This window comes from Hippoglossus stenolepis, chromosome 2 (genome assembly GCF_022539355.2).
Source record: "Hippoglossus stenolepis isolate QCI-W04-F060 chromosome 2, HSTE1.2, whole genome shotgun sequence".
Lineage (NCBI taxonomy): Eukaryota > Metazoa > Chordata > Actinopteri > Pleuronectiformes > Pleuronectidae > Hippoglossus > Hippoglossus stenolepis.
The window spans coordinates 8,235,479-8,454,526 of NC_061484.1; the positions used below are offsets into that span (position 1 = coordinate 8,235,479).

At 43.5% G+C, this 219,048-nt stretch overlaps 14 protein-coding genes and 1 long non-coding RNA gene across 28 annotated transcripts; 9 read left to right on the forward strand and 6 right to left on the reverse strand.

The window, feature by feature from the left end:
• Positions 1 to 46,083: 46,083 nt before the first annotated feature.
• Positions 46,084 to 81,008, reverse strand: LOC118100743 (B-cell lymphoma/leukemia 11A). Its single transcript, XM_035146104.1, has 3 exons — positions 80,592 to 81,008; positions 77,451 to 77,843; positions 46,084 to 49,364 (listed from the first exon to the last, which is right to left on the reverse strand). Exons 1-3 carry the CDS (start codon positions 80,644 to 80,646, stop codon positions 47,368 to 47,370), a joined length of 2,445 nt encoding a protein of 814 aa, XP_035001995.1. The 5' UTR covers positions 80,647 to 81,008; the 3' UTR covers positions 46,084 to 47,367.
• A 2,716-nt stretch (positions 81,009 to 83,724) lies between these two features.
• cep170ab (centrosomal protein 170Ab) lies at positions 83,725 to 99,885 on the forward strand. Of its 6 annotated transcripts, none has more exons than XM_035146833.2 (19): positions 83,725 to 83,831; positions 84,086 to 84,182; positions 85,721 to 85,866; positions 86,001 to 86,090; positions 87,242 to 87,320; positions 87,539 to 87,597; positions 88,046 to 88,208; positions 89,191 to 89,757; positions 89,911 to 90,266; positions 90,362 to 90,493; positions 90,700 to 90,832; positions 91,740 to 93,194; positions 93,483 to 93,726; positions 93,955 to 94,063; positions 94,254 to 94,403; positions 95,380 to 95,468; positions 95,873 to 95,966; positions 97,897 to 97,948; positions 98,054 to 99,885. In XM_035146833.2, the coding sequence occupies exons 3-19, from the start codon at positions 85,762 to 85,764 to the stop codon at positions 98,230 to 98,232; spliced, it is 4,056 nt and encodes a 1,351-aa protein (XP_035002724.2). In that variant the 5' UTR covers positions 83,725 to 83,831; positions 84,086 to 84,182; positions 85,721 to 85,761; the 3' UTR covers positions 98,233 to 99,885. The 6 variants fall into 6 exon arrangements, with proteins under 6 accessions (XP_035002724.2, XP_035002725.2, XP_035002726.2 ...); XM_035146834.2 differs by having other exon boundaries at positions 85,724 to 85,866; XM_035146835.2 differs by having other exon boundaries at positions 83,736 to 83,842.
• Positions 99,886 to 104,452: 4,567 nt separating this feature from the next.
• pld5 (phospholipase D family, member 5) lies at positions 104,453 to 118,885 on the forward strand. The gene is made up of 10 exons (XM_047338273.1): positions 104,453 to 104,605; positions 110,970 to 111,106; positions 112,053 to 112,236; positions 112,468 to 112,576; positions 113,013 to 113,140; positions 115,026 to 115,223; positions 116,200 to 116,351; positions 116,913 to 117,078; positions 117,370 to 117,460; positions 118,245 to 118,885. Exons 1-10 carry the CDS (start codon positions 104,453 to 104,455, stop codon positions 118,502 to 118,504), a joined length of 1,578 nt encoding a protein of 525 aa, XP_047194229.1. The 3' UTR covers positions 118,505 to 118,885.
• A 2,931-nt stretch (positions 118,886 to 121,816) lies between these two features.
• Positions 121,817 to 143,037, forward strand: LOC118101295 (girdin). Of its 5 annotated transcripts, none has more exons than XM_035146921.2 (29): positions 121,817 to 122,235; positions 122,314 to 122,405; positions 125,093 to 125,198; positions 127,107 to 127,176; positions 127,693 to 127,751; positions 127,906 to 127,989; positions 128,177 to 128,317; positions 128,453 to 128,634; positions 130,042 to 130,123; positions 130,861 to 131,019; positions 131,143 to 131,289; positions 131,492 to 131,636; positions 132,460 to 133,134; positions 133,230 to 133,435; positions 133,538 to 133,732; positions 134,560 to 134,687; positions 134,794 to 134,935; positions 135,012 to 135,185; positions 135,787 to 135,948; positions 136,122 to 136,399; positions 136,484 to 136,627; positions 137,157 to 137,343; positions 137,456 to 137,601; positions 137,830 to 137,922; positions 138,709 to 138,905; positions 139,606 to 139,686; positions 140,590 to 140,817; positions 140,993 to 141,058; positions 141,350 to 143,037. In XM_035146921.2, the coding sequence occupies exons 1-29, from the start codon at positions 122,173 to 122,175 to the stop codon at positions 142,423 to 142,425; spliced, it is 5,508 nt and encodes a 1,835-aa protein (XP_035002812.2). In that variant the 5' UTR covers positions 121,817 to 122,172; the 3' UTR covers positions 142,426 to 143,037. The 5 variants fall into 5 exon arrangements, with proteins under 5 accessions (XP_035002812.2, XP_035002821.2, XP_035002839.2 ...); XM_035146930.2 differs by having other exon boundaries at positions 134,797 to 134,935; XM_035146948.2 differs by lacking the exon at positions 140,590 to 140,817.
• A 741-nt stretch (positions 143,038 to 143,778) lies between these two features.
• On the forward strand, positions 143,779 to 146,045 carry mettl26 (methyltransferase like 26). Its single transcript, XM_035146983.2, has 6 exons — positions 143,779 to 144,104; positions 144,318 to 144,480; positions 145,259 to 145,318; positions 145,404 to 145,471; positions 145,576 to 145,654; positions 145,764 to 146,045. Exons 1-6 carry the CDS (start codon positions 143,911 to 143,913, stop codon positions 145,818 to 145,820), a joined length of 621 nt encoding a protein of 206 aa, XP_035002874.1. The 5' UTR covers positions 143,779 to 143,910; the 3' UTR covers positions 145,821 to 146,045.
• Positions 146,046 to 146,050: 5 nt separating this feature from the next.
• wfikkn1 (WAP, follistatin/kazal, immunoglobulin, kunitz and netrin domain containing 1) lies at positions 146,051 to 149,520 on the reverse strand. The gene is made up of 2 exons (XM_035146970.2): positions 148,251 to 149,520; positions 146,051 to 148,136 (listed from the first exon to the last, which is right to left on the reverse strand). Exons 1-2 carry the CDS (start codon positions 148,515 to 148,517, stop codon positions 146,628 to 146,630), a joined length of 1,776 nt encoding a protein of 591 aa, XP_035002861.1. The 5' UTR covers positions 148,518 to 149,520; the 3' UTR covers positions 146,051 to 146,627.
• A 314-nt stretch (positions 149,521 to 149,834) lies between these two features.
• LOC118123441 (ras-related protein Rab-40C) lies at positions 149,835 to 154,861 on the reverse strand. The gene is made up of 6 exons (XM_035180833.2): positions 154,166 to 154,861; positions 154,017 to 154,077; positions 153,861 to 153,921; positions 153,696 to 153,773; positions 153,248 to 153,470; positions 149,835 to 151,822 (listed from the first exon to the last, which is right to left on the reverse strand). The coding sequence occupies exons 1-6, from the start codon at positions 154,317 to 154,319 to the stop codon at positions 151,521 to 151,523; spliced, it is 879 nt and encodes a 292-aa protein (XP_035036724.1). The 5' UTR covers positions 154,320 to 154,861; the 3' UTR covers positions 149,835 to 151,520.
• A 1,186-nt stretch (positions 154,862 to 156,047) lies between these two features.
• Positions 156,048 to 158,840, forward strand: zp3c (zona pellucida glycoprotein 3c). Its single transcript, XM_035180806.2, has 8 exons — positions 156,048 to 156,677; positions 156,756 to 156,862; positions 156,984 to 157,087; positions 157,622 to 157,805; positions 157,893 to 158,019; positions 158,092 to 158,180; positions 158,344 to 158,417; positions 158,621 to 158,840. Exons 1-8 carry the CDS (start codon positions 156,129 to 156,131, stop codon positions 158,782 to 158,784), a joined length of 1,398 nt encoding a protein of 465 aa, XP_035036697.1. The 5' UTR covers positions 156,048 to 156,128; the 3' UTR covers positions 158,785 to 158,840.
• On the reverse strand, positions 157,086 to 161,314 carry LOC118123416 (inositol 1,4,5-trisphosphate receptor-interacting protein). Its single transcript, XM_035180795.2, has 2 exons — positions 161,131 to 161,314; positions 157,086 to 160,867 (listed from the first exon to the last, which is right to left on the reverse strand). The coding sequence occupies exon 2, from the start codon at positions 160,857 to 160,859 to the stop codon at positions 158,913 to 158,915; it is 1,947 nt and encodes a 648-aa protein (XP_035036686.1). The 5' UTR covers positions 160,860 to 160,867; positions 161,131 to 161,314; the 3' UTR covers positions 157,086 to 158,912.
• Positions 161,315 to 163,355: 2,041 nt separating this feature from the next.
• On the forward strand, positions 163,356 to 165,792 carry LOC118123434 (calcium homeostasis modulator protein 1). The gene is made up of 2 exons (XM_035180818.2): positions 163,356 to 163,922; positions 165,105 to 165,792. Exons 1-2 carry the CDS (start codon positions 163,377 to 163,379, stop codon positions 165,615 to 165,617), a joined length of 1,059 nt encoding a protein of 352 aa, XP_035036709.1. The 5' UTR covers positions 163,356 to 163,376; the 3' UTR covers positions 165,618 to 165,792.
• A 2,354-nt stretch (positions 165,793 to 168,146) lies between these two features.
• zgc:175214 (uncharacterized protein LOC557610 homolog) lies at positions 168,147 to 176,687 on the forward strand. 4 transcript variants are annotated; one of them, XM_035180852.2, is made up of 8 exons: positions 168,153 to 168,336; positions 168,424 to 168,826; positions 168,999 to 169,377; positions 170,828 to 170,981; positions 173,088 to 173,130; positions 173,658 to 173,699; positions 174,379 to 174,461; positions 175,807 to 176,687. In XM_035180852.2, exons 3-8 carry the CDS (start codon positions 169,353 to 169,355, stop codon positions 175,925 to 175,927), a joined length of 468 nt encoding a protein of 155 aa, XP_035036743.1. In that variant the 5' UTR covers positions 168,153 to 168,336; positions 168,424 to 168,826; positions 168,999 to 169,352; the 3' UTR covers positions 175,928 to 176,687. The 4 variants fall into 4 exon arrangements, with proteins under 4 accessions (XP_035036760.1, XP_035036743.1, XP_035036752.1 ...); XM_035180861.2 differs by having other exon boundaries at positions 168,430 to 168,826; XM_035180869.2 differs by having other exon boundaries at positions 168,147 to 168,826; positions 168,953 to 169,377.
• Positions 176,686 to 194,133, reverse strand: pdcd11 (programmed cell death 11). Of its 2 annotated transcripts, none has more exons than XM_035180770.2 (36): positions 194,012 to 194,133; positions 193,571 to 193,689; positions 193,273 to 193,422; positions 192,971 to 193,135; positions 192,682 to 192,843; positions 192,484 to 192,598; positions 192,186 to 192,361; positions 191,889 to 191,996; positions 191,484 to 191,696; positions 191,253 to 191,377; positions 191,097 to 191,157; positions 190,559 to 190,705; positions 190,180 to 190,431; positions 189,684 to 189,809; positions 189,352 to 189,543; positions 189,053 to 189,223; positions 188,751 to 188,964; positions 188,306 to 188,455; positions 187,899 to 188,011; positions 186,707 to 187,206; positions 186,492 to 186,554; positions 185,958 to 186,054; positions 185,760 to 185,849; positions 185,517 to 185,619; positions 185,230 to 185,404; positions 183,980 to 184,036; positions 183,741 to 183,863; positions 180,195 to 180,317; positions 179,703 to 179,868; positions 179,245 to 179,379; positions 179,006 to 179,152; positions 178,337 to 178,587; positions 177,937 to 178,105; positions 177,696 to 177,849; positions 177,310 to 177,475; positions 176,686 to 177,207 (listed from the first exon to the last, which is right to left on the reverse strand). In XM_035180770.2, exons 2-36 carry the CDS (start codon positions 193,670 to 193,672, stop codon positions 177,036 to 177,038), a joined length of 5,433 nt encoding a protein of 1,810 aa, XP_035036661.2. In that variant the 5' UTR covers positions 193,673 to 193,689; positions 194,012 to 194,133; the 3' UTR covers positions 176,686 to 177,035. The 2 variants fall into 2 exon arrangements, with proteins under 2 accessions (XP_035036661.2, XP_035036651.2); XM_035180760.2 differs by having other exon boundaries at positions 179,245 to 179,388; positions 194,012 to 194,131.
• Positions 194,134 to 194,200: 67 nt separating this feature from the next.
• Positions 194,201 to 195,504, forward strand: atp5md (ATP synthase membrane subunit k). Its single transcript, XM_035180877.2, has 4 exons — positions 194,201 to 194,343; positions 195,005 to 195,106; positions 195,201 to 195,294; positions 195,384 to 195,504. Exons 2-3 carry the CDS (start codon positions 195,023 to 195,025, stop codon positions 195,288 to 195,290), a joined length of 174 nt encoding a protein of 57 aa, XP_035036768.1. The 5' UTR covers positions 194,201 to 194,343; positions 195,005 to 195,022; the 3' UTR covers positions 195,291 to 195,294; positions 195,384 to 195,504.
• Positions 195,505 to 195,506: 2 nt separating this feature from the next.
• On the reverse strand, positions 195,507 to 200,363 carry taf5 (TAF5 RNA polymerase II, TATA box binding protein (TBP)-associated factor). Its single transcript, XM_035180783.2, has 11 exons — positions 199,945 to 200,363; positions 199,086 to 199,317; positions 198,674 to 198,989; positions 198,400 to 198,563; positions 197,767 to 197,902; positions 197,537 to 197,657; positions 197,297 to 197,426; positions 197,026 to 197,190; positions 196,733 to 196,910; positions 196,258 to 196,435; positions 195,507 to 196,103 (listed from the first exon to the last, which is right to left on the reverse strand). The coding sequence occupies exons 1-11, from the start codon at positions 200,354 to 200,356 to the stop codon at positions 195,889 to 195,891; spliced, it is 2,247 nt and encodes a 748-aa protein (XP_035036674.1). The 5' UTR covers positions 200,357 to 200,363; the 3' UTR covers positions 195,507 to 195,888.
• Positions 199,996 to 208,887, forward strand: LOC118123475. The gene is made up of 3 exons (XR_004698585.1): positions 199,996 to 200,129; positions 208,471 to 208,544; positions 208,818 to 208,887. It is a non-coding gene; the product is annotated as an uncharacterized LOC118123475 (long non-coding RNA).
• The last annotated feature ends 10,161 nt before the right edge of the window (positions 208,888 to 219,048 follow it).

Consider the following 219,048-nt stretch of genomic DNA (forward strand, 5'->3'; position numbering starts at 1 on the left):
ATCTTTCATGTTTCAGAGTAGGCAGCACGGTCACATACAATTCTGTGAGCTTGATGGAAGACTACAATTAAAGATGTTTTTATTATATTCACAGTTCCCTAACCCATTTACACCCATCCAAGTTTTTTATTGTCAATGTTTTCCTAAAATTAAACTGAATTGTATTTGTTACTGTTGATGTATGTGGCTTACAAGTACATTTGAATAGTGTTTCAGTTTAGGTTCTGAACTGCTGTTATTTTTTTTCAGAGGTCTGTTAAGCAACTGACACAATCTTCCGCCCCAAGTTCACAACTTTTCAAAATAAAAGCTCTGTAATTAAACTCGACATTAAGTTTTGCAGCAGCAAAACAAACAATGTAAATCTGTGTCAGTCCGTTATGGTGAAAAAAAAAAAATCACAATATCAAAATCAGACAGACAGATGTTAGTGGAATTAGAATTTGTCAAATTATTCAATTAGTGTGGATTTGCAGTGTTTAAATGCCTCTCCTTATAGTTGACTTCATTGTTAGAGGAGGAGTTCACCATTCTGAGGAATCTAAATTGCGTTCCTCCACTCACAATATTCACCAGTTGCTCTTCTGTTGTGTTTCCAAACAGCCTCTCAAGTCGTGTGCTGTGCCCAGAATTCAGGGACCTGTAGTTTGGAATGAATAGATGGGAATGTAATTTTTTTAACCATGACCAAACCTGTACTCTAACCTCAATCAAATTATTTTAATACCGTTAACATAAAATCCAAGGTTTCTTTTTATGACAATAACCTTTACCAAAATTGCCTCAGGCTTCTCTGCCAAAACTTAACGCCACAGTATATCCACAGTATGAGGAGAAAGGACTACAGCCTTTTTGGGTTAGAAGGAAATAGTCTTTTCTGCTCGGAGTCTCTGTGTCAGAGGGACTGGGGTGTTTTATTGTGCCTCTCTGGCCAAGGCTGTGATCCCCTTACCTATGAGACACATTTACAGGCATTACAGAGCTGGACAAAGTTCAACACAGAGGAGCGCAATATTTCTGTTTTACTACACACTCTTTTCCTACTCATCTACTGCCTGACTGCCATATAAGGGTCTTGATAGAGATGAAAAGCAGACTGAGAGTCACTATTTGAGTCCGATTCAAAGAGTCTTACTCGTTCTATGATAGTCTTTTTCCTGGCAGTGAATGATCGGCTCGCTAAAAACGGCCCGCTCTTTGTGCCAGCTGATCCAGAGATGATGAGTCGTTTCAGCGGGTCCAAAGGAAAGTTGATTTGCCCCCAAAACACAGAATCCTTATTTTGTCTGTTTGAAAGTGGAACACGGTTATGAGAATTGACTGTATGGTCCAATCGTGCCGCACTAAGTCCCACAGAGAAAGAGGTGTGAGCAAAGCCTACTGTAGGGCTTAAAGAGGCGAGAGGGAGAAAAGCAGCTTGGACATGAGAAGCGCAGGACTAGGTGGGCAGATTAGTATCAAGAGGATTCCTCAGAGGGATGAAGCGACGATGGAAAAGTCTGCTCTGAATTATATCCTCAAATGTTGCTGCTGATTTAGACTGAAAATCATCACGCTGACGGATTAAAGCAACATTAACCCCGCGTGGAGATGTTAGAATCGTTAAGGACACTTTGCTGGCACCATCCAACGAACCAACAATAACGAACGTAATGGCTATTAATCATAATTAGCATATTCCCCAGCATCCAGACCCCTCACACCATTGTCTTTGTCGGGCATTCACACTAACCGGCTGATGTGGTGATGGTGGATATGTGGCATAACATATGTGGGAAATATTTTGAGGCCTTTGTGGCCTGACAGAAGAAGCACCTAATCTGTGGCTGTAGCTCTGCCTCAGATAGCAGGTCTGAAAGGCTGTTAAGCGAAATAGGACAAAGGGAGTCTTAATTTCCAATACGGCTTTGTCGGTTGTCAACCCAATTAACATATCAGGAGGGATCAGTCTGTGACAACTGTCAGAGCACAACCTCAAGACAAAACCGCCATTGTGCCTAAAGGAAACCTACATGCCCTGGTGAGATGGAAGGGTGGGGAATAGGTAAGGCCGAACAAGGGGTGAGGAGCCAGAGTGTAAAAAGTGAGTATAAGCATATGCGTGCATGTGTCTATCGATTATCATCCTGTTTCAGGATTATGTCTGCAGTCATCTAAACATGAATGTGTTTCTGTCTGGGACCACGCACTACATTTATGTCCACAGAGTTGTATCATTTATCTGCGCTGCTGTGTATGCACACACAGCAGCGACCGGCTGCGCTGATGGTATTTGCCACAGAATTGAGGCTAAGCGCTGGTGACAAAGAGAGATGCCTGCAGGACTCTTCAAACGACCATCCTCACACGACATGAAGCGGACAAGACCCGCAGCAGCTCCGAGACGGGATGCCAGTCCAAACATATGCTCGGGACAAAGCACGAGGGAGAGACGACGGAGACAGCGAGGCGAAGGGGTTAATGCATGGAGATGATAAGAGAGAGACAAACAGACGGGCCTGCGGACAGACAAATGGACGAGTGCGGTTAAGAGAAATGAGAAACAGAGAAGGGGAGAGAGGGGAGTGGAGCTTGAAAGGGACGGAGAAGCTGCGCATGAAAGGAAGGAGGGGACGAAGGGAGAGGGAGGGGGTGGTGAAGGGAGGGGATGAGGGGAAAGGGAGAAGTTTGAAGTAAAACAGTTGGGACGTGTGTGACATTAGGACATCGGGGCCCAGGCGGGAGTTGTGTCATTGGTCTATATGACTTGTGCGGAGCCCGGGTGAAGTAACGCATTGCAACAGTGGTGGAATGGTCACTGTATGTCACTGCCCTTTCCATCAGATGCTCTGTAACGACATGTCAAAACATTTAGAGGGGCGGTGCGCTGAAATGCCGCTGATGACTAAATGTCCCTTGGCTGCCAGAAATCACTGCTCTGGTCAAGTATTTACTTAACAATTTAAATCATATTAAATTTATCATGAAAAAGTGTCAAATCCAGGCTCAGTGTCCGTCTTAAAAGTCTTGTCTCTGCAGGGCCCCTGTGATGAAGCTCTGTGTGTTCAGTTGCTGTGGGCTGATGAGACTGAACAGAGTCCTTCGGCCACATAAACAGAGCCCCTCAGAAGAGAAAATGCCAGGGTACCCCAGACCCCCCTACCAAGAAATCGGACTTGACAAGAAACAGACACAGGTTCAAGCCTTGGCCTCCAGGCCTCGCTGCATTCTTCACCATCTTTCAAAACACAACGTCAGGGCGGAAATGTTACTTTTTTTTTCTGTATTGCTCCACAAATTAGTCACACAAATAAAATAAAAAAGGTCATCTTGAATTAAAATAGTCCCCATCACAGAGGAGAAAAAGGTCTGCGTGTTTGTTTGTTCAGCTGTATCGCAGACAAATTACTTTCATATGCAAATATTCTGCATTAGCAGGTTGGTTTTGTGGGAAACGTATTACCACGCAGGTCACAACCACTAACACTATTTTATTGGTTTATTATTATTGTTTGCCCACAATGGTAAATGCAGTCTATTATAAATGTAATTTGGAGGAGACCGGTCTGGTTATGCCAAAACGACATGATAACACTAGAAACAAAAAAAATCCACCTGATTGCACTTTAGTGCTGCTACAGAGGCACTTCACAGGTTTTACACATGAAGTTCATTCACTCATTATGGGGGACACGACCCTGTGAATAGTGATTGTTTAGTTTAATGTGGTGCTTCTCTGAAGTCTAACAAATAAATAACCCAGGTGATGTCGTCAAAGTTACAAACTGAAAATATTATGCACTATGACAATGCACTATGGGAAATGAAGGATCCAGCATTGTAGGAGCTTGACTGGTACTGCAGACTAAAAGTCAGGATCTTTCACCCACTCCTGTTTCAGTTTTCAGTGTTGAACTTAATTGCTGTCATACTCCCTTCCTTTCCTATAACCTTGAACTGAACACTTCTAAGTGTTTAACCATGATTTAGTTGCTATTCATACATATTAAATGAATTTCAAATGAGAAATAATGTGTTTTTTATGCAAACAGTAGAGACATGAGAGGAAATGAGGGAGAGAGGGATAAGAAAGGTCCTCGGCTGGATTCAAAGCAGGACACTCAGTGAACAATTAATATATGCGCTATGATATGATATGTTGACTTGTTCCTCTCAAAAGAGATGTTCCTCTCAAAAGCCACCTCTTCATTTATATGAAACTATAGGCTGGATGCACCAATCAAATTAAAATTTACTGTATTTTTACAGTTAAATACCAAAAATAGACAATAAAAATACCATAAAACATCTTTACAGTTAGTTATCTATCACAATTTGCATAGCATTGTGGGTAAAGTGCACAATGCAATACGTCATTTCAATAACTTACCGTATTTTTGGAAATTGCAATAACACACTGGTTAAGACATTTGGCTGACAGTCATTAGAAAAACTTTGAAACTACCATCTCAAGAGGACAGGACAAATACTCCTAAACAAAAAATACACTTTACACTACAGACTGAGGATTTGAATTCAAATTGATCTAATCATCAAAAGAACCATGTTACCCAGCAGCCACAGACCTGTAAAGGTTGTCAAAGAGTCTGTTATTTTGAGGAAAACAGAGCACAGGAAAAAGAGAAAAGAAGTAGGTAACAACAAGGAGGTTGTGACAGGTACAGCGAAAAGCAGCGAAAATGTTGAAAAATGTTTCACAAAAAAAGTGGAAAAAAAACCTGGATCCACCACCTGATCCGGATCCACAGTAAAAATTTTACAAGTTCCTCTTTTGGTCATTTTCCACTCAAATTTCATGGAAATCAATTGTTAAATAACAAACACAGATAAAAGCCTCCTTGGAGGAGTTATTAAACTGTTAAATACTGCATTTCCAGATCTGGATTATGTTGCAGTTGTAAAGAAAAAATTATAATTAATAATATATATTATTATTATTATTATTATTATTATTATTATTATTATTATTAATAATAATAATAATAATAATAATAATAAATTACTTTTAAAAAAGCAACTATGAAACTTTTTTGTCCATTATCAAAACCTGAGCATCCTTCATTTTGTTCACGAACCAGTGTCAGGTAAACTCGACTCCACTTATGAATTCCAAACGGGCCTTTGGGTCACACAGTAAGAATTAATCATTTAGGGTTAAATATGAGGTAAAAAATGAACTGAGAGAAGTGAGGGAATCACAGATAAACAGATTAATAACTTGAGAAAGCACTCACTACGGGGCTGCGCGAGGATTAAGTCTTTGTTCTTCTAATACCGGCCCATCAATAACTAACAGACCCAGACATCTTTATTCGCAGACTGCTCAAATGCTGCTCAAAAGGAGGAAAGAGAACAGAGCCCCCTATTCTGTCCTCTCTGCATGTTTCAAGGCCCAGTGATATTCCTGTCTCCCCTCCTTAATCTGGCCTGCATTCAACTTGGCCTTCTTTATGTGCAGCATTAGTGTGTATGTGTGTGTTTTTATGAACATATGCTGCATCGGGTGACCAAAGATCACGACACCTAATGGATTAGAGTAATTACAATCGTAATGTGTTTTAAAAGGCACACATGAAGAGAAATATACTTGTGTAAACTGAATATATGCTCTCTATACTCTTTTTATTAGGAATAGGAAGAAAATCATGTAAAAACAACCAGCCGGGGTGAAAGGAGCATTTGGAAATTGCAGATAAAGGATGGGAATAACAATAGAGAAGTGCACTAAACATGTGTTTGCCTCCATAATCCAGGGGCTTCACTCCCACATCCTGGATTCTTACGGCTAATCCAACAGTACACAAACATCAATGTTAGCTACACGTCTAATTATTACAAATATGACGGAGTGGGAAAAAATAAAAAACAGTTTTTCTCTTAAAACGTGTGTCCTCATTCTTCCCTCCCCGATGGTGGGCTCCCACAGTCCTTGTGCCTTTGTGTCTGTCTCCTCTTTATGAATAGAGGCTTAACCATGGCCTGAAGCAATGCGTCTTCTGCTCCCTCATTGATAGCCAATGCATTATTCATTTATTTTCATCATATCATCAGATGTGCATAAGCTTCACCCAGTTATTTTTGGGGGAGCGGCTTACTTTTTTTTTTTTGTTGCACATTCTCACTATTCAATCATAGCCTCTCAACTTTATCAAGACCCCAGCTGAGATGAAAGCTCGTCTTTATTATTGATTATCAGAGGGATTAGCTCTCGGGGAAAGTTAAGGTTTGCCCCCCGATGCTGCCAGTCAATGGGAGAGAGCCGGCCCTTTTTGTCAGGAGAGTGTCGCTGCACGCTACCCTCTCATGTGTGGGTTGGACGCTTTATGTGTGTGCAAAGATAGACGGCATCAACAGACTAATTCCACCATCATCTGTCTGTCTGTCTGTCTGTTTGTCTGTGGAACGTGTGTCTCACGAACCGTTCATCTCGGCTTCACACTTGGCATGTGTGTTGTACATTTCCAGTGCCGAAATTTGGTGTGCGTTTTGGACAAGGGATATGTTCAATATAAATAAACTTTGAATAAACAGGCCAACAGCACCTAGTTCAATATATCTTCTTCTACATTCCTGGAAAGATTACACCAATGGCAGATAACTGGGGGGGCCACAGGTCAAAACTGGCCCGCTAGCAACAAGACCTGTCCCGCCACGTCATTTCGATAATTTGATTATTTTTATTTCACGATATCTGACTGAGATACAGACATTCAAGGGAGTCGCAGGCGCTCATTCATTAAGTCACTTCCTCTTTTTAAAAGTCTGTTTTTTTTATTTTGAAAAGTTGTCAACTTGAGTCCAATGATTATGTCAATAGATTACCAGACCTCTGAAATACCTGGGAAACTATGTATGAAATAATAACTGCACATAAGTAAAGAAATCAAACCTTTATTAATAAAAACACAAACGTGAACAGAAATAAAGAAAGAAAATTTTGTTTTATTTTATGAAAAAAATGACTATAAATTCTTCCCTGCAGATAAACCAGGTAGGAGGAACTTCACTCTGCACCATTGACTTGCAGATCTCTGCACACAACGTCCAGCACACAAACACCTAAAAGTGTCAGTTTATTGTAGAGCTGTTTGAGGAGGACTGACTAATAACAAGGAATAAATCTAAAGTAGCTCTGGAACATTAACACAGAACAAGAGAACAGCCTATTCCAAACAGACAGGTTTTTTAGTGGCCACTGGAGCGTTATGTTTAAATCATGCATTCTTAATATATTTTGCCTTTAGTTCATTCAAACTTTATTCACCTTAGGCAAAAAAAGTTGTAGTTTTTTTCATCTTCAGCAGACAAAACGTGAGCCAGCCAATCGGTAAGATGAGGAACAAAGAGTTTGAAACTCCATATCCTGTGTCCACAGTCCTGTGTGTAAGTCAGCGCCCTGGACCAATTACCCATAGCTCTTTCCCCTACCTTTCTTTACTCAGAATGAAAGACAAACAAAAACCCAAAAGCACCTGGCTTGCTTGGTGCTTCTTTATGAAAGCGCTACTTCTCTCTCGACCCTCTCCTCATCCAGTGCCCACAAGTCTCCAACCTTGACCATACATTATCTTTCAGCCTCAATGCTCCTCTTCCTCCTCTCCTTTTTTTCCTCTTCTCTCCTTTTCTCTACCTCTCCAAGAATAAAGCACTCCTAATGACCGTGGGCTCTCAAGGGCCTGCTGGTGCCCGGGTACTCAAAAGTGCGGTGCAGTGGAAAGGGGGGCACCTCCTCCTTCTCTTCCTCCCCTTTTATCACAGGTGAGAATACAGGGTCAAGAGGGGTTAATGTGCTGCTGTTGCACAGAGGTTTACGCTATCACCATGGCAGCAAGCATGTCGAATACCAAGGTGCATTTCCTTCCTTCTATGAGAGGTTTGTTTGTGACTTGTTTTTTTGGCCTTTGGGTTCAACTTCATTTTCAAATTGTAGGTTGAAAAGGTTCAGCTTTGACATTTTCAAGTAAGTTGAGGGTAAAAAGATGACGTTTTAGTAAATGCGAAACTGCTGTTGAAGTATGAAGGAAACCTTGTGCAAGTCCAACAGCCCAGCAGAGAGCACTAAATTACCCAGAAGATCCGCAAGTTGCTTTTCAAACACCAGCACATTTGTTCCTCCCGATGCCGTATGAGACCCACATGAACTGCAGGTCACTGGGCTAAGGGCTGGGGTCAGTCGGTGGGTTCCAGGAAAGATAACAACTGGTCAGTTGTAGTGAGGTGCAGTGGTGCATAGGAAAGTATACACACACACACATACGTAGAAAAAAACCCTTGTGGCCTTGACACACGTGGCACAGAAACTCTTGGCTTTAATTGTGGAAAGTAGAGAAATTGTTTTGCATGGTGCAGACCTGAGAAAATTAATCATTAAAACCCTGCAAGGCTCCATGTGCTAATTTAAATTCCATTTCTATAATAAATGAGATTACTGCTTTATTCTTTCTCCCTCAAACTTGAAACAAATGCAGGCAAATCTAAAATAATTCATTTCAAAGGGTGTGAATTAAAGAAAAACTCCATTTAACCATTCCGATGCAATTTGCATTTAGATTTCTGCGATTTCTGCACTTTTTCTTTATTTTGCTCCCTCACACACGCACACACACACACACACACACACACACACACACACACACACACACACACACACACACACAAACGCTCTCTTTCTCTCAAGGTTCTCACTTTAATATCAGTATGGATCAAAAGCCTTTCATTAAGGTTTGCTGCACTCCTTCCAGCATTGTTTGGCTCCTAGGATAACAACAAAGTGCTTTCCCCTACTCCAGGGCCAGGTTAGCAGAGAAGAAAGGAACGGTTATTCCTGGGCTAAGTTCACATCAAACACAAGGGGCTCCAAGTGAGAGAAGATGAAAGCAGCAGGCCTGACCCGGAAGATTAGACCAACACTGCTGCCAGCTCTGTAGCACCCAGGGGCCATTCTCACTCCGGGATGCTACCCCTCCTCTTCATGCAGCACAATGGACTTTAGCACAGAACAAGCCTAGAAGAAGAAGGGAGTGAAAAAATATGAGGAGAGCCGGAGATGACGGAGGAAGAACAGAGAAACAAGATACAAAAGAGCAGAGCGAGGCGGATAAAGACGGAGAGAGGGGGGAAATGGATGAGCGGAAAAGATGAAAAAATGTAATATAATTTCATGAGTGTAAAACTGCAGACTATCCCAACCTACTTTTCTCGCCTCGGCTGCCGCCTCCTCTGACAGATAGCGGTGAGGCTAGAAATAATGCTGATTATCATAATTGCTTAAAGTGTGTGTGAATATTCATGATTTCTGCAGCCTTATTATAGCAACAAATCCACACCACAATGAATGTAAATGCATTGTGATTATTTTACATAGCGCCATGCCCCAATCCTTCTGGCTCTTTGTGTGTGTGTGTGTGTGTGTGTGTGTGTGTGTGTGTGTGTGTGTGTGTGTGTGTGTGTGTGTGTGTGTGTGTGTGTGTGTGTACTGCAGCTGTGGGTGACAAGGTTGGGCGCTATCTCTTACTGGCCCTCATCAGCTGGTCGAGCTGTTGCCATGCATCCCGTACAGATTGAGGAGAGGAGAGACAAGTGTGACGTGTAAGACCGGGTAGGATGGAGGGAAGAAAGAAGTGGGGGATGAAAAAGGAATTAACGGGCAAGAATGACAGTGAGAAGAAGAATGAAGGAGATATAGAAGTTAGGGAAGTTGCACTTTCCCATGAGTGAGAAAGACACACGAAGAAAGATAGAAAGTGAATGAAAGAACACTTAAGTGCAGGATGTTGATGTGCTGAAGTTGGGGGGGGTTGCAAAGAAGTGGGGCTGGGGCACATGTGACATACAAGGCACATTATATCATACTATCAAGATGCCCCCCACCATCCTCCACAAACTCACACACACACAGGCAGAGGCCCCCTCCTGCTCCTGTGCCCATGTATCCGAGGTGCCAGATGGCACAGGACAAACCCTCCTGAGGGGAAACAGCGCGGTGACCCCTCCCTCTCTCACCCATACTTTCTCACACATTGAAGACACATGGAAACAGAGGGGGGTGGTGGTGGAGTTGAGGTTATCAGTGATGCCCATCAAAGCATGCACACACGCACACACACACACGCACACACATATGCACACAAGCTATGCACTGACTAACTCCAGAGATGCAGCGATATCAAGGCATGCCTTGACATATACCGAGGCAGGCGAAGAATTTAAATAGCCCTTCAAAAATGTTGGCTAGTGGGTCTCATGGACAGTGCTCCGTTTCAGACATTAGCTGCCTCCATCCATGCCCTGCTACCTGCAGTTATCTAACCTCCGCCCGCATGGTGGATGCTGACCCGCTCCCAGACCGCTGCCGCCATGCAGCAACAAGAGTCGTGAATCACGTCCAAAAGCTTTTCATGTGGAGTGGTGGTGGTGGCAGTTATGGGTGAACTGCTCAGAGACAGAGAGACACAGAAAGACGAGATAGGAAATTCAGGAATGTATGTGGGTAAAATAAGAAGAACTGAGGCATATTGTAGATCCTGGTAGTGGCCATGTTAATCAAAGCACCTCTATGGAACATGTCATATACTGTAACGCCACGTCCACACTGATAACTTTGTAGTCGATACTTTGAAGATGGAAACAATCACCGTCCTGACCAATAGTTTAGCAGAAATAAACTCCAACCATAAAAACATGACCGAAAAGCACGTATGACATAGTCACATGCACTGGGCGCACAGAAATAGTTGCAGATAGCTTGAATAAAAGTTTGTGCGTGTTATGGTATTTTAAAATGCAGAAATGATCTGTGCAACACCTGCTAACAAAGACAACAAGGTCAGTATTCTTGTACTTCATTACAAGAATTATCAGCACTATTACATTGACCACTGGTAGATGCTGCTTGTTCTCTTCCAGAAAGGATAACTGACAGGATCCAATCAGAAAGGAAACGTGTGTCTTTGTCAGTGTTTCCAAAAGTCTCATTTTTAATCTGTCCAGACTAAAATGCAGCCCCAGAATTTCAAACTAATATAGGGTCAGCGTTGCCAACAGTTTCTGCATAGAGGCTCAAAAACTCCAGCGTAATGTGGATGCCAGGCATAAATGTACAGCAAAGGAGACTAAAACATATTATTGTAATTGTGAAACTGTAATTTGCAATAGTGCAATATATATGCTTTGAGCATAACTGGCTTTATTACAACAAATTTTGATATTTTCTGGCCATGATTTATTTTTGTAGTGATTAAATTCTACTCAATTGCTGACGTCCAAAATGAGAAAGCTTGTAAATAACCCAGCTGCTCAGCCAGATTATCGAATCCGTTTTATTTGGAGGTAAAAACCAAATGCACAGAAAACTGTGCACACACACACAGCAGGTCAAAGATGAACCAATAACCTGGTCTGTAAAATGGAGATAATTACTCCACAGTTTGGGTAATCATTTTAAAGTTTGCCTTAAATTTCTTTTCCAAATATGTTTGGCCCAGATTTCAGCAACTTGGTGAAAATAATCTCATTAACCATTAGAGGGATGATGGACACAATTAGGACAAAAATAATGTGCGGCATAAACTGGAATCCTTATTTTCTTACATGATATCGGTCTCAGGAGGAAACCAGCTTAAATGTAAACCATTAGTTTTCAGGAAATCAAAGAAATAATTGCACACCAGGAAGTTGAGGGCGTTTTCACACCTGAAAGTCTGGATCAAGATTTATTTTGTTTGTTACATTGTGTATATTCGACGTCCTGTCATCACCACCTTGGGCTTCATCTATCAATAGTTGACATTGATTGGTTTGTAGACGAGCGTGTCTGATGTGGACGTGTTGTCAATTTGCAGGTAAAAGACTTAATTCCCTGTGAATGGTGAAAATTAAAGAACCTCATTAATTTTGTTGTCCCTGTAATATTATCATGGTATTTCCAGCACTTCAGACGTAGTACTCGACACTGAAAATAATTTTTCAGTGTTGATTATTAAGGATTCAATTATTAACATATTATTTTACGTTAATAACTTTTGTTGTATCATTACACCTGTAAAGCACTTTGGTCAACCAAGTTGTTTTAAATGTGCTCTATAAATAAAATTGACATTGACATTGACATTGACACTAGTTTGAGTCTTGAATGCCCTAAATGAATGTTCTTGTTCAAGGTCAGAGGTTTCTCTTCGGCTTCTTTTTCTTATTACATTTTTTTATGCTGTCTGAACTCTGTGCCATTGGTCTTAAAGTTCAAGTTGAAAAAATTGTTTTCACTCCTCAAATGAACCCAACAAAGGTTCAGTTTGATCCAGGCTGAGATGACTTCTTTTGGTCGGACAAAGTCTTAGTCCGTTGGTCAGGAGCATGATCCGAGGAACCTTTAACTTGAGTTCGGGCTAAACACAAAAGTCAGGTGATCCACAGGGTAGGTGTGAAAGGCAGTCAGAAGCTCCTGTTGGATAAATATTTCTAAAGCCCACGTAATGTGTGACATTAGCTTTGATTTAGGAAAAAATCAAATACAAATGATAAACTATGCTTAGAGGTTTCTGCCCAACACAATAGCAATGAATTAATTTAAACACAATCCATGAAGACAAATCATAAACCGTGTTTCTGAATTGACATATTAGTCACTACCTCTGTTGCCTCAGTCAGGTGACAAGCTAACATTACTGGCAGGTGCATTTTACATCAGCTCACAGACTTTATCATCTAACCCTTTCAACTATTCCATCCTAAATGTTTCCTCACATTACTTCTCTGATGGTTTGGCATCGTGACAACTGCTGACGGCAGCACTGGGTCAGATCAGCCAAACTATATCTACATATACAAATACCTCGCACTGGAGTATGGACTGTTTTGGGGTTTATGCTAAAAAAATTACAATATAGATGATTACAGCTATGTCCAATATTTGAATCTCTCCCATGTTTAAGCAGTAGTTAAAAATTTGATACAGTGATGACTGTGATGTCCTCAGAGCTCTTCATTATTTGGCCCCAGATGCATTCAAAATACCTCCGTCTTTCCATATGGCTAACCAGTGACCTATTTGATTTCGTCTCACTCCTTTCTCTGTGGCTTGGAAGGAGAGACTGCACGGAGAGGACAAGCCGAGCCGTCCCAACGGGCTCCACCACTTATCACCAGCCTTCTGAGATTCCACCAAGATTCACCCCCTTATGAATAATCTCTCCCACAGGCACAATGGAGCGTCGGAAGGGGGGGGGGGAGAAAAACAGCGACAGATTATTTAGAAAGACACAGGGAGGGTGTGGATAGTTTGAGGGGGGTAGAGGGGAGAGTGAGAGAAGTGTGGGATGGAGAAAATAGAGGGAGAGCTGAGGAGGGTGGGTGGGAGGGGACGAAGCGTCGAGAGAAAGTGAGGGGAGAGGAAGTCTTTTGATGTGCCTCCCTCTCCAGAGCGAGCATCGGGGTGCATGGTGGATCTGAAGCTGGCCCCGCTGCTTGAAGGGACTGACTGGTTTATTAAACGCTCCCACCGCCCCCATGCCTCCGAGCATGATGGGATTAATGCTGGCATAACCCTTTACTTAATTCATTACAGGGGGACGCCGGCTAATTTGATTTGATATTATTTTAATAAAGTTCTGTGATGATTTGGAAGATTGTTTCAGGCTATCAGAAATAATTTTCCAGTTATTACCGCCGTTCAGGCAAGTCCTTTGATAGCAGCAGTCACTCTTGGTGTGCGCAGAATACATTAGCCGTAAGTGCAAGTGCTTTAGCTACAAAGCCACTGAAGAAATACTAATAATGAGACCACTCTGAATCGCTGAGTGTTGTGAAATGATGCTCAGATTTGCTGTGGGCAGGCCCCATGTTAAGACAAACATGACAGAGGAAGAGAGGGGAGAAAGGGAGAAAACGGCAGAGAGAGGGCAGAGATATTTTGTATGCATTGAGCTTACACATGTCACCATTGTTAAATCTCCTAGGGATACATGGTTGCCTTTCAGAGGAGCACCAGTGCTTTGTGTTATTCATGTGGTTATTGAAGAGTCTACTGCTAGCGTGGGTGTCTCCGAACACAAAGGTGGACCATTTTCTTTATTTTTTATGGCTGACGATCTTTTAGTGTGTCCGTGTGCAAATGATCGGATTTAGAACATGTAAAATAACCGTAGAAGTCTAAATATTAAGTTTTAAGGACTATTTCTTAGTATTTGGGACAGGTTCCTTGCTTGGTTGGTACAGTAGTCGTTTGTATAATTAGGTTCCGAGTCCGTCCTCTCTAATATATTGGCCACTCTGTGTTGGAATAATCCTGTTTTCCACCGAGCCTTTTGTCCACCTCATGTCATGAGCCTTTGCCAGTTGCATATAATCCCACCACTGTCTCTTCACTTATTTACATATTCCTCAAGATAATTGGAGACACTGTAGATGTCTCACACTATTTCCTTAAGCCCAAGTCCAGACCCCAAGTTTTGGGAAGAGAAGGGAAAGAAGTGAAGGGACAGGGGGGCTCGGGGAGGGGTGGGCTGGTCGAACTGTATGGTAGTGACAATGTTTTTGTTTTGCTTTTTCCTTAAACCCCAAATGACACACATTTCCCTCTGAAAAGATAAGCCCTCAGTCAAAGGCCGCAGGAGATGTCTGGGACCCTGTGAAAGAAGTGGGGAATTACCTACTAGGGGTCTGGCATGAACGAAGGGGGGTTTGGGATGGGGTGGGGGGGCTGGAGGATGGAGAAAGAAGTGGTGGTGGCGGTGGTGGTGGTGGGGGTAACCCTTATTCATTAGTCCGTCTGGGGTCCAAGGCGGGGTCACACAATGTGACGGTTGTTCTCCAGACCCCCAGACCTCAGCAGACACGTTTAATGGCCACCGTTTCCTCTCCAGACAGAGAGAGAAGGGGGGGTCGCAGGTTCTAGTGAAGAAGAGAAGGATGAAGAGAAGGATGAAGAGAGCGGTAAAGAGCGTTAAAGAGAAACATTAAAGAAGGAGAGAAAAGAAAACCAAGGTGTATTAAAGGGGAATTAAAATGGTGGGGTGTTAAGGTGGACCAACACCGAGTGCATAAGATGCATTTTTGGGTCAGTGAGGTTCTCCCTCGGAGCACGTTAGTACCTGCCTGAGAGGCAAACAGCATTCCAGCTCTGGATGCCTCCCGCTCTGTTTTTTCACGAGCTCAACGGTTCACAGGTCACAATTTAGTACAATTATTGGGGTTAGGGTTCATGGTTATCGTCAGTAAGTGGATTCACACAAATGTGCGATTTCAACGACAACACATTTTTTCCCCCCAAAATACATTGAAAGTGGATGGTTTCCATTTCACATAAAGCACTTGAAGGAGGCTGCTTTAAAATCCAATTAAAACTTTGATGTCACAATCTAAATCAACACCTGCATGGGAAAAGGCAAGATGTGGAACTTCAAGTCACCTATGGAAATGGAATGCAAATCATATGTATATCACGCTGAATTTCTGTTCCATATGTGCGTTTTAACCAAGGCATTTGATAATGTCAAAATGTCAGAGGTTCCGGTAATAGCTAGCTTTCTTTAAGTTCATTATATCCAGTGAGATATGCTGCTCCAGGTTCAGTAGCATGGCTCCAGGCAGAAATCAATGTCCGCAAAAAGGCTTTTTTGATACCACAGCGAGTAATCAAGGTTATAGAAAAGGGCACGCATTAACACGATTTCACTGAAATATGCAGAGTTCATGTGCATATGTTCCGAGATTAAATCAAATACTCAAATGTCAAGTGTAAATCCATGCAGATCCAAGCAAATAGGGCAGATCTGCTAATACCGATACTGTGACTGGGAGGTTCAGCGAGGTGTGTGAATTAAGTTGATGATCAGCCACTGAATGCAAATCAAAACAAGACGAATGATTCATTTTTAGCCTCTTGCATCTGTATTAATAATTTATTGCCAATGTATACATGTTAGAAGCATCCTCTGCTTTTGTGTGCATCCTAAAATCAATCCACTGAATCTCTGAGAATACATATTGATCAAAATGAACACATGCTGAACAAAGCATGGTGGATAATGGCAGATGATTTTTATCTAATGGACAGTTTTTCTCTACCAATTACAAAAGAGTTTAAGATGGAATCATAAGATATAACATTAACTACCTAGGTATCCTTTCCTACATCCATCTCTAGAGGATCACACTTAGTCCCCAGTGTGAACGGTAGTAATTTGTCACTTTATGCCGGCTCCAATTAGATTAATTGCATTAGACAGGCTAGTTTAGTGAACCCCCTCCTCTGGAGCTGAGAGACATGGGTTTTCTGCCTCCTTTTCTTCTCTCCGTCCTTTATACGCCGTTTCTATCCCCCATAGGCTTAAGTCATGATCTTGAAGGATTTTCTGATCCGTGCATATGCCATAAATGAAGGCAGAAAGGAAGTATTTTCCAGAAAATACATTTATGCCTGCATTAAAAAATCCTCTTGGACACTTGTTATTTTCCTTGAATGATAAGATATTTAGGATTTTGTCTTAAAAAATTGTATCGAAAGAGCAGTCAAACATCCACAAACAGATACCTGACTTACCCACCTACAGGCCTCGACTATACTCAGGTCACGCAAATAAGAACTTGTTCCCCCATAAAATCCTCCTTGTCTGCACCTTCCTCTTAAAAGTCTGGGGGCCAAAACACATGTTGGTGCTGCCAAAGCCCTAGTTAGCACCGCTCGCCCCGTTGACTAGAGCAAGAAGATTAGGGGTCATGTCAGCTCTAGATTATTGGAGGATTTTACATTTATAAACCTGTGCTGGCTCTAATTTAACTGCACCTTCAGGGACCTTAAAGCTCGGCTGGAATGAGAGAAACAGATGTGGGGCCCTGTTAATGGGGAAATAGCAGCGCTGGGATAGCCCCACAGTCACTTGAAAAGAGCTAAAAAAAAAGCCATGGACTGAAAAGCAGGGCCAGACAGGTTCATTCATGCTCCCATCTTTTTCCCTTTTTCTCCTTTATCAGATTTTCTTCCTTTCATTTCCACTACTTCCACACTGTACCTCCCTAAATCTCTTATTTCGTCTCTTGCTTACCTGTGCCCTTTTCTCCCCCTTCCCCTCTCCTCAGGTGGAGTTTTGCGAGACCGGACACGGTTTCATGCCATGCACCATTCAGTGCGTTCCCTGCCAAGCGCTCAGAGTCCAGGGATGCTCGCCTGGCACAGGCACACATGGCCAGGGCCCAGGCCTCTGTAGCTTGTGCTCTGGTCAGCTGGCAGAGCGGTTGAAAGTTAAATACCTTGGACTGTGAAATCAAAGACGTCGCAGCGATTCGACTTGTACAATCTTCGCAGAATATTATGTCATAGAGTCCAAGGGGAGCTGGAATAGGGATGCAATGGAAAGAGGTTATGGGATGTGAGATATTATATCCTGCTGCTACCGCTGATGCTGCTATACTTTTCTTAATAAGAGATGGTTTTAGCCGCAGATTAGATCACTGTAGGGCAGACAGTAGGAAAGAGAGCCGAGTGAAGGCACACTATTTTTTTTGTTTTGAGGTGTAAGTGGTTCTGTCTAACTCGTTGGCTGACTGTGTAACGGATAGTGCTTTTGTGTGTCGGAGCTTATGTAACACCGAACAACAACATTTCTGTGAACACTGATCTCTCATTTTCTCATCTTCTCAACCTCTGTCCCTCTGCATCTCTGTCTGTCTGCCTCCTCTAGGTTTTCAAGCCTGAAGTGGGTCAGAGTTTAAAGGGATCTGCTTCCCATTTGAGGGCCCTCAGCCGTCACCAAGCCCTAATGACAGAGGGTACAGGATTCCTCTGTTTTTTTCTCAGCCTGAGAATATCTCACCCGAAAGGACCGCCCACCACAGAGAGGCCTGTGCAACTGCAGATTGCTTGGTTACAGAGATATATCTATTTAAAATACTCTATGTTGTGAGATCTTGATAAGGCCACCCTACAGACTAAGTTGATCAAAGGCTCTGAATGAAATTCCTTCCTCATAACACATTTGCAAAGCAAGTATTTTTTTGCACCATTTGAAACCTGAGTTGTGTACAATCATGTTGCCGCTGCCACCAACTGTGAATATAACGTACCTGAACAACGTCACACAGTTTGTAGGCACTATACATTAAAAATAAACTAAATATCTGTTTAAACAAAGTTCTAATGTTATGGTAAATATGAGTATCGTTGTTGATAAGATGACAGCAGCATATATTTTAAGAAAAGAATGGGCCCAAGTATTGAACCCTGGGGGATCTCACAGGGGCTGTAGGTTGAGCTATAGAGCTGATCCAATCCATCAGTTAATATAAGATTATTGTAGTTATCAATATTGGTTTACATGTCAGCTGTTAGCTAGCTAGACTTTTGCAAAAAAGTATATATTTTTTGGAAAACCAATTAAAGTGATGTGCTTGCAGAGTTTGTACACCTGTAATGATTGACAGGTGTATTTTGAACTATATCCAGCTTAAAACTTAGTTTCTTAGTACCACATATCACCGTTAAACTAAATTGGGATCCTCGTTATTGGTCAAAATATCATTATCAAATGTTTAAATCACCCAAAAAATGTATCAACACAAAAATGTAATTGCTACGGCTATAAATTTGAAGTTGCTTAGTGAGACACTAAAGGATCTGTTATCGGTGAAGGATGAAGACCAGGATAGAGCAGAGTCAGAGACACCTCTCCTTTGCGTCAAACCATGGAAACTAATAATGGAATATTCAGTTGTAAGAAATTGTAGCAATTGTATTATATTGTGTCAGTGGGACCATCAGGTCGAGTGAGCATCATATGATGTGTAACTGGCTCTGCAAAGTTGATAATCATAACCTGTCCCTTTAGATCAACTTACTCATAACGCCTTTGGCAAAGCCCTCATATCCCAATATTGCACAACTGAATCATCGTCATCCACATAACATCACTGCCATAATTTGCCCCCTCACATGGACACATATGTGGGGGCTTACACCCACTCTTGTCATACTGTGACTTGGTGTGAGAGGGGCAACGCAGTGCCTTATCAGTGGCCAATCAGTGCGCCTGTTCCATATGGCACGGGCCGGGAAGCATCACATGCTTGCCGGCTTCCCAGTCCGACTGCCAGACAGGCCTGTTAATTGGGCGACAAGATCAGAGGCAATATTATAAGCCAATTAAAGCGATCGGGACAGATTGCCAAGTGATGAGCTCCACTGCGTAATTGAGAGTGTGAAGTGCTCGTCTCTCCCTCTCTCTCTCTCTCTCTCTCTCTCTCTGGGTCCATCTGAATAAGTGATGAGACTACTGAGGACTGAAACTAGTTAGTGCATTAGTGATGTCGGTTGCGGCCCCTTCATCATTACTCTTAGAGCAAGACACAGTGGATTTGGGTTAGAGGATTTGCTGCACCGCCTCACTTTAGCTGTTGCCGTGGTGAGTGGGCCCATGGCGCTGATGTGCCAACATCAGAACAGACGGACGACATTATTCAGTGAAACTAAGGCTCTCTCTGGACCGATCCATTCAAAGTTTAAGAGATTTGTTGTTCCACGAAGTTGTTTGATTTCTGTCATTCTCCTGTGATTCGAACTCGGTTGTGTCATTAGTTTGTTTTGGGTTGGTTGTTTCTTACTGCTTGTGTGTGTACGCGTGTGTGTATATATGTATGTGTGTGTGTGTAAGAGAGAGAGGGGTGGGGGGTGGGGGGACTGATCCATACGACAGCTACTTTAATTTGTTCTGGGAATATTGTTGTACTGGTGCAGTCCACTGGGTAGCACCTGCATGCCAAGTTTGCTTAATCATGCAAAAAGAACAGAAAAATGCATTACAGATGTCAGACTGCTTCCCGATAGAGACAGCGATTTGACAAACACCTTGAACCCTGAGAGAACAGCAGTGCAAAATTCATTTCTGTAGCGTTCCGGTAGATCCCCCTGTCACTGCAATATGAGTTTTGTCCCGGATATTTTGTTCAAAAGCCATGCATAGAGTAATTAATCATAATATCATCTTCATATATAGTTTGTTATGCATAAGGCTGCCTACATATATGAATATAAAAAAATAATAATGTAATAATAAATGCAGGATATTGTTAAAGGGAAACTCCACCCTCCATTTGGGACAACTTTGTGTTTCAAACGTGACGCCTCAAGATGAACGTGAGATAACCTTGATGACATCACTGTGACATCATCAGGCTTACTTCCTCACACTTGACAAAGCTGCTACAGAGTCACAGAAAAACCTATAATACAACCTGACAAGTGAAGTGATCTTGATGTGTAAAATCAGTGGAGCGACATTAATACATTCTTTTTTTTTTTTTACGTGGCAAATACCTTATTTGAGGAGATGACACCAAAACTAAATCATATGTTGCCGTGTTCCTCAGCTGGTTATGTGTTTATTTGTGTCCAGTTAGGTAGGGCACAGGGGTTTGGTTTGTTTTCAAACATGAACTCTGCAGAACTGGAATCCGGATTTTCTCTAGAGTTTGTTTTTTCACACATGAACACCGCAGCAGGAGGTTGTCCACTAAAAAGCGTTCACAACAACACAGAAATCTCTGGAGCGTTCAGGTGAGGGGTGGCGCAGCAGGCAGAGATCATGTGTTTTTGTTTACAGCACATCGACAGCTCTCTTGACATCTTCATCAGCGTCTTCTACGTGTATGGCAACGCTTTTTCATCTTGAGATGTTTGTATTCTTTTTTTTTTTCTGTTTTGCATCTGTCGCGTGTTAGAAACGTCATAAACACATCCAGAAACTCACAGTTTTCACTTAGGTCTTGCCAGAGAAACTGACTCTTACTCAGACACAGCCCCTTGGAGATTATCCAGAGGCTAGTGCGTGTCTGAAAGCACTTTTGGAGACCTCAAAACGGTTGCTTGTCTCTGCATGTTGGCCCTGCGATAAGTTGGCGACCTGTCCAGGGTGAACCCCACCTCTTGCTCAATGTCCTGTGACCCTCAAAGGATAAGCAGTTTGGATGATGGATGGATGAATGGTGTCCAGTTAGCAGGGACAGAAGGTTCAGCAGAGGAACATTAACATGCTCCAGATCTCACGGACAGCACTGTCCAGGGAAGAATCACAGCAGCTCTACAACAACATCCTGTGGAACAAAAAGAGATTTCATCAAATCCAAAACAAATTACAATCTTTGGCTTTATGTGGCAATTAACAGACAAATCTCCCAAACCTGAGTAAAATTACAGCTTCTTTAAATATTAATGTATTTTACAGCTGTCGACCGCTTGAGAGTCTGAACAGCTGATGAAACACTGACTACCGGGATATGTTTTCATAAACCAATGGCAACCAAGATTGTTTAAGCTCCTTGTGATTATGTTATGGCATTTATATCAATGGGGACTTATCATTGGCAAGACTACTCCATGTCATGAGTGGTTTGGAGGTAGCCGGTATTTAGCGTATCACAAAAACCGAAGCCTGTGCCCTTTGCTCTCTGTCTCTCTCTCTCCTCCTGTGTCTCCATCTCTCTCTGCCACTATCTGCACCTCCCTCCGCCTCTCCCACATCCCTCCATAATACCATGGTAGCCCTTTAATATCCAACGGCTGTGATTATCCAGTCAAGTCGAAGATTCCCTCCAATATTTTCCATCTGATTTTTAAAACTAATGAGGTGTTGGTGCGTGTTTTGTGTGTGATACACTTTTTAAAGGATTGCAGGGGCTCCCTCTGAGGGCTCGGAGCCATTTCAAATAGCGCCTAATGCTAGACTCAACTGGCTTTGTTTGTTTTTAAGAGGGGAGAGTGACATTTAGTGGCTAACCGAGGGGCGAGCGGGAGAACATGAAAGTGAAAGTTTCATTTTTAAACAGAAAATGCCAGCCTAAGGTTTCTGTTACAGGCAGGTTGCCGTACCACACACACCCTCCCAAACCGCACACACACATGAACACACACACACACACACATGAACACACACACACACACACATGCAGTTCCAAACCTAACGGCCATTCTCAGTTTTACCCCATCAATCATACTTGTCCTGCAAGGTGCATCCTCGTCACGTTTAAACACACTTCTCCTCAAATGGGCCATAACTTTAAAGAGAGTTGACACCAACTTCCCATTACAAAACAGTTACAACTTTCACAACCTTTTTCATGAGCTCTATTGACAACCCTCCCAACAACACTGAGCAGTTCAATAGTTGAATTGTCCCCCTTCCCGGTTTCCCCTCGTCTTGTACTGCTGATGTTGTTCTAGTGCTACTCTGGGAATAAGAGACCTCACACTATGGGGACTTGTAAAACCTCTGTCATGCTGATGGGGAGACTCAGCAGTGTGTGTGTGTGTGTGTGTGTGTGTGTGTGTGTGTGTGTGTGTGTGTGTGTGTGTGTGTGTGTGTGTGTGTGTGTGTGTGTGTGTGTGTGTGTATGTGTGTGTGTGTGGGTGGGTGGGTGGGTGTGTGTGTGTGCGTCTTTGGATGGGGATATGAGCACACTGCAGAGACCAGTAAAATTCTGTCTGAATGAAGTCCCAGTGCAGCAGTGGTGAGTAGTGTTTGATGGCCATGTGATTTGTTTGTTCAGCCCCAATGGCCTTTTCTCTGGCTGAGGGAGAGACACAGAGAAAGAGAGCGAGAGATGGAGGGAGAGAAAAGAGAAACCAGGAGAGAGAGGGAGGGCTGGTCGCTTCACACCTTCTCCCCTCCTAGCCCCACCAATGAGCCATTTAATCCTCCTTCCTGCAGCTAAATCAACACCTCCGAGCTGATCTGGACCACCACTGCTGACTGAATGTTGCTCTGTCTGTTTTCCTAGAGAGTGTTTACTCAACACTAAAACATATATTAGGATTTGGGGAGTTTTTGCTGTAATGCTTACAAGATGCAGTCTGTCAGAATGAGCCATCAACAACATCGGATTAATCGTCCTCATAGCATCTCAGGCTGCATCCATGCTGCTAAGTTCGCTTTACGGCGTTTTCAACAGCGTTTTTGGCTCCTAATCATGTGACCACTCACGTGCACTGGGCATGCACCAATGTACACAGGAATTGCTCTGATAACAGATTGTTTCATACACATGTAAACAGTTGTATAATTGTAAACTATAAAATTTAACTGCACAACAGCTGTTGGCCAAGACAAACAGGGTCAGCAGGGTTGTTATCCGTGTTGCATTCTACACTGGCAGCTGAGGCTAATGGTCGTTTTCTTCCGGAAGGGGGGTCATGTGAAAGGAGCCTGACGAATCAGCAAAGGCCAAGAAAAAGATTCAATTAGCAAGTGGTTGTGAGTGTCTACTTTATCGTTTCCAAACATCTCAGTGTCTGCCCGTCCAGACTAAAATGCTGCCCCGGCGTTTTCAAATTAAAACGGATCCAGCCGTTTCTCCAAACTTCTATGTTTTATCAACTCTAAAACTTCGGAGTAGTGTGAACAGCAGGCATATCCAAACTTAGAACATAGTGATGTAGCCCTTAAAAAAGGTGTAAGAGAGAAGTAAGGAAAGGCCTGTGAATGAGATGTGCTAATAATTGAGGGAGAAGCAGCAGAAAGCATCAGAGGAGCAGAGGGTTAGAGAGAGTGTGGAAGGCCTTTGATGGGTACTGTAGCTTGTGGGCGGCACATTTAGCCCGGTGTGGTAATTGTGTCTCTGGGGTGAGATCCTTGGACCTGATCCTTGGCAGAGATCAGAGAAGGAGGCAGATCACTACAAAGCAGAAGAAGAAAGAGAAAGAATTAGACAGAAAGATGGAGAGTGAGGAAAAGCTGCTTGTGCTCAGACACTATACCAGTCAAAAGTTTTACAGCACCTTAAGTTTACCAGCTGTTTATATGATTCAAGGTCTCAGTATTTCTGATATTTAAGGGGAAAAAAATGAACAACTTCAGGTTCTAAGAAGAAGGAATCATTACATTACTTAGTTATATTTAATTATTTACTCTTCTGGAACCTAAACAAACTTTTGACATTCTTTTTAATGCAAATCATATGTTTATAATTAGGTTTGACGCTGATGCAGAAAATTAAATAAAATTTGATCCCAGCAAAAGACTTGTTTTCTGTGCCATTTAATTTTCCATTCTATTTTTAACCTTGGTCTAATTAACACTGACCTTTAAACCATTTAAAGCGATTCACTGGCCTGGAACTGACGCTAATAAAAACTGGAAAATGGTGGTTCTAAAACTTTTGAGCAGCAGGTTGATGTCATTGTCAAAGTGAATCGATGGAAATAAAACACGTGATCAGTAAAACGGGTTGTAAGCAAACCTCATGTAAAAATATATTTCGAAGCAAAACCTTATAATAATAATATAATCCAAACTGCTCCTTTTGCTTGTGTATTCAAACCTTTGTTAAATTTTGATATTTTTCCAAGTCACAAATGAAGAAATCAGTTTATCCATTCAATGTCTGCTTGTGAATTTGTAAGGGATCCAGTGGCAGGGGACAAAGCTGCAGAGACGTTGTTTGTTCCTGAGATTTTGGTCAACATGCACCGTCGTCCCAAGGAGAACGATCCTATCTCAAAAAGCCCTTTGACAATTTACTGCTGGCTCTTTTGTCCTCAGAGTTTTTATTTTTTTTTAGTTTGGAAGATAAAGATTAACTCTCTGACTAACTGTTTGTCTGAAGGTGGAACTGAAGACATAATAAATTCATATTTAACATCAGTCTGGTCTATTTTGTTTCATTTTCCCATGCATATTAAGGATTTTACCACAGTTGCTGTCGATTCACTTGTTTTTTTCCCCAAAAAACTATGTTTAGAAATACGTCTATATCTGTAAAGTCGCTGTTTTTCCAAATTGAGTCCATCATTCCTCTGTGGCGTCTCTGTCTTCTTCTTGTGTGGCATTCCTCATGTTATGTTTTCTGCATGTGTTTTAGGATTTTGTTGCATTTCTGGATTTGGAGCATGTTTCACATAATGTTTGTGTTTTTCTCTCTAACGTGCTTTCTTTTTTTTTTTTACATGATGTGACGTCAACATCACAGTGGAGAGTTACTTTCTTAGAACATGTGAACATTTTCGAGTTAGATTAGGAGCCTTTAATTTGTTCTTCCTTTTTAATCTGTTCTCACTATTTTCTTCTGCAGACATAGAATGAATGCAGCTTATTTTCAAATGTTGGAAAGGTTTTTCTTTCAATAAATCTGAGATTTTGAGAATAAAGCAATAATATTAGTTGTAATATTACAAGAATCAAGACATAATATTACAAGACTAAAGTACTTGTAGGTCATTTTAGAGGGAGAATATCAGAATATGAGCCTGTCAACTGCGTTCAAATGAGGAATGTGGAGCAACTTGATGAGTTATATTTTATTAAGTTTAATAAGTTTCACAAAAAATGTTTGGGAGTGGTTGACTGCAATGATATTTCAACTTCGTCCTAGATTACTCTTTATTATTATTCAATTATTTGTTTATTCATCTTATTCTTTCTTTTTCTTCAACACCTCTAAACATTGAAATTATTGTGGCTTAAATTAGATCAAATAGGCCTTATCCAGGCAAAAGGACACGTAAAGGTGCAGATGCATTTCCTGGTCAAGGTCTCACAGGTGGTGTTCATATCTAAAGCTAAACAAAACTAGATTGATCAGATTAGATACCACACATGTATCGAGCAGACGGACTGCAGCACCCCCCAGAATCAACAGATTCATTACCTGTGATCATGATTCGTCAAATAAACAGTATTTCACTTAACTTCCCCTTACTTTGTGCTCTGCTCAGCTCAGCTCATTCATGAAAAAAAGCTGTATTGGCTTTTTTGATGCGAGTCAGTGTAAAGAGAGGCCACTACCACTGCTCCCTGCTGACAGACCAGCAGACTGTCATGTGAAACACCTCCTTATCTCCCTCTCCCAGAATGACCAGGTTTGTTTCCCTGCAGGTCCTCCAGCCCACACACACACACACACACACACACACACACACCACCACCCAGGGAGCCTGCAGGAGTGTTCACAGACACAAACTGATGCTCCCATAAAACTGTGTCTGCAGTCGGACAAATTTCGGACAAACAAACGTCCACATGCCCTCCCTCCTCCTCACTCTCTCTCTCCTCTCTCTCTGTCTGGTGACAGCGAGAGAGCAAGGGGAAACGTGAGCGTTGGCGGTCCAAGTGCCTTGGTGTCGACTGACAGATATAATTACAGGAGCGGTCTCTAAAACCTCCCCCCTCCTCGCTGTTACCCTCATCTCTCCGTCCGTATACTCCAAATCCCCCCTCCTCTTCTTTTTCTCTTTTGCTACCCATTCCCCCCCCCACACACACATCCACCCACCCCAACGCCACTCTTACCCCCTCAGCTCTAACCATTATTTATTTTAGCAGCTCCAGCCCGCTTCAGAGGGCTCAGCAGCACTCACAGGGCCCCTGCCAAAAAGTGGCTTTCTGACTGAAAGCTTTCCAAACAAGCTCCGCTGGTCCATTTGGCCGAGGTCCAACGCTGTGCGGTCTCCCTACTACCGCTCCCTCTCTCTCCTTAAGAAAAGAGGGAGAGAGGGAGTCTGGTTTGCATTAGGATGAATATGTGTGTGTGTGTGTGTGTGTGTGTGTGTGTGTGTGTGTGTGTGTGTGTGTGTGTGTGTGTGTGTGTGTGTGTGTGTGTGTGTGTGTGTGTAGCCACATGTGTGCCCATACTTCTGCAATTTTGAGTGTGAGTATGTGTTAGTGTGTATGTGTGTATGTGTGCGTGCCTGCGTGCCTGCGTGCGTGCTGGCGATCTGACCCAGACCCAGAGCAATGGTCCCTGGAACCTGAAGCCACACCACCTTATGTAAACAATGAGCGGTGTATTTACACAGAGCTAAGAGAGCAGGAGACTGTGGCTCCTCCAGTGCATCACAGCAAAGCCACGTCTCTGATACTATGCAGACAACCTGTTTTTATGACCTTGTGTGTGTGTGTGTGTGTGTGTGTGTGTGTGTGTGTGTGTGTGTGTGTGTGTGTGTGTGTGTGTGTGTGTGTGTGTGTGTGTGTGTGTGTGTGTGTGTGTGTGTGCGAGAGAGAGAGCGAGAGAGACCCTGCCTCAGCCGCCCTCTGGTCTACCTCACTCCCAGGTATCTTATCGCTGTTGGTGAAGATGGGAGTATGCGGAGAAGCTGCTCTAATGGTCCCTCAGATAAGTCTGTGTACAGGAGAGCGAGGTGGGCAGATAACTCACCATTAGATTGAAAAAGTTGGTCAGACACCAGAATGTAATGTGTCCCATATTTCTGCCAGTCAGCACAAACAGATGGAGAAGTGCCTCATGAGTAGAGCTGGGTATCGTTTTAAACTTTCAGAAAGAAGTGCAAATATGACACATGACTTTAATCAGTAGCGTTCTTTTAGAAATCTAAACATGTTGTCTCTGCGTGTTGTCTCTTTTCATTCAACGAGAGAAGCCAAAGTTTGCTGATCTTGACTTTCGAAGCAGCCATATGACTTTAGCCTAGATAAGTGGCGGCAAATTAAATCTGGAGCCATTAAAAACCTATTTGTTTTGATGAAGCAGACGTATTCTGGACCCTAGAGAGAGTATTTAGGTTTGATACACGGCCTAACTTACACTGTAAGCATCAAGAAAGAGGGACGGTTGGAGAGAGAAAGATGAAAAGTATGTGTGCGAGCTCTGTTTGTGTCTTTTTACTGTGTGTGCGTCTCATGTCGTGGCGTTTGTGTGAGATGTTGCAGCTGTCCTCTCTTCCAGGAATCAGGAACCAGACCCAATACTCACCTGACCTCCTGTGAGCGGCAGAGTGTGACCCAAAACACACACACACACACACATATACACTACGCATGTTGCACAGCCACAAACACACGTAAACACGTGTGTGTGTGTGTGCACAAGCCCCAGAGGAGCAGAGCAACAGGACACAAACTCTTCCCCTAGGCCGGCTCGAGAGGAAGGAAGTAAGGGCTGGTGGTCACACAGCACACCAACGGCAAACCTGCCTCACACACACACAACAAGTTGCCATCTCCTTTCACCCATGTAACCTCCAAAATGAATACACGCCGTAATGAAATATGTGCAGTTAGTAATTTTTATTAATTCCCTTTTTGGTCACATTTGAACTGGCTCTATTCATCCACAGGAAACATATTCACAGTGACAATGTTGGTTGGTGATGTTGGTTTGGAAAGTTTTATGAGGAAGCTTTTCAAGCAACACTGCACTCTGAACACTTTGCTTTCCAAAGACAGCACTTGGCCACGATTATTAGGGTTCCTGTGTTAATGTCTGAATGTTGATGGCACACACATTTCAGAGTTTGTGGTTAAAAGGTGACAACGTTTACATTCAATTTTAAAAGTCCTGAAAGGTCCCAATACCATGATAGGTTTTCCTTGAACCCTTAAAAATCTGAACTTTACAAGCAAATGACAGGACTCTCATTGAGCACTTCAGCACAAACAGCCTGAATGTCATCACCTCAAATGTTCTCTGCAAGAATGTTTCAAAAATCATCGCTTTTATCTGCTGTTATAAGAAATTTCCAATGTCAAATGCAATAGCAGTCATCAGGAAAAGGAAAAGTAAATGTCTGTTTTTGTGTATGAGTCAGAAATGTAAAATCAAAAAACACTTAACAGAAGGCCGAGACACACTACCAGCCGCCGAAATATAGACAAGCGTCGATGAACAGAAATTCACATTAACATCACTGGGCTTGTTTTTGTTTTTCGCTTTCACGGCGACATGCTCACGGACTGAATGTAAATGCAAATACCAAACAATGCAATACTTCAACGAGCTTTATTTATATAGCACCTTTCAAAACAGTCATTTCAAAGTGTTACACAAAGTGGACGAATACAACCAAGAAGAAAAAAACATCAAGGACAACAAGCAAAAAAACAAAAACAACATCAAAGGCATTCAATTACTTAATGAAATAAATGTGTAAATAATCTAGTAAAAGCCATTTGGCAAAAGTATGTTTTGAGAAAGTCAAGTTTCACGGGTTCCTCAGGTGAATTATTCCAGAGAGTTGGTGCCCTGACATCCTCGGTCTTGACCAGGTAATATCGAACAGGGCCTTATCAGGAGATCTCAGGCTACAGACTGGTTGTCATCTTTGTTGTCAAATATCATAATTTCTGATGATTTATTTTTTTCTCACGTTGTGTGAAGGTCAAAATGTTGTGTTTTCATCTATTTGAAGCAAGGGAATGACTTTCATTGATATCATGTGGCCCAGAAGAGAGTGCAGCTGTTTGTTTGCAGCACAGTCTTATATGTTACAAGTTGTGTTGCTGTCTGACAAATGTTTTACCAGTGCAACAGTATTTTTGGTGTCTTACGAGTCCTTGTGGGTGTCTCATATGTGCATTTCACAATCAATAAAACTAATTATCTCATTCTTTGCCATGAGAAATTATGGTTTTAGCCCCGTATATCAGGCATTAGGTTATTTGTCAAGAACAAACAACCACACTGCCGTAGTCCTCATTTGTCAATTTAACCTGTTTATGCATCCTACAGTTCAACCTATTTAATGCTTCTTTAAATAATTTTACACATGACACATCTGGCGTAAAATATTCAGTGGCGTGTTTGCAGGGTTACACAGTCGTGTACATTTATGAGAGCAACAGAAAAACATGTACAAGACTGGAACAGTTGTTTTTGTTATGTGTGTGAACACAATGTCCATGTTAATAACCAGCGTTTACAGGCCGCACTGACTGAGCGACGTCGCAGCACAGAGAAGTGATTGTTCAGCGAGTTGGTTTGCAGACGCTGTTTATCAGAGGGGTCAAGGCTGGCGGTTATGATTTGAGTGCAGCCACTGGTCCTCCGCTGCACGTACATGACTGTAATGAGCAAAAGGTTGCCCTCGCTGATAACTGTCAGCGAACCAGAGAGTCACTGCTTGCATCAATCATTTCTCTGGCTGCTCAATCCACCTCTTTGTGTCCGTTCTTTCTTCCTCTATTCCTCCGTTTCCTTTCTTTCCTTTTTTTCCCAATCTTTTTATTACCCTTCAATTACAGCTTATCGGCAGTGGTAAACTTGGCCCCGCCACTTCCTTATCTCTGTGGCTGGGCAGAGCAAGGGTCTCTTGAGTAAGAAGACAGGGAGGACAGAATGGCGGAGGAAATGAGAGAGAGAGAGAGAGAGAGAGAGAGAGAGAGAGAGAGATGAAACGAAGAAGAATCTTACAGAGAAGAAGAAGAGACCTACAGCAAATTAATGGGCGGCTGCTAAAAAGGCAGCAGGTTTTACTTGTGACTTCTGATTGTATTGTGCCAACACAATACAATTTATATTTTATTTTTACCCTTTCACACTGTCGGACTGATAAAGAAAATATCAGGATGAAAGGGATTAATTCAGGTTTACTGAATAATGATCGTTTGAGGTCATGGAAGTTTTTTTTACTGAAATTATGGAAAAGTTGTTTTTTTAATCAACTCATCTGCCGAGTGAAAACACATTTGCACGGTTGAATTTTAACCCCTATTTTATTATCAGTGCTTGTATTCAAGCCTTTTCTTTTTTTCCTGAAACCATCCCCCAGCATTCACGTCTTTCACTCTGCATCACCCCTCCCTAACCCCTCGGTTGTCCCGGCTGGTCAATGTGTGTGTGTGTGTGTGTGTGTGTGTGAAAGGCCGCTGGGGTCAGGGAGTAGACCTTGGCCTTGTGGTCTGACCCCAGAGAAGAGACTGGTGTCTGGGTCTGAATGCCCCGTCTGACCTCGCTGTCACAGCCTGTATGTGTGTGTGTGTGTGTGCATGTGTGTGCGTGCATGTGTGTCCCCGTCTGACAAGATGCTTTGTGTGCACATCTATGTGTGTTCTGTATATTTGCGCGTATGTCTTCCTGTGCGTGTTTGCATGCACACACCCTCATATGCCCCATGTGTGCATCCGTGTAGAGGGGGCTCCTATTTATATTTAACAATTTGCATGTGTGCACACACGCATGAGTCTATCTGAGCTTGTCTTTGCGTGTCTGTGTGCATCATCAAGTCCTCCCACTGTGCGCTGGGGGGAGTGGGGGGAGTGGGGGGGGCAGGGGGGCAGAGCTCCGGCCAGACGAGACAGAAGTGACAGGTATTGATCATCGTTGTTCCAGTCAAGCAAAGACCCTCTCAAGCCTGTGTGCTTTGGGGAGAGTCCTGTCTGCATCCTGGGAGCGGGAGGGAGATAGGGACAACCACAATCAATGTCTCACAGAGCGCAGGGGTCAGTTTGGATTTACCTCTTTTTTTGTTCCTGACTGACAGAAGTAAAATAAGATATGTCAGTAAACGAACGGCCGAATAACAGAAAAACATCAACATGTTGCTTTCGTCATGTCCACAGTGGACAAAAATATAAAAAGAAGGGCAACAGTGGAAAAAAAGGATTTCAAAATGTAGCGATGGTTGCAAAGTAGTCTTTATAATATAAAACCAGTTTTGCACAAAAATGGACATTTGTTCCTTTTTGATTATGAAAACACAAAAACACATCTGTTTGTCCTAATTGGTTTTATCGAGAGTCTTCATCATTTCTTCAATAATGCAAAGGATAAGAGACTGTGACATTGTCTTTGGGCGGGGGGGTTGGGGGTTGCATACCTCAGGCTTTTCACCGAGTCGCCCTCCGCTCCGCAGTCCCCCATCCCACCTCCTTGCCCTCACCCTTTTCCACAGACAAATTGATTTGCAAGGGTCCGGAGCTGGCGAGCCCTCAGAGCACCACCTTTTTTGTAAACACAGCGCTGCAGCGATAGCACAATGACTGGGTCCAACAAAAGACGAGAGGAGAGAGGGATGAGGGGAGAGAAAGAGAGAGGGGCAGAGAGAAGGGGTAGAGGAGGAGGTTCGCAGGGGTGGTGGTGGGTGTTTTGCGTGTGGGGGTTGGTTGCACCAGGCCAAACTCAGCAGGACAGAGAGGACGGGCTGGTTCAGAGGTCCAGGATATCAACTAACACATGCACACATGGATGTAGCCATGGACTCAGTCGCGCACACACACACACACACACACACATAAGCAAATGCACTCTCACACATGCACACACACACACCCCCTCCACACACACACACTCCAGTGGCCTCATGCCCTCAGCCCTCCCTCCTTGTCCCTTTATCCCTGTCTGGTTGGAAAGGTCAGTGCATGTCTGGGAAAGGGGGTCCCAGGATCCCCAAACCCCTCTGTTACACACACACACACACACACACACACACACACACACACACACACACACACACACACACACACACACACACAGCCACACACACTGCCACACTTACCAGCACACACACACATTATTACAAATGTAACAACCCTGGACATTCATTTTTATGTATATTTTACATAACTTACCAACACTGTACACACTTTTAGGTAGAATACACACACAGACCTGTGAGAGAAATGTATGTGTGCTGGTCAGCATCAGCTGAGCCCCCACCCCCTCTTCAGACAGTGTAACCCCCTGTTACCCCAACCCACTCCTTTCCCCCCGACCTTGGTGAGAGAAGAGAGTGAACACATTCAAATGGAAAACATAGTCCATTGTGACCAGTGTTTTGTCTGCTCATGATGTAAATAGCTGCACTGGACAGCAAACAGAATCGTTAAATTTGCATTCGGAGCGAAGAAGGTGAAAAAAACGCAGCCGCCATCAGTTATGTCACTTTATCACATAATATGTGACCCATGGTTTTTCCTCTTTTACTTTTGTTATAGTACTTTGCAAGTTTCAGAAAAAAACTGTTTGTCTTGTATGTGTTTGTTTTTAGTTTGTTTGCTCTCCTATGCTTTATATAATGGATGCAATACAATAAAGAGTGGTGGATAAGTGTTATATGCACACGTCTGTATGAATTTGTTTATGCATGTTTGGGTGGGTATTGAGATGATCTGCTGTCTGGTTTCCTTCCTTTCCCCCTGATACCCCAAGGACACTGCCCTGTGCACACACACACACACACACACACACACACTCAAACACTCAGGATCGCAGACGCAGTCTACGAAAGAGAGGGAAGCTCTATCCTCCATGAACCTCCTGACCTGGAGCCCCACCAGGATCGGGTGGGAAAAAGGAAAAGAAAAGGGGGAAGGAAGGTTGTGAGGAGCGGAGAGAAACCTCGGGCCCAGCTGGGGTGGGGGGGGAAAGAGAGAATAAAAACCTCCCCTTCTCTCGCTCACCTCAGCCTGTGCTCTCTGACCTGCTGCGAGGAGGAGGACTTACCATGTCTGGTCCGGTACACGGCTGTGGATGAGTCGTCCGGATGTAGCTTACACAGGAAGGAACAGGGTTTGTGATAGTGCTGATTCGGTTCACTTACCTGCACTGCTGCCACATTCAAGAATCACAATGACACAGCTGTTGAGTCATCTAGATATTTCAAATATTGATGTGGCAACTGTTGAATTTGGCTAGTCATGTTTCATTTTGAGGTGCCACTGACTGATATGTATTTTGTTTGGCCATCTTCATTCTTTCCTGTGAACTGTCTACTGTCATTGTACCTTGCACCTGTTAAGGGGTTTTTTTTGTGATTGAAAGAGGATTTTAGCTTAGCCTCATTTTGCATCACTCTGACTAAAAACTGCAGCCTCTTCTTAAAATACTTATTCTGTGCAAGACCTTTGCTTTCTCCACCTAAACTAATCTTTCCCTTACTTGTTCCACAAAGTTGCTAACAATTGACTTCAAAATAACAGTAATGGGCAAATATTGATGGCTTTAGAGCTGAAGATGCATTACATCATTTAGCTGTTTAGCGAATATGAAAACTAGACTAGCAATTAGTTGAGCGCACACCTTCACCAACAGTCTCCCCATGAAACCACATTTAAATTCACCAGATGTTGATTTTTATTTGGATTTGCACTGTATTTCACACACTTGTAAACATCAGTCCCCTAAACAAGATTTCTGTCATCAATATCTATGAATTAGTCTCTAAAAAACGATGGAAATGTTTTAAAACATCCTATCACTGAATGTTAAAGAAAGAGTAAATAATTCCCGGATACGCCCCCCCTGATCCAGATCTGCACTAAAATTGAATTGGTTCTTTCCTGACCCATACCATGTCATTCATAAAACTTCATGGTAATCCAGTGAATCCAGTTTTTGCATAATCCAGTTTACAATTAAACAAACCAATAGTCAAACAGACAGGGGTGAAAACCTAACCTCCTTGGTAGAGCTAATGAGGCCATTTCTTGGGATGTGAAGGTCTTTATTTTTTAAATCTTTGGACAATGAAAGTAAAAGGGAATGATTAAATTTGTATCACACTTCATGGTCCAGAACAGCCTAAATTCAGTCATGTTTGCAAGAAGAGAAAAGGAACAGCTTTCCTGTTTAAGTGTCCTCATTTGTATTTGATACATGGATCCTGCCAGAGGGCAATAATAGATATTCTCTTTATGAATAAATGAAGAAACAAACTTTAGTGAAAACACAACCTCCTTGACAGAGGTAACAAACAGGAGATGGTGCCATGGAGGATGTTATGTTCATATGTATCATAGTGTCAGAAATCATCTGGAGGAATTCACTTTTCCAAAAGTTTCATCAAACAGTCACTTGTCAGGAAACCGTTGAGCAGGTAACTTTGGTTATGAGCTGATCCCCCGACACCACACTCAGATATCCTTTTACTTCTCAGAGTGTGCCCTCAAGCAAGGCAGGTAACCCTCACCTGTTCTACTTTACAAGTGGCAAACAGCAGAGTAGTGTTTTGTGAAAGCAAACTCCTGGGACCAAATGTCACGGCTGTTGATGAAAAACAGCACTTGTGCACAAGACGCCTCTCCATGGTGAATAAAATAATACTGCCGTGCAGGTTTTTTTAGTTTTCTGGTAGAAACAAAGCTGCTGGTTGTTGACTGCAGCTTGAGAAGGATCCTCTTCTTCCTTCTGTGTGATCTTCGCACTGAGAGCAGCTGCCTGAGGGGAGAGAGGTGCAGACAAAACAGCAACATGGACCCACGTCGAGGACAAACACACCGATAAGTCACAAAGAGAGAAAACCGGAGCAGGGGAGAAGGTGAAGGCTGTACTGTGTCTGTTATTTGTCCGTGACACTGATGGAGTGCCACTGCTTTGTCTGGGCCTGTTTGTGAGCGTGTGTCTGTGCAAGAATGTGTATGTGTATTTATACATTTATATATTTGTGTGTGTGTGTGTGTGTAAGGGCTTGTGCTGGTCCTGCCCCTGATCTGGGTCAGGGGAGACCCCCATTCAGGTCCATTCCATCCCCCCAGAACCCCCTGCTGCTTCTGTGCTCCATCCTCGTCCCAGCAGCCTCCCTCTCCTCCATGCCAGGGATTGTTTCCAAAGATTAGACTTTATATGAATATCCATAAACAGAATGGGACTCCCAGACTGTGAAAGCTATCAAAGACATATTTGCATCTAATCCTCAAAGAGCCCCCCTCCCACCCCTTACAGAGAGCTTGCAACCCCCTTTCGGCCCCCCGAAAAGATCCTACTGAACCTTCCCCCGAAATAAAAAAAAAAACCTCAAACCTGCCATCCCCCAGCCCCCCAAAAAACCCTCCCCTCTTGCCCCCGGACCATCCCATCCATTCCCCAACCGTTGGACCAGACAAGACCAGACCAATTCTGTTGGGGATTATTTGGCTTAGTGATGAATAATGGATGACCATCTCCCCTCTGGCTCTCCACCACAGCAGCACCTCTCAATTGGCCTTGGCATCGAGCCATTCACTGGCCTGTCTGGATGGCTGCTTGGCCGGCTGGCTGGCTACCCAACCCAAGAGATCTACATGGTGATTGCAATATTGAGAAAGTATGGACACATTATTAGTCATGAATATTGGGGGAGGGGCTACTCTTCCTTGTAGTAATGTAGTGTCAGAGGTGTAATTTATGGGTTAAGGAGGTAACATCAGGTGTGGACTCAAATATTATCAATTTATCAAGCAGAATTATACATTTTCTTCAAATAATTGTATTTTGATTTTGGTGGTCAATGAGAATTTTGTTGTAATTTTTCACTTCACGCACATTTGAATGGGCATCTCTCACCTTGAAATATTTGGAAGAAAGCCGCTCACCGAAAAATTAAATTACTGAATTTCAATAGATTAAAATAGAAAGTGATGGTGTTGGACACTCAACAGGCCACAGGGGCAGAGAGAGTGTTGTACAGAGCGTGGGAGAAAGGCCTGAACATTGTCCTTGCCCTGAAAAGCAAGGAAGCCACTCTTCTTTTATTCCTCCTCTCATCCTTGTTTTGCACTTTATCTCTTTTCATTCGCTTCGCTCTCCGTCTTATTTTCAATGGAGCACTTGGGGCCAAAGAGATGTCAGTTCTGTGGATACACACACACACACACACACTCACAAGGACACACCTGGGCATAAGAGCGCCATCTGAAAGGAGACAAGTTCATCCAAAGGGCCTGGCTAACAGTAACACAGGAGGGGCCAAGTTCCTTTGTGCCCTCGGTCCGCTCACAAGCTTCTTACCCCTCACTCTTCCTGAAGACGGGCTCCCAAGGTGCAATTCGACAAGATGGTTTTTGTACACTCATTATTTGTGACCCTTTTTTTGTCTTTCATTTTCTTGTTTTACGGCTTTGTTTGTTTGTTTCTTTCAGACGAGGGGTAGAGTAGCCTGGGTCCTTTTGACGACAGCTGTGCTGCCGAGCGCGGCATAGAAACAACACAAGTTCAGCACAATGACTGACAAGTGCTTTGTAGGACAGGAGGCCCACAATGAATGTGTCCCCACTAAAGACCACCGGTTGGCCCCATAAAGACCAGAATATTAGAGGCCGCCAGGTCCAAGAGAGTCGACTGCACTCCTGCAACCCCCTAGATTAGTTTGGACAACTGCAAACTCCATCCTGCAGGATGGCAATATCCAGGCAAATGCTTTAGATTTTAACTGGACAGGCTGAAGACCAAAACAAAACGTAGAGAAAAGATGTGGAGGGTGGAAAAGTTTTGAGGACCGACAGGTGTCTTCAGCCCTTACCAGTCAGAAGGGTACCTTTATCAAAAGTTGTGAACTTGGGTCTGAAGATTGTGCCGATTGTTACTACAGACCTCTGAAGTAGCCAACATGCGATGTATGAATTATATATAAGCCACACTCGTGAACAGCAATAAAACTAAATCAGTTTAAATTTTTATTTAAAAAACATTGACTATATAATCTTAATTGCAGATAAACCAGGTAGGATGAACACAATGTTTTCTAATTTCACTCTGCACCATGGACTGTTTGTAAAAAGCTCTGCACACAACATCCAGCACTTAAACAATACAAACAGTATAATGTAGAACTGTTTGAGAAGGACTCACTTATGACAAGGGATAAATCTGAAGCAGGACAAGCAAAGGACCCATTCTGAACAGGCAGGTTTAGACCGGGCACTGCACTATTTATCCTTCCAACTCATCAGAGGGTGCAGTAACAGTTTATTCCAACAGTGCCACTGTGTGTCTACAATCATTGGGTCCCCTGTCGGAAAAGTTCACGTTAATTTTCATGTCTTCATTTACTCTAGCCGCTGCAGAAAAGATGTTAGTTAACCAGTTTTTAAAATCCTGAAAATGTCCTCATCTCTATATTTCGGTGATTTCTCAGTTTTGGGTTCAACTCTAAAACATTTTGAAGAGAGACTTAGATATGAAGGATATAACAATGTAACAGTAAAACGAATGAGAAAAATATGAATGTCTGTGAAATCCCAAATGTGGACGTCTATGGCTCAAACACTCTTTGCATCTGTGTGTACTCAGAGGTTAGTTTTAAAAAAAACAACTACTAGTTCAAATGCAGAAACTGTAAATACAGAAGGGAAAAGGAAGTGTGGACACGGTGTAATAAGGTCAGTCTGGCAGGCTTAGCATGTGACCGTGGCCCTGCAGCCCTTCTTCCCTTCCCCCCCATATCCCGCTCTCTTTGACCCCAGGGCCCCAGGAATGAACCAAGAGTGAACCAGGAGTGAACCAGGAGTGGCGCGGCAGTTCTCAGAAGCTTCCAGAAACTTTCAGAGCCCTCTCACCCCTCCACCTTGGCCGGTCTTAGCCTCTGTCACCCCTGCAGCAGCTGGGGCGGCTCAGAGAGCTCTGCCGGCCCCCGCGGGGAGGGTCAGGATCGCCATATACACCTTTAACACACACAGACAGAAAAAACACGAGACTGTCTATTAAGTGGATAAAGATAGGACAGAACAGAAGGAGTAGAAACATGAAACGAATGTCAGCAGGATACAATGTGGGCTGTAGTCATGATTTTAACCTGATTATTAAAACCATTGAATAATTTCAAGAGCAATTATTACACACAATGCCAGTGTTTTGAGAAAGATTTTGGCAAATAAATTGTGGTTGTCATGATGTTAGAGTTAGGCAGGAAGAATTAAAAAGAATGAACAGTGATTTCTGCTTGCCCCTCTGTCATTAGCACCGCTGCAGTGCCCATGAGCAAGGCCCTTCACTCCAGCCACAATAGTGGAGCTGCTCAGTGGACTGCAGGTGAAATTACCACGAATAAAGAAAGATATGAAAGTATTGGATGGAAGTGAAATGGGAATTTGTCCAATGTGGGCATAATAATTCATATTGGGCTGCTGAGATCATCACTACAGTAAAACCCCAAACACACACCCCCAAAGAACTTTTAGGATTTTCCATAAAAATGTGTAAAGTTGTTTCTTTCTTAATTGTTTTTTGTTCGTTAAATTGTGCACAAGTTCTGAGAAGAGGGATGAAGGCTTTAATATAATTGTCCTAATAATAATAATAATAGTAATAATTACCTCATACAGTCTAAATTTAGAGGAATACCTTAATATGTTGGGAAATATGCTTATGCAGTGGTTAGCACTGTCACCTCAGAGCAAGAAGGTTTGAATCCATGCTTGACAGGCGTCTTTCTGTGTGGAATTTGCATGTTCTCCCGAATATCTGCGTGGGTTTCCTCCAGGTATTCCAGCTTCCTCCCACAGTCCAAGACATGCAGCTTAGGTTTCTAAATTGTCCGTAGGTGTGAATGTGACTTGCTTTTTTTCTCTGGACGTCAGCCCTGCGACACGCTAGCAGGCTGTCAGGGTGTACGCCAGCTTAATGGATGGATGGATGGATGGATGTGCTTGCTAATACATCTCTTGTAGGTACATTTATGACAGGCAGCAGAAGCAGTGAGGAAAAGGGGAGGAAATAGGGAAACAAATATTGTAGCTCTGTCTGAAGATCACAACATCACCTCCAAGGTCAACACCTTATATCGCTCATCTGACTGTTGAGGAAAAAAAGGAAAATAAAAAGTTAAGCCATTGGTTCACAGTCATAGTTGCAAGGTGAAGACTGGAAGTAATAAACCGACAAAAAAAAGAGACATTTCCTATGTGTCGCAGTTGAATATCAGCTCAAATCAATCACTGTGAGAATCCCAGCTGTCACGGGCAACATATTTTACAATCTATAAATTATGTATTTGCTGAGTTACTGTCCAGCCCCAGCTGACACTGAAATATGGTGGCATAAAGAGGCCAGGGGATGAACTTTGCCTCTTCATTCACAGGACAGTAAACAGGCGCCCTACTGTCTCCCACTGCACACACACACACACGGACACACACACGCAGGTGCATTGAAAAGCACACACAAAGTCAGAGGGTACTGACAATATGACCCTGTTTTACTGGCCAAATAAATTCTGCCAGCGGCGCTGCACCTGGAGAACACACACACTCAAAACATGAGCATAAGCGTACGCTCGCCCCGCCATATGCACGCATGCGAGTGCACACCACAGGTTTATGCACATTTAAAAGAGCATGACACACACACGTGTAAACACAAGTGTTGTGGTCGCAGCAGTGGAGCAGCGAGGCATTAACAGTTAGTGCCACTCTGAGCTCCACACCCCTGCGGATCAAGGTCAGATCAGTCGGTCTGTGGAATCCACTGCCCCTGCCCCGCCCCACCTCCCTCACCCACTGACCCTCCTCCCCTCTCCTCCAACACTCATGCTCTGGAATGAGCCAGCCCTGCAGCGTGCCAAAGGAAACCCCTTTCAGCGATAGACCAAGCACATACTGATACCATACAGTGCAGCTTTAAGTGAAATAGTGCTGACCTGTTCAAGGCTGGCCCTTTATGTGTTAGAGCGCACACGGTACACACACACACACAAAGCAGTACAAACACTTGTGGGCCCGCAGAGTGAGATTTTAGGAATGTCAGACGTCCAAGAGGTCAGCAATAGAGGCAGTACCTTAAAGGCCCATATCTGATTGTGCACCTCGAAACCAAAAGAGGCCGCTCAATTATGGTCAACGCTGTATTCAAGACATTCTTCTCCCCCCTCCTCAGCCCCTGTCCTTCGTTTTCACTCCGGGGTCAAAGTTTTCACCTTATCTGGAAGCCATCAGCCGTACCAGTCCCACCTCTGTGACTCATTCAGCTGAGACTGTTGCATGTCGTTAAAATCCTTCTTTCTGCGTCTGAGAAGTAGGAAAGAGAGGAAAGAAAAAAAAAGAATCGCACACACAGACATTTAAAGCAATACTTCACCGGCGAGGTAATCCAGGTCCCTGCCAAGATTTTCACTACCAGTTACGGCACATATTGTCTAGCGGGCAGACTACGACTCAGATGTTGTGAGGGAAGGAGAAAAAGGAGGAGGAGAGAGGGGGGGTGTTCTGCTGTGATCCAGTTTACTATTTTGGCCGGGGCTTTCTTCTCGCTGTGTGGTCATGAGGGAGATCGGCGCAGCCAGCAGGCACTGAGGACACTGGCTGGCCGCAACCCGACGGAGGAGCCACATGGTCGGAGAAAGAAAGAGGAGACAGTTAGAAGAGGGAGAGAAGGGGAGGTATAAGAGGGGAGGCAGAGCTATAGGGTGAGGAATGCAGGGTGAGGTTATTCTGGTTTTCATTTTGATGTTCTCACATTTTCTCGCTCTCTGCCCCTGTCGCTTCTTCCCCCTCCCTTGTTGCGCTTCTTGAAAACTTCCTGCCCGCTCTTGCACTTCAACTTCAGCCGCCCCTGCCCCGACCAAACTTCAACTTAAGCCTCGTCCCTCCATCCATCCCTCTGTCCCCCTCTTTTCTCCCCCCCTTGCTCTCTCCTCAGACAGACACAGCTACCCTCCTGGACGTTTCCTTTCTGTCGGCCTGCCCCAACAAAGGTGCTCAGTCATGTGAAACCTAATCTCCAGCCCCCCAAAACCTGACCCTTGACCCCTTCAGTCTTCACACAGCCAGAGGGGGAGGGGAGCCGGGGCAGGAAAGGGAGGCTTTTGGGAAAAGGTCACATTCCCGAAGACACTTTTGTATACGCACGTGTGTGTGTGTGGTGTGTACTGTGTGTGTGTGTGTGTGTGTGTGTGTGTGTGTGTGTGTGTGTGTGTGTGTGTGTGTGTGTGTGTGTAGCGTGCATGAACCCAGTCCATTATGTGGTTTGTGTTCCAGCATCAGCATGTGTGTTTGATTCCATGTCTGCGTACAAATGTGCATGTATACTCCTGTGAGCTTAAGGGCCTTTTAAGTTCTCATGTGCATGCATGTGTGTCTGTTGTACAGTGGGTGTTAGTGTGTGTGTTTGCATAGGCGTACTGTATGTGTGTATGTGCATGTTTGTGAGAAAGCACTTTCAGCCCTGGAGCGTCGCTGCCCATAGACAAAACACAGACTTTGTTTTCTAGCTGGGCCAGACCTGTAAGTCTTGTCTGGGCAGAGCTCCTCTGCTTCCACCCTGCACTGGCAATCCTCAGATCTTTGTGTGTGTGTATGTGTGTGTGTGTGTGTGTGTGTGTGTGTCTGTGAGGCACTGGGTGTCAGCTGTCCTGGGTGATTAGTGCTTTTATATTGTTCCAAGGAGCCCGGACGAGGCCCCCTCTTCACTGCACCACAGCACAGCTGCAGTCTGCCTCTCCATCTCTGCTCTTCAGCCTTCCCCTACTTACTGACACTCGTGAGACAGACGCAGACCCAAGAAAAAGTGAGCCCCGAAACAGAGACGAGAGCTGCTGGAAGAGGAACGGACAAAGAGAAGGAGCAGGACAGAACGTGTATAATATAGCAGACGGGGAAAAAAGGAGGAAGAGGATATGGAGGGATAAAGAGCGATGATCCACTGGCAGTTGACGCAAGGAGGAGACAGTAGCGACATAGAGGAGGAAGGCAGCGGAACAGAGGGAGAGCAGCGGACAGGGAGAAGTGGCATATTAGGAGGATTAGAGAGTCAATTCAACGAGCCGACTCTCTCATGGACAGGATTTCCCCAGCTATGCCTGGGAGGCCTCCCTTGCTTTAAACACACAGGCAAGTCAGGACAGAGAGGAAGGTGAAGTATAGGGGAGGAACGGAAAAGAGAAAAAGAGAGGTGCTGGGAGGGGTGGTTGGTGAGTGGAGGGGGGGGGTTCTTTATCTCTTCATGAGTATTTGTGAACTCGTTTTCGATTTGCATAATGAACTAATAAATCCTCGCCCTTCAACTGAGAGTCGGCCTATCCCCTGAAGACTCGGCAGAAATTAGAGTAATGTTTCGTCTTCTCCAACATCTTGTTTTGTAAATTAAAAACAAATTTGCAGAAGAATGGGACTACTGGCTTTATTCCCCCGCACGGCGAACACAACAAAAACCTGTCCTTTCAATCAAAGAGCTATGACTGTTACTTTTACGACTTAAGGACATATGTGTACACAAGGAGGAAGAGGAGGGGGAAGGGGATGGTCGGCAAGGGCCAAAATCTGCTATGGGAAAAGTATGTCTGCTATGCATGGGTTGTTTGGTGGCAGGATTTGTGGGCCAGAGCATTGTTGCTCTCTTGACATTGAACTTGGGAGAGACAGGGGGGTGGGAGTAACCACCCTGCTAAAACATTGGAAGTGCATATATGCGCGAGAACACACACACAGGCGAACAATTTCTCACTCCCAACGCCCACCCGCTCACCCCCACTTCCTCGCAACTCTGCTTTATCTTAACTGTCAACACCTGGCCTAAGCAGGAACCTCTCTCTATCTGTGAACTTTAATCTGGCCCTGCTAGGCAAACAGCGCCAGGCTCGGACAAGGAGAGCGATTAGTCTGTCACGTTGCCCTCCAGTGCTTCAGCGGGGAGAGAAGGAAGCGGGGAAGGGAGAGGTCGGAGAGAGAGAGAGAGAGAGAGAGAGAGAGAGAGAGAAAGACACAAAGAGAGAGAGAGACGCTTGGAGGTGGGAGGATGTATGAAGTTAGATTAAGAAAAGAAAAGAGGAAAAAAAGACACATAAAAGCGAAGAGGAGGAAAAAGAGACAGAGAAAGAGCAAAGGCTGAGAGAGGGGTAAGGAGGAGTTAGAGGCTGGACGGAGAGAGAGCGAGGAGAGGAGGGGGTGAGAGGTTTGTTTGAGATATAACACAGACGCTTAGCTGACCTGACAAGGCCACAGACCAGAGATATGGAGGTGAACCTCCACCCCCATGACGGGTGACTCAAACTGAGACCATGCAAACACACCTGGGCGCCATACATCCAAACAAATATGTGCTTTAGTACAAGTGTAGTATGTATTGAGCTGTGACTGCCTGTATGTTCATATGTGTGTGTGTGTATGTGTGTATGTGGTCCAGGCATAACTCATGTTGTGGGGATCTGAAGCACTTTAAAAAGTCACATTATGGGGACTTGTCTTCCTTATGGGGACAAAAAGCATGAAGTAGATAGTTAAATTCTAAGCTGAAGACATGTTTTAAGGTTGGGTTAAAGGTTAGGTTTGGTTAATATTGGGGTATGGGTTAGGCAAGTAGTAACTATGGTTATGAATAGAGTAAGTCTCCAGGAAATGAATGTAAGTCAACGTAATGACTGCGTGTCCGGTGTCTGCATGTGTGTGAGTGTGTGTGTCCTGGTGGTTCTTTCCACTCTATATAGTCTGGTCAGATGACAATAAAAAAGAAAAGCACCAAATTCAGATAATGTATGTAATACTTTTTATTTTTTTCAAGACAAAATGGCTGAGTGAAGAGAATAATGCAGACAACAGCTGAAAATAGAGTGGCATCTCCGTAACTGAAAAACAACAACAAAATCTGTAAGTCGAGCAACAACTCATAAAGGTTGGTCAATGACCTTTGGTCATCAAACAGAGTAATTAAGCCATCACAATTCATCAGGAGGGAGGAAAAATGAACTGATTTGTTTTGCAGTGACTCTGTTCTGAACAGAGCGTGTGTATGCGTGTGTGTGTATAGTCATAATAAATAATGTCGACCAATGCCACAGGTCAACTTCAAGTTCAGTTCAGAACAAATAGCTTGAGAGTAAATACAGAACACAGGATGAAATCAGGCTGAAAAACTTAAATGTACCTCAAAACCATCAGCAATGATAACATGTACCAAACGTTATTCTTTCTATGATTTCAGTTATATTTAGAATATGCCTTGCATATGACATGTACCATATTTAAATTATAAAGCACCATGGTTCATTTGGCAATGATGAAACAAAATTCAAAATAATAAAACAAAAAGAACTGTAGCAAAAAAAAAAAAGAAAAAAAAAGAACGCTTTTCAGATTGATGTTGGATTGATTGCATATGACAAAAGGTCTTTTTCAAAAATGGCTGGAATGTTATCAGGTGGTACATGTTCAAGGACAGTAAAAAGTTGGCTACCGAGAAAACCCAACAATAGCTTGTATTACTGCATATAAAATGGCAGGAGAGAAAAATATATAAAACAAACTAAAAAGATATGTACAACCACCTGTTTTTACCTCATTGTGGTCACTCCAGCGGGACTGCCTGAAAAGGCCATCATATGACCTCTCACCCTTGGGGGACACCACAACATTTCAATTTTCAAAAACATACTTATTTTCAAGCATACAAATTATTCACACTATATTATCCTGCCAAATTAAGAAAATATACGGTGGCAGCTTGTTGGGATTTTTTTCACTACAGAAAAAAGGGGTACATTGAAACCTTTAAAGAGTACAGGCAAAACAGTTAAAAATACAGGCTCCAACATAAATACTATAAGTGCCTACACTAAGTGAACATTAATTTCAAATACCATTCTAAATACAGGAAAAAAGTAGACCATAAATGTGTTTTGAACATAGGAACTTACATGAGTGTGCATTTTCCTATGTGTTTTAAGTTCTCTCTATATATTTATATATCATAAATCTCTCCCCAATGCAAATTTTTGTTCAACCTGAAGACTTGTGTATAGTAAAGGCAAAAAAGATGAGAGACATGTTCATCACAATTCATTACATAGTGATCAAGTGCCGGATGTCAGCAAGACAGAAAAAGAGAAACAACGATGAAAAAAAAATTGAAACAAAATTTTAAATAAGATTCTCCCCTAAAGATATTGAAGTGTTACTTAAAAACAATCAACAACACAGTTTACTTATCTTTTTTAAATCAAATCTGTAGAATTTTTTATCTTTCTGCAATGAGCAGTACATTTCTATAGTTGGTATGAAGCAGGATATTTCTATGGCGGTTCCTGCATTGATACCCCAGAGAGCCAAACTAATTCAGTTCTCAGGAGGAGACATGGCTGACGACGGTTTCTAGTTCAACCCTCTTCTTTTTTTTCTTTTTTCATTTTTCCTTAATGCAGAGCAATGACACCACACTAATCTGTCAGCATAAGAGCAAGTTTTCCCTTGAGCGTCCGACTGTAAACTGGGAAAATTGAACAGTGCATGTATTTAGTCCCAGATCGGAAATCTGGTCCTTGTTTTATACTCAACAACTGTACCTTCGATTAGAGAGACAGATACAGAATCCAAGGCAGAGTGACAAGTGCTATATCATCAACAATGACAGGGGGATGGAGATTAAGATACAACTACCACAATGAGGTCTAGAGCATGTCAACTCACTAGAACGCAAAATGTGTACATTTTACTCTTAAAAACTTGCGTGGAAAGGGGTAATTTTTTTTTTTGCTAAATCCAAATTCTTGACTTTTGATTTGAACGTTTCATTTAAGATCGTTTCCCAACGTGAGTAAATTTTAAAAAAGGTTTTCAGATTACTTAAGGGTTTCTACGATCTAATGCAGTAAAGAGAATAAACACTATGAGGACATAAACATTTGAATTGTAGAGACACCTGGTCAAACTACCCCCCACCCTCTACTCTGACCCTCCACCCACCCTTCACCCTCATACACCCAAACGAAATCCCCACCCAAACGGACCCTGTCCCGCTCTCACCCAACAATCTGTCTGGCTTAGAGCAACTAAAACCCACTCTGTGGTCTTCAAGTGGCTGCTAGCTACACTGCCTGCCTGGCTGACACAGAAGGAAACATAATTCTGTGCTACTCACAAAGAAAACTGCAAACTTTGAATTTTTTTAAAGAAAAGAAAAACACTCTGGGAAATTAAGAGCTTTACGTTGGTAAAAACAACTCCCTCTCAGTATGGTACACATGTACCAGAAAATAAAAACACCTAAAACCAAAACTCTACACACCAAACTCCTACTCCTTTTTAGCATGTAACATGCCAGTAAACAGAATCATAATCTGGAGAATAACAATATACATGAGTCAGGCAGATAAATGATTTACCAGAGATACACATCTTTTTTTCTTTTTTTTTTTTCGTTTTCTGTTTCAGCTGGTTCCTTATGCTCTGCTAAGTCACAAAACGACAGGGTCGTACAGGTGCTTGATGCAAGTACCTGCTTATTCCATATGTGCACAAAAATGTCCTGTAATCTTCGATAGCTGAAACTCCGAGCTTATAGCAAAAAGGAGGATTAACTAATGCGGGTAAAATATCCAAGGCACTCATTGTTGTCATTTCACACCATATTGTTAATTTCATTGCTGTTTGTAAAAGAAATATTTAATAGCGCTAGTGCCTAGCATTTCATAGGCAGCCCAATTTTTTATATATATATCTCTTATCTCAATCTTGCATGGAAAGTCTTTCACAAAGATCCGTTTTAAGTGTGACCCTGCTTGTCTTGATGTTTTGATAATATGACACTGTCCACTATGTTCGAACACAAAACTGTACATGATATGTAAAACAGTATGTACTGTGTGCAGCATGGGTTCTCATAACTAATGTTTTTTTTTTATGTTGAAGAAATCAAAAGTATCAACAGCAACACATGTACAACCAAACCCACCAGCCGAGGACAATTTTCTCTCTAAGTAGCCAAAACACACCGAGCATGCTGTCCAGTTACAAAAAAATACAAAACGTGTAAATTATTGCACAATAGAAAGGCTCAAAAAGTTTTGCGTTTGATGCAATAGTATTGCCCCAATGATGGATCATGCATTCAGCTCTTTCCAGTCGGGGATTATAACAGGGCTGTACTGTGTACTGGTGTCTAACCCTGTTGTCCTTTCCCCTCACTTATCGGCTAGTTAGCCAGGGTCGCTTTTTAGCCAGAGGAGCTGAGAGAGAGAGCTGCCAGCATGCTGCTCTTTGCCTACTCAGTCTTAATATCATTAGAGAGAGGGCGGTCATTGTGCCACTTCTTCATGTGTTTCTCCAGAGTGCTGTATACACTGAAAGGCATGTGGCAGATTTCACATTTGTACACGTCCTTGCCCATCTGTCCATGGGTCTTCATGTGGCGGGTGAGCTTTGAGCTCTGGGCGCACGCATAGCTGCACAGGTCACACTTGTAGGGCCGCTCTCCAGTGTGACTGCGTCGGTGCACTGTCAAGTTGCTGCAGTTCTTGAACACCTTGCCACAATATTCACAAGTGTCACTGCGCCGGCCGTCCTTGGAGCTCGGCCTGCCGTTCCCGCTCCCACCGTGGGGCGTGCTGGCCCCGCTGCCGGTGCCGCTGCGTCCCGAGGGGGCCCGCTCCCCATCTAGCTCGCCGGGTGGAGTGGAGAAGCGCAGGCTGCCGTTCTCTGACGAGTGCTCAGATGAGGAGGCGAAGGGCGATTGTCTGGAGTCCCCACCTGTGAAGTTAATGAAGGGGTCCTTGAGTTGTCGTGAGGCAGCGTAGCCAGCTAGCCACTGGGAGTAGACATTCTCTGTGTTAGGGATGGTGGGTGTGGGGGGGTCAAGGTCCTTCTCCACCTTAATGCGCTTGGCGAGGGGACTGACGGAGCCAGGGCTGACCCTTCCTCCCAGCAGCTTCCGGGACAAGCTGTCAGTGGATAGAGGTCCCAGGCCATTGATGGTAGTGGTGGTTCCATCATCTGCCCGGTCTGACTCCATGGCTGAATCCTCCTCACCAGGCTCCCGGGACAAGCTCCGGCGGCGTGGATGCAGGGCCTCACTGTTCTGGTGGTGGCGGGCCCCTTCTAGCCGCAGGCTGAAACGATAGTCATTCTTTCCCTCCTCTTCTTCCACTCCAGGCTTACTTTCAATTTCCTCCTCCTCCTCTTCTTCTCCTTCTTCCTCTTCCTCTTCCTCTTCCTCCTCTTCCTCCTCTTCCTCCTCCTCCTCTTCCTCCTCCTCCTCCTCCTCCTCTTCCCCATTTTCAGGCATCAGACCATTGTTCTCACTCTTGAACTTGGCCACCACTGACTTGAGGGCATCCGTGGCACTGCCCATCAGCTCACTGGTTCCAGGTTCAGGAGAGCTGGCCGTCGAGAGGCCATCATCTGACTTGGCACTAAGCACAGACGACTTGCTCTGACAGTGTGTCTTCATGTGTCGTTTCAGTTTGCTGGCCTGGGTGCAAGCATGGTTACAGAGGTGACACTTGAATGGCTTTTCCCCTGTGTGGCTACGCCGGTGAACGATTAGGTTGCTCTGGAACTTGAAGGTCTTCCCGCAAAACTCGCAAGACTTTGCCTTGAGAGGTGTGCCCGGCTGCACTGCATTGGATACGGCATTCGGGGTGGAACGTGCGCCAGAAGGTGACTGAGAGGTGGAGAGGGGAGGTGTCGCTGAAAACGGAGGCTTTGAACCTGGCTGGAATGGCTGCAGCAGCCGTTGCATAGCGTTGGGCCTGTTAGGAGAGAGAGGTGGGGAGGCCCCAGTGGCATTCCCAGCCAGCTCGCGTAGACGCCTCGAGAAGTCCATGCTGGGAGGGGGCTCTAATGGCACTGAGTTGAGCCTCATCACCCTGTCAAAGGCGCTGGGATGGTGGGTTGCCAGGGCCAAGTCATCAGGACTGAGGTGGTGGCGAGGTGGCGGGCTGAACAGCGGTGGGGTACGGGGGTAGCGACCCTCACGAGGTGTGGATGCTGATTCCCGGCCAGACCCAGAGCCCGGCATCCGCAGGAGGCTGTAAGGACTACCATCAGCTAAGTGGACAGCATGGAGGGGAGGCTGTGAGGAGGCACAGTCGCCACCCATCCCAGGAGCTGTCGCCACACGGGGGGTGAAGGGGCTGCCTGGCTCGCTCTCCAGATAGATGCGGAAACCGTGGGTGTTCTGGGCGTGCTGGAGCAGGAACCAGGCACTGGTGAAGGGGTGCTTGCACGTGGTGCAGGTGTAACTGCTGGGCTCATCTTTATCTAAAAAAACAAGAAACACACAAAGAGAAAAGAGAATTTAATCAACCAGATAAAATGATCAAGGGACATACGCAACAACTTACTAATATAACTGATATTACACCATCATTATAGAATCATTTATTGAAATAAATAAAATTGATCAGCAAATTTCTGAACTGCTCACTGCAATTTTTTTTATTTGTAAGCATATCATATTATGATCCTGATCACAGCAATAGTAATTTCTAGAGGAAAAAAACTGTGATTAGAAAGAAGCTTTTTAAAGGTTTAAAAAAATCTTATTGTAAGAAAATAATTTTAACTCAAATAAATAACCCGCCCCTTTTGCTGCTGTGATTTAGTGTGACTGAATGTCATCACTGTGTAATGCATTTTTTTAATTGTTACAAAATGATCCCAAGCTGGAACATATCTTAAAGATTAAATATGCATTTTACAATTTTATCAAACCCATATTACTCCCAGTGAGTGTGTGCTTAACAAAAGAATATATAAAACAATAATGGGAGATATCTCAGGCAGCAAATACACAATTCACACAGTTGAAGAGACAGGAATATTTCAAACAATAATTGACTTTCAATAGCACTTGCACGCTGACCTGAGATTTGCTTGACAATGCACGCCTAATCTCATTAAACACACTCATCTCCCCTCCAATGCCTTGTTTACAGAATTAGCAAGGCTAAAGTGGGACATGTATCTGATGCTGCATATTAACGCTGAATACAAATAAGAGGTCACATGCTAATAAATTGTACCAGCGTTTATCACAAAAAACACACATCCACAGCTAAAAGAACCAAAGGGGAAAAATTATGTATGTGTGTTTGTGTGTGGGTGGGAAAGCTTCTATGAAAATGCATTTCATGCATTACTTTTCTATTTCTGATATTTCATGCTTTATGGATTTATTTAAATCCTCTCAGGTGAAGAGAAAAGGAGAAGGGGAAAGCAGAAGTGAGAGATATGCAAAATAAGAAGCATCCGCCACTTGCAAATGTGCTCCCTCTTTCATCTTTTGGCTGTCTTATCCTTTCTTCTCTTTTTTCCTTTTTCACTGGAGGGCATTTTTCTGAAGTCATTTGCAGACACTGAACCCCCAACCACGGCCATACTGTGCAGGAGAGGGAGAACGAGGGAGCGGGAGGAAGGAAGACGGCCCGAGTGTATGCGATTGCGACTATGAGCGATTCCTAAGATGGTGGATGGACAGTCTTGCATGTTTTAAGCCTGCTGTGGCTGAGAGACAAAGGGGTGAAGAAGACGGCTGCACAGAGAAAAGCATGATGTTGTGGATGAGAAAAAGAGGGAACAGATAAGTGTTCAGTGCTTCCTTCTCTCTCGTGTCCACGGCCACCGTGGCCCCCTCTGAACAATCTCACTTAAAGACCAGAACACGGCATAAAATGTGCACCCAATCAGACCTACACGCAAACCTTTTCCTCTTGACTGAAAAGAGTTGGAAGGGGGTATACTGGTAAATTATGGATCATTACAATCTGCTAAAATTACAGTTAATTGCTGCCACCTGCAAGGGGCTCTGACCCACTATGGAATTTTCCATCATAAAAAAGCCATTTGCCCATACACGTTTTTGCTCCCTCTCTCATAAGCACAAATAAAATGTGCCCATTACATTGGTTTGGCTATATGCTTGTTTCCTGATTATGTGAGTTTTTATGGCTTTAAATAGAAAGCACCATATCGCTTGTAAAACGGTTGTAATAACCTGGCTTCTCCGGCTCTTTTCTCTTTGATTTGCAGCATATACACACTTCCCTCCCATGATGTGTGAGTGGGCCGTGTATATGCATGAGGAGGAAAAATGAATTTTCTGTTGTTTGTGAAGGACGAGATAGGGAGTGCAGGACGGGGGGGGACGGGGGGGTTGGAGGGGGGGCTCGAATGTCGTCTTCTCCTCCTAAGACGTCCGTCAGAGGAAAGAAAGCAGCGAGGGAGTGAAGTAAGGAGATATAGGGAAAAAAAGGAAGGGAGTGAAGGAGGGAAAGAAGTGTGGCGTGAAGGGGACATCCCTAATGACAACCCACCCCGTTTCTGAAGGACACGAGAGCCACAACACAGCTTTTTAAAGGCACTAGTCAATGCACATTCTTATGTATCAGAAATAGCGTGTCTCGTGCTATGCAATCACCAGCCCATCCATGGGCATCTGACAGTGCACAAGCCACAAGCAGCGACGATAATTGTTATTCCCGTGCTGGCATGTGGACAGATTGATGGGCATCAAAAAGCCAGACAACACATGCTCAGATTCACAACAATGACAGAGAAGATACCTAAATAAGTCCACTATTGTTCTTAATAGCTGTCCTCAACGGGATGGAAGGACATTTATTCAGACGGAGAAACAACATTCTGACAAGGCGTATGATGGCCTTGAATATTTCTTTGCCCGTATATAAGAGCAAAGAACTGAGCGAAAGGGAGGACGGATGATCTTATAAATAAGTCTGTCCTCTAATGGAATAAAAGAGAACTCCCTCTCGCTCTCTCCGTCTGTTTCTCTCCTTCCAGTAACTGTAAGTCTGTGGCGAGTTAGGGCCGGAGAGCAGGAGAGCTGGAGCTAATGCTGGATCTCCAGGTCCCTTTGAAATAGGATCAGCAGAGAGGAGAAATCACACTGACAACCCCTGAGCTGCCATTTCATGGCAGGGGCTGAAAGAGGGGACTTTGGGGGAAGAGAAGACGGAAAGCATGTATGGGAGAAAAGAGAGAGAGAGAGAGAGAGAGAGAGAGAGAGAGAGAGAGAGAGAGAGGGGATCAGGAGCAGAAAAGTAGGAGAACGATAATCAAAAAAAAGCCATAGAGGCAGAGAACAGAGGAGAGATGTAGAACAGTCAAAGGAAGAGAGGGGAGGGGGACCGAGGGGGGGCATTGCGGTGTCTAACGGACATAGTGAGCTGCTATCAGGCACAGAATGTGATCCAGGGCTCGCGCAAAATGAACAAGACCAACTGACGCAAGGGCAGAGGGGAAATTATGGCGCCTTCGATGGCAGATACGGTCGCCTGTGAGCTGCTGACACCATCTTCACGCCAGACAACAGTGTTGACCATACAAAGCAACACACACAAACAGATCGAGCAGACTGACGCTCCACAGACATTTCACTCATGCAGATTGCTCTATTGTTAGTGACCCCACCCCCAAAACCCAGTCTCACACGATCTGCCTCAATCTCCTCACACACACACACACACACACACACACACACACACACACACACACACACACACACACACACACACACACACACACACACACACACACACACACACGCACACACGCACACACGCACACACACAGTGACCATGCCACCCCGTCTCGTCATTATCCTATTAGGCCAAACATAGCCACAAACACAAACAAACAAAACAACAGACGCCGAGACAACCATGACCATTATTGACACATGAAGGAAAAAATCTCTCAGCATCCGTCTCGTTCATCACTTCATCTCTGAATCAAGCCCACCAATTATCAGCCTGCTCCATCAAACTTTCTATACATTTAAAAGTTACCAGACTTGGCTTGACCTCCATTCTTCTATTTTTTTGTCCTTGACCAACCCTGATGGCGGACTCAGGCCATCCTGATGTGACCACGCAGCTCTCACTGATATTGGTCATTTAGCTAATGGAAGAACGAGCTAACAGGATTAGCTCGCAGGGCCTTCCAAAAGGAGAAGGAGGAAGAGGAGGAGGAGGAGGAAGCCACAGAGACAGTAGACAGGAGGGGACGCAGTGTGTCACGGCCATTTCCCAAAGTTATCAGTCGGCCAGGCTCGGGAGCACTCACACACACCTGAAAAGTGATTATGCTAATAGTAGGTCTTTGCCAATATTCATAAGTGTTTATAGGTGTTGGAGTGAGTGCCTCGGGAAGACGGATTGTTGTCAATACAGTGCCTCTTAAGAGTGCCTCAGCCATAACTGGCGTTAATGTGATTACCACTCTGTTTATGTCATTAGGGTATTCACAGTCAGGGATTGGACAGGGGTGAAGGGTGAGGCAGAGGAAGAAGGTGGTGGGGGATGGCAGAGGCTCCCATTAGAGCTTTTCTTCACTGGCTTGCTTGGCTTTCTAAATTCACCCTCTTGTATATATGACTTTCATCTGACTTAGCCGGCAAGGCTTTGTGGGAAAAAACTTTGCTGTAATTATTCAACTCCTTTCATATTTTGGGTATTGCGAAGGGGGGGTGTCTCATCCATGTTATAACCCAAAGATGCTCTCGATCCTTGACTTCCTCCACCTCACTTCTCTGTCTCTCTCTGTTTCTCTGTGTTTCTCTGTCGCCACCGCACACACGCACACACACACACACACACACTAACACACACGCACACACACACACACAACTGGGTTCATACACTCGCTTCTTTGTCCGGGGCCAGACTTGTTGTGGTGCACCGAGCCACTGGCCAGAGACAAAAGGCTTGTTTGACCAACACTTGTTCCTGAGACAAAGTAGGATACAGGAAATACGATTTGTGAAGCCAAAAGCCAGCCAGGGAAAATAACCGGGGCCTGTGACACTGGCCTAGAAGCTGACCACTGTACACATCACACATGGACAGACAGAAAAAAAAGAAGAGGGTGTAGTATAGGTAGTGAGAAAATGAGAAAATGGAGAGCTAAAGATAGGAAAAGAGAGAAATACGTGGGGAGAAGAAAACCTATAGCTGGCATTAGCAAGCAAAGGGTGGGGGGGTCCTCCGGATAAAGATGCATGGTGGTCCTTGAGGGTCTGTGCCCAGTATAAAGTAAACTGCTGGCTGTGGCTTTGTCTCCAGTCAGACTTTCACACTTCTTACCTTTCCTATCCCCCTCTCCTTCTCCTGAAAGTTGATAAGAGCAACAGTGGAATTGAGGCGTCTCTGAGACACTAAGAAACCATTATGGACAGATGGCTGCCACACAGAGGGCAATGAATGCATGCACCGCACAATAGACAAATGTGTGTGTGTGTGTGTGTGTGTGTGTGTGTGTGTGTGTGTGTGTGTGTGTGTGTGTGTGTGTGTGTGTGTGTGTGTGTGTGTGTGTGTGTGTGTGTGCCTGCTGGGGAAGTCGGTGTGTTTTTCATACACGTGTTGTAATGTGATGGTTTCTTCAATGGGCATGCATGTTCATTTGCATGTGTGTGTGTGTGTGAGTGTGTTATATATTTGAATGGAATACACTTGCCACAATAATTTTAAAATTAGAATTGCTCTACGTTGTCTGATTCCCTGCGTAACCTTACTCCCTTTGATCTTTTCTCGGTTGAACTGTATTTGAACTGACCGTCCGCCCACCCATCCTTCCGTCCATCTCTCTATTCCTCCACCTGTCCATCCGTTCATCCATCCCCACTAAGCCCAGCTGGACAGCTTCGTGCCTGGGTGCGGCTGGGTCCGGCAGACCTCATAATAGGCTGGGCCAGGCGCGTCTCTGCTGCAGATCATTATTTGCTCTCTGCTTACCAGCGACGATGGGAGGCCGCACTCACTTGTTTCTCATCCTAGCTCTAATGGTACGGTGAAAGGACCTCTGGGCTTCTAAGCTTAACCAGTCTAATTAAATGGACCATCGCTTATGTAAGCATCCGCAGAGATTATTTATTGAGTTGGGATCCGCTTCGCAGGATCAAACCGCCGTCAACAAAAGCCAACGCTCAGTGGAGTAGGTATTAAATAAAGGAGTGGAATCAAAGCTGCAAACTGCCAAGTGTCAGTTTAAGCACACATATCCAGGTACATAAGAAGACTTAATCAAGCAGGAGTATTTTTGGACTCGGGCAATATCCCAGATGGGTAAGGAGTCTCTGAGCACTTCAGAGGGGAAAAGTGAAAACTGTTCTGTCAAAGAAAAGATACGTCTCAATAAACTGCAGCTTAGGGGGGAGGAGAGAGGAGTAAAATAGGCTAATGAAGAATATATCAGAAAATAGTAAAATTCAACACAAAGGAACAGAATGTGGGTTATTTTGACTTCACTATACGGCATTCAGATGAGAGCATGTGCTGTCTTTCCTTACAAGCATCATCCCTGTTTGAAGTGCACAGACAAGATAGCCTACGTGAGACATGAGGCCAGCAGCCCGAGCTTCACTATCTCTGCATAGCTCAGCTTATGACAGGCTGGCGTCCCTGCAGAAAGGATGGAGGGGGACCGGGGAGGTCGAATAGCTGCACATTTCTGCATAAATCTCCAGATAGATAGCATCAGGAGGAGAGAAACAGGGGAGAGGGGCAGGCAAGCAGCGAGGGATGATAAGGCCCCCGGGGCAGGGCATTCGACACTGTCAAAACTGTTTCGTCTCTGGCTATTGGACGAGTGGAGCGCGTTATGAGCCTGCATACCATTTGCCGGGACGCGATTCGGCTTCACCGGAGCATACAGGGCTCTGTATCTGACCTCCACACCCCCCTCCCCTCCTCTTCAGTCTTCATAGACATGCAGGGAGATGGACAGAGCAGCACAAACACTGCATGGGAAAGACTGCAGTGAATTGAAGTGAACACACTGCAGTCACATTACAACCCAACATGGACAAACAGCTGATTATCAGGATGCACAACAATCACAAGGTGCCGCTGGTTTAGGATGTGTTGCATTGTCTATTTCCACTGACAATAAGAAACAGGAGAGACACATGAAAGCTCACTCTCAGTAATAAGACTGAAACCTAACAAGACAATCGCTAAATGCCTAAAAACGAGGGTTTAAACACTGACTGAACAAAACTGAATCAGCTCCTCTGCACGATAGATATTTAAAACGCACTTTAGTAATATCAGTAAACAAAAAACTGCATACTGGGAAGTTAACAAGACTGATATTTACCAGGATTCTTATTTTTCTCTCGCTTGTATGCAAGACCACCGTACAAAGATATAAGGAGGAGGATAAGGGAAATGCTTGACAGACGTTTTGATTTGTCTTTGTTGCGGTTTCATTTGTTTTTTTATCTACAGACTACTGAAGAACAAGAATATTTTGCTTTTATATACTTAATTTATTCAAAAACAAAATCAATTGTTGCACTCTGCCCTCCCCTCCTCCTATCAAGTACAAATTAACTCTCTTTCTCAAAGACACTCCCTTTCTCTTCTTGTAAACATGACTGAACTTTTTATAGGATGTTCTGGACCATGAAGTGTGATACAAATGTATTCATCCTCTTTTACTTTGACTTTCTCTTCCAGAGAAATGGTCTCATTATCTCCATGTTTTCACCCCTGTCTGTTTTTTGGTTGGTTGGTTTGTTTGCTTGCAAGATTACACAAAAATAACAGAACAGATTTCCATTAAACTTGGTGTTGTGGAGATGTGGTATGGGTCAGGGAAGAACCCATTTCATTTGGGTGCTGATCATGATCAGGAGGCAGATCCAGGGAGTGTTTTTCAATATTTACTTTCCTATTTTCAATTGGTGCAAACTGCAGTATGGATTTACACACAGGATGTACTCTAAATGAACTTACACAATACATGCACACACACATATTAAAACAATAACATGTAATTACAGCTGAACAGCCATACATAAGTGATGAATTAAAAAAGTACGGGTGATACAAAATGCAGAGGGAAAATACAAACTAGAGAGAGAGAGAGAGAGAGAGAGAGAGAGAGAGAGAGAGAGAGAGAGAGAGAGAGAGAAGAAAGAAAGAAAGAAAAATTGAAGAGTGGGCAGTGAGGGAGACTATAGAGACTTCGCCTGATCTACAGGCACAGACCTGCAGTCAGGCTATTTGAGCTGAGAGAAGTCCAGGTACACACACACACACACACACACACACACACACACACACACACACACACACACACACACACACACACACGAAGGAGGGAGAGAGAGAGAGAGAGAGAGAGAGAGAGAGAGAGAGAGAGAGAGAGAGAGAGAGAGAGAGAGAGAGAGAGGGTCTGTCTGGACTGAGTAAACACTTCCGTCTGTGGAGGATAGAGTCATTCTCTCTCCCTCCTGCCTGCACGCTCCTTTGTCACTCCTGCCTCCATCATGCTATTTCCTTAACACACTCTGATGACAGAATTGAGGGAGGTTGAAGTGGGCCTGTTTTTCACAATCACACAACAGAGCTTCTCTACATCTTTATTTTCTAAAGCTCAAGTGGATGCTACAAATAAAAAAATAGAATAACACCTGTGCCATGCACCTCTCATCTTCTCCACCCACTCATTTAGTGACGGGCAGATCTCAAAATCCATCCATCAGACCAGTGTGTGCAAGTCTTTTTTTTTTTTCTCCTCCTACCTTTTGCCTGTGGTGTTCTGTCACTGTGAATAATGTTTCCAGAGAAACTGAGACGAATAGTATATGGGCGAAGGAAAAATGAGAGACGAGGCGAAACAGGCAAAGATACTCATAGTTATCTTAATCTCTGTGGTACGGCACCGCGGACGGAGCAGGTTGAGGGTCTGGGCATCTCGGGGTTCTAGATGCACTTGAAAATAACACATTTTCATGCCCTGGTGCTGAGGCGGAGGTGGAGAACTGTTAGGGATCTAAGTTACCAGGACTGTTGACCTCAGTTGTTTGTTACACTCGCAGTAGGCCCAGAAGCTCTTAAGCATGGGCCATCATTTAGATACCAGTGAACAAGGGCTGTTTTAAACATGCAGTTATTTTTCACCCTGTCCTACCACCTCGGGGTGAGAGGACCAGGGCATGTGAGCTTGGGCCAACCATAGCAGCTCGTTATGCATACGAGCCTCAAGGCATTGTGGAGGGACATGGCACTTTAGAACAAGAGGACCAGTGTGTTGGAGTGTCCCGTGGCCCGGAGCTGTGGAGGCTGAGGGTTTAACACGCGTCCCATCTGGTGTGTGTGACTGTGCACACGGTGGTCGAGTGGTTAAGGAAGCATCAATAGCCGGACTCTTTAGATCGAGGGGTATCTCAGGTCAGCTTGCAAATCCATTTTCCTTGTAGAAGTGGCAAACAGAAAGAGTTATGCATGCCCATGTGGTGACCTCAGATCTGAAGTGTGGACTTTGGCTCAGTGTATTTTTTTTGTAAACCAAGTTTATATCCAAAGATTTCAAGTTCACTGATCCCGTAATAAGGACATGGCCCCTAACAGTGGGACATCAATGCCTGAACTATCCACTCATCCAGCCCTCCATTTCCTGTTCCATTATTAATTCATCAAGGAGAAAATAGTGCTGGGCCACTTCTCAACCCAGGCGCTTTCCAAATCCTGATTAAAATTGCAAAATGGCCTCCTGTTCAGCCTTAATTCAGCCCCTTGAAGACACAGAGCTCAACAGCGTGGTTCCAGAAGTGAAAATCCCCGGCACATTTATGACATGTTGCTTTGGACAAATACCCCATTCGAATGGTTGTCAAACAAAATGAGCAACGATTGAATTGTACATTGCAGGGCACAGTATTCCTTCCAAGTGGAACAGGCCTGTACTGTACATGCAGGAGAAAAGACTACAGGGCTAGAACGGGGTGAAGGCAGCCAGTTAATACCGACATGTAATGTTTACCATCAATAGCAGCCCATAAGATGGATTGGCCATATGCTTGGCAATGTCAGGCCACGCTCCACGCAATTCTTCATCTCCGAGCCTCGCCGTACCAGATTCCTGCTCGCTAATTGAAGACATGTGGTCTGATCAGCCACCATAGCGACGCATGAGAGGCAGATAAAATGGTGGACATTAGGACCTTGTGCCGAGTCACCCAGACTACTAGGAGACAAAAATCTGCATATGTATCAGGGATACGTTTAACTCGGTGGCACTATAAGTCCTTGTACATATCATTTGAAATTATATTTAACACAGTGACCTGTGTCGTTTCAGTTTCATGTGGGGCGCACACACACACACACATACACTGTCACTGGCCTGTTAAAAATACAGCATGTGGACCCTTCCGCTTATTCTCCCTGGAGGTGTGTCAGGAACATGCATAGGTCCAAGCAGTAGTGAGCGTGATATTAATTAAGGTAGCCAACCTGTAGGTTCCTTTGTGCCCAGCTGTAGAGCATAAATCAGGCTTTTAACGAGGCTAGGGCCCTAAGATCTCAAACCGTGCTGGAATGCTACCTGCACAGCCGTGCCAAAAATCTGTCTGGGTCTAGGGCTCCTATAGATCACTATGTTTAAAGGGGGGCTATAGCGACCTACCCTGGGGAGGGAGGGAAGGAGGGAGGGCAGAGCAGAGGAGCAGAAAAGGAGGGTGGCAAAAGGGGGGCATGAGCTATTTCTATTGGGTCATCGGGTTTAAGTAAACATGTGTGGCGTCTGTGTGTAAGCGTGCATATGTGCTACAGCACAACAAAATCCTCCTGTTTCTTATTAGGATGCAGTGTTAAAGGCAAGGGAAAATAACAAGAAACAGAGCTAATAGGAGACAGCATGATAACTTAAGACAGAGCGGGAGGGTTAACAGGTACAAACTCCTCCAGTGGATCAGCAAAGGTCAAGGAATCATCGGCAAAAGGGCAATAATAATAATAAATTCCTCAAAGATATTGCTGGTAAATGTCTGAGAGAAAGTTAAACGAGCTTGCAGACTTGGGAAAGAGTTGACTAGCAGGATGTGTGGAGAAAGCCAGTGTTGCTTATAGGTGACAGAAGGATTTATGCTACAGACAGCTGCAGGACATGCAGGACAAACCAATGTACAGACTGACTGACTGACTGACTGGCGGAATGGTTCAGCTCCAAGCCACCGTTTCTGCACAGAGAGGGTCCATGAACTCAGACATTCCACAACAGGCAGTGGCAAGACATACTTACACACACATACACTGATACACTGAGATGATGGATAAACGCACATGTTTTACAGTCACTGGAACTTAATGTGCAACTGCTTGAATGGGCCAGAACGGTGCTAAAAGAATTTGTATTATACAGTAGTTTATTTTCACGTGCATTAAACAGTACAGCAGCACAGCACAGCAATGCAATGCAATGCAATGCCTGCACTCCTGGAGAGCTTATACCAGCTAACCAACCGTACACTAATAAGTCAGTGTGAAAGTGCGGAAATTTGGATTAATGGCTGATCAGGGGATGGGTAGAGCTGGTTTCTCAGACTGCACTCTGCCGCACCACCTGAGATTTATGGGCCAGATGTTTGTGCTATTGCTTCTCTAACGGACTATAAAACTTCATTTACAGGAGGCACCGACAGCGTCTCTACGTGAAGCAACATGCTGAAATTTTGCTGCGCTGATGCAAATGTCAAATCCAAATAAATAAAAGAATGTAATTAACAAACAGCTATCACTACTGGGAATTCTCATGCGCTCCACTGCGGTTTTCTCTTTCCCTTTTTACTTTCTCTTTCTCGTGTCACTTAGACAATGACAGCCCTGACAGGAATGTAGCTCCACTCCCTGCCAACGTGAAGTCAGGTTCTCAAGATCCACCCTGTCATTTTGAGAGGGGCTGACAACCTCTGACTGACGCGGGGGTTGCGGGGGCATTGACCCCGGTGAACTGCTTGTGTTGCGTTCCCAGAAATGAACTTTGTGAATTTGCGCAAGGTCAAACTGTAAAGATCCTATATGCTCATTCCATACATGTCCAGCTGATATGGTGCACGCATACAGAAAACAACAAGAGGAGGGGAGAGTGCCTGAGAACAACCCAATCTGATTAGTATCTCATGTACCTTTGACACCGCCGTATACATATATATATGGACATAAAAAGATATGCATGCTCTTAAAACATATGGCCCCCTTATTGCTCTCGTCCAGTTTCATCACATTTTGCAGTTCATGAAAGAAATGATGAAAAGAGGAATTAAGTGCAGTGAAAGAAAAAGGATATTGGCTGAAGAGGAAGGGTTGAAGTTGAAGGGTGTCGGGAATGGGGTAAAAAGCTGTGCAGCGGAGAAGATGGGGAAAAACAAAAGAGTGGTGGACAGCCTTACACTGCAGCACCCATTCTAGATTACATTAGTGGCAGCTGCTTCCTTTGTGTGGTTTTATGGCCTGGCCCCAAGAAAAAGCTGCTAAAATTTCATTTAATCTGCAGCAGAAACTCAAGTGTCTGTCAGCCACTCAAACAAGGGGGCCTAAAAGCACCATGCTCTCAGATAACTGAGGCAAAATAACGCTAATAATATCTCTCTCCGTGGCCGTACGGGGCAGACATTTTGTGTAACCAAAGAGGGCCCGCCTGTGCCGCCGGTGCATGGGAAACTGGCCCGCTCTCGCAGTCCAGGGGCAGGACTTTAATGGCCAGTGAGGGAGCCAGACAACGTCCCCCTTCTTTCCCTCCCTCTCTCCCCCCTTTATCTGCACCTCCTGTTCATCCTTCCAAGTCATTAGCTTATGTTAATCACTAAAACTACCAAGAGTGACCCCCAATTTCATTTAGTATGCCACTACACTTAACAGCAGATGACAACGCAGCTGTTACAGACGATTTATTAAGGTAAAATAACCGTAAGACTGAGCCTGTATTTTGTGCTCATTTGAATTAGTTGCCAACAGCGCAAGCGATCAGATAAAATCCAATTTTTTTTCAATTTCTCTGTGTTAAATTTTTTTTTTCAAAGATCCTTAATTCAAAAAATTGGTGTCTTCATATTCAACACTCTCCCATTCATTTTCTCATTTTCTTGTGGACAATAACTTTTTGAAATGAATCAGAAAAATATCTAAACCCTGAAAACTGAACAAAGGTTTGACAAATTATTTTGCCAAAGCTTTTTGATAAAATCCCCACAGTCTAATAGAATCTGAACAAATTAAACAAGCCAAAAGCAAAATCCCAGAAGTGGAAATGGTCAAACTGATTCTATCTTTCAGTTGCCGACCTAATATCCTGTTCCTAGATACTGAAAAGTACGAAAACACAAAAAAGCCCAACAACAGTTTGCAGGCGTCACGGTGCAGGGATGGAGTTTTGACAGCAGTGGCAACTGACAGAAAGCAGCAGTACACACAGCGGTTAGAGGCGGCTTCCTTCCTGGGCTTTGGGTTCACAAAGCGACATGTCCACATATGTCCATACTCATTTTGTTCAGATTCACTGAGAGGAAGGAGGATGCAAAAGGCCCCTTTCCTTCGACCTCTCGGATAAAAAAGATGACAGGAGTGAGGAGAACTAGGGGCATGGGGGAGAAAAGGTGAACTGAGCTGATAGAGGAACAGGCCCTTTAAGCAGAGATGTAGACAGAGGGAGTTAAAAACTGTCCATTCAGAAAAAAGATCTGCTCTCCCTCTGTTTAAATGGGGCAGATCACAGAAAGTGAGATTGTGACTTCACTGTTTCACCTGCACACCGCTCATCCCCTCAGGTTTGGCTGAGGATTAAGAGACTGGCCCCACTGTGTGAGGATGATGACGATGAAGCACGGGCACCACATACATGGACAGAGTCATGAGCTTTTCTCCTACGCTTTACAATTATGGAAATGCCAAATATGGTTGTGGCACTTGTTGAGCATCCTTACTTAATGACACCTTGAAAAAGTAAAAATGGTTTTGAGAGTGGGAGCTTTGAGTTTTAGTACATGTTATTAATGCTACCACTTCTGGTTAGAATAGAGGTACTTGTATTTGAACTTTGGCAACACATGCCATTAGGGTTGGGGTTAGGAATTAAAAGCTTTGTCATGCTTAGTGAAAGTGGTAATTTGGCAATGAACTCGATGTCAATAAACATTTGAAGGGTGTACGTGAACTTTAAAGAGACTATTCAATTTCAATTACAGAGAGAAGATTGCTAGCACAATGTCTGTTGGTTATATGAAGTTGCAACCAGCAGAAAATTTGCTTAGCTTAGCATAGAAACTTGCACAGTTCAAAAGTGACAAATACACCTTCTAGCACGTCTAAAGCCAAATAATGAACACACTGTATGATGGTTATTTAATGTCATTAAAAAAAATCGTATTACAGATGTGAAAGTGGTATCAATTGTCCCCATCTAGTGTATTTCCCAAAAAGTTAAAGAATTCCTGAATCTCCTGCTTCCCCCACTAACAGAGGGGACTGTGAACTGCTCAGAGGAGGATATAAAAAAGCAGCACTTTGAAACCAGTGACAATAAGTTTGGGGGGGGGGAATGCTGGCTCCAAAAAAAAAAAATACATGCCAGTGGACATTCACCCTTTTCCATGTAATACAGTGTTTAGGCACGAAAGGGAATTAAAAGAAGAAGGGAGGAAGAAAGAAAATAACGATAGAGGGAAAGCAACACAGAAGCACAAATGAGTGCTAATGAAGACGTAGCAAGCTGTAGAGGAGGGAAGTCGGAAGAGATGGGCGAGGGCAAATTAACCTTTTTAATTGGAGAGTGGAAGCCCTCTTTGGACCCTGCAGTTGGATGCAGAGTGCTGACAGATGATGAGAGGGAAATGGCAGGCCTATTACAGGCAATCTGGCCCCACAACTTGGCAGACCACAGCAATACTAGAGCCTTGGGAGAACAGGGCATGTCCAGCATGGAAAGCACTCCTCTGCCAGACCGCTCGCTGGCAGAGGAGTGCTTGCCTCAATAAACTTGGCACTTTGAACTATGGGGTAAAGGGTTGTCATAAGGAAGTCTGGTTTCTTGTCTGATAACAAAATACTACCTGGTCAAAAAACAGAGACGGGGAGGGAGAGCTAGGGAACCAGTCTGACAGGTATATGAGAGAAGGGCCAGGGAGGGAGGGAGGGAGGGAGGCGTGAGGGTGAGGAAATGCACACTGAAACTCACACACACACCATTCAGGTTCATATGATATGTACCCATGCACACACACCCTGTGTCCTGTTTTATATCCAAAGCATCTGCCCTGGTGTTCACCAAGGAGCCTGGAAGAAAAAGACATCAGAGATGACTTCCTGTCTGTCTGTGTGTCTGTGTCAGTGCGCGAGAGCTGTGTTTATGTCTGGGGATACAAGAAAAACAAACATCAAGGTCAGAGGAGCTGGAGTCTGTCCAAGCGATAGATATGCCCTCTCGCAACAGGGCAGCCTGTTTTAACATACGGCCTCAAGAGGGACACCAGGATGTAGACAGGACCAAGGATTTTCTTATTGAATATCGGAGCCCTCACACTCTTAGGTCGGAGATAAATTTGCTTTAAACTATGCGTACGCATCATGGCTGCCTCACGTATCCTGCGTCTGTTTGGTGCGTTGTTAATTACCGAAAAATTAACGAGACGCATATGCAAGACGCAATACCCTCATAAAGTTCGGGGCAGCAGCGAGTTCTTGACGGGGTCAGTGGGCGCCTCATCAGCGACAGATCCGGCAGAGCCCATTTGGCAGAATGATAGGTCTCGTCGCTTTTTCTGTCTTGATCTTAACATGAGCCAAATATTGAGCTTCTTGAAAGTCGCTATCTTTGTTTATGTTTACCGCACCCAAATCCGGAAGTGGCGGAAGGATCGAGTTCTGTGGTGTGCCCTCCATTGGAATCCTCCAGTAACACGCACGCTGCTTAAGCAAGTGCGTGAACAATGTACACGTACCTGAAGACCTGGCACCTGACATCTAAAAGACACTTGTAAGTCCTTCACAATGCAAAAAGATCTAAATATCAAATATGACTTCCTTTGCACGTACATATCGTCGAGCAAAGTCTCTGTCACAGCCACCTAATTACCAGTCCCACTGTCCAGAAGACAGTTGAGATAAACATAATCCTGACGCCTGTCTTTAATACTGACCCCAATAGCCAGACGTCTATGGACATCTCTACAGTAGGTCAACAGCGCACAGACAAAGAATCACCAAGCCCTACCTCTGAGACCCCCTCATCCCCTTTCCATCCCTCCTTTTATTCTATCTATCTCTCCTTTTGTCTGTCTGCCTTGCATTATGTCTTCTAATGCATCTAGAACAAGGCACAGACAACACACTGTGCTGCTTTGAATTACACTTTGAAAACCCATTGAGGAGATGATATATTAAATTGTGTGAATCTCACATTCTTTACATATATGCCCACGCGTACGTGCAAACACATATACACAAACACACACACACACACACACACACACACACACCACACACACACACACACACACAATGTTCCTCCATCAGCATCCTCTCACAGCATCTCATGCACACACACTCTCGCTTGCAAATTTCTCCCTCACTCTCTCCGTCTTTGTATCCATAAACACACACACACGCAACCACACACACACACACACACACACACACACACACACACACACACACACACACACACACACACCAGACACATGGCCGAAGAGAGCAGACTACCATCTGGGAGCAGTGGCCGGCTTTGTCTGGGGGGGAAACGCCACCACGACCCCCTTTCAACACACACACACACACACATAGACACACATAAACTATACACAACCCTTGCAATGGCCCCCATCGCCCTCCCTATCCAACTGCTCTAAGTGTGAGAGCTCTTCTCATACAATCTGCGCATATACATATGCAAATTTGCAGGGGGGCATTATAAAAACAGCCATCATCACACACACACACACACACACACACACACACACACACACACACACACACACACACACACACACACACACACACACACACACACACACACACACACACACACAAGCGGGATATTGGCTTAGGCACCAATGTAGCCACGCAAGAGTTCTGGAAAAGAAAACCCATTTCTGAGAAATAGAGCAAGAGCGAGAATCGCTAGAAGAAAGAAGGAAGATGAAACGAAGAACCTTCTTTATAAATAACAAATTAATGTGAGCATGTGTGAAATACATGCAAATGGGATTGCATGCATTTACATGGAGACCCACATAAACACATGCGCACACAGACACGCAAACATACATTAACCATGTTTGCCCTGCAGCATGCACGGGCTGAATTCATACATAAGAACCCAGTCTGTCAATTGACACAAGATCTAACACAACTGCCGTTCCACATCACATATGACTGAGCATTCAACGCCAAGTTTGGGTACTTGACAACTCACAATGTCTGTGCACAAATGAGGACATTATATAAATACGCATTTATCAATGTATACCAACATTTAAAGAATGAATCTCATTATATAAAGATATGAGAGATGAGCCAAGTTCTGTGGCTGCACTTGAAGTCTTTTGTCTAGTGTGCATTAGTCACAATCAAATACCACAAGGACAGAAAAAGGCAGGGTGAGGTGGGAGAAAGATATTTATACCTCTTTTACACCAAAATTAGCAGGTTTTTAAATGTGGTTAAACCTGCTAAAAAGACAATTGACTCCTTTCCCATTGCCAGTTTGCCTTTCTGTGTTTTTTGGCCCTGGTGATTCGTGTTCGACGTCAGGAACGTGTCAGAAACTGAGAAGCTGTCTCACCTCCACGTCGTGCCAGTGTTGTATTTTGTAGAAAACGAAGACAAAAATCGCTAAAGATTTAAAAACAATAAGTAACGGACAAACATTCGTATTTCTGTGCCAACGCCAGAAGTTTAATGTGCGTCATAACGTCACGCAGAAAAAGTACAGTGTCAGCGTCTGGACTGCCAAAATAAAGAAGAAGAAATTCCTGCGTTCACCCAGGTGTCATGTTTCCATCACTTCCCCACCCATGCCTATGCCAGTTGTATCCATTCCTATTGCAGACAAAAGCCAGATGTTAGTGGGTGTTAGTGGGTTTTTTGACCAGTGGAAAAAGGGGCTATGTAGAGACAGAGAGAGACACACACCTGCAAGGCTTGCTGGGAAGGTGACACCTAACCCCATCCTCCTGCTCCCACTCATTCACTTCACGCCTTCACACTCAAATTTCCCACTTTTTAACAAATCACTTATCTCAAATCAGCACGTCATGTTCACATCGTCTTTAACCGCGGTCACATTTTTACCCTGAAGTCTGGGATTTGTTTTTCTCGACTTTGTGACCATGTGCGTACCCCAAACTGTAAACATGAAATCACCAGTCACAGAAACCCTTTGATCAAGCTGATGGACAAACGATAGCAGTAGCCTAAAGACGGACTCAAATTAATAGATTCTTCGGTCCGACAGTGATAAACTCTTGGATTCCTCAGATGTTCGTGATGTGACAGCGCTTTCTGATCTGCCATCTTGAGGCAGGGCTTGTGTGCGAGCTGAAAGCATTTGAAGTGGAACGGCGAACAGCCTGCTCTCAAAACTCGAGGGACACATCCGAGTCGTAATTAGGAGAGGGAGCTGCGTCCATATTTTATGGCGTTCACCGACACAAACACATTTGCAGACATGATTTCCATTACTGCCACATACATACGCGTGCATATATGAAATATGGATCCGTGCGTATATTCGTGCATGCCAAGTTGACACAGATAGAAGATTGCTTGCCCACAGAGCACAACAGTCCATTATGTACATGTTCCATATCAAGTTCTCTCCCCCAGTTTTCACCACTCTCATGTTTGCTGTAATGTTTTCAGTACACAATAGCAGCCGCGGTGTTAAGCTCATGTTGCCCCATCAAGAGGAGAGCACCAACAACAACCAAACACTTTTCCCTCCTCTTCCCACCCTGTTTACGACCGGATCCGTTCGTCTCTCACGTTGTTCCCACGCTCCCTCGCTTCTTTCTTCTCTCCTCTGCATTGTCCTGTGCCCCCAGGTTAGAGGTTCTCTCTGTTTCCTCCTCTAAAGCCGGGGAAAACAGAAGAGGAGGACGAGAGGAGGCCATAGAAGTGGGAGAGAGAGGGAGAGGGAGAGAGAGAGAGAGAGGAGGGCCAGGCAACCAAGGCCTGTCCATTTGCCTCCTTCGGCCTGGCTGGCTAACCGGTCTGAACTGGTTCTGACATAGGTGAACCAGAGACGTGTCCTCTTTCGCCTCCGGACAAAGAAGGGTGGTGGCATTCCATCCACAGGCAGCAGGTACCAGGGACGTATGCATCCATGCATGTGAGTGTATGTACATGTATGTGTGTGTATATGTGTGTGTGTCCCGAGACCTTTGAGGCCTGGACCATTGCCAAGTTCATCTGTTAATGGACAGCTACTAGGAGAGCTGCCCCATCCCCCCTCTCTCCCTCCGCTCTGTGTCTCCAGCAGCCGTGCCTGCTCACGACCCGCCCTTAACCTCCCCAACCCCCAGCCAGGCCTGCCCAGATACAGGCCCTCGCTCTCCCTCTCTCGCCGCCTCCTCCTCCTCCACTCCCTTTCTTTCCCTTCCCCTGAAAGCTATATCATTCCCTTTCTTCTTCTCCTCCTCCTCCGCCTCCTCCTCCTCCTCCTCCTCCTCCGCCGCCTCCTCCTCCTCCTCCTCCTGCACGCTGCCCCCCAACACTCTGTGCTTCTCCTATTCAAGATAAACAGAGTGCTTCAAGTTCAGGGGACACCCTGGGACCCTTTAACAAAGCCATCTATCATGCTGTCTGCCTGAGACTCCTTTGGCCATAGCAGGCTCTGCTGCTGCTGCTACATCTCTCTCTCTCTCTCAATCTGTATGTGTGTGAGCGTGAACACACACAGACTGGACACAGACCAACCGGCCAGGCTGCAAGACCCAGACTAGCAACTTTCTCGAGCTGATCCCAAGCTGGACAATTTCCCCATTGTGTTCATTGCCCCTCCTGGCCCCTTCAAGACCAAGAGCAAAGTCAGAAATCCCCCCTCTTCCTCCTCTTCCTCCTCCTCCTCTTCTGCCAACGCACCCCCTTCTCCTGTTAAAACGAGACAAACTCGCGGCACGAAGGCACGCCACCGAGTGAGGAACAGCACGCACACGTATGGGCCGCTTTCTCTCCACACCTCGGAGACGGACTCCGCTGACCCCGCTCCCGATTCCCCCTGAAGTCAAACTGTGGGACGATTAACCAAACTGTCAACAGCTTAATAGTGTGGGAATAAGAGACAGACAGTCAGGGCTACAAGCTGCGCGTAGAGGCTATGGAGATTCTCAACGTTACATGAGAGACAGAGAAAGAGAGAGAGAAAGTGAACAAACAGACAGAAGCCCCATTCACACAAAAGATCCTGCAGCATTTATGGATTCAATTAGACGAGCAGCAGTTTTCACATTCATGAATAGGTTTGATGCAGGGAAGTAATACAATATGGAGGCGAGTAGGAAAATAAGGACACCATAGAGAAAAAGCATTGTGAATTACCATGTGGCCTAACTAAATGATTTACTACTGATGAGCGGAATGATTAATTTCAAAACGGAAACTAATTGAGAATAGAGATTCAGATTCAACTTTATGGTCAATCTGCGGCTGAGTTCTAACATGTTATACTGAGAGGTGTTTCTAATATTTATTCCAGTCCATTTACATCTCTGAAGGTATAATAAATGAACAGTTTATTTTGCATAATTACAGTTTGCGTCATATTCTTAAAGGTTAGGTGAAGTACCTTTTTATATCTTGCGTGGACAGTATGTTCTTTTGTGCAATGCACGCATGTGGCTTCATTACGCAAAGCAACAACACAACAAGAAACAATATGGTGTAACCAGCCTTTAATTAAATATAATGTAATTTTTTCTTATTGCTTTTGATTCCACGAGACCTGTGCTGGAGGATTTCCAGAAATCATACCAGGTGCTGAGCAGGTAAATTGCCCAAGTGTCTTCCGTGATGGAACAGCTCCAGGTCCTGTTCCAACATAACACTGACCAGGAGTAGTTATAAGTTAAGGTGCACGGGGCCAGAGAGAGAGACAGTGACAGTTTTCTGGCTAATCGGCTAATCAACTCTCGACACCACCGTCTCCCTCCTGGTAAGGGAGCGGGGCCACGGAGGACTCGTGTCATCGTCTCACACACACACATTTTCCATCCCTCTTCCTGCCTCTTTCACTCCCTCTCTTCCTCCCGCTTTCATGCCACTCTCTCCAACAAACAGCCACAGCGGCGGCCCCAAAAGCCCAGCAGCTGCTGTCCTCTCCTGCCTGCTCCATAGAGTGGGACCAGTCTGCCGGTTTTAGTGTGCTAAATTATCCATTAGATGTTATCAAGTTGTAGCAGGGTGATGCCATTCTGCTAGGAGCCATTAATCTTTCATAAGTCCCAGGCACGGCGTGGATTGGGACGCACTGCCAGAACCTCCCTCCACCACTCCCCAGCGCACCACCCACCCCTCCCTGCGCTCGACGAGCTGCACGCAAACTTGGACATGTACACACAGCGAGGCGGACATCCACGCACACAGTCAACACACAGGCTGACGTAGATGCAGCCAGGTACATGCTCTTGCACTCAAGCTCCAGCAGAAACAACCTGGACAGAGCTTGTTTATAGGGAACATCCAAACATCCACGTTTCTTGCCTTGTGTCTTTCATCCCCTTTTTTTTTTTTACTTCCTAACATTTCTAGCCAGGCCTCGAAATGTGCGCTACCTAAACTATGTTCCCATGCCCGCACACTAGCACACCTCACACTTTTTTTTTCCTCTCCTCCTCCTCCTCATCTCTCCCTCTCTCCCTCCCTCTGCTTCTTGCTGTGGCCTGGCAGGCAGGCAGGGCAGACATGTTCAGAATGCGCTCCGGTAATGGGCTAATCAAAAATGCAAAACAATTGGCAATTACCGCGCGGGGCCCTAATGGTCATTAGAATTTACAACAAGGTAATGAACTGAGAGTCAGCTCAGTTCATGCATATTCATAAAGCAATCAGGCCTTTGAAGATTAAAGAAGCGCTTCAAATTTAAATGAGGGCGCCAGCATGTTATCAGTGAGATTCAGCCTGCAAAAGTAAAGGCTGCCAGGGACAGGAGTGTGCATTTATGAATGTGTGTGTATGTGGGATATGGCTGTGCGATGAGGGTTGGGGGTCAGTTTGGTGTGGGGGGATGGAGCGGAGGTGCGAGTATTTGTGTGCACGCATCCGTGATGAAGGTGTGTGTCGGTCTCACTGGTGTGCCAAATTTGCCCCTGCATGCATTTTGCATGCAAAGCTGCAGAGCAGCAAAAGCACCATATAGCCTAGAGTGCTTCTAATAACCAAATTAACACTCTCTTAAAAATGAATGAAGGCCCCATCTTCTGATCATCATTTAAAAGACGTGGGATTTGAATCTAAGATCAAATGTACAGTTAACTTGAGCTATTAGGAGGCAATGAGCTTTTGAATACAAACCCCCCCGAGGAATACAGCAACCTATTAGTATACATTTATGAAAAAGTGCTGCAGCAGACATGGTTTGCATGCTCATGTACAAAGCACCCCTAAGACTCCCTCCAACACACACACACACACAAACAAAGGGCAGTGGGTTTTCAAAAGTGTAACGTCAGGCGCAGGGGCCCTCTCTGTGCCGTATCTCTCTGGCGGAGATAAGGCTGGCCAGACACAGCTGTAGACGACCACCCACCCACATACAAAAGGTACAAATGGACTTGCACACACCCACAGACACGACCACTCTGACGGGCCAAGCCCAGCACTGGGAGCTGCAGCGGGACAGATAGTGGGGGGAAGAAACACTAAGAGAGACAGATAGTGACCAGAATCAGTGGGTTCAAACTAACATGAGGCCCTCGTCCATGAGGCTCTCCCATGGCCTCAGCATTATCACCATGGGTGTGAGAAAGACAAAGCAACAGGCCTGCAGCTCCACATCTATAAACAACACAGTCATAATAGAAACACGAGAGGTTGAGGTGACACACTGAGCAGTGATACAGGTTGTGATAATGCAATACAGACCAAAGTACCAAATAATAAAATCCAGATCCGTTTTAATCAGCAACCTAAATCAGGCCTTAAAGGAAAAACAGGTCACTTTTTTGAAAATATAAATGACCTTGTTAAATCTCTGTTCCTGTTCTCACATTAAACCAACCTGCCTTCCTAACAAACCACTTCTGTCCTTTTTGCTCTCATTCACCAGTTCCTGAGCTTCAGCTGTATCAAAGACACTTTTTCTTTTCGGTTTCTGTTCTTTCTAAAAATAAAGTCATTAACCTGCAGGTGGTGAAGCCGGCGGCTGGCGTGACAGGCCCTGACGCTGTCAGGTGACCCCTGACCCTGTGATGTGACTGCCTGCCACGCTATTGACAGGACAGCGGCAGGACATGCTTATTTCCGAGGATACTTTTTCATCCCGCGTGACGCCGCTGTGGACAAACAAGGCTGTTTCTGTCGTATAGCTTTGCTTGACAGTAGGTGGAGGGGATAGAAAGAGGCCGTGTGTGTGTGTGTATGTGTGTGTGTGTGTGTGTGTGTGTGTCTCTTCTGGCTTGCTCTGCAGCCAAATTTGTGAGAGTGAGAATGAGGTCTAGAGTGGATGTTGGAAGCCTTTAAGAGGTGCAGACACGCTAATGTAGCCAAAACTTAGAGTTTCCAGTCCCTCGAGACAAACTACTGGAGCAAATCATGGAGAGAGAGCGTAAGTGAGAGAACGAGATAGAGAGACGGAGAGAAGGGGGAAGGAGAGAAAGAGAGCTACAGAGAGAACGGGAGAGGGGGGGAAATGGAGGGGAGGGGGCTAAAATAAGGATCATATGTTTCTGACACATCTCATCAACTCACAGCACATCATGGGGCCTCTGCCAAAACACATTTATTACAGACAAAACAGTTTCACAGGAGGGGGTTTACACTGTATGTGTGTGTGTGACAGTGTGTGTGGTGTGTGTTGTGTGTGTGTGTGTGTGTGTGTGTGTGTGTGTGTGTGTGTGTGTGTGTGTCTGTAAAGGGGGGGGTTACATTGTTGTGTTCATAACAGGTGTGTGTACATTTGTGGGTGGGTGCGTGCATTTGTCAAAGCCTCTTTTTGTGTGTATGTGTGTGTGTGTGTGTGAGTGCACGTGATGTGTGTGTGTGTGCATACTTCAACTAGCCTCCACCTGAATGGCCTGAGGCTGTCGTACCGGGGTTGTTAGAAGACAAACAGAGACACAGGAAGCCCAAGCTAGGAGCCCTGAGGACAGCGCACACACACACAGACCCACAGTCTACTGCATACCTACCCTTAAGTACACATACACTCCCGCTGTCAGTCACACACAGAGCCGCCACCTCACCATAAGTCCTGCTTCCTATAAACCCACTAAACATTGCTTTAACACACAGATATACCTCCTCTACCTCACTCTTAACACACACACACACACACACACATATTTAGGCCCAGCCCGTCCCTCAGGCCCAGCGCTCTGTGCCAAGTCTGGCCTGGCATGGTCCACAGAGGGGTGTCCTCAGGCGAGGCTTGCCAAGTCAAAGACCCTTTCATGTTCAGCCTGCACACCCAGGGTAGTAAAGCTTTAACAAACAGCCCGACACACACACACACACACACACACACACACACACACACACACACACACACCTACACACACTCTTTCTCTCTCTCTCACACACGCACACCGAGGGCTATAAACAGTTTAAGTGGTCAAAAACCACACTCATATACACACACACACACACGTATGCACATACATTAGCGGAACACTGCATCCACACTCAAGATGTAAACATCCAGGAGACTTCAGCACTTGAATGCAGCCAAAGCCACTAACACTCAATCCGACAACAAAGGCTGACAAATCTCCGCCGACAACATTTCTGGGTGTTTAGAGCTTGGCTTCGGAATACAAAAATGTCCTCTATGAAAAATTCATCCTAAAAACCCCACTCCTGCTCACCTCCATTAAGACTTAGCGGAGCCCACAGCCAAAAATAGGACTGATTTTATCAGAGCCCACAGCAGCTGTAGGATCAACTTAAAGTCAGTTTGTACAGACAATGGAGTTTATATTGAAAATATTAGCCGGTATCCTAATAATTACAATAGCATGCGCCTGTGCCTTTTCACTATCAATTAAAGTGATCACCGAAACAAAGGCACACGCCACATGTGAACTTGCACATCAACCCATACGCTCACACAGACACAGTGGACACGGGGAGGAAGACATCACGACCAGGGAGCCTCTCGCCCCACACACACACACACACACACACACACACACACACACACACACACACACACACACACACACACACACACACACACACACACACACACACACACACACACACACACACACACACAGCCCAGCCCCCAGTTCTGCCTAACAGATACCCAGTGTGTATATGTGTGCTTATGAGAGCGAGGGGGCTGGTGGTTTGGTTTGGAGAAAGGTGGCACGATGCCAATAGGGAGTCTGCTAAATACCTTTGTCTCCACAACGCACAGGGACAAACAGGACAGGCAAGCTGCTGCAAGAAGACACACATGCAGCAACGGAGAGGTGTTACAGGAATCACCGCTCCGCTGCGCGAATGTTTTTCTTTCTCATAGAGGCAACGGGGGGGGGGAAAGGTGGCTGGCATAATTAACTCAGTATCGATTCACAGTCCAGGTTACAATGGAGGCGGCGCGCTGGAAGGAGGCAGAAGTGTGAGATGGTGGTCGATTCGAGCGGCTTCAATGGCCTCATTACCACACGCGGCCATACGCGGGCGAGAATGCGAGAGGTGCTAATGCTGGGACGGATAAATACCAGTCACGCCACCGTAGCGATATGAGCGCAAGAATGTGGCACCGGGCTCATAAAATGTAGCGAAGAGAAACAATTTGTAAAAATAGTAATTATAGTATGTGGGACATGATGAAGCCCATATACAGCGGTTGGGCTGTGCATCCTAAATCATAACGATGAAAAGCATCTTGCTCCACTTGCTCAATGTTGGAAGAGCAAACAATCATTTATCCCACTGATAACATGCAGCCCCCACAATAATGAATGGGAATGTAAATAAAAACGATGAATCTGCTCCACCCCCTTGCCCCCTTTAATAGTAATTATATGCCGTGGAATAAATCCAGTTTTACACCAACTCTGCAAATCACTTAGTTTGTGTGAGAAACTGTCATCTGCTCGTTTTTCTGGGCCATCCATAATCTGGAGACAAGCTACGGTGTCCCTATGCATATCTTAAATTGTTTATCATGCAAATGACGGCACGCAGGCTGCTCTGCCCCTCTCCTAACGGCCCCAGACCCCAGACCCCAGACCCCAGCCCCAGCTGCAGCCATGAGACTCCCAGACGGCCTCAGCTGTCCCGTGTAGACGGAGACTGAGGGGCAAAAGCTTCACCTCCAGCTCTGGGTGTATTACAGACAACTGCCCCCCATCTCCCCCACCTCATGGTTCAACCATCGCGGGTGTCAGCTCCCTTTTTTTTTTTTTAACCCCAGCAGCTTCTTTCCTCATGCACCTATCCCCCCCACCTAAGCCCATGCCTGTTTAAGCTGCTGTTCCGTAGAGAAATCCATCTGCGTCGATTGACATTTCAGCAGGAAGGTGGGGAGGGCAGCGGCGGCAGAGGGGGGCCGCATACAGCGAGCGTCTTTAAGGGTGTAACATATAACACACTCCCCTGGAATGAAGTGAGGCCTGGTATATGGCAGAGAGGCAGCGTGTGTATTGAGATGCCTCAGCACAGTGTCAGCCTCTAACTGAGCGGTGTGAGGGAACATGGCAGCTAGCATATGGAGTATGGGGTGGCGCGCTGGCACTGCCAGTCCGGACCAATCAATCTTGGACACAGAGGTGGAGGAGGGGGGGGGGACTTTTATGCATGTGTGACTAATGTGTGGTTTGTCCTGCACAGTGGCCGCAGCTCCTGTTTGACCCAAAAACCTCTCGCTGCTTTCTCCCAATCTGCCACGCTGACCTCACACTTGTGTTTTCTCATTTCCCCTAATCATCAGACGCAGAGGTTTTAAACACATTGTAAACACTGTAACAAGGTTATGACACAATCAGATGAGGTGCCACAACAACCGCACTCCACACACTGCCACACAAGTTAATCTATCCATTATTAACCCAAATAAACCCCGTTACACAAGGCTCCGAGACATGGCTCCTATAAATAAAACCCTACTCACAATGCTAGTGACCTTATGCTATCATGTGAACTCCACTGCACGATGAACTAAATGAGCAAAGAAAAACATGTTCAAACAGCTGACAGGGCCAAGAGGCATGTTGGATGTGCATGTGTGTAGTTATGAGTGTGTGTGTGTGTGTGTGTGTGTGTGTGTGTGTGTGTGTGCGGTCGCAGATGTTGAACAAACTGCACACTAATGAACAGTGGTCATTCTGTATGACAGAGGGCTAACTGGCCAACAACAGATAACAGTAGTCCCTTTACGATGTCATCTGCAAAGCTGTAGCCCCGGCAAACACAAGTACAGTGCTGCAGATTGTTGAGCGCCGCTCTCCGTGCATTTAGCCTGAATTGGCTTCAAATTAGATCACAACCGCCCGGACCATCAGCTCAGTCTGGCACACGATATCGGATCTATTAAAGGAAATGAATAAACATTCAAAGAGGCTGGTCAAATATCAAACCCCACTCTGTAAAACCGGTCATAAGGGACTCATGCTTGTTTGCACAGCAACTCATGTTTTCACTCCAGCCTCATTTAGCCCCAGCGGACGACCGACAACCCAAACAGCCGCCTTAAGAAGTCCTTAATTACTCAAATCAAGAAGAAAGAGAGAAGAAGAAAAAAAACTGACAATTAGTGGTTGTTGGGTTCCTCAAATAAACGCTTCTTCCTTGACAGATCAGCATAATTACATTCTTTCCTGTCTCTTTTTTTTTTATTTTAGCATCATAACACGGCGCATGTGTAAGGGAGAGGGAGATATGACAGTGTAATAAGGCAAGGGAGGGATGGAGATGCATTTCTCAGCACCACATGAGAGCGACTGTGGAGGCCACAGGATCTGAGCACATCTGTGATGCAGCAACATAACCAAAAGAAATCCATTTCTCTCTCTCTTTCATAATCTGTGTCTTTGTCTGACTCCGTGCGTCTCTCTTTTTTTTTTTACTGTCTGCCAAAGTTTCCCTTCTCTCACAATCATTTTCCTGTCTCCGTGTGGGTTCATGGCTCAGCTGAGTGAGATTCACAGCTCCTAAATGCAGCAGCCGATATTTCACACCCTGGTTATGCAGATTGGATACATCTTCACTACCAGAGGCAAAACCCCACATGAAATCAGAGAGGGTAATTGTTCTCGTTCTGAAGTAAACTCTCTGTGAACCCTGGGAAGTGTGACCCACTCCACACACCTTAAGACCTTCCCCAAATTTGTCTCGCTCATTTCTTTACTCTTGCATGGCAGCCATTTTAATCTCCAACTGTGTTTACCTGTGATGTTCTCCACTTTGGGGATTATTCCTTGCAAGGGAGCAGATAAACAATCCTCATCCTGCGATGACACCTGAACAGCCACCGCCACGGGGTGGCACGCCCTCCGCGAGTGCTGGTGGTGGGTCCGCGAGTGTGATGAGAATGTGGAGAGGGGCGAGGCGAGCGGGGAGGACGGCGGCCTGTCCAGGGGCTTGTCCGTGCAGGGGCTCCCGTGGCACTGCCTCCGTTTGTGTTCAATGAATAGCAGGATGTCAGCCAGGGGGAAGCGGGAGTGGCACTGGCCGCAGGTCAGCAGGTCCTGGTCCCCTTTGAGGAGATCGCCCGGGGCCACTCCGAGCCTGGGGGAGTCGTGGGAGTCTTCTTCTGGTAAAACACCTGACAGGGGCTCAGCTGGATGGACGGGAGAGAAAAAGGAATGTGAGATACTGTACAGAGAGAGGTAGAGCTTGTAAACAAGGGACGAACACTGAGTATCTGATCTTATAATCCTGAATATGGAAGACATCGACAGGAAAATGGTCAGGTGGGCTTTTTATAGTCAATACTTTTGAGAAAATAAAAGAAGAAAGAAAGAAAGAAAGAAAGAAAGAAAGAAAGAAAGAAAGAAAAGAAAGACAGAGAGGGGACTTCGATAAGGACTGACACATTCAGCTTGCAGGCAGCAGCCAAATGATTAAGTTGCTTGACCCTCTTTATTGTGCTGCCAATCTCGCTTTTTTAATGAACCTAACACCTCTGAGAATCAAAAAATAGATTCTAATTTGAGTTCAAGATGATTGGACCCCATTTCGTTAAAAGTGCTGGGATCTCGTGAACCAAGGTTAGACATTGAGGGGTTGGATGTGGAGTAGGTCCCTGAAGTACCGAGAGAGAGAGAGAGAGAGAGAGAGAGAGAGAGAGAGAGAGAGAGAGAGAGAGAGAGAGAGCATTTTAAAAAGAAGTAATCTAGCCACACGGTAAACGACACCGGGCGCCCCGACTGGGATGTTGAGATAAGATGTGATGAATTCTTGCCGCCAGTTCAACCTTTAATTCTGTGTCGGGTCAGATGAGAAGGTGCTGAGGGACTATGCAAGATAGGCCCCCGTTACTTGTATGTTCGACTGCATTAAAGATGAGGGAATTCGCCCCTATTTTTACCGGAGCTTATCTTAACCAGCTTATGCCGCGGACACAGGCGAGGTGTGTGAGGCTGGGTTAGGTGGGGAGATTTCCTTCAAACCAAATAATCTCATTTTGATGCCAAGCAAGAGTGATGTGAATAACTTTGAAAACTAAAATATAATCCTTTTTTCAGACATCCGACTGCGCTAGAATTTAAAGTAGTTTAGGGCCAACGTTTCCCACTGGGATACAGGAGTGGGTCTGTTCCTCTATCAGGAAAATCATTAGACCTCTTCCTTTGCCATTTTAGACTATTATGACTTTCCATGGATCAATAATTTCATCAATTGCACTTGCAGAAAAATGGCAAAATAAGATTTTTTGCCATTTTTTGCATTGATAAAAGATCAACGAGAAAATAAATGCCTCATATATTTAAGTGCAATAATTTCTTCTCTGCCCGTATAAATGTGTAATTAATTGTCACATTGCACCAGGAAAGATCACCACTGGATCCAGAGTTCTGTCGTTCAAATTAATAAAAATGAATATGTAAAAACATGATGCCGAACTAAATGAAAATGAACTCAAAGCCACAAATAAATGCAGAGTGAATGAATCCTTTAAAAATGTATTGATATATCTTTGATTTTGTGAATTGTTCCATGGAAACTCTCGTCTTCAAACACTTTCTTTCTGCATTATTTTTTGAATATTTTTGATTAATTAATTCTTACATTAATATAGGCCTATGAGCAATGCAAGGGACATGAACTATTGCCACAATCCCTCATTCCTACTATAAAACGACCCTCTGCATGCGCTTTTTCAAGCAGCACAGGGATTAAGTGGATCAAGTTCAAGTTCAGAAGTGGCCCACAGGACTACAATCACGTTGCGCCCCCCACTGGCAGACCTTTCCACAATTGCCCTGAAAGCATAGGCTACAGTACATGTTGCGAGAGCATAATTGGTTTCAACCGTATAGGAAGCAGCATGCAGAGATAACATTTAGGATGAAAAAATAATTAAAGCAGCATATGCACAAGCTCCTGATCTGCAGCTAGAGGGTAGATTAAAACAATCTGGGGATTTGGAGACGTCTCCACGTTCTGTGGCGCGCGTAAAGAAGCAGTTCCTGCTGGTATAAACCCTTATGGTGGGGAATAATCCCACCTGCAAACATAAATGTATCACGACAACGTGGAGAAACAAGCATACACACGCACCCACATCGCACAATCTCAGCCAGAGCCCCGCAATTTAATCAGACACGCGCGTAAAAACGACTTCCCTGCGTTTCCTCTCTCCCCGGTCCCTAAACAGCGACTGCTGCGGAGATTCCTGTGGATTAACGCAACGCATATCTGTTTGTGATACAAGACAACGCTCCGCACGTTAAACACACACTGACGTTAAGCAGAGAGCTGCGAGGAATTTGCGGCACAGGCACAATATTCCGTCCGTAACGCACACACGAGGTCTTTGCGCTGCGCTGTGGACAAGTGGGTATGTAAACACCACTTCCCTGTGTCCGAACCCCGCACTAAACTCTGTAAATACATTCTTACGAGCCACGGTGCAGGTAGGCTGGAGTGGCGGAGCAGGTTTAACGCAGCAGGAGACAGCTGGAAACTTCTCGGCAGTGGCAGAAGCAGCAGCGGGGCTGGCTTCATATAGGCAAAGGTCTCTGGCCGTAAAACCCATGCATGCCCTTTAATGGCGAAGGAAACCTGGAAGGCTGCGTTATTCAACACCTTCACCGGCGCAAGTTCAAGCTCACTGTCGTCACGTTGCAAAACTTTCACCGGACTATCATTTCGGAAATAACCTGTGGTCTTGGCTATGCGTGCGTTTTGGCAATTTCACTCAGGACAGCGGTGGCTCCGTGCGCGCAGCCGTCTCGTACCTATCAACACTCCCCGAGGAAGTTGCCCTACACACGGGGAGGGAAGGGAAGAAGAGGTGGCCCTCTGAGAGTGAGAGAGTGGTTAAAAGGAAAACACAGGAAAAAGCGTGTCTATCTCCACTTACGCGAGAACTCCCGTTTGCTCAAGTGCTGGGGTTTGCCTTGCTTTCGGCGAGACATGTTGGTTCAGTGGCGGCTGTTCAGCTGAGTTCACATTGGGAAATCCGTTCCTACGAGATAGACTCCAAATGAAATATCTTCATTGATGCGTCTGACATCCAGAGAGAACAGGAGAGGGGGGAGAAAGAAAAAGGAAAAAGAAGGAGAACGCGCTGTGGATCATACAGAGGCTGCGGCTGAGAGCGCGGCGCGCTGTGCGGAGCTCCTCATGACTTTTCTCGCAAAGACGGAGTGAAGTGATGGGGGGTAACAGAAGCGAAGCCCCCCCCGAGCTGCAAGTTCAAGTGCGGACGTGACGTCCCTGCGAACTTGAACGTCAGGAGATGGACGCGCTGCGAGACACAGTGAACATGGGCAGGGCCATGAGCCGGCAAGTGGGAGGGGGGACAGGCCATAATAAAGACCAATGGACACTGATTATGGACTATACCTATGGAAGGTGTGGGGGCGAGAGGGGGTGAGACACCGAAGACACCAATGGACAGAGGGGATCAAGGGGGCTGGGCTAAGAGAGAGAGAGAGAGAGAGAGAGAGAGAGAGAGAGAGAGAGAGAGAGAGAGAGAGAGAGAGAGAGATCCAAGGAAGTGGAGCAGCAGTAAAAACATAGTGTTACGCAGCAGGGATGTGCTGGATGAAAAATCCTACATCCCAGTGTCATTCACGTCCATCAGAGCTGATATGAATATGCAGTGATTATGTAAATAACAGACCGAAGGTTGTATTTTGACGCGATGATGAGAGTTGGTGCTTTTATTTCAATTGAATGAATCCACTCTTTAATAAGTGTTGTCACACTGCCGTGATGGCACGTGTTTATTTGATTTGTTTTGTGGGGATGTTATCTTTCTGAACAGTGACTGTTTGCCTCATTTCTATTTTGTTGGCTGCAGATTGTATTTTCTAACTTTGGCTTCTCCCCACCTTGAGTCTTGACCTAAATGGAAGAAAGGGAAGATAAGCGGTTCAGAGGGTTGGATTTTAACCTATTGATAGAGAAAAAGGATACCAAAAAAATATATTGTAAAAATAGATTTTAGCCTGCATAGTAATCATACATCCTCTGATTTAGGATATGATATAAATAGATTTTATATCGGTAAACAGTGTGTTAAAGATAATGAATCTGTGTGAACAATGCACCTGAGTCTGTATTTAACTCCAATCTTTGTTTTCATCTTCAACAGGTATCCTGTTTGATAGATAAGGGCATTTTTTTCTATAACAGATACAGTTGAGAGGCACATTGAAAACACACTGTGGAAAAGTTACCGTACTGCTTTATTCTGCTGATTGTGAGGTTTTATAGCTGCATTGTAAAGTGTTAAACCTTTACTCGGCCTACAGGAGCACTCACACAGATTTCCTGCAGACTTACAATCAAGAAAATAGTCTGATATTTCAATTTGGGAGTAAAAAACAACAGAAATGTACCTAATTAAGACAAAAGCCATTGGAACATTTTTTAAAGATTGCTGCATTTCTCCCTCACTGTCTCACTGACTTTATGGCTGCAGCTACAAAGCATTATGTTTATTTTAAATTAAAGCCAAAGTAAAAAAAAAATGTTTCCGTGGTTCAGCAGCACCACTGAGGATTAATGCACCAATGAAGTGTGTCTGCACTTTAAATGATAGGCTGTGTAATGGAACGTCTATGCAGCTCCAGTCAGAGTCAGCTGTAGCCTGGAGGTAGCACAGGTTTCTATTGTGCATCGCCTGCACGGGCTCCCATTGTTGTAATTATAGATTTACATAATGTGGAAAATAATCTAAACCAATGTTCTTTTTTTACATCTGTTTGGTTTCATATGGTGAAGACTATACCACACTGAGGCTGAATCAGATTAGTCACATGGTCTACTGTAGGCTACAGCCTATAAAAGCTTAATTTAACACAGATGAGGGCCCGTAAATAACAATCAGCTGTTACTTGCAATAGAGAATATTCATATATAACCTATAAACCAATAAATCTATAACTACTGTATTGTAGTATGCTTTGGCCTTATTGATACTTTATTTAGAGTGTTAATAATAGTGTTGGTGCCATGTTAGTGACTCAGGATCTGACTGAGCAGCTGAAACTAAAGCCCGCACTACCCAGTGCTCTGGCGCCATCTAACGTCTCAATTTGAGATTGACTCTAGATAGGCATCACAATGCAAGCACAGCATGTAGTCAGTTATTATTATTATGACGATTACAACGATTACAATTATTATTATTAATAATATTATAATTCAACACGTGTCAGATCTTTTCAGTTTTTATAAGAAAAGAAAACATACGATACGATAAGATGAGATATATATAAATAGAGTATTAAGTCTACAAAGATAAAATAAAATAAAATATTAGGTGTTTTACAATTGAAATTGAAAATATTAAGTGTATATGCAGAACCAGTGCCTCATAGAAATAGCAATAGAAATTAAAAAGTTATGTGAGATTGTAAATGATAATAGTAGTAATTGCACACGATATCGAGCATAATGTGATTCTAAACACTGAAACAATACATATAAAAAACAAAGTAATATAAGCATTAATATTTAGTAATAAAAGATCAATTATTGTCCAAGCCTGCTCCATGATTACGTATAATCAAATATATAATAAAACACAGTGTACAAAACAATAGTTTATTAAGTCCAAAAACTTTAAGTGAAAATAAAATAAAAGCATATTGTGAATTATATGGGAAATAAAACAAATATAAAAATTAAAATGCTATAAAGTTTATATGGATAATGCAGAACTAGAGACTATAAATAACAGTAGAAATTATAATATACTAAGTAAGTTGCATGAGACAATAGATTCATCCAAAATGGCAATAAGTATTAATGACAATTGGAGTACGTAATGTGGAATATTGCACATGATATTGAACATATGATGAAATACAGAATATTATTGCACTTTACAAATGTATACAGTGTTAGTATTTTAGTATAATTGCCCCAAATCTACAAGCACTCATCTAATTAGGGACCCTCGTTCGCTTTCTAATGTTTTGCTGTCGATACATTATTACATAACATCATGCACCCCTCCCTACACGAGCGCACAGCGCCACCGTGAGGCCAAGACGCATCAGTGCTGGAGGAGCTGGGCTGGGCAGCAGCAGGAGCTCTGTCCACAATCCTCCCACAGATCGGATGCTGACTGACCGTGGATCTCCCGGTGAGTGACATGTACGCTCCTGTGTTTATTTACCTTTGTCTTTATTGGTGTGGTTATTCTAACGAGCCGGTGCTCGTGGAATCGGCTGCGTCCTCGGTTCTGACGGTGGAGACGGTGAAATGAGCATCGCGACCAGCCCAGGCTGTGTGTCGACCATAAAGAGGACAGACGAAGAACAGACATCAGCCCCTTAACCTGGTTCCACAACCGACACGTGATGGTGATCGTTGTAAATGTGTGTTTTTGTCTCACAGAGACGTGCGTGAATAGCCTGCACCGTGAGGAACAATACGCGTCAGATGGCAAGTCGCTAATCAGCATCCACAGCAGACAGGCTCCACTGTAGCAGAGGTAGCAACTCTCACAACCATATGCATTGTTTATTTGTCTCCTCCATATCATTACATCACAGCAGTGGATCATTATTAAACAAACGGACTCAGACGTGGCCTAACACGGGCTAATTTCCAGCCTTTCTCATTGGCCGACTCTAACCCATCATTAGCCTCCGCAGCCTCGCAAGCACAGTTGATGTGTTGTCATTTGCAGAGAGAGGATTCATGTCTGAGAGTGATGCTGCTGGGCCGTGTGCGGCCAAGAGGAAATCTGGGCCACAGCAGAAGCCCAGGCAACAGAAAGGGTTAAGCACACAGCTACAGCCATGCATGCACACAGGCAGACACACACACAGAGAGAGAGAGGAGCTGCTGTCAGGTCCCATTGGGACTGAGCTGATGCACAAACAGGAGATATGACAAAGTGTGCGTAATTAAATCCTGCTAATTCACCTATATGGCTGCTTCTCGAGCATGAGTCAGCAAGGCCCTGTGTGCAGATGGTGCTCCAGCAGAGGGATGACTGGCCCTGTGTCCCAGTGAAAAGAGCTGTTGTGCTAGTTTTACGTGCACGGAGGAACCTCACAACTGCATCGAAATCATATAATGAAAAAAAAGGAAATACATTGTTGTTGGAATCCTCTCTGTTCGTTTCCCCGACCGACTGCCTCTTTCTGGTCCATGTGCGGGGGCCTGTTTCTGCACAGCCTCCCATCAAATTAGCTGTTCTGTTCATTATCATCAATTCCACATAGCAAAATTGTTTTGGCATAGATCTGGGCCATGCTGCCACACCGTCATCCGACCCACATGCAGCGTCAAAATGATGGCACTTGGGCGGTCCCCTCCTGTTTTGCCAGATCTGGGCCACAAGTAAGCCATAGCAATACCGCACGTCAACCAAAGGTGCCAAAGATGGCCCGAATTTATTTTGTGCTATAATGTTATTGGGCCACGTTAGGCTCACATCAATACCACACCTTGCAGAGAGCACCACGTGTTTGCCGGAAAAGGCCCACATTTGCTATGACCCACATCCGTATGCTATCTGTGTTCTGATCTCTCTCTTCTTAGTCATTGTTACACCATCCTTCCTTCTTGTGAAATATCAAACTCCTCCTCCTCTTTTCTGTGTGTGTTTTTTTTGTCTTGGAGTTGGTGACCGGGGCGACTCCGCTGAGCTAATTCGATTTGCGAGTTAAGGAGGATGATGTGTGGAATTCTGTGAGCTGTTAGTGGGTTTTTACACTCATGGTTCCCATTTCATGTTGTTAGCCATAACACAGGCCGAGATAAGCTCGTCAGTGTCCTCGGGTCATACCTGAAATAGCTACAGTGCATATGACACATACACACACACACACGCCCACACATACATTCACATATACACACACACACACGCACAGATTAAACAGATGTTAAAGTAATGTGCTTGCTCTAATTGTATGAAGCTATAGGCCTCATTCACAAGTTGTATGTGTATATCTTTTTCAACGATGGATGGATGATGGATGGATGGATCTAGGCAGTCTTAACGCTCTACCTGTTTTTCAGCAGGATGCATTAATGGTCAAAGGTGAGCTCACGAGGCAGAAATGAGTCTGACTTCCTGGTTCCTGGTGAGCGGCGGGGGGACGCGCCATCGTCTACCCAGGGAGATGATCTTTGTGGGGAGGGACGACTGCGAGCTCATGCTGCAGGTACGGTACTGTAGCCTGTAACACCACTGGACGCAAGGCTTGGGAGCTGTCATCCATCATCCGCCTGGATGATGATCTGAAGCAGTGCAGATTAGCATGGATTACAGTGATTGACTGGATTTTGTGTGGTTTAGTCCCGCAGTGTGGACAAACAGCACGCCGTCGTCAACTACGAGCCAAACACAGACGAACACAAAGTCAAGGACCTGGGCAGCTTGAATGGGGTGAGTGTGTTGTTTATCTACCACTGTGTGTCTTTACTGCTTCATCTACTTACTGCTCAGAAAAGTACGACACCATAACGTATATTAAACTGAATCTTAATATACAAACATATCCATATGTACATTGAAATGGATTTTGGCCGCTGACATAATTTCCCCTGTCTGTACTGGCCCCTTTTCAAAGTGGAGGGTTGGGGAACAGAATCCACAGGCCTCGTTCTGTTGGAAAATAAATTCTGAAAGTCAGCTGAAGTTGTGTTTCCCCCGACAGTGTTTCCATGCTGAGCTGTGGTGAAGGGAAAGCAGCACAAAGAGGAAAATGGAACCGTAACTTTGAAAGATACCTACATGTTATTTTGACTTAGACTTTCCAAAACCTCAGGGTAGCTTCTCCTGAACCTTTCAATGTAATTATGCACACAAGGTGAGGAGTGTGGATTTTGTTTTCCAGCACTTACAGACAAATCAAATTAGGAAGAGATCTTTTTAGGTCAGTACGGTGAAGAGGGATAAAGGCCATCTCAGTGTCTGTATGTGCATGTGAGACTACAACTGTGTGGTTAAACCACCCTGTTGTTCCAAAACTGGATAGATCTATATTTAAATAATAACTTGTTGAAGTTCACAGCATCACTATGGATCATGTTCTCAGTCTAATCATAAGCAAGAACTATGTTATCCTGTTAAAAAACAACAGTGTGTCTTATTTCTTTGGCCTAATATGTGTAACTTCTCCGATCAGTCAGTGTTAAGTGTCGTCTTAAAACAAACTTTTGCCAAAATAAAGTTTTTTAAAACATCCTTTGTTACAATGTTAAAGAAAGTTTAAAAAATCCATTGACCCGCCCCCTGGTCCGGATCCACACATATTTTAATGGTTCTTTCCCTGACTCATACCACATCTTTCCACCAAGTTCCATGGAAATCCATTCAGTTGCTTTCGTGTAATATTGCTAACTAACAAAGAAACAAACCGAAAAGTGAAAACCTAACCTCCATGGTGGAGTTCATTATAATTCAAATCAAGAAATATCTGTTCAAAGTAAATTAGATGACTCTGTGTTAGCTTCCATTAAATCATAAAGAAACAAACACTAGTGAGATACATCAGCAGGTCCTGAGCTTAAACTACAGTCATCTTCTATCTGCAGACATTCGTCAATGACGTGAGAATTCAGGAGCAGATCTACGTGACGCTGAAAACGGACGACAAACTGAGGTTTGGATACGATATCCTTTGAACGTGGTCTTGTTTTCTCTGTCAGAACCCAGTGGGTGTCACTGCATAAGGTCAGTGAACACGGACAACACTGTAACCGTATCTGTTCCTGAATAGCTGTGAATGCTAACTGCACTGTGAGCTGCTGTATTATAGATGAGGCGATCAGTGCATGTTTCTCACCCCTGCGAAGAGCTCGCTGTCTTTTACTTTTCTTAACCTGCCTCACATACCAACCTGTTCACTGTGGTACGAGGAGAGATGCATATTCCCGAAGAAGCCCTCAAGGTCAGACGCTCCACTCCACAGTGCATGCAGTGAGAAAACCTGTATCTGAAGTTATATCAGTATATCTTGACTGACAGTGTAAATACAGTGTGTCCGCTCAGGACAGCTGGATAGCTTGTGTCTTTTGTAGAAATAACATAGAGAGATGGATTTTTGTCAAAGAGAACAAAGAGTTCTGCTGAACTGGAGAAGCTAATATCATGATTTATGATTCTGCCATGTCATCACAGCAAACTGCCCAGGAAGCTGCAGCCAAGACAGAATTTCAAGTAGCTCAACCTAGTGATCAGTGTTAATATTCAGCACGTCTCTTCAGTTATATTCTATTACTTAGATCAAAAAAGAAAGAATGTTCTGTATATCCCTTGGTTGTATCCCTGCCATTCTACATTATGCAGCATTTGCCTCCATCGGTGTAAACTCGCCTTGCCCTTGTCTCGTCCGTCAGCACGAGAAATTCAGCAGCCAGCTTCAGCTGAACCAGAAGAGGCCTCCAAAAGGGGCAGCATCTAAATCTGAGGTGAAACCCCCTGAAGCAGCGGCAGCACCAGTGTGCGAGGCGACCACCGCTAAGCCCCCTGAGGCCAGCAGGACAGAGGACCAGACTACAGGTGAGCACCCAAGGACGCGTTGCACAGTCTGTGGTTACAATACTGCATGAACTTATGAATGGCATAGTGTTAACCTTTCATTTACAGGCCACAGCTACGTCAATGTAGATCACAATCTTCAGCTGCAGGAATCTTTACATAACATAATAATAATAATAACTTTATTTCAGTCAGACAACTCACGTTCAAATGTTTATTGCAACAGTAGAACAGGTTTAGTGTTTGGTGTCTAGGCTCCGACTTAATCACTCCCCCCGATATGATTACATAGATATGATGGGAGTGATGCACCTATTGGTGGATGCTGGGGTGGTGGAGGGGCTGAAGCAACTGGCAGCAATACTGACGCAGCAGTGGGTCAAGCAAAGGGAGTGACATTTTCTCTGCTTAAATAGACCGCCTAATAAGGTGGGTGTGTATTATAGATGATTGTGGAGAGCGAGGTATGTCACATGATGTATGTCACATGATTGGAGCAGCGCAGCTCGAGTTAGCTGCCTGAACTAGGCATAACATCAATAAAATATAACATAATGAAAGAACAACATCACATAAAGGCAAGTCTGTAAAATGGGTTTTCAGAAGTGATTTAAAAGAAGTCACAGAACCTGTGAGGCTTATCTCCTCATGCAGGCCAAAGCAGGGTCACCTTTACACTTAAGCCTCGACTTTGGAACGACAATATATCGATGTTAGCTGTCAGAAACTTAACTGACAAAAACTTTGAGAATTGATTCATTGTCAAACTTTTTTATTCATCAAAAATGTTGAACATTTGCTGCTTCTTTGTAAATTTCTGTGAATTTCATGATTTTATGCTGTTAGTCAGACAGGCCAACCAATTTCAATTCCTGAATTTGAGATCCAGAAAGTTGTGATTGTCATTTTTCAGTTTTCGAACAATTCAAATATGAGATAATTAATCAATACATAAAAACTGTATGCAGCCTTGTAAAACCAACCGACTTGTTGTATTTGCCAGGGGATGTATCAGTTTTACAGAGGGGCACCCCCCTCTATGGCCAGCCTGCCTGGTGGGGAGATCGAGACCCTAATGGCCAACAACCAGGGAGGCCTGAGGACAAGAGCTCTGAGCAGAAGAGAGAAAAACCTGATTTTTCAAACTCCGCCTCTCAAACGACCTCCAGTCAGGAGCCAAGCTACTTTGAAATCCCAACCAAGGACACTCCCTCAGCTGGTAAGCTGAGTGGCGAGTCCCCCTCACGAGAACAAGAGGCTGACTCCTCTGCTGCTGCGGAGCCCGTTCATGGCCACGCTTCCTTCACCATCGAGTTTGACCCTGGGGCGTTGGGCAAAGTCCCCGTCAAAGATCGAGTTGCGAAGGTAGGGCCAGAGACCAGGCCGCGTCCTAAACGACCTGTCGGGGAGGAGCTGAGTCCGCTGCAGACGGCCATGGTTGCGGCGGAGGTCAAAGTTGCTGACTGGCTGGCCCAGAACGAGCTGCCGCTGGCTCTCAAAGAGACGGTTGCAGAGGACGACGGGGAAAGTGTGAAGAGTGATGTTCCTGTACAGCTGAGGAGTCTTAAAGGTGTGTGTGTGTGTGTGTGTGTGTTTGTGTGTGTGTGCAGCATCTCTCACCATAGCGACCGAACTTCACTTGCCTGGATGATATACATTTTTCTGCTTGTTAGGTTTAGTCTCTTTCTTACCCATTTCTCAACCGCTCTCTCTCCCATACCAGGTAGTAAACATGAGGACGGCACACAGAGCGATTCAGAGAACGCACTCGGAGAGCAGCGGAGAGATCGTCCGTGGGGCATTTGGGGCGGCGCAGGGATGAAGATCAGAGAGGGTCGAGCTAACGTGCCAGAGGGGCTCTTTGCGGAGGAGGACAGTCCTGCACGCCGTCGCAAGTCTTCAACCTCCAAAGCTACAGGTGGATTCGTGGAGAGGCGATGCGGTTCGGCACCACACCAGCAGAGTGCACGTGAAGAGTGCCATCACCATGGAGACGATTATAGCGACAGAGGGACCTATACCATCGACTTGGAGAATGGAGATCAGGAAGAGGAGGAGGCCAGGAAAATGATCGATAAGGTGAGGAAGAGGAAAGTTGCAATATGCTGAAGTGTTGAGTTTGCTTCTGTTATGTCACAGATTAATTTGTGTGTGTGTGTGTGTGTGCGTCGCAGGTGTTTGGTGTGGATCAGCAGGAGGCTGTGTGTGTGTCGAGGCTGGGGTCCACTGACCAAAGAGAGAGAGTCACCTCCCAGAGGTCTGGGGGGATGGGAGACAGAGGGAAGCCTGGACGCATGGAGGCAGAGGTGCACATAGTCACAGTCATTTTAAAGCCCAGTCAAAATGCTGTGTGTATTTATGTCTCATGTTATTGGCAGAGGTTATTTTTTAATGTATACCTGCAATATGTGTGGGACAAGATAAACCATTAAAAGAATAACAAACAGCCACTGCTACTGTGTTTAAATGCTGACATTTTTCCTCCGGTATCTTTCGTGCTGTCTTTGTCCAGGTGCTATCTGAGGAACTGGTGGTGGGTGGTCCTCGCTGGGTCTCACAGTGGGCTACTCTGGCTGCCAGTCACATCAGGACAGATCCTGAGGGGTCGGGAGGGGAGAGTCATGTCATGATTACAGAGGACAGAGGTATGTAGGACCGTAACCTCATCTGAGCAGGGAAGACTTAAAATTAATAATCAGATTAACTTAGCTTAAGCACTTAAGTATGTTTAACTATTATATACCAACACTTGCAGGTTGGTTTTCATTATGTTAAAGTTTAGATAATGCCTCTTCGGTTGTGCTTAAAAATGATGTCATACATAGTTTGTTTCTCAAAGATACAGGTATAAGCACAATGTAATAAAACTACATACGTGACCGATATTGAACTGATAACTTGTCATCTACAAACACCCTGCTCTTACTGTATGTTCCACAGTTTGTTATGGGAAAGACTATATACATCTTCTGTCTCTGCCTCTAGTTTGTGACATAACATGGGGTGTTGAGGTAATTCAGCTATTACTGCTACGTGGCAGTGTGAGTAATACTGGGACTCTGATATTCCTTCATTTCTATCGCACTTGACATAGGTCTTCATTTTTATTCATTGTGGTCTGAAAAAGTCTTGAAGTTAACTTTTTGAAACCTGCAGAAACCCTGTATCAGCTAAAAGTTTCCCATTCTATTGAATTGATTCACTTTTCATTTTCCTGACAGTGTGACATTTGACAGGGGAAATAACACAGTCTTCCTTGTACAAATGAAAAGTTTAACTCATGGACTCTGTAGCTAAAAACTCATCATTCATATGACCAGTAGATTATAGTGGCTAATGTTAGCAAGCGTTGGATAAATTGCTATGTAACTAGGTTTACATTAAGGTATTGTAACATAGTGTGCTATTACTGGACTACCTTGGGTAATGTTACGCTGCTCTGAGGTTAGTGAACGAAAGAACACATTCCCATTGAGCCCAATGTATATGACCCTTACCCATATTTTTCAGCTCCAGTAAAATCCACTTATAATCGATTTTCTCTCCTTTCAGCTGAAATAAGTGAGTCCAGCCACTCAGCCTCCTTCGCCTCCTCAGGCTACACGGAGCGTAAGAGGAGAACCCTACCCCAGCCGCCCGGTGAGGAGCTCACCCTGGGAAGAAGGACTCCGGGGTCAGGCCTGCGTACAGACATGGGGGAGAAACAGGACACAGAGCTACAGGAGAAGGAAAACCAAGAGGAGAAGATGGTCAGGGGGAAGAATCGCCCCTGTGGAGGCGTGGGTAGTCACGGCGGGAGCCCGAGTCGCTCCTCACCAGCCAAGTCACTGGACAGTGGCGGTGGGAGATCGGCTCAGTCAGGCGTGTTGACTAAGCTTCCCCCTCGTCCTTTGACCAGCGGCGAGAGGAGAATGGAGGAGGCACGGAAGAGGAAAAAGGAGGAGGAGAAGGCAAGGGAGAGTGTCGGAAAACCGTTATTGAGGCAGGAGAGTTTTACTGTGGAGAAACCAAGCACCAACGTGCCCAACGAGCTCATTCCACGTATTGATGGACTGGCAGGCAGCAGAACTCAGAGTAGGGAGACTGGCATCGACGGCGGCACAATGCAGAAGGACTCAGAGGCCGTGGCAGCCTTTTTAGAGACCACTATTTCAGACCAGGGTGATCCACCGAGTCAGTCCATCGAAGGCTCCATGTCACCAGAGTCGGACGTGGACACAACCAGCACAGTGAGCCAGGCTGATGGAGCGAGGAAAGTTGTCCAGAGACGCAGGATCCTTGCTGGACAGCAGAAGGAAAAAACAGTAGTGTGCTCATCCAGCAAGGGGCCTACAGGAGGCAGAGAGAGCCAGGACAGGAGGGTCAAGACTAGAACATCTGGCGCTCCGCCGCGCAGTCGCCCCTGGACTTCCCTGGACCTCACCGACGATGACGTCAACTCCAACTCCCTCCTTTCAGACTCCCAGCCCACGTCCACACAGAACTCCAGGAGCTCACATCCCAGAGCACAAACATTGGGGGCAAGCACCAAGTCCAGTCGGGCTAAGGCCTCCCAGGCCCCTGCCTCTTCTGCAACAAGTAAAACCATCAGTGCCCCCAAGCCCAGGCCCACTAGGTCGTCCCTACTGAGACGAGCCCGGCTGGGGGATTCATCGGACACCGAGCCAGCTGATATCGACCGGATGTCAATAGCCTCTGAGGCCTCCACTGCTAGTTCCACATCCAGGACAGGGATGGCAAGAAGGGGAATGTCCAGGATAGAGGCTTTGGCACAGCCGAGGAGGCCGAGGGTGGGCTCCCCGTCCGCCCAGAGCGACTCAGAGGCCACTGTGACAAGGAGTAGAGGTCTGGGGGCCCGCAGCGTGGCAGGAGATTATAATATCAGACAAGGACTAAGAGGACCCAATGCGGCATCAGTGCCTGGACCGAGAGCCAGGGCCAACAGCGCCTCCAAGCTTCCCGACAAGAGTAGAGCTGGCTCCACGTATGGACATGTCACGCCTGCATGTAAGTATTTTTATTTATAAGAAAATCTCCTCAGTCGATATTACAATGAATGCTTCCACTTTCTAAAATGACTCTCTTTCTTAAATCTGCAATTTTTGGGATAGAAAAGATTTCAAGCACCATAACAGTGCAATAACTTCTACCTAACACTAATAATTTATCTATATGTAATGTCCATGTTTGTTTTTATGTTTGTACGTTTGTTGAAACTGGCTCTCGTTGTACTCTTGCAATGACAATAAAGGGAATAAATCTATCTATCTATTCAAACTGCTATTCTTTCCTCAGCTGGCACACGATGGCGCCGCGTGCCCGTGGAGTACGCCTCCACCTCGGAGGACGAGTACGGCTCGAACCGCCACGTTTCCAAGCAGGGCAACACACAGCTGTTTCTGTCAACTCGAGTGGCCCAGCTCGGAGGTTCGGCTCCAGCTACCCCCAATCCTGACGGCCTGACTGGCCTGAAGCAGCACTCCAGAGAGCAGGACGAGTACATGAGAGACTGGACAGCACACAGCGAGGAAATCGCCAGGTACGCAAGTGAGAGGAACTCGAATGTAGCTGGAGAGCAGCGATGAGTCACGATAGCTGTACTCAAATATACTGCTTCTGCTGTTGTTATAATTTGGTAAAGTTTTCCTGTATTCTGTTGTGGTTTCAATTTGTAAATCTCTGAGGAACCTGGGAGAATCTATTACAGAAAGACAGGAAGAAATATATCCTGCATGCGTATCATCGATGATTTGTATTTGTTCATCAGGATCAGCCAGGACCTTGCCAAAGACCTTGCCATGCTCGCCAGAGAAATCCACGATGTGGCAGGAGAGATCGACTCAGTCAGCCCTGCAGCCACTGATCCAGGAGCTTTGGTAAAGTCAACACATTCTACAAAACCAAAGATCAGCAGCAGTTTCTCTATCTGCTGCTTTAGATCATTATAGAATGTATTAGTTCTTCTTAACCCTGTGCCACCCAGATTTAATGCAATGATACAAACATTCCTCATACCAGAGGTTATGTCAAAATATAATTCTTTGATGTGTCTTGATTCTGACTTAGTTGGAGGAGGGTGTTTTTGATGACAGCTCGGACCTCGTTGGTCCCTCCGCAGATCTTGGACCCAACGTGCGCTCTGTGGAGCTGCGGCCCCGAGCTTCTCGTGGACAGAGCTCCCGCTCCATCCGCAGACAGACGTGGAACAGAGATGATGTGAGTCTGTGCTTCAGTATTCAGCACTGCTCTATCTTTAAAAGTGTGAGACCATTTCCCTCCCAGGCAGACACAGAGAAGCTAATACATGCCTTTATCTCCAGCAGGCTGGACTACTGTAACACTGCTCTGTCTGGTGTGTCTACTGAATGGCTTTGCTCCATCTTACCTGGTAGACATGCTTAAAAAACATGTGCCTGCCCTGAGATCCTCTGACTGAAACCTTTTGATTGTTCCTGATGTCAGAACTAAAAAGCACGGAGAGGCAGACTTTATTAATTACACCCCTTAACTATGGAGCACTCTCATCGCACATCTTAGGCTCGAAATGTGATGACAGTTTCAAAAGAAACCTTAAGACACGTCTTTTTTACAATAGCCTTCTACTGACGTGCTGGTTTTTTTTTTGCTTTATCTCATACTCCTAAAAAAAACGTTTTACCCAATGGCTGCTTTATCCTGGCCAATGTCAGCTTACCCTGCTATTTATATTTAATTTTATCCTTATTTTGTTTTATTAAAATGTTATTATTGCTTTCACACTAAGTCCTGCATTTTAGGCTTGAACTGTAAATAAAGTTTATTATTTGTATTAATTATATAGTGGAAACATGTGAGCCTAGTACACACAACTGTGATGTGTGCACAGTGTTTAAAGTAGCTCTGCATTTAATTCACCTCCATTCTTTGGTTAATGATGACAGTGGTACACAGTTAGAAGATGTCTGTACCGCAGACTGCCACTAGAGGGAGCTTCCTACATGCCAACTTCACTCCCTCCTCAACAGACAAAACTCTTCAGCTTCCGATTGGACAAAAGTCAAAGCCTGAGATGATATAAAACAATGTTTTTATAATATGGCTATAATTTGGCTTAATCAGCTTCTGTAGTTTCTTACTAATATTACACCATCTACATTACCCAGTCGTTACACACTGTTAAATAAGAGTTGTGTTTCTTTATATCATCCATCAGGCGGTGCTAGACGGTTTATTCCTAGCGTCTGTGACTCAACTGTCGACCAGGATACGTCAGTCTGTTGACAAAACAGGCTGCAAAATCAGGTGAGCATCCACCAGACAGGACAATGCATTATTGTATCGTAAACCATTGTGAATTTAATATACACCCCACTCAGAAAACAGCAAATGCAAGGTAGATTTGCCAAACACGAACATACTGTATATTGTTTGAAGTTTCCTGTCTGTTTCATGTTGGAACTGGGTTAACAAGCAGAGTTTGAGTGGCACATCACAAAGGTTTACTCTGACAACCAGACACTTATCTTATTATAACTCACAGGATGACAACTCAAAGGCCTTTTTTCCATTCTACAATCTGCAGACACTGCCTGAATTAAATCACTTTAGCAGTCCACCAACAAGAGCAGTCAACAATCAAGAGCTATATTAAACATTTCTTTCACATCTTTTACTTTCATCTATTTTTGTACCTGCCTGGCCTCCAGGATCCTCTTCAAGGATAGAGAGCGGAAATGGGAAGAGATTGAGAGCAAGCTGCAGGCGGAGCACGACTCCTTGCTACAGAAGACCTCCAACAAGGTGACAGCAAGTGAACTTCTTACACCGTCTCTTTTATCTAGTAATGGACTCTGAAGTAGACAGCACAGCAACATTTGTATCCACACTAGCAGCAAAGGTTTATGGGTAGTCTGGGGTTTGTTCAGTTCAGAATGAGTTCTTATGTGGTCCCCTGGGTTTTTCTTGAGTGTCCCCATGATATTGACATTTGGGGTTTGAAATGAAACTGCAGTGGCTCCATGCAGTGTCCGTACCTGACGTGCCTTTTTGAGATGGGCTGTTTGCTTGGTCGGTGGTGATGCTGGTTGCAGTTTTCTCTCTGAAACTGTGAAAGTCACCTGCAGTAATTGAGCCGCAGCAAGTAAAGACCAGCCGCAGGACTCGGTCTGCAGAACCCTGAAGCTGCACCATCGCTGCTGCTAAGCAAAGAGCTGCTCACCTGTTTAGTTCAGTGTAAACTCGACTTAGCAAATTAGTTGTGGTTGACGTTGCCATGAACGCGCTGTTGACGTAATCGACAATGTCACTCACATTGATGAGTCTCAGCCGCCGCCGCTGAAGGGTACTGGTCACCTATTTATTCAAACGTTGCTAATATTGAATTTATTCTGAGTCCAAATGGCACTAAATTCGACACTGCACTTTCTTGGGCCCTCAGCAATACCCCTGCCAAGTGTGAAGCCAATAGGATAAGCAGTTTGCGAGATATACGAGTCTCAGACAGACAGAGACAAATATTTCCGAAATTAGTAGATAGATGTCTCAACAACTGTGGGATATAATCACTTAAATGATATTATAACGTTTCCTCTAGCACCACCATCAGGTCTAAATCTCACTTTTTCCAATTTTTGGTCCACACAATACTAATCACATTCCCATCAGCCTTGACTGTACTTCATGTTTAGTGCTAATTAAACTAACGTGCCAAGTAAGATTTTTTTTTTCTGTCTTGTTTCAGAAAATGTGTGGTGAAGATTTCCCTGCAGGCTCAAAATCTGCTTTGTTTCTCTGTAATAACAAGATAGATCAATATCCTTGCACTTTCCATCCGAACAATCTCAAAGTCCTGAGGTGTTTTTGGTCATTTTGGTTTATCCCCCTACAAATTGCCTACTGGCTCGGAGACATATAACATCGATATCATTGTATTAGTTTGTCAGCATTAGGACTTTGGAATTGTTCAGACGGGAAGCACAAGGATTTTTAGCAATCTCGTCAGAAAAACTTTTTTTTTCCTCAAATGAAAGCAATATGCTTCCGTATATTTGACGATAATGTGCTGAAGTTTTTGGAAGAATAAGGACAGCAAAATATATCGACTGCTCTTTGGCTGCACTATTTTGAAACTCAATCCAGTGCATTTTTATTCAGTCATCAGAATAAAGGAATATCAGGGAAGTCTAAACAGCCTAATCATTGCTTTTTCCTATTATGTTGGCAGAAACGCATTTATTGCACATGTTGCCATAGAGTTTATCTATGCCAGTAATTCATTAGCTTTTCAAAAGGAATTGAATAATACCGTACAGGTTCAAATCCTTCACAAACCAGAATATATGTGATTAATTACTGGAGCAATCACAGAGAGTGCTAACAGTGTCACAGCCGTCTGAGGGGATCAAACCCAAGATACTTTTTTTGGAGAGCAGAGAGAAAAAAGAAAAAGACTTATGAGCTGTTGTTTAGGGCGTAAAAAGTTAGAGTCCACAAAATGTCTGCCTCGCCCGGAGCAGGCTCATAAATCGTGCCTTTAACCCAGCCTGGCCTCGCTTGAACCCCTGAAAAGATATGTCTCTCCACAGCACCAGTCACAGGGCTCATAAAGCATGGCTGAGGGCGCACGGCTCCAAACTTATTCCTGCAGCAACGAGAAGCTGAATCCAGATGATTTATTCACTCAATCACATCCTAGACCGACATTAATTTTTAATTTCTGTTCTCTTAACAGGAGATTTCACACATTCTTCAGGACCTGAAGAGAGTGGAACGACAGCTGCTAGGTATCGGATGCTTTTCTTTAGTGTTCACAGCTTCCCAACATAGAAAAGTCTAAAGTGATGTTCAAACACACCCATTTTAAATCCTTTTCTTTTATTTTCAAACAGTCATCGACATGATGGTGGACCCGGACGGCACCCTGGACACCCTGACCTCCCTGGGCCTCACCAGTCCTCTGGCTGACCAGAAGCTCAGCCCCGGGTCTCCGCAGGAGGCGTCGCACCCTGGAGCTGAAGCTTCGTCCTGCCCGCACTTATCCTCCCGGCCTGAAGGGAGTGACCTCTGAAGCCCGTGGATCCTCAGACCACGCTGAGGTGACAGGGCGAGACCCAGGGCCCCAGCAGAGCCCCAGATCCTACAACTGACTCACTATGGAAATAATTCAGAGAATGCATCCTTTATTTTAGACAGTACACTGAGCTTGGTGTGAGGTTATTGTCTCGGTTTCAGTCCAGGTGATGCTTATCCTGTGGTAAAGACTGACTGTCATCTGTCTGCCAAACTAAATCATGTTACTGTTAAAGTCCTAAATAGCAGCTCTTAGGATGTGAGATACACAGTATGAAAACACGTCAGTATTAATGGGGCTTATGACTAAGCTATGACATAACATACATTAACCCATCTGTGTTTTTGTGTTGCAGCTCATCCTTATTATCCTTGAACTCATTTGAAAAAAGAACAGGTGTAGAAAACGGTAGAAGATGACAGGACGTGATGTTAAAAGTTGACTTTGAAAATTCCTGCTTAGATCCATTTTCCGCGTTTTGTTCATAAATCAAAGCATCTCTGACTTTTGCCAAAGGGGAAATGCAGTCATGCCGTTTAATTACCTTCAAATCTTCACATACGATTCATATCAAAGTCAAAGTTTGTCAGGAGTCCTTAGGCCAATGCATGGAAAGATGCAATGGATTCAGCAGAGCTGTGTGTGAAAACTGTTCCTTTATCCTGCCATAGAATTATTTATTGAAAATATATATTGTTGGCCTGTTGCAAATGCGACCCCCAAGCCGATCCCAGTAATGATTTTCCATTTTTAAAAAGCCATAGTGCTTAATGTTGGAAAAGAACTGGGTGTGTACAGTATGTACCTGTGTAAATGTTTCTTATAGTTAAATTAAAAACTCTCATCCATGCCTTTTTTAATTTTGGTGATGTCATTTAAATCAAGTGAAGACAAAGAGACCCTGTGTGTAGATACCAAATCAAATGTAGCTCCCAGAAAAACATGGTCTTCCTCTTCCAAATGTATTTTGTCACAAGTGCCCTGGAACAAACAATCAGAATAGAGAGAAGAGGAGATGTATATAGAGAGAGAGAGAGTGGAACTTTTTTCTTTGCACATTTCAAAGCTGATATTTAGTACATTAATCTCCTCTCTGAGGGAATAGGACATGACGTGCCCCCATGATGCTCCTTTATCATGTCGGTGTCCTCGACCAAAAACAAAGCAGGGTTTAAAACCAGCCGTCTGTCGACGAGCGTTTTGTCCAGTTACTGTCTGATCACAAACAAACTGTGGTGTTTGAACCAGCATTGACAGGAGCTGAGCCTCCAACTCCTGCAGCTGAGCCTCCAACTCCTGCAGCTGCATTTTATCACCAACCGATGCAATGGAAGGACGGGCGACTGTGACGACTGTAGGTTTTTCCAATGTCTTGCCTCATACCGATGTTTACACATGAATGTAACCTGATCAGAACTGTTGAAAACATTTTAGCCAAAACGACTTTAATAATAAAGATTAATGACTGCATTTTGTGCTCTGCACCTATTGTACCTTGTCTTCAATTCTGTTTGAGCATTTTGGAGAATATTTGTTTGGATGTTTTGTATGAATTTTATTTCCTTTTTATTTAATTAACTTTTTTCTTTGTAACAATGTTGACCTTGCAATACCTGTGTCTCATTTCCAATAAAATGCATGATAATCTTAGACTATTTGTTCTTTGCTTTTTTTATATACAATCGAATGTTCTGTTCTCTTTGTCTGTGTTAATGCTCTGGAGCAACTTCATGATGATTCCTCATTATTAGTGAGTCCTCCTCAACCAGTTCTACAATATACGGACACATTTTATTGTTAGTGTGCTGGACGCTGTGTGCTGATCTTTTTAAAAACAGTGTGTGATGTAGTGTTAAGTTTAAAAACTTTACGTTCATCTTGCCTGGTTTGTGTGCACCGAAGATGTTTTTCATGAATGAAACAGAATTTGCTTCGTCACTGTTCGCGTGTGGGGTCTGTTAAGTAATCAATACAATCTTCAGACTCAAGTTCACAACATTTTAAAATAAAAGTTCACTACTTCAGCTTGATATAAACCATTGCAGCAACACAACGCATATTGTGATTGTATTTACAAAGAGAAGGAGATTCTATGTTGTTGCCATGACAGAGATCAGCTGTCTCAGTCCGATTGGATGAAATATAAATAACCAAATTATCTAAATGACCTGACCGGTGGTTTGACCCAGTAGCTGACCGCAGGTGTAGTTTGTCTGAGGACGTAGAAGAAGATTCAACTGGGTCCACCGACTGAGGGCACGGTACCCCTCCCCCACCACCAGACCAGAGCACTGGGCACCTTTTTATTCCATTTCAATTAATATTGAACATATCACGTGTTCAAATTGCACAAAGCTCTGCACTGCACTTCCCAGGACCACAAAAAATTATTTATTTATTAAATATGAGGCATCACTCAAAATGCCATGTGCAGTTTTCTTGTTCCTGTTTACATTCAATTACTCAGAAAAATGCATTGTGTGGGTCCTTGATGTCTAACACATGAATGTGTTCCTTTACTCAACAGTCATTTGCAAAAAAAAATTTTCATTTGACAGCTACATTGTTTACTTTCAGGTTTACATCCTCGCAGGATTCTTGTTAACGTGATACACAGTTTTCACAGCAGCATGAAATTGCTTGTAAACAGAGGTGACATTAATCAAGCTTCTGTGCTATTAAGTCACTGTACTAATTAATGTGATCATGTCAAAATGGTTACAGGTTGATCAGTGGATAGTGTGAGATCATTACCTGGCATTTGTATACCATTAACTGTGTGTGAAAGCGTATGCATTTTGTCTTCTTGGCTTTTGCCTGACAGCCAACAAAACGTGGAGCCACACATGAAAGCATCGTTAATAGAGACCAAAAAACCAAAGGGGAACACGAGATGAATATTAAATCAGATCAGCACCAAACTTGAGCCTTAAAAAATAGACAACAAAATGCTTGTTGGTGAACATAGTAGCTATGAGCTCAAGCCAAATGATTCCCTTGGGAGCTGGAAGAAAGAAATAAAAGAATTAAAAGGGGAGTGAACACTGGACTTAAATCTGCAAGGTGTACAGAAACATGGTTTTGTTTGGAACCCAAAGCAGCAACTGACACAGGGCTGGGCACACGGAAAAACTACCTGAGCACGGGTCAGTACAAAAAACACGAGCTAAATGAGAAACACTGCAAAACTGGAAGCTAAACAATAAGGCACTTCAAAAACACTGAAGAATCACTGAGAGGAAGAACACACAGCAGTACAGAAAGAGACTGAATCATCAGGCAGAGCAGCAGAGAGAAGACCAGGCTTTTATAGTCAGGTTGATGAGCTGAGTGGAAGCAGGCGTGCCTTGTCTGCTGCAGGAGAAGCCAGCCACACCCCCTGCCACACACATGCCCTGCAGGAGAAAGAACAGAAAGGGGAGGGGGAGAGAAAGAGATCATAAAACAAAACCAAAACAGAATCATCACACATGGACCCATATTAATGGTAATGTTACTGCTCTTTGGAATTGGAAACTATGTTAACTTCACTATTTCAGGTTGAATATATGAATGTTGTGTTTACAGTCCCACTGTTCCCCCAAGAACATGAACAGACTGCAAGAAATCATTTGTTGCCATTAGTGGACATAACAAACTACATTTACTTTGTTATTGTTAATTTAGTATCTGTACTTCACTTAAGTATATATTTCACTTTCAACCCATTACAAAAATCAGCAAACAGCTGTACTACATATTTTTGATTTATGTTTTCAAAAGTAATCAATAACATGGGGGAACCAATCCACAGATCCAATCAGAGCGGGCAGGTAACATTAGACCCCGCCTCCTCCTGAAATAGATTTGGAAGAAGCTGAGACTCATAATGATGAGATTAGGGAATAGGTTACACCCAACAAGTCCTTTTAAATTAAATACTTTAAGTATATTTGAAATTAAGTACTAACTTTAACTCAAATAGATAAGTTAACATGGTATTTTTACTTTTACTTAGGTACAAATTTTGTCCATTTATTTGTACTTTGACTTTTGAGTTTAATGTATGAGTCCTTCTTGCACCACTGCAGGTTTTGGATGAAGCATGTAATTGCTTGGTTATATAAAATTAGTAAGTACGTTTTGACAAACCTGATTCGTCAAACTCTGGTATGCTCATTACTCCATTGACGCCCCCACTTCTTCATCTTCATCACCTCGCAATCCCCCCCCCCTGTCTGGCCTCTCCCTCACTTTTTGCAAGTACACTCGACAAATTAGGTTTTTAGAGGCCACACTGCCGGAGCCGCCGCACTACTGATTGTAGGTCTCCAGATATTCTGCTCCACTTCCTTAATCCTCGAAGCTGTGTCAGGGGTTTTCCTCCCTTGCGAGCAACATATAGCGTAGAGACCTGCTGGCAAACATCAGCACTGATGCAGGTGCTCACCTTAGTGGGAACACTTTATCTGAATTGGTCCCGCTTATTTTCATTAGGTCCAGGTTCCCTGTTGGCCTTGTTACCTCACTCACACTGCTTGAATTTATTGCATATGAATAAAATATTCCTATCACTGCAGCTTTCTTACCTCTGGGATGACAGTCTGAATGTCCTCGAAATAAAAATGATGTCTGTATTCACATATGTAGACCTAATAAAAATTCATGACTGTAGAATATTTGCCAGGTGATGCACAGCATGCACCTTACGCGCTGTTGTGTGTAATTTGAGATGCCATTTTTTTTATATAGGACCTGTGCGGTCTCAGAGTGAATAAGATATATGATGTAATCTGTGTGTGTGTGTGGGGGGGGGGGCTACAGAGGGTTTTTTACCTATTCTGCACCTTCTCATTGGTCTGACTCCCTAAATGTAAACTGTACGTATGTCTCCAGCTCTGTAGGAAGAACAGGAAAAAAGAAAAAAGTCCTCTGGGTGTTCACATCCACTGTAGGATGGTACACAGCCAGAAGTTTTAGGTAAGTATAGTAAAGCCAAGACGTCATTTGGAATCCACGCAGGAGTTATCGTGATGAAGCCACGCTATCGAGGTCCCGCCCATACACGCACTTGTCCAAGCGTGAATCAGTCTTGGCTGTCAATCATGACATTATAACCTGTTTTTAGCATCAAATATACATGATCTGTCATGTATTGGATAAATCCTTATAGATACCATCTATATGATATCAATATGGTGATATTTTCCCAAAATGTTTAATGTAACATCCATTATATTCTCATTTCAAAATGCTGTGTTGACTGAATCGGTGAATCTAAAAAAACGACTTACATTAGCTGATGTATTGCTGACACAGTGGCCACAGTGGATCTGTGTTTTGATTTAGATCAGTGTAAACTCATTGTTTTTATTACACAGCACCTTTATTATGTATCCCAATAAAAAGGAAGAGGCCATAACAATCTCCAGTTATGTGTGTGTGTGTGTGTGTGTGTGTGTGTGTGTGTGTGTGTGTGTGTGTGTGTGTGTGTGTGTGTGTGTTTGTGTGTGTGTGTTTGTGTGTGTGTGTGTGTGTGTGTGTGTGTGTGTGTGTGTGTGTGTGTGTGTGTGTGTGTGTGTGTGTGTGTGTGTGTGTGTGAGACATATGGCAGCTTTCTCGCCCTTTCCAAAGGTTTATTAAGGTGAAGCTACTGTAGCTCAGGACATCCAGCCTCTGCAAATCAGTATTCTGGATGTGAGGTGCAGATGGAAGAAATTAGATTGCATAGTGTGTGTGTGTGTGTGTGTGTGTGTGTGTGTGTGTGTGTGTGTGTGTGTGTGTGTGTGTGTGTCCGTCCCTTCATGTCTGATACTCTCCTCACACTTCCCTCAATCTGATTACCGTCTTCTTCCTCTGGTCTTGTCCGGTCTGCTCATATTTGACATCCACTTAATCCAGACGCCTACAGAAACCCAACGCCTGCCCCTCCCATCCCGCCTGAGACTGTACTACACACAAACACACACACACACACCCTCCCCAACAAGTGTGTTAGAGTGTCCTCGCACACTGGCCATAAACAGTCAGAGTGCACATTGTCGCTCAGACAGCACAGAGACCAACAGTGGCTGATTCAGCTACGGACTGATGGAGAGAGACGCAAAGAGGGGAGACGTGAGTGACAACATCTGTCCGTGTGCTTGTCTTTAAGTGTGTATGAGTGTGTGTATGTGTGTGTAAGTGTGTGTGTGAGCATCAGTCTCTGGCCCGGCAGACAGCGGAACGCAGGTCATCAATGGAACTGTCAGATGACCCAAGGTCGAGGGGGCAAGACGAGGCTCCCCCAGCACTCTCACCCTGCGCGTCCCAGATGAAAAGCAGCAGTGCTGTCCAGCAGCAGGGCTACTCCGCATCCATCTTCCTCCGACGCAAAGACAAGCTGGAACAGGTGAGTCAACCGGCAACTGTCTCTCTAACATCAGCACTGACTTATGTAACTGTATAGCTGCCTTCTGGAAAGGGACGAGGTGAAGTATAACTGGGAGCGAGGCCATCCACTCACTTGAATGATCTACATTAAATATGCAAAGTATTTACAAGTATATCTATTAAGTTTATTAAACTATATACAGTCGACCCGCCAATTTATCCAGTGCAGTATGTTGCAGGCTGTGAGCCCAGGAGAGGCATTAGTTCCATCCACTGGAAGCCCATTCATTCTGCATGTCTGCTGCGCATCAGCACTCGAGAGCTGCTGCTGGATGAGTGTGTGACTGAGCTCTGTATCTTCAATGAGAATTGATTACCACTTTCTTCACAGCTGCCACACCCACAGCACAGACACACACACACACACACACACACACAGCACACACATACTAACACAAAAAATACACACAGACCAAGGATACTACACTCTTAACAAGCAGAAATGATTTTCTTATAGATATTCCTATGCTTTTTTTTATACATTCCTGAATTTAGAATTGGTAAACCTTCATTTTTACTTTAAGCATGTTCTTTAGTGGCCTAAAGATTTACAAAGTAGAACATCTTGTATGTAAGAAAATGATCTTGGTTGTTGTTGTCTATTGATTCATATTTTTTGCTTGAACTCTTATCTACTCACAAATGCTAATGCAGGGCAGGGTTTGAAATCAACCATTTAGTAGATTAGTCGATCAACAGAATATTGATCTCTCCTCAGTTTTTCTTTGTGTGGAATGAGAGCCATGCCTGTGTGAGTTTGTTGTTTGTATTATTGTTTTTTTGTCAAACACTGTGAATATACAGTATCTTCTTGAGCTCTGGGAAACTATGAACCCTGGAACCACACACACACACACACATCTGCCCGGTGATGCTGTGGTTGGAGCTGCTGCCACACAGCAAGAAGGTTCCGGGTTGGGCTGGGATATCTCTGTGTGGAGTTTGCACGATTGTCTAGGTGAGGCCAGTCCTGTGTAGGAACTTAATATAACCCACTGGGCAATTGCAATAAAATCGGTATGACACATTAGTAATTACTATTTGAATGTTCCCCCTGTTGCCTTGGGGTGTGCCAATAGCAACCTCCCAGAAACCAAAGAAAACCTAGAATGGCACTCAGTAGAGCACTTACCTCCGCCATGGTCCAACAGTCCCCTGACATTCAATCATGCTGCACCACATTTTGAGATTTCAGTCCCCTAAATGTGCCTGATTTTTTTCATCAAGATACATCACTTATTGTCTAGGAAATCTCCATTATCAAACACTATTAAACAGTGTATCTCTCCTCTTTTAACCACGTGACCTGTTAGAGGCTGAACTAACAGCTTCCGTGCTCTGCTCACTGATGGAGCCTTCTACAACTGGATCTCTGTCTGCGCCCCGTCCACACTGCTTTTGGCACGTGGCCCAGCTGTCTCGTTGCGCCCAGTCAGCCTTCACTCAGCACATATCACCCTGACTATGATGTTGTTGCAGCACACACAACATGTTGTGTTTGTGAATGGAAAGCATGCTGCTGAGCTTCTGGTGTGAAGGTGAAACCCCTACATCGTGGCGCCCTTCACAGAGGTGTGTTTGGATGGGAGGAGCGGGCGGCATCATTCATGCTATTCTAAATTTAATTTGTAATAACAAATTCTAAAGATAGTTTATGGGTCAAAAACATCTAAGCAGGATAGAACTGGGATGACGTGGATTTGGAGATGCCTGGATTACATGTAAAAACTGTTTAAACAGCATTTCATAAAATCAAAATAGGCCCCACGCACAAATTGAGCATCTAGCCTTAACCTCATGACAACCTTTTGTTCCACAGTTATTTGTGTCATTTGTGTGCACAGTATAATTGTGTCTTACGCCTTAATGATGAAGACGGTGTATAATTGGTCCCCTGTGTTGGAGAACTGTTCCGTACATTTTGAGATAATGATGTCCCGCACATAGAGTCAGAGGCTGTGACTTCTGAACGCCTGCCGACAGCACGGTGTGAAAAATGTACATATCAAAGAGCACCTTAGCCTGAGGGAAAACAAAACGGACTTGTAAGCATCTCATGCATTAATATTCATCGTTGCATCGTTGCTGTGACTGTGCAGTCGTCAAATTGTTTATGTCAACGTTTTCCTCGCATGTGCCGCCGCTCACTGGCCATCAGCTGACGATCTTGTTTATGTTGTTGCTCAGCTAAAATGTGACCTGTGTTTCTGCCTCAGCTGAAGGTCTCATGCCTGTGATGGTCAGGTGGACCTGTTTCTCCCCCTGTGTGTGTGTGTGTGTGTGTCCATTTCTGTCCCCCCTTTTTTAACTCTCACAGAGACGGCGACATGCACCTGCACCGGACAGTCACAGCAGGTTTCACTGCTATGACTTTGTTTCCCTGAGACTAGTATCTCTGTGGGATCTCACACAAGTGCACCGCAGGTTTTAAAAATTGGAATCACCTCATCTGTAATCTGCATACTCTTTTGGTATTACCATATCCAATGATCAGCCTTTTCATGGTACAATCATCGTATTTTTATGAGGATTCAAATGAGATACCCTAAGATACTCAGATTGGGATCTAAAATACTGAATATAAGAGGATTAAGTTTACAGCCATGCTAGTAGCTCAGCAAAGCTGTATTTTAAGTACACAATGGCTGTATATAAAAATGTACAATGTGTTTCCAACTCCTCCTAATGTACAAAAATGGAGTGCAAACATTGTCAGTGCAAACATGCTGATGTTTAGCGGGTATAACACTTCTCTTATTATTTAGCATGCTAACATGCTCACAATGACAATGTTTATGTATATGCTGTTGTTTAGCAAGCACAATAGTATAGTAGTCATAGTTCAGCACAAAACACAATGTAGGCTACATCTTAGCCTATTAGTTAATTTCCTGAACAGATTTTGGCAATACATCCTAAAAAGTAATTTCACTTAAACACACATATTGATATGACTAGTGTGTAAAATTAATGTCTTTAACTTTCTTAGATGTTTTCACTCTAACAGTCAACAACTGTCAGATTCTACATCTGAGTAAACTCTCTCCATCCCCCATTAGCCGTGATGCTATACAATGCTTGACTCCGAAACAGAGCAGCAGCTTGCCTGTAGTCAGCAGCATATGTTGTTTTCTGCTATTAGGCAACGCTATATTCATAGAAACGGGTTGGGGTGAATAAAAGAGTGGAAGTATTGTAAGGATGAAAGTATTTGCATATTTAATTTTTTCCCCCACCGAGGCCCTTTAATGTAGTTCTGTGCAATCGGAGGAGCCAGAGCTTTAGATTGGAAGCTGTGTATGATAGAAGTGAAACATGAATGACAGCTCAGGAATCTGGTGCATTACTGAAAAGCACATTTATTATAATGATTTAAACAGTGGGAATTAAAGCAGACAGTAGTGCTGACTTACAGCTATTGGACTATTTTAAATTCTTTTGTCTTCGCTGGGCGGAATTGTGTGCGTGCGTGTGTGTGTGTGTGTGTGTGTGTGTGTGTGTGTGTGTGTGTGTGTGTGTGTGTGTGTGTTGTGTGTGTGTGTGTGTGTGTGTGTGTGTGTGTGTGTGTGTGTGCATGTGTGTGCCTATAGAGAGCAGACATGTCCAACCCTAATGAGTTTAAAACAGTTTCAGAGTTTTGCTGCAGCTGTCACACACAGTGGATCACCAGTGGCATGCTTCAGCAGCCCTCCACTCCAAGCCAAGACCAACTGCTTTCTGCCAGATGAGTTTTGTTCACAAAGCAGATAGAAGAGGAAGATAAAGAAGGAAGAGGAAGAGGAGGGAGGAAGCAAGGAGGAGGGGGTGAGTTGCTGGGGCTCCGAGCTACAGCTCTGTATTGGCCATTTGAACGAGAGGGGTTGGTCTTCTCTCCATCTCCCCTACTGCCTCCACTCAGAAGCCTGCACACACACACAGCTGCACACACAGGCAGGCGAGGACCACGTCAGGACTCGGGATGGACCAGGAGCCGAGGTGCACACACACACCTGCTAGGACAGGGAGGAAGCAGCAGGAAGAGTGAAGACATCAGACAGGCTCGACACCGAGAGACAGACAGGTTAGAAAGATGAGCTGCTGTTTCCCATGTGTCAGAGAAGTTTGAAGGAGTGCTGCTCTCATGGCGGGACCGACCCCACAGGAGCCCGTGAAGGTACAACTGCACCTGCTTCTCTCTGCATCTATTCAGGATGATGATTTTCTCACTTTGACTGTTTGTGGAGTCTTGATGCTTTTCTCACTGGTTTCTATAAGTTCAACTGATCAAATTGCATGAATCCTTGAACTCGCGTGTTCTTCAGTGAGACAGTGAAACACTGATGTGTATATGTTCAACCAAAAAGTATTTTTATTATCAATTTTATTGTCTATAAAATGTCAAAAAAGCAACAAAAAACGTATTATATAATTTTATTGAAACCTATTAAAATGTGTATTTTATTCTTATTATCCTTTTATTGTTTTCGTGATAAAATGTCAATGGAAAGATTAATGTTCCCAGATTTTGATGAGATATTTAAAATGCTTATTTTTACTTTATCATATTGAATACCAGATACAGAGCCAGAAATATTCAGTTTGGTATAGAAGAAGAAAATTCTCATGTTTAGGAAGCAGAAACATTTGACATTTTTGCTGGATAATTAAGACATTTTTTTTGATGATGAAATTGTTGGAATTCATTTTCAATTCATCTTTTCTCTATAAAATGTCAAAAAAAGGGTTAAAACATTTCTCAATTTCCCAGAGTGCAGAGGAATGTCTTCAGATGGCAAACTGCTTGTTTTGTCCAAATAACAGTTCAAAGAATGAAATATTCAATTTCCTTTGATACAAAACAGAAGGACTGTGAAAAAAAGATTACACATTTTGAGATGGTCAAACCAGCCAGTGTTGTGTCATATCTGCTTGACAAATGACATTGACAATTACAGTGATTATCGAAACTGTCCAAGGGGACACCTCCATAAATCTTTTTTTGTTTAATTATCAGGTCAAAACCAAAGGCCAGGACAAGATTTGCAGCAACATAAATCAAGAAAGTTTTGCTTTTCCGCTGTTTATCATATTAATTGTCTGTCCATCAATCTAACCAAATAATTGCTTCTGCTACAATCACTGTGTCTGGTTGTTTCCCTGTGTCCCTGAATGTGTTGTTGTGCTTATGAGGTGGAGGAAACCAGTCGCTCGTGTGCCGAGGTTTAGCTGTCCCGTCTCACTCTGTCAGTCTTGTTGAGGCTTTATTTCCTCCGGGCCACGAACACAAGTCAAGCTTCTTGACTCTGCTAAACGTTATGAAGAGCTCACCGGTCTCAGTGGACCACAGAGGGGTGTCAGGTGCATCTAGCTGGCACCAGTCTTTCAGCCTCATTGCCTGAGACGGACAGTGTCGAGACGAGCAGGGGGGGCGATCATCCTCCAACCCCCAATTTTCTATTGAGTCCAAAGCTCAATGCACATTTCATTAAGGTTTTTTGCTGGAATTCATCTCTCTGAGCCGAACTGTACTGCTTACTCTACTTAACGTATCAAAGGGAGGCCATTTATATGATTGATTGGAGAAAACAAAAGAGAATATGTAATGTGATGTTGACGGCTCACGAGAGCGACTCAGCCACACAGGGCAGGGAATGAGATGGTGGAAATCTGCAGTCGTAAGCAAAACAATAGTGCCTATAACTGCACTTTTAAAACAGTGGGAATCAAGGCTCCTCAGGCAGGAGCAGGGCGGCTGCTGCTTCGTCACCTCTGACCACGCCGACTGTCACTCAACATTTATGAAAACCACAGGCATACATGCACACAAATATAGCCTTTTTAATATTGCTTGTCATATATATATGCACCGCCGGGTGTATCCCTCCTTGCACAGAGGTCATAAAATCCCTTTCAGCTGGGATTCGCTTCGACAACAAAGCTGCTGCTGGACAGAATAAGCATAAACCAGAGCTTTCCAATATTCCTTATAGTTGGGCTTTAGTGTCTATCAGTTTGCCTTCAGCTGGAGAGCGTTCCACTTCGCTTGTCCTCATGCTCGGGGCTCAAAAGTGGGGTGTGTGAATGTGGGGGGATTTTCGCTCTGGCGAACTCGATCCCTCAGCAGCCTGGATGTCAAGTCAAATGTTCCCAATATAAAGAAGACATACTGCTGTTGTTGTATCGACCATGAATCCGAAAACCTCTAATCAATCATATTGACTGAGGACGTTAGCAGCTAAGGACAGATCATTTCCTGTTGTGCACCCCCCAGGACTAACTGACGGAGGGTTGAGGTCTACGATGCAGGTGACTAATGTGTGTGTGTGTCTGCGCCCATCTCCTAGACGCAGCAGAAGTGCATTGCCTTCTTCGCCCTCCTCTGCTGCTTTTCTGTGCTGGTGGCACTGATCTTCTCGTCAGCGGACCTTTGGGGAGACGAAGAGGATGGGATCACAGAGGAGAACTGCAGCAGAGACTGTCGGTAAGATGCTCAATAACAGCATAACAAGCCAAGAGGAAAATTAGGTTTGCCTTTGTGTATTGTGCAACAAAAAAATCCAGATTCATTAATATAACATATCTGCATTTATTCTTGAATAACTTTATTGTCGTCAGGTCAGAATTATTGAGGCAGACCCAGGGCAGGGCCAAAGGGCCCCAGCTGAAATCGGATTGGCTCGAGAAGTGCCCCGTCCCATCAGAAGTCTTTTTTTTTTTCAGTTCTAGACACATAATAACAACAACAATTTGTCAAGAAAGTTTTATTTTCTAAGCTTTTTCTAGGCACACAATGCGCTTGTATATTTCCAATGATGTATGACTTTTTAAATCAGGAATTGTGCATGAATTTTGGACACTGTGTACTGTACTTGATGGCCCCTGATTTAGAAAAAAACTAGATTCACCTCTGCTGTATTGTATAATTTTTTCCACAAACTTTCAATTTATCAGAATAATAATAGATGATTTTTCAATGGGAACCTGTCCAGGCTGTGCCCCACCTCTCCCCCAATGTCAGCTGGTGGCTCCCCCTGCAATCCCTTAAAGGATAAGTGGTGTAGATAATGGATGCAGATATATTTTTTTAATGATCAACATCAATAAAGGCAAACCAAAGATCTTGCCTTTTTTTTTCCACACACTCCTCTTCCTTGTCAAAACCTGCCACCTACACACAAAATGCAACTTGTTATCCTAGCCGCGGCTAATATAGCCTCAAGTCATTCGTTTCAAGCAGAGATGAGCTGCAGATATTTGCTAAGCTCACTTCTTTGTAACTCCACACTCTAGATGCTGACTCAACTCTGATCACTTGAGGCGGTTTATTCGATTTTGCACACCTCTTATCGGCCACAGAACATGTTTCACATATGTAGTCGTAATTTCCATGCATGTTTTGCACTTACACAAACATGTGTTACTTCCAGCATTGTGCTCGTGGAGAACATTCCAGACGACCTCTCTCTCCCCATGGATGGCGGACCCCACCTCCCTCTCTCTGTTGGCTTCCACACTTTGTTGGAGCAGGCGAAGCACTCAGTTGAGCTGGTGTCACCTGTCTGGAACCTGAACTCCATGGATCTGGAAACAATGCCGACCACTGCCAAACAGGTACAAAGTCATGGTTAGATTGTGTCCCCCGACATTCCTGCGGAACATGGACCAGCTGCATTTCCCAGGTGTCCCGTTAGAGGGAAAGCAATTATTTTCAAGTAAATCTGTGTGCAGTCTTGTTAATGAGGCTGGTCTTGCTGAGGCAGAAGATGTCCTTTTTATAAGACATCTGGAAACAGTGCGCACCAGCCCGACAACAGTCTCACACAACATCACTCTCCTCCTCAGGGTCAGCTTTTGTTCCAGCAACTGCTCAGCCTGAAATCTCGTGGGGTCAAACTGAAGATTGCCAGCGGTCTCACGAACTCCGCTGATCTGAAGACCTTGGCAGCGCACAGTGAGTGTTTTAATATATATATATATTATAAAAGGAGTTTGTTATATCACTGTAGCAAACCCGAGGGAAGATATATATCTCCTCACTTACACTATCCATCTGATTTCTTGTGCACGAACCTTAACTTTAGCAGCACAATAATATTACACATTGCAAACGGCTAGGAAACAGCATGAAGCCTCATCCAGCAGCTCCAAAGCACACGTCATAAAACCCTCCTGTCTGCCAAAGTACACAATCAAGGTCAAAACATTATGAATGTGCGAATGTACCTGGCCGGTGTTCTGTCAAAGGCTTCGCCTCGCAGGCTGCTCACTCCCTCTTTCCCATTTTTTTCCTGTCAGACAGTCGAAGGCCGATTGGCAAATTTCCACCATTCTCTCCATCTCTAACTTTTCACGCTCCCTCCGCTCTCTCTGTTTCTCACCCTATCTAGATGCAGTGGTTCATTTCGTAAATATGACAGCTCTCACCCGAGGAGGACTCCATTCCTCGTTTGTGATTGTGGATCGGAAGCATGTTTACATCGGGAGCGCTGACATGGACTGGAGGTCACTCTCCAAGGTAAGAGTAGGCATCAACAAACATGAGTGTGCAGAGTGAAATCAGACCAGGGATGAGCCTCTGCAGTCACATCTGCAAGAATCCTCCAACCTCAAAATGGCCACAGTATATTTGGAGATACACACAATTAATTAAATGATAACCTCTGCACCGCACAGGGATTAAAACATAACAGTCTAGATTAGCACTGTTTTATATTTAGTAAATCCAGCAACTCTTATCAAGCATCAGCGATGATTTATGATTGCTGTCTGGGACGTGTCAGAAAGACAAGTGACATTTCACTTTGCATTGAGTGTGTAATTCAAGTGGAGGAGGGACCAGAGAACATTAGCATTCTGTAACTTGAAATGATTACCTGGCACTTTTCATGCTTGAGTGCAAGCTGGAGGTAGAACTACTGTTGAGTATAATTAACTAAAGAGCCAGAGGGAAGGAAGGAATAGACATGTATATTAATGTGTGTGTGTGTGTGTGTGTGTGTGTGTGTGTGTGTGTGTGTGTGTGTGTGTGTGTGTGTGTGTGTGTGTGTGTGTGTGTGTGTGTGTGTGTGCACATACACACATATACACATGTAGAACAAATGACAGGCAGGCGGTAAAGAGGAGAGACGAATACCCCGTTTATGCCTGCCACTATAATGTGTTTTTGATGATTGGATGCAATCTGATCTCAATGTGAACACTGGAGACATAAATAATACATTACATACATTACATTTACTGGTGTAAATCCATCCATCCATCATCTGTGCTGATTATCCTTTTGAGGGGCGCGGCAATTTAGGCGGAACCAATCCTCGCTGACATTGGGCAAGAGGCGGGGTAAATCCTGAACAGGTCATCAGCTTATCACAGGGCCAACATGTAGAGACAAGCAACCATTCACACTCACATTACGACCTACAGACAATTTACATTCTACCTAATCCCAGTCTGCATGTCTTTGGACTGTGGGAGGAAGCCAGAGGACCCAGAGGAAACCCCACGCAGACACGGGGAGAACATGCAAACTCCACACACAAGTGCCATCCTAAAAGTGTAGTTTAAAATCATCATCATCATCATCATCATCATCATCATCATCATCATCATCATCATCATCATCATCATCATCATCATCACCATCATCATCCAGATACAAGACGCATTTTAATGCCAGGTGTAAATGGAGTCAAAAAGGAAGATATGCAGACTGAAATATCTCAACAACTACTGGATGTGTTGCCATGAAAATGAGTAAACGCATCCATCCACAGGATGCCATGGGGTTGGTTGAACAGCAATGCATTACAGTGGGTAGCCTGGATGCCACATACATTGCATTATGGGTATTGTAGTCCCTACTAGTCACTACTCAACTATCAAAACCACTAGTCGACACTATGCATCATTGTAGATTAATCGTTCATCAGCGGTTTTAGCATGGTGCAGTAATATAGCAGATATGCAGCAGGGGGTGCTGTTGTAGTTGAAAAGTAGTTGACAAGTCATAGACCTACTTTTCCTGTGCAAGGCCGGAGATATATTTGCTTATGTATGTGCACGCGTAGACATCATGGCTGCCTCACATCCTCAGAAATGCATTGGACCCGTCTGTGAGATGCAGTATGCACAGGAACAGTTGGGGGCATCACGACTCTATAGTTGCCTCAATTCCCCTCAGCGAAAAAAAGAAACTGATCCTAGTCTAATGGTAAAATTACTATTATCATCAAATTCTCTCACTATGTTACAATTCTCACACTGCAGTCAGCATAATTTTGGACTTCCATGAAACTCTATATTCTCTCTATCATGTGTAAAGTGTTTCTGTTCCGTGAATAACTTTTCTGCTGCATCACCTCTCCCTGTGTGTGTGTGCTCCTTTCTTGTCCCCCCCGCAGAGGAAAGAACTGGGCGTGTTGGTGTTTAACTGCAGCTGTCTCGCTCTGGATCTCCACCGGGTCTTTTCCTTTTACTGGCAGCTCCACGAGAGGGACTACATCCCCTCCATCTGGTCGAAGAGAGTTACAGCCCTCTACGGGAGGCACAGCGCCCTGGAGCTGCAGCTCAACGACACCAATGCCACTGCTTATGTGTCTGTGAGGATCGACTTTGACTCGTTACAGTGTTTACTGCACCCTTAACACATAAGTCAACTCTATACAAGATGCTAAAAATAAACACAAAGACAAGGGAGGTTATATTTCATTAGTAACTTTTACGACTGGTTTATTCTCCTCTTAAGGCAGCAATTTCCTGGCTTTGGACTACAGAGGAAGAACATCTTTATAAAAACCTTCCTCACCAACTAATATCAGACACACCCAGTGGGTGATTAATCATGTTAATATCACGCTGAGGAGCATCTTGGGTCTGAATATGTTAGTACCTCAGCCTAATTTGACAGTAATGAATCTTGTAACCCTCAAAGCGACATGGTGCCTACCAGTGGCATTTATCATCCTATAGGAACTAATGGAGCCATGCCACTGGCTGCTGGCATCTCCACCATGCTCCTGTGCATTACTTCCTCTAGTGATGATAAATGGCTGCAGGGTCATGTTCTTCTTGCTCACTGTCAAAATGTTACCCTGGAAGTTTGCACTGGGGAGTGAATTAAGCAAACTAAGCAAAATAAAATCCATCTAAATCATTTTTTTTCTGTCCACTGTCTAAATCTACCAGTTTTTGATCACAGCAAGAGGGTTACGAGTTCGAATCCCAGTTCGGCTGGGGTCTTTCTGTATGGAGTTTGCATGTTCCTCCCTGTGTCTGGTTTCCTCACACAGTCCAAAGAAATGCAGATTGGGGTTATGTTGAGTGAAGACTTTAATTTGACCATAGGTGTGAGAGTGAATGGTTGTTTGTCTCTGCATGTCTCTGCCCTGTGATGCAATGGCAACCTGTCCAGGGTTTATTCCACCTCTCGCCCAATGTCAGCTGGGATTGGCTCCAGCCTCCCCCGCGACCCTCGAAAGAGATATTAGAGATATTAGAGATATAGATGATGGACGGATGAATGGACATTATTTTGGGTGCAAACTTTGACTGTGTGATGTATCCATGTATCTGCAGACCTCCCCTGAACTCTTCTGCTCGAAAGATCGCACCAGAGACATAGACGCCATTCATCAAGTCATCCAGAGTGCAGAGACGTTTATCTTCATATCTGTGACCGACTACCTTCCTCTGGTGAACAGGAGATTCAGAGGAACCTCAGTCACAAGGTACAGAGTCTTGCTTTTTTTTTTAGCAAACAAATCAATAAAGAAATTGCTCAATCCATTTCATTTTGCAGAGAAACATTGGGACATTGAGAGAAGCATAGAAGTAGAGCTAACATCCACCCATTTCTATTTTATATGATATTATATTTTTCTGTGTAGCCTGTCTGATGCACAGGTACAAAACATGACTGAGAAAATATTTGGCAGTAACTCATGGATGGATTTCATGGAGGTAATATTTAAAAAAAATCTCTGATTTCTATAAAGCCCCAGATAGTCAAATGAATAGATAAACATCATGTTTGTAGCACTGCATGATATATGTTATCATTATATAGTCTATTTCTCAGCACGCTCAACTCTTAGTAACTTCCAGCATCCCTGACTTCAAGTGCCTGTGCCAGACGGAAACAAAATCTAATATAAAATACATGTTTGTTGATTTATACAAAAAATAACTTTATATATCCATGTAAATTTAATTCAAGGACCATATTGTGTGTTTATATCAGTGCCTTTCTATCGTTAAACACTGTCTGCTAACGATGGTTATATTTAAAGATATTGGTCGCCTATCGATGAAGTGATCAGAGAGGCCTTGGTACTGAGAGGAGTCAGAGTTCGTCTGCTGATAAGCTTCTGGAAGAAGACTCACCCCCTCACCTTTAACTTTGTCACCTCCCTCAAGTCGCTCTGCATGCACCTGCACAACTGTTCACTCGAGGTGGTGAGTGAATTTCAACACAAGTTGGGGTTTGGTAAGAAAACAACTCCCTCAATTTGACGACACATGCACTGCCTGTATTTGCATGTGTTGTGACTTTTGCAGCCGTGTGTCGTCAAGTTGATGGAGTTGTTTTCCTAACTTGCACGTGTCTTTCTATTTGCATTTGTTTTCTTAATTTGCAGTGCGTTGACTCTCTCGGCCACCGTAGTTTAGTGGTTTTATGCAAATAGTGAGTGGCTGTGGTATTTTCACACACTGACTTTGTCCACACACTCATTCATGTTTTGGCAGAGGTTCTTCAGTCACAGAGAGCAGAAGGAGGACTTTCAATATGGACTCAACCACAACAAGTACATGGTGACCGACAATGCTGTTTACATAGGTAGGTCATGGATTAACTGTCTCCAAACTAACTCAGTTTCTATATAAAATTATTTAATTTGGGGAATTTTACTACACATTTTCAAAATGTTTCATCAGGTTTGCTGTAAGTGCTGTTTTTAAAACATCAGACATCCATTTTCTTAAATGAATAGTTGGACTGATACCAATTGCTAACATCTGTCCATCAAATATGGACACTGTTAGCAGCACACTGTTAGCTTAGCACCAAGCAAAGACTGTAGGCCATATAAGGATATACGACATAACTCTACCCGAAATGATCACACCCTGGTGGCTGGCTGCAGCACAAGTTATGAAATCACCCTCCTCTATGTTCGCAGATGGGATATGGACCAAACTTAAAAGTCAAAGTGCACAACTAATCATTTTTTCTCAAAAAATCGTTTCTGTCATTTTAGGTTGTTCTTATCACACTGATCATTTTTACTGCTCCAAATGCATTCGGCTCAAGATGTTAGCGTTCGTATTCAGGATATTTTGGCATCATTTCTGGGTAGTGGGAGGAAGTAGAGATGGGTCTTCCATCCTTCTATACAGTTTCTGACTGTAAATAGCTGGAAACAACTAGCTTTGCTTTGTCCATAACAAAGAAATATACTTAACATGGACCTATTTTGGGGATTTGTATTGGAATAGTCCAACGCTATATCAAGAAGAAGCACGTCGAAAAGAAAACACAGCAGTGAAACTCAAAGTCATTGTTTTTTTTTTAAATAATACCTGTGAGATATAATATCCAAGGTGTTGCTTTTCTTCCACAGGGAACCATAACTGGGTCGGTAGTGACTTTGCCATTAATGCAGGAATTGGGCTGGTGGTCCAGATGAAAAATGACCCTAAAGACAGGGGAGTAACAATCCTGGACCAGTTCAAGTCTGTTTTTGAAAGAGACTGGAGGTCACGATACGCTAAGAGCCTACAAGGAAGCAAAGATCCACAGAGTAAATACAGAAGCCTGCGACAAGAAGAAGCTAAAGAGACGAAGGAGGAGAACGTATGGAACAGCCCTTTATCTTTATAAGCACAGAATGTTTACAAATCCTAAAGCGTCTTAAGCCTGAATATTACAAACATTTACAAACATGTACACAATATAAGAATGTAGACCTAGACTATTAAAGGTTCAGTGTGTAGAATCTAGTGACATCTAGTGGTGAAGTTGCATGTTGCAGCTGAATACCCCTCACCTCACCCTCCCCTTCCAAACATTAGAGAGAACCTGTGGTAACCTTCAGTTGTCATAAAAACTCAAAAGGTGTTTAGTATGTCCAATTTATACTTAGATATAAAGGGACACTTCTAGGGTAATGAAAATTACAAGTTGTAAAATTTAGATGAAACACATTAGGATTATTTTATATTCAATTTCTGCCAATAGATTCTTTCACCTATATCTCACACACTGGACCTTTAAACTTGACCTTGAATTTTGTGACATATATTTAATAGATTATATAATCATAGAAGTTTTACAACACTAATGAAATACTTCTGAACATTAATTTGTATACACCCAAATTGTGCATCATTTAATTATTTAAATATGTCCTAATTTGCATACATTTCCAGAGCAGAAAAGTAAACATCAAAGTTCTTGGTTCTTTTTGTTGACATGTTGAAGTCAAAGGATTTTACAGAGTGGATTTTATATCAATCTTTTTCATATGCTATAAATCAGAAAATAGTGTCAGCCATCGAAAATTACATTTTAGCAAGTTCATAGAATGAAACAAACCACTTTCTAAAAAAACATTAATATTGAGATAGGAAACTAGAATGTTTGCTGCTAAACTTGACATTTCTGGTTTATTAGAAAAACTGAAGAAATCTGAAAGATATGTGTTAAATAAGCATAAATTCCATACATTTTTTATCAGAAAACATTTTTTATGATATTGTGTAAGATACAGAGGAATGTTTGAATCCATTCATATTATGCATGAGAGAGAGCTTTATATTGACACCTGTGATGACCAGAGTTGGTCAGTGCATGAAAACAAACGTTCTTACCAGTAGTGTTTTGCCTTAATGAATTTTTGACTGTTATATGAGCATGTACTGTTGCATGAATATTGAAAGCAATATTCAAATACAAACTATATACTAGGACAAGCAATAGGATGATTGATATGATAATATGTGTGAAATCCACAGAAATATCCCATCAAATGCATAAACAATCACATTCATGGTGAATGCTCTGTATTTATATGGTGCTTTTCTAGTCTTGATGACCACTCAAAGCTCTTTACAGTTCAGTTTTACATTCATCCATTCACACACATGTACATCTGTACAGCACTTTCTCTATGGGCAGGGGCAATTTGGGGTTCAGTATCTTGCCCAAGGACACTTCGGCACGCGAACAAGGGAAGACTGAGATCGAACTGCCGACCTTCTGGTTAGAGGACGACCGCTCTGAACCCTGAGCCAGAGCCACCCTTTCCATTCAGTATCTAATGATGATGCACTGTTCCCATTTGTATTTGTATTCACTTTTTAATGCATTTGGATTTGCGTTGCATCCAGGGGCTTGTGATGTCACAGTATGGCCTGCACTTAATGATTGAATTTCATGAATGAGACACAGGGTTACGCAGTAGCTTTACAGACATCACAGCTGTCAATCATCTCATTGAAAGTTTTCATCTGTCTTTATAAAATGGACCTTTTTGCCTAATTGTTGTTGTGTTTATTTTATTATTATCCCCGCATTCACATGCCGATTCCAACCAAACCAAGTCAGGTGCTCCATGGTAATAAGACTTTCATGGTTGTGCTTTCCCTTCTCCATAGTTCCTGATCAACATTATTTAATCAGCATTGAATAACGGAGCAAAGCTCAACCATTGTTCATGTTTCCCTTTCATTCGAACCACTAAGCTGTACGTTAGTCACTCACTGTGTCTCTTTGTGGGATAGGCCTGTTGAATCATATAATCTGCTCCTTTTATAGGTTTTAAATAAAGGCCTTCGTAGTTTTAATGTCATTAGAAATAAAATATATAACCATGTGTACTGGCAGGTACATCTAATGAGGTCAATGTGTCTAAAGCCACATTTACACAACGGTTTGAGCTCATTTAAATCCTTTGCATTGCTGTAACTATAGTTTGATAAACAATTTATAATTTATTATAAATAGATCATATGTTTTATTAGTTAAATTGTTGCTTAGTGTGTGTTTAGCACAATCTTCTCCTATTTCTATCCACCACAGTGAAGTGTGGGACTTTATACCTTATATATATATATATAATTGTATAGTTTAGCAGATTATAATCCCTCATATATTATAAATTGTTTATATGATTTGTTTGAAATATTGTTGCTAAGTTCAATTTCAGGGAGTTAATGGAGAAAAATTAAGTAAAGGCGATATAAAATAGAAATACTCAAAGTACAACTACCTCAAAGTTATACTACAGGATTTCACTTTCTCATTCAATACACGTGGACTATAAAGTCAACTGTATATTTGGATGTTTACATTTACGAACGTTATTGTAATTTATAATCAATTCATCATTTTACCATTATCTAGTCCTTTAAACTTGTACTTTATTGGTGTAAGAAGAAAAACAAGTGTAGCCATTTAAAATAACATGTCTTACACATTAGATTCAAATGCATGTAAAGATAACATGTATGTGTCGTAACTAGAGCGGTTATGTATTTTATTAAACTACTGTAAAGCATTTTTTTTCACAAAAATCTCTGGGCGATGTGGTTCCAGTATTCAAGACAAGGTGGTGCTGTTGCACTATCACAGTCCCCCTGTGGCTCCAGGTTGAAAAAGAGCTTGAAGCTGCAGCTTTTATATTCAGAGGATCAATGATGTCTGTGGAGAATAAGAACATCGTTTACTATACAAATTATTAAAAACAACTTTTTAAACTGGACAAAATCTCTCTCTGTAAACTCATAAGGCAACAGTCACCATAATGTTTAGGAAATTACAACTAAGCTCAGTGAATGTCTGTGGTTGTAACTTTAAACAAGTTAACTAGAATAAAATAGAACAAAATGAAATAAAATAAAATAAAAAAGATTTAAATAAAGAACTTAAAAGTTGCAGGCTGGGGTGATGGCACCGTCGTCATGGTAACTGATTGGCTCTGTTCGCACTTCTGCTGCAGTGGATTCAAAACTACGAGAACAACGGGATAGACTCGGTTTTATCAAGGATGCAGGACTGTATGCTACATATATATATAGCTGAATGCTCACTTTTGTTAGTCTTTGTAAAACTCACATCAGTGCGGAGTGTTTCTGTGACGAGCAGAGGCGTCGAGAGGAGGGAGGGAGAGGAAGGGGAGGAGGGGGAGGAGGAGGAGGAGCGGATGCCTTTGCAGCAGAGGACCAAGGAGGATGAATGTGTGAGTGTGTGTGTGTGTGTGTGTGTGTGGAGGCTGTGCGTTGTTTTGCGGGACAAAATGCGGGTGAGACTTTGCGTGAGCATCGACACGTCGCCGGTTACACTGACACGTCTCACGGGTGAAGCTGCAGGAGGAATCCGTGCGTGACAAGCTGAATCCGCAGTGGAACTATACTCAACTCCAGTTTAACAGAGATGGACGGGACGAGTTGAATGGTGCAACACTGACTCACTGTGGAGGAACATGTAGCGCCCGGCCGGCTCTCCGTGGATGATCTGTTGAGATTCATCAGCCACAAACCTCAGCCAGGATGGAGAGTGGAGTGTTTCTGCCCTGTCTGGACCAGTTCATGCTCAGCCCACTTGTCACCTGGGTAAGTGAAACCAGAAAACCTCTCATCTCCTGCTCAACTGTGATGTCTCCGTGTCATCTGTATTTTCTGTCGCCACAGGTGAAGACCTTTGTGCCAAATGATGGGGGCATGTATCTGGACTTCTCTGAATTACTGGACGGGGTCTTTTTGAATGACATAATGACCCAAATGTAAGTCGTTGCTTTGATTTCAGTGAGTCCCCTCATGACAGTTTATGTTCTCACAGCTGATTTGTCACATTTTCCAGTCTCGGCTGTGATGAACAGAGTCCAGATGGCTATTTCAGATTAGTAGCTGGTGTTTTGAAGCTGCTGGCTGTTACAGACTTGGCATAACATCTGTCATGAAGTTATGATTAACAGTGAGGTTTGGATGGACAAATCAAAGTGTGCATGGTTCAAATCAACATCATCAAACTAAGTTGTTTTCATTTTGATGATGATGATGATGATGATGATGATGATGGTTGGGTGTCTTCTTCATCTTCGTCTGTGGCAGCTTTGATGCAGAATCAAGCGTCTGCAAACATTCTTATCCAGACGCCAACAGTACCGGCTTTGTCACTTCTATAGTGATGAAGAGGATCTTTGTCGTCTGCTGCAGTCTTTGAACGTAACTTCCTCATGACTTACAGGTTAAAGTTTTTGCAAAAAAGATGTCAGAATTAGCATAAAAGTTGTAGAAAGACAGTCTGCGATGAGGAATGTGGACACGGGGGACATCATACTGTCAAGATGCTACTTAAGAGATTATGATTTGCCTTATGTTCTGTTCAACATAAACAAGCTCCAACATCTTCTTCATCTGGCAGTTTGCAGTTGCGTCTAAGACGTGAGCAGATGAATGGAGACCGTCTGGTTTCAGCCTTAAAGTTGTGGTGGATTGACACTTCAGATGTTGGTGGTCGAATCCTAACTGAAACTGAGCAGTTGCAAAAATAAGGGTTATAAGAAACTGATGGCCCAAAGCACTTGTGGATAACGCCGTCTAGCCACCCCAAGTCTGTAGTATCCATTCATCCCACTTATCCCCCCAGGGTCACAGTAACCAGCTCGAACTGCAAAACAATGCTGCGCCAATGGGAGGGGAGGGGGGGAGAGGCGGGATAATCTCCTGGATTGGGAGACCCTTTGGGATTAAGGGCCTCGGTGCTGCTGTTCACTGGGACACAGATGGGCAGGGCAAAACGGACAAACAGCTCCAGAGACCGGCAGACTTAAAAATAGCTGAACAGGGCAGCTACAGCATCTCTCTGTATGCAGGCTTTCACTTAGATCTTTAGTCAAATTGTTTTAGCCCATATTTTGCCCACATTGAATTGTCGTCCGGCCTAAATACCGTGTGGAATGATGGCACTTGCAGCGGCCTGCTCCTGTTTGCCAGAGCCGGGCCACAAGTAGCCTAAACCATAGCAATACCGCATGTCAACCAAAGGTGGGTGGCCCGATTTTTGTTTTGAGCCATAATCACCATTCACCACATGGGCCACTTTAGGTTCACAGTCAGATTTCACATTCCGTAGAGCACCACATGTTTGCCCAAAAAAGGCTCACATTTGTTTTGGGATATTTTAGCCACATTTACTGTTTTACAAGTGGGCCACTTTAGGCTCACATCCAGTTTGTCTGGGGCCACAAGAAGACCAGCAGTGCCAGATCATTGCCTGAAGTCGCCCACATCTGTATGCTATCTGAATAGATTTTTTTTATTCGGTACAGTTTAAAAAAATATATACAGAAAAATTTTAATTAATAATATACAATACAGGAGGTGGCAGACAACTCAGTGGTGTTATTTAAAAAATCTCTGCCTATAAAATTTCTCAAAATGAGAAAATACTAAATTGATATGAAATATTATATGACCACCTATGAGTGACTCCAAATGAATGATAACATGTGTATCCCAATAAACATAAAAAAAACAAAAATGCTAATAATAGTAAAATCAAAAGATGTGTGTATGTGACGAGGACAAGTGATGCGTTCACTTGCATGCAAGTGTGTGTGTTGTAAGGACATTTAGTATTTTTTTACATTATAATTAACAAATGTGAATATTCCACTATTTCCACAGCCTCCACAGAAACACACATCCATACTCTACATGGGCGCTTCTGGTTTTATTTTTACGATTTTCAATATTTTCTTTTATATGACTGATCATTTCTTGACCATTTTCACAACCTTCTACTTTGACTTTACCTCCATGATTTCTGAAATGTTTCCCATGCCCTCTATGTGTGTTTGAAGCTACTGGATGCCTTAACTTCCTTTGGAATCAATCAATCTATCTATATAAGTGTGGCAGGGAGGTTAATTTGTGCACATGTATCAACTCAACTGAGCAATAGTGATCAATAGTAAAAATAAACCATAAGACAATAAAGAAGAACAGTCATAGAGCAGAAGTTAAATGGTCTTTTCTAAAGCATTTTAAAGCCTTCACATGCTGTAGGTCTCCTTTCCTTGGCAACAAGCTGGAGTCTGACCCATATATTTGCAGCGAGGTCCATGAATGCTGATGTTTCAGCTTCAGCATGTGACAGCTCTAAGTCAGTCTACAGTGGGCTCTATAGCCAACAGACGGAAAATCCATCTGAAGCATTTCTGTGGAGTGAAAAGTCCCATTCGACTCGACAACGCTCCCGTTTGGGGTCGTAAAGGAACGACGTCACTCAGGCTAAAGTTAGGAATGAACAGAGAACTCATACATGTTCTCATGGTGACGTCTGGGCCAAGACTTGTGCCAGCTTCCTCTCACCCCATTCCACTGACAACCATTTATGTGTGTGTGTGTGTTTGTCTTTTAGCAGAAATGTCAAGTAAAATGTCTTCGTACTGTGTCCCATCTTCAGAAACCCCTCAGCTACTCCCCAGGGTGCAAACAACCTGAGCAGGGACCCCAGTCTGAGGATCCACAACCTGAACTTTCTCGTCCAGCAGATCAAGACGTATTATCTGGTGAGGTTTGGAGCTTCTCCCCATCTGGTTTTTGTCAGCCATTTATAAAGTGTTATACAATGCACCCAAGCTACAGGGCAGCTAAGCTTTTTCATGTCGGATTATGATATCGGAACATTCGATTCAGATGTTTCGACCTCAACTTTGCCACACGCACACATCGGATCACGCATGCGCACGCCGGGGAAGTCGGTGGCACTCGTGTCCCAGCAGATCAACTAGTTCTTCTTAAGATGCATGGCCTAAATATCAGCCGTGTAAACATCTGTGTAATCTGCACAGCAGCGAGGGTAGAGCGCAGCGGAGAGACAAGCACAGACAGAGGGACAGGACAGAGAGACACACAGACAGAGAGACAGGACAGAGAGACTCACAGACAGATACAGACAGGCAGGAAAACAGGCAGAAAAGACAGATAGACAGAAGGACTGAAAGATGGACAGACAGGCAGGCAGGCAGACAGACAAGAAGATGGATGACAGACAGACGGACAAACAGGCAGAAAGATGGACAACAGACAAACAGACAGACTGAAAGATGGACAACAGACAGATGGACACAGACAGACAGACAGACAGACAGACAGACAGACAGACAGACAGACAGACAGACAGACAGACAGACAGACAGACGGACAGGCAGACAGACAGACAGACAGAAAGATAGACGACAGACAGACAGACAGACTGACTGACTGACAGACAGAAAGATAGACGACAGACAGACTGACAGATGGACTGAGTTGAGTAATAACGAGTCACTTACTAACAATACAATGTGACAATTTGTGAATCATTTTTATTTGAAGTTTTTTATTTGAAGAAAACAATGAACTAGGAGCATTTTTCACAACATATTCACTGATGTGTGGCTTTGCTTAAAGCTCTAGAGCTAACAGTAAACAAGGAAGGACTTAAATGTGCACCTGACTGGATGTGGGACATTTATTTAAGATTTCCTTTATTGTCGTCCCACATCAATCATGAAAAAATAACAATAATAAATAGAATGTAACTCCACTGCTGTTCTTCATATGGAATTAACATCTCAACCAAGTCAATTGATAGGAAAAATGCTGTAGATGAAGGCGGGTGATTAAATTAACCACATCCATCCGTTCCAATCTAGTTTTGGCTAACATGCCAATGTCCCAGAGGGTAGGGGGAGCAATAATGTGGTTAACTATGTTCATTATCTAAGGTTAGCATTTTATCATGCAAGTATTTGCTAAAACAAAAAACAAATGTGGCTGATGAGATGTTATTCTGTTGGAAATATTATTGGACAAATTCAGATTTTCTTTCTAGATGAGAAGTGAATCCCCCAAACTTTTAAATCCGAAATCTACTGCAAGTGTGTGTATCCCTGATAGATTTAAAGGTGCATACTGGTTTTATCTTAAGACGCCGTTTCCTATAATCCCTATTCTCTAATACCTCTAAAGACCAGAGACTTGCTCTCAGCTCCACACTCTTTAATCACACATAAGCTTGGAAAAGATGAGTTTGTTTGAAGCTCCGTGACCAGACAGTTACACTTCTCCGTTAGACATGACTGCTGGTTGAGGATATCTGCCGTGCATCACAGTCTAAATGATGACACCACACACACATGCATTAACACAAAGAGCTTAAAACAGTTTTGGTGGATTTTACCGCTGCACCAAGGAAACTGGCTCCGTCACCCAGCCATTCAGAGCACCCGTTCATTTGTTGGCTGTGCCTCTATACATGTTTGGAGCAGCTGCTATGTGCTGTACATACATACACTCCTGTCCTTTCAGGCACTTTGGCTGGAGTCCAAGAAAAGAGAAATGTTTTACCTCGCTCAGTTTGGCCAAAATCTGCTTATCTTCCTTTTTCTCAACCCATCTCCCCCGTCTCTTTCTGTTTCTCTCTCTTTTTGCAGGATAATCTGAGACAGTTAATCATGATACCTCTGCCAAATGTGCTGCTGCTTGGCAGGACTCCGTACTGTGGTATGCTCCTTTAAAGTGTTTCTTATCTCTCCTGTTTATGGGAACTGCCAACTCAGTATATGATTTGTCAATACTCATTACAACATGCATTGCTTTCACATGATTTATCTACAGATAAATTGAACATTAAATGTCCATATGTCCATTGGAAATATGAAAACAACCTTTTCAGTGAGACAAAAAGCAAAAATGTAGTGCAAATGTAATTATCTAGGAAACAAAACGATGAATAACGTTTTTGTTTCTACAAAGTGATGAAAATCAGCTGGAAAATAGTTTCAGTATTTCCTCACACGCAGACAGCTTCAGCTCTTTCTGATACACGTTGAGTTCTGTTGCACGCAATCAGCCTGATCACCACGCTGGCTTGTGATGGTGAGGCTTTGGCAAGCGGTGACCCACATTCACCAGCCAGCGCTCTGATCAATTACAATCCATGCCAGCAGCTCACATGACTTCGATCTGATTCAATTTATTTCACATAATTAACTTTTTTTTTTTTTTTACTCTCCACAGAACAAAGTCTGGAGGAAATGAAGAAGCTCTTGTTGTTACTGTTGGGATGTGCAGTCCAGGTAAACAAGAATTTCTGACATTTAACATCAGTCTGGAAACACATTTCGTCCTATTTGTTTTTATATCAACCTATTTTTTGCACCCTGAAGCCAGAGCAAGAGCTAATTTACTTACAATCTAAGTGTTCCAATGAATTTCCACGTTTATTTTCAGTGTGAGAGGAAAGAAGAATACATCGAGAGGATCCAGACGCTTGACTTTGTCACAAGAGCTGCAATAGCTGCACATATTCAGGAGGTATTTACAGTAAATCAGTTTGTGTGTTGTTGGGCGGGAGTGTGGGACAATAAAGAACACTGTGGACTGGTTTCACAGCAGTGACGGTCAAATAACGTCCCAGCTGGTTGAAAATATTAAAAAGAAACTTGCCACTGTGTGCTCATATCAAATCACTCCGTCCCCCATCCCCTCTTATGTTGACTAGTTGACCCACAGTCAGGAGAACGTGCTGGATCTGCAGTGGTTGGAGTCGAGTGACATTAACCCAGATGAGATGGAGGCCGTTGCAAGGAACATGGCCACGCACCTCCGACACCTGCTGGACCAGAGGGACGCCCACCTGGAGGTATCCATATTTGATGTTTTGGGGGGTTTTGCACATTAATTTGTCATGCTCAGATGTATATTATAAACTGGTTATTGATTTACAGTACATGCCATCTGTAACCTGCTGCGTACCTCTTCCGCTTCCTCTCTGCAGACTATAGCAGAGCTGATGCAGGAGAAGGACGGCGTGGTTAGCTTGCTCGGTAGCCCCTCCAGCCCACAGTCCGGCAGCTACTCTCCCAGCATTCAGCAGCAGCAGCAGGCAGGGTCCCAGCAACACCTGGCGGTGGAGCTGGCTGACTCCAAGGCCAAGATCAGACGACTCAGGCAAGAACTGTGAGTAACAAGGAGAAGATAAAGAAAAACAATGACAAAATACAATACAATTAAAGGAGATAGTGTTCAGGGGGATAGAGCGTAACCTTCTCTTTGGGGTTATGAGGTTAATATATAGTCTACACAGGAGGAGAGAAAAAAATCCCTCCTTTACAATATCAGTTTTATAAGCATCTTAATGCAAACATACCAGAGCATAGGAAACAATACTGAGATCTAAATACAATGCAAATCATGTGAGAAAAGTATACTTTTTCAGCATCAAAATCACATGTAAAAATCATTTTTGAAGCCGTAGACTGATGTGTGGATGATTTACATCCTGCACAGGAGAATCATGTTAGCGATATATTAAATCAATGCTGTATACATGTGAACCATCAAGCAATATAAAAGAGTGGCTACGTTAGTGGGGATGAACGGATCAGCCTTTTCTAAAAGGTGCTTTGGGATATATTTGTGCCAAATGGTGATATTTGGGATTATCTCAAGTTAATTCACAGAAAATATGATTAAAAACTGACCAAGATGGAGAATAAGGCATTAATGTTACGCTACATTTCAGATTAAACCTCAATGATCAGGCTTTCTTCCATGAATTGGTGTGTCCTGCAATTCACCGGCAATCCTTTTTTTTCCTGTCCAGAATTGCCTATCGTTGGGTGAAATGTTGACTGTTAGTGATGGTTTGAGTTTCTCTTGTGGTTGGTTATTGCTGAAGAGGTGGCCGGTCCTCTGGGGACGTGCCAGCACAGAGTGAATGAGAGGCAGAGAGCGAGAGTGAGAGATACTACAGGATAAGAGAAGCCCCGGGGAGCTTGGCCCACATTACTGCCGGCTTGGCAGGTTCCATGGTTGTGCACTAACACTGACCCACATTGCCTCTGCGTTACTGCAAATACTGCACACACACACATACACACACACTCACATGCACACGCTCTCTAACCCATGATCTGATCCAGATCTCCGGTCCATCTTTGCCCTCCATCCCCATCTTCTCTGCTATATTGTCCTCTCTTGTCGTGCTGCTCAGAGTCACACACTGTTGCCTCTGAGCAAACACAATATCAGTTAAAGCATCAAGTATGGCTGGACTTTGTCCCTTTGAATGGCCCTGTCCCTTATACAACCATTTACTATACATATACTGTATACATCTGAGTAGGCAATAGCTCTCTGATAGCATTGGTTTCTAGAGTTAGAAATTAAATGGGGTTTACAGAGAAGGATCATGTTGTAGCACTTGTATTGTATATTTTGTTGTCTTGCAGGAGTAATTGAAATGGAAAAATGCATGTGTGCTTTCTCCATGCACTTAAATATTAATAAAACTATTGCAGGAAGTAGTGCACACTAACCTGCTCACTTGCGTGTCCCTCTCCCTTGCATGCCTGACCCCACCAGAGAGGAAAAGAGTGAGCAGATGCTGGACTGCCGACATGAGCTGGAGAACATGGAGTCGGAGCTGAAGAGGATCCAGCAGGAGGTTCGAAGTCAGATAAGAAATAGAATAGATTGTGGCTCCTTGTGACGGTGACACACAATAACCTCCTGACCCCCACAGCAGCTTAAATACAAATGAATGCACACCAAAACTTTGCTGCAGAGCAGAGCTTAATGGCTGCAAATTTAAGCCACTGAACTCTCAGCAAAGCTCATATGGATTTGTCTGAACAGGAGATCTCAATTTGTATTCCCAGTTTAAGTCTTGTGGCTGAGGTTTTGCTGCACTACAGTCACTGTGGTTAATATGTGAAGTATTTAATGGAAATTAAAGCACCAGTAATCATTTGGCCACTTGGGGAGCAGCTGAACTAGCTCACAAACTAGCAAACAGAAAATGCGCTACCATACAAATGCCTATTTATACATCCACCAGAAAACAATGTCATTTATTTTAAATATTATATTTCCGGCCACCTGGTGAATTCCATGCCACTGCTGTGGCTCAGTAGGTCGACAGGCCTAAAGATGACTAAAATGTTCCAGGTGATAATTCTCTGTGTTCTGTCACTTCCCATATATATATATATATATATAGATTTAGTTTTCACTTGATCCAGTGTTTGTATACAAATATTGATTAGTGCAACTTTATATAGAGAGATCCCATCCAGGTCAGAAAGGTTTCCCACAGTAAAGACTACTCACCACTGCAGAGCTACATTTACTTTGAGCTGAGGCTCTTGCTTTAAATCAGTCCTCTGACTGATCCTCCACCAGAACACCCTGCTGCTTGTGGAGGCGCGAGCAGCCCGCTCCTACCGAGATGAGCTGGACGCCCTGAGAGAGAGAGCCATCAAGGCGGACAAGCTGGAGAGCGAGGTGGGACGTTACAGAGAGCAACTGCACAAGATGGAGTTCTACAAGGCCAAAGTGGAGGTAAACTCAGACTGATTAATGTTGTACCAGGTCATGTTAATAAATGTATTTAGATCTTTTATGCTCAGAACCCAGTTACCACTAAATATGAGAGGTGCTTGTTTTTGTATGTGTGTATCTCAGGAGCTAAAGGAGGATAACAGGATGCTACAGGAGACCAAAGAGGTGTTGGAGGATCAGCTGGCAGGCTGGAGAGCACGCTCCGATAAAATCCACCAGCTGGAGAAGCACAGTCTGATGCTGAAGGCCCAGGTTCATGATATGGAACAGGTCAGACATCGACACTCGAGGAGATGTCTCCTTTGTAACCTTTGTGTTGCCTTGTAAAAAGCCTATTTCCTCAAAGGACAACAAGAGACAATATAACTATCAAACATTCAGAACTCAACACTCGACCCTCACGTCCCGTTTAAATGATCATCCTGTGATCCTGATACATCCTGTGCTGATAAGTCAATACTTTCACCCCCAGGAGAGGGAGGCTGATCGGAGGCGCATCGAGGAGCTGCAGGAGGAGAACCTGACCATGTGTTTGGCTCAGAGGAGAAGCATGGAGGAGTCTCAGCACCTGGGCTGGGAGTTAGAGCAGCTCTCCATGACCACTGACAACTCCCAAGGTAATAACTAGTGTTAGTGTTACTAATGGCACATTACGTTAACTAGAATGTCACTCAGAAGGGCATATGCACACACTCATCAATATCAGTCCACATGTCTTTTTTTCATTAAGATCCATTAAATATTCTCTGAGAAATCTACAAAAATGTAAAAAAAACAAAACTCTTCACACTCTGTTAAAGAAAGTGTAAAAAAAAAATCCTGGATCTACCCCCTGATCTGTATTCGCACCAGAATTTAATGGGTTCTTCTTTGGGTCATTCCTTGGGTCTCTCAGGGATGAAAGGACGCATTTGTGTCCCTGTCCCTTCATGTTTCCCTGTCCCTTCACATGTCCCTTTCCATTTCCCTGTCCCTTCATATTTTCCTGTCCCTTCAAAATCGGACAGTCTAGTCACACAATCGGTCTCCAAATGAAGCCCCTGAAGGTAGGTAGGGAGATGGGTGTGTAAATTGTGTAATTGTGTGCATGCTCCCAATTATTTGGTCAAACCAAGAAGTATCTCTTACACAGAGCTGAACTTTTTATCAACTTATTCATTTGTTTAATTTTCTGATAGAAGCCTTTGGATTACTTTATAGCAAACATAATATAATTTTCGTGTTTATATGCACACAGAATCATAATCTGTGGTTTAGAAATAAAAAATAACTCGAGCTTGAGTACAAAAAGTGCAACACAGTATTTTCCCACAATTAATATTCCCCCCAAAACCAAACTGCATCTTTAAATGTTCACTACTAGCCTTTCATTCTGTTTATCTCCAGTTCTCTCCTTCCTTGGACAACAAGTTTAATTCCCACAATGTGTTTTGTCCACAGGCCAACAGACGCTGAGTGTGGAGGTGAGTGAGAGGACCCGCAGTCAGATGCTGAAGCTGGAGAAGGAGAACCAAAGTCTCCTGAGGACCATCGAGGAACTGAGAGCTGCCTCTACCAGCAACAGCCTGCGGCCCAAACAAAGACACTGCCGTGACTGCGACCGGGTTGACCGGGTGGTCTGCGACACCAACAACTGGAGCCCATCAACAGACGAGCCTTCAGGGCCTCAAACCTCCTGCTCAAATACAGAAAACCACACTAATATATTCCCGCTGAGCACGGCACCACAGCAGATTCTGAACGGAGATTCAAACTCCCACCGGCGAGCAGACACAGTAGAGCTGGAGGGAGTCCAGAGTGAGATCCTCCTCACAGACGATCCAGAGCGTCACATTCAAGAGAAGGGACAACTAGAGGAGCGAGGTAGAGGAGATTTCAAAGACCTGATGTCTGATCTGGAAGTTTTAGAAAACATTCACAATAGGCTCCATTGTTTTGTGGGATCACGTGATCACTCCCCTGGCTCAAAGAGCAGCAGTCCCTGCCACGACAGCATCTTCACAGGGCTGCCAGCACGGCCGTCCTACGCCAGCAAGCACACACAGAGGCTGGAGGCCAAGTGCAAGGTCCTGGACTCAGTTAATCAGCAGCTGCAGACTTCTCTGGACAACACTGGTACGAATTGTAAATCAAATAAGAATTATACATTCATAGTTCCATTAAACAATTACTAATTTATTTATTTCTTCTACCACAATACATCTCCTTAGACCGCAAAGTTCAGCGTCTGGAGGCAGAGGTTCAGGAGCTGGAGGCAGAGAACCAGAGTCTGCAGGCCACCTTAGAGGAGCTTCGGATCTCCGCGAGACGCCTCGAACAACTGGAAACCGAGAAGCAGAGTCTGGAGCAAGAGACCACAGCTCTGGAGAAAGACAAGAGGCAGCTGGAGAAGGAGAATCGACGCCTCCGCCAGCAGGTTGTTCTCTAGGGGCAAGAAATTGTCAGTTTCTCATCTAAGGTAGGATTATGCATGCTCTTGCATCGCCTCTGAGTGAACAAACTGCTTCCTCTGTGTCAGGCTGAGATCCAGGAAGCCAACTTGGACAGCAGTAACGTCTGCATGGCCAGCCTGGAGAGGGAGATGCGTTTTCTGGTGAAGGAGGTGGAGGGGTTGAGGGAGACTGCTGAGAGGGTCAAAGGCCTGGAGAGAGACAACAGGGAACTGACCAAGCAGGCAGCTATCGACCACAGGACGCTGGCCACACTCAGAGAGGTGAGGGCGGGACGTCCACGCTGTCTAGCTGACACTGACGGAATGACATTTCACTGATAATGCACCGTTTCTCCTTTTAATAGCTGCAGGTTGCATAATTTACACACCCCACGCAACATGGAGCTGATCACAACCTAACCCCAAAAACTGAATCAAATAAGTCATATTTGTTTTGGTATAGTTCTAAAGCTATTAAAGATACATGTGAATTTGAAGTTACAGATTTATATTTTTTACTGAGCAGTTGCTGTTAAAAAAGCAAAAATGTTAGACTGCTACATCCTGTTATTATTATTTTTTGCATCATAAATACAGCTTGTCTTTGCCCTTTTGAACTGTCCTGTCCTTAAGCAACTTTTTGCCTTAGCTCTGTAATAGAATATATCCATATATCACTTTCTGATTGTGGTTTTAAAATAGATCATGGTGATGGGTCATGTTATAGGTTTGTAGAAGCAGCGTTAACTAGAAGGCACTCAGTAGAGTCTCCTTAAATTAATCAAACTGCATCAGATGTTCCTGATTATTTTCATCAGGATCCATGAATTATTTCCTGAGAAATCTGTGAAAATGTCCAAATCTCACAATGTTAAAGAAGGTGTTCCAGATCCATTGGGTGTCGTGTAAATCCGTTCAGTAATTTTTGCGCAATCGTGCTGACAAACAAACAAGCAGGTAAAAACACACATAATATGTTTTTTTGCTCCATCTAATCATTAACAGTAACTTGGTCATATGGAAAGCATCCTTCTTCCGTTTTCATTCATATATAACATCCCATATCCAATAAACACCAACTCATAGCAATGTATGCTGTCTATCTTTAGGAGCTGGTGAGTGAGAAGCTGAAGACCCAGCAGAGAGACAATGAACTGGAGCGGCTGAGCCATGAGCTGGAGATGAAGGTCCTGAACCAGGAGGAGAGTCTACATCAGGTTGAAACACCAGACACCAGGTGCTCACATACTGAACTCTATTTTTCCATCCTGCAACCTTTAAAGGGAATGTGATCAGAAAAGAGGAGTGTTGTAATGCCTCCTTCTCTATCTCTCTCTCTTCAGCAGGTTCAAGATGCTGGAGTCGGAGCTGGAGTCATCTTTGAAAAAGTCACTGCAGATCAAAGAGGACAAGATGGCCACTCTGGAGGCTCGTCTGCAGGAATCCTCCACCCTGAACCAGAAGCTGCGCCAGGAGCTCAGGACTGTAAGTCACCAGGCCTCCTGAAAAAATATACATGATACTACGGATCCAAGTGTTGTGACTCCTCTCCATCACACAGGCGAGGCTGAGCTGTGAGGTTCTGCAGCAGAGGCAGCAGGAGGAGTGGACTCCGTCGAGCTCCACCCCCCCGATGGAGACAAGCAGAGCGATGAGTGAATGGCTGCGTGAAAACCAGGAGGCCACCAAGGAACTGCTGAAGCTCAAAGACCGTCTCATTGAAGTGGAGAGGAATGTAAGTCGCAGGCCTCAATTAAATATATAATATATATAAAACGTTATATAACATAACATACGTGATATGTGATGTGAAATTGTGCACTTCATGTCATTTCATTTTTGTGGAATTCCATTTTGGTCGCATTTTAATTGGATCATATTTGTTTTGTCCGTGGTTTTGTCCGTCTCTGCTATAACCTCTGGGGCAAACTTTCCTAAATGGAATAGCACACACTGCTAGACAGTTAACCAGTCAGCTGTTTGTATTGGTCACTCGTATTGGATCACGATTATTCATTGTCGTTTGCATTATTTTATTCATGAACTTAATTTGCCGGGTAGATTTTAATCAGCAATGGTGGTGAAGACAACACCCATGATCCCACGCTGCTTCACAACATCATAAAACTAGTTATTTTGTTACTGTTTTGATTGAGTGACCCCTAGAGGCTGAAGTTATATATTGTATGTTTAATATAGATATATCCCAAAGAAGGGCCTCTGTAGAATAAAAGATTTATGAAGTTGTACTGTCAGCTTTAAAACTCTCCTCCTCTGCCCTCCCCTCTCCTCTGCCCTCCCCTCCCCTCTCCTCTGCCCTCCCCTCTCCTCTCCAGAATGCGACACTGGAGGCAGAGCGCCAGGCGATGAAGGCCCAACTGAAGCAGCTGGAGAGTCAGTGTGTCAGCCAGCAGGCTCAGATCCTTGCCCTGCAGAGGCAGGCTGCCTCACTGCAGGAGAACAACACAGCTCTGCAGACACACAACGCTAACCTGCAGGTACCATTACAATACAGTGTTCTGGGTTTTGCAGCTATACTTAACAGCTTCCTGAAATCACTAATATTTCTGAAATACAGTAGTTCTAGTTTTTCTGTCTGCACACGAAAAGCACATAAAAAGTTATTTATTCAACACTAACTACTGATTGACTTCACCTCCTTCTGCTCCAGGTGGAGAAATCTACGCTGAGCTCACAGAGTGCCTCCCTCATGGCGCAGAATGCTCAGCTGCAGCAGCAGCAGTCAGGGACAGAGAGCGAGCGGGACAGCGCCGTAAGGGAACGCGAAGAGCTGCGTGGGGTTCACGAGCAGCTATTACGAGATCACGAGCGGCTGGCTGCTCTGCATGAGCGGCAGGCCATGGAGTACGAGGCGCTGATGGGCAAACATGGCTGCCTGAAAAACGCTCACCGCACACTGGAGCTGGAGCACCGCACCCTGCAGGACAGGTGGGGAGAGGCACTGTCTGTGAACTGTCAACCCGTGGGGTAAGAGACCCTTGTGATTCATGTGTTCACTGGTTGTGTATTTAGATACAATAGCCTGCTGCAACAAAGAACCAAGCTGGAAGACCTGGAGAGGGCCCTGAGGGAGGAGCAGATGAGGATAGCTCTGGAGAAAGAGCAGCACAAGACAACTGCAGCTGAATGTTGCAGACTCCGTGATGAGAAGGACTGGTGAGGAGGAACACATCACAAACTCATGAGCTGGGTCTCAATTCAGGGGCTGCACTTAAAGACCGGTTGCGTAACAGCGGCGTGACTAGACTCTCCCATCTTAAAACACATAGGCTCCAGCAGATGGACCCCTCCCGGCCCCAACCTATCCCAGGATTCATTGCACTTCAGTGATGAACCGTTTTTCAAAGAGCTAATCGAGCCAGGATCAGGCTTCAACTCAAGTGAACAGCTAATGGTACACATGTCAAAGAACCGAGGGTCAATAATAGTTTCTTGTCGTGTCCAACTTCAGCTCAGTTGCTTGGCGATAGGAATGAGGGCGGGGCAAGTTGGGGACGCCAATCCGGAAGCCCCCTGTAGACCGGACCTCATGTAGATCTCAGTTCGGTTCAGCCGGGTGGCCCTTGAATTGTGACACAGCTCAATACACCTTACCTTATTGTCATGGCAAGACACTGCACAGTTGTTGACACTTAAACAAAAGCACAAGCATAGTTTCTCATCACCGTTCTTCCTTGTTGTCAAGGCTGAACCAGACGTACCGTCAGCTTCTCAGCGACAACGAGCTGCTGACAACCGATCACAAGCAGCTGAAGAGCCAGCTGAACGAGGCCAAGCTGGAGCACACATGGCTGGAGGCCGACTTCTCCAAGCTCAAGAAGGAGTTTCAGCAGCTGGACATCACCTCCACAAAACTCAACAACCAGTGTGAGGTACAGACACGCAGCCCGTCACGCTGGTGTGGCAAACTGCCCCTAATCCCATAATCCTGGGTGTTTTGTATGCCTGTTCCATTTGTGCATGTTTGCCTGTGTGACGTTTCAGCTGCTGAGCCAGTTAAAGGGAAACCTGGAGGAAGAGAATCGTCACCTGCTCAGCCAGATCGAGACGCTGATGCTGCAGAATCGAACGCTGTTGGAGCAGACAATGGAGAGCAAGGATCTGTTTCATGTTGAAGAGCGACAGTATATGTAAGGAAACCATTACCAACACGGTGACAAGATAATGTAGCATCAAATACGATCTGATCTGCTGTAGACACTTACAGCAGATCATGTTATTTTGTTCAAAAGCTCACTGTTTCATGCGTGCAGGCAGAATAACGCACAACATTTACGATGCCAAAAATACCACAACAGCAGGCCCAAAGTTCTGATTGATGATCTATCTATTTTCTCTCCCTGCATGTTTCTGCTCAGTGACAAGCTTAATGATTTGAGGAGGCAGAAGGAGAAGCTGGAGGAAAAGATAATGGACCAGTACAAGTTTTATGAGCCTTCGCCTCCACGCAGGTAAGTCTCCTATAACACTGTTGACCATTTTTTTATTTATCCTTATTACTAATGACTAACTACTTACTGACTGTGACTATGAATGACTGTGGCGGGTCACCAGCTAGTTGCTGGCTTTCTCTGGCAGCTGTTTTGTGCTGAGCAGGTGGGTTTAAAAAAGAGTTTTTCACTACTGCGGCTGTATACAACACCATCAGAGTGGTGAGAGTGAACCACAAGTGGAAAGCTTAACACTGAGCTGCAAGATGATAAAACTAAACGTAGAGCTTAGAGGAATTACAGAGATAGATAATAATGCTGTGTGGGTATGTCAGTAGCAATACAAGGACACTCAGTAGAGCACATACCAACAGTCCCCTTAAATTCAAGCTGCACCAAATTTCCCAAATTTTTTTCTATGGGATAATGGTGAAAATGCTGAAAAACACTATATCCAACGATGTTAATGAAAGTCATAAAAAGATTGCTAGATTTGCACCCTCTCCAGATCTGCACCGAAATGGGTTCTTCCCTGACCCATGCCACATCCTTCCAATTAGTTTCATGGTAATCAGTCCTGTATCTTTAGTGTAGTCTCGCTTACAAACAAGCAAACAAGGAAAACGGACAGGGGTGAAATAATCTCCCTGATGGAGGTCATTAACATTCAGTTCAGTTTGTCTAATTCACCTCTGTTTGGTGCTTGTGCATCTGAAGTTCCTCTCTTTGGACCAGCCTGGCTCCTGCTGTGCATGTCCTCTGTCTCTCACTCTTCATCATTCCTCTTGTATCTCTGCTCCTCCACAGACGTGGAAACTGGATCACTCTCAAACTGAAGAAGTTGATGAAGTCCAATAGCCGGGAGCATGGACTAGAGCAGCCCTCCATGCCCACACACTCAGGTGTTGCTGAGCATGACAGCAGCTCCTTCCTCAGCTCTGATGGCTCCGGCGGCTCGGCCTGCAACTCAGCGGGCGATGCCATGTCACCCCAACGTAACAACAGTAAGTGTGACCTTGTTTTACCAGATCATCCCTCAATGACTTGGCAGAAACAATCTCATCGGAGTAGCAAAGTCCCCCCTTCACTGCTTCGGACGTAGACCCCAAAGTAAGATCATCCAAGCCTGGGAGCAAAGATTCAGGAGGATGTTCATGTAAGATCCAGCTCTCATCTTCACAGAAATTTGTTTTTGCACTGATGTCATTTAATTATAAGTATTAAAAGTATTTTCTGTCAACAAAAGATTAAGAAATTAACAGCAAAAATTTAATAATCCCTTTAAATTGTGTTTTCCATCTATAAACACAAATGAGATCCTAGTGAAGATCTGGTCAGTGTGCAAATCGTTCAGAGAAATCATGTCAGTGTTGCATTGTATTCATTGTGTTGAAAAGCAAACAAATGTTGTCATGTCCAAACTGTCATTCTTCCTGATGCATGATGTGTGCGAACTTTCCTCAGGAGTAACGTCTTCCCTGTGTCTTTCACTTGTCTTTGTGTGTTTCTTCCCCTCCATACCTCCTGATTCCTCCCATCCCTTGTCTTTTCCTTCCCAAAATGATACTTTCCCCTCTCTCTCTCTCTCTCTCTCTCTCTCTCTCACCCTCTCTCTCTTTCTGTCTCTCGGCTCGCATCCATCCCCTCCCTCCCATCTTCTCTGCCCGCCGCTCATGTGGCCCGTTTGTTGCCGTGAAAATAAAGCCACAGTGAAAATGTTTCCCCGTATGAGGAACAGGCTGAAGGACAGAGACAAAGTCAAGTCCATCTTCCGTCGATCCATGTGTAAGAAAGACTGTGGTCGAGTGTCTGTAGCCTTTTGTTTAGCCCCTAACTTCATATATACTGCAGTGTTTATGCTTTATTGCTATTTTTATCATCCATCACATAGCATACTGCTGCTAACGTAACACTGGCTTATGTAGGATTATCAGCAAGGTTTGAAATCAGAGGTCATGTGTTAATAATGTGTCCATCCATGCCAACCTCATTTCACCACACTAACTGAAAATATTTTGTTATGATCTTATAGAATTAAGTATCACAGTTGTAAGCCTAGCTCTGGCTCTCTTCACAAAAGATTTGGTTGTTTCATTGGAGCAATGGAGGTCGAAGAAACACTGCATTGCAGGAGGACACTGGAACTGCAAGAGCTACAATAGAACAATATGAAACTACATAGCACTTAGTAGAAAACCTCCACCAAGGCCCAACAGTCTCCTTATAAAACCACATTTAGATTCACTACATCCAGATGTTATCAGGATCTGCATCAAATTGTGCACGCTCATGAATATCAGTCCCTAAACATGCCTGGTTTTATTTCCACCTAGATCCATGGATTTTTCTCTGAGAAATCAAGGGAAATGTTGAAAGATTTTCTATTTTACAATGTTTAGGCCCCCTGATTTGGATCCATACTAAAAGTAAATAGGCTCCAGTCCCATACCACAAGCTAGTTTCTTTATAAAATGTTGAGTTGTTTCTTGTGTAACCCTGCCAACTAACAGACAGATAAACAAGCAAGCACAGAAAACATAACCTCCTAGGCAGAGGTAACAAGAATTTTAGATTACTGTAGCAGGAAGTCTATGTAACTACCTCATAGCTTCCATGACCTGTTCACCTAACGACCACCTCCCTCATCCACCTCACCGCCTTCTTCCACTCCTCACTCCAACAACGCAGCCCTGAGCAGCCTGGCCTCTCCCGCTGCCTCGTGGGTAGACGGCTCACAGCAGCTGGAAGGGTCAGAGGCTGATGTGGAGCGGGACAGGAAGGACACACTGACCTCATCCCTCACCACCTCCATCTTGTCCATTCACCACCTTCACCATCCCACCACTCCACCATCGTCAGGCCGTCTCCACACCACCACAGACACTGTTCGGGATGTTTCCGAGCTGTGGGAGACAGGTAGAGGCATCCATGAACCACTGTTTTGTTTGGTGTCATCTCCATTAGTTCGATGTTAGAGCAAAGTGCAGAGGGGGGGAGAGCAAACGTAGCTCTTTTCATGTGCTTTTTTTTAATTTAAAATGTTGAAACAACACTTAGGTCCTTGCAGTGATCACATTTGTTTGCCCCACAGACAAGGATTCAAATGATAGCGCTGTGCCACTTGGATTTGAGGACAACGATGAGCTGCAGAATCACGGTAAAGCCCTGTGGACTCTCATTTAGAGGATTCAGCCAGCATGCAGATGTATACCAGCTCAGGAATTAGAGTAAATCCATCAAATCGCAATCATGACCTTGTTTTATATTAATCTCTTTGCTCGGCACAGAGGCCAACAACTGTTAGTGCAAGGCTTGACTCTGCTGCCCCTCGTTGGTCGTTAATAATACTGTGTGTGATGCAGTTGGCAGATGTTGGCATGAAGTGAAAATGTGGTATTGCTATGTACTTTACTGTGGCTCTTTCAAAAGCATCATCCTCTACTTCCAGCTCTGAATGGCGCCCAGAGTCGCGCCCTCAGCGAGAGCAGCGGTGAGTTCAGCCTGAGTCTTGAGAACGAGCCGTGGTCGAACGGCAGCAGCCCTATCCAGCACCCCCCATCACGCCGTTCGTCCCCCTCCTACCAGCCGCCCAGCGATACCTCCACCCCCCAACACAGGGACAAAGCTTCTACCATGCCCATCACCAGCAATCACAGTTCAGATCTCCAGGCTGCACCGAGACAGAAAGATGTGGGGCTCTCACAGGACTTCTGGCTCACCAGGGGCACAAAGTGCATCCGGAAGGGGTCAAGAGGCAAAGTGATTCGTCGCTCATCAGATTCAGGGGGAGCAGTCAAAATGAACACAGGGCTCAGTGGGATGATTTCTAAATCAAGCTCAAGCAAAGTGGACACCACCCGAGCCATTGCTTGTTCACCAATCACGGTGTTGTATGTTCAGGGGAAGGCGTCCTCGATGTCTGGGTGCCTCAACTGCTTCTCCACACCTCTGGGGAAAGAGGGGCAGCTGAAAGGGCCTAGGTCACCTAAAAGTCTCCCTCGCGCCAGCAGTGTAATATCCACAGCAGAGGGCTCATCCCGACGCTCCAGCGTCAACAGCGAATGCAGGGTGACCATGAAGACTAACAGGCTCCAAGCCCAGGCTTTAGAGGAGAGAAATAATCAAGAGGAAACATCGAGTAGTAATCAACAACCACACTCAGACTCTAAAAACAGTGAACCAGTTCCTCCTCTTAAACCTCCCAGAGACCCAGCGGTTGTCGTTGACTGTCCCAAATCCCCTGTGCAGGAGTCACTTCTTGGCTCCTCGTTCACGTTCAACTCCGTCTTCTCCAACACCATCTTCAGCGATTCCGTGGTCACGACTACATCAGGTCTGGATGCGCCTGACAACCAGACCTTCCTGTGTCTCAGTCCATCTCTGGTGCGGAACTGTCCAGGCGAGAGCCAGGAGTCATCTCACAACAAACCACAGACAGAGCTCGGAGTCGATAAGGAGCAGAGTCACAATGCAGAACAGGCTGCTGGGATGGAAGAGAAGGACAAACCGCTCACAATCGCATGAACGCAGCTATCACACCATAGAATGTTGTGTCATTGATGTAGAGCAGGTGGCTGCAAGGGCCCATTTTATCTCATCGACCGAAGCACACAATATAAGTCATTGTAGAGGAATTGTATTCCACTCACTGTCTGAGTTTAGTTATCTTAATTGTTGTGTTGAATAAAAATGTGTTTAGATGTCTTTGTTTCAGATTTCTATCACACTACTTTAGTAATCCCACCAGGTTTTACTTTATATAGGTCGTACAGTACACCTGAGTGACATACTTCTCAGCAGTTCACAGTATTGAGTTTCTATTTGCACAGGTTCTCCATTATAAACTAAAATAAGAGATATTCTGTTTTGCCCTTGAATAATTACTTTGGTGAGACTCTTTACTGACAATCCTGTGTCATGTGTAGTTGTGTTTGCCAAAAGATGTTCATGTTCATGTCTGCTGTCTTTATTTATGCCCCTCAGAACCTTTAACTTATTATCATTTGCTTTGTTTCCCTTAGATCGGAATTGTAAGCCTGAGGGAAAATGTGTAAATCTTGTATTTAAACATAAAGAAAACAAAGGATGTTTTCCCTGAATGCTATTTTCCCTTAAATAAACCCTCTGTGTAAAATATGCATTTGCATTGTCAGTCTTTTACCTATCTGCCATATGTTCTTTATTTATTCTGAATACACACGTATATAATCATTATTATTATTATTATTATTATTATATGAATAAATTAATATATTTTAATGTGTCCGCGCTGTTTTGGGTTGTCTGTCTGTCCATCTGTCTGTCTGTCTCTCCATCCGTCCAGCTTGAGGGGACGTCATCAAAGATGAACTGATTAGATGTTGGTGCCTGGAGGTCAAAGGTCAAGATCACAGTGGCCTCATGTTACTGTGAATGTGACATATTAGGACTGCACGTAGGGAATTTGATTACATCTGGTACAAATCACTTGGACTCACTGATAAATTGATTGGATTTCAGTGGTCAAAGGTGGAGGTCAGGGTGGCTTCTTGAATGGGATGTATCTCAAGACTGCTTGAGGGAATTTCTTCAACATTTGACCAGGGGTCACTTGGACTCAAAGATAAAGTGATTATGTTCCAGTTGTCAAAGGTAAAGGTTACAGTGACCTTTATATCAATCTGGAAAAAAAGTTATATACACAGAAACTGCAGTGCGGTAATTCTACTTTATAATATATGTATATATATAGCTCCTCTTTTGTGTTATTCTTTATTGGATATTTGTCAGTGCATATCTGTGGTTTTTTATAAATTATTATTTGTATTTCCTTCTGGGTTAATACATTGACGGAACTGCTCTTGCGCCCGCCCACTCTTCCTATTGGATGCGAGGGGGGTCACGTGAGTCGATCCCAAAGTGCATTGTTTTGTGTTGCCTCGGTCTGGACTCAACGCATCCGCTCTGTGCTCCGGTGCTTCGCGCAAACTGTACCGAGGCACTCGACAGCTGTTCTCCGGGGTTGGCACGATGCTGAGCGCCGCCGCCGCGGAGAGGAACAAGGAGCCCATCCTGGCGGTGCTCCGGGAGAGCGCGGGCACCGGCAGAGCCCTGCAGGCCCTGGAGGTGTCCTCCGGCACCGGGCAGCATGTCACACACTTCGCGCAGGCCCTGCGGAACATCACGTGGCAGCCGTCAGAGTACGACCCCCAGTCTATAGACAGGTACGGTGTGTCCGTGTCACTGTATAAAACGGTGTGGTTCTAATGTGCCCAGTCATCGTGTAGTTACGGTGCGAATGGATCGCTGCGTAATAAACGTCCTATGAGCCATCTCACCGGAGGATAGCTCCATGTTGAATGTGGCTGATAACGCCGCTGCAGTTGGACTGTGCTGGTAAGTGCTTTAACAATCAATGCCTTTGTTTCCATTCTCAGTATAGACGCGTACAGAGCTCACTACCAGCTGAACAATGTGAAGCCCGCCATCCACCTGGATGCTTCGCTGCCCCATCAGAGCTGGGGAGGGATCCAGCCCGAGAGCCTCGACCTGGTGGTCAACATCAACATGATCCACATTTCCCCCATGTCTTGTACAGAGGTAGGACTTTTAATAAGAGATTTTATTTATGCACATACATGCTGTGACGGGTCTTGCCTGATTGCACAGTTGTTTGGGGCTGGGCAACAAAACAATATCAATTATTATTCGGATATAATTTTTATTCATAGCAATGTAAAAAAAAGGGCCAATATCATTATATTGCTTGTAAGCACAGTGAGGAGATACAACACATAATTGATCAAAGAGTTTTAAACCCCAACCAATACTCAGGAGCAAAAAATCTGTCTTTAAACTTAACTGAAATAATAATGTGCCATTTATAATGATAATTATTGACATCTACTGATATAAACATTTCTATCTTGACAGCATTTCTGGCCATATTGCGCAACCCTAGTTTGCACCACTAAAATGTAAATCAATTTGATGCGTTAAAGGCCTTGTCAACACCTGCATTATTATCTAATCTCGAGTCTTATGTAGCCTCGAGGGGCCCTGAGATAAACTTTGGTAAATACTTATTTTAGTGTATATTTGTACAAACATGTTTGATATTTCTTAACAAACCAATGTATGGGAAACTAATTCTAAAGGGGAAACAGTTAATGGACCCTAGTCTGTATATACACTACAACCATGTTGTCTCGTAACTCCTCAGATAATAACTGTGAGCATTGCCCATTCATAACATCTGCCTCAGGTCTTTCACTCTATAAAAGAGACCAAGAAAATGAAAGCTCCAGTAGTTCAGCCCCATCGTCTATTCATCTATAATGATGTTATAGAGCCTGAAGACATTACTCTCTTCTTCTAGGGTTTATTCAAAGGGGTCGGAGAAGTGTTGAAGCCGCAAGGTCTTCTATTGACATATGGGGTGAGTGAAAAAACCTTTCATTTCAAATATGCACTTTCCTCATTACAATATACACTTTACATATTTGCTGTTACTGTATCTTCAGCCCTACGCAGTGAACGGCCAGATCACCCCCCAAAGCAACGTGGACTTTGACTACAGCCTACGACAGAGGTAAAGTAACTCTACAGTGCCCGATCACATCTCATCTGCATGAAAACTAATGCAAACCTGAGTGTGGGATAATTAAAACTCTTTTCACAATCTTTAATTTGTAGGAATCCAAAGTGGGGGCTTAGAGATATCTCCCTGCTGAGCTCTTTAGCACAACGAAGTGGTTTGTTCCTGGAGAAAATAGTGAGTATTTAAGCTCATATAAGCATCCGACACAAAAAAGAGGGAACATAAACAATGCAGGTGGGATCATTAGTTTACTAATGTGAGATGTGTGTTTGTTCTCTCCAAGGTGGACATGCCAGCAAACAACAAGTGTCTTCTGTTCAGGAAGGAGAGTTTGGTGTGAAGTGTCCCGTCGTTCATTCCCTGGAACCCAGTTTTGGAGCAGGATGATCAAAGCGCCTTAACTTACACTTGAAGCTCAGATACATTGCCAACTTTTCCAGAACTGTAAATTAAACATGTTTCCCTATATTCTAACACACATTGACATTATTTGATCTGCACTGTGACCCTCTAACCAATGGCACAATATATTGCACACTCGAATAAAATGAATAAGGCTCACAGACATGCTGGTTGTGTACTACATTTAACTTTAGACATCCACCTACTCCTTTTTAATACCTTAGTTCAGTTATATACGTTAGCAGAAGTGCTTTGCAGAGAGATGTAATCGGATCTTGACTTTGTACACAACAACACAAGAGAATCTATATAAAAACACATATGAAAATCACTAAATAAAAAGGCCCATTACAAAATAAACATAATACAATAATAGAAAAACTTAATATAGAGGTAATATGTTGTAGGAGTCTATTTTTAGCATCACAAGCAAGTAATTTTTGTAAAACACAAACATAGAGAAAACATGAAAACAAAACATCTGTATTAAAACTAATTTTAAAAGGACCATTTGTATAAATGGACGCACAACACATCTCGAACACATTTGGAATGTTGTACAACCTGTGTTGTACTGTGTTGATCTCTCACAACTACATTAACATACAGTATTAAACATATTTTTGCCTTTGATTTAAAGGGTTGTAATTAAATATTAGTTTTTTCTTGTTGAAAATGTTTATCTTCAGTGCTAAAAGTGAACCACAGACACTCTGTGGATAAACAGGGCCACGTCCGGGGAGTTCTACGATGCCCCGCAGGTCTTTTTGCCCAAAACCTCACGTAGCCTCTTGAGTCTGCGTTCAGTTATGGCTCTGACATAGCTGTCTGATTGGATGATGGCCATGCCGTCCTGCACCACCCCCATCACCAGCAGTGGGTTTTCCTCCATGGTGATGTTTGGGCAGGGACAGCTCCAGTCTATCTTGGCGATCGTCACCTCAAGGTGTTTGGTGTTGAAGAAACTCAATCCCATCTTTTCGTCTCTCAGGACCTCATCCAAGCTGAAGCGTGCTAACCCAGAGTCCAGATCCTCCACCAGCTCGGTCAGCCGCCCTACAATGGCGAAGTCACTGCGGCATAAGCTGGGCACCATTTTCCCCTTCACCCGACAGGTCTTACAAGGTTTCCTTTTTGGTTGTGGGCAGTTTGCTTCACACTCCTTTTTGTTGTGGAAGCTGTTGGCATTCCCATGGCAGCCGCCATAGGCGAAGGCTTGGCACTGTTTCATGACGGAATTCCAGGCCCAACGTGCCTCCCAAGATTTGCAGGGGCCCTGAACAGCAGGTAGGGAGCAGATGCCCGTCCCCTCTCTCTGACAGGAGGCCTTGCACTCCTCGTAAGTCTCAAAGCGGTTGCGGCTGTCGTCACATCCACCGTTGCTGAAGGCCATGCAGGAGCCCAGCTTGCTGTCATAATACCAGTCCACGTGGCGCTCACCACTGCACACCCTCAGATCTGCTTCAGCCAGGCAGTCTGCTGGTGAGAACGGTCTCCCCATGGGCATCTCAGGATCGTCAAAGAAATCATCATCAGCCCGGCGGATGACAGAGAGAGGGAAGTCTGCACGAAGAACTCCTGCAGAATTCCGTGCGATGCAGGTGTAGATACCTGTGTCCCACACCTGGGCGTTGTAAATGACCAGCTGTCCGATGTTGGTGATAACCACGTTGCCGTACATCCGGTCAGGCCTCATGACCAGATGTTCTCGCCGTTCACTCTGTTTCTCCCATGTTACATCAGGTTTGGGGAGTCCAATGACGTCGCAGTGGAAGCTGACTGTGCCTCCTACATAAGTGGATTGATGGTGAGGGTTGGAGTACAGTGCGGGGGGCCGAGGGTCCTCCTGGGAGGATGTAGGGGTGGGATTAGCAGTGGTGTGAGGCAGAGGACTGGTGTGGGGCAGGTAGAAACGGCAGGCGACCACAGTCAGAGTCACCCCGCGGACGCAGGCCTCTGCATCCATGTAGCAGTGATTGAAGTAGGTGAGTCCATCTGCGGCACAGGTGAAATTGGGCTCTTTCTCACACCGGTCCTGGCACTTGCAGATGGGCTGCCCATCCCAGATGTCACAAGTTGCTCCTTGCTGGCTGCAGATAAAGCCCTCACAGGTTGCGTTAGAGTTTTGGTTATCACCTCCGTTCCCTCCACCCTGTCCATCTGGCTGAGCAGAAGTGCCATCAGAGAAACGTGCAGACACACAGCTGTTGAGGCCACATACATTGGTGCAGCATTTCTCAAAGTCAGCACAGTCCTGCACACACAATTGAAAAAAAAACACATCAGTTATGAGTTCATTATAATAGACAAATACACAAAAAGCTTCGGAATAATACACAAGTTTGATTATTCTTAAAAACATTGTCACCTCATCGACATTGCATTCCCTCTCGCAGGTGCTTTGCGCATCAACCCAGAGATTGGAGTTCAGCTTGTTGGGACAAAGTCCCTCATGTTTAACTTTGGCTTCTGCCACACTTGCGCACAAAGAGAGGTCGGGTAGTTCGCAGAGCAGGAGCATCAGCAAATACGCACACATCCATCCTAATCCTAGGTTGTTTGAGTTGGGTGCGTTATGACAATGCGTTTCCTTTGGACGTCTATCCTCCAGGAGCTGCAGAGGGATTTTATACATCTTTGCCCTTTTGCATGAGTCTCGCGCCGAGTAATTCCATACCTCCTTTAGGTCTTCAAAAAAGGAATTGACGGTTTTCAAAAGGTGGTCATTCGTTTTGTGCGTCAAAATTAAGCAAGAGAGAGGGAAGTTGATCCATTCCTTACGATCAGAACGAGTTCCCACGCGCTGGACATTTAGAGAACAAAATATAAATCCTGGGTTAAGTATTAAAAAGGTAACTGGGCTGCGTCAATCCGCCTTCACAATCAAAACAAAACTCTGCAACAATGCACAGAATCTCATTCAGATCGATTCCCCCTCAAAAAAAAACCAGCAAGAAGAAGCGAGCGGAGCAGCACAATGTGAGGGAAAGACGCAACATCAGCCTTTCAGGGTGTGAATGGAGGTGGAAAGGGCAGCCCCCTCTGACCGCCCCCACGGCCGTCCGGTGTCTGAAACTTTTATGAAGCAGCACCGTGCGCTAAGCAACTGGACAAACATTGTAAAAACATCAAAGGAGGCGTGGGGCCGCGGTGGCAAGCTGTCCCAACAACCGTGCGCACGGAGCCAAAACATTCCGGTGAGAAATCCAACGTTAAACGCGTCCAGACAGAATTTATGGAGGTGCCATTCATAAATAAGGCAATGAGCTGCCTTCTCCCTGAGAGCTGCTGCCGCTGCTGGTTACGTCTCCATCCTCGGTCGCAACTTAAGATGCGTACTGGAGGTTTTACGCAGAAGCAAGCCCTGGGTTCCATTCGCGCACATTAAAGCGCAAATTGTGGTGGAAGAGTTTCTCTTTTTTAACAGGCGCGGCGCAGGGCGTGAAAACCAAACACGAGGCGTGTCGCAGCGCGTCTAGCATAACAAGTTGTTTACGTCCTGCTCGTCTAGACGTGGCTCAGTTTACCGCCGTCCCGCGTTCACACGGAGCTCAGACATGCCGCGGTCAGGTGGGAAGACGTAAAGCGACACATTTTCAATAGCGTGCGACTCATCTTTGTCCCTGCGCGCCTCCCGAGCAGCTCACCCCCTCCCCGCGTCTTTTCATTGGATGTGACCCCCCGCAACCTTTGCGTGACTTTTGACCGCGCTGCATTCATGCACCGCGGCGATGAACCGGTTGTCCCCCCCAGAACTGGCCAATACCGAGAGAGCAGCTATAATCAATTCAGCAGCAGCACCCCCCACATGATCGACGGGGTTTATTGCACCGGCGACCCCCGAACTGGACAAAGGGAAAAACAAAAATTTCCCACAACCGAAATCGCATGATGCCCTTTATGTATATCTAAATGAAAAATCATTTCAACACAGCATCACAAACAGATCGTGTCGTTTTGACCTTTTATTTTTAATGGGTGACTGGTTTCAAAGTTGTAATTAATCCCATATCCAGACTTTTAGACACAGCTCTGGCAGCAACAATCATCATCACATAATACATTGTATAGTGCTTTAAATGTTCACCCCCCCCACTGCTCTGACACCATATACCCTACATAAAAACAGGCGCCAGCAGGAAAACATGCACCAATGTTGTATGCACTCGTTGACCTGTTTACATTCATACAGCCGACACTGGGAATGTTGAAGTGAAAATACAGCACGTGTTAATCGGAGGTGGAAAGAAGACCGCAAATTTACATTTGAATATAAATATATTTGTGTAGATACTTCAATTATGAAAACAGAAAAAATACCTTTAGATGTGATTAAAAAAACAACTATTCGAGCCCCCTCTGACATCCTTAAGTTCATAATTCAAGAATGATTTTATATTTTTAAGAAGTTTGGGGAGAAGGCGAGTAAAAGTACAAATATTCAGACAAGTAAAACGGTTCATTTAAAAATATCAAAGGATCAGATGAACCCGCTGACTTTCCATCTCTGATTCTTACAGCCCCAACAGATCAACCACATGGCCACAGAAAGGTAGAAGATGAATATTGTTTTACATTCATAAATACGTAGAATATGCATAAAATATTCAGAAAGAAATCAAATTAAAATGTTCCTCACACCAACGAGTTTATACTCTTTTGTTCAGAGGCGAGACACAGTCGAAGGAGACTGAAGGCAAAGTTGACAGGTTCAGACTGATTTCAATGTGAATGGGTTAAATAATTTAAGGCAAATGATAAAACTAAGAATATTAGATTAAAAGGGGCAGAAATTGCCCGAGAGAGTTGACAGATGTCCGAACCAATGACTGATGGAGATGGAGAGGGAATTCATTTGGGATGAAATTGAGCGAGCACCGCAGGAGCTTGTGCAAAAAAGGCGACTTGGCTCTACTTCTCTGGACAGATTCACAAAGGAAGTAGAGCTGGACTAAGAATGTTTTTCATGAATTTCTCTTAGGTCTTGTACTTGCAAACTTGTGAAACTAGCCCTGCATGCTCATGACATTCACTTTAGGCCAGTTTTATGTAAAAACTTACTTTAGGTTGTAAAAGGAGTTTTCTATGGCAGGTGGAGGGAATAAGACACAGATAAGTTGTACATCAAAGCATCGAAGCTCGAGAAACATTCTAGACAAAAGAAGCGCGAGAAGCTCCTCCCCAAGAACAACCACCAAACACAGAGCAAAAGAACAGCACATACAGAATATTTACAACTTCAAGTCAACTTTAAATACCAATAGTAAATCCTGTTCCACATAAAAAGCTAGCTAAAGTCCCTCCACTCATTTGTAGTGTTAACAGTTGAGTGATAATCCTTGAATTCACATCCGCTGGTCCCAGGGAAATCTTGTTCTGCTTGATCACAGTGAGCCCGTGCAGTTAAGAGTACACGTAAATGGACATCCACAAGATGGCTCCGGCAAGCGCGTAGAGAACAGAAAACAACCCAGCTAGCCAAGTCAGTTCCCAAAGGTCAATGCAAGTTGAAGCTGACATCCGTCTCTGGTGAAGACAGCTCGCAGCTCTCCGTGCTCTTCTCTGGCCTTGTGACCTCTCGGAGCAACAACACCTTTAACACTGGTCCTGTGGAGGCAACAGTGGGTCGGATTCTTCACTATGAAATCTTACAGTTCCCCTTCGAGGAGGACGACGAGTTCTTTGGAGGACTCTGTGGAGGCCTGAAAGACTTTGAGCGTTTGAGACTGTTGGCTTTGCTGCCACTGCCACTGCCACCTGAGGCTGCACTGGTGGCCACCGAGTAGGAGCGTCCGTGCATCATGACTGCATTCATGCCATTGGCCATGGAGAAAGACTTGAGGTGGGACTTGATGGCCACAGGGAGGGGCAGCTTGTCGATGAGGTGCACCGGTGTGCAGGAGACGATCGAGCGGCAGCACAGATCCTGGAGGCTGAAGACTGCAGGACAAGATTAAGAGTAAAATGAATATGGATGTTAGGGATGTAAAATATACTTTTGTTAAGTTTGTTAAACCCTGCTCATTGTTCTACCCCTTTTAGAGCCCCTTCTCTCAAAGTCTCCAACAGTGAAGTTACAATTGTTTGCATTAGCATTAACTGTTTGTCTGATAGCAAGATATCCAGAAGAATTTCTAGATCCACAGCTTTTAAAATAACCAAGTTCTGGCAAATATGGCACAGCCCCATTGTGTGCAAATTAGGGGTGTTTTGAATATAATTTGAATATAAAAAAAAAAAATCAATACTATTCAAATGTGCATTTCTATTGTTGGATCTGTGGCTGGAGCTCCGTTGCTGGTCTGCTGCGGCTCGCACATGTGTTGTCCACACAGGGAGTGGGCCTACTGCAGCGCTGCTTTTGACAGCCCTGTGCTTGTTCACTTAACAATGCGGTTTTGTTTTCCCTTGTTCCAAAAAAGACAGAAAAAGAACTGGTAGCATGTTCTAGGCATGTGAGGAGCGCCGCTGTATACATGATACAATAGTAATAATAAGCAACATTTTATTAAAAATGTCATCAAAAAATTTGAATATAATTCAAATATTAAAATTAATGAGAAATACAATTGGAATGGGACTATAGTAGACTGACGGCCCTAATTCAAAGTACTGCTTTTGCTTTACTCGCGTCCACACCTGGAAGACAACAAATGTTTAAACAACTGGCCATGAATATACACTTTTCATTATTGCCTGTGTATTTCCAGAAAATTATTCATATTATATTCAGTGCCACTAAGTGTCTTTCACCAAATAAACAGTACTGAGTCTGTTGACAGTGACTGTGGATTATCTATCGTAACACTGTTTCAGGAATTCACAATGATTTTTAGCATTTCTAATTTAATCCAGAAAGTTTTCTCAGGAGTATATTACCAGTCATATCCCAAACTCTGGATTAGCAATGGAAATTACATTGGTGAATATCTCAATGTCTCAAACAGACCCACACCTTGGATGAGTTAGGTGGATTATATATGTGGACCTTCTCTGTCACATGCAATGCTGTCACATTGCCTGATGAAGACATAGTGTTCCATGTTTAAAATCTAAATGCATATAGGGCATGTCCAACTGCACTTTTTGTAGTTGAGATAACAACGCGCCTGAGCACACCTCATTTTAAGTGCATTTGCTATTTGAACAACATGTTTACTGGATGAGAAAATGACAACTGCATTGATCTTGCACTAGCACAGACACATGGTGTAATGTATTCAGTGTGTGGGACAAATAAAACAAACTCAATATTTGTTTCTGCCATTTGTGACAGGTAATGCCCCTTTTTTTCACTTTAGTATTAAAAACACATACATTCCAAATCTGCCACAATTTGTACGTAAGAAGGATTAACCAGCTCACCTCTGTTGGGTCTCCAAAACTTCTCCATCCCGTGCCTCATCAGCACGATGCGTGATAGTTCTGTGAAGGATTCGATGACGTTGAAGTTGCAGAGCGGACTGACCTCGAAGAAAGTCATGCTGTTCTTCTCTGCGTAAGCTCTTGCCTGCTCGGTTGGCACCTTTCGCTTGAAAGCCAGGTGAAGTCGGTTTCCCACCAGAATCCTTGGCACACCTGGCGCATGCTGATGGAAATAAAAAATACTGTTATGTAATAAATGGTTATCAGATTTGAATGTATTTCCTTAAAATACGAAGCTTGACTGAATGTCAAACTGTTAGGTGTGCAGACTGTGGCAGAAACACACAATGGCCTTTCTCGGGACTGGAATAACACACAGGATATGTCCCCATCTACATGTCTTTCCTGTGTTTTCTTTGCCAACCAGAAATAGGTCGAAGGGGATTACCTCATCAATTTCCCGAATCCAACGGTCAATGCCATCAAACGACCAGCCGTTGGTGATGTCATACACGAGCAGGATGCCCTGTGGAATGAACAAACAAATGTGTTGACACGTTTACACGATTACACACTGGAGGGGAAAAAAAACACCAGGATTGTTTGACCTCACCTGTGCTCCGCGAGAGTAAGACCTGAAGATGGTGCAGAATCGACCCTGCCCTGAGGTGTCCCTGTTCAACACACACACAAAGCAAATATGTAGATCAACATGTTTTTTTTTTTACATCACTCCAGCCACTACTGACTTGATATATTAAACACTTACCATAACTCTAGTTTCACTCTCCTTCCATCCAGCAGGATTGTGGTGGTCTTGTAATCGATCCCTGAGATTACACACAGTGTTCAGTAATGTTGGTCATTCTTTTTCTTTTGTTTCCAGACAACTGAGTTAACGCAGACACATGAACTCACCACTGCTGTAGGCATAAGGAGACTCTACTGATCCGTCTTGCAGACTTTCCAAGATTTCTCCCTTGCCGACATCGCTGTCTCCCACCAGAAGAAATTTCAGGAGATAATCGTAACTCTTGACAGGACTGCTCTGGGTGCCCATCATGCCACGCATTGGGTCCGATTCACAGCGAGCCTCTGCAGCTCACTAGACTACCACTGTTCGGGGGTAAAGGACCAACCGGGAGGTCTCCAGCTGAGATAGAGAAAGCTGGCGACTGTCGTTTGACGTTAACGTTAGCTTCTCAGCTAGCTGGTGCAACACTGAGGATGTACATGAACTGTATCTTTTACCTCGTGGCCCCTAAGAGACGAACTATATCCTCATTCCACTGGTTTGAGTGGAAAACGATGTTCAGTGTGTGTGTTGGCTCTGACCACCTGAGCACAGACAGCGTCGATGAAACCTTAACGTTCACGTCACAAATCAAAACAACCTTAGCTGTTAGCTGGCTCGTTAGCCGGCGCGCTAACACAAACGATGCTAGCGCAATTAGCTCTAGCACGAACAGAGAATAGCAGGTAAAAACGAGTCTGTTTGCTCCGATACTAAAGAGATAGTCCACAAAACAAAGAGTGTTTATCTTAGTCTATAAAGAAAAAGGCCAGCGAGGGATATTCAGCTTCCGAGGGAGTCGAGTGGTCTGTGTTGGTACTTCCCGGTACTGACGTCAGGAGCTGCGTAACATCCGGCTAAGAGAAAACTTGTTAACTATCGATTATTATTATTATTATTAATAATAATAATAATATCTAAAATATGATTTAATAAGAAATTTTAATAAAATAAAGTATATTCCTTGCTAGTTTATTTAATTTAAATGGACTAATATTCATTAGACACTAAACCTTATCAGTGACAGGAACCATGTTCGTATGATTAATGTGCTTCGGGAAATATTTTGATGTTTAATGACCTTTGCTCCTTTTCATCCAGCCTATATTGCAAACTCTCAGTTTACCTCCTATGTAGTATTTTTACTAGGCTCTTTATTTATATTTACATAAACTATCAATAAAATAAAAAAATAATAGTGATGTATATGACTAGTTGATGTCTTGGTTCCGACAACCTTAACATGTTTTACTGAAATTCTTTTAAAGCAAGGGAGGAAAAGAAAACAATTAATAGCAAACTCTATCTATTGAGTACATAAAAATGATAGATTTCATTTAAACAGTATTGAATGGGAATCGATAAGGAAATTTCACATTATGTTATACAAGTTTATTAGGAACAACAGGCTTAAACTCATACAGCCTAACACGACAGTTCTATGATCACTCCTGCCTTCATGTTGGTTGGGTGATAACAGCCTGTGGTGATGTTGAGCTGCACAGTTTTATGTTGACAGGGGTTCCGATTGTTTCGTACACTCCATCCAAAGCAAGGATGAGGGTAGGCTGAAGAACACACACACACACACACACACACACACACACACACACACACACACACACACACACACACACACACACACACACACACACACACACACACACACACACACACACACACACACACACACCTCTTTGACTAACGCACTTCAATTGCAGCCTCCCAAATCGACACCTCTTTGTAACACTTTCAATAAAAACAGAACATTTTAACCATCGTGGGCGGAGGATTTGTTGCAGAGATGCTGCATTCGAACTCATCAGGTTATGTTCCTAATAAAATGACAGCTGAGTGTGCTTTAAAAGGCCACAGTGGTGAAGGACAGATTAAGAGAAATGTGTGGCTTGTTAAGGGAGCTAATTATTGGCCTCCTCTCATTGGTTGTTCACGACTGGCAGTGGCTGCAGCTGTGGGTCCTCTCTTGATTGCAGCACACAAAAGCCACGTGAAGTGCCACCACTACCATACTCGACCTGTTCAGGTGAAGGATCAGTCTCAGTGGGGGAAGCAGCTGCTGGAGAGAAGATGGAGATGACGCATGCTGGGGTTCTGTTGCTGCTCTTTTGTTCTGCCTATAGTTACCAGTTTAGTAGTGGAACCCGTCGCGGTCTGCGTGTGCGAGACCCTGAAGCTGAATGGGACAGACTGGCGACAATAATGGGTGAAGAGACGAAAGTGGCTTCGGTACCCAGTATCTGGAAGAGTTCCACAGGCCCTGGATCCTTAAAAGCCAACAAAGACAACTTCCCTCAGTTCAAGCTCATCTCCATGTCCAAGTACCCGAAAGACGCTTTCAAGCCAGAAAAGGGTGTCAGACCCCTTCCTGGATTTGCCGCGGAAATCTTAGTGGTTCCCTCTACTACCGGAACAGCAGCCACATCACCAGCCAGAAAAGCTGCGGTCGAAATCCTTTGTCACCTTGACAGAATTTATGTGAGAGTTCTGCGTGAGGGATTTAAGAGTGTGAATGCTTACAAAGATCTGTATGTAGGTTCCTGTCCTGTTAACCAAGGCACCAAAGAACACTACTACTTCCTGTACCGTCTGACAACTGACTGTAAATTCAAAAAAGAGGTTGGTTTTCTCTGTATTCACTTTTAATACATTTCTGCTTCATTGTGACAAACTACAACTAACTCAAATGTGTTTCAGAGTCTGCCAGATTATCTGTCCTACAGCAATGTGCTCAGCTACAACCCATCTGGTCAAATCTTAAGGAAATTGCCGTTTGTTGTCCCTGTGCAGTGTAAATATCATAGGTATGACTTTGACTTTACATTATAACTGGTTTTTGATCACCATGTCTAATTTAGATTTTAGGGAGACTCAGATGTCTGTGCTTTTCTAACTTTAACACATGTTTTCACTTGACTGTTGCAGGCTTTTTCACTCCTACAAAGTTGGTTTTTATCCCAAACTACAAGGAGGCACAGTTTTCAAAGCACTCACACCAAAACAAAGTGTTGTCCTTGAGGCACAAGATGGTATGTTATCTTTTATTTTAATGTGAATTGATTCCTAAATGTGTCTGCATTACTATGTAGAATTTTTTTAAACTACTTTCCCTGCCCAGACTACTTGAGCAAGCTTTCTGGACACACAGGATAATATCCTAAAAATCCAAATGTGGACAAAAGGCAGGATAATTGGGAGGGTTGCACCTTTTCTCATTTTGTTTCTCAAACTACTAACCTCTGTATGCGGTGGAAACTTTTAATGGGACTCCTTCAGCTTAATTTGAGCTGAACACACAGTGAGTGATGCCAAAATTGGTAAAGACGTGATTTAAAAGCTGGAGAACCTTCGGTTCATGCATTTTATTTGCTCTTTCAAGCCGATACAGAGGGGATCTGTTAAACATTTAAAGCTGACCAACACAAAAGCATTCAACACTATACTAGGCTTTTAGTACAGTATTTCAACTCTTGTGATTTATTTTTTTGCTAAATTAACTGCTGCCATTTACCTAATGCCTTTTTTAATTTGTAAGTGTCCTTATAATGGCGACTTTGTTTCAGCATCAGGAAATGAACTTACTGGCAGCAAAACTTACACCTTGGGTCAGCCAATGTTCTTTGAAGCAAAGAAGGCCAATGACGCTGGAACCTCTGGTGCTCAGCGGATGTACATCAACAAGTGCTTCATGACTGCCGACCAATCCCCCAACTCTAACCCCAAATATACCATCATTGAAAACCAAGGGTTAGACTTAAAATGCTTGCAAAACAATTAAATAAAAAAACGTTCACTTTGTTCAATGTTAATATGCATATTCTCTCTCAATTGCAGCTGTATGATTGACAGCAAGCTTGCGTCGCAGTCGAAGTTCCTCAGCGGCTCCTCAAAGATGTCCCAGAAATTCCAAGTGGTATCCTTTGTCTTCAAGGACCAGGTTTCCACTTCCTCCATGTCGCAGGTACGTCGGTAAAGTAGAGCTGTGCACTGTCCAATTGTCCATCTGTTAAAACTCAACTCGAATGTCTTTCAGCAACTCTACATGCACTGTGATGTCACACTGGGGCCATTGACTCCATCTCCAAGTTCTAAGGCTTGCAATTATGATTCAGCAACCAAGAAGTAAGTTGTTGGGCACCCACAGGTGGAGGTAGTTTAGACTGTTTCATGTGAGCTTGACTGCCTTAACAACTTGATGGTATTTTGAGTGTTGCCATCTGTGGTTGTGTGTCTTCGAACTTCCCAGGTGATGTTTGAAGACCTACTAAAACTCTGAATTGTTTAGGTGGAAGGAGCTTTATGGTGATGACTCTGTGTGCACCTGCTGTGAGACTAATTGCCCCTCACCACTGCCCAAGGGTAAGTTTCCACATCTTTGTTATACATCACAGGAAGTTATTTTAAAACCCTTGTATGAATGGCAGCTGCTTTACACATCATCCTAATTTGCCACAGAGCTTATCTCAAGTGGTAAATGCAAGCTTTTTGTTGTCTTACCACAAGTGACTAAAAAGCTGATCTTCCACTAATTTAAGACTTGATTTCAAATTCTATTTCAACAGTTTCCAAGAAGACTATCTCCAGTGCCTCTTGGAAGGTCAACTTGGGTGACCAGGATGGCGATGTGAACGTTGAACCTCGGATGAGATTGACTGATGCTGACTCATTCAGTTTGGAGGACTCTGACATGGCAGACTTCCTCAACTACTGGGAGGATGATTACTAAAATTTGTGTGGATATGTTAACTTTTAAAAAAATAAATTGCTTTCTCTTGTACTTGACATTTCTCTGGCTTGATGTGCACTTTCATTGTTCTGGGGGTGAAGAGACGAACCCTAATTTCAACTGTACACTTAAGTCTTTAGAACGGAGTTTCTCTCAAACTGCCCTGTCAACACACCAACATGATCATTAATCAACATGTGTGTGTTTCTAAGCATTTCCTGGAAATGCATCACAGTATTTCTGTAGATGCAGTTTTGTACCACAAGGGGATGGAAGAGATTCACTGGCTTTGCTTGGGTAAACTCTGCAGGAAGCGGCATAATCTTCTGAGTTGCGGGGTTTCCAATGAAGACATTGTGCAGAAGCTTTTTCTCCAGGCTTCGCTCCATGAAGTCAAACAGGTCTCGTAGCCTGCAAGCCACATGGCTGGGTTTCCACTGTGATGGGTCTTTGGTCAGAAGCATATGAAATAGAGCAGTTTTGAAATGAGAGAACTTGAGCAGACAACCTGCAGACATTGCAGTCTGTCTCTGGTGAAGGAAACATGCAATTTCAAGAATTTGCATGTGGCATGAGTTTTCAGGCAGGTGTTTGGAGAGGCATTGTAAGAGCTGATCTTCATAGATGGTCAGGGAGAGCGTCCAGCAAGTGTCCAAATTGCTCGGGGAGAAGGGTGTAATATAAAAATGAGCATCGGCGTTGAATTTAACGACAGGATTCATACTGAAGCAGAGCTTCTTCCCTGATCTGAATCTAACAACCAGAGCACCTGGAGCATCAATGTAGCAAATACTGAGCTCAAAATCATACTTGTGTGAAATCTGAGCCCATGCTTGTTTGATCGTGCTCTGGAACCATCTAGTAACCAGAGATTTTGACAGGAAAGGGGTGTTCTTCAAGCAAAGAGGGTGCTCACAAACATCAGTTGTTTTTGTCTTTACTTTCTCATTCTCACAATGCAGCAGGCAAACCACGTCATCGGCACCAGAAGAGTGGCAGGGGCAGGCATTTTGGATTTTCTTCTCAACCAGTTTTATTTGACCACAGACTTGCATCTCTGGCAGCAGGTCACTCACCTGGTGATTCCAGAGCAGGCACTGAAAACCATACGGCTCAGGTGGAGTAAAGGGAACTATTATATCACATGAATCCAACAACTGACAGTCCTCAATCACCATGCCTCCATCCCCCTTACAGACCACCCTCATGGCCTCCACCATGTCATTTGCAAACCCCTCTAAAAACTCTCCCTCCCTCCACTTATTAGATGAGGCTTTAACATATTTAGAGTGAAAGTTCTGCAGCGTGTTGCTGTCGGGCAGTGGCACTTCACCAGTGATGCAAGTCCCAGAGAGAGTATTGGATTCATCTTGTCTCATTGAGTTTTTTCTCAGGTATTTCCTGAGAAAGCGGATGATGGAAATAATGGAGAAGGTATTCAATATGTACCAGAGGTAATCCTCCTGCCAGTCAGGCATCGTCTTCTCTGAAGTTTCATTTTCGGACATCTGGGTGTGGACCTCTGACAGAGACTCGTCAGGCATGTGTTGTGGACCCTGTGGTCCGACTGGGTCGCTAAAAAAGCCACCAGTCAGGATGTTTTCCTCCCGTTTACTCCTCACGCCCAACAGTAGGTTTCCCTGTTGCTCACGTTCAGTGTGTGAAGTCGTCAGAGAAATCTGCGATTCACTTCTGAATTTAAGTGGCTGACTTGTATCAGACTGTGATGTTAAAGGTTTTCCAGCATGATCCTCCTCTGAGTCTGGCTTGGAGACAGTCGCATCTTTTTCGGCTGATGTATGTTTGTCAGAAGCATGAGGATCAGACTGATATTGTTCCTTTACAACACTTTTCATCTCATTCAGAGGCCCTTTGTCGTCAGTTTGTTTCACTGTCTCTCTGACAGGTGCCATTTCCTCCCCCAGTTTCTCTTCTCCCCTTAACAGCGTCTCTTCATGCTTTTGCAGACCCGCTGTGACGATACCATCCCATTCCTCCTGCACCCCTGGGTCATCCCTCGGACACAGAAGGAGACCCAGAGCCACGACAACCACTCGCAGCAGAGCGTCGTGCATGATCAACACTGTCGATGAACAAGTCAAACAGAATAAAGAATTGTTACAAAGCATTCCAGAGATCGTAAAGCTGCTTTCGTGATTCATGAAATGTGTGCAAGAGATTTTTCTGGCAGTAAATTGAAATTATGATGCAAATCTAGATGAGCTACTTCCTTGATGGCAAGGAAGCATCTACTTCACTTATTTCTATGGTCACATTTCATATTACATCATTACAGCACATAGCATTAAACAAGAAGAATACACACCAGAAGAAATAATTGATTACCTTAATGTTGCAACGTTCCAGTAATGTGTGAGTAGGTACAAAGCAGGAAGAGAGTAACCTTGCACAGCCACAGGCTCGGGGATCTCTTCCTATTTTAGCTGTAGGTTGTGTTTCGTGACTTATTTCCTGCACACCCTCCACACCCTGCCCATGTGCTCTGCTGCGACATCTTCCTGTGCAATACAGTGAAGAAAACAGATAACACGAACTTCCTCTTTGACACTGACACTATATGACGGGCCAAGCATTAGGCTGCATACTTTTCAAATAAAAACTAAGGGTAGAAAATGCTCTGTGCCTATGAATGGTAGAATAAACCCCTGTCTTTTATTCTCTTGTAGTTTTGTATCTGGTTTGTCAAGGATTGTTTTACATGTGATAGCCACTGTGACGTGATTTATTTGGTTCTGATGAATCGAGTGGAAACAGATTCACCTTTCACCTCTCAGACGACAACCAAATTTTCCAGCCAAAGCCACAGATATTTGAATGGTTTTGCATGTGTGGATTGTTATGGCGACGCCTGAGCAGCACTGCATCCTCGGTGTTCATACAACTTATGCAACTTCTGTTAACACTACTTCATATCTCTGCATTCATCTGAGGAAGCCAGAACGATAATTTATGTGAATTGTGAAAGAACGGGGAACCTACGTAAGTGATTGTCTGAGCTCTGTGGTGTTTACGTTTGAGAAAGGGCAGGTTGACTCTTTTGTTACGTCACACAAAACACAGGTGCATGTGAAGGGAGGGGCAGGACGACAGGTGATGTGTCGGCTTTTGACATCACCACAGAGTTCATGAGACTCCTCACAGTCACGGCTGTAATTCCTAATAACAACTGCAAGTCTTTTATCAGGGATATTTACATTTTGTGAAAACGTCCTATCCTTTTGTTCATCCACTCTAAAGAAAATAGGTAAGTGTGTGTGAAGTTATTTTTTGATCTGATGAATACCTGTAGATTGTTGAGCTACAACACACTGACGAAACCTCAGTGTGATGGACAGTTGATTCAGAATAATAGTGTCTGATTTTACTATGAGCATGTGAGACTACTACTTTCTCATCAGGCGACTTTTCAGAGAGTCCTTACGGGATAAATAATACCTTTTCATTGGTTAATTAATAGTTTGCAAATTATTTATGGAACAGTTAAATGTTGTTGCTAAGAACCAGCAGATTATTTCAAACTAGATTATTCTATTTCACAATTTATTATCATTTATAATTGGAGTATCAAATGATTGTAACCACCTTTTATTAATGAAATATTAACATGTATAGGCCTACCTATTACAGATGGCATTATAATATGTGTTAACAAGCCTCATTAGAAATTTAAAAATAACCTAACACATAAATTATCACGTAGTATTGGAAACAATTAAAACAATATTATTTGAACATTAACAGAAATGGTCAGCGGATCTTGAGTTAAAACCCAAATTGTACATTCACCATGCAGAGCATTGTGTCACATGAACCTGACCAGAGCTCAGAGAACCGTCTGTAAATAGAAAGCGTCTACTGTTTGATCTGTGAGGGGTCGAAAAGGAAATGCACTTTTTGTGTCCATTATATCACAACCTCAGACACAGACCTTTTTGTAAGTTCCTGTTTTTATTTTGTTTAATTTTGTGTTAAAAGCCCTCCAGCATCATTGGAAAGCATTAAAGGTTTGATTGTTCCCTAAACACGTGAATGCTAAAGTTATGTTTCATATGTTTAATGTCTAAGGAGAAGGGTTGTGCTTTAAGTTGGTGGTTGTGACAGAATGAAGATGTATCCGTTCTTGAGTTCTGATTCTGCTTACACACTTATTTAGGTTATGTCTTGTAGTGTCTTGTAAGGGTATAGAAGTCAGGGCACATTTTGGTCCATGACTCTACTATTACTGTGTTTATTAGCCTTTATTGATAATGTTAATTGTTAATGAGCATGTATTACTGTTGACCTGAGGGTTTATTACTCCCTGCTAATAACAGTTAATAGCTTGGCTTTATCAATCACTCCATTCTGGTTCTTACCAGAAAGTGACAAATCAAAACCTAAAAAAATAAAACATAAAACAAAAGATAAAAAGGTTTGATAACACACAGTGATTTTTCTGCACAATAATGAAACAATCTGCATGCGTTGGCACCTTTTCTGCAACTTTTTAATGATTGGTTTAAAAGTTTCTACTGCCCTTCTGTTCACAGTTTTTATTCCATTAGAAGCAAATATCCACCACATCTCCCAAGATGGATAAGTTTCGTATGATGTTCCAGTTCCTGCAGTCCAACCAGGAATCTTTTATGAATGGGATCTGTGGTATCATGGCACTGGCTAGTGCACAGATGTACTCTGCCTTTGAATTCAGCTGCCCCTGTATGCCAGAATACAACTACACATATGGGATCGGACTGCTTATCGTTCCGTCTATATGGTTCTTCTTGTTGGGTTTCGTTTTGAACAATAATGTGTCCGTGCTCGCTGAGGAATGGAAAAGACCCGCAGGACAACGAAGTAAGGATCCTTCAATCCTCCGCTACATGTTTGTTTCTATCACACAGAGGTCCCTGATAGCACCTGCAGTGTGGGTGTCTGTCACGCTCATGGACGGGAAGAGTTTCCTTTGTGCTTTCAGCATCAACCTGGATATTGAGATGTTTGGGAATTATAGTTTCATAACCGGGGTGTCAGAGACGGAGAGGATCAAACTGCTGGCAAGAATTCCCTGCAAAGACCTGTTTGAGCACCATGAAATAAGAATTGCAGCGTCACGATACATCAAGTGCATTTCACAGGTAGACTGTTTTTTCCTTCTTCTTAGTTTTCCGATAACAATTTTAAAGCGAGCGGTGCTAAGCTGACCTGACCTTTTGACTGAGAGAGATCAGAAGACAGCTGAGACAAACCATTTCTCACTCTAACAAACAAACCTTGTTCGCTAAAACTGACAACATGGCTAGATTTAATTCTTAGGGCAAACCTTCGCCTCCTGTTCACTTCCAATCTCTGTGAGCAGGGAGGCAAATTAAACATTTGCCCCCATGGCGAAGGAAATCCCAGAGGGCTTTGCGTCAACCAGGCGTTTTTCACAGTAGGAAAAGCACAGGTGTAAATAAAAATAACAAGAGTAATAAAATAATTTTGGCTGGATTCAAATTGCCTGCTTCAGACTCCTGTTATTGTGCCCTCCGCTTTCTGATTTGAGAAATGTCAGTTGAGGACAAGTCCTTGGTATATCTTCTTGGAATTTAGGAGTTTTCACAGCCAGGGGGCAGTTTGGCTGATTCTGGTATTTTCAGACTACCCCATAAGACAATAAAATGAATGTATGAAAAAACTGTCGAAAACAACTAAAGCCAAATAGATTAAATATGAATTGACATTTTCTGAGGAGGTACAGTAAGGGACCTTAAGCCCTCGCTATGGCCCTGCTTGTCTCACAGAAACACACACACACACACGTTTTTAATAAGAGTATAGCTAAACATTTGCTCATTCAGCAGTTTTTCAACTTCATCACCAAAAGTTATGACTCAGCTAAATTAAATTGTCCTTGCTTTATTCCACAAAAACTGTATTTAACTTAAATCCCCACCAGATTCTAACTCTTTTTGCTCTTTGCGCTCGCTGAATCGTTCCTGTTCGCTTATTAGAAGGATAGATAAGCTTTTTATAGCCTTATTATTCAAAGAACTGGGAGCTATTTCAATTCATCCCAAAAAAACAAAAAAAAAACACACCCACACAGTTTTTTAGGTCTTTGATCAGCTGAAGGGCAATTATCAAGGCCTAAAAGTAACATGTCTATAAATGTCCATTGATATACAGATTCTGGAAATGAGCTACGAAGCTGCAAAAATGCCTTTAACACTATTTGACTTTAACTAAGTATCTACAAGAATAACAAAGTCCAGTTTAGGCAGGTTCCAAAGTAATGTTTAGCTTTCTATACTAATCTACCTGTCTGCATCTCACAGGCATGTGGATGGATGTTTCTGCTCATGATGACCTTCACGGCCTTCCTGATCCGGGCCATTCGACCGTGCTTTACCCAGGCCGCCTTCCTCAAGACCAAGTACTGGTCTCACTACATTGACATTGAGCGCAAGATGTTCGACGACACCTGTAAGGAGCACGCCAAGAGCTTTGCCAAGGTCTGCATCCATCAGTACTTTGAGAGCATCAGCGGTGAGATGCGCAGCCTCCACAGCCATCGCTCATACAAGAACGACAGCGATGATGATGACGAGGACAAGATGAGAAGTGATGAAGACAAGCTTCTGGGTATCAGGGCCCAGGATGATATGAATAAAGTTCTGAGGAACTGGCACACCTGTAAGCCAGCTCTGGCTCTGAGAAAGGAGAATATAGATGGTGAAAGCAACGGCAAACTAAATGGAGTTGCTAATGGTGGAATAAATGGGCTTGTGAAGGGACACACCCCTGATGTGGAGAAAAAGGAATGGGCGGTGTATTACAGTAAAGTCTGAAGGGAAAAGTCAGTCCAGTTTTCAGAGTTTCAGAGTTTAACTTTTTAACTTAGAAAACTAAGACATGTTATCCAGTTCAGTCAGAATGTCTCACTTTAAGCAGAGCATTTTAGAAACGATATAAAGAGGAAAGCAATGTATAATTTGACAAATGAAACATGTTAAGCAGAAAGTAAAATAAAATGTAATACCACTGGTTCATAAACAGTTAGCATTTTCTCAGACGATGTCTAGTTCTGGGTGTAGGCCAGAACTAGACATCGTCTGTTGTAGTGTTGCCACGACTGCTGTGTGTTTTATCTGTAAGTCATGATTTACTAATGAAAATACTCTGACACTTCTCTCATGAGCTTGCCAGTAAAACTAATTGTAAATTCCAGGCTGCAGAAGTGGAGCAGTTGAATCAGGCTTATAGTAAAGCATTTGACAGCACACTGGAGAATTCTTATTTATAACAACACTAATGAATGATTGTGATGCTCACAAGTGCAGGGTCATCGTAAATATTCCCGGGGCACAGATTGACATGGGTCAAATGAGCAAAAAACAACAGCAGCTGCATAAACACGTGGTAAATAAGCAGAACTTAGTCTAATGTTAGTTAACTTAAACTAGATGTTAGGTGTGTCCTCTTTGGAAGATGTGGCCTATGTGGCCTACAGGAAGGGAAGGGAATGTCCTTTGTGGAAGGTGGAACCTAAATGAGACAGTCTGGTCTATGGTCTAATCTAAGATTTCCTATTTGCATCACTGGCTTGTCCCGCACTTACTGTTGCATCATTAGCTTCTTTGACCCCCTGCATTTACTGTAGCTCAGCACAATGAATCCTGGGATAGGTTGGCCCGAGGAGGATCCACCTGTTGGATCCTTCATTGCTTGGGAATGGATGGACGCAATTGCCGTTCGCATTTGACAGAGACTTCAAAATAGGGCAACCTTGTCATCAATCGATCTTCAAATGTGGCCTCCGAAGGATGAGGCCCCTGAACTTAGTCACAGTTACAGGCTGTTGTCTGACATTTTTTGTACTTATGCTACTGATACAGTATATTTGAGTTTTTACCTTGTAAATTATCTTGTAATGGCCATTTGTGGCCACAGGGGTCCCTGTTGGGTCAAACTATACCACAGGTTTATTGTAATTCTTAATAAATATCAACTTGGCCATTCAAACATGAAAACCTTTTCTATTATTGCAGTTGTATAATCTTGGTTTATTATGATTTGCGACCATATCTCTGGTCTTAAACCAGACAACCTTCAGTATGCTCGTTGTATTTCTGATCAGGCAAACCTATGTTTTATGCAAAAAACAAGAGGTTGTGACAGCCCAAACAATTTACATGTCACTAAGAAAACAAGGTCAACATTTGCATCGCTCTCTTCCTCTCAATTGCTCAGTTTCTCACTGAGGTTTGTCAATCACTTCCCTTTTTTTTTTTTACTGAAAAAGTCAAGGTACTTTCTTTTCTATCTTTGAAAAAGCCTTTTGAACATCTTTAACCTGTGATCATTTGGATTTTGAATGCACATCTTCAGGAAACTCTTGACAGAGATGTGTGTTCACCATATCTCATAAGAGGGCATGCTTTCACCAAAACTACCACCCTTCATAAGGGCCAAAACAAAACCCTGTAGAGGCAACCATCCCTCATCCTGAAACCTGTAAACACCCTACATTGCACTCAGTGTATTAAAGGCTGTATTTATGCTCGTGCATCTGTGCAGTCAATCCAGCTGTTCCTGAGCACTCAGCAGTAACATCATTATTAGAGCAGGGGGGAGTTTAGGAGGAGGGAAGGGTGAATGAATATGGCATGGATCCCATTGAAGCCTCCCCGGGATTAGTGGAGCAGCACTCCCCTTGACCGTCTCTCAGCTCGCCCAGTAGCCCAGCAGCTGTTCGCTCTCTCAGCGAATTGGCAGCCATGCAGGGTCGCTGGTGTGGGGGTGGACGTCCATGCAGTGTCTTTGTCCGGGGCTGTGATTTTTCTGTGTCACTCTTTTTCCTTCTTGATATTACTTTTCTTCATATCTTGCATATTATATTACATCATATGCAGAAATATCCCTCCTCTCATCCCTCCTCTGTCTTTTTTGTTCCTTTGTTCTGAGAGAGTGACATGCTGTGTGTGTGTGCATGTGTGTATAGATCAAACAAAGCAAACATAACAAATAAACTGCTGTAGCTCGACAATACCACTGAGTGTATGTGTGAAGGAAGGAAATGGTGAGTCACCTCAGCTTCTTACTGACCTCCATTTCACACAAATGGCTTTGTTTTGGTTGTGAGGACATCAGCCATGCGCATGCTACTGACCGGGGCCTCCCTTGACTTTGCTGCAAGTGTCTCTTGTCTCCCTCTCACATATACATGCACAGACGTGTGCACACACACAGACACACACACACACATCAGCATGCTTGCAGGCGCCCTATTCGTCAGTGTCTGGCTCATTCTGCCTTCCTTCTGCCTACAGATTGGAGGACAGAGGCAGTGAGGGAGGGCTGAGGCAGAGGAGAGTTGCGAGGCAAAACGGCTGGTCACATGAGCAGAGATCTGTTTACAAACCCAAGGCAGAGCAGAGCCAGAGCAAGGGGAGGAAGGGGAAGGCAAACAGCAGACTCGCTCCCTCTCTCTCTCTCTCTCTCTCTCTCAGCACCATTGTGGATTGAAAGTAGAAGAGGGGAAGCCTGCCATGACAAAGCCAGCTGGAGGTGGGAGAGACTGAACACGACACACGCAGACACACTTGTACACACACACATAGCCTTTGTCTCTGATTTTTTTTTTCTCAATTGAAGGAGCAGATGGTTAGAGGGAGAGTAGGATCCCCCTCACACACACTCACCAGCAAACACTAAACCCCAGCTAGAGGACTGTTGTTGACTGTATGGAGCTGTCCTCACTTTGTTTGGGCTTTGAGGGAAGTACATCTCTGCCTCCTGCACTGAGGTGGACTGCCCACTGCAAGATCAGAGGACTGGAGGAGGAGACAACAGACGAGAGGAGAGGGGGATGAGACTTGTGAAAATCCTCTGTTAAAAAAGCAGCTTTGGGAGGAAGACAAAGCGCAGACTTAATGCCAGATAATTACCTTCATTGGACAAGGACTGTCATTTCGAACGGTGGATGTCACTGGATTTGGTAAAGGGGAGACACTGCAGACGCAGAGTGAGGACAGAGGTTTCGTTTTCTGCTGGAAATGTAAGTATTTCCTGTTACCAAGCAGCCTGTGTTGTTTTTGACAGTGTGGATGAGTGAGATTCAGCTTTTCACAATAACAACTCCCGGTATGAGGCTTCTGACGAACAGAAATTTCATGTCAACAAGATTTCTTTGTCCCCTTCTTGGCTCTCCTGTGATGACATCATCCTAGCTGGGATCCAGGAGCACATGAGGTCTCCAGTCCTGGTCCAAACCCCAGTCCCAAATCTCCCAATCTTTACACGGAGTGCTTAATCCAGATTTGGGAATGCTGGGTAGTTCAGACTGCTGAGCCAACATAACCACACCTCCCGAGGATTTGTGGAATCTGGGCAAATCTGAAAATCTTGATGGTTGTTTTTCCGCTGGAGTTCACACAGCCCAACAAAAGAGTGATCCAGCTCGGGTTGAATCCAGGCTCCAAGCAGATTCAGTGTCCGGAGCTCCAGCCCACAGTCTTGGCTCCCGTCCAGCCTACTCCTGACAGGGCCTGAATTTACTGCTGCTGCCCTGGGAGTCAAATTTCATGCAACCATTCCAATGGTGTAACGGTAAGTGAGTAGATTTTTCTGCCATCTGCCAAATACACAAGAGATGCTAGCACATGTACTTACTTGTATTTCGTTAACTCTTAGTCGCTGACAGATAGCTAATGGGATCCACATAATAGGACATGCATGTGAAATCGCAAATTACTGAGAGAGTAGAGGCCTCAGTTTGTTATTTTTCAGGAGGGTGAGGGCACTTTTTTATTCAAGGTCATGTTTGTTTGACAGCTATGTCAACTCAAACTGATGATATCTTATCCTCTCTGACCTTATGGCATTTTATTGTTTGTTTCTGTTGAGTGCATCCTCGCCAGGTTCATAATTGCATCCCTCATTATGCAGCGCTAGGACTTCCCTAGTCCACCCCCCAACCAAGTAACCCCCAGACCCCAGCCACGTCAAATTATCCACCCGATGCCCCCCACAGTGTGCAAGCTGTACCCATTCATTCACTCTAAAGAGAGACACATGGACACTTATGGCCTGGCAAAGAGCGTCCTGGCGGCAAATTAATAGGAACACATGTGGCCTGTGGAAGCGGGGCTTCCTCTGCTTTTGTTTTACCAAATGGTCCTTGAGTCCCCAGAGTTCATTCTGTTTAATGTAGCCCACCCCCTGCCACCTGCAGCGCGCGCACACACACACACACACACACACAACCAGTCACCTCTATACAGTAAGAGTCTGTGGAACAGATGGTGGTGTGGTGGAAGTGGTGTCTGTCCTCCATGTTTGTCTAGTTCACAGCCAATTAATGCGCAGCCCAACGAGCCCTTCAGTCACCAGCACGGCACGGCTCACAGCTCCCTGGATACGTCTGTATCCAAACAAAAACAAACTACTAAACTCCTCACAAATGTTTTTTTAATGTAAATAAATCTCCTGATTTGGTGGGGAGTCCAGAGAGCCACCTACACTATGATTACTGTCAAGCTAATTTACGTATAGTACTCAAGGCCCAGTAGCACGAGCTTCCTGTGATGGCACTGTAGTTCTATGCTCTAGTAAATGATCAACAAATGCAGATCTCAAGAGCTTGTAGCTGCTCTCTAGACTCATAACAGACCAATTTGCCTTTGCAGGTCACACTGTCTAATGTTTATGCTACAGATTTAGACCTGAACAGCCACTTCTGACTGTTGTTTACTGTGGGTCTGCAGGGATGGTTTTGAGGAAAAGTAAACAATGAGTTTGCAAGACAAGCTTTTTGTGCAGCTCTCTATGAAAAAAAAACACAAGAAAACCTATTCAGAAAAAGTTTCCTGGCAGCCATCGAAACAAAGAATGGAAGTTACTCTTTTAAAACAAGTCCATAAGAAATGAGAAGGATTAAAGACTTTAAGGGTCAAGGGTTAAGCCAACATGTAGCTTGGGGCTCTTAACCCAAACAGTTAAAGGTAACAGTTAAATGCGTGTCGGGTATTTAATCTGCATTGCGATCTCTTCCTGTCAGGATGCCTGTGTGGTTTGGGTTCTCAGCGCTCTGAACACTACTGCAGCATGACGTCTGAGATCTATCACCTCCCGCTCAATGTCTATGTCATTGTGCTGGGCATCGGCCTCTTCGTCTTCATGCTCAGCCTCATCTTCTGTTGCTACCTTTTCAGGTTGGTTGATCGAGGACTGTGGAAGTCTGGGTAATTAGTAAGAAATGTGTAAAAGAGATATTTTTGGCATTTTGAACCGGCACTGCAACAAAATGTAGCCCAACAGGTTAAATAGATTTAGATCTCCCTTGGTAATAAGATCGTGATGTGATGAAAGAAGAAATCTTGATGCCAATTTAAGAAGTGTTGCCATGCAGAGCAACCAAAGTTACCACATGTTTTATAATTGTTGGACTTGAAACTCCATAAATCTATACTAGTGTTTATGTATTGTATACATGCATGTTACAACATACAGCAGACAGATGTGTTACAACAGTAAAACCAAAGTAATTCATCAATATGAACCAGTAAGAAAGAGACTGATTGCTGACTTATTGTAAGTAAGAATCTATGTTGACAGAAATATCCAAAAAATATGTTTGGTGAACTCTATTCCTCCAAAGATCACTGATTTATTGATCAAAATGTCCTCCTTCTTAAACATTTCATGACCTTATCAATATTTGTTCAATAGACAATGGACTATGGGCAACATGAAAAAGGTAAAGAATATTAATAACATGAAAAATTAGCAAGCACTCTATGTGGCTCTCATCAGTGTTATTTCTAATTACAGCCGACAGCTGTTTTCCTTGGTAGGATCTAAAAGAAACTGTACAATACATGCCTAGCATCAAAAACTGCAGACAGACCGTGTTGCTGACGAGATATTTTGACTAACATTGTGGAAATTCTAAAAGCAAAAGAGCCAAATATCTCAGTTGGTAGTAAGTGGAGACCAAAAGAAAGCTAAAGCGAAATATCAAAATATTAGATTTAAATTCCTCAGGTGGACACAAACACAACTCTTAATTAAGGCCAATGTTGTTCCATGTCTGCTGCATCTATAAATTGACAAGCTATTGCTAATACATTCACCATAAAAAGACTTTTAAGGCGTTAACATATCAGTCTTCAGTTCGCAGTTCCTTCTACTGCCCCTAAGTGGCAAAAAAATCTGATCAATTAATGAAGGTTTATAACAACAGATGACATTTTGCATATCTGCTGATTCATTCATTGTGGAGAATTAGATGAGAAGATAAAAAGCCCTCCCATATCTGTCTACTAACTGTGGCACTACACATTAGTTTCACTTAGTACAATGGCTAGAAGCAAGAGGATGAGAAATAGCCTGGCTCAGTATCCCCTGTAAAACCAAGAATTGCAATTTTTCCAATTTAAAGGTTTAGTGTGTAGAATTTAGTGACATCTAGTGGTGAAGTTGCATGTTGCAGCTGAATACCCCTCACCTCACCCTCCTCTTCCAAACATTAGAGAGAACCTGTGGTAGCCTTCAGTTGTCATAAGAACTCAAAAGGTGTTTAGTTTGTCCAGTCTGGGCTACTGTAAAAAAAACATGGCGGCCTCCGTAGAGAGGACCCGCTCCGGATGTAAATATAAAGTATTTAAATATAAAGGCCCATTCTAGGGTAAAGAAAACAACAATTCGTACAATTTAGATGAAACACACTATTGAAAACGTCACTAGGATTATTTTATATTCAATTTCTGCCAATAGATCTCTTATTAACAAGATACAATGTGTTAATGAGTAAGCTGTAGGGGTGTTGTCAGGCTGTAACCTTTGTACAGAGTAACTGTTCCACTGCTTTTAGTCATTATGCTACATCCAGACAACCGGCTGCTGGCTGACATTACTGTGATGACTATCTTAAACTGGTCATTTCACATCAGCAACTCTTTACTAACATGGTCACCATATAAACTTCATACGGTGAAAAAATATCAGTTCTTTATCAGTATAAAATATTGATATTATTCGCAGCTTTAAAAATCTAGCGTCAGTCCGGTTATACACAATAATTGTAAAATTGTATATGTTCTCACCTGGGCTTTTTAATCCATAAAGTTTCCCAATATATCTTTTAGAAAATTCCCTCCATCATTACTGTGATATAAATAACCCATGCCAGGATGGTGCACTGCAGATGTAGGAAATAGGAGTAGTGATTAATAGCATTTGGCTGACTCAAGTTACAGCTGTTACTACTGTCTCTTCTACTGTACAGATGTTGTCCTCTCTCTGTGTGTCTCTTTCAGGCTGAAACAACAGGGGACGAGGGAGCAGTTCAGCTACAATGAGGTATGTCGCCGCAATATCTGTCGCCCTGGTTGAACATGTAACACCCGCGTCTGAGGCGGGTTATAAATACTACTATAGCATTTTTGCACTGTTATCGTCAACTCAGTGACACCTAACACCACTCTCAACGGACGACCTTGAATCCACCCATGTGTCATTGCCCACACTCTCAATTTTAAAGCGTTAATCCAGCTGCAGCGTGGAGAGGCCTGATACGATGAGCAGGTAGTGGCGACAGTGAGGTGCAGTGGCAGTTGGTGTTGTTTGGTTTCCGCTCTGGGGAAGGTTGAACTCCAGCTGCAGCTGCATGCATCATCTGTTTTTAGGATGTTATTTGGTTTTGAGGATGATATAAACAATAAAAAAAAAGAACACACACTACTCATGAGGATATTTTAAGCCGTTCAGATCAGGACAGTGAACCAGTGTGAAGTGTTTGTTTCACACACTTCTGCCAACATAATAGTGTTGACACATGATTCACATGACCCAATGCTCCTCTCTTTCCTCCCATTTCCCCTCTGTAGGTGGTGCTGAAGGGTGCAAGCAAGAAACTGAGCCTTCTAGGAGTGAGTCACCTTCTCTAACGTGCATGCACAGTACACGCGATTTGTTTTTTAAAAACATCTATGTTCATCCCCGGCATGTTGCATACATTTCGTGTTTCCCAGCACTATTTCCCCAACACCTCAGGCGATCCATTATGATCTGGGATGGTTTTGGTTAGTTAACTCAATCAACTTCTCCTCGCAGCTGTGATTAGCATGCTGCATAAGCTCGCACACAGTGGAGATGTCCTGAAAATAGCTTGTATCCCAAAACACAGCCATTAAAAAAATAAGAGAGTGCCTGCTTGAGTCTCTACTTGTAGCAGAATTTAGGACTCCAGGAATAACTGCACTCATTCAATATGTATTAGAAAAAAAGGTCTTCCTGTCCCTTCTGATTTCTAAAACATCTGCCTCTCTATGTTCTTTCTTTTTCCCCCCCGAGGCCGTGGTGGTGGTTAGGAGTCATTTCTGTTTTTCAATCCCATGTCGAATCTCTGTTTTTGTATAAGGGGAGGCTGAGATAGTCGTGTTACTTTGAAACATGCTCAAGATAAATGCACCATTTTAAAATGCAGGCTCATGCTTGTGTTATGCTCTGAATCTGGGTCAAATTAAATGACTTCACCTCTCAAATTTATTTCAGCTACAAGCTACGAAAAAGACTGACTGTGCTTTTATCCTTTTTTTGATCTTGCAGCAAACCTGTGCAGTGTGTCTTGAAGAATTCAGGACCAGAGATGAACTTGGAGTTTGTCCATGCTCACATGCATTTCACAAGAAGTGAGTGTTGTTAAACTGGTAATTATGAAGTGCAGAGAAGGATTGGTGTGGCATTTAATGAAATTACAAATTAATTACTTTCCTGCAGTTATATGAAGGGATTACTACTTCTCTCATACATGTACATTTAATATGTAGGTGGCTATACAGACACTACATGTTTTCATAGCTTGCTTTTCTCACCTGGTTGCCTGGTGACGTCTCAAGGTGATAACCTGGCACTTGAGGTGACGCCATCAGGGCAACAACAATCTTTGCAGTCACATGTTCATCGGAAGCTTCCACTTCCAGAGTTGTGAAGCTGTTGTTTTAACTTTGGTTAAATTTGCTTTGATGTAAGAATGTGTAAACAACATGAGCAAAATTTGTTGTATTTTTTTCTTTCGTGTTTAAACACCTCGACGACTCTTTCCAAGAGCTGCATAATTACGAAGAGCTAATTAGTCGGATGAGGTGTGACAGGCATATAAATAAATAATAAAACATATGCGCATTAATCATACAAAAGTCTGGTGAATGGTGGCATTCAGTTTGCAAATGTAACATTTGACAAGTTCACATTTAAAGCTCCTATTTACAGCTGATTGTAAAATTATCTTAATTGGTTTAAGTGATGACATCAGCTATAAAAATAGCAAATGTGGCCTAAATATCCCAAAACAAATGGTGGTCTTTTTAGGCAAACATGCGGTGCTCTAGGTTAGGTGTAATGTGGATGTGAACCTAAAGTGGCCCATGTAGTGAATGGTGAATGTGACCCAAGTGGCACAAAACAAATCCAGGCCATCTTTAGTTGACATGCGGCCTTTCTACTTGCTTAGTTACGGCCCAGATCTGGCAAACATCAGCAGACCTCCCAAGTGGCATCATTCCACATGGTATGTGGGCTGGATGTGTGTTGTGTGGGATGTAAGCCAAATCTGGGCCAAAAAAATTATGCAATGTGGTGCAAAGCATCATCAAATCATATGCAAAGGACACCAGAACATTTTCAACAAAAACTTTCTTTGTCCTGGGCTAATCTGAGCTAAGTGGTTGCTGACAAATCTCAGCAAACCCAGAGAAGAGTTTCTGAAAGTGTCCAACTGAACATCTTTCATGCTAAATGGTGCAAAACATCATTAAATCATATTTAAAAAGACACCAGAACAGTTTCAACAAACCCTGTGTGCTAAGCTAAGATCTAAAAGTGTAGAACTAAAGACTTTCTTGGTAAAAAAACATTTGTATTTACTTACTGAAGGTTAAGTAAACATGAAAGATTTGCATTTACAACTTGATAGCACAAATTATAGTTTTGTCAATGAGGTGACGTAGTGTTATTCAATAAGCTGTGTTCTGCCAGGTGCCTGCTCAAGTGGCTGGAGATCCGCAGTGTGTGCCCCATGTGCAACAAACCCATCCTCCGGCTCCACACAGACGCTCCCCAGGGCGCTGAGGGGCCAATGGACCCAGAGGAGGTGTGAGTGAATCAGGGGAAGAGACCAGACTCCCCCTTACACAAAACACACATATTAAATCCACTAGGGACGATGGGCAGCGGTCATCTTTTAAGACATCTCACAGGAAATGTTGATAATGATCCCAGGCCTTGCTGCTGACTATTGAGCAATATGCCTTGGTGGAAATTGGATATTGACAGCACCAAGATGGTTTGGTCAGATCAGTCAGGGAGAGGGTGGAGGAATAGGATCTTTTCATAAAAATGCTCCTAGTTCTACTTCCATATTGCACTGCTCACCAAAAACATGACTGGAAAAAGGAGCCACTTTAGAACGCAGGATATCATCGCAACTGTCCCTGGACGACAAGTGCGGCACTGCCAGAGACAAACAACAGAACAGGCATTCAGCAGGACATCAGAGTACAGGATTAGTATGGATACCTCTAATATCTCAGGGGTGTAACCAATATAGCCAGCACAAACCATATCAGTCACCCTATAACCCTGTGCCACACATGCATCTTCTTCAGTACTGCCAACGTAGGTGAAACACTCCAGTTGTCAGAGGTAACCACGACCTCCGGATGAAACCAAGACCAGCGGGATTACAACCACAACGATTTAGGTAGAAGATATTGTTACCGATTGTGACCCAGGCCCTTTCCCTAAAAAAGAGACTAATAGAAAACTAGTCTTGCCTGTATGTATTGTATGTAAACGTGTCCCTATATATATTGTTATTTTGTATTTGTTGCTTTTAAAATAAAATGTCACGTAATGTATTGTGATGGTGCTGGATTTATTGAAACATCAACCAGAAACGATGAAACATGAAAAGAAGGATAAAGGACTTTTTAAAAAATCTGTTCAAAAACATTGTAAAGTAATGATCATGACATTTCTCTTCTCACCCTCATTTACAAACAATGGATCAAAGTGTAAGTTGATGAAATGCTGAACACCAGTTTGTTTTTAACATGAGTTAATGATTTACAAAGGTTTGGTGTTTTCTGCAACATTAGAGCATCCTGCCCTGACTTTCAGGTTATACTGTTCCCGGTCCGCAACATAAAAAAAAAAAAGCTAAACTACAAGTTACAAAGGTGATTATTCTGATTAGAAAAACATTTTTAGTTTGCAGCCTCTGTGCCTTTAGCTTCCACAAACTCCATTGCCTTCTCTTTGACTGCCTGGATGCTCTGTGGGGTGCCATGCTTCTTTTCGTACTCCAGGTAGCGCTTGAAGAAGAACTTGATCTTTTTCACTGAAACGCTCAGGTGGATCACACGATCAAAGAGCACCCTGCAGGGGACAGGAAGTAGGACGTTTTATGTGTGATCATAACACTCGTCTCCATCTGTGTAACGTATACCAGGAGGGCTCGACAACTGATCATTTGCTCACCTGACTTCCTTCTGGGATCCATGTTTGATCATCAGGTCGATGAAGACGGACCAGAGATCGGTACGTTTCGGATAACTGGTCAGGACTTTGTCCAGCATGGTGCGACCTTTCTCCACATCACCAAAACGGAACTCCAGCTGAGCAAACTTGGCGATCACATCCACACCTGAGTGGAGGGAGGACAATAAATGAAAGGTTAAAACCTGTGGAGAGGCACAGCTGCAGCAGATAACAGAATATGACCGGTTATATACACTACACGCTGACCTTCACTGCACAGTCCAAGGGGTGACAGGTCGCCGGTTACAGTCAATTTATTGCAAAGACAAGCTGACTTAAAACTCCTGTGGCATGTCTCAACTAGTCAAACCGGCCATCTTACTTACTTTCTTTGGAAGGAAGGCTTTTTAGCGCCCTCTGCAGGAGAGCAGCGGCAGCGTCACTCTGACCCTGCTGGAGCAGGAAGGACCCGAAGCTCAGCCACACAGCCTTATTCTGACGGAAACGCTTCACCATCGTCTTGTACAAGCCCTCCGCATCCTGGGTACAGCCACAAAGGCAATGTAAGCTGCAGCACACAGTATTTCAAATGGGCAAGAGGTGTAAAAGCTCAGAAATAAACTGTACCTTGGTCTTGTCGGACTTGGCGTAGATGTCAGCCAGCTGCTGGTAGACGGGCATGGGCTCACAGAACTGCAGAGCCCGCTCAAACACTTTCTTCAGGGTCTCCTGTGTGCCGTACATGTTCTCCAGGTTCAGCAGCGCCACCCACACATTCAGCTTCTCCTGCTCCTCCCTGGACCAACACAGGATCAGATTGTACTTTAACAGTGGCAGTAAGGTCTTGCACATACACAAAAAGAAGCAGAAAATGGATTGCAACATGGTAACTCATCATACCAACATCCACTTTTCTTCATAAGGAATAAGAATTAAAATATAAAAGTATTCATTCAGTGTTTTACTGTGAGAAATAACAATTATAATCATTATAGGAGTAATTAAAATGCAGTATTCTGTCAATGACCTGAAGGAAATCGTTTTGAGAGCCCTCTCAGCCACAGCACGGGCCTGCTCGATTTGTGTAGCCTGCAGATGGTGAGCCATGTACTGGAGCCACAGCAGAGAGCTGTTGGGCGAGGCCAGGAGCAGGCGCTCAAAGGCAGCTGCGTCTTCGGGGCGCAGGTTCGGATCCATGAGCTCGACTTCCCGCTTTACCAGCGCCTTCTCTGTCGCCTTTTTCTCCTGGTCCAGCTCATGGCGAGACTTCTTCTGTGGCTGAGGACAGCGGGAGATTTAAGACAACAGATGAAGACGATATAAAGTGGTGAAGAAGAGCAGAAAGAGAGAGAAATCATACATAAAGACTTGTAACGCCTCGGCCACACTGGGTGTGTGTGCACTTCTCTACTGCGTCACGTGCAAAGAGCTGCCATGTGAGATTTCTGGTTTGACTACAGTACTTGCTCGAATAAAAGTAGGTCTATGCACTCAATTAAATGCCAGGACTCTATGGTATGAAGCCGTGCAACTTCTGGTCCTGCAAATACTTCACAGTTAAAACCTTGTTAAAAAAAATGAATGGATTCACTAGCCAGTGTGGCCCGATAAATACAAAGTTGATGACCACTGATGACAAAGTTATATTCCATTAATAATGTTGAAATGATAGATGCTCCTCCTATGTTTGCCTCACCTTGCTGCTTCCATCTTGGTCCTCTCCGTCACTGGAGTCCCCATCCTGAGCTGCAGAAGCCGGCTTCAGGGAGTTCAGGCCCACGTCCCACGAGAAACCTGCCGCCACCTGTAGTCTGGATGGAACTGCTGAGCTGGACGTCACCGGCTGAGAGAAGCGAGGGAACATTTTTATTTATCAAGTTTTAGATAAAAAATATCACTGCACCTACCGTACAGAGCTGCGTTATATCGACTTACTTTTGCAGCATCAGGTTTGGGTTCTTGTTCACCTTCCTGATCCTCCTCCTCCCGGAAGTACACCTCCACTCCGCTGTCATTATCGTCGCCCTTTGCTTTTTCCGTTTTTTTCTTTTTCTTTGGGACCTGGGACTCTGCTTGTTTCTGGCAATGAAAACAAAATTTAAGATGATCACCAAGGATTACATAAAACACAACACACACATAATTGGCTGAGTGGCCGTCTGGTTGTAATTAAAGCTGCAGAGTATGCAGATGAGATCAATGGAAAAAAGGATAATGAGTCAATGCTAAATGAAGAAGGCATTGACCAATGTAGAAGTGGTTCCCCATATTGGGTACCAACTCAGCTACTTAAGTTGCTGAGCCGTGACTCTTATAGAATGTGCTCTCAATTTAATGGAAAGTGGGGATAGCGTCTGATGTGAAAGAGACAAGAAACTGTGGCTCTTTGTTACCTGCTCGCTCTCGGAAAGAGTGCGTTTCTTCTTAGCAGCATCATATTTCTTCTTCTCCTCTCCAATCAGCCGCAGTGGCAGACGGAGAGATTCTGGAAGGATGTCCGGCTTCCCGGTGTCCACAGGAAGCAGAGAGAGGTTGACAAACCCCTCCTCTCTGTCGATACTAAGGATGAGAATAGAAAGAGCTGCAGACTAAAAATGACACAATGAGAGCATTGATTCTAAAAAGACTAACATTAAGTTGCAATGGGCAAGAGATTATGAGTAGACACGGTCAGTATTGCACTGCTGGATTCTGCCCATTTGTCCAAGTCCATTTCTGATGTCTGGTAAAATTGGCTTCTGAGGTCTCATTCTCCTTTCAGCATTTTGGCCCTAAATCTGGTAGTTATGCAGGAGCCGTACTAACCATAGCAACCATAAAGTCGTAGGTACTATGAAATAAGCTCATTGGCACACACACAGAGATGAAATGCGTTTTTTTTTTACCTGAAGATCTTTGTGGTGAGCAGCGTGTTGGGAGGCAGGTGCTCAGAGAGGACCTTGTGGTTGCTAACAAAGTACTTGGTGGACTGCTGAAGTTGGGCTCTTCCAGTTATATTCTGAGATAACCTGGAAGACAAACATGTGGGGAAAAGGGGTGAGCATATGTTCACAAGCTGAAAAAAAAGTGTCACCTTTAACAAGATCACAGAGCAGGAAGAAGAAATAAAAGCTTTAACGGACCCTCGCAATTTTACACAATCTAAAACACAGGTACCAGAACGGATTTCTGCTCGTCTGACTGACATCTCTCAGTGGATGTCCGCACACCACCTGAGAATCAACCTTGACAAGACCGAGCTACTTTACCTTCCGGGGAAATGCTCTCCCTCCCATGACCTTACGATCACCATCGACAACTCTGTGGTAGCCCCCACCCAGACCGCAAGGATCCTGGGTGGGACACTCGACAGTCAACTCTCCCTTACTGCCAACATTGCTGCAACAACCTGATCGTGTAGATACATGCTGCACAACATCAGGAGAATACGTCCCCTTCTCACTCAGAAGGCAGCGCAGGTTCTGGTCCAGGCTCTTGTCATCTCATGCCTAGATTAATGCAACTCCCTCCTGGCTGGTCTGCCTGCTGGTGCCATCTGATCTCTGCAGCTCATCCAGAATGCAGCAGCTCGTCTGGTCTTCAACCAACCTAAGTTCACTCAGACTACTCTGCTCCTCCACTGGTTACCAGTGGCTGCCTGTAACAAACATACTAACAATATCCTAATCACAGGCTAGTCCGACTGTTTAATTGTCTTTGCGCACATATATCGGAACGTGTTCCATCAACACATACCAAAGGACTGAGAGAAAGTCAATCATTAAAAAACATTTTTAGGGATGGTACCAAAACCTGGTATTTAAGAAGCCTCTGGGTAAAGACACTCAGAGGCATAATGCATTCCTTCACTCAAGATGTCCTCACTTTGTAAGGTCTATGCTTAAAACAGTACTCACAACGAATTAAGTACAAGTGCACATGTAGACACACACACACACACACAGAGCCCTGATCTCAGCACAATGGGGTCAGTGGGGTCACATGAAGAAGAGACAGAAACACTAAAGCAACCAAATCCTCAGAAGAAACTGTGACAGGTTCTTAAAGATGTTTGGAATGAGCTACCTGCCAAGTATTTTTCAAAAAGTCTACAGAGGAGAACTGGTGGTCAAACTAAATATTTAAATTCCATGAAATTAACTGACCAATACGAACTGTTCATGATATTATTTCTGCAAGCTCTGTGCAGCACTATAAATAACTAAATATATTATATATAAAAATGATCAAATAAAATACATAATCTAAACTAAAAGCAAAAAAGACTTAAAAGATTCAGGTACTGTACAGACTGTAGTTCATCTGCAATTAATTTCACTGGCATCTCTTAGAGCACAGTCATGAGAGTGGAGGTGTAATATATGGATGTGTTTATTCCATCAGAGTAAAAACTGCAGCTGAGACGCATTCCTGTGTGGCGTCACTGAACAAGAAGCTGATCTCAGCTGAATAAAAGACATTAGGTTTTTACTTCTAAGGCAGATTCAAATTTCTTCCAATCCCACAAATGTTTATGGATCTTTTACTGATCTGTGTATCAAAGAGGATTTCTGATTGAACACATGGTGCACTAGTTTGAAATTAAATGTATTTAATATTTAATCCAGGATTTCAATCAAGAGTTGAAGGTTTAGAAGAGAAAGGTTCATTTTGTAGATTTCATTTTGTAGATTTCAAATCAATAAAATTGTATTTGTATAGCCCATATTAACATATCACAATTTGCTGCAAATGGCTTTAACAAGGTGCTAGATACACATATTCAATTGACCATTAATACAAAAACAGTGTCTTTCCTTTAATCAGTTTGGGATCAGTTAGTTTTTAATTCAAATTAGTTTTAATTTGAACCATTTTCAATATTGACAGTGGAGCATCACTTATGTTTAAATTGGAATCACAGATTGGGATTTTGAATGTAAACAATGCATAAAAAATAAATAAATAAATAAATAGAAGAAAGAAATGTTCTAATAGCAAAGGCATGTTGTGGCTTTGATGTGTCAAAGGCACGCAGCTCTCGACTTTGATCATTCTGAAGCTAGATAGTGGCACACAACTCAGAGAAAGAAAACTCTTGACAAAGTCAAATAGCAAGATTACTGCTGATTTAACCTCAGAACGAAAGAGCAATTCTACCACCATGTCACAATTCAGAGGGATCGATGAACATATGAGAGATGGATTTCAGCACAGGAGGGAGGTCCAGACCCTTCAAGAAGAGATTGGACAACTAAAAGACCTGTTAAACATCGAGAAAATCAAGGCTCAAAGTGAACGAGAGTGGAGAATCCAGGCCTGCAATGACCTGCTGGAGACCCAACAACGGTTGGAAGAAGAGAAATCCCTGAATGAACAGCTCATAATGATGCACAGGGACTCTACAACCACCAGCTCCATGGAGGTGGTCACTGAGCAACAGGCTGAGAAGGAGAAAAACAAAGATCCCCAAAAAGGACAGAAGAGGCAGACACCTTTAAACACAATCCAAAGGCATGAGGATCATATCCACACAGTGAACCAGCAGAAGGAGGAGGAGTCAAGTTTTTATGCTGAGCAGGGAGCAGATAAGCTCTCAGTCATGACTGACACAAAAGAAGACTGGGCTCCCAGACCTCAGGCCACCAAGCCACTGTGGTCTGCAGTTTACGATGAAAAAAACCGTCGGCAGCAGTTCCTCTCTAATGATGAGTTTGAGGAATCCTGCACAGACAAAAGGTTCATCTGGAAGAATGCCAGAACGTATCTGCACTGAGGAAACCAGAGAGGGACACCCAGCCAAAGAGACTCTACTTCCAACAAGAGACACTGTGTGAATATTTGCACATGAAATAATATATAAAAAGAAATCCTGAAAAATAATTTATTAATCGTTAAGAGTAATTTAATCACAAATGTTAATATGAAGCAGCTCATGTTGCGTCGTGTTTTGCACATGGTCAGCAGGGTCTGGGTTATCCTGAACAGGTAGAGGGATTTTTCAAATTGAAGGGGTGTGAAGGTACATGTAGTGGTGAGGTGCCCTCTGCTTTTTACACTGCACGTCTGTAATCAGGAAAAACTGATAGCAATAGCCATGTATGTCAGGGACAGAGTAACAAACTCAGTGCAGCTTATTATCAATGCACAAGGCTGGAGTCGGGTACGGACAGAAAAAAAAAATATATATCAGCCCGAGCTGCTCTCTACTCTTCCACTGAAGCGTTTCAACTCCTCCAGCCTGATGCGTTTTTCTGAGCAGGTTGACAGAGACGAGCAGGAGGATCAGTCGGACTCACCGTGTCTCTTCTCACGTGTTCTTATCATTGAACGAACACTGGGAACCAGGCGGTTGTTCCCCGGGTAGTGACTGCAAGCTCCCGATCACAAGACAGCAAGTTGTGTACGTGTATGAACTCTACCTAAAGCTAAAATTCAGTGCTGGTGGTTACCTGATGAAGACCCCCTGCTCTCCCACAGACTTGACGTAGCCTCTGATGATCTGGCCTTCCTTCAGTTGGTCTATAGACAAAACCTCTGGGTCCTTCACTAGCTTGGCCTGCTGTGGATTCAGCCTAAAGCAGAAGAGTTACAATCAGCAATACATCGTACTAAGATCTACCGTCGTCTCAAAGCTTTGAGTTGTTACAGAAACAACTGTATCTGTTTTTTGCAGTGACATTTGTAATACCTTGATGGACGTAGAGACAACTGCCACTTGTCATTTTCACACGCAATGAGGAAACACCTGGAGCAAAAGAGGAGACAGAATATTAATCTCTTAATATAAAGTGCAATTGAAACTGAGAATAGTACAGGGTTTTTTTCATTTAGCTGCGGTTTGTTGAAAATGTTTCCCCATAAATGTATTGTGAGCAGGAGAAGTTCAACATCCACAACAATATTAACAGTTAATTTTGTTTGGCTTAAATCACAGTTAAACGTTCACCTTCTGTTTCATTTAAGTACATTATCCACAGTTTGTAACTGAACTAGAACGTTACAAGGCAAACATTGGCCGGGTGTATCGAGCAGGATTTATACACCTTCCAATCTGCTGGACTGAATGTCAGATAGCTCTGGAAAACATCTCCTGCACCTTTCTGACAGCAGATTGAGGCAGGGGGTCCACTGTGGCCATTCATTTCGGCAACCACACCCACTTCAAATTGTGATTGGCCAGTTTTGTTGAGGTGAGGGAAGGAGACAGGCATTGTCCCTCACGGTCTATGGCCCTGTTCAGACCTGCGCTGTGTCCAAAATCCCTCACTAAATAGTCTATATAGTCCACTATATAGTGACTATATAGTGAGTTTTCCATTACGTAGAATGTTAAGTGAAATTTAAGGGAAATTTAAGTTAAGTGAAATCATGAGAGATGAGAAGGCAGCAGGAACGACCCAACCTGTCATGCAAGTGAGCAGAGCAGCGCATCACAACACAAACAAACCGCAAACAACTTTGTTTCTACATTTAAAGATGGTCATTCACTGTGTTTTGTTAACTGAATGTATTAACACTAAGTGTAAAAAAATGTTTCCACCGGCTGACGTTGTTGAAAGTCATAATCCTGCAACAATGACTTAATTACCGGCGCAGGGAAAATGCGGCAATAGACCCAATATAGTAAAGTAAGGGTTAGTGAATGATTTCGGACACAGCCCTGGTATTAACATCCGTCCTGAGAGATCCCATGACAAGTGGACAGTGTAAAGTACATCTGTTCACACATATTAAAAAGCATCCTGAATGCCTCTCCTGTGACCACTGGCGATCAAATCTCACGTCCTCGCTCTATACAAATAATCAGGTATGTCATTTGTTTTTCGCAAAGACCAAATTATGTTTTTGCCGATATGTCTGATGACATTGACTCTCAGAATATGTGTCGTACTTTTACTGAAGGATCTTCATAGCAACATTGCGGCTGCATCTACCGACCTGAGGAGCTGATCCGTGCTGTATACATCCAGTGGGTTCGACCTGTAGGCATCAGCCAGCTCAGTGACAGCCACATACCCCTTGCCACCAAAGGGAAGCTTGACCATGAGGCCTTGTGGCTGAATATGAGTCACCATCCCCAAAGCAACGCTGCCTTCCTCCAGCTTATGGACTCCTAGAAAACACAGGGAACTAAGGAATCAAACTCTGTGCTTGCATTTGATAAGTGACGCACAATCCAAACGTAGAACATTCAAAAATAAAAGCACAGTCTAAGCTGCTCCAACCTGTGAGTGAGAGCCCAAAGCGATGAGGTTTGGAGTTCGTTTCAACCACTGTAGCACGAATTGCTTGCCCCAGCTTGTACAGCTTCTCTGGGTGACTGGCATCCTGGAAATAAGCACAATTTACTGAGATTTTAAAATCACTGTTCATCAAATTGCAAACTCTCTCCAACTGCGAAAAGCCAATCAGACATGTGCTTTTCCAATACATGAAGAGGCATCAGGCAGATACTGCTTCAAACTTACTTTAGGATCAGTGATCATGGCCAGAAGTTCTACTGTGCCAGTAATACGTGGATCAGTGGTGACCTCCAACAACTTCCTCTTTGGATTAAACTGGAGCAGAAACACAAGCACAGTTCAATTTGTCATTTTATGATCGAAGAGATAATTTTGGAGATTATGTCCAAGATGAAATAAAGCAATACAATCTTTAAAACTTACCTTTGATACAAAGCATGTAATTTCTTCCCCGACTGTGTAGCTGCTAAGTTTTTCTTTTGCTCCAACTGGTTTGAAATCTGAACTTTTATCTACTTTACTGCAACGAGAAAAAGAAACTGTAAACAGACCAACAACATGTAGAACACATACACATCTTTAGTTTTATATCGTTGTGTAACTGTGCAATACTCATTTCTATCTGTGCAATTCAGTGGCTAATGTGCCATTTGTTAAACTGTATAGATTCAGCTGACACTGTTATTTTTATTCTATTTATATTTTGATATTTTTGTTTATATTGCATGTTTACTTACTTATTACTTGTACTGATGTCTATTGTTTGACTGTCCTCTTTGCTGCCGCTTTCCCAATGTGGCACTAATATAGGTTTCATTTATCTTATCACAATATTTAATCTGTGTACTAGATTTTATTAAATCAAAACGCTACGGGCATCAGTGTCTGAATGTTTTTGTGGGATGTTATGTAATGTTGACCATGATAATTGTACAATGCACTGAATGACACACTTACCTGGGTATTAGAGTGAGCTCAGGAATGGTGTATGTAAATTTGGGATGAGAAAACGGCAAGAATCTGAAAAAAGAACATAATTGAAATTCATTTGAAGTTTAAAACAGTTTACCATGTAATACACACTTTTGCAGGGGTTTAAAGGTTGAGAATGGGATAAAAACTAAAATCTACTCAAACATGTAAACTGAGGCTCTGAGTGCTGCATTGTTAACCTGTTACTGACGGCTTCTCGTCCCCCGATGACCCGGGCGGTGACCACGCTGCCCACTTTCACAGAGGACGTCGGGAAAGATCCCTGACACACTTCGGCCACCTCCATCACCTCAGACACGTGCACGCTGCCGGTGCTTCCATCCTCCAGTGTGACCTGAATGCTGACAGGCTTCACCGTCCGCACTTTCCCCTCCAAGGTTTCGCCAAAGCAGTGACCCTTGGAGTCCTGCTGGTTATCGGAGGTCGTGCGCTGTCGTTTAGGGGCAGCGCGTTGCCACGACACTAGGGGGAGCCCTTGTAGTTCCTGACAGCTCGGTTCTGTCACCTCAACGGCCAAACTCATTCCTGCCTTCAGCTTCTCTGACGCAGAGAGGAGGACCTCATTCATGTGGCTCCTGGTTTGGATCACAGTCAGCTTTGCTGTATTGTCCAATGAGACCACGGCAAAGTCTTTGTCTATGTACTGCACCGTCGCTCTGTGTTTTGATCCTTCAATCAACTGTAGAAATACAAACAGAAACACAAATATACAGAAAATTAAGGAGGACAATAGTAAAATTATCAGAAGGAGCATTTCAGACGAGTAATCATTTTAATTAAAGTATTTTTTCTTCTGGGTAAAGGAAGGCAAGTTTAACTTATTTGGGTGAGCAGGGAGTTTCTATTTTTCTAACCAGGTATTTTTTGATTTGTTAACAATATCTGAAAATGCATTTTATCACCACCACCAATGAGGTTATGTTTCCCCCGCCTGTTTGTAAGCAAGATTACACAAAATCTGCTGGACGGATTTCCACAAAACTTAGTGCAAGTATGAGGTCCTGTCTTTAACATTGTGACATATAATACTTGTGAATGATGTAAGCACAGTGAAGAGGTAGGACACAAAATTGTCAGATTTGTAAAATGCTATGAGATTAGCTGTTTATCATGTTTATTGAAAACCACAACCTTCATTCAGGAGCAAAAATGTGTCTGTAAACTTAAAAGAAATAATGTGACATTTATCGTGATGATTATCTGATTGCCAATCCCACCTCTGTAATTTTCATAGTCACATAAAACCATTATGATATTGTCTCACAGTGTGACTCTTTAGAAAACGACCATCCACAGCATATTACTGTACAAATGTGGTCAGCTGAGCGTTCCTGTTTATAAAACAATGGTATGAAGAAGAGCAACACTCACAGATTTCTTCTTTTCCACCAGCTTGGGAAGGATGGACACATGGACAGAGGCAGACAGGATGTCCACATGAAGGATGACGGCAGTAACTTTCTGTCCTTCGGTCAAGCTAACACCTGAAAAGGACGCGGCCAACAGGAAACGAATAGTTTATAAAACTAAACTGTGACGTGTAAAGAGACGCGAGATGTTAGTGAACAGAGAGGTGCAGAATATCCTCAGTGCATTGTACTGACATCAACACATAGTAAATCTGGATTATTAATGTTAGTACAACATACAAAAACTAATCGATGATGCAGTAATTCATTATTTTGGTTGATGCAATCATAAAATGAAAACCTAATTTCAAACCAAGACTGAAACGTGAATAACGACAACTTTTCATATGTTCCAGGTTTTGTACATACCCGTGACATGGTACTTGTTGGCCAGTACGGTGGCACTGACCAAGTCATGAGACTTAAATATTGCTCCGTCGTCGTTCACAGTGTCCACAGTCAACTTCAGCGTCTGACCAACACACAGAGCAGTCAGCTGCTGGCGGAGATCACAGTTATCTGAGAGTAACGGTGGACATAACGAGAGGTTAGACAATGGAACTGATGAATCAAAGTATCGATAATATCAGATTTTCATTGAACAAACACTGCACGAGGCAGCTGTTTTCATCTGAAGCTGCTTTCAGATAAACTCTGGGTCTGAGCAGAGAATCCCCTCCTGCGTTCTTAATATGTGAAAGGAAAACTCTGCACAAAGTCCTGATCCCACTGTCCGGACATTTTCCAGATTTCATGTCTGAAAACAGCTTAAGGCTAAACTACCTACACACAGAAAGTGACATCACATACATACCTTTCATAGCCAACACTTCATTCAAAGCTCTTCTCTCCTGCAGACCGTTAATAAGTCTGGTCTGGGCGTCCCCGTCTCGAGGAATGACCTCAGAAATCTTCAGCGTGACCAGGAAACGCCGCTTTTCCTCATCCAGGTTGGTCACCTTGGCGATGACGGTCTGGCCCAGCTGGAAGGCGGCTGCTGTGTCGCTGACGAACTTGTCAGTCATGGCCTGGGAAGCAGAGCAGTGGGGGGGAAAGGTTAGTAGGAACAATTTAATTAGCAACATGCACATATGCAACACTAAGCTCTTTACTCACCGACTTGGGTGCCAGACCCACAAGGCCGTATGGGAACTCCACAAAGACGCCATAGGACATGATGTTCTTGACCCAGCCAATGAGCTGCATTCCAACTGTGATCTCAGAGAAATCCTTAGCAACCAGTCCCTCCTCCAGTGCCCACCTCACAGTCGGTTTCTTGGTGAGCGACTTTGAAAGAGGATTCAGTTAAGGAAAACATGATTGTTTAACCACCAAAAACAAAATAGGGTTGAGGTTAACTTTTCAGTTGTGATCAGATTCACACAACATCAACAGACACTTTAAAAACAGGATACAATTTGCTTGTTGTTGCTGAAGCAGACGAGGTTTGAGATGTCGTCTCCCTCCTGCAGGCTCTCCCACAGCAGAGGGCAGTTGGACAGGTGATCAGAGAGGTGCATGGTGGGTAGTATGGCTCGTATGTCATCAGGCAGGATGGAAACCTCCAGACCGTTGACTAACTTCTTCAGCACCTTGGCCTCCAGCTGCTACATTAAACAGAGAGATTATGTAGATGTGAGATCCGTCAAAATTGTAGAAGTCGCAGGTTGGTTAATTAATGTAAAAAGGAAAAAAAGAGATTTAAAAATTAAAATTAAAAAAATAAAGCCTGAGGTCTTTAACTCACCTTCCCCACCTCACAGTCGTCCTGGAGTTTGGCAGCTTCCTCAGTGCCTCCCTCTACTGCACCTTTAAAGGACAGCACCATCTTTTCCTTCCCCGGGTCGCATTTGAGAACTTTAGCCTTTAACACCTGGAACATCAACCACAACAAACAACTTGTAAGATGCCAAATACTTCATAATCCAATACTGGGAGCATGTGCAACAAAACAACTTTATATCCGTTATCATTGACCAACCATTGACAACTGTCTCAGTTAACTCTGGGTTTTCTTACCCGGCCACACATTTTTTAGAGTGACCGAGGCTGAGTCGATAATTATGAGCAACATCATCAGAGCCATGAATAAAGTTCTTAATATGATATGAAAAATCTGCTGGTAGAACCGGTAATAGTCCAAAAGTGACATTAGTTTTAAAGGCCCCTGGAGTATTACAAAACAAACAAACAAACCTTCATCAAATCATTGAGAGAAACCGGACGTAATGTGATCTCCTCACCTGCCCAATGTAGAAGACCTCCTCAGGACTGATGATGGGCTCAGAGCTCAGTTCACTGATCGGCACCAGACCCTTGACGTTGTTGTAAAAACGAATGATGCAACCGAAGCTTTTGATGCAGACGATGTAGCCCTGGGAAATGCTGCCGGGACGAGCATCGTTAAAGGTGAGGAACAACGGCAGGGTGGTTTCCACCAGGGCCTTCTTTCTGGTCAGGTACAGCTTCTTAGTCGCTGGATCCACTGACAGCACCTGAAGAAAGAAATTCACCAACAAACACACGGCTGAGTAAGAAAAATGGTCAAAACCTGCGTGTTACAGATTGTATTCTTGTGGTTTTCCCAGTGGCTTTAAAAAAAATTTCAGGAACTGCACTGACCCGACATTTGACCTTCATGCCCTCGATGTACTTCTTCTCCGGGTTCTTCAGGAGGATGTCAGACAGGTGGGTCCGAGGCACCAGACCTTTAATATGGTCGGACAGATGCACCACCATCCCATGACTCAGCAGGACTGACACTTTCCCCTTAAGAGGAAGAAACAGGGAAGAGAGAGGACGTGAGAGACAACAGAGCCAGGACACATCTAAAAATCAATCAAGAGGAATCAAAAGAATAATACATGTGAAGACAGTGGGTGAACACAATAAAATATATATATATACAAATAAAACTGTTTTTCATTTGTTTATTAACTAAAATATTTCCTCCATTTGAATTCTGAAAGATGTTAAACACCCCCAGAAATATTTTCTTTCAAGTTTCCATATTATACTTGTGTTAAGTTGTGTATTGTACCAGTCCTTCTTTCCAAACTGGTCAGAATCAGCTACCATTTGTTGCTTAACAGATTTTCAGGTGAATTCAAGTCAATTATACACTAGCGCTTTTAAGGAAGTGATGACAATTAATTCTTACCTCCACAATTTGACCAGCCTGAAGATCATGATATCTATAAAAAGGCCTCTCAATCACACTCCTGTAAATTAAAAAAAATGAACATTTTCAGAATTTCAAAGTCAGAGAGTCAAAGTTTAATACGTGGTAAGATGCAAAAAATATTGTAATGCATACCAGCGCAGACTGGCAAAATGAATTTGTTCCATGGGGCTGAAGTCCAGGATCCTGCAAGTGTGCTCAGGCTTTGCCAGCACTCTGTTCTCATTGGTTGGCTTATGCATCTCCTTCATGTGGTTCCTCTGTCCAGAAAGATGATAACATGATGATGATGTTAACTCAAGTCTACGTTGACTGAATATCTACAGACAGTATTTATTATTCTTTACAGACATCACATCGACTCACGTGCACAAATGCCAACATTTTATCAGGCAGTTCCAACATGGCTCCAGACATGTGGTGAACAGTGGTCATCTTACAGTCCTTCACCACCTCACCAATGCGGTCGCCACAGGAAGGAGTGGGGTTCAATCTTTGCTCGGGCTGAACGAGGTAGATGCGCAGACTCAAACCCACGAGGCGCGTGGACTGCTCCACGTAAAGCACACACGCATATAGCTGGAAGGGTGAACGCAAAACAGGGTCAACTTCAGTATCTTGTATCAACACATGACACAAAAACATTAAGTGTTAACAGATTTCATCCAGGATCATTTTAATAGGGTGAATTTCAAATGAAAACACGTCAATAACGACTCTTATCAGAAAGTTGAAAACAATGACAGATACAAAGCATCGAGTCAGTTTTACCTCGGTTCCCTCTGTGTAGTTTGATGCCTGTTCTGGCTCCATGTGCAGAAAGTCCACCTGGCCACTGAAGGAGGACAGGAAGTCCAGGATCAGACCGTGTTTTGTCACCTGAAAAATCAGAAATTTCAACATTATCAAAATGAAATAATTAGAGTAATTACACAGATACTTACAGAGCGATAGCAGATCGTTCACTGGACACAAAACAACTGGTTCTTATCGATGATTTTTCAGAGAGGGTGTTTGCGTATCAAAGTAATAAAACAGAATCAATGTTATTGTGAAAGTTGACTCCACCTTTTTGATTGTGGCTTTGACCAGCAGACCAGGCAGCAGGTTGGTGAGGTTCCAGCCCTGCTCGTCCTTAGCACAGGCCTGGGCGACAGTCAGGGGGTTGACAGAGAGCCGCACCACACGTCCTTCGTTCTTTACTTCTTCCACTTTACAAGTCAAAAACTGACCTACTTTCAGCTCTATAGACATGAACAGATAGAACAAGACATACATGTTCTGGGATAGTTTGATCAGTGAGATTAATTTTCCCTGACGGAATTTCCTCAGCGACTATAAAACAATCTAAAATACTTTCTCATACCGTCCAGATTGTTTTGTTTGTCTGCTGCCTTGGACAGGAAGGCTTTGGACCCACTGATGCCGATGTCAATTATGCAGCCATGATCCTCCACACTCTCCACACATCCACTCAAGATCTAATTCAAAACATAGAAACAACATTTCAATACGTGCTCGGTTCAAAATCTAAATTCACTTGATTGACTGATGCATGACTCACCATGCCAGCTTTCACTGAGCTCGAGGTGAGAGCCTTGTTCACCAGCTTTGGATTGACTGACAGCTGGATGCTCAGAGAGCCTCCCTTCGCTACGTCCAGCTTTGCAACCACACATCTTATCACCATGCCGGGGGAGAAGAGGTGAGGCAGAGAGAAGATGTCCTGTAAGCATAAGAGCCAGACATTATGAATATATATTTAAAAAAAACATCCTGGAGTGTGTGTGTGATATCATCAACACGATAGCCCCTTCAAACTGTAGAGTGAAATCATGAGCCCACAGGCCTACCTCTGTGTCAGCTGAATCCAGCTGCTCACTGAGCAGCTTGGTGTACGAGTCGCTGATGTTCCTGATGTTGAGGAAACCTTGCAGACCACAAGGCAGACTGACCGTCACCTCAAAGTCTGCGACATCCTTCACACAGCCCAGCATCAGCATGCCCTCCTTCAGATTCTGTTCAGAAAAAAATAAAAACAATATCAAGTCAACTCTGCTGAAACAAACTTTAGATTAGTGTCACACTGAAAATCAACTCACTAAACCCATTTAACTGACTCAAAACATGCATTAGGTCTTTACTTGGAGATTACCTTCAGATGCAGGATTTCCACACACTTGGCTGCTGCGTTGAGCGCAAGACCATCACTCTTCTCTTTGCCCGTCTTCTGCTTCTTGAGTTTCTTGGCATCATCTTTGAGCGCTCCCTTTCTTTTCGTTTTCGCTTCGGCCTGTTCGTTTGACTGCAAGAGAACCTGTTGTTAACTGTGGAAAAACTGATGTGTTCTTTCGATAGATATACATTTTTGAAGCCAGGAGCTAATTGTATATTCTGTAGATAATCGGTGCACATCTAGATACAGACAGAGGAGAAGATGAGCAGTTGTCTACCTGGAAGAGATTGTCCACTTCACCCCGATGAACCACTGGTTTACCATCAGTGCTCTTCTTCGCTGTCCCTCCTCGAGGGAAGTCCTCCTCTGCTGATGCCATGTTTGATGTCGTGTCGTCTGAAAACACACAAAATCCATGTGGATAAAAATCAACTTTCAAGCCCTTTAAAACTAAAAAATCAGTTAAGAGATACCACAGAGAGATCTCTAAAATCTCTAAAGCTACTTTTTGTACATTCATACACCTTCATACGTGTTTCTATTCATTTCACATTTTAGAAGTTGCGGTCCAAACATGCATGAGATAATCGTTAGCTAAAGTCAACACGTTTTAGCTTTCGAGCTAAATGTGGAGCAATTTCTGCCAGACACCACAAATCTTCAAACAAAACCTCGTTTTGTAATCGAACACAAATCAAAATAAACCTCCGTCCCTTACAGTTAAATATCTCCTTGTGTTAGATGTTCGGCTTCGGGGTAGATCCAGATTCACATGTTGTTCAGCAGCACGCCATGTTCACGACCCGGAAGAAAAACTCAGAGAGGCGTGTCCTTACTTGTCCAATCACAGAGCACAACCGATGATTGGCACCCTCTCCAGCCATTTGACGATCATTGTGCGACCTCGACGTGTAGCGACCTTATTACTGTCCAATAGCGACACACCCTTGCCTCACTGATAGTAGGCGGGACTTCCGTGCTGTAGAAGCATTGCGGCCTCTGCTGAAGGACACTGTCACACTCGCTCTGCTCAGGGGTCGTGTATTAAAGGTAAGACAGAACACGTTTAAAACACGTTAGCCACTTCCTGCTGGCTAACTTGTTGGCTTCAACTGTGTTTACTGGTTCCCTTTATCTTTGAAACACTTCTGTGACGATGTGCTGTTTAACTATCGGTCTGTGAATTCAATTAGCTAGCAGGCTAGCCCAGAAAGCTGCGTTAACTCACCATAGAGTGTGCTAGCTAACGAGCTACACTGCCCGGTGAAAGTCAGTCTGAATGAGAAGTCAAACTCAACGTGAATGTGTTCTAGTTGGTAAACCCGTCAGAAATTAATAGTGTGATGGAGTTTTGCGCAAATGCTTGTTGTTGTGACATCAGATTTAAAAGTAGCAGGTCAAGACTAGCACCACTAAAGCAGGAGACGATCTTATATAATAATACTTATAATTACAAGAGCTACAGTTGTTTTTGCAGTGTTTGTCCATCAGCTGCTCACAGCCCGTGATTATGTCTCCATTTTTAAAAAGTGACTAAACTTCATTGATCGAAACAGGCTCAACACTATTGCTGCAGATGAGTTATGTCAATAGATGTATCACTTTTCCTCCAGATTATTTTGTCACACAAACTGAGGTCAAGGTCAAGTATTAACTCGCTCAGTTACTGTGCATTAATCCCTCATTCACCTGTTTCCCCACCTTGCTGTAGGACCAGTAATCATCCATAATGGGAGGACATGATGCCGGAGGCCAGCAGTTCACAGGAATTGCGAAGTACTTCAATTCATACACGATGACAGGAAGGAGGAATGTGAGTTGTGTGCAAAAAGGCATCTCACATCTGATGGTTGTCAAAACTCTCTTACTGCTCTAGATTTCTAATCACGCTTGTGTTTTTCTTTCAGTGTGTTTTGGCCACATATGCTAGCATAGCAGCCATTGTCCTTTTCTTCAAATTGAAGCCCAAGAAACAGGCGGCCATCACAGAAAATTGATCATGTAAGTACTTTTTAAGACTCTCCATTCTTTTAGATAACAAATCTACTTACGCAAATTGATATTAAATTCCCTCTATTTTCTCCTTACAGGTGTCTATTCTGGCCATCAGCTCTAGCAGCTGGGAGTGGAGGGAGCAGCTGGACATGCTTGTAATAAAATATTCCTGTTTGGTTTCTCTATGTTGACAATAAAAAACATTTATGCCCACAACATAAAAAACACTTTGTTTTATTTACAGTGTACAACAGTATAAAAGACTATGATACAGAAATGTGAGCCATGTGATGAGCAAAGCTGTCCTCATGGCAGTGATGGTTTTTTTTAATACATGGTCCTCTATAAGGAATGGCACTTCTGAGGTAAATGAATATCTGAATAAAATAACAAGCTTCATTGGAAGCCTGAATCTTCCAGACTGAGGGTCAGGACAGGAGTCTGCTCCTTATTTCACAGCTAGATGTCCACAGGTGAATTGACAATACAGTTTTATAGAACAATTCTAACTGTCCTGCAATCCACCTCAATTATTAGTAGAGCTGTGGTACCAAACATTTGCACCATTTGATTTGTTCACCCTAAGAACTCAGCCATGCCTCATGGATTGTAGGCTCCAGCAGCCAACAGCAGGTTCCTGCGGGTGAAGTGCAGGTGTATGACAGGTGTGGATTTAGTCATGTAGGTGCCCAGCATGAGCTCCTGTGAGTTTTCTTGTAGATGAACGTGTCCTGTGGCTGCTGTGAAGTCATCCGTCTCTAAATCATCAAATGCTTTCGTTGCGTCCCACAGACGAACCGTGTTGTCCATAGAGCCTAGAAAAAGTAGGATACAGTTAATGTAAGTTTGCTAAATGGAAACATGGTCACTGCATTTAAAGTTGCAGACACTCCGAAGTAGGTGGAAACTACAAAGCTCTGGATTAATAGAGTTGATTTAAAGTATTAAGAGACATTGCAAAACACCCACCAGAGGCAAGGATCTCTCCATCCCGACTGAACTTGAGCGAATAGATGGTGTCTGTGTGGCCTTTGAGCTCGGCAAACATCAGTCCATGACCGATGTCCCAGAGAAGAACTCTTCCATCAGTGGCTCCAGAAGCTAAGAACTTCCCATTGGGAGAGAAAGCCAGTGCATGGATAGGACCCTGAGAGATAAAGTTAAACGACTTGTTCAGAAGTAGCCTCCACAGCTTTCTGTTACCTGTGCTGCAGCATACTGTACAGCTGTAAATCTGAAGCATCTTTTAACTGGGGGTATAAAGAAGATTCCCTAAATAATCAGTCATTTGTTACTAGCCATAAGCATCACAGTATCGACCCCCGATGAACACATCTTTTTAAACTACCATGCCCAAACTACATAACTCAAGTTCAATAGTTATGTGGCAAATAGTACGAGTTCTTATACTTGGTAAAAAATGGCAAATGGTGACTCATCTGACCTTATGACCAGTTAATATACGGACGCAGTTTCCGTTCAGGACATCCCAGAGGCGGATGGTGCGGTCCGACGACCCTGTAGCTACATAATTGGCGTTGGGATGAAAGCGGGTGCAGGTGATGTCAGCTAGATGACCAGAGAACATCCGTAGAGGCTGGTAGTGGTCCGTCGCCCACAGACTGTTGGAGATAACACAGACCAAACACAGACATCTGTAAAGAGTGCTGCCCATAGTGGATTGTTTTCTATGTGTTATAGAAAAATATGGACTGAATAGGTGATGCTGTTTCTTACCGGGCAACTCTGTCATGTCCTCCGGAGATAAAATAGTGCCCATGGGGAGAAAATTGAGTGTCCCACACTGGGTAATTGTGGCCCTTGTAGCCCACTAGACATGTAAATGTTAGGAGACTCCACAGCCTGATCGTACAGTCTTCTGAGCTTGACAACAAGTAGTTTCTAAAAGGCAAAATTGACAGTAATTACCTAGTGTTTAAAAGTAATAATGAAAAAATACATTCAGTTTCTGCAGGGGCAGAAAACAATTGTGCATCAGAGCTGTTACCTGTCTGGGCTGAAGCTGATGCCATACACTGGGCCGCTGTGTCCGTGGAGGATCTTGGACTCACTGGCCGTCTTCTCGTCCATGATCCTCTCCAGCACATCGTCCGACTCTTTGTCAATCAGATTCAAGTCTAAAGAGAAAATGAGACGGACAAGATGAAAACAATGAAATGTTTTCGACTCAATTCTTTTCTAACAGTAATCGGAGGTGAAGATACTTTCATCGAGTCATATACTGTACCTGCTGCAGACTTGACCCTGCGGAGCTTTTTCGGTGTGACGCTCCAAACCCGTACTGTTGAGTCAGCAAAGCCTCCTGCAATCAGGCTGGAGTCATCTGTGAAGTCCACCGCAGTCAAACCCTGAAGGGGAAAAGTGACAATAATTAGAAATGACTTCTACTGTAGTTTGAATTTGTAGTTAACTGCCCAGTTTCTTAAATGTGTAAACACCCGGTGAATGAGGTTTTACCTGATATGCATTTAGAAAAGAGTAGAAGCAGATGGACGGGAGGTTATCTGGTCCCAGGCGGATCCTCTTGGTGGCCTCTTTCATGTACATGATCTTATCCAGTTTGTCTGAGTCCTTAAGTTCTGGCAACGGTATCCTGAGCAAAAGCAAACAAAGACATTGTCCTCAGTCACAGACTTGTAAGTTCGGAAGCATTATGAGGAATTTCAAAAAGAGCTCACAAATAAACATCTAAAATATCTCTATAGTGTCTTTTATCATTTTTACATATACAGACTTGCACTTTCTGCAGATACAACAATAAATTGTGGAATAGAAGAATGCTGTGTGTGAATAAGCAATTTCCCTCAAATTAAAAGTTTTAATATTCATAACCAATATGAGTGAAGTCACTCGTTTGCATACAATAAAAGTAAAAACTTATGCTTTTACAACATTAACAAGACTTTCGAAAATACAGGTTGCTGTGATAAAATATACTGGGATTTTCAACTGAATCGTACTCCAGTGTTGCAGGATGTGTTTACACTATCGTCTTATTCTTCCAAGGTCAGTCAATGGCACAGTACCAGTGCAGCTGCAAAATAATACTATATACTGCAGTGTTAAAGAAAAAAAAAAAAATGTCCCTACCTAGTTTGAGCAGGTGCATTAGGATCCTGCTTCTTGCTCTTAGAGCCCATACTGTCCTTTTTCGGTTTCTTCTTCTTGGGTTTACCCTCCTCATTCTCTGCCTCCTCATCCTCATCATCAAGAGGAAGCTCTATTTCCGGTTCCTTCAGCAATCCATAGTAAACCTTCGAGTGACAATGAAACAAGGACATCAATTCAGCAAGGTGGTAAAGAAATGTGGAGGGACAAAGAAAACACTACATTAATGTCATGTACGTAGCTGTATAGAGCAAACCTTCGCCTTGTTGGCCTCTCGCTTAGCCTCTCCGGCCAAGCTGCCGGACATGGCATCAATCTGGCTCTTGCTGCGGGGAATGCCATCAAAGATGTCGATGTAGAGGTGCTCTTGGATAATATTCCAGATCTGGTTGTTCTGACGCTCCTGCAGGTGTCTCTTCAGCAGCTGGTAAGAGTCGCGGGAGATGCGCAGGACGAACTTGCTGGTGCGGAAGTCAAGGAGTGTCTCGTTGCCTCTCATGTGCTCCTTCTTTGTTAGGCTGGACAAAATGCGCAAGTCGTCTTCATAATAACACTCCTGGTCTCCACTAAACCTGAGATGGGAGATAGAAGAAAAAAATGTGTCAGATTGAATAATACCTATATAGAAGTGCTTTAATCTTGGGAAAACTGCAGACTTGGACACTCACTTGTCAAAGAAAGCCTTGGCCTCACTTTCATGATTGTTGTACACCAGCTCCAGATACATGTGTACAAACAGCGGGTAGAAGACCTGGGACAGTTCTGCTCTGTGACAGTCCAGCACCGTCTCGATGAACCTCTTCAGGCCGCTGTAGTAAACCTGGTACAGAGGCGGGTCTCCCTGCTGGCTGTACGCTGACAGCACCACGTTGACGTCGGGCTGATCCTCCCCTGCTGTGGCTGGAAAAACAAGTCAGAGTGAGACGTGCAGACACAGGACAACATTGTTCTACTGGTGTGCCATCAATCGGAAGTTATTTTTTACATTACTTCTACTTTCCGTTAAGCTACAGAATAAGAGCAACAGGGACTGTTGTACTTAAATATTCCACTTCCCAGACTGACGTTGTGTGACGTCACTACATGACAATGTGATGAAAGCTTGAGTAAAAGCTCTGGAAACACCTCGTAACTGGACCTTTAATCAGGACGGTCTCATCTCACTTTGTAGAAACTGATTAAATAGGCATGTCTAAATATAACAATGAAGGAATTTTGCCTCTACATTTGAAATGACACTCTTACTTTTCAAAATCAATTGAAAAATATCAATTCATTTTTTTAAGAAATACATTAGCAGTAATACGTAAAGCAAAAAAATAATTGCAAGCACCTTAAAAACTATGAAACACTTATTAAAATTGCAATGGAATCCATGCATCACTCCTATTTACACTAGTTAGGCAGTATTCAAGCATTATGATGAACTTTGATTCCCTCCCTGAGAGATCGCTTGTCATCACTGTTTGTTATCAGTTGTATTTACAGTGAACATTTGTGTTAACCGCTCATCAGTGTGTTCCGGACCTTTTGTTGGCGCCTGTGCTGCGGCGGAGGATGACACGGTCACCCGGCTCAGCAGAGAGCTCGCATCCGCGCCTTCTGCGTCCCCGCCGCCGGCAGCACCTCCCGATCCTGCCCCGGAGGAGTCGCCCCCCTTCAGTGAATCCTCCGGTAGTCCCGCTTCGCGACGCAGAATTTCGACCGACTCGGTGAGTTTGTTCTTCCTGAGGAACTGCAGCACCGCCAGCAGCGTCTGCTGGTCCTCCGGGGCTCCCGCCGCTGGTTTGATGGCCACGGCCGGAGCGCTGGAGCCGGGCGACGCAGAGAGCACCCTCCCGTCGCTCGCATTGTTGTTTCCCCAGCCATCGCTCGATGGTTCCGATTTAATGTCCTTTTCTTCATCCGCGTCGACCACACCACCTTGTATGGCCGCCATTTTTGAAATGAAGTGCGCATGTGCGAAGTTGAAAAAAAAGAAAACAGGGACTGTCCAAGATCCGGTCACCTGATTGGTGCTTACTGCTGACGTAGCGTCATCCGGGGCAGAGTAGAAGTCCCGCCCACTTCGCCGTCAGAAGACGGTGGCCTGTTTTATACTGTCTATTAAAGTCTATTTACAGTCTATGTTTTTTATATACAGTCTATTATAAAGATTCTATGGATTTATATGCAGTCTATGGTTTTATATACAGTCTATTTACAGTCTATGGTTTTATATACAGTCTATATATAGTCTATGGTTTTTATATACAGTCTATTATAAAGATTCTATGGATTTATATGCAGTCTATATACAGTCTATGGTTTTATATTCAGTCTATATATAGTCTATGGTTTTATATACAGTCTATTTACAGTCTATGGTTTTATATACAGTCTATATATAGTCTATGGTGTTTATATACAGTCTATTATAACGATTCTATGGATTTATATGCAGTCTATATACAGTCTATGGTTTTATATACAGTCTATATATAGTCTATGGTTTTATATACAGTCTATTTACAGTCTATGGTTTTATATACAGTCTATTTACAGTATATTTACAGTCTATGGTTTTATATAAAGTCTATATATAGTCTATGGTTTTTATATACAGTCTATGGTTTTTATATATAGTCTATTATATACAGTCTATATACAGACTATGGTTTTTATATACAGTCTATTATATACAGTCTATGGTTTTATATACACTCTATGGTTTTTATGTACAGTCTTTTATATACAGTCATAACTCATTAATAAGTTGTATTCTTCACTATTAGTCCTCAGTCAACACATTCCATTTGATTTGTTTCATCTGAGAAGTATTCTGTCTGTTAAATTAAAATTATGCTGAAATTCAGTAAAACCACATTTGAATTCACTACATTGGGATTCTTATATGGATCTTCTAATTCCACACACTCATAAATAAAAGTCCCCTAGACAGGTCAGATTTTTTTTCATCAAGATCCATGGATTATTTATTTAGGAATCAACAAAAATGTTGAAACATGTCCTATCTCACAATGTTGACGAAAATCAAAACACAACTGCTGGATCCGCCCCTTGATCCGGTTCCACACCAGACTTTAATTCCCTGATCCGTATCCACATCATTCCACCAATTTCTGTGGTTATCCATCCTTTAGTTTTCCATAAAACTAACAAACAAACTAAATGAAACAAACAGAGGAAAATATAACCTCCGTGGCAGAGGTAACATTCGAAAATCTAGAAACAACCTGTGTTGCAATTATGCTTAGAAAAATAATTGAAACAATCAGTTTAAAAATAAAAAAATGGTTGCCTCTTTATTTCCTACAAATCAACTAATTTTATAATCAATGATTCATCTTAGTTCTAAGGCTTCAGCATAATTAGATGTGTACCATTTTGTACCAGGTGGTGGCACCTTGCACCCACATAACCCCTGCTCCCTCTTCAGTGTCCAACCCTGATGATCCCCCACAGACAATGTATTTCCAGTGTGACACATACATTGCAGAAAAAACAAATAGAGCTGAAGCTAATATTCTCTTTATTGATTACCAATCAATAAATCTGTCCTCATCAATCGATGATTTGTTTGACTACAGATATAGGAAAGTTGCCAGAGGCCACAGTAACATGTTCAGATATCAGAACCTGTGATTAAAAACCTAGGCAGTTTGCTATCATAGAGGATTAACAACACATTTTGTACATTTACATGTGCAAAGCATTGTTGCTTGAAAGAAAATCAAATAAAAATATTATATTGACAGACTAATTGAATGATCTATATTTTTAGATAAAAGCCTTTGAGAGATTTTTTTGAAGCATCTTAATCCTGTATTGGCAGTTTTTAGAGATTAATAACATTTCTAATTGTCAATTGTCAATGACAGATCACCTTCCCCCCTTTTACATTACTGAGGCTCTATGCATTGTCACAGTCGAACAGGAATATTAATGTGATTAAAAACTACATTTCCTCTTTACTTGATATACAAATACTTTTATGTGACACAGTTTGATGCAATAAGGTAAGAAAAGATAACATAATCCTTTATTATTCCCACAATGGGGAAATTTGCAGGTGAGGAAGATAAGTTTTTCTTAACTTTATGTTCCTAGTAATTACCCAATGGACTGATAAAATGTAGTTTAGGTTTAATGCAACTTGTAGCAGAGAGAATAAACACCCAAGCGGCAGAGACTACGAACAAGAATCAGCAGTGTGCACTTTACATTCTGCTGAGGCTGAATTTCTGCCTATAGAGAAGAGCACACATTCTTCCCTCACTGAACAACCTGACATCCCTGTAGGAGATATTCATATACCGCTGAGTGTGCATCTTTTGGGTCAGAATGGCATCTGTTGTCATTTGTTGGAGTGTCGGTAGAAAATCTGATCTTAATAGCATTTCATTTATTTTCCTTTTTACGAACATTGCAGAGGACGTGTTTGCTCCAGCAGTATCTCCAGCTGCTCAAGCTTCGTCTCTAACTTTACTATGACAACATGTTTAGATATTAATGTCAATCATCAATCATATTTCATTTGTATAGCCCATATTCACAAATTACAATTTATCTCATAGGGCTTAACAAGGTGCGACATCCTCTGTTCTTAACCCTCAACAAGAGTAAGGGGGGGAAAAAAACGTTTTAACAGGGAAACCCCAGAGATGAATATGCAAGAATATCAGATGATGAATTAAGATGTAATAACAGACACTTTATATCTCCAAATCTGAGTTTTCTTGCAAGATACCTCCAGGGTGAGAGAACCTCATATGCAAATCATTTTATTTTAGATTTTTAACCTTGAATAACCTTATTCCCTGTCATGTGTGCATGCACTTAAACACTTCATCGTCCCCTGACCTCCTCAGCAGCAGGTTTAACGTGCAGAAGGAGTTGGAACAAAAGAAGGGTTCACAGCAGAGGCAGCAGGGCGTTGTATAACATTGCGGCTGCGAGGCTCCGTGTGGAGGGGAGAAGGGGGTTGGGTTAGGCTGGTTAGTCTTGTCAACATCAGCAGCTCAGGGCGTGGTCATCTGTGTAGGTGCAGTGTAGAGCTGTTAATTAGGAAGCAAGGACACACGCCTTCCCCCTGGGTTGTCCATTGAAGGACGACGCTAGTGTATGTTGGTGTGGAGAATACTGAGATCAGCAGTATTACTGTACATGGTCGACACTGTGTTCACCTTCTCTGTGACCCTGTAAATATGCAGGTGATCAGACCTGAAACACACGTGTCAGGCAAAAACGCCTATTGATTTAAGTGTTCCTCTTTATACAGCAGTTTAAATGACTGCAGTGGCCCCGGCACCTGCACCAGCACGGGGGCAGCTGCCTTCACATTTTATTATTGTGTTGAAGCGCTTTTATTTCGAAAAATACAGGACACAATAACGAAAGATAAAGTGAGCGTCCACTAACCAGTGGTTGTAGCGTCCCTCGGCATTTGAAAAGAAACTGAGTGATCACATGCAGTCACTGAAAGGAGAGTAACATTTACACTTCATTAACAACACTGCATGGCACTTTATACATCGCATCATGATTTAACTCCATTAATTTGACAGGGAACTTGTCCCTCCACTACATTTATCTGCATGGCTGTAGCAGCTTCTTTCTTTGGCAGGTATAAGATTAAAAGGCAATCAGGACCACGTAGATCACACATTATAATACTGCTCACACAATAAAGCACCATTATTTTACACTCTTCTCGCTGTCACGCTTCGTTGAGTATCTCTGCATCGCTGTATTGCTGATCTCGCTTGAGTAAATGTTTTGTTTTTTGTATTTCACTACATCTCAAATTATTAAGAAAGAAGAGGTGCTCTAAGATTAGATGGTGAGTAATTAAAGTAATTACAGCCAGTTCAGAGTTATTTTTCTGTGTAAAAGTCTATGTAAATCTTCACCTTCACTTCCAATATTCCCCTTTTCTGCCCACCCTTATTCACCCTTCCGCAACCCTCAGTGTGGTCTTCACAATAATTAAGAAACGGTTGAGTGAGGTAGAGACACGTGTTCAATTGTGTCCTCCTATCACACTTCACCGATGACTTTGCTCTCTCTCTCTCTCTCTCTCTCTCTCTCTCTCTCTCTCTCTCTCTCTCTCTCTCTCTCTCTCTCTCTCTCTCTCTCTCTCTCTCTCTCTGTGTGTGTGTATGTGTGTTTTTGTCAGGAGACAGCAGGGTGTGGCTTCCCCCAGCAGACACAGCTCTGTAGGGGCACACACACTTCAAAGCAAAAGAATTAGTTTTACACTCTAATGCCTGTAATTCTTAATAATGCAGAGACACAACACACTGTCTGAAAGAAGTAGAGTTGTATATTATGCAGTTTAAACAATTGTAGATATTTTCTTTGCATTTTACAATGGTTATGATAATGTATCGTTTTCTGCTGTACTTGCAATAAGAGCATATCTTCATACGGTACCAGCCAGTACTGAGCAATGATACCACTAACTGGTTTAAATTAATAGGCTTTTGCAGTGTGTTTATATGGTTGATGTGTATCAGAGAAAGAGATGTGCTGCTCTGGATGTCCCCTCAAGCTGTAAAGCTGTCCTCTGTTGAGATTGCAGGGGAGGTTTACAGCATATGTTCTAATTGGCATAGGTGGCACCCGCCCAAGTCAGTTCCTCGACACTGTTAAGTGTTCATTCAGGTTGAAGGTTTCTGGAAGGTTGGTTTGATGTCATTCTTTTATAACATTTAAACCTTTGTTTCAGGACTTTAAATCCCTAACAAGAGATGAAATTCACTTTATCAAAGTGAATATGCATGTCAGTGTGGAAAGAAACAGAAAGTCAAGTCAACTATTTTTGTCATTCATCCATATACAAAGTGCAGGAACTGAACAAAATGTTGTTCCTCTCAAGTCAGAGTGCAAAACAACAGTGCAGCATATAATACATAGTTTTAAAAGTGCTGTATGCACACCTGACTTAAATGTCATGTCATGATTGACATCTACCACTAATTCCACAAACGTCTGTATGTGGAACACATATCTCGAGGACCGTTCATCTTATCGGCTTCAAACTTGGCATGTCTATTGTAAGTTACCTGAGGAAGTGCAGTGTTTAATTTTGGTTCAATATTCATAAAAACTGAGTAAACAGCAGCACTGCACTTCCTCGGGGGCTTAACAGGCAGTCTGAGGACCGAGTTCAACACGTCTTCCTCTACCTCCTCAGATAAATTGCACCACTGGCTGACAACTGGAGGCCTGGTCTAACATCGCAGTGCAGCAGGTTTCTTCATTTGAGAGGCCTAATATTATAAAGAATATATCTTTGAGATTACACGTGCTGTGAATTACTTTTTCAACTTCACCTTGGATGTCTTTATTTTCTACATATCCTTTATATTTAACACTTAAATGATGCGTCCCTGTCTTGCCATGTGTGTATTTCCTCAGTTTGTCACTATGGTGTTATAATGTGTTTAATGCAGGAATGCTCAGCTGTCATCCAGAGAGTGACTGTGGGATGAGAAGATCTTTCATTCTTTACCTTCACCATTAAAGGAGATGCAAATTTTTCTCCGTGTAAACTGTAAGGAAATGCAGCGAAATCCCCCCCTGAAATGCACATGTAAATAATTCATGAGGTGTGACTCTTAGAAGAGGTAGAAAATGCCCAAAAGGGTAGAAAAGAGAGCGGGAGAGAGTGAGGAGAAGATGAAGGTGGAGGACAAAAGAAGAGGAGGGTGGAGGAAGGGAAGGCAGATCGTGGGGTGGAATAGGGAGCGGGTCGGGGAGCATGAGGGGTGGGGCCGCACATGGCGAGGGTATAACAAGAAAGAAAGGATGGTGCCTAAAGCTCTGAGGATGTGTGGATGATCGAGAGGAGGGAGGGAAGGAGAAACTTAAATGAGATTGTGAGCGGTGACATGTACCGGCAAGAAGGAGGTGTAAAGGAAGGCGTCAAATGTGTGAATGATTACACGATACAGCAAATGAAGAGAGATGTAACAGTAAAGGTGATCTCTCACAGTGATGCAAGAGGTGAGAGAGAAAGGAGGGATGGGGATTTCTTCTCCAGTAGTCGTTAGCAACCGAGGAGAATCACATCTTCACGCGGTTTAATCACACTGAGATGAGGCAATAAGAAAAGAGCTGACTTAATGAAAGGCTAATAACTGCCCTCTGAATAACGCTGCAGCATTTGACACACAAACACACACTTTTCACCCTAAAGATTTGGCTTTAATTTGCACCAATGCCACAAGCAACTACCATTACCCTCCTCTCACCATTAGTATCATATACTTTGGAGAAGTAAATATACTCATTGCCACCCGTTGTCCTAAAAATGTTTGTTACCGTCAGTGCTCCAAGATCAAGTTATTTCTGTTTCTGTCTGGCAAAGGCTGCTCTTGCACTCTAGCGAGGTATATCGAGAGAGTGTGTGCGTTTGTGTGTGCGTGCCTGAATGCATCTCAGAGCCTTTTCTCCATCCAAGTGGAATAATGGGTGTGACGGCACCAGAGATCTCCATTTTCGGGGGGGAAGCAATGTGGGGAGCCTGCATTATTCAGTACTGACCTCACTGGAGAGCTGGAGTCTGCATGCAGTTGTCTGTTCTGCCAGCCTCATGCTGGAGGCTCGGTGGCAGCTGCACAGAGGCAAGTTTGGACAGTGCCTCAGAGTGCAGAGTAAATGATTAAATGAAACACACTCTTTAGTTTCTCATATTTCCCTTAAACAAGGTATTTAATACATATACCTGCTCAAAGGCTGCTGCAGTGCCCATCAAAATAGATATATTGTCTTGCTTTGAGTAGTTACACAGAAAAGTAATTAAAGCTTGTAATAATTAAACGATTATATTAAGCTATCAAAATATTTCCGCTCACTGTGTAGTATGATATATTGTGTGTGTGTGTGTGTGTGTGTGTGTGTGTGTGTGTGTGTGTGTGTGTGTGTGTGTGTGTGTGTGTGTGTGTGTGTGTGTGTGTGTGTGTGTGTGTGTGTGTGTGTGTGTGTTTGAGAACCACGGATCAAGCATTTGATGGTTTTCTACATATGTTCATCTGTTACCAAATGTGTGGCGTGATGCAGCTTAATTATGTTACTTTAAAACTGTCATTTTATATTAACAAGTTGTTTCCACTTTCAGCTCCACCTCTCTCCTCCCTCCCTGCTCACTGTCTCTCTCCCTGTTCCCTCCCACGTCTTTTCTGTCTGCGGAGATCTAACCAGGCACTTAAGCAGGCCTCCCGACTGCTGGTCCTGCACCACACCGTGCTTTCCTTATCACTGTAAATAATGCAAGCCCCCATCTAAAACTAATAAGGCAGCATGGCACGGTGACGCAACAAACTCAAACCAAGAATCACGCAGAGTCTATTGAAGCATTTAGATTCAAAACCAATATTTCCTCCACACAACGCTGTGTGTCCATATCACACAATGCATCATAACTGTTGCCGTTATTATAATTGTGTTATTACAGATTGAAGCTTACTGTGAGAGACGATTCACCGCATGAATGTCCTTTGTTCCCTGCGATCCAAACCTCTTCAGATAGCTTCCTTGCCAAATTAGCCCTTTCTGCAGTCCAGTGAGCACACACACACACACACACACACACACACACACACACACACACACACACACACACACACACACACACACACACTCTGAGGGTAGGATAAAGGGGTGGCCTCCAATTTGCTAAAGGTCAGAGCTCTGGTACTTAAAGCCTGTCTCTAGCAAAATCCTGTAATCAATAATTATAATTTGTAACTGATGGCAACATAAACACCTTAGGTGCAAATCATTTGCAACATTATATGGTTTATATTTAGTTTTTGCATTTGTCATAATCAATTTGATGATATGTTTAATATCTGCTGTTTTACTATCAAGGCATAGTAGCAGCTCTGATTCTTTTTGGTGTGTATGGTATGCATAAGAGAATAATCATACATATAATCAGCTCTTTCCATTCATTGTACATTTTCTAAAGGAGACATACAGGGTCCCTTCAAATAAGTAATCGAAGTATATCACAGCTCTCACTCCTTCTGTGTGTCACATTGGCAGGAAATCTTCTCTGAGGACATTCGGGACAATTGACTGGCTGATAAGGATCTCTTCCCTGCACACGGAGAGCTTTGGTAAATACCTGAGATCTGTCAATGGGAGCTGAACTAAATCCAAATCTACCCTCTGAGCCACAGTGTTATCCTGGGGGCACACAGGCCAAGATGCAACCGTTCTGTCTAACATGGAAACACAGAAATGATAAACTAGCAAGTGCAAAAACAAACCTGTTCATGGTAAAGTAATAGTTGTTCTTCTCCTTTAGGTGTGTGTGTGTGTGTGTGTGTGTGTGTGTGTGTGTGTGTGTGTGTGTGTGTGTGTGTGGGTGTGTGTGTGTGTGTGCCAAGACCCAAAATAGAGGATGGGGGTGGACAGAGGTTTTTCTTTGTTGCCACCATTTGATGTCACCAGGAGGGGAGGGTGGGTGGGAGGATGGGGATGTCCTTGGGGACGACGGACCATGTGCAAAGAGAACGACAGACGGACATGAGGGGTCAAATACCCAAAAGGATACGCACTTGAAAAAAATGTGCACAGATATCACACACCAATAAACATATAGAATCATATTTGTGTCAATAGAAATACTCATGAACCAAAACCTGGCTAAATACACAAACAACACACCATAAAAACATGTATTTAGATACATAGATACATATTGCATTTGGTCTCTACCTTACTGTGTAAAGTGCTTTGAGATAATGTATGTTGTATGTTGTGATTTGGCGCTATACAAATAAAGCTGATTGAATTGAATATAAACTCTGTACTGTGTACTTCTTTCCTTTGCCACTTTGGTTCAACAATACAACCAAGTAACATTTTTACGAGTTAACTTTATTTTTATTTATTTTCTTTTATTTATTTTTTCCGCCATTAAGCCAAACAAGGTATCAACTTTTGCAATTATAATATTTTGGAGGTATGCTTATTATAAGGAAATGTTATTGTGTATGTATTTGATGCCAATAAGCCTTAAATTCCTTGGTTAAATAAACAATGCTCAGAAGAATACAGAAGAACAGTGGAACCTGTCTCATGAAATCTGAATCTACTGACTCTAATGTCCATTTCTGTGGTAAATTAGGAAGGTTCAGATTTAACCAGCTAATTATTCGGGGTAATGAATGTGACATTTTCATCCTCCTGAGCAATAACGGGGTGTTTTCCCCCTCAGAGAAGCTTTAATTATGTTACTTAATGAAAAAAGACAAGATCAGTGAACCCCATTTTCAGAGTCATTTAGTCTTGTCTGTACATATCTTGAGGTTTCGGATCTTCCCTAAGTGACCTTGACCACTCATATCGTTCCGTGCTCCTCGGAACAAAGCTAAAATAAGATGTGAGAAGTGGTTAAATCTTGGATTTAAAGATGAAGATGTGCCCAGAAAACCAAAACACCGACAGGCTGACCTGTGAAGAGGCCTGAAGGAACACATATATAGACGAGTGATATATGGCCTCTCACTCTGCTCAGAAACTGACCGCACAAGTCTCTAAACGGCTTTTTAATTAATTGCTGATCCTGCTCCATCGATCTGCTCTCTAATTATGGGGCGTTGACATGCTATGGATCAGCTGCCCTTGTGATGTGCACACACACGTCCACAGAAGCATCTGCATGCACACGCAAGCACATCATGCATATCCTCCTAACCACTCAGCTAAAGATGTTTCACTGCACCCACTTCATTGTGGGAGGTGAATAATTTAACAGTTTCCCATTCATTTCCCATTGGCCTGAGTGAGTCTGCAGCCTGAGGTTTTGCAGTCTCAGAATGAGTTGATGTTTAATCTTCAAGCTAATGGAATGCTTTTGGTGTTTTCTGCCCGATCAATAGCTGTTTATGTGTGTACAGTGACACAGTATATCAGCCTCTGGGAAGGCTGCCAGCAGGTGGGGAATGACTCCAGTCAGCACTTTGGAAGATGGGAGATTAGGGAGGGAGGGAGTGGCTAACGCACACACACACACACACACACACACACACACACACACACACACACACACACACACACACACACACACACACACACACACACGTGCATTGTATAGGCCTGAAGATGGGATGTGCAGGGATTGTGTGTACATGCTGTGTTGATGTAGTGCTGCAAATAGGGTGGGGCCATGGGTGCATAGGGTCTGGGGTAGGATGCATCAAGAATTTGAAGTATGTCAAAATGTTGAATGAAATTATTTTGTGTGTTTTTCTTTTTCATGCAGAGTCTATAGGGCTCAACAGCGTGGTCCCAGAAGTAAAAATCCCATTCATTTTCTGAATTGACATTTTTAACTATCCGTGGGAGACTTACCACAAGATTTTGTATGATATCAACTGTTGAAGAAAAACTGGTTTTATTCACAATTTCAAGGAGAAGCACAATGCTACCCACAATCCTCAGGGGTAACAGCAACTTCTCTCATTGGCGGAGCTCACCGTTACCATGAAAATGTTTACCACAACTGCGAACATTATGTCAGCTACGATCAGCGGTACTTTATGTTTACCACAGAGCCACCACGATCTCCCTTTCCAGCATCCTGTGCGGAAAACCACAACAAGGTTAAATTGAAGAAGGAGTGCTGGAAGTCATTGGAAGGGGATCATGTGCAATGGTTTATGGGATGCGTAGTTCCTTCACTTTTAAAAGATTATGTACAGTTTTTTTTACCTTGGCTTCCATCGCACATTGTGCAGATAGCCTGTCAGTCTTGTGACACTGCACATGCGATATATTGCAACAGTTTGCTGTCATCCAGTCAATTGAAACGGTCCTTCACTTTGACGTCCGAAACAACACATCTGTGCAGCCATGCCAAAACAAAATGAATCAGCAAGCTAACATCTGTCTGAAGGTTTCTCTCACTCAGCTGCCATCACCAGGGCAATGCATATGATCCATGGTGACATTTGATGAATGAAAACAGGCATTAGTGCAATATGCTCCCATAACTGTCTCCAAGTCTATTTAGAGAACAATCGCTCAGCTAACTTCAGCCGGCCGTTTCCTCCCCATCTCGGAAAATCATAACACCTTTTAGGCATTTGTTGCTGCCTTAACGTTTTGAACGATGTGTTGTAATTACCCTGCACTCACCCATGACTAGCAGTTAGATGGAATGACTCACTTCCAGGGTAGGTGAGTCATTCACTCACCGGCAGTCCGTCACTAATCTTCATCTCATTTCCTCAAGCTTCAGCATTAAAATTGATGTTGCCACTCAAATTTGCAGAGGGGGCTAAGGTGGTGATGACACTGTGGGACACTTTAGCACCACCCACCTAGACACACACTACACATCACGCAGAGACATTGTCAGCTCCAGTGGGTGAAGGCTGGAAGAGAGTGTGCAGCAGTAAATTGATGATGAAACATGTCATGGTAGAGTTGGCAGGCAAACTTTGTTAGAATCGGACAAGCTGTTTCCCCTATGTTTATGCTAAGCTAAGCTAACAATCTCAGAATCAGAATCAGAATGAGAATTCTTTTTATTGCCAAGTATATTTACACATACAGGAAATTGCCTTGGTGTGGTTGGTGCATTTGGACATAAAAACAACAATCAGACATAAAACAACAATATATACAGTAAGAACAATAGGCCCAGCACATCACCAGGACGGAGCTACCATCCATGGAGGACCTCTACACCCAGCGGTGTAGGAAGAAGGCCAACCGGATCATTAAAGATCCCTATCACCCCAGCCATAAACTGTTCTGCCTGCTGCCGTCTGGCCGACGGTACCGCAGCATCCGGGCCCGCACCACCAGGCTCAGAGACAGTTTCATCCCCCAGGCCATAAGACTTTTAAACTCCTCCAATCTGTCATAACTCTGCACCTTAGCATATTTGCACTATTGCACACACTTGCACTATTGTTTTTCTTTTTTTCTTTAGGTGTATATATATATATTTTAGATATGTATATCTTATTTTAAATTTTAAATTCTGATTGAGCATTGTTATAAGAGAGCCTGTGACCCAAGCATTTCATTGCAAGCGACTGCTTAATGTTATCGTTGTGCATATGACAATAAAACTCTTGAATCTTGAATCTTGAATCTTATGGGCACGTGCGGTGCTAAAGTGCAGTGATTGGTTTCGGGATAGTGCCAATAATATATAAATTATGTGCGGGGCAGAGTCAGTGTGATGCAGGGGGCTTGTTTGTGAGCCCCACTGCCATGGGGAAAAAACTGTTCAGGTGGCGCGAGGTTTTGGTCTTGATAGCCCGGAACCTTTTTCCGGATGGGAGTCTCTGAAATAGGTGGTGGCCGGGATGGGAAGGATCAGCAATGATCTTGCCTGCTCTCTTACTGGTCCTGGAGTGGAACAGGTGTAGGAGAGCCGGCAGGTCGCAGCCGATGACCTTCTCAGCTGACCGAATGATCCGCTGCAGTCTGCCCTTGTCCTTGGCAGTGGAGGCAGCGAACCAGACGGTGATTGATGAGGTGAGGATGGACTCAATGATGACCGTGTAGAGCTCGACCATCACTTTCTGCGGCATGTTGAATTTCTTCAGTTGCCGCAGGAAGAACGTCCTCTGCTGGGCCTTCTTGATGGTGGAGGTGAGGTTCTCCGCCCACCTCAGGTCCTGTGCAATTATAGTCCCCAGGAATCTGAAAGACTCCACTGTTTTAACTGGGGAGTCGCACATGGTGAGGGGGGCGGTTTGGGCTGGGCTCCTCCTGAAGTCTGCTACCATCTCTACAGTTTTCAAAGCGTTCAGCTCCAGGAAGTTCTGGCTGCACCAGGAAGCCAGGCTGTCAACTTCCTCTCTGTAGGCGGCCTCATCCCCATTGGAGATTAGTCCAATTAGGGTTGTGTCGTCTGCAAACTTCAGGAGTTTGACAGAGGGGTGGCTGGAGGTGCAGTTGTTGGTGTAGAGGGAGAAGAGTAGAGGGGAGAGCACACAACCTTGTGGGGCTCCAGTGCTGATGGTCCGGGGCTCAGAGACAAGCTTGCCCAGCCTCACGCGCTGCTTCCTGTCTGTCAGGAAGTCAGTGATCCACCTGCAGGTGGGCTCAGGCACGCTCAGCTGTGTCACCTTGTCTCGGAGAAGGGCTGAGGCGATAGTGTTGAATGCGGAGCTGAAGTCCACAAACAGGATCCTGGCGTAGGTGCCGGGGGAGTCAAGGTGCTGGAGGATGAAGTGGAGTCCCATGTTGACTGCGTCGTCTACAGACCTGTTGGCTCTGTAGGCAAACTGCTGTGGGTCGAGGTGGTGGTTGGTTATGGCCTTGAGGTGGGTCAGCACGACTGGTCTGTAGTCATTAAGGTCTGTGATCCTCTGCTTTTTGGGAACGGGGATGATGGTGGATGTTTTGAGGCAGGCAGGTACCACGCATTCAGCCAGTGAGGTGTTGAAGATGTCCGTGAACACTGGAGACAGCTGGTCCGCACAGTACCTTAGTGTGGAGGGGGAGACAGCGTCTGGTCCAGCTGCCTTGCAGGGGTTCAGTCTCTTCAGTAGTTTGTTGACATCTCTCTCCTGAATGGAGAGAGGTGTGATGGGGGGGAGGGGGCAGTCTGGGACCATTTTGTGATAGCTGTGGAGGGGGGTTGGGAATGTGGGGTAGGGTTAGGACTGGTCCATTGTCTGTCGAATCTGCAGTAGAAGTCATTCAGGTCGTTTGCAAGTTGAAGGTCTTCCACAGAGTGGGGGGATTTGCTGGCTTTAGCTAAATTTACTGAGTTGTAGTAATCACCTCATCATCTCTCCAAGACGGACTAGGAAAGGTTGCTCTGCAGCTTTAGTCCATGTTACTCAAGTTAAATAATGCTTGATAAAAAGAGAAAACAAGACAGGACAAGCTTTTTTATTTAAAGAATTAATACATATTTTTTAACTTAGGAATCTCCAAATTTGGGATTCTTCTGTGTCTTTTTCATTTTCCATGAGAAAATCTATATGCAGTGATTTCCTCTTCTCTAAGGGTCCTTTGATAAGATTCAATATGGTACAATGAGATGCGATACGATATTATATGATACCTTATGGTACGATACAAAATTATACAGTACAATGTGAAACAGTACGGTACCATGTGATACTATTCAATGCAATTAGATACGATATATGGATATATATGTTTCATTTATTTAAAACTCAACTCGGTCTGAAAGGCACTGTGTGCAGATTATATTTCATTTCTTTGACTTCAATTTGAAATTTTCTTTATGAAGAGGAAATGTTAGCATTTTTGACAGACTGCAAAGTGTGATGAGAGATGTTCTAACTCCCAGTCGACCTGATACAGGGTTTTTTCATTACAGTGCTTGTCACAGCATTCCATCAACTGAGGTGTGAGTAGAAGAAGAGTTGTGAGAGGTGTTAGGACGATGAAAAAAAGAGTCACGTTACAAAGATATCGTCTCCATTAACCTTCAAATCTGTATATGTCTGAGTGCTTTAATGAAATAGTGATTGGTCACTGCTGAGAGGTGATCAGTTGTAGGCTGGTGAAGGCAACCTCCCTCCTTTATCTCTCATTAGGTGTATGTGTCGGGTAAAAGATTGAGGAGGCAGGATGACTATGGACAGAACCTTCCCCCCATTCCAGTAGCCACCAATCTCTCCCTCCCAGCTGCCCTGTGCACGTCTGGAGGTTTGAAGACTCTATAGCCCATAGAGCATGGGGGATATGTCAATAAGTTGGCCTCTGGAGGCAATCTTTATTCATCTCGCCTGACAGGCTGCAACGCTTTGTGGTGTGAAAGGGGGTGCGTCCCTCGGTGTCCTTTTCCAGTTTTTACATCCTCTGCTGCAGAGTGGTGAGAAACTGCTGAGGCAGGGGAAGGATTAATGTATATTACATGTACAATCACCTCACACTCAGTGGGATGATTTAAAGGGGATTTTAAAATGATGATGTTTAATTTGGAATATCTCCATGTTATGTGATAAGGTAATGAATATAAAATGGTTTTTATTTTTACTGGAGCTAAAAAAAGATGGGAGATGAGAAGCAAAAAAACTAATTAATCCAGTCAAGGCTAAATTATGTCTTTTAATACATGATAAATTGAACATTTACAAACCAACAGTTCTGTGAGAAAATTTTAATGATATACTGAAGATTAACACTTAAAATAAACACAATATAATGAAGGACTTTCAAAACAATGAAACAAGCCGACAAGAGTTGAGGACTACCCAGAAGATTTCTTTAAAGCTGCTGTAATCAATATCGCTATATTAACGATGGTAATTCACTGGTAGCTGCAAACCCACAGAGAATTATCACCCGCCCCTGTTGGTCTACTCAGCTCTGCTTTATAGTATCTTTGAGCTTGTTGTTGTAGAGCCAGGTATTTTTTTAGGAGTCAGTGAAAACCAGAAGAGAACAAAGAGACAAATAAACTAATATTCACAAGTAAGCCAAACAAAAAAATAGATCACTTAAAGTAGCCTTTTCCATTTAATTTAAAATGCTTATTTTTACTTTTTGTGCAGAAGAAGATACCGTCATCCATGTGACCATTATTGATGTACAACAGTGCATGGTCTGCTTAGCTTGGCCCAAAGAATGAAAACGGGGATGAGAATTTGTCAATAAACTTGTAAAATAGTGAATTTTCATTTTGTATTGTTTTTGTGTACAAATTAAACAAACAAGACATAACTGTTAATAAGAGAGCTTCAGAGTAATTGGTCAGTAGATTTTGTCTTTGGATAGAATTAGGTTAGCTCTAATTCTCTGTATGCTAAACTTAGCTATAACTGGCTACTAGGCAAATGTCTTTCCTCTGATTTCTTCTGTGACCAGATCAGCTGCACATGAACCAATGAAATGATTCAAACAATGTCATTCAGTTGAATGACATAGACTCAGAGACTTATATAAAGATGGACGACGAGTCTCTACTTCCTCCCACTTAGCAGAAATCCCACTTAGCAGAAATGAAGCCAAAATATTTCTTCTTTGAAAGCTGTGATCTTGCCCATTTGGAGACAGGGTCTGCGCAATTGCGTTTGAGGGATGGCCAGTTGTGAGTCAGTCTGAGCTGTCAATCATTCATCCTCTTTATGACATCAAATAACTAATTAAAACCAAACGTATCCAAAACACGGACCAGTAAAAACATACATGATAATAACTACCTAAAATGACATTCATGAAAAAAACATTTGACAAATACTTAGTTTGATCCATGTACCATCCACTAGCATGGAGTTATGACCTATACTAAAATCAGCCACTAGGTGGAGATCAAGACTCTGTCGCTTAACTTTTGGGGAACTATTGCGTCATCCATCTTTATAAACAGAGCATGCAAGGGGGTTGTGCATCTTTAATCCTTGCACATTAAGATTATGTTTGCTGCAGGCAGAGCATGTGACCTGTTGTGTGTTGTGCAGACCAGTGTGGCTCTTCATGGTTTTGAAAACTGGTCATCACGACCAAACAGTTTCAGCTTCCATTGGCTTACTCTGAGTTTTCTCCTGAGTCCATCTTTCCAGCACTTCTGTCTTAACCAAAAAAAGAACCAGGAGAACATTTCATACCATATTGTTATTAATAACCATGATAATACAGCCATTACTTAATATTTTAAAGGCACGTTGCCTACAGTCATATCCTCAGGGCCTGAAGATTAATGATCCTTGAAATCGTTCTGTCTGACCTCTCTCAGGTTCACACCTGCACAACTGCAGAGGATATTAACACCCACTGACGTGACCTAATTATGTTGAACTAAGGCTATTAATAAAATAATGAATGCACGACTTGATATCATCTTTAGAATTAAGTGGATACGTTTTTGGAGCATAATGTTGGCACTTAATGCATCATCACAAGATTTCTGCAGCAGCAGGTATTTAACAGCAGTACAGTCATAACGTATTTTGAATATTTTATTACAGAGGAAGAAGAACAAAAGAGAAGAAGTCCTGGATAAAAACTTGGCTTTCATTTAATCGTTCAGCTGATCAGAATGTATCTGTCAGCAGAGTTTGAACATTAGTAGAAGGGGGAATTCTCAGCATTGATCGTTGAAACAGAATCATCTCAAACTGATCAGAGACATTGCCCTCACTCTAAGCTTTGAGCTACTGATCATTAACTATTCCATTTGACACTCTCACTGCTCTTACCGTCCTTATAGCAGCTTAACTTCGGGGTTTTAATCCCTCATGGTACCTCGAGAAAAGAATCTTTTCAACATCAGGCTGACTTTCCTTTTGTTCTCCCTCTCAAAACGCTGTGTCACAGTGTGTAGGCAGGATGGTGAAAACAAAGCGCTGGATGGGCTCAGCTGCTCTATTATAAATTAGGCGGTGGCAGCAGACACATCTCGCTCCCTAAACAGCTGAGGGAACATTTTACATTCTCCATTGGGATCTTTAGATTCTCATGTTTGTCTAAAAATGATCTGCTTTTATATCAAGAGCACCTCTGACATGACAGGGGATGATAAAGATGTGATCAGTACGGTTTATTATGTCGCTCTAAATCTGCCCTTTTCTTGTTGAAGAATGTAGATGTCACTGTCCAGCCTTGGGTTGCTATCTAAAGTGTATTACTGAAATTGGCAAATGTTTTATGAGGATAATTTCTTGCTATAGGCAAAATGAATCTTTCATTGTGAGTTTGATTCCAAATTGCATCTGTTAATACTGTCAGTGGTGGCTCACTGCCGCACAGTATTACTGTAAGGACACCTCCCTGTAGGTTGAACTTGTTTTGCTGCACTCCTGTGCTCTCCCTGGCTTCCTCCAAAAATAATGAGTCCCATCTGAATAGGGCCCAAACAGCTTCTTCTTCCAGTGACTCCCAGTAAAGCTTTGACAGCAATATTAGTTCATGTGTATCTGGTGAGTACCAGTATTATGAACTAATGTCAAATAAAAGCATGCACAGATTTACAACTTCAAATTAGGATCATCACATCTTGGAAGAAAACTTTTCAAGAAGGCTTTAATGGTTTGAAATTTCCAAAGGGCGTGATTTCTTTTCTTATTATTTGTTACCAGATTTATCTCCACGTTGACACAGTGAGACCCCAGTGCGTGCAGTGCCGCTCCTCGTGTAGACACAATAAAAACCTGTAACATTTCACGAGGCGTTTAATCACTGGAGGAAGTGAGGATTGTCACTTTTCACTATCTACAGAAGGAATAAGATTTCACCTCACAATGAGAAAAGAGTGCTGGTGTGATGTGTTTTAAATATAGTATATGTATAACATCTCTGTCAGCCTGCTAATTGTAATGTAAAACACAGCTCTAACTAAACCTATTCATGGTCTTCTTATAAGCTCACACATCATACATTAAGGTTATTTGTGTTTTGAAGTATTGTTGCACAAGGCTTGTGTATCTATACTGAATTTACTGAATTAACTCTTTAGAGTGGTTTTCTAATTTTCCTGTTTCGTGAGTTTAGCACAAGTACATACTTCACCTTGGCTAGATTTGCATTTATGAATAAACATCTTTAAGCACAGATATAGACATCAGAGCAATAAGCTCCTGGCTGAAAGACAAACCACTCAAGTTCTTCAATATCTAGAAACCCTTTTCTGGACTACATTAGCCCTTTGGTGGGGTCTGAGATATCGAGATA

Coding starts and splice junctions, on each gene's coding strand:
- pdcd11 (XM_035180760.2), bottom strand. CDS start 193,672: ATGGCATCAGCAGAGGAGGACTTCCCTCGAGGAGGGACAGCGAAGAAG. Junction 178,106..178,336: donor CTCAAAACGATTTCCTTCAG/GTCATTGACAGA, acceptor GTGTTGGTCCAG/GGAGGAGCAGGAGAAGCTGA. Junction 177,850..177,936: donor CCAAGTCCGACAAGACCAAG/GTACAGTTTATT, acceptor GGCTGTACCCAG/GATGCGGAGGGCTTGTACAA.
- LOC118100743 (XM_035146104.1), bottom strand. CDS start 80,646: ATGTCTCGCCGAAAGCAAGGCAAACCCCAGCACTTGAGCAAACGGGAG. Junction 77,844..80,591: donor GAGCAAACGGGAGTTCTCGC/GTAAGTGGAGAT, acceptor CCGTCCATCCAG/CTGAGCCCCTGTCAGGTGTT. Junction 49,365..77,450: donor CAAAGTGGAGAACATCACAG/GTAAACACAGTT, acceptor TTGTTTTTTTAG/ATAAAGATGAGCCCAGCAGT.
- zgc:175214 (XM_035180869.2), top strand. CDS start 169,353: ATGCAACCATTCCAATGGTGTAACG. Junction 169,378..170,827: donor ACCATTCCAATGGTGTAACG/GTAAGTGAGTAG, acceptor TCTTCCTGTCAG/GATGCCTGTGTGGTTTGGGT. Junction 170,982..173,087: donor TTCTGTTGCTACCTTTTCAG/GTTGGTTGATCG, acceptor TGTCTCTTTCAG/GCTGAAACAACAGGGGACGA.
- mettl26 (XM_035146983.2), top strand. CDS start 143,911: ATGCTGAGCGCCGCCGCCGCGGAGAGGAACAAGGAGCCCATCCTGGCG. Junction 144,105..144,317: donor GACCCCCAGTCTATAGACAG/GTACGGTGTGTC, acceptor TTCCATTCTCAG/TATAGACGCGTACAGAGCTC. Junction 145,472..145,575: donor GACTACAGCCTACGACAGAG/GTAAAGTAACTC, acceptor TTTAATTTGTAG/GAATCCAAAGTGGGGGCTTA.
- zp3c (XM_035180806.2), top strand. CDS start 156,129: ATGGAGATGACGCATGCTGGGGTTCTGTTGCTGCTCTTTTGTTCTGCC. Junction 156,863..156,983: donor GTGCAGTGTAAATATCATAG/GTATGACTTTGA, acceptor TGACTGTTGCAG/GCTTTTTCACTCCTACAAAG. Junction 158,181..158,343: donor TATGATTCAGCAACCAAGAA/GTAAGTTGTTGG, acceptor TGAATTGTTTAG/GTGGAAGGAGCTTTATGGTG.
- wfikkn1 (XM_035146970.2), bottom strand. CDS start 148,517: ATGTATAAAATCCCTCTGCAGCTCCTGGAGGATAGACGTCCAAAGGAA. Junction 148,137..148,250: donor GGGAATGCAATGTCGATGAG/GTGACAATGTTT, acceptor TTGTGTGTGCAG/GACTGTGCTGACTTTGAGAA.
- LOC118123441 (XM_035180833.2), bottom strand. CDS start 154,319: ATGCGTGGCATGATGGGCACCCAGAGCAGTCCTGTCAAGAGTTACGAT. Junction 154,078..154,165: donor TCCTTATGCCTACAGCAGTG/GTGAGTTCATGT, acceptor GTGTAATCTCAG/GGATCGATTACAAGACCACC. Junction 153,774..153,860: donor CTTACTCTCGCGGAGCACAG/GTGAGGTCAAAC, acceptor TTCATTCCACAG/GGCATCCTGCTCGTGTATGA.
- atp5md (XM_035180877.2), top strand. CDS start 195,023: ATGGGAGGACATGATGCCGGAGGCCAGCAGTTCACAGGAATTGCGAAG. Junction 195,107..195,200: donor CGATGACAGGAAGGAGGAAT/GTGAGTTGTGTG, acceptor TTTTTCTTTCAG/TGTGTTTTGGCCACATATGC.
- pld5 (XM_047338273.1), top strand. CDS start 104,453: ATGGAACTGTCAGATGACCCAAGGTCGAGGGGGCAAGACGAGGCTCCC. Junction 116,352..116,912: donor AGAGGAACCTCAGTCACAAG/GTACAGAGTCTT, acceptor TTATATTTAAAG/ATATTGGTCGCCTATCGATG. Junction 117,079..117,369: donor ACAACTGTTCACTCGAGGTG/GTGAGTGAATTT, acceptor ATGTTTTGGCAG/AGGTTCTTCAGTCACAGAGA.
- taf5 (XM_035180783.2), bottom strand. CDS start 200,356: ATGGCGGCCATACAAGGTGGTGTGGTCGACGCGGATGAAGAAAAGGAC. Junction 198,990..199,085: donor GCCAAGGCTTTCTTTGACAA/GTGAGTGTCCAA, acceptor CTCCCATCTCAG/GTTTAGTGGAGACCAGGAGT. Junction 197,427..197,536: donor CAGGGTCAAGTCTGCAGCAG/GTACAGTATATG, acceptor TTTTCTCTTTAG/ACTTGAATCTGATTGACAAA.
- LOC118123416 (XM_035180795.2), bottom strand. CDS start 160,859: ATGCACGACGCTCTGCTGCGAGTGGTTGTCGTGGCTCTGGGTCTCCTT.
- LOC118123434 (XM_035180818.2), top strand. CDS start 163,377: ATGGATAAGTTTCGTATGATGTTCCAGTTCCTGCAGTCCAACCAGGAA. Junction 163,923..165,104: donor ACATCAAGTGCATTTCACAG/GTAGACTGTTTT, acceptor TGCATCTCACAG/GCATGTGGATGGATGTTTCT.
- LOC118101295 (XM_035146921.2), top strand. CDS start 122,173: ATGGAGAGTGGAGTGTTTCTGCCCTGTCTGGACCAGTTCATGCTCAGC. Junction 136,628..137,156: donor CTCCGTGATGAGAAGGACTG/GTGAGGAGGAAC, acceptor CTTGTTGTCAAG/GCTGAACCAGACGTACCGTC. Junction 140,818..140,992: donor TTCCGAGCTGTGGGAGACAG/GTAGAGGCATCC, acceptor TTTGCCCCACAG/ACAAGGATTCAAATGATAGC.
- cep170ab (XM_035146833.2), top strand. CDS start 85,762: ATGAGTCTGACTTCCTGGTTCCTGGTGAGCGGCGGGGGGACGCGCCAT. Junction 86,091..87,241: donor ACCTGGGCAGCTTGAATGGG/GTGAGTGTGTTG, acceptor TTCTATCTGCAG/ACATTCGTCAATGACGTGAG. Junction 93,727..93,954: donor CACAGCGAGGAAATCGCCAG/GTACGCAAGTGA, acceptor TTTGTTCATCAG/GATCAGCCAGGACCTTGCCA.